Source organism: Heterodontus francisci, chromosome 6 (assembly GCF_036365525.1).
Source record: "Heterodontus francisci isolate sHetFra1 chromosome 6, sHetFra1.hap1, whole genome shotgun sequence".
NCBI classification, from domain to species: domain Eukaryota; kingdom Metazoa; phylum Chordata; class Chondrichthyes; order Heterodontiformes; family Heterodontidae; genus Heterodontus; species Heterodontus francisci.
Genome location: NC_090376.1, coordinates 11,178,665 through 11,400,991, shown reverse-complemented (window position 1 = coordinate 11,400,991; position 222,327 = coordinate 11,178,665). Strand labels below are relative to the sequence as shown.

Genomic DNA, 222,327 nt, shown 5'->3' with positions numbered 1-222,327 from the left:
CGAAAGCAAACACAAGTACAGAAATACTATTAGTATTAACAGATGCAAACCCGTGGCCATTATAGTTCAGAGGACTAGCCCAATACAATTAATCACTGTCCCACAATGAGACAATGGCTGATGACATTCCATTAATACATACATTGGGCTGAATTTTGTACACAATGCAACTGACAGATATCACATCAGATGCAACAAAAGACAGCAGCAATTCACCTTGCCCAGTTAATTATAGGGGTAATAACACTGTAATAAGAGACATCTGATCCTAGTATCATGACTCTAAGCCAGCCTAAACACAAAAGGGGAGGAGGGAGAGAATGGTTTCATTTTGTCCTTTGTCTCTGAATGTCTAAAAAATTTAAAAGCGGAATTCAACAATACATGCTGGAAGAATTTCATCGCTTCAGACACCAGCACTCGAAGGAGCTCCTACAGCAAAAAGCAACCCACAACTAGTTCTTCTCTCATTAGAAGAGATCAGCTGGTTATCACTTTGCTATGCTAGAGGGTGCAGGGCAGATTCACCAGGATGTTGCCTGGGCTGGAACATTTCAGCTATGAAGAGAGACTGAAAAGGCTAGGGCTGTTTTCCTTAGGGCACAGAAGGGTGAGGGGGGTGGGGGGGGTGGGGGCCATGACCGAGGTATACAAAATTATGAGGGGCATTGATAGGTTAGATAGGAAGAAACTTTTTCTCTTAGTGGAGGGGTCAATATCCAGGGGGCATAGATTTAAGGTAAGGGGCAAGAGGTTTAGAGGGGATTTGAAGAAAAAAAATTTCACTCAGAGGGTGGTTGGAATCTGGAATGCACTGCCTGAAGAGGTGGTAGAGGCAGGAACCCTACAACATTTAAAAAGTATTTAGATGAGCACTTGAAACACCATAGCATACAAAGCTACGGGCCAAGTGCAGGAAAATGGGATTAGAATTGTTAGATGCTTGATGGATGGCACAGACACGATGGGCCGAAGGGCCTGTTTCTGTGCTGTATAACTCTATGACTCTATGCACAAGCCGATAATTGCATACCTCTACATTACAACAGTGACCACACATCTACAGTACTTTATTGGCTGTAAAGCACCTTGGGATGTCTGGAGGTTGTGAAAGGCACTATATAAATGCAAGTTCTATTTTTGAATGGCTCACTCCAATCAATTGCATTTTGGAAGGTAAATTCTCTCTTTCTCCCTTCCCAAGCTGGTAGTGATGACAGATATTTATCCTCTGCTTATAATCAGGTTGAGGTTTTTTTTTGTATTACCATTTTTTAGTTTGACTCGGTGTTCCTGCTCACCATAGATATTGGCCATACCTCAGTGGGTCACACTCTCTCCTTCGAATCAGAAGGTTGTGTGTTCAAACTCTACTCCAAAATAAGGCTGAAGCCTCAATACAGCACTAAGGGAGTGCTGCACTGTCGGAGGTGCTGTCTTCTGTATGAAACATCAAACCAAGACTCCATCTTCCCTCTCAGGTGGGCATAAAACATCCCATGTTACTATTTTGAAGAGAAGCGGGGAAGATGCCCCCCTCCTCAAACTCCTAGTGTCCTGACCAATATTTATTGCTCAACCACAATCACTAAAAAAAAAGTTTGGGTTATCAAATTGCTGTTTGTGGGACCATGTTGTGCACAAATTAGCTGCATTACAACACAGAAGAAATACTTCATTGGCTGTAAAGTGCTTTGGGGCAATCATAATGCATGGAAGAATCTGTATAAATTCAAGTCTTTTTTGCCACCTTTTAGAGGTCCACTGTGTTCCTGGATCAGAGATTTACAATGCCTTCCTATTCTACCTTTCCAAGATCACTATATGTCTTCATCAGGTATTATACAGTTCAGTTTCCACCCTATCATTCGGATTACAGATATTGAATGTTGTGGGTGTTGCATCTTTTCCCAGACCGGAGCCCTAAACTGGACAAGGCTTAGCCATGTGCTCTGGAAGTGGCAGGGAATTTCAACTTTTCTTATTCTCTGCAGTATGTGATAGAATTGGGAGGGTAGAACTGACCTCTCCCCAACCTCCTGCTCACTTTAATTAGCTCCCTCAATTTCCCCTCCCCCACAACTCACTGCCCCTTGGCCTCCGAGAGCAGAGGATGTTCAAACTGCGATCATTTAGTCCACACAATCTGTATCTCCAAGCAAAGGTGACTAAGCCCTATTTGTGTTTTATCTCTTAGTTGCTGCATTAATGTTGTCGGACACTTTTAGCATTGCTGCCTCATTGATAGATTTTGATATTGGCATTTTTCTGTTAGCACTGGCACAAAACATTACAGGCTGGGCCTTTTTCTCCAGAGAAAAGAAAAAGGCCAAGATAGAGATCTTTAAAATTATGAAGGGGTTTGATAAGGTAGACAGAGAGAAGATATTTTCACTTGTGGGGATGGTCCAAAATGACAGGTCATAAATGTAAGTCATCAATAAATCCATTAAAGAATTTAGGAGAAACTTCTTTACCCACCAAGAGTGTGAAACTCACTACCATTCAGTGGTTCAGGTGAACAGCAATAGATGCTTTTGAGGGGAAGTTATATAAGTACGGAGGGAGAAAGACACAGAGGGATATGTTGTTAGAGTGAGATGAAGTAAATAGAATGGCAGGGGTTTTTTTGTGGAACATAAAACACCAGCATAGACCTTATGGGCCAAATGGCCTGTTTCTGTGCTGCAAGTTGTGTGTAATTCCACGTACATACTTTTTGATAGACACTGGTGTGATCCACGAAGGCAAAATACATGGTCTAAACACGCTACAAATTTACCAGAATGGACTTTTTCTTTTAAAAAACACTTCCTCTTCAAACTACCCAATTCCTGATCAATTAACCCTGCTGACACCCTTCTCAATCCACAAGCAACATCTGCTTTCTCCATATATTACTATAATTTGTCACTCAAGGCTACAGCCAACAAGCTTGGCTGTGTGCCATTAAATACATTGGATCGTCCCAAGGTTATTTACCATCTGCATCCACCCTCCAACCCCAATGTATTTTATTATCTTTTTCCTAGGGCCTGATCAGCCCCAGCCCATTGTAGCCTCATGGCCATATTTAGCCTTCTGTCATCAATGAATTTATTATTTCAATTTGGCTTGTTGGCAGCCCAGCAAATCCTCAGTCATTATTAGTTCAATTAAAATTCCAATTGTGCCAGTTAATGCAGCACTTCTATCAAACCTGTTCCTTTGACATCTCTAGGATGCATTCTAATTGGGCACTACACAAAACATACATACACAAATAGGCCATTCAGCCCAACGGTGTTTGTTTGTTTATTTATTTAGAGATACAGCACTGAAACAGGCCCTTCGGCCGACCAACAACCACCCATTTATACGAACCCTACAGTAATGCCATTATTCCCTACCACCTACCTGCACTAGGGGCAATTTACAATGGCCAATTTACCTGCAAGTCTTTGGCTGTGGGAGGAAACCGGAGCACCCGGCGAAAAACCAGGCGGTCACAGGGAGAACTTGCAAACTCCGCACAGGCAGTACCCAGAATCGAACCTGGGTCCCTGGAGCTGTGAGGCTGCAGTGCTAACCACTGTGCCACCCCAGAAACTTTATTCCCTGGAAATTTTATTCCCTCATGCTCCACATGAGCCTCCTCCCACTCAATTTCATCTCACTATCATATCCTTCTATTCCTTTCTCCCTTGAACTTCACCTTAAATGCATGTTATTTGCCTCAACTCCCTGTGGTAGAGAGTTCCACATTCTAACCACTCTCTGGGTAAAGAAGTTTCTCCTGAATTCCCCATTGGATTTATTGGTGACTATCTTCTATTCATGACCTAGTTTTGGACTACCCAAGTGGAAGCATCTTTGCTCTGTCCAAATAATGAAGGGTTTTGATAGGGGTAAAGACTTCACGTCATCCCTCAGCCTTCTCTTTTGTAAAGAAAAAAAGAGCCGCAGATTTTCTGTGAGGTTATGACCACCAAATTCTGGTATCGTGTTTGCAAATCTTTTCTCCACCTTCTCCATTACCTCTATATCCTCTCCTGAATCATCAGGTCAAATTAGTTTGGCTGCAGATCTATCCTAGCTTGGCATTTTGCAGCCAATGTTGCCTTCAAGTTAAGTTTGGCTTGGCATGAGGTTCCAAGGGCAAGATCTTCTTGTTAAAATTAAAAGTTATTGACTACTACAGTGTATAAATGGCCAACACCAATGTTTAAAATGACATATTTTAATTTAGAGATACAGCACTGAAACAGGCCCTTCGGCCCACCGAGTCTGTGCCGACCATCAACCACCCATTTATACTAATCCTACATTAATCCCATATTTCTACCACATCCTTACCTGTCCCTATATTCCCCTACCACCTACCTATACTAGGGACAATTTATAATGGCCAATTTACCTATCAACCTGCAAGTCTTTGGCATGTGGGAGGAAACCGGAGCACCCGGAGGAAACCCACACAGACACAGGGAGAACTTGCAAACTCCACACAGGCAGTACCCATAATTGAACATATGTTGGATATCAAGCATCAATTGTGATTGCATCCTCAACAGATGTGAGAATCAGTTGCTGTTCATTCTAGAATCTTTAGGGCAACACACCAGCTCTGGCTACATTGGAGCATTACAAGGGAGAAGTCCTTTACACAGACGCACAGGCATTTTCAGCACTCCATCCCACTCAAAGATATTGTGGGTCATTATAATATTTGTTCCCTCTCATGTCCCAGATGCATTGAGGTTGGTTGCATTTTGAACAATTGAACAGGGCTTCCATCTGAACAAATGTTGATAGGGCGAGATGTTCCAAGGTGGGAGGAGGGTCGTGTGGAGCTTTAACACCAAGTGTTGAGCCAAATGGCTCATTTCTGTCCCTTAAAAATTCTATCTAATGACTGCAGGTATTGGCTTCAACTGGGAACACATTGCACACTGCAGACAGGCTCAAGGTTAATAACACTTGCTGCTTAAAATAAAAGCCAGGAAATCTATTCTATTTTGGTAAACAAAGCCAATCCCAGCAATAGTTCCTCTGACTAGGCAGGACGTTCACATTCTGAAGCTTGCTGTGCCTAGAATAGAGGATAGCAAAGGACGACATGAAAGAGAGAATTAACAGATTAGTCAGGGAAAGACAGCATCTGTAGAATTGCTACAGAAGATTTTTTAACAGAAGCACTCATCATGGATGGAAAGTAAAACAGAGGGCAGCAAGATCCAATGAAAGAATGACTGATTTCAAAAGTCATTTGAAGGCTACAGAGACATTCAACAGGGACTGGGAAAGGAAGGAGGATGAATTGACATCATTAGCAACATCCCCAGGACCCAGGTGTACCCCTGCCACATCTCCATGGAGATAGGTTTCATTTAAGCATATTGTATGGACATGGCACCCGTCTGTCTCGGGTGATGTACTGCACCCAGAGTGTATGTCAGCTGGACTGTCCTCTACAGGGTTCTGGCCTGGGCAAATAGTTTGGAGACCCCAAGTTGTGCAAGCATCAGGACCATTCCCCCCCCCCCAGCATTGCTAGTTGTCCAAAGGAAAGGGGGGGGAAAAAAATCACAGTCCTATTTAATACCAGTTCTGCTGCAAGAATTGCCAGAAAACTGCCTGATAAATAACGCCACTCCCGATTTCCTGTCAAGGTTAGCCACCTTCTGTCCAGAGACACCCACAAGGCAGTGGGGCTATTTACCCATAGCTGCAAGAGTGGTTCATAGGCATCAGGGTGGAAACACATGCCAGTGGGCCTACGTGTCACACATCTGGGGGACAAGCCTCCTCTGATTCCCCTGTACTTTAGGGTGGGACCACAGGGTACCAAGTTTACATATGTCGCCCTGGAGAGGCTTACACACAGCTCTCATTTTCACAATATTTGTACAACTTGCTTTATTCATGTTGTGCGTAAAGGTTCTATGGGTCTATTTCTTCATGCACTTTTGTATGTTAACAGAGGTGGGGGTGGCTTGTGCAGAATAGATGGGGATACAGAGAGGCCTCACTGCTCAAGAATTCACAACTGGCTCTGGCCACAACCCCCATCAAGTTTGATAACCTAGTATCAGGTACCTAATAACACTCCTGGTCGGCCTCCAGAAACTTGAGCTCCACCAAAATTGGTTTCTGGTCAATGGCGACTGCCAGAATGTTGATAGCTCCTATTATATTAAATAGAGGTCGCTTTATGGAACCATCCACAGACCTAAATCAGTGTCTTCAATGAGAGGATTGAAGAGAAAATAGGAACTCTTAGAAAAGCATCTGATCACAAATTCCAGTAGAGGGTGGCACCTGCCTGGCACTGTATTGTTTCATGCAATCCACAAAGCAATTGTTAAGGGGCTGAGTTGTGGGCTTCTGTTTAACCAAAATGCTCTGGCATCTTCTAATCGGTTTCAAAGGAATTTGTTTTTGTAAAAATTCCAACACATTCTTAACCTAATGATCTCTGACCACAGCTTATTAATCAATTAAAATGGGAATTTGGGGCTTGCTATTGAAAGTTTTCAGTGGGTACAAGTACAATTTATCTCCATATATGGCAGGAATTTCTCATAATTTGTGTCTCTTTACTGCACTTCAGTGAACAGGTGCTTCCCCAGGTTACCACTTGCCCAGAATTAGACCCAAGTTCCCCTTTATTCCCCACCCACTTCTGAAGATGGATGACCCTTGCTGGTGTATAGTCCATGAACATTTGCAGCCACCACTATCTTGCTCATGTGACCTTAAACTATGAACATTAAAAAGGAGGTAGGTTAATGAAAATAATCAGCTATGGTTTCTGTTGTTGATTGTTTTCAGTGATCAAAAGTTTTTTCCTAAATGGAGCACTGGTTCCACCTGACTGGAGTGGTACAGCTGTGGTCCCCCAGCTCAAACAGACTGGCACCATGCAATGGGAAGATTGGTTACTTAGCCAAGTTCAGTGTTGTCCAGTAGAAATTGCTAACTAGCTACAGGTGAAGCTACAGCAACACAATTTTTAGCCACGTGCACCAAGTTGAGTAGAAAACATTTTAGGCATGGGGAGATGGTGGCATAGTGGTAATGTCACTGAACTAGTAATGCAGAGGCTTAGGCTAATGCCCTGGGAACATGGGTTCAAATCCCACCATGGCAGCTGGTGGAATTTAAATATATTTAATTGATAAAATCTGGAATTGAAATCTAGTCTTCATAATGGTGCAGCTATCAATTGTCATAAAAACCCAACTGGTTCACTAATGTCCTACAGGGAAGGAAATCTGCTGTCTTCACCTGGTCTGCTCTGCATGTGACTCCAGACCCATTTATGTGACTCAAGCACCCATGTGCTTGACTCTTAATTGCCCTTTGAAATGGCCTAGCAAGACACGCAGTTGCCAAGGGCAGTTCAGGATGGGCAATAAATGCTGGCCTTGCCAGCAACACCCACATCCCATGAAAGAATTTTTCAAAAAAAACCTATTTTGTGTGAATATATTTAACACCTACTACCATTCAGGAAGTAAAGCACTCAAACACTTGCCTTTCACCAACAAATGCACAAAAAGGTTCAAGTTCGCATATGTGTGCGTTTGAATATTGAGAGATCATATGACCAACTTTTGTGTCGATTACTCATTTTTGTATTTAATAAATCAGAAATGCAAATATCCAGATCCGGATTCATGTGGTTAGTGGCCAATGTCCTAGATCAGATTTGGGATTTAAAAAAAAAAGTTACTCCCTTTTGCTGGAATGCATTGCCCGAAAGTGTGGTGAATGCAGATTCAATAGGGAAGTGAGTATTCACTGAAAAGGGAAAAAAAGCTGGGCTGCTGAGCAAGAGCAGGGGAGTTAGACTAATTGGATAGCTCTTTCATAGAGCTAGCACAGGCACGATGGGCTGAATGGGCTCCTTCTGAGCTGTAAGATTCTATATAACCGCAGGAACAGCAAGAATATAGTGTACACTGTTTGGGGGAGGGGGCGGGGGAGGAAGAAACACGACAGGGCAGGTATCACTTATTGCACCAGCTGTCCCTTAACAGTTTAATTCATGTGTGGGCTGATGGACTGAGCTAATTACTGTCTCAGCAATACAGGAGGCCCAACTTCAAAAATCAGCTGAGGTCAGGCAATTCATCACATTCACTGAAGAAGCTACAATCGCAATTCTTCAGCCATCACTTCTCGTGGTCAACAATTAAGGCCCTGTGTTTGCTGTACGCCAGTCACAAACAATCACATTTTCCCCTGCTGAACTTTTAGCTTGAGCTTCAGGATTAATCCAGAGCTGAGCAGCAACATGATGCGTAAAGGGCTTCTCCTATATAATAACAGTGCTGGCACTTCTAAAATCAGACAGACAGTCAAACAATATTCATTCTAAGGTTTGCGTGCACGACCAGTTTGTCGCCCTCTGTGGTCCCTTTAAGATTGTCACGGGGGTGCGCACATGCAGCTTAAAGGGAACTTTGGTTGTGCGCAGCAGACTCTGGATTGTTGTGTGGCCATGCACCCAAGTGGGAAACTCACTCTCAATGCACTCCCCCACCACCAGCTCCAAAGTCTCGATAGTTGCAAACTCCCTATGCCACCTTTCAAACTCCCCCGTCCAACATGCACCAGGCTCCTTTTAAAAAGAAAGTTTCACATCACTTAACTGCCTCTTGATTCACCCCATTGTTTGTCTAATGCAACTTCATTTATGCTCATAATTTCCAAATGCATTAAAATGAAAACGTAACAACTTGCATTTGTATAGTGTCTTTCACAGCAGAACGTCCCATACTGTTTTGCAGCCAATTTGAGCACAGCAAGCTCCAACAGCAATGAGATAAATGACCAGATAATCCTGTTTTTAAGTAATGTTAGATGAAGGATAAATATTGGTCAAGTCACCAGTGAGAACTCCCCTGCTCTTCTTCAAAATAGTGTCATGGGATCTTTAACATCCACCTCAGAGGGTAAACGAGGCCTCGGTTAAGCATCTCATCCAAAAGGCAGCATCTCTTGACAGTATAGCACTGGCAGTGTCAAACTAGATTTTGTGCTCAAGTCTCTGGGAGTGGGATTGAAAATCCACGAGCTTCGGACTCGGGGACAAGAGTGCCATCACTGACTATCCCAAATCTCCAGCAGCCAGTCTTTGGCAAGAAACCAAGAGCCATCTCAATATGTGTAGATCCTCTTTTCCCAGCTCTCTTGCACCCTAAATGGGGCTGTTTGGCTTGCTCTTGCGAGAGCTGGCAGGACCTGATGGACCAAATGGCCTCATTCAGTGCTGTCATAACTAGAGAGACTCCAAATGGTAGTTTCTAACTCTTTCTCCCCTCACAAAATTCAACCTTACTTACTCAAGTGTTTTCTTTTCTTCAAAATCCAATTCAGCTCATTTGTTATAGAAACTCTGTGCTGATCAACTATCACCACCTCTGTTGGATTTTTCCATTCACTGGTCTCTGAGATGATCTCCTTATTGCATTTCTTCCATCATTCTTGAACGTTTCTGCCTCCAAACTTAAAAACTATCCCCATCCTGTGATGCCTTTTCATTTTCAGTTCCTGTCCATTTTTCCTTATCTTCATGAATTTCCTCAGGTCCGCTTTAACCCAGAGAAGGATGATCTCAATCATCCTTCCAACTGTCACCCTATTGCCCCAACACCAATCCTTTCGAAAAATTATAGAACCTGTTCTAACCCATCATCTTGAATCCTGTAGCCTAATCAATGCATGTTTCATGGACATGGCTGACTGTAGGTAGCAAGATCACCACTGAGTTTTTCTAGAACTCTGCCCTTAAACTTTAGTCAAATTGACACTATTTTAAAGAAAAACCACTATGACTTCCCACAAAAAGCTTTGTTCATGGTTATTCGGTCAAATTTTTGCATCTGTAGTTGAGGGCTCACCTTCCATTAACTCAAGGAGTCCACATAACTGTCTTTTTTATTCCTTCATCTCATTGGCCTGCACTACTCATTGTCCAGTTCTATCCATGTTAGTTGATGGGTTCACTCTGTATTCATCAAGCTCCTTCACATTGATTGTCTCAAATGTTCACAACATCTTCTTGCATTGCAATGGCTAAATTGGTACATAGTCAAGTCCTCCGAGGTCTAACTTTGTGTTCCTTTCAATTCTAGGGAACAGTTGCATCGTACTAGTTACTAGACTGGTAATCTAGAATGCTGGACTAATGATCTGGAGGTAAGAGTTCAAATGCCAGTATGGCAGATGGGGAAATTTAAATCCAGTGAACAGATAAATTTGGAATAAAAAGCTAGTATCAGTAATGGTTTTTTAGTTTTAGAGATGCAGCACTGAAACAGGCCCTTCGGCCCACCGAGTCTGTGCCGACCATCAACCACCCATTTATACTAATCCTACACTAATCCCATATTCCTACCACATCCCCACCTGTCCCTATATTTCCCTACCACCTACCTATACTAGGGGCAATTTATAATGGCCAATTTACCTACCAACCTGCAAGTCTTTTGGCTTGTGGGAGGAAACCGGAGCACCCGGAGGAAACCCACGCAGACACAGGGAGAACTTGCAAACTCCACACAGGCAGTGCCCAGAATTGAACCCGGGTCGCTGGAGCTGTGAGGCAGCAGTGCTAACCACTGCGCCACTGGTGACCATATAACTACCGGATTGTCGTGAAAACCCATCTGGTTCACTAATGTCCTTTAGGGAAGGAAATTTTCCAGCCTTACCCAGTCTGACTTGTGACTCCAGACTGACAGCAATGTGGTTGACTCTTCATTGCCCATTGAAATGCCTTGCAGGCTACTCAAGAGCAATTAGGAATGGGCAATAAATGCCAAATGACTCCCACATCCTGAGAATAAATTTTTAAAAATCTTCAGAATATTGTTTCTTTATGTCTCTTGGAAGTCCAACCAACTTCCATCTCTTGCTTCTGACGGCTCCACACCTGGTTTTGTATATATTGACAGCTTTGGCCTATTTCCTGATGGAACGCCAAGACATTCCAAAACAGTTTATAGCCAATGAAGTACTTCTGAAGTACAGTCACTGCTGTAATGTAGCAAACATGGCAGTTAATTTGCACACAGCAAGCTCCCATAGTTCTTCAAACTCCAATTCCGCTCAACCAGTTATAGAAACTCTGGATTTTTCCATTCTCTGGTCTCCAACAAAACTGACTCCTAATTGTATCCCTTCCATGTCTGAGGGTTAGATATTTGTTAGAACATTGGAGATAACTCCCCTGCTCTTCGAAATAGTCACCATGGGATCTTTTACCCAAGAAAGCAGACAAGGCTTCGGGTTTAATGTCTCATCCAAAAGACAGCACCTCCAACAGTGCAGTACTCCCTCCGCACTGAAGTGTCAGCCTTGATCTTTGTGCTCAAGCTTCTGGAGCGGGACTTAAACCCACAACCTTCTGAATCAAAGGTGGGAGTGCTACCCACTGAACTACCCCATCAGACTTCTTTCCTCAAGTCCCACAAACTTGTATAAAATGTTACAAAGGCATTGAAAATACTGCTTTAAGTGTTCTAAATTATTTGCATTACTGATAGCAATCTAACTGTATTTGAGAAGACAGCACCAAGGCTGAAAAGTGCAAGTGAAGGCAAGGTATTTCAACACACCAATTTGAGGGTTTTCACAACAGGAAGATGCTAGAAGGAAGGGAAGGTTCAAGGAGGAGATCAGGAGTTTGGTAGTTCTGAGATGTTAGGAAATAACATGTTAGTTTACGAGACAGTGTTCAACAGTGAGGAAGAAGAAAGGTAATGGAACTCTTGTATTGCTGGATAATTGGAGCTCAGAAGCAATATAAAAACCGAAGTCAAGATGAGTACTAGCTATGATAGAATCAGGAAAATATTTTTAAAAGACCTGGGTTCTTCGATTAGAATAGAATAAATGATATTAACAGCAAAGTTGTGTTTTAGAAGCTTGCAGATGGTGGATTATAAAGAATTGATAATTCCTAATCTGGTTGAATGACACCGATCAATTTTACAGGCAATGAAATTGCACATAGATCCAATTTAACAATTACTTGGCTGCCCACACAACACTAATTGAAGCATCATCACAGCAAACTACTTAATCCAGCCCTTCAAACAGCTGAATAGTACAGGAAGCTACTGATTATGGGTTTCGTTTTAGATTGGCAATGAAATAGATGTAAGTGGAGTGAGTTTGGCTGGCAATTCTGAGTACAAACAAATAAATAGCATCTAGTTCCCACTCCTCACAATGCAAAAGAAAAAAATAAGACGACGGTCTTTCAGCCCAATGCAGATGACAAAAGTTATTTCCTTATTTTCCTTTAAATCATAAAATCTGGAGGCTAATGCCAAACCTGTTATTTAACACAATTACCTAGCCTCATTGGTACAGAGCCCCATTCTATTGTTCCATTTGAGTGCTGTGTTCAAGATCCAATCTTATCCCCAGCAAGATTGTCTGCCTGACTGCCCTTGTGGCATCTAGATAGATGCACCTGCAAATTCACTATGTTCCTCTCTCTCACTCCCAGACCTCATGTGCACCTCATCACTGAGGGAGAAGTGATCATTATAGGTAACACATTACTCAGACACCATGAAATTTCTAGCTCAGTCCAGATCTTGGCTTGTTTGTACCATTAGTGATCATTTTGTCCTCACATCATCTTGCTTGGAATACAACTGAGATATACAACCAAACTCTAGTATTAAAACACCGATGGGCATATTTCTAGGTTATGAACACCAATTTTAGTAACTTGGATGCTAGATAAATCAATTTGAACTATGTGCAAGAATGATATTTAGTTCACATCTTGAAGGTGATTAAAGCGATTCATGGACATTTTTGAAGTGTAGTCACTGCTGCGGAAAATGCGACAGCTAATTTGAGCACAGCAAGCTCCCACAAACAGCAATGAGAAAATGACCAGATAATCTGTCTTAGTGATTTTGGTTATGATAAATGTTGGCCAGGACATAGAGGAGAACTCCCCTGCTCTTCTTCACAATAGGAGTTTTAAATCCACTTGAGGTGGACAGACTGGGCTTTGGTTCAGCATCTCATCTGAAACAGAGCCTCCGGCAGCGCAGCACTCATTCAGTGCTGCAGTGGGAACACCAGCCTGGCTGCCTGACTTGAACCCGACTACGTGTGTGGGAATATAAAGGGTCAGGTCAGGCACAAAAAAAAATTTTTTTAAAAGGGCTCAGGCGCAGGTCGGGTTCGGGTTGGCTGTGATCGGGTCAAGCCTGGTTCGGGTTTTAATTTTATACCCAAGCCCGGCTTTACCTGGATTAAACGGCTCAAATCACTGGAGTGGGATTTGAAGCCACAACATTCTGACTCACCCATTGAACCAAGATTGACACCCTGAGCATCAAACACCCATCCTCAGGCCAAAGAAAATAAAAATGCTTTAAATAACCAAACAAGAGGAAAATTAACCCTAACCCCTTGCCCATTGTTAAGGCAGTATATAGAGGGAACTCCACAAGATATCTGACCCATGTCAGACATGTCCTTCAATGTTAAATAATGGGGAAATATTCCATTCCCCTAGCAATGACATCCTGCGACATAACAAACACACAAAAACCCCATTTAAAATAAATGAAAGAGCCTCTCATTCTGTAGTCTAGGGTTATCCTTTTGTAAAAAGGAGAAATAACCAGAATAGTTAAATGACAGACCGTCACATCAAAGAGAACCAGCTATGTTGGTTCAAAACACAAATAACAATAATCCGCCCGAAGGGGCGGGTATATTTCCCACATCGTCAAAAAAAAAACTCACCGAATTGCTGCAACAAGCATCTCAATTCCCCAAAGCTGTCGGCAAGGCTCAAATATCAATTCAGAGAGAGCGAGGAAACATTAAAATAATGCAAGCCTGAATACTGAACTGCAACCAGTGCTAAAACAGGAGGGAGGGGGGGGACGACTTAACTCAGCAATAAATCAGATTTAAATAAATTGAAGCAAATCCTAACAATCGAGATGACTTCTAAAACTGCACCCGCTCACCTTTTACCTATTAACGAGCGACAGCAGCGTCCAGCTAGATTGGAAATCCTTAAAGGGTGAAATGCAGCTGTTATTGAGGGCGGCGCTGCTTATTCTCGGGGAGTTAAATTGGATCCCTCACTCGGTGTGTGTATCAGTCTCATAGCCAGCGTCTTGGTATCTTAGAGACCAGTCACTTGCACTCCCAACACTGCCACCCTTGTTCAAGAAAGCTAATCACACATACCAAGGCCACATCCTTAAACAAAGGGATAAGACGATATAGCTTAGCATTACAGAGCGGCAGCTTTTTTAATTAGATACAATGATATTGAATACTAACCCTCAAATTCTTTTATTATCATTCTAAATGTGTCTCTCCCCCTACCCGGACTAACGTGACATTATCCTATTGAGCAGAAGGAGAACACAAATGTGCCAATTAAATTGCAGGTGTGTACAAGTAATTTCCTCTGCAGTTCATAGACTCTGCTTTTTAACCTCCCTTCTCCTCTCATCCCATTCTTATAATCACGCTTTTTCACTTTAACCCTCATTCTTTCCCCTTCATCACAGATAGGTACTCAATAAACCAGCCTTCTCTTCTACCTACAGTCCACGCACAGCAAGAGCTCACAAACAGCAATATGATAATGACCAGATCATCTGTTTTCCAGTAATGTGTGTTGAGGAATAAGTATTCACCAGGAGAACTCTCCTGCTCGACTTCAGAATAACAGCATGGGATCTTTTATATCCCACTTGAGAGGGCAGACTGGGCCATGTTTAACATCTAGATTTTCGTCTCAAGGTCCTAGCATAGGGATTGAACTCGCAACCTTCTGACCCACAGGTGAGAGCGTCACCCACCGATCCACAGGTGAGAGTGTCACCCACCGATCCACAGGTGAGAGTGTCACCCACCGATCCACAGGTGAGAGCGTCACCCACCGATCCACAGGTGAGAGTGTCACCCACCGATCCACAGGTGAGAGTGTCAGCCACCGATCCACAGGTGAGAGCGTCACCCACCGATCCACAGGTGAGAGCGTCACCCACCGATCCACAGGTGAGAGCGTCACCCACCGATCCACAGGTGAGAGTGTCAGCCACCGATCCACAGGTGAGAGCGTCACCCACCGATCCACAGGTGAGAGCGTCACCCACCGATCCACAGGTGAGAGTGTCAGCCACCGATCCACAGGTGAGAGCGTCACCCACCGATCCACAGGTGAGAGCGTCACCCACCGATCCACAGGTGAGAGCGTCACCCACCGATCCACAGGTGAGAGCGTCAGCCACCGACCCACAGGTGAGAGCGTCACCCACCGATCCACAGGTGAGAGTGTCAGCCACCGACCCACAGGTGAGAGCGTCACCCACCGATCCACAGGTGAGAGTGTCACCCACCGATCCACAGGTGAGAGCGTCACCCACCGATCCACAGGTGAGAGTGTCAGCCACCGATCCACAGGTGAGAGCGTCACCCACCGATCCACAGGTGAGAGCGTCACCCACCGATCCACAGGTGAGAGTGTCAGCCACCGACCCACAGGTGAGAGTGTCACCCACCGATCCACAGGTGAGAGTGTCACCCACCGACCCACAGGTGAGAGCGTCACCCACCGATCCACAGGTGAGAGCGTCACCCACCGATCCACAGGTGAGAGTGTCAGCCACCGACCCACAGGTGAGAGCGTCAGCCACCGATCCACAGGTGAGAGCGTCACCCACCGATCCACAGGTGAGAGCGTCACCCACCGATCCACAGGTGAGAGTGTCAGCCACCGATCCACAGGTGAGAGTGTCACCCACCGATCCACAGGTGAGAGCGTCACCCACCGATCCACAGGTGAGAGCGTCACCCACCGATCCACAGGTGAGAGCGTCAGCCACCGATCCACAGGTGAGAGCGTCAGCCACCGATCCACAGGTGAGAGTGTCAGCCACCGATCCACAGGTGAGAGCGTCACCCACCGATCCACAGGTGAGAGTGTCACCCACCGATCCACAGGTGAGAGTGTCAGCCACCGATCCACAGGTGAGAGCTTCACCCACCGATCCACAGGTGAGAGTGTCACCCACCGATCCACAGGTGAGAGCGTCAGCCACCGATCCACAGGTGAGAGTGTCAGCCACCGATCCACAGGTGAGAGCGTCACCCACCGATCCACAGGTGAGAGTGTCACCCACCGATCCACAGGTGAGAGCGTCACCCACCGATCCACAGCTTTTTTTCCCAAAAATATAATTTATTCATAAAAATTTGAAAAAATACAATGTGTATGTATGTTTGTATTACAAAACAAGTCAAAACAGTTCAAATTTCACATTTTGGGAAGTACAATAGAGATCAGTTTTCTTCAATACAGAAAAACATAAAGTGCCTCACAATTCTTGCCATTCCATTTTAAATGCAATGTACATTGGCATTACATAGTAAAAAACATTTTGGTGTATACAGCCCGAGGGGTTTTACACAGGTTCCAGCCCCTCGGTTCACTATGGTGGGAGGACCTTACACAGTGGTCATTCCCCATTGAGGCTTTGCGGCGGCTGCCCCAAGCTTTAGTGCGTTCCCTCAGCACATAGTCCTGGACCTTGGAATGTACCAGTCTGCAACATTTGGTCGTGGACAACTCTTTGCTCTGGAAGACCAGCAAGTTTCGGGCAGACCAAAGAGCATCTTTCACTGAATTGATGGTCCTCCAGCAGCAGTTGATGTCTATCTCAGTGTGCGCACCTGGCAACAGCCCATAGAGCACAGACTCCTGTGTTACAGAGCTGCTCAAGATTAACCTTGACAAAACCACTGCATCTCTTTCCAGATCTGCATTGAAAAGGCACATTCCAGAAGAAGATGGGCAACAGTCTCTTCCCCACAGCAGCTACCTCGAGGGCAGCTTGCGGAGGGGGTGAGACTCTAGGCATGCAGAGGAAAGATCTGACAGGGAGGGTCCTTCCCACCATCAGCCAAGCTATGTCTTGGTGCTTGTTTGACAGTTCTAGTGATGAGGCATTCTGCCAAATGATTTTGACAGTCTGCTCGGAGAACCATCTGACAGGATCTACCATCTCCTTTTCCCTAGGGCGTTGAGGACATTCCGTGCAGAACGCTGCCTGATGGATTTTTTTATTGTTCATTCATGGGATGTGGGCATCACTGGCTAGGCCAGCATTTATTGCCCATTCCTAATTGCCCTTGAGAAGGTGGTGGTGAGCTGCCTTCGTGAACCGCTGCAGTCCATGCGGGGTAGGTACACCCACAGTGCGATAGGAAGGGAGTTCCAGGATTTTGACCCAGCGACAGTGAAGGAATGGTGATATAGTTCCAAGTCAGGATAGTGTGTGACTTGGTCCGAAGAAGGGTCACTGACCCGAAACGTTAACTCTGCTTCTCTTTCAACAGATGCTGCCAGACCCGCTGAGTGGTTCCAGCATTTCTTGTTTTTACTTGCAGGTGGTGGTGTTCTCACGCATTTTCTTCCATTGTCCTTCTAGTTGGTAGAGGTCGCGGGTTTGGAAGGTGCTGTCTAAGGAGCCTTGGTGAGTTGCTGCAGTGCATCTTGTAGATGGTACACACTGCTGCCAATGTGCTTCAGTGGTGGAAGGAGTGAATGTTTGTAGATGGGATGCCAATCAAGCGGGTTGCTTTGTCCTGGATGGTGTCGAGCTTCTTGAGTGTTGTCGGAGCTGCACCCATCCAGGCAAGTGAAGAGTATTCCATCACACTCCTGACTTGTGCCTTGTAGATGGTGGACAGGCTTTGGGGAGTCAGGAGGTGAGTTAGTCATCGCAGGATTCCTAGCCTCTGACCTGCTTTTGTAGCCACGGTATTTATATGGCTACTCCAGTTCAGTTTCTGTTCAGCCCCTAGGATGTTGATAGTGGGGGAATTCAGCAATCATAATGCCATTGAATGTCAAGGGGAGATGGTTAGATTCTCTCTTGTTTGAGATGGTCATTGCCTGGCACTTGTGTGGTGTGAATGTTACTTGCCACTTATCAGCCCAAGCCAGGTATTGCTGCATTTCTACACGGACTGCTTCAGTATGTGAGGAGTCATGAATGGTGCTGAACATTGTGCAATCATCAGCGAACATCCCCACTTCTGACCTTATGATTGAAGGAAGGTCATTGATGAAGCAGCTGAAGATGGTTGGGCCTAGGACACTACCCTGAGGAACTCCTGCAGTTATGTCGAGGAGCTGAGATGATTGACCTCCAACAACCACAACCATCTTCCTTTGTGCTAGGTATGACTCCAACCAGCGGAGAGTTTTCCCCCTGATTCCCATTAACCTCAGTTTTGATAGGGCTCCTTGATGCCATATTCTGTCAAATGCTGCCTTGATGTCAAGAGCAGTCACTCTCACCTCACCTCTTGAGTTCAGCTCTTTTGTCCATGTTTGAACCAAGGCTGTAATGAGGTCAGGAGCTGAGTGGCCCTGGCGGAACCCAAACTGAGCATCACTGAGCAGCAACTTTCCACATTGCAGGGTAGATGCCAGTGTTGTAACTGTACTGGAACAGCTTGGCTACGGGCACAGCAAGTTCTGGAGTACAGGTCCTCAGTGTTCTTGCCGGAATATTGTCAGGGCCCATAGCCTTTGCAGTATCCAGTTCCTTCAGGCGTTTCTTGATATCACGCGGAGTGAATCGAATTGGCTGAAGTCTGCCATCTGTGATGCTGGGGACTTCAGGAGGAGGCCGAGATGGATCATCAACTCGGCACTTCTGGCTGAAGATTGTTGCAAATGCTTCAGCCTTATCTTTCGCACTGATGTGCTGGGCTCCCCCATCATTGAGGTTGGGGATATTTGTGGAGCCACCTCCTCCAGTTAGTTGTTTAATTGTCCACCACCATTCACGGCTGGATGTTGCAGGACTGCAGAGCTTAGATCTGATCCGTTGGTTATGGGATCGCTTAGCTCTGCCTATCGCATGCTGCTTACGCAGTTTTGCATGCAAGTAGTCCTGGGTTGTAGCTTCACCAGGTTGACACCTCATTTTGAAGTGCTGTTCCTGGCATGCCCTCCTGCACTCTTCATTGAACCAGGGTTGGTCTCCTGGCTTGATGGTAATGGTAGAGTGGGTGATATGCTGGGTTACAGATTGTGGTTGAATACAATTCTGCTGCTGCTGATGGCCCACAGCGCCTAATGGATGCCCAGTTTTGCATTGCTAGATGTGTTCGAAATCTATCCCATTTAGCACGATGGTAGAGCCACACAACACGAAGGTGGATATCCTCAATGTGAAGGCGGGACTTCGTCTCCACAAGGAGTGTGCGGTGGTCACTCCTACTAATACTGTCATGGACAGATGCATCTGTGGCAGGCAGTTTGGTGAGGACGAGGTCAAGTATGTTTTTTCCTCTTGTTGGTTCCCTCACCACCAGCCGCATACCCAGTCTAGCAGCTATGTCCTTTAGGGCTCGGTCAGCAGCCACTCTTGGTGATGGACATTGAAGTCCCCCACGCAGAGTATATTCTGTGCCCTTGCCACCCTCCGTGTTTCCTCCAAGTGCTATTCAACATTGAGGAGTACTGACTCATCAACTGAGGGTGGGCAGTAGGTGGTAATCAGCAGGAGGTTTCCTTGTCCATGTTTGACCTGATGCCATGAGACTTCATGGAGTCTATAATCGATGTTGAGGACTCCCCAGGCAACTCCCTCCCAACTGTATATCATTGTGCCGCCATCTCTGTCCTGCCAGTGGGATAGGACATACCCGGGGATGGTGGTGGCAGAGTCTGGGACATTGTCTGTCAGGTATGATTCCGTGAGTATGACTATATCAGGCTGTTGCTTGACTAGTCTGTGGGACAGCTCTCCCAAATTTGGCTCAAGCCCCCATATGTTAGTAAGGAAGACTTTGCAGGGTCAACTGGGCTGGGTTTGTCGTTGTCGTTTCCGGTGCCTAGGTCGATGCCGGGTGGTCTGTCCGGTTTCATTCCTTTTTATTGACTTCGTAGCAGTTAGATACAACTGAGCGGTTTGCTCGGCCATTTCAGAGGGTATGTAAGAGTCAACCACATTGCTGTGGGTCTGGAGTCACATGTAGGTCACACCAGGTAAGGACAGCAGATTTCCTTCCCAAAAGGACGTTAGTGAACCAGATGGGTTTTTACAACAATCAACAATGATTTCATGGCCATCATTAGACTAGCTTTTAATTCCAAATTTATTAGTTGAATTCAAATTCCACCTTCTGCTGTGGTGGGATTCAAACCCATGTCCCCAGAGCAATACCCTGGGTCTCTGGGTTACTAGTCCGGTGACAATACCACTATGTCACCGCCTCCCCAGAGGTGGTCAAAGATGTTTTTCTGCACAAACATTTCCACGAAGGATAGGTGCTACGGCACGATCCAACTTAATGGAGCATTCCGCAACAATGAGGCCAGACTCATCCTTCGTAACACGGGGGACAGATAGAACCTCAGTACGTAATAACACTTGGAGTTTGCATACTGGGGCTCTACGCACAGTTGATGCATCCCCACTGAGCCACAGCTGAAAGCCTTCAGGCTTGCTGGAATTAAGATCTGTGTGCCCAAACTCACAGTTGTCCTATGGGTTTTTTTCAATCTCCCCTCCTCATAGTCCACCTTCCCTTCTAGATGATGCTTCTTACTCCTTTAACAAATCATCCATCACTTTGAAAGTTCTGGTCTAATAAAGTGGCAACTGTGGTGCAGTGTTAGCCTTTTCTAAATGAACCAATAAGGACACATTGGGTTTCCCCTGATTCATCAACCAAAAAAAAAGCAAAGTTCCTATTAAGGACTTAAAGCACAAAAAACCCAAAACTTAAATAATCATGTTATAACCAGTGTTCTGTACACACTCCAATCCTTGCAGCGTCCATCAGTTGCAGAAAGCCACAAGCGTAATTGCGGACTCCGCATTCTCCTTCTCCAGTGCCACCTGGGTGCGGGCAAATTATGGAAGAGGGGCAGTCAGCCAGAGCGACCACACACCCCCTCCCCACCACCACCATGGACCGTACCCTGCCTGGACCTGTAGATGGGGCTCAGTAGCTGCAGGACTGTGCTGAACCAGAAGGTGGTGGTCAAGTCGCAACTCCAGAGACTTGACCGGAAAATACTTGCTAAACAATTAGGAGGTTTTTTATCAGATAGGACACTCACAATAAACCATCTGATATAAAATACATATTGGAGGGAAAATTGGTCTTCAGCCAATGGGAGCACAGAACAGGTGTTAACAAATTAGCAGCCTGTTTTACAGACTGACCAATTTACATCAATGGGAAAAATACTTGGTTGGGGTGTAAAATGGACAGTTGAAGTTCTGTAGCCTATTTCACTCGACTGCTTTTTTAATTCCCTCATGGAATAGCGAGCATCACTGGAAAGGCCAGCATTTATTTCCCTGTCCTTACTTGTGCCTTGTAGATGGTGGACAGGCTTTGACGAGTCAGGAGGTGAGTCACTTGCCACAGAATTCCCAGACTCTAACCTGCTCTTGTAGACACAGTATTTATATGCCTGGTCCAGTTATGTTTCTGATCAATTTTTTTATTCATTTACGGGATGTGGGCATCACTGGCTAGACCAGCATTTATTGCCCATCCCTAATTGCCCTTGAGAAGGTGGTGGTGAGCCACCTTCTTGAACCGCTGCAGTCCATGGGAGGTAGGTACACCCACAGTGCTGTTAGGAAGGGAATTCCAGGATTTTGACCCAGCGACAGTGAAGGAACAGTGACATAGTTCGAAGTCAGGGTGGTGTGTGATTTTGAGGGGAATTTGCAGGTGGTGGTGTTCCCATGCCTCTGCTGCCCTTGTCCTTCCAGTTGGTAGAGGTTGCGGGTTTGGAATGTGCTGTCTAAGGAGACTTGGTGCATTGCTGCAGTGCATCTTGTGATTGGTACACACTGCTGCCACTGTGCGTCAGTGGTGGAAGGAGTGAATGTTTGTAAATTTGGTGCCAATCAAGCGGGTTGCTCTGTCCTGGATGGTGTTGATCTTCTTGAGTGTTGTTGGAGCTGCACCCATCCAGGCAAGTGGAGAGTATTCCATCACACTCCTGACTTGTGCCTTGTAGATGTTGGGCAGGAGTCAGGAGGTGAGTTACTCGCCACAGGATTCTGAGCCTCTGACCTGCTCTTGTAGCCACAGTAATTTATTTGGCTACCCCAGTTCAATTTCTGATCAATGGTAGCCCCTAGGATGTTGATAGTGGGGGATTCAGCAATCGTAATGCCATTGGATGTCAAGGGGATATGGTTAGATTCTCTCTTGTTTGAGATGGTCATTGCCTGGCATTTGTGTGGGGTGAATGTTACTTGCCACTTATCAGTACAAGCCTGACTATTGTCCAGGTCTTGCTGCATTTCTACACGGGCTGCTTCAGTATCTGAGGAGTCGCGAATTTATTCAATATTTGCTGTTTGCTGGTTTGATATTTGTACTGTAGGTGTGACCTTAATAAGAACATTTCTGTGACTGCATAACAATGTATTTTTAATGATACCCCAGCTAACCTCTGGACCTAATTGTGTGGAGAGAAAGAGAGTGAGAGAACCAGCAGCTTTATAAAGAAAGATAATAGGGCAGCTACAGTAACACAGTGTTCAATATCAGTGTGCGAACAACTGGTTTCAAAGAGCAAAGGTAAGTTTCACTCCCTTCTGACAAGTGAAAGTGTTTACAACAGCAGCACCTTCTTCAGACTGACATGGGATTACTGAATTCTATCAGAATCCCCCTGGCTAACTTTCCTTCCCTCCTTCAACTCAAAACTAATGAAATCTGATTGACTGACTAATTGGGCAGGATTCTCCCTGTGGGTCTCTGAGCCCTGTTTGGGGAAACAGTCACTCATTGTGATTTTCCCTGGGGCAACCAAATTAATGGCCCTAGGGTGGGCACGTCATTCAATTAAGGACAGCAGGTGGGCCCTCAAAGCTAGGAGGGCCAATCAGAGGCCTTTCAGTTTGAAAGGAGCAGCAGGCCTGCGCTGGCAGGTACGTAAGAGAGAGGGTACTTCAAAATGGAGGCGCTCTCTCTCCAACTTTTTTTAAAGTTTAAAGACAACTAAACTGGCCCCCTCTGCCTGCAGAAACCTGGATGCCAACTGGAAAATCCTAGTTGGACTTCTTTTATTGGCCTTAAGTGGCCCTCAATGAGCCACGTTACCCACTGTGTGTGGGCGGGTATCCCCACCACATTCCGCCTCTTCATAAATGGCCCGGGGGAAGGATAGAGCTGGGGAACCTGCATGCCAGCCAGCCAGCGGCGCTATTTTTAGTTCCTGTCCACCTCCGATCCTGGCCCAACTGGGGCCTAAAAATCAAGTCCTTTGTCTCATGGTTGTTTGTTGGATTAACAGCTGTCTTGTAAAAATACCTCTATTTGAACTTTTTTTTTTGTCCTTTCAATGTCCTTCTGTTGATAAAAGAAAGAATTTTCATTTATATAGTGCCTTTCTCAACATCAGGATGCCACAAAGCACTTGACAGCCAATGAATCACTTTTGTAGTAACATGGCGCAACGGGCGGCACAGTGGCGCAGTGGTTAGCACCGCAGCCTCCCAGCTCCAGCGACCCGGGTTCGATTCCGGGTACTGCCTGTGTGGAGTTTGCAAGTTCTCCCTGTGTCTGCGTGGGTTTTCTCCAGGTGCTCCGGTTTCCTCCCACATGCCAAAAAGACTTGCAGGTTGATAGGTAAATTGGCCATTATAAATTGCCCCGAGTATAGGTAGGTGGTAGGGGAATATATAGGGACAGGTGGGGATGTGGTAGGAATATGGGATTAGTGTAGGATTAGTATAAATGGGTGGTTGATGGTCAGCACAGACTCGGTGGGCCGAAGGGCCTGTTTCAGTGCTGTATCTCTAAACTAAACTAAACATACTGGAAATTGTGCAATCTGGCTCATTTTAGAAAACTGAAGGGTGGATAGAGACAATCCCATGGCACTATTTCAAAGAAGAGCAGGGGAGTTCTCCCTGGTGCCCTGGCCAATATTTATCCCTCAGCTAACATCACAGAAACAGACTATCTGGCCAGAATTGAACCCGGGTCGCTGGAGCTGTGAGGCTGCGGTGCTAACCACTGCGCCGCCCTAAAAATTTCCAATACAACAACTTGTATTTATATAGCACCTTTAACATAATTAAACATCACTAGTTGCGTTATAAAGCGAGATTTGCTACTGAGCTACATAAAGAAATATTAGGGCGGATGACCAAAAGCTTGGTCAAATTGATAGGTTTTAAGGAGCATCTTAAAGGAGGAAAGAGAGGCGGAGAGGTTTAGGGAGGGAATTCCAGAGCTGAAAGCTTTGGTAGCTGAAGCCACTCAACCTAGGTTCAAGTCTCACTACAGGACTTAAGCAAAAAAAATCAAGGCTGACACTCCAGTGCAGTACTGAGGGAGCGCTGCACTGTCAGAGGTGCCATCTTTCAGCTGAGACGTTAAACCATCTGCTCAGGTGGATGTAAGAGATCCTATGACATTATTTCAAAGAACATCAGGGGAGGTGTCCCGGCCAATATTTATCCCTCAATCAACATCAGAAAAACAGATTATCTGGTTATTATCACATTGCTGTTTGTGGGAGCTTGCTGTGGGCAAATTGGCTGCCACATTTCCTGCATTACAACAGTGACCACACTTCAAAAGTGCTCATGAGCTGTAAAGCATTTTGGGGCATCCGGTAGTCATGAGAGGTGCTATTTAAATGCAAGTCTTTCTTTTTAACCTTCTGACTCAGAGCTGAGAGTGCTACCAACTGAGCCACAGCCATTAGGGAGCCATCAGAGGGGTCAGCAACACCCAGGAAGTCCTATTCTAGCAGGTGGCAGCATAATAGGAGGTGCCAATTAATTTTCCGACTGCTTAACTGTGTTGTCTTTTTCTCTCCGTCCTCCCACACATTTATTTATTATTTCTCCACTCTGGTAATATTTTCTACACCCAGTCACAGTGGTAGAGCCCAGGGCATGGGTCAGCAACCTTTTAGTTTTATCTAAAGAGCCTTTTTTAAAATGTTTGCCCAAAATAAAAACCGTTAGCAGCTGCACAGCAAAAAATTAGGCATTTCTAAAGCAAATACTTGGCAAATTGTGAAGTGATTCTGGTAGCACATAACAGAATCGTGGCTACAGGGTGACCAAGACTGGGAACTGAGTATTCAAGGATATTAGACATTTAGGAAGGACAGGCAAAAAGGAAAAGGAGGTGGTGTTGCGCTGATAATAAGGGATGGGATCAAGACATTAATAAGGAAGGATCTCAGATCAGAAGAACAAAATGTGGAATCTATTTGGGTGGACCTAAGCAACAGCAAGGGGCAGCAAACATTGGTAGGAGTTGTTTATAGGTCACCAAACAGTAGTGGTAGTGTGGGGCATGGTATTAATCAGGGATTAGAGAAGCATGTAGCATGGGTAATACAAGGGTGACTTCAATCTGTATATAGACTGGGAAAACCTAATGAGCACTAATGCTGTGGAGGACGAGTTTCTGGAGTGTGTTAGGGATGGTTTTCTAGAGCAGTATGTTGAGGAATCGACTAGAGAACAGGCTATTTTAGATCCAATATTATGTAATGAGAAAGGGATAATTAATAATCTTGTTGTAAAAGAACCTTTAGGGATGAGTGACCATAATATTATAGAATTTTACATTATGTTTGAAAGTGAGGAAGTTCAATCTGAAGTCAGGGTGTTAAATTTGAACAAAGGAAATTATAAAGGTATGAGAGGTAAATTGGCTGAGCTAAATTGGGAAAATACATTAAAAGGTATGACAGTACATAGGTAATGGATAGTCTTTAAAGAAATATTACATAGTTTACAGCAACTATTCTTTTTCTTTAGCATCCTTATCTCGAGAGACAATGTGTAAGCGCCTGGAGGTGGTCAGTGGTTTGTGAAGCAGTGCCTGGAGTGGCTATAAAGGCCAATTCTAGAGTGACAGACTCTTCCACAGGTGCTACAGATAAAATTGGTTGTCGGGGCTGTTACACAGTTGGCTCTCCCCTTGCGCTTCTGTCTTTTTTCCTGCCAACTGCTAAGTCTCTTCGATTCGCCACGCTTTAGCCCCGCCTTTAAGGTTGCCCGCCAGCTCTGGCGATCGCTGGCAGCTGACTCCCACGACTTGTGATCAATGTCACAGGACTTCATGTCGCGTTTGCAACTATATATTCCTTCAAGGCACAAAACCCCAAAAGTAAAGGCAACTGTGGATAACAAAGGAAGTTAAAGATTGTATAAAATTAAAAGAAAAGGCCTATAAAGTTGCCAGCAATAGCAGTAAACCTGAGGATTGGGAGGATTTTATAATGTAGCAAAGAAGGACGATGAAACTGATAAAGTAAGGGAGAATAGAATATGAATGTAAGTTAGAAAAAAATATAAAAACGGACTGTAAAAGCTTCTATAGGTACGTAAAAAGGAAACATTTGGCTAAGACAAATGCAGGTCCATTACAGGCAGAGTCAGGAGAATTTATAATGCGGAATAGAGAAATAGCAAAAAAGCTAAATGATTCCTTTGCATCTGTCTTCACTGAGAAAGATAAAAGAAATCTCCCAGAATTAGAGATCCAAGGGATTAGGGAGAATGAGGAATTGAGGGAATTTAGTATTAGCAAGAAGGTTGTGTTGGAGAATTTAATGGGGCTGAAGGTTAATAAGTCCCCAGGACCTGATGTTCTACATCCCAGAGTATTGAAAGAGATAGCTATGGAGATAGTGGATGCATTGGTGATCAATCTCCAAATTCTATAGATTCTGGAGTGGTTCCTGCAGATTGGAAGGTTGCAAATGTCACCCCACTATTTAAGAAGGGAGGGAGAGAGAAAACGTGGAATTACAGACCTGTTAGCCTTACATCAATCGTTGGGAAAATGCCAGAATCTATTCTAAAGGATGTGATAAATGGACACTCTGACAATAATGATCTGATTGGGCATAGTCAACATGGATTTATGAAAAGAAAATCATGTTTGATAAACCTGTTGGAGTTTTGTAAGGATGTTACTAACAGAATTGATAAAGGGAGTCGGTGGACGTGGTATACTTGGATTTTCAGAAGGCCTTTGTTAAAGTTCCCCACAGGAGGTTCATTAGCAAAATTAAAGCACATGTGATAGTAGGTAATATACTGGCATGGATTAAGAATTGGTTGACAGGAAGAAAACAGAGATTAGGAATAAACGGGTCATTCTCGCGTTGGCAGGCTGTGACAACTGGGATACGGCAGGGATCAGTGCTTGAGCCCCAGCTGTTCACACTATATATCAACGTACCAAATGTAATATTTCCAAGTTCGCGGATGACACAAAACTAGGTGGGAATGTGTGTTGTGAGGAAGATGCAAAGCGGCTTCAAGGGGATTTGGACAGATTTAGTCAGTGGACAAGAACATGGCAGATGGAATAAAATGTGGAATAATGTGAGGTTATCCACTTTGGTAGGAGTAATAGATGTGCACAGTATTTCTTAAATGGTAAGAGATTAGAAAGTGTAGATGTACAAAGGGACCTGGGTGTCCTTGTCAATAAGTCACTGAAAGCTAACAGGCAGATACAGAAAGCAATTAAGAAGGCTAATGGTATGTTAGCCTTTATTGCAGGAGGATTTGAGTACAGGAGTAGTGAAGTCTTGCTTCAGTTGTATAGAATCTTGGTTAGACAGCACCTGGAGTACTGTGTGCAGTTTTGGTCCCCTTACCTTAGGAAGGATATTATTGCCATAGAGGGAGTGCAACGACGGTTCACCAGACTTGTTCCCAGGATGGCGGGACTGTCCTATAAAGAGAGATTGAGGAAACTGGGCCTGTATTCTCGAGAGTTTCGAAGAATGAGAGCTTATCTCATTGAAACCTACAAAATACTTCAAGGGATAGACAGGGTAGATGCAGGTAAGATGTTTCCCCTGGTTAGGGAGTCTAGAACCAGGGGACACAATTTCAAAATAAGGGGGAAGCCACTTAGGACAGAGATGAGGAGAAATTTCTTTACTCAGAGGGTTGTGAATCTTTGTAATTCTCTACCCCAGAGAGTGGAAGCTCAATCATTGAGTATGTTTAAAGCAGAGATTGACAGATTTCTAAATACAAATGACATAAGGGGATATGGGGAGAGTGTGGGGAAAAAGGCATTGAAGTGGATGATCAGCCATGATTGTATTGAATGGCGGAGCAAGCTCGATGGGCTACTCCTGCTCCTATATTCCTAATGGATAATTTGCATAAATATTAAATAAAATACATCTATTGAATTCATGTATCAATACAAAGAAACAAAATTAAAATAGACCTAACTCCAAATTATTGCGTTTCTTGACTTATTTTTTCTATAATTTTGTCAGTAAAGTCATTTTTGAAACAAACCTTAAGAAAAGTTGAATGAAGACAATTGTTCAGCTATTAATTCTCGTGATAAAGAAAGCTTCTAATGGCACATTCAGAAAAATTTATCGTCTCGGCAATATCAGAAACAGTAATGGTCGCAATGATAAAACCTATTCCTTGAACCAAAGGTATTATCTGTAACCATGCTATACCACTCGAACAGGTTTATTTACAGCACAATGATGTTTTTTCATGAAAATAATCATTTGAAACCCCTTAGACAGCATAATGATTAGCCTTTTATTCACACAATAAAAATGTGGCTCTTACTTTTCTTGACTTAATTATTTTCAGGCTTTTTTTTTCATGTTAAAACAATCCAACTGGAAAAGGTTAGGAGTCACAAATGAAATGTTAAAGAGCCGCATTGTGACTCCGGAGCTGCAGGTTGCAGACCCTGGCCGAGAGTAACTCACCTATTTAATTTTCCTTTCTTAGCTGTGAGAAGAGAGGTACGTACACAAGCCTCCATTCACATTCTCAGCCTTCCAACATCATGGGAGGTTTGAGGACGGGACGGCAAAGTGGGAAGTCACTGTATGAGGAATCAGGGACCTGAATCTGTGGCTCCCGTCTCAGTGACACATTGCTTTGTTACGCTAATACAGAAACTTCTGTTAAAATCCAACAATAACAAAAATCCAGTAACAACTGGATGTGTTCCAAAGCACGTCATAGAAGTGATTATTTAACAAAAGTTTAACACCGAACCACACATTAGGGCCGGTGACCAAAACTGCTTAGTCAAAGAGGTAGGTTTTAAAGAGCATTTTAAAGGAGGAAAGTGAGGTGGAGAGGCAGAGAGGGTGAGGGAGGGAATTCCAGAGCTTAGGGCCTTGGGAACTGAAGGCACAGCCGCCAGTGAGGGAGTGACTACAATCAGAGATGCTTAAGAGGCCTGAATTGGATGAGCGCAGATATCTCGGATGGTTGCGGGGCTGGAGGAGATTTCAGAGACGGGGTGGGGGGGGGTGGGGGGGGTGCGAGGCAATGGAGGGATATGAAAACAAGGATGAGGATTTTAAAATCAAGACATTGCTTGACTGGGGAGCCGATGTAGGTCAGCGAGCACAGGGGTGATGGGTGAATGGGACTTTCTTCAGTTAAGACAGGAGCAGCAGAGTTATGGATGACCTCAAGTTTGCAGAGGGTAGAATATGGGAGGCCAGTCAGAATAAGTCCAGAGTGGCTCTCTCCAACACCAAGCTTCATCGATCTGTTCAACTCAATTAGTTAGTTACTCTCAGCCATGGCTCAAAGGGTAGCACCCTCACCTTCCTTTTCCGAAGATCATGGGTTCAAGTCCCACTCCAGAGATTTGAGCCCATAATCTAGACCAACACTCCTAATGCTGTACTCAGAGAGTGCTGCACTATTGGATTTGCAGACGAGGTGTTAAATTGAAGTCCTGTCTGCTCTCTCAGGTAGGTGTACAGAACAGCAGCAGAGTTCTTTCCAGTGTCCTAGCCAATATTCATCCTTCAACCAACAGCTGAAACGGATGACTGATCATTATCACATTGATATGTTTGTGGGAGCTTGGTGTGTGCAGATTAGCTGCCACCTTTCCTACAGCAGTGACTACACTTCAAGAGTAATGAATTGGCTGTAAAGCACCTTAGGGTGTCCTGAAGTTGTGAAAGGCTTTATAGAAATGTAAGTCTTTATCTGTAGCAAATTCTCCATTCGCTGGAGTGATGGATACTGCCCTCCAGTGGGTGTCTTGTGCTTGTTTCTGTCATCACAATCTTCCTTCCAAACACATAGTGGTGGATCCTGCCTGGTTGGCAGTACCTACTGTTGCTTTGATTAGCTCCACAGGCCCAGAGGTAGGGAGATGAAAAAAAGAAACCAACACCAACTAGGTTGCAGGTGAAATTGTTGCCCAGTGACCCACCCCCCTCTCCTGGAAGTGAGCTGTGCAGGCATTGGATGAGGAAAGTTTCAGATCAGGCTTAGCTGTGATGCCTCCCCTGTTCAAATATCTGCTCGTACTTACCATCGAGAATTAAACACGAATATTGGTCATTTGGGCCCCTGGTATCCCTGGAACCTCAATACCTCCAGGGTAGGAGGGAGAGAATATTTGTTAAAAGTTATTAAGGGACTGCCTTTAAAACCAAACGGGCCAGAGGGGCCAGTTTCCACACCCCCTGCCCTCCCACAATTTAATTCAATGTCTGTGCTGAGTTAAGAGCTCAGTTCAGGCTGAGTTGGCCTCAGCACACTCGAGATGGCAGGGGGAGAGTTAGCCAGGATTCCTGGTCTTCACCAGTACCCAGTGGGTCCAGCAGTAAGTGTGTCTGTCCTGTCTGTTTCTCTCCATGTGTCTGTCTGTCTCTCTCTCTGATGTCTGTCTGTCTCTGTCTACCTGTCATCTCTGTCTGTGTGCCTTTCTGCCTGCCCGTCTCTCTCTGTCTGCCTGTCTCCAACCCCCTCGCTCTGCGCCTGTCTCCCTCCCTTTCACTCTGCCTGTCGCTCTCTCGCTGCCTGTGCCCCTCCCTCTCTGCCTCCCTCCCTGTTTCTCTTTCTGCCTATCCCTCTTTCTGCCCATCTCTATCTGCCTGTCCCCCCTCTCTTTCTGCCTGTCCTTCTCTCCCCACCTGTCACCCTGCCACCAACCCCCTCACCTGTCTCCCTGTCCCTTTCTCTCTGTCTGTCCCCTCCCTCTCTCTCCTTCCATCTGTCTGCCCTCTCTCTCTCTGCCTATCCGTCTCTTTGCCTATCCCTCCTCCCATCCCTTCCCCTCATCCCCCCCATCTCTTTCTCTCTCATTCTATCTGCCTGCCCTCCTCAATGTGTGTTAACTCTCCTCAGTTAAATACTTTTCCAAAAGCCATACGTGATGAATGGTTGATGGAATGAAGCAGGAGTCCGTACTTTTAGGGAGAATAAATTGGCAAAATGTTCACGTAGGGTCCCAGTGTAGATACGAGACCAGACACAAAATGATGAGAGTGACTCCAAACTGTATTCATATTTTATTTCTATCTTGACTGCAATCATCGTATAAAATACATGTCATTGTTATTAAAAACATCTTAATATGCTATAGTTCAGTAGAAAGTCAAGACACGATTAGGATGTAATTGGCAGACGCTAGTTCATGCACAGGGGGATGGTGCAGGCATGGCGCAGAGATGGTGCAGAGAAGCATCTATACAAGGTCTGGCAGCTCAGAGCAAAGCTAAAGCTGAAGCAGTAAATGTGCAGAAATCTCAATGAAAGGAGCCAGATTAGGCCGCGCCCTCCACGGCAGTTCAGGGATGTTCCATTACTTCCCCAATAACCTTGTGTTGAGGGCCATTTTCAGATACTGCCACCACATTAGGCTCCCATTTCAAATACGCCAACCCTTTGCAGTTGCAAGCTGGATGCCTTCCTATTGAAAGACTGAGTTCCATTGGAAATATAAAGATGCTATAGTTTTAATAGAGGCCTTTCACTTTCTCTAGGAACACTGGGATATTCCTACTTACTTTGCTCTCAGGCAACCAAAGGAGAGGGGGAAACTATTCAAAGTCTCACCTCCCAATGATTATGGGAGAACTGGGAGAATTGTATCTGCCAATAGCCACCAATGGGAGGTATGCTGGGGCCACAAGTGGTCTCCAATTTACCTGAGGCAAATCCTGTCAGGTATCACTCTTTGCCCCACGCCCCTGCGACTGTAATTCTGGCTCCATCTAATGGATTTAACAAAGTTGAATATAGTTACTTGATTTCAAATCTTTAAAAAAAAAAATCAATAGGCTTCCACTAAACAGCTAGGAACATACTTTACAACAAATAAAATCTCAACCATCTGATGGATGAGCAAGAGACTCGAATTGCCATGTCCAAACTGCATGACTGACCTATTAAAGAGGAATTAAGTGGGTAGCTGCAGTACTAACATGCTGCCACCTGGTGTCAGCATTGCCCCAAGTCCTTGTTGTTAGAAGGACATTTTGGCTGAGAATTTCTCTGGGAGTTGCACCTGCTGCACCAACGTAGCTTCGCCAGAAAATGGGAGCAGCTCCAAGGACATTCCTGACTTCTTTATTGGAGGGATGGGTGGGGTTTGTCATCCCCTCTTGTCAGTCTGCTCAAAGTCACCATCTTGTGCAGAATCCAAAAACTGGGCAGGAGGACCAGGGAGCCACAGACGGAGGTCCAAATATCAGCAACAAAAAGCAACCAAAATATCTTAATGTCACCACATAATAAAATGTACAGAAATGGGAGAAAAATGATTAGTTTATTCTGCAACTTAAGTGGTGATGACTGTAAATCTATTTTTTTAATCTTCTGTTTCAGAAAACAATTTTTTATTCTTACATGGGATGTGGACATCTCTGGCAGGGCCAGCATTTATTGCCCATCCCTAATTGCCCTTGACAACTGAGTGGCTTGCTAGGCTATTTCAGAGGGCAGTTAAGAGTCAACCACATTACTGTGGGTCTGGAGTCACATGTAGGCCAGACCAGGGAAGGACGACAGATTTATTTCCCTAAAGGACATGAGTGAACCAGATTGTTTTTTTTTAACAACAATTGATAATAGTTTCATGGCACCATTACTGAGACTAGCTTTCAATTCCAGATTTTTATTAACTGAATTTAAATTGCAGCCGTGGTTACGGTGGGATTTGAAGCCATGTTCCCAGGGCATTAGCATGGATTACTAGTCCAGTGACATCACCACTTCACCACCGCCTCCCCTTAAACTACTCTAAATCGTCAAAACAACTGGATGGAAATCTGGTCTATCCCGTCCAGTGAAGTTTAAATGCCCTTGCCTGGCATAGTCTCATCCCCTACAATGATCATCAACCACTAAGTCCCCCTCCGACTGTACCAACTTGTACCCAATCACCAGGAGGCAGTAGAGACCATCCCAGGCACAGCGCCCCCTACTGGTGGGAGGTGTTTCTACCTTTGTTTGGCCTTGACAAAAAAGGTTCAACACTACCAGAAGGGACATCGGACTAGTGTTGCCAACTCGCCAGGATTTAAAAGTAAATCTGCAGGACATTGCTGTGAGAAAACCCAGGTGCAAAATTGTTGGTGGGGGGGGGGGGGGGGGAAAGGAGGCAATAAAAAAATTGTGCTTTTTAAAAAACATTGAACACTTATAAAAGTATCAGATATGGGGGAAAAGTCTATTTGATTGACAGTCAAGAATTATCCAATCAGAAGATGAAGTATCTACTTTCCAATTGGCTGTTGGAAGGTGGGACACTGCAAGGATGGACATGTTGGGCAACCAATGGCAGGAGTGTGCAGGAAGTCATGTGATGCCATCTCCAGGAATATGTCCAGAGTTGGCAACCCCTCCCAAGAACAGGTTGGCCACTCCTTCCTGCAGATGTTTCCTGGCCAGCAGTGCTAACTTGTGGGCCTGTAGCAGGTTTCTGGTGGTTCTGGAGATTTTCTAACCATTTCCTGTCCAAGATTAGAAACTACAAGCAGGCTGTTTTTGAAATATGGTTCTCCAACTTGATACAATAAAGGGGAAGAACGAATAAGCAAGAGCTACCACCGGAAACCTGGGCAGTTGCTCATCATCTTTAAGAAAACACTTTTTCAACCGCACAACATTTTAAAACAAATTGGTCCCAAATGGCACTTGCCGTGATTGGTCAGTCAGGTGTCCAACGTAGATGGAAACCCATCACCATTCTCAACGGTTTTTCTAAAGCAAGTCACAATGAAACCCACACAGGTAGGTTCAGTTCTGCCGAAGCTGGAGTGTCTGCCCAGAATGATACATCCCACTTACTTAAGCCTTTGCTGAGAAATCGATCGAGTTGAGGTACATAAGCAAATATACATTAGTTATACACAATGTGGACAGTATTATACAGGGTACGGGAAACCACAAATGGGCACTGGAGAATTTTTCAGTTTCGCCAAGGTGAATTTTGGGTCTTCTGGCACATTACTGGGCAATAGAACGTCATTCTAACCTCATGTCACCAAGCATTTCCACTTCAGCTACAGAATGAAGCTTCATTTGCCTTATTGGCCTCCTGCAAGGGCTCCCTCTAGTGCAGGGTTACAGTATATCTATTTCTCCCACAAGTGATCAGAGTGAGAATGTATCAGCAAGCCCGAGGACGGAGAGCCCAGCCAGAAAGATAGCCCACCATACAGTTATCTCTCCACTTGGAGGGGCTGCAGCGCAGATTTACCAGAACGATACTGGGGCTTATAGGGCTATATTATGAGGGCAGGTTGCATAGGCTAGGCTTGTCTGCGATTGAGTATACAAGATCGAGGGATGATCTGATTGAGGTGTTTAAAATGTTAAAAGGAATTGATAGAGCGGGTTCAAATCAGGAAGGGTTTTGATAGAGTAAATGAGGAGAACCCGTTTCCAGCAGCAGAAGGGTCAGTTACCAGAGGACGTAGATTTACCTGATTGGTAAAAAAAAACCAGAGGCGATGTGAAGAAACTGTTTATTTAAAAAAAAACAACGCGTTGTTGTGATCTGGAACGCGCTGCCTGAAAGGGCAGTGGAAGCAGATTCAATAGTAACTTTCAAAAAGGAATTGGATAAATACTTGAAGAAAAAAAATCTGTAGGATATGGGGAAAGAGCCGGGGGTGGGGGGAGGGGATGGGGGGGGGGGGGGAGAGGCAAGAGTGGCTTTAATTGGATAGCATTACCAAAGAGCTAGCACAGGCATGATAGGCCAAAATGGTCTCATTCTCTGCTTCATCATTCTATGATTGGTTACGGAGAAACTATTTACTCTGTTGGGGATATCATTTCAAAATTTGAGCAAGGATCATGCAGGAAAAGAAATTTCACGGAGGCTAGTAGAAATGGTGGAACTCTCACTCCCAAAATGCTGTGGTTGTTGAGACTGAATTGGAGCTTTCAAGACTGACACCAGTACATTTTTGTTCAACAAGGGTTAGATAGAATACACAGCACAGAAACAGGCCATTCGGCCCAACCAGTCTATGCTGGCATTTATGCTCCACTCGAGCCTCCTCCCATCTTTCTTCATCTAACTTTATCAGCATAATCCTCTATTCCTATCTCCCTCATCTTCTTGTCTAGCTTACCCTTAAATGTATTTGTTTCAACCTCTCCTTTTAGTAGAGAGTTCCACATTCTCACCACTCTTTCGGCAAAGAGGTTTCTTCTGAATTCTCGATTGGATTTCTTGGTGACTATTTTATATTGATAGCCTGTAATATTGCTCTTCCCCACAAGAGGAAACATTTTCTCTCTATCCACTCCACCAAAAACTTCCATAATTTTAAAGACTATTAGGTCACCCCTCAGCCTTTTTTTTTTTTCCAACAATCATTTCCTGATATGTATACCCAAACATTACTGGTATCATCCTTGTAAATCTTCTCTGCACCCTCTCTAGTGCCCGTACATCCTATTATAATATGGTGACCAGAACTGCACACCAAGCTTCGATACAGGTTCAACATAACTTACCTACTTGTCAATTCTATTCCAATAGAAATAAAGTCTAGTACTTGGTTTTTTTTTTAATGACATTGTTAATCTGTGGTGCAACTTTTAGCGACTGGTGTAACTTTTAGCGACTGGTGTATTACTGTATCAGGGATATGGAGCTAAAGCGAGTAATTGGAAGTTGAGTTATAGATCAGCCATGATTGGCGAATGGTGCAGCAGGCTCAAGGGGCTGTACATAAGAACATAAGAAATAGGAGCAGGAGTAGGCCATTCGGCCCCTCAAGCCTGCCCCGCCATTCAATAAGATCATGGCTGATCTGCCCCAGACCTCAACTCTTTCGTGCCAGCTCCTCATAGCCCTCAACTCCCCGAGATTTCAAAAATCTATCTACCTCCTCTTTAAATACTTTCAGTGATCTAGCCTCCACAACTCTCTGGGGTAGAGAATTCCAGACATTCACTACCCTCCGAGAGAAGAAATTCCTTCGCATCTCTGTTTTAAATGAGTGTCCCCTTATTCTGTAACTATGTCCCCTAGTTCGAGATTCCCCCACTAGTGGAAACATCTTCTCAACATCTACCCCGGCAAGCCCCCTCAGAATCTTGTACATTTCAATAAGTACAGTCTACTCCTGTTCCTATATTCCACTAGGTATGCTCCTGAGCTGGAGATTAAGCTTCTTTGTTGGGCCCCAATCAGAGGAAGCTCTGCATTTAGTCCACATTGTACATGACTAGGAATGCTGATGTTGACAATGGAGATACGTGAAGTTAGAAGAACATTATGTTGCTCAGTCAATGGGACAGACACCAGGCTTTTGGGCCTTGTACAAAAATAGATTGGTTTACAAACTCGACGGTGCCAGAATTAAAAGACTTGGTGTAAATCACCACTATTTAGGCACTGAAAATATATGACGAAGAAATCTTGTGCACTGGTTTTAAAGCCTCTGCATCTACTGGTCCCAAAGTTCAGGGGCAGTTTTGTTATATGTTTTAAAGCTGATTTTTTAAAATTAATTTTTCCTCCTTCATTTTTTACAACTCTTACAGAAATTACCTGGCAATGATTCTGCCGTTGATAGGGGGCAACCAGGCCCTAAATGCAACTGAAGCCTGGCTCTGTCACCCAAGAAATAAAAAGACAGCAAAGCCGCTTTTTAATTGTTAGCAGCTTGACTTGTGCTGGATCAGTGTCTCACCCCCACACGCCAACCCTGTTCAAAATAGGATAATTTTTCAGCGTCTTAGCATTCCACTCGGAAGCGCTTTCCAATAATGATCGCCGTTGGCAGTCAGGATTGGGAAGCATGGCTGGGAATTGTCTCTCCCTAATGCAGGAGGCTTGAAGCGAAGTTTTGACTGACACCTCAGGCCAGGAATGCAGAGCTGAGGCCCCAAATAATCCCAGGGATGGTTTTACCGGATTATAGTTGGTAAACAATCCATTTCCTTCATTCCTGATTTTTCTGTGGGGACAGGGGAAGAGGAGCTTGTGCACAGGTTCGCAAGTTCACAAGATGCTAATTTTGAACAGTTATTCAGGAATATTCCTCCATACACACATTCATTACAAAAAAAAAAATCAATCCATCACATCAAAAGGTTGCTATGGGCATCATAAAGTCTGTCAATAAGGACATTCCTTCTTTTATAATTGGCACAAAAAAAACCTTTCATTTGTAAAAACATCTAAAAAATGTATTAAAAAGATAAACCAATATTAAGGTTTAATAGAAAATACTAAAACATTTCTTTCATAAAATGGATTTAAAATGCTATCGTGCAAATAGCAAACAACCTGCTCAAAATGCGGATCCTCAAAAAAAGGCCCGTGGGTCGCAAAATGGCTTCCCCCATGACCTTGTGGCACCAACGGACAGCAGCGCCCCCACCCCCCCCCCCCCCCAGGGGTTACTGATTTGGGATAAATAGGAGATCCAAGAGCCAAGGCTCCGACACAAAATGCATTCAGGGTTGAGAAGAGCGAGAGAGGGAAAATAGGAATGAATCAGGATTCGGTGGAATAGTCAACAGCAAGAGGAACAGAAGGAGTGTCACTGGGAAAACAATGAGACGGAACAGGAAGGAGGGCGGCAGGACTTGTTGCAGGGAAGCCTGTAGTGCGGGGTACTTAAACTCTGAAGCGAAGTTAAAAAAAAAGAGTGCGTGGTCCTCGGGCAGAGAATTAAAAACACCGTCTGGTTAATGGCTGTTATGGAATTGGAAAAGATTGTATGATTATGACTGACCAATGGAACTGGTTAAAAAGGTTCATGTTCCTTTTCCCTGGCAGCATACTCTTCACTGTACACCTAGACAATGATTGTTGTTCGGGTTAGACAACGGTTTGTGGAGTGGTCAGGATTGGAGGGGTGGGAGGAGTGAAGAGAGATAAAAGAGGACTAAGACTTTAGCTTTATCCTGACACCAAGAAATGGCGCCAAGCTGTGCACTGTCCACCAGGAGACATACTGGATAATGATTGTGGTCGGAACTGGGTTATTTTCTTTCTTCTTCCCACCATCCCCTTCTCTTCGGTGGGAGGAGGAATGGAGCGGGGTGGTGGGTGGGTGTAGTTGGGGTTGAGTCTAACTTTAGAATCCTCACTTCTTTTCTGGATGAGATTAGGTAACTCAGCACAAAGCGGAGCTCAAATCTGGCCTTTGCATCTTAGTGTCAAATCAACTGAGCCATTGAGGGAGCAGGTATCACTTTAGGAATTAGTGTCAATCTAGCAGAATAGCTCAGGCAGCACACGTTTAAGTGTTCTTCTGGGATGGGGGGGGGGGGGGTGGGGGGATGGGGTGGATGAGGTAAGGAGTGTTAAGCAAGAAGGGAAGTCATGTAGGATTTTGCAGAATGAAATCTACTGGGGTAGGTCACGTGAAAGGGTCCCAGAATCAAGGAACAAATGCGCATGTCTCCAAAAGAGGAAGTGTTCAAGAAGTATGGTGAGAAGATAGTTGGTAAGGGGACAGGCCTGGGCCCCAGGGCCTTTTCCCCTTCCTTAGATTTATCATCAGCAGACCCTGGTGGACCTGATCGAACCCCGACTCAAATGTTTCATCTTTCCGACAGCGACAAGTGTTCCAGAGCTTAGATGCCGGCCAACTCGTGGCTGCTGCTGATTTTCAGACTGATGGTCCCGGGTAGGTCATTGTCTTGGTGATTGCCCTTGTCTCTCAGGTGAAGGGTGTGATTTGGCTGGAGGTCACTGGGGTCAGCGACGACAGTCACTTGACCAAGGAACTGGTCACTAAGGACATTGTTGTTCCAGATCTGGACAAAATGAGGGACAACAAATTAAAATCCATTTCATTAATGACAGGCTGAGAATCAAAAAGCAAATTTCAAAAACCACATGGTGAGTTCCTTAAATCTTCATCATCAGCCCAAGATCACCCATGGTCATATTGAATCGTGGAGCAGGCTGAACAGGCTGGAAGGCCGACTCCTGCTCCTATTTCTGATTAAAAATTGTAAGGATAACTCTGCTGTTTGAAATAGTGACACAGGATCTTTTACACAGGGCAAATGGGGCCTCACTTGATTGTCTCATCTGAAAGACAGGACCTCTGACAGTGCGGCATCCCTTCAGTACCTGGGAGTGCCAGCCTAGATTTTTGTGCTGAAATCTCTGGAGTGGGGCTCGAACCCACAACGGACTAGCTGAGGGGCAATGGTATTACCCACTGAGCCACAGCTGACACCGTGAGAGTAAGCACAGAACCCTGGATACTTGGGCACGGGTTCTCGTAACAGTTCACCCGCTGCTCAAAAAACATGAGCCACAAATGGTATCAGCTATGCCAACCAGTTTATTGCAGGGTAAAGATGACACCAAGACTTTTTCCTGTTGTAAAGTGCATAAAGGAAGCTTATTCTCGGTTGGGCCGGGGGTGGGGGGGGGTGGGGGGGGGTGCTGGCATTTCTGCAAAGCACATGAAAGAGGAGTCTCAATTGTGATTGTGGTTCCCAGAGCTGGTTTCAGGAAGCCAGCAGGTAGAGCAGGGGCGAGTGGGACCAATTGGCTAGCTCTGTTTGAGTGCTGGCAGAGATATGGTGGGCTGAATGGCCTCCTTCTGCACTTTTACGATTGTATATGTTCTGTGCTTTCAAAATCCTGTGCCGATGCTCGCCTTGGTATCAGCAGAGCAAGACCTCGTGCACCAGATGCCCACTGCATTCTCAATGCTATGTCCTAACAAGAGGGAAGGGTAGTTACGGTTCTCACACAGTGCACGGTAACCAGTTCTCTCACCTCGATGCGGATGGGCTCTTTGGGATCCTTTCTGTAGAAGATTCCCTTGACATCGAACTCTGGATTCACCGTGTTCTTGTGGATAGGCGATTTGACTTTCTGTCTCCCACATCGGATGATGACATATGGATCAGCTCCTGCACCATGACAGAGGTTAGTGAATCATTCAACTTTACCAAACAGCCACACCACGGTGGAACGCACTGAAGCCCCGACACACTTCAACGCAAGGACATGGGCTTTTTTAGTGTCTGGTCTATTCTTATTAATAAGCATTTTAACTCACACCAAGTCCTGTTCACCCACCACCCCCTGCACTCGCTGACCTACACTGATAAGGCGACGCCTCAATTTTAAAATTCCCATCTTAGTTTTCCAATCCCCTCCATGGCCTTGCCCCTCTGCATCTCTCTAACCCCCTCCAGCCCAACAACCCTCCGAGATCTCTGCGCTGCTCCAATTCTGGCCTCTTGCGCATCCCCAATTTTAATCACTTCAGCATTGGAGGCCATATCTTCAACTGCCTACGCCCTAAGCCTGGGAATTTTCTCCCTGAACCTCTCTCTCCTCCTTTAAGATGCACTTTAAAACCTAACTCTTTGACCAAGCTTTAGGTCCACCTGTCCAAGTATCTCCTTCTGTGGTTCAGTGCCAAAAATGTTTTTATTGAGAACATTTTTCTGAGGCGCGTTGGGACATTTTGCTACTTTAAAAGGTGAAAGGTACAAAGGCAAGTACCCCCCACATGGAGAGTTGGTGACAGTGGGAGCAGCTCCAGTCAATTGCTCCCCCCACGCCTTTCCCACTAATTGGCAGGCGGAAGAACATGTGGAAATTCCTCCTCCCGTTTCCCAAGCATGCTGCGAATTTTACATCAGCTACTTCTTCCACTTCAGTGCAATAAATGGATAAATATTTGAAGGGAAAATATTTACAGGGCCACAGGGAAAGAGCAGGGGAGTAGGACTAATTGAATAGCTCCACCAAAGAGCTGGCACAGGCATGACGGGCTGAATAGCCTCCTCTGCTGTAACATTCTGATTCTAGAGCTGGTTTGAAGAAATGTTTGGCAGAACCCTTTCTGACTTTTTCACCACATTTACTCTCTCCCAGTGTATTCTGAGAGAATTCAACATGTACCTCTCTACATCTATAAAGTTCATCTCCAATATCCTTTTCTTATTGATTTGTTAACCTCCTCACATGGCTGTCAGCCGCACGCACCACTGTTTACATTTCAGCTCTCACCATCGGTTGAATTCTGTTTCTGACAGAGGCGCTGACATTACCAGGGAGTGTGTGGGGTGTCCCGGTAAAACCAGGTGAGGCCAGCAAACCCAAAGGCCCTCCTGTTACAGTTGAATAAAAAGGATGCGGACCCCCCACCAGATTGACAGCCTGGCCAGCGACTGGGAGCAGGAGACCCTTTTGGGCCTCTCCTGGCTTCCTGGCAGGTTTAGCATGATGGAGGGAACCAATGCTGACGATACAGCAGCATAGTGGTTGTGTTACTAGACTAGTAATCCAGAGGCCTGGACTAATGATCCAGAGACATGGGCCGGAATTTTACACCACCCCAACGAGCAGGATGGTGGCAAGGGGTGGGGGGGGGTGCGGGGGGGGAATGGCGTAAAATGGAGCTGGAGGCTCCGGGAAGCTTTCCCAACCCGCTCCCGCCTCCACTGCCCTTTACGTAGGGCGGGGGCCACTTAACAGCCACGTAAGGGCCTTCGCCCACCTCCACGCGGATTTTACACATGGCAAGCAGGCGTCCTGGAGCTGGGAAAAGCCACCTGGGAAAACCAGATGATCATCCCGGGGAGGCCCTGATGATCAGGCACAGGGTGCCCGATGGAGGGCCGGCCCCGCTTCCCCAACCACCCCCAGCACACCCCCCCTTCCCCCCCACCCTTGCCTTGCCAGAGCCCAAACGATTACCCCCGGTGACCTTCATGTCTTCCTCTGTGGTCGGCTAGGCTGCAGTCCCAGCAGTGGCCACCGCTCCCGGTGGCGCTGCTGGGACTAAGAGCTGCCGGCCCGCTGATTGGCCGGCAGCTCAATGAGGCGGAACTTCCTCCCTCAAGCAGGTGGAAGTCCCACCTCGGAACAATTAAAGCCTGGGGGCTCGTAAAATACAGTACGGATCCCCAGCCGAGGCGGAAGCGGGTTCGCCACCGACTTTTCAGTCAGTGGCCAGCTCCCGTCCGCCCAATGTAAAATCCCGCCCATGAGTTCAGATCCCACTGTGGCATTGGGGAATTTAAATTCAGGTAATTAAATCTGGAATTGAAAACAAAAGCTAGTAATGGTGACCACAAAACTATCAGATTGTCGTAAAAACCCATCTGCTTCACTCATGTCCTTTAGGGAAGGAAATTTGCCATCCTTGCTCAGTCTGGCTGATCTGTGACTCCAGGTCTATAGCAGCATGGTTGGCTCTTAACTGCCCTCAGATATATGGCATCAGTTGCTTTCAAGAAGGCAGCTCACCAACATATTCTCAAGGGTAATAAATGCTGACCATAACAGCCACCTGCAAGTCACATAAAACTCCCAGCCTCTCCTTTCCCTTCACACTCACCTCTCCTCTTCTCACGCACCCAAAGCCCCCTCCTCACACTCAGGTCTCAGTTTGATATTCAGATCAGGAATACACCCCTACCTCCCACCCACCTGTACCGCCCACCCCTCCGCTTTTCCTCTGTGCGAGTTTCCATGGCGATTGCTCTAAAGGGCAGGTTATAATGAGGAAACATTGGGAAGGTAGCGGCATTGACAGTGGGTGGGCGCAGTGGGAGGGAATGTCTCGCGTTATTCCTGCCCTCTCCCACTCACCCACCCCCCCCCCACCCCCCATCACTCTACCCCAGTTGAGCCAACTTTCCGCCAGGCAGGGGACAGTTAAAATGAGGCCCAGACAACCAACCAGCGAAGGAGAAAAAAAGGGCAATTCATGCCAGGCCACTTGCTCAAACACAACAAATTCCAGTGGTCGGATAACACGCCACAGAGGCCTGGCGGCAGGCTGACTTCTGATATCATTGGCTGGCAAATGATATGTGTTGTTGAGAGAGGGAAAAAAAAAAAGTGTGTAGGGGAAAAATATGTAATTTGAAAATAAACAACAGTGTCCAGTACCGTTGAGCAATAACTTGTGCCCTTCTGCAAACCAGACTAGATTAATGCAGCGATTCATTGGCTGAATATATTAACCTGGGGGAGGGGCTAGTGCTCTGAAGACACAGCTACTTCATAATTTCTAAGTGACATTGTGTATTCTTCTGCCAGTGACTCACGATGAGTGTACCGAGCTAAACAGGTCAGATGGCGGAAACTTCCCCCCAAGTTCAAGCACTAAAATGGAGAGATGGTCAATGGCCTTCAGCTTTACGGTTATCTCTGCATTCCTCCGATTCTTGCCTCTTCAGCATCCCTAATCATTCTTGTCATTGGCGGCCATGCCTTCAGCTGCCTGGGTGCTTTCCTCTCTAAACCTCTCCAGCTCTTCTCCTCCTTATTACCTAACTCTTTGACCAAACTGGTCCTAATATCTCCTTACGTAGCTCAATGTCAAATTTTGTTTCATAATCATAGGAACATCACAACATAGGAAGTAGGAGCAGGATTAGGCCATTCAGCCCCTCAAGTCTGCTCTGCCATTCAACTTGCTCATGGCAGTTCTTCTACCTCAACGCCATTTTCCCGTACTGTCCCCATATCCCTTGTTATCTTTAATCTAGAAACCTATCGATCTCTGTCTTGAACATACTCAATGACTGAGCCTCTTGTGAAGCACCTTGGGATGTTTTCAACCATCTTAAAAGGCGCTACGTAACTGCAAAGTGTCGTTACTGAGTGATCCCCGCTGAAAAATACTGGGTAAAGACCAGATTAACCAGTGCCTCCCCTCTTTCTCAGTCACTGGGTCTATAATTGACACCCTTCCATGGTCAAATGATCTCCTGACACAACTATCTGGGATCCTGCCATTCGATTGAGATATCAGAGTATTGCATCTCAACACTTCACGCTATCAATTCTGTAAAATCCTGCCTTTTTGGGAGGGGTGTGTTTTTTTTCTTAGAGGTGAATCAAAGGAGATTTGACAGAGGTGTACAGGATTATGACAGGTTTAGATAACATAGATAAAGAACATAAAAACGATAAATGCTGGAAATACTCAGCAGGTCTGGCAGCATCTGAGGAGAGAGAAGCAGAGTTAACGTTTCAGGTTAGTGACCCTTATTTCAAATTTCCAGCATCCGCAGTATTTTGCTTTTATTATAGATAAAGAAAAGCTGTTTCCATTAGCTGGTGTTACAAGGACTAGGGGACACAGATTTAAGGTTTTGGGCAAGAGATGCAGGGGGGAGGTGAAGAAGAATTTTTTTTACACAGCGAGCAGTAATGACCTGGAACTCGCTGCCCACGAGGGTGGTGGAAGCAGAGACAATGGAAGATTTCAAAAGGAAATTGGATGGGCACTTGAGAGAAATAAACTTGCAGGGCAATGGGGATAGAGCAGAGGAATGGGACTGACTGGGTTGCTCTACAGAGAACTGTTATGAACTCAATGGGCTGAATGGCCTCCTACTGTCATAATAACTCTATGACTCTAAGCCATAGACTCTACCTGCAGACTGATAAATGGATATTGATTAGAATGATCAACACATTACAGTGTAACCCCACCCTTCGAGTCCGATAAGCAATGGAATATTCCACCATAGCGATTCAGCTTTCTCACTGTCGGAAGAGGAGGTGTTGGGTGGGTGTGGGGTGAGGGGCGTGGTGAGAGCAGAGACACAAGGAAGGGAGAAATTGGAGCTCAGCACAGAGCTACAGCAGTTGTGGAATGGTTTTGCCCGAATGTGGCAACATGAATGTGGATCAATTAACCAAACAACAGAGTGGACTTTAAATAGAGATGTGAAAGAGGAGGCCCATGGTGCTGTTGATACTGCTGAGCTACCGGCCCTCTGATTGGCCTGCAGCTCTTCAAAGGCAGGATCTCTGTCTTTAGAGGACCAAGGATCCCATTTTATGAAACTTAAGGGGGACCTTTATGCTCTGCCCTGCAGCAGGTGGTTTCCTGCCACCGTCCCGCCTCCTCCAAAGTTTAATCCGAGTCAGGAAGGCCTGTGAATGACTTCCAGCTCCGCCGCCAATTGAGGCCCTGAACTGGATCATTTACCCCCAATTAGGGGCCTGTTCTCTCCACAGCCGCAATTACCCGTGAGGCGGCAGGCCCTGTCTGAACAAGGGACTCGGCATCAGGAAGTGGGCCACGCCTCTGCCCTTACTACAGAACCCCCTCCCCACCCCATTCCGTGACCCCCCCCCCCCACTCTGCCCTAAACTACCTGCGGCCCGGGTCCAGCGACGATCCTCGGCCTCCAGGACAGTCGCCGCCAGCAGCAGCCACTGCCGCCACGGTAGCGCTGCAGTGGCTGGTTTCTGATTGGCTGACAGCTCTCCAACGGCGTGACATCCAGCGATGGGACCCTAGATCCTACGGAAGGCCCGCCGCTGTCCACTTAAGTACCTGATTGGCCTGCCGAATTTAGTGCCATTCAGAAAAGAGGCACTGCGGAGATCTTGGCACCAGCTTCTCCGGATGTCAAAGCTGCCAGGATAAAATTCCCTCCTTATATTTAAAAAGGCCAGAGGATTGGTCTGGGGGCACGAAAAGGCAGAGGCGGATCTTCCCCCGTCTTTTTGTCCTGGCGCCGGGAGCTACGCCTCCAACATCAAATCCCGGCCATCGAATAGTTACAGCATAGAAGGAGGCCATTCGGCCTGTTGTGTCTGTGCCAGGTCTCTGCAAGAGCAACTCACCTAGTCCCACTCCCCCGCCTTTGCCCCGTAGCCCTGCAATTTTTTCCTCTTCAGATAATTATCCAATTCCCTTTTGAATGCCTCGATTGAATTTGCCTCCAACACACTCTCAGGCAGTGCATTCCAGATCCACTTGCTATGTAAAAAAAAAAGTTTTTCCTCAGATCATGGAGTCATTTACGGCACAGTAGGAGGTCATTCGGCCCATCGAGTCCATGCTGCCTCTCCATGGAGCTATGCTGTCAGTTCCACCCGGCTCGATCCCCATAGTCCTGCAAGTGTATTTCTCTCAGGTAGCGCTATCCACATTCCTCTTTAAGTCATTGACGTCTCCACTTCCACCACCCTAATGGGTAGTTCAGAGGGAGAGCCGCACTGCCGAGGGAGGGCGGGGTGGTCAGTGCTGTTGCTTCTTTCGCCAATCAGCTTAAATCGGTGTCCTCTGGTTCTCAATCCTTCGATCAGTGAGAACAGTTTGTCTCTATCTACTCTGTCCAGATTTTGAACACCTCTCCCAAATCTCCTCTTAATTTTCTCTTCTCTAAGGAGAACAGACCCAGTTCATCTCCAATCCATCCACATAACTGAAGTCGTTCATCCCTGGAGTCATTCCCGTGAAGCGTTTCAGCCTCCTCTCTGTGAAGCATCAAGTTTCTGCTCAAAATCAATTGTATTCACCAAATGTAAACTGTCACGAAGCAGCAGAATTGGACAGTGTCTTAAAATGTAATTTAAAAAAAAAAGTTACATTAAAAATATCCCTTGATATATTTAAGCATGGTAACCTGGTGCATTTTGATTAATACAGCTGAAAATATCACTAAAATAAGCATTTTTAATCAGTCCAGAGCACCACCTGTGAGTAACCTGATTTTTTAAACACAGTGAGTGGTTAGGATGTGGAATGCACTGCCTGAGAGCGTGGAGGAGGTAGATTCAAATGTGGCTTTCAAAAGAGAATGGGATAATCACCTGAAGGAAGAACATTCACAGGGTTATGGGGAAAGGGTGAGGGAATGGGACGACGTCATTTGTTTTTGCACAGAGCGGTCACGGACTTGAAGGGCCGAGCAGTCTTCCCTGTGCTGTAACCATTCTGAGATTTTAAATAGCAAAATAACATTATAAAACCATTTGCTAGTTACATTGGGGTACAGTAGTCAGTTCTTCAGTGAATTGCTACTTAAAAGCTTTAAACAAAAGGTGCCTACTAGTGTCTCTGCCTCATCGAAGGCCTGCAAAAGGGCAAAATTAGTGGAAACTCAACATGGGGATTAATTCGATCTTGGGAGCATGGCCACATTTCTGGACCTGGCTAGATTCCACTGCAATGTTTTTTTTAAACCAGCAAAAAAATTTGCAGAAACTGGATTTGCGCCAAATATAATTTACACTTAAAATTCCATGATCTTTCTCGCTGGTTTGGCCGCTTTCGGGCGAATTGGGTTGAAAAAAAAACAGCGCAAACGAATGAGAACTCCAGGCCTTTCACCTGTCAGTAAAATTATCCTGGGGATTATCCTCCAATGAGCCGACTTAGACACCCATTTAAATGTGAGATTGTGCTTGGTGCAACGGCACTGACCGACCGATGTGGTTTAGCTTTATTTATTATTTATTTAGAGATACAGCACTGAAACAGGCCCTTCGGCCCACCGAGTCTGTGCCGACCATCAACCACCCATTTATACTAATCCTACACTAATTCCATATTCCTACCACATCTTTGCCGAGGCGGTGAAAGGAGCAAAGCGAAAATGGTGTCGTCCCTATATTTCCCTACCACCTACCTATACTAGGAGCAATTTATAATGGCCAATTTACCTATCAACCTGCAAGTCTTTGGCATGTGGGAGGAAACCGGAGCACCCGGAGGAAACCCACGCAGACACAGGGAGAACTTGCAAACACCACACAGGCAATACCCAGAATTGAACCCGGGTCGCTGGAGCTGGGAGGCTGCGGTGCTAACCACCGCGCCACTCCAACTTGAAGCAATGTTTTCTGTTAGGGTACCATGGGGGTTTCAGCCTTCCAGGGTGCACTCTCACACCCCTTATACAATCCGCCCAGTCCTCATTCCATTGATTTCAACTGGATGGAAACTGGGCACATTCTGTAATGGATGGATGGTCTGTCTGCCAGGTTACTACTCAGGGAGCAGATGTAAACAATGCCCTCCTCTTTAACTCTCTGAGATCCCTCCAACCTCTTCCTTTCCAGGCTGAAGAAGTCTAAGCTTTTCTCCCTCCATCCCGCACCCCACCCCCCACCACCCAATATTCTTGCCTTAACCTGCTAACTTGACAATTTGTGGTAACTTGTGACACTAGCTTCAGAGGAGGGTTGCCAACCTCCAGGATTGTCCTGGGGTCTCCAGAACTTAAAGACTAATCTCCAAGCACACTGCCGGAAGCAAAACCAGGGAAAACAAATCATAAAGGGGATTTAAAAAAAAAAGTTTTTTTTAAAAAACATATTCTTTGGACGTTCATTGGTGTTGATTGGTTATAAAAATATTGGAGATGAGGCAGGGAGAGGGAACCTGTGTTTTTCTGACAGTTGAGGTTAATCCAATTAGATAAAGGGCCTGTTTGCTTTCCAATTGGCCGTGCTCCCAGAGGAGCAATGGCAGGATTGTGGGGTCACGTGATGAAACCTTCAGGAATACACGCGAACTAGAGTTGGTGACTCTGCGTTTAGGCGGGTGCGCGGTCATTGGATATTTCCGTCAGAGCCCAGCCCGGTGTGTTGAGATGATATTGCGCAGGGTACCTGTGGTGCCATCCTGCTGGGCCAATCCATTCGCAGAGACCACGTGAACTTGAGTCACCACCTTGGGGTGTCCACACAACCCAGACCAGCATGTGCGAGGGGGCTCGTTTAGAGTTAGTTCCCTGTGAAGGCCACCACAAACAAAAAACAAACACAACAAGGAGCATAGGTTTGTAAGAAAATAAAAGTAACCTACACAACGAAGGGCAGCCATCATGCTGACTACCACTTTAAGACACGCTATTATTCTAAGGCAAGTGGTCCTAATTCCAACTGCACCAGGCCACACAGGAGAATTCTCTGCCAGCTTCAGTAGATAAACAAGAACTCTACAAACCAATTAAAATTATTTTTGCTCATCAGAGCCCTCATCTTTTTTCGCAGGAAGCAAACCAGGATGTGGGTCTGGAACGTGCAAGCATACCTTGATAGTATGTTGCATTAATCTTCATCACTGTCGCTGACGAGAAGTCATTGGCGGATAGGATCAGGGAAAACCCTAAGGCTTTCTATAGGTATATCAGGAATAAAAGAATGACTAGAGTTAGATTAGGGCCAATCAAGGATAGTAGTGGGAAGTTGTGTGTGGAATCAGAAGAGGTAGGGGAAGTGTTAAATGAATATTTTGCGTCAGTATTTACAGTAGAGAAAGAAAATGTTGTTGAGAGTACTGAGATTCAGGCTACTAGGCTAGATGGGATTGAGGTTCACAAGGAGGAGGTGTTATCAATTTTGGAAAGTGTGAAAATAGATAAGTCCCCTGGGCCAGATGGGATATATCCTAGGATTCTCTGGGAAACTAGGGAGGAGATTGCAGAGCCTTTGTCCTTGATCTTTATGTCGTCATTGTCGACAGGAATAGTGCCGGAAGACTGGAGGATAGCAAATGTTGTCCCCTTGTTCAAGAAGGGGAGTAGAGACAGCCCTGGTAATTATAGACCTGTGAGCCTTACTTCGGTTGTGGGTAAAATGTTGGAAAAGGTTATAAAAGACAGGATTTATAATCATCTTGAAAAGAATAAGTTCATTAGCGATAGTCAGCACGGTTTTGTGACGGGTAGGTCGTGCCTCACAAACCTTATTGAGTTTTTCGAGAAGGTGACCAAACAGGTGGATGGGGGTAAAGCAGTGGATGTGGTGTATATGGATTTCAGTAAGGCGTTTGATAAGGTTCCCCACGGTAGGCTATTGCAGAAAATACGGAAGTATGGGGTTGAAGGTGATTTAGAGCTTTGGATCAGAAATTGGCTAGCTGAAAGAAGACAGAGGGTGGTGGTTGATGGCAAATGTTCATCCTGGAGTTTAGTTACTAGTGGTGTACCGCAAGGATCTGTTTTGGGGCCACTGCTGTTTGTCATTTTTATAAATGACCTGGAAGAGGGTGTAGAAGGGTGGGTTAGTAAATTTGCGGATGACACTAAGGTCGGTGGAGTTGTGGATAGTGCCGAAGGATGTTGTAGGGTACAGAGGGACATAGATAGGCTGCAGAGCTGGGCTGAGAGATGGCAAATGGAGTTTAATGCGGAAAAGTGTGAGGTGATTCACTTTGGAAGGAGTAACAGGAATGCAGAGTACTGGGCTAATGGGAAGATTCTTGGTAGTGTAGATGAACAGAGAGATCTTGGTGTCCAGGTGCATAAATCCCTGAAGGTTGCTACCCAGGTTAATAGGGCTGTTAAGAAGGCATATGGTGTGTTAGCTTTTATTAGTAGGGGGATCGAGTTTCGGAACCACGAGGTCATGCTGCAGCTGTACAAAACTCTGGTGAGACCGCACCTGGAGTATTGCGTGCAGTTCTGGTCACCGCATTATAGGAAGGATGTGGAAGCTATGGAAAGGATGCAGAGGAGATTTACTAGGATGTTGCCTGGTATGGAGGGAAGGTCTTACGAGGAAAGGCTGAGGGACTTGAGGTTGTTTTCGTTGGAGAGGAGGAGGAGAGGTGACTTAATAGAGACATATAAGATAATCAGAGGGTTAGATAGGGTGGATAGTGAGAGTCTTTTTCCTCGGATGGTGATGGCAAACACGAGGGGACATAGCTTTAAGTTGAGGGGTGATAGATATAGGACAGATGTGAGAGGTAGTTTCTTTACTCAGAGAGTAGTAGGGGCGTGGAACGCCCTGCCTGCAACAGTAGTAGACTCGCCAACTTTAAGGGCATTTAAGTGGTCATTGGATAGACATATGGATGAAAATGGAATAGTGTAGGTCAGATGGTTTCACAGGTCGGTGCAACATCGAGGGCCGAAGGGCCTGTACTGCGCTGTAATGTTCTAATGTAATGTTCTAATTTATCGTTTGAATCTTGCTATGGTGTTAGGTGTGAACAGATTATGTGTTCAGCAGTCCCAGGGTGCAGCTTATACAGTCTACCAAATCGGTTATTGAGTAGCAGCGGTGCTGGGAGAGATGGCTGGAGAGAAAAAGAGAGACGGGGAGAGGCGGGGAGTGAGAGGAGTAGTAGTGAAAAATAGAAAGGAGAAGCAGTCACACAGGGAGAGACTCCCATCCAGACCTCAGCAAGACGTGTGAATCATATGGGAGCTTAGTTAGGAAGCTCCAGCCTATGTGCTCTGCTGTGAGAGTGAAAAAAAGGTCAAGCAAATGAAGAATTAGAGGGAGAAATTCATAGATTGAAGGTTTTAAGCAAGAGAGATGCAGAGGGAATGTGAGGAAGAGCTTTCTTACACAGTGAGTGGTAATGACCTGGAACTCGCTCCCCGTGAGGGTGGTGGAAGCGGAGACGATCAATAACTTCAAAAGGAAACTCGATGGGCAATTGAAGGATACAGGGATCGGGCAGGGGAGTGGGACTGACTGGATTGCTCTATGGAGAGCCGACATGGACTCGATGGGCCGAATGGCCTTCTTCTATGCTGTAAACTACTCTAAATACTCCAAACATTTTCTAGATAGGTTTCCAGAGAGGTAAGAAACCAGGAAAGTAACAGTTCACTTCTCCAGGGCTTGACCATCATAGCTGGGGGTGGGACTAGGGAGGAGCATAGGAGAAGGGGCTTCCGAGGTTCACCCAACTCCCTGTCCCGGGAGAGGAATGAGAAATCAGTGTGGTTGCTCCTCCCAAGCCATGGTACAATGACCACCCCCACTGGACAGGGAGCACGGGTAGACCTCAGGCGAGAACAGGGTTGTGCTTGGCCATGACGGCTTCTCCTCCCTAACACCAAAAAGCAAACTTGTGCCATTTGGGCTTAAAGAAGAATAGCCACTCGCTAAGGTGCTGAACGAAAGGCCAACAGCCATGTTCAAAACTCAGGAAACGGCAGCAGAGAAGATAATGAGCAGATTCTTTTTTCCCTGAATGGCCAGGTTCACTTGTTGGAGGCAAAACCACATCAACACCAACGCGGCATCACACCATCACCCATGCCAGCAATGCCACCATCACCCATGCCAGCAATGCCACCACCCTATCACTTCATGCGCTTCAAGCTCATAACTACAGCAGCAAAAATAAGCAAACAATGAGCATCATGCAAGTAGGAATACATAGAATCTGCAACACAGAAACAAGCCATTTGGCCCATCCATGATCCATGCCAGTGTTTATACTCCATGCTAGCCTCCTCCCTCACTAATTACTTCTTCCCACCCTCCCCCTCTTTCTATTCCCTTCTCCTTGATGTAAGCATCAAGCATCTCCTTTAATACAGCAACAATATCCGCTTCAACCAATCCATGTGAAAACAAATAGCATATTCTCCTCACTCTCTTACGTAGAAGAAATGCCTTAGTTTCATCTCTTGGTGATTATCTTATATTTATTGCCCCTTGTTCTAGGCTCAGCCGCAAATGAAATCAGTTTCTCTCCAACCACCCCTGCAAACTCTTCCATAATTTTAAAGACCACCATCTCGGTCTTGTCTTTTCCAGAGACACGGGCCTCAGCCTGCATGAATCTTTTCATCTCCTCAATTCTGACAACATCCTTGACAATCTTTCCTGCGCTTTCTCCAGTGCTTCAATAAGCCTAGTGAGACAAGGCAAAGATCAAAAGAGAGGATGCTTTCGGAGGAGAGTAGTAAGATAGCAAGGCGGAGGAGTAGAGGGAGAACATTACAGAATGCAGGCCCAAAGCAGCTAAAGCCTTTGAACCGTGAAAAGGAAAAAGGAAGGAATGTAAAAGAGGGTTCAGAAGAGTGGATCGTGCAAACAGACACACCAAGCCAGAGGAGATTAGGACTTCTCCGAGCTTCCAGAAGATCAGCATTCTAACCTCACCTCTATCAACGCCTCTAGGTCCGCTCTTCACAGCAGTTCATTTACACTCGAGGTCTTACCTGAAATCTGATGGTACATCTGTGAAGATCCTCAATAAGAACTCGCCCTGTACAGCCGACTCAAAGGTGGTTGGGATGATGACGTAGCGACCCTGAGGGAGCTGCTCACGCAGGAAGATGGTCTTGGAGTTGATGTAGACTGAACTGGCCACCTTCTGCTGAATGGTGTGCATCCTGTAGTTACGGTTCAGCTCGACCTGTCAAAGCCAATTCACTTTAAAAATCAATAGAGTGGAGAGAATAAATTATCAATAGCTCAAAGCTATCAGGAGAGTGTCAGTACAGAGGGAATGCTGCACTGTCGGAGGTGCCATCTTTCAGAGGAGATATTAAACCAAGGCTCCGTCTGCCCTTTCAATTAAAAGATCTCTCTCAAAGAGCAGAGGAATTTTCCCCCAGTGCCATGGCCAATATTTATCCTTCGATCAACATCACTAAAACAGATTGCTGTTTGTGGGAGCTTGCTGTGCAGAAATTGGCTGCTTTGTTTCCTACATTACATCAGCAACTGCATCAAAATTGGTTCTAAAGTACTTTACGATGCCCTGTGGTCATAAAAGGTGCTATATAAATGCAAGTCCTTTTTATTTTTTTAAGATGAGGATGATGCCACACTATGTTCAGTGATGTGAATACAACGCCAATCTCAACAAGGCTATGTGAAACGGACAAATCATTTGGAAATCCTCTCCAAGGGGCTCAGAAACGACTCTTGGCTGTTCATCAATATTGGGCAACTTGTTTCCATTTCACCACCAACTCATTAGGTGGAAAACGCATGAAGAAGATGGGGAAATGATGTTTGCACACATTGGAGGGTGCAGTATTTGAGTGAGCAGAGGTCAGTGCAGGAATTGGCTGAATTAACAACATATATGCTGGAATTTTATCCGGGTGACAGGGTCTTGAACACTGGCAAAAGTGCTGGCAAGAGCCCCGCGTCGCCCCTTCTGTGGGAGGCCTGCCAGATCAAGTGCCAATTAAGCACTTAAGTGAACAGTGGTGGACCTTCCCCAGGGCCAGGGATCCCAGCGCCAGAAGTCCCGCCTGCTGAGAGCTGCTGGCCAATCAGAGGCTGATAACTCTAACTGAGCTGTGCCACCGTAGAGGGGAGGGGGTCTGCACCAAGAGCGGTGGGGGGAGGAGCGGGCAGAGAGGCTGGGGTGGCTCTCAGTAGCTACCCTCACCTTGCCAATGCCAGGTCCCTTGGTCAGTCACTAAGTGCCTTTTAATGAGGGACTCCCCTCGCCCCGCCCCACGAGCCAGCAGGCAACCTGCACGGATTTGCTTGGCGCGTTCCCTGTGCCTGCCTGCTGCTGGGCTAATTCTAACGGCAACAGCGGGATGAGACCCTTTGTTGGCCATTAACTGCCCACTTAAGGGCCTCAATTGCCAGTGTGGTGGAAAAGCCATTGACAGGCCTTCCCAACCCAGACTCAATTTGGGTGGAGGTGGGATGGTGGTGGGGTCCCCTCCCCCACCATCATCCTGCCCGATTATATGCTCTTCCCACATCCAAACTCCGCGCGGGGGAGGGCATAAAATGCACCCCGCCCCCCACCCCATGACGTTAGACTTTGAACCCACAGAGCAGAGTTCAAATTAACCCCATACGAAGGCTTCCTCTGTTTGTTGGCTGTAAGGGTCACTCATGAAAATCTGTCTGGAGTCACAGGCAAGCCAGATGAGGTAAGGACAGCAGATTCCCCTAAAGAATGTTACTGAACCAAATGGGTTTTTACAAAAATACAGTAATTTCATGGTCACTGTTACTGACACTAGCTTTTTATTCCATATTTAATTAACTGAATTTAAATTCTCCAGCTACTATCATGGGATTTGAACTCATGTCACTAGATCCTTAGTCTCGGCCTCTAAATTGCTAGTCCAGTAACAAAACCACTACACTACCATACCCGCGTCATTACATCAGCGCCTGCCTAGTTGGCGTCTCACTAAACACCACAGCCTGCATTAGGAATAACCTTAACACCACATTTAGAAATTCACAGGAGATGTTTCACATTCCTTATCATTGAGAGAGATCGACTGTTTGCTCGAGTGATCTTACCTTGTACACCTCGAAACCCATAGACAGCTTCTCCCCCCTGCCCTGCTTTCGGTTGTAACGGACATCTTTCTGCTGCAGGCATATCAGAACTTCATCCACATCCTTTTTGACATCGAACACATACTGTGGAGTTAAAACAAAGAGAACACACTAAAACAAGGTGAACAGTAACAAACGCTCTGAGCTCAGATGGAGATCTACCAGTACAGGTGAGAAAACTTTACATATTCATTCTGGGGTTGTACACCTTCACTGGCAAAGTCGGTATTTCTTGCCCATCCCTAGTTATGCTCAAGAAGATGATGGTGAGCCACTTTCTCGAACCGCCACAGACGGTGTGGTGGTGAAGGTGCTCCCAACCATGCTTGTAGCAGTTTGATGGATCGGAGTGGCTTGCTAGACCACTCGAGAGGGCAGTTAAGAGTCAACCACATTGGTGTGGGTCTGGAGTCACATATATGCCAGACCGAGTAAGGACGGCAGATTTCTTAAAAGGACATCAGTGAACCAGCTGGATTTTTAATGACAATCTGACAGCTTCATGGTCACGTTTACCGATCCCAGCTTTTTATTTCCAGATTTTTAAGAACTGAATTCAAACCCATTATGTCTGCAGTGAGATAACCAGCATGACCTTTACAAACCCCTACAGCAGGAGTGTCTTGGAACAGTGTAATGGACGTCATTCGAGTCCTACCAGTTTTGTATACACTTCACTTGGGTATGGAATCAGAAAGAATGGAATTAAAAGGACCAGAGGTTTCTTCATGCCAATCTATCTCACCTTCTAAACTGAGATCTCAGCGCTCCTCCAATTCTGGTCTCTTGCGCATCCCCAATTTTCCTCCTTCCACCACTGGTGGCCGTGCCTTCAGCTGCCCGGACCCTAAGCTCTGAAATTCCGTCTCTAAATCTCTCCACCTCGCTACCCCTCTCTCCTCTTTTAACATGCTCCTTTAAACCTACTTCTCTGACCAAGCTTTTGGTCACCTGTCCTAATATCTTCTTGCATGGCTCAGTGTCAAATGTTGTCTGAGAGTCTCCTCCAAAGTGCCTTGAGACATTTTACTACGTTTAAAAAGATACTATATAAATGCAAGTTGTTGTTGGCATCAGGATCCGGCTTGGCTGTTATGCCGGCACAGTCAAATTATCTGTTGACCCTCCCTATCTCGACTCACAAATGAAGAACTATTACTCAGATGAGGTACCAGAGGGCTGTCTGTGCCAGTGAGACAATACCCCAGAGGGCAATACATTCAGGAGTGGTGAAAACTGTTGGATAAAGGAGGACAAAAGGGCAACAAGAGGTAACGAGGGCTGGGAAGTAGAATAAAATCAGACACCTGAATTGCAAAATCACTGACACAGATCTGGTTAGATACTTCATCAATAAGTACATTAAAATTCCACCCAGAGTTTCTGAACATAAAGCCCCGGGTAATTCCTTCCAAAGTGTTCTCCTGTGGACTGCACTTCGAAACACTGAAGGACAGTCAATGGATTACATTGCCTCCAATCAAGCTATGCTTCTGATATTGCCTCCTGCTCTACCTCAGTCTTCTCTTCCTCACACAAACCCAAGCATGTCATCACCTAACCTTTGCTTCCTGATTTGCCGCACCTTCCCTCCTACTGTTTTCAACCCTCACAACATCCTGCCAACCCAGAAAGGTACACAGAAGTTTTAAGAGTTTGTCAGGATGCTGTCCTTACTTGCGGATTCTGCAGGAAGGTGTCCCGGTTGTTGATGCATCCTCCAGCACGGTTTTGCAGTGGGTCTTCATGTCTGGTCCATGCACCCTTTACCATGGCCTCCTCCCAGGTTTTATGAAAGCTGAAGATGGAGGTGTTGATGATACGGCAGACAACGAGGTCCGTGAAGTTTGCACAAAAATCATCAAATGACATCCTGAAACCCAGATAAACATTGCAGTCAGATCTCACTGAAGATGAATGTAAAAGATCCTATGGCACTATTTAAAGCAGATGAGTGGCATTCTCTCTGGTGTCCTGACCAATATTTAGGCTCCAACCAACATCACTAAATTAGACTGGCTATTAGCACATTGCGGTTTGTGATAGCTTGCTGTGTGTTTCCTAGACTACATCGCTTCATTGGCTGCATAATACTTTAGGTTGTCTTGAGGTTGTGAAAGGCACTATATAAATGCAAGATATTACTTTATTATTACTTTTCTTGGGAAGATGTTGTTGCCAGTATGTACCGAATCTAATTTTGTTTTTTATTCGTTCATGGGATGTGGCCATCGCTGGTAAGGCGATTTATTGCCCATCCCTAATTTCCCTTGAAAAGATGGTGGTGAGCCATTTACTTGAACGCTGCAGTCCATGTGGTGTAGGTATACTCACAGTGCTGTTAGAGAGGGAGTTCCAGGATTTTGAACCAGCGACAGTGAAGGAATGGTGATATAGTTCCAAGTCAGGATGGTGTGTAACTTGGAGGGGAACTTGCAATTGGTGGTGTTCCCATGCGTCTGCTGCCTTTGTTCTTCTAGGTCAAAGAGGTTGCGGGTTTGGAAGGTGGTGTTGAAGGAGCCTTGGCAAGTTGCTGCAGTGCATCACGTAGATGGTACACACTGCTGCCACTGTGCGTCAATGGTGGAGGGAGTGAATGTTGAAGGTGGTGGATGGGGTGCCAATCCAACGGGTTTTGTCCTGGATTGTGCTGAACTTCTTGAGTGTTGTTGGAGCTGCACCCATCCAGGCAATTGGAGTGTTTTCCATCACGATCCCAACTTGTAGCTTGTAGATGTGGACAGGCTTTAGGAAGTCATCCACATTAAACATCACCAGTAGGTCAAGGTGCAGAGTAATTCAAGCTCTTTCAATACTAATCCAATAGCCAACATTAGCTCTAACCTCAGGTGAACCCTCTGTTCCAAACTTGTTGCATTTCCAATTCATCACGCAAATTGTCTTTGTAACTGGCAATTCAAAAACTTGTGCTTACTTAGACAGGAAGGTCATAGATCCATACCTCTGATCCTTAGCCTTCCCAACAAGGGATTTGTTTTTGGCTCCTCCAATTTTCTTCCTTTATTCCTCTCCATTGAAGTTAGTAACTCAAGGTTAATCAGATATGCTCTCGACATAAGAGTCCCTGACAGCAGGAACTCAGAACAGACCAATGATTAACCCTGGAACCTTCCAGCTTTCTAAAAAGGGAACTTTGGAAACAATTTGACCCATTGCTGATATCTAACACAAAACCAACAAACAAGATCCTTGTGGAAGACTCACCAGAACTCCCCGTCATCCCGCACGGTGACACCCATAGTCTCACGCTCGCTCTTGCTGACTTTCTGCCACTCCGGAGAGCTGCAAAGGCAAAAAAAAATGTTATTCCAATTTCAATAGACACAGCATGGAACAGGTCACACATACTGTATTAAAACAAGGCAAAGCAAAAGTGGATGATCTAGCTGAAGTTTTCTAGCTTACAAAAGTTGCTGGCCATGGTTATTCACTTCAGAGGAGTTTCAAATTTCAGGGTACAATTAAAATTAAGAAATTAGAATTAAGAAGTAAAGTCAAGCAGAATGTTCTCACCCACAGACTAATAAATCATAAATTAAGTTGCCGGAAGAGAGCACTGAAGTGGCTATTACATCGAATTTACAGCACAGAAATAGGCCCTATAGCCTCATGGGTGTTTAGGCTCCACACAAGTCTCAACCTATCAGCATTACCTTCCATTCCTTTCTCCCATTCCATATTCTCACCATGCCCTGGGTAAAGAAGTTTCTCCTTAATTCCTTATCGGATTTATTTGTTATTATGGCCCCTAGTCTTTGTCTCCATCACATACCCAATCAAACCCTTGCATAATCTTAGACCTTTTATCAATTCACCCCTTTCTTCCAGAGAATAATAAATGGATTCAGGGACAGTTAGATAAGCTTCCAAAGACAGAGAAAAGATAAAGGGACATGTATTATGACCAAGGCAGGAACAATGCACTGTTCATTCAGTCCCACTACGCCACAGGTCATTGCATATCAAATAAAGTTTCCCACCTACTGAAGAATAGCCAAATTAAAAACTGTATTTTTTTCCCCAGAATAAAGCACACCAAACCAGGTTTCTTTAAACAACATTAACTATTTATTAGGAAAGAAATAATAGGTCTTAACTACTAACACGATAAATCTATATATGAAAAAAACCCTTATTTCCTTAATCCTCATGCACATACACATACATTCAAAAAAAATGGTTAACCAGGAATAGGATTTTTGATTTACAGCTGTTTCTTAGAAATAGAAGGAATAATAAAAATAATTGAGTTTATCGTGTTCTGGTAGGATGTTTTTGGTACGGTGAGGTGCCCCAGAGTCAAACAGTCGGATGCCACTTGAAGTCTCTCTAGGCAAGGTTGATGAACAGTCTATGATGGGTAGACTTTCAAGGCAATTTGTCAGGCACAAACAGCAATCTAGCAGTAGAAGCTTTCTTAAGATTCCAGGATCTCGGAAAACACAGGAGGCAGCAGGAACCATTCAGGATGCAGGAATTCTTCAGAGACTGGAAGCAATAGGAATCTGCCACCTTTCAACTGCAGGATTCCTTTTCAAGAGACGCAAGTCTCCTTTACAGAGAGAGGTAACACTTTTCTGGGTCTTTCTCCCTTGTTCCAGGCAGGTCAAAGCAAAGATTTCAAATGCCTGCCCTTTTGTCCAATTCAAAGGCTTTTTAAAAGGTCCAAGGTGAAAAAAGAACCTTCCTGAACATGGTCACAAGTCCAGACACAGTGTCCCACCCTGTCACTTGAAAGCTGCTCTGAAGAAAGGTCAAACCCCTGTGGTTGCCTTGAAATTGCTGGCTTTCCTGTCCTTGTACAAGTTCAACTTCCTTTCAAAGCACCAATAAAGTTCAGCTTTTGTTATGCCTTCCTTTCAAAACATTGCAGGAATTCCAACTATTTGCAGGTTAGTGTCCACTGAGCAAAAAAAAAATCCTTTTCTCTGTTTTTTCAAACACACAGAATTCTGAGTTTTCTTTTCAAAAACAAAACACTTATATCATATGGTAAGAAAGAGCAAAGAGAAAGGTGGAACTGATAAAAGATGGTTATTTTGGACCTAATGGGTTTTTCCTTTGTCCTTAAAAATTCTTATGTTCCAACAATGGCCTATCAGGGTATAGTTCCAGGGCACTGCCATGTCTCTGGTACTTAACCAAGTAGCTAATCTTCCATGTGTAAACCTCAACAGTAAGTTGATGTATATACAAGGTAGTTACTAATAATTCCAACAGGAAATTCAGGAGAAATATCCTTAGCCAGGAGTGGTGAGAATGTGGATTCCGCTGCCACAAGGAGTGGTTGAGGTGACTAGCATTGATGCATTTAAGGGAAAGCTAGATATGTGGATGAGGGAGAAACAAATAGAAAGATATAGCACTTTATAGCTATCAGTTCAACAATTTCAGATCTGGCCCCATTTTTTTCCCTTTCCTCTTTTTGTGTTTTCAGACAGCAACTGTTCATGATTCTCCCTTTCAAACCTTCCCCAGTCCTATCTTTTGTTTCTTTACTCGTCCCATTACCACTCCCTTTTGCCTCACACCATCAAGCCTTTTGTCATTTATTCTTTCCTGCCTTCCACCTCATCACAGAACTTTCTTTTCTTTTCTGCCTGCCCCCACTCCTCCTTTCTCTGCCTCTGTACTTGCTTAAAACCTAATACATCTCTCACTTTTCCCAGTTCTGATGAAAAAGACAGAAAGTCTTCAACCTGAAACACTGACTCTGTTTCTCTCTCTACAGATGCTGCCTGACCTGCTGAGCATTTCCAGCATTTTCTGTTTTTACTTCAGATTTCCCGCATCCCCAGTATTTTGTTTTTGTAGAAAGATATGCTAATTGGCCGAAATGAAGTAAAGTGGGAGGAGGCTTGTGTGGAACATGAACATCAATACAGATCAGTTGGGCCAAACATTCTCATTCTGTACTGTACATTCTGTGGAGGCATCACACCAAAACTATCTCACCCAACGCTCACACACCAGGCATTAAAGCTCAGTGCCATATGACAGGCCTCCACACATAAAGCTGCCTTTCAACAGGCATAGGAAGTGGCCTCACTTATCACTCCACGCGCCGTTCCATTCCTTTTGACCCCAGGGGTTCCTCATCCTGATCATGAAGAGCTTTTCGGCTTTGAAGAAGGCAAAGAGACCATGCCCAAGTCGTACTTTACGGATGTCAGTAACAGCATATGCGTGACCTTTCACCAGGCCGGTGCTCAAGCGGGTTTCCATTTCGGCGGCTGACGTGACCTGCAGAAAACAAAATGCACTCCTCTGTAGCCAAAGACAATGGATTAACTCAAAAAGTACAATGTGGTACTGACCTACACACACCAGGAGGTCCCAGGTTTGGCCTAAATTAGCTGCTCGAGCTGAAACAATGGTGAAGGTGCAACACCTGAGTCCAATAAACTAGACTGGTGGGGAGGAAGGATCAACCAAGGTGCCCACTTCCAATTCTATCTAACGACTCAATGTTGGGGAGCATCTCTGTCTGTCAGCCCATGGAGAGGAGCTGGCTTCACTCTCATAACCCATGGTTAAATAACTTCCCAATACCCCTTCCCTCCAGGTTCAAACAGGAAGAAAACTGCACTTGTGTATCGAACCAGGTCTTGTGCCCTTGGAATAGTCCTCCAACCAGAGAACATAAGAAATAGGAGCAGGAGTAGGCCATTTGGCCCTTTGAACCTGCTCTACCATTCAACAAGATCATGGCTGATCTTCTACCTCAATTCCACCTTCCCGCACTATCCCCATATCCCTTAATTCCCTCAGTCCCCAAATATCTATCAACCTTTGTCTCTAGGATATACTCAACAACTGAGCATCTACAGCTCTCAGATAGAGAATTCCAAAGATTCAAAACCCTATGAGTCCAGAAATTTCTCCTCATCTCAGTCCTAAATGGCGGACCTCTTATTCTAAGACTGTGACCCCCTTCATGAAAATGGACAGAAGGGGGGAAAACACACGCACCAAATTCTAGCATTGACTACACTTCAAAAGTACTTCATTGGTAGTAAAGTACTTTGGGATGTCCTGAGGTCATGAAAGGCACTATACAAATTCAAGCCTTTCTCAGTTTAACATCTCATCTGAAAGCACTCCCAACAATGCAGCACTCCCTCTGTACTGCAGTGGAGTGTCAGCCTGAATCTCGTGTTCAGTTGCCTAGTGTGGGAGTTGAATCCACAAACTTCCTGACTCTGAGGCAAGAGTGCTATCCACTGAGCCACAGCGGACACATAGGCTACAACTACAAGCGCAATCCCCTTATTATTATCAACTCTCAGGTCAATAGTCATCAGTGGTGGAAGAAAAAGGAAGCAGGGTCAATATTTACCCTGATTGAGCAGCTGATGAGGCCCTCACGGCTGTACACCTTCAGAAGTTTCTCAAACAGCTCGAGCCTCTGATCCTCCACAGTGGTGAAGTTCCCCTGGACCAGGTCGATTGGCTCCGATACACCGCCAGTAAAATCCACCAATGCATCTGCAGTGTTCCCTCCATCCAGAGATTCGTAGCAGCCCGCTAGCCTGAAAAGGGAATGTCCAGATAGTTTCAACAGCTGCAGATTACATTTATATAGTACCTTTAACATAGTAAAAATGTCCCAAGTGCTTCACAGGAACGTTATTAGACAAAAATTTGACAATGAGCCACACAAGGAGAGATATTAGCACAAGTGATCAAAAACTCAGTCAGAGGAGTAGGTTTTAAGGAGTGTTTTGAAAGGAGGGAAGAGGGATAGAGAGGCAGAGAGGTTTAGGGAGGGAATTCCAGGGCTTAGGGCCACTAGGACCTACAGCTGAAGGCATGACCGCCAATGGCGGAGCGATTAAAATCAGAGATGTGCAAGAGGCCAGAATTGAAGGGACACAAATATCTCAAAGGGTTGTAGGGCTGCAGGAGGTTTTAAAGATAGGGAGGGTCATGGAGGGATTTAAAAACAAGGATGAGAATTTTTAAAATTGAGGCGTTCCTGGACCGAGACTCAAAGTGAGTGTAGGGGTGATGTGTGAACGGGATTGGGTGCGACTAAGGACTTGGGCAGCAACGTTTTGGATGAACTCAAGTTTACGGAGGGTAGAAATTGGCCAGGAGTGTGTTGGAACAGTCAAATCTAGAGATAACAAAGGCATGAACTAGGAGCTGAGGCAGGGACGCAGTTGGGCAAATTTAGTCAAAGACGATTTGCCCTAAACAAATCCAAGCTGGCTTTCTTTTGTTGGTCCATGCTTGTCCAAGTGGCCATTAATTTTCACCTGGATTATTGTTTCTAAAAGCTTCTCATCACCAGCGTTAAACTGACTGGCCTGTGTTTGTAGGGGAGAAGGATAAACCTTTTTTAAATAAGGGTGTATCATTTGCAATTCTCCAGTCCTTTGGCACCACCCCTGTGTCTAAGGAGGATTGGAAGATTATGGACACTGCCTCTGCAATTTCCACCCACACTTCCCTCACCGACTTAGAATGCATCCCATCCAAACCAGGTAACTTTAAGTATTGCCAGGATTTCTAGTGCCTCCTCTTAATCTATCTTTATCTTATCCAGTATCTCAGCAACCTTCTCATTTAGCATAGCTTTGGTAAATTCCTCTTTGGTAAACATCGATGCAAAGAACTGAATAAGCACCTCACCGTGCCTTCTGGCTTCACCAGCAGATCTCCATTTTGGTTCCACTGCTCCTTTGACAACTTTTTTACTATTAATATGCCTATAGATGACCTTTGGATTCCCACTTGTTAGCTGTCAATCTATTCTCGTACCTCCTCTTTGTTCCTCATTTCTCTTTTCATTTCTACTCTGTACTTTTTATAATCAGCCTGATTCTCCCTGCATTATAAAGCTGACATCTATCATAGGCCAAAAATAAAAGCAAAATACTGCAGACGCTGGAAATCTGAAATAAAAACAGAAAGTGCTGGAAATATTCAGCAGGTCAGGCAGCATCTGTGGAGAGAGAAACGCAGTTAATGTTTCAGGTCTGTGACCTTTCATCAAACCGACCTCTTTGAGCAAGCTTTATGCTCACCTGCCCTAATACCTCCTAATATAGCTCGGTGTTAAAATTTCTTTGATAATGCTCCTGTGGAGAACCTTGGGATAATTGACTACATTAAAAACACTATATAAATGCAAGTTACTGTTGTTTCCACACTCTTCCCAAGGAGTCTTTTCTATGATTGATCACTCACTCGCTGAAATACAATTCCGCAGATTAGTTTGGAATTTACACCCTTTCAAATGCAGGCTGTGTATATCCTGTTGTAGACAAGGTAAAATAGCTTTCATGGTCTACGCTATCCAGAATACTAAAATCAGCAAGTTTATCACCCCTTAATCATCTCTTTTCCAGTGTGATTACACCCAATTTACACAATCGTTCCTCGTAATCCAATCTCTCAATCATTCTGGTTCCTCCCTTTCTGGATCCTTTGTAACATCCGTAACATGATACATGAAGTAAAGGGGCTGTGGGAGCAGGAATTGCTTTCGACACACGATTGAGCTCCAGCTTTCATTGCCAGAAAGGTTTCAGTGCTGATTTACATTGCCTGGGGTCAGCATGTGATACTGGAAGCCAGTTTGTTCCACTCTATAAATTAAATACCACAGCCGACTCCCAAAATTCCACTCAAAGCCAAGCTTCCTGCTGAATTTTCATCCTGTTCATCTCAACAGGTTTCCAATTTGGGGCCTGGCGTCTATCCCACAGGCTGTGAGCACAGCTCCTCCACAGCTCCGTATTGTGGAGGGCTTCTCAAGGTGATGATTTTGTCTTTATTACGCAAACCAGAAATAACATTTTCTGTAGGGCTATCAAGAGATTCAAAATTCTAATCCCAGTTAATTAGAATCTTACAGCCCAGGAGGGAGGCCATTCAGCCCTTTGTGTCTGAGCCAGCTCTTTGATCCAATTAGTCCCACTCCTCTGCTCTTTCCCGAGTCAAAACGGCACTGAAGGAGGCCATTCAGCCCCTCTAGTCAATGCCAGCTCTCTGTAGAGCAATTCGGTCAGTTCCATTTCCCCCTACAATAAAAGCAAAATACTGCAGATGCTGGAAATCTGAAATAAAAACAAAGTGCTGGAAATACTCAGCAGGTCTGGCAGCATCCGTGGAGAGAGAAACAGAGTTAATATGAAAGGTCACTGACCTGAAACAAGAATCCTACTTTTATATTCTATGGGTACCTGTTTGGGTCCAAGTTATGCCCGCTTTTGAGTGGGGTATGTTGAACATTCCTTGTTCCAGTCTTACTCAGGCCCCCTCCCCCAACTCCTTTTCCAGTACATCGATGACTGTATCGGTGCCGTTTCGCGCTCCCACCCTGAACTGGAAAACTTTATCAACTTTGCTTCCAATTTCCACCCTTCTCTCACCTATACATGGTCCATGTCCGACACTTCTCTTCCCATCCTTGATTTCTCTGTCTCCATCTCTGGGGATAGGCTGTCCACTAATACGCATTATAAGCCCACCAACTCCCATGGCTACCTTGACTACACTTCCTCACACCCTGCCTCCTGTAAGGACTCCATTCCATTCTCCCACTTTCTCCATCGCCGACGCATCTGCTCTGATGACACAACCTTTGACAACAGTGCTTCTGATATGTCTTCCTTTTTCCTCAACCGAAGATTCTCCTCCACTGTGGTTGACAGGGCCTTCAACTGTGTCCAGCCCATTTCCTGCACTTCTGCCCTCACCCCTTCTCCTCCCTCCCAGAAGCATGACAGGGTTCCCCTTGTCCTCACTTTCCACCCCACCAGCCTCCACATCCAAAGGATCAGCCTACACCATTTCTGCCACCTCCAGCGTGATATCACCAAACACATCTTCCCCTCATCACCCCCAACATCTCGTCCCCTTCCCACAATACCTTCCCATGCAATTGCAGGAGGTGCAATAGTTGCCCATTTACCTCCTCTCTCCTCACCATCCAAATCGCCAAACACTCCTTCCAGGTGAAGCAGCAATTTACTTGTACTTCCTCCAAAATGAGGTCGCCTCTACATTGGAGAGACCAAACGCAGATTGGGTGATCGCTTTGCGCAACACCTCCACTCAGTCTGCAAGCATGACCCCAAACTTCCGGTTGCTTGCTATTTTAATTCATCACACTGGACCCATGCCAACATATCTGTCCTTGGTCTGCTGCAGTGTTCCAGTGAAGCTCAATGCAAGCTCGAGGAACAGCATCTCATCTTCCGAATAGGCACTCTACAGTCTTCTGAACTCAACATTGAGTTCAACAATTTGAGAGCATGACTGCATTTTTCATTTTATTTTATTCCATTTTTTAACCATGAGCCTGTGTTAAACTTGTTTTACAGGTTTTTGCTTTTGGACAGAGCTGTTCATTATTCTGCTATTCACACTCTCTCTGGACTAACGCTATGTCTTTTCATACAACTATCAGCACTCCCTTTGCCTTTGTTCTGTGACACCTTTGTAATTTAATCCCTCTGCCCTATCACATACCTTCCCGTTTGTTCTTCTTCCCCTCCCCCTTTTCACTTGCTCAAAACCTATTACATTTCTAACCTTTGCCAGTTCTGATGAAAGGTCACAGACCTGAAACATTAACTCTGCTTCTCTCTCCACAGATGCTGCCAGACCTGCTGAGTATTTCCAGCAATTTCTGTTCTTAGTTCCATTTTCCCGTTCTATCCACATAACCTTGCAAGTTTATTTCTCGCAAGTGCCCACGCAATTTCCTTTTAAAACCATTGATCATCTCCGCTTCCACCACCCTCGTGGGCAGCGGGTTCCAGGTCATTACCACTCACTGTGTAAAAAATTTCTTCCTCACATCCCCCCCTGCACCTCTTGCCCACAATCTTAAATCTGTGTTGCCTAGTCCATGTACGATCATCCAATAGACCTTCAAATTGTTCCTTTGTCTGTATCAAATTCCCTTTTGAAAGTTACTATTGAATCTGTTTCCACTACCCTTTCAGGCAATGCATTCCAGATCACACCAACTCGCTGCATTAAAAAGCTCCCAATTTCTCCTTTGGTTCTTTTGTCAATTATCTTAAATCCTTTAGTTACTGACCCATCCTCCAATGGAAACGGTTTCTCCTTATTTATCAAAACCCCTCATAATTTTGAACATCTCTATCATATCTGGTCTTATCCTTCTCCACTCCAAGCAGAATAATCCCAGCTTCTCCAGTCTCTGCACATAACTGAAGTCCATCATCCACTCTAGATTAGATTATGATTAGATTAGATTAGAGATACAGCACTGAAACAGGGCCTTCGGCCCACCGAGTCTGTGCCGAACATCAACCACCCATTTATACTAATCCTACACTAATCCCATATTCCTACCAAACATCCCCACCTGTTCCTATATTTCCCTACCACCTACCTATACTAGGGGCAATTTATAATGGCCAATTTACCTATCAACCTGCAAGTCTTTTGGCTTGTGGGAGGAAACCGGAGCACCCGGAGAAAACCCACGCAGAAACAGGGAGAACTTGCAAACTCCACACAGGCAGTACCCGGAATCGAACCCGGGTCCCTGGAGCTGTGAGGCTGCGGTGCTAACCACTGCGCCACTGTGGTAAATCTATTCTTCACCTTCTCTAAAGGCCCCTCATAATGCTTTCAATTGGATATTTAATTAACACAATTACTGCACAAGTTTGATGCCATTATCAGTCCAAAGTATTATCTAGCATTAAAACCTATATGCATATACATGCAAGTCTAAAGGTTGTCCGGGATGAAATAACACAAGAATTAACATTTTGCATTTCATCCTGATATCCATTTTAATGCAAAAACAAATATTACAGAATAGTTCCAGTTTTTACCTAAAATAAGCTTGAAAAAAAAAGTTTAAACATGGCAATATTAGAGTCAACACTTGTTTTTCTGCAGCCTGTTCTCTCAAGCAATCCTATAATTTCTGGCAAATTTGAGACTTTCAGGATTTTTAAAAAAACTTTTGTTTTGCACCACTGCGATTTAAGCTGTATAAATACATGAGCTCTCAGAACAGGCACATTCACTCTGAAAATGCTCCCAAATTTTAAACTCTGAAGCCACTCTTGCCCTGATGGCCAATTCCCTTAGTCCTTGTTCACCTAAGCACTACATCACATCTCTCTGTCTCTTTCCTTCTCTCTCCCTCCCCCCTCCATCTCTGGGAAATCTCCAATAATGGTGTCGAAATCAGTGTCACTAAAGAAAATGCGAAGAGATTGTGCTTTGCGCACATTCAGTAAATTGTCCCCAAATTTGCGCTGATTAGTTTACAATGCAAGCAACATTTATGTCACACAAGTGTCGGGCAATGACCATCTCCAACAAGGAAGAGCCTAAACACCTCCTCTTGATAGTCAATGGTACAACCATTGCTGAATCCCCCAACCATCAATATTCTGAGGGTCACCATTGTCCAGCAATTCAATAGGACCAGCCACATAAATACTGTGGCTACATGAGCCCCAGAGGCTGCGGATTCCTGACCCCTAAGGCCTGTCCACCATCTACAAGGCACAAGTCAGGAGTGTGATGGAATACTCTCCACTTGCAGCTCCAACAATACTCATGAATCTCGACACCATCCATCAGAAAGCAGCCCGCTTGATTGGCACCCCATCCACCACCTTAAACGTTCACTCCCTCCACCACCAGCACACAGTGGCAGCAGTGTGTACTATATACAAGATGCACTGCAGCAATGCACCAAGGCTTCTTCAACAGCACTTTCCAAATCCATGACCTTCATTATCGTTGGGTCAAAATCCTGAAAATCCCTCTCAAACTGCATAGTGAGTGTACCTACACCACACAAACTGCAGTGGTTCAAGAAGGCGGCTCACCAACACCTTCTCAAGGAGGCAACTAGGCATCAACGTCGGAGAATAAATTTATGAGGAAAAAAGTGTTTTGAGGCATTTATGGGTGACATAATGAAGGTTTACGTAAATATAAGTCCTTTGTGGTACTTTTACAAGATTATCCCTTCAGCAGCTGTTCTAACATTTCCCCTGGTACACAATTCACCAGCTTGTACACATTTCCACTGTGACATGCATTGTAACTCACTTTCCTGAGCAGAGCTCCCCATGATAACTCCTTGCTCACCTGCGAGCTATGTTTTTATCCCAGCTACCTATTCTTAGGAGGTTTGGTTTCCTTCTTAATTATTGGGAGAGTGCCTGGCATCAGTTAGCTCCAATCATGTCTTAAAAGTAGTTTCTCTCCTCCCTTACCTACTGAAATCCATCCAACTCCCCCTTTTCATTGGGTTTTCCTCAAATCTCCTCATCCAGCACTCAAACATGGACCTACAACCTGAACCCTGTGTTCCATCCTTTACTTTTCTATCAGTTTGTCTTCTCAAATTGCTCCAGCCACCAGTAATGGACTCCTACCTTCTCTCACCTGACTGTCTGATCTCCAGCCATGAGTGAGCTACAACTTCCTCCAATTACAACAGCAAAAAGGCCAAGGCCTTTGTCTTCAGCCCCTGCACGTGATTCTACCCCAATTCCCCAACTCATCTCTCTTGGATTGAGCCAGATTGTTTGCAACCTTGGTGCACTATTTGACCCCAAGCTGAGCTTCTACCTCTACAGCATTCCCCCATCCCTGCTTCAGCTCTTCGGCTGATGAAGCCCTCACCCATCATTATTCGGACTCTAGGCTCTTGTTCACCCTTTTGCCCCAAACTATGGTGCCCCTGCTTTCAGCAACCTAGGTATCACACTCTGGAATTCCGTCTGCCTCTCCATCTTCCTCTCCTCAAATACCCTCCTTAAAACCCAATTCTTGGACCATGCCTTTGTTCAACCCTCCCAATAGCTTCTTCTATGGCTCCATTTTTTTCCCCCCCAATTACAACTCTGAAGCAATAGGACATTTTTCGACGTCAAAAGATGTTATAAATGGAAATGGTTATCGTAACTACCAGTTCTTTATCCCTGTCTGACACAGCTTAAAACCCAAGTTTGCAAGTCAGAGCACTGGGTATTTTTCATAGTTTAAGTGGACCTGTATGTAAATTTCACAAACTTTCCTTTATACTTTACTGAAATCGCAATGGTAAGAACAGGATTTCAGTATCATGCTAGTTTATGTTTTATATTATGCTACACCAGAACCAGATATTTCACCAGACTGATACCAAGGATGAGCAAATTGAGGTTATGTGGAGAGACTTTAGAAGCTGGGATTATTCTCTTTAAGCAGAGAAGGCTATAGGGAAGATTTAATAGAGGCATTAAAAATTATAAAGGAGTGATTAAGGAGAAACGGTTCCAATGGCAGGAGGATCCCTAACCAGAGGGCACAGGTTTAAGATAATTGACAAAAATGCCAGGAGGTGAAATAAAGAAGATTTTTTTTTTTAACGCAATGAGTTGTCGTGATCTGGAATGCGCTGCCTGAAAGGGCGGTGGAAGCAGATTCAATAGTAACTTTCAAAAGGAAACTGGATAAATACATGAAAAGGAAACTTTTTCAGGGCTATGAGGAGAGGGGAGGTGGGGGGGGGGGGGCGGTGGGGGGGGGGGGTACTGGGACTAATTGGATAGTTCTTTCAAAGAGCCAGCACAGGTATGATGGAGTGAATGGCCTCCTTCTGTGATGTACAATTCTATTTCTGCACAGTGCAACGAGAAGAGGCATGACACAGCACGATTCCCGTCTTGTTACCACTCACTTGGCGTAAGCCTTCTCCACCAGGGCGCTCCAGAACTCATTTTTGGAGTTGGAATGGCAGTAGATCAGCTGACCATTGACTGTTGGTAGGCGGTCATCAACCACGACATCGGTCCACTCGCCGAAGCGCCAGAAGCGGAAGTGGAAAATGCCGGCGTAGTTGTTGGGTTTGTCCACCGCCCATTCCTGCTCCTTCCAGTTCGGGATTACCTGTTTCCCACAAGAAGAGAAGAAAAGTTTGGCAAGGTTCAGCAGGTCAGCTTTACCAACAAGTCACTCAATGGCTTCATCGGGTACCAATGCGAGTGAGGACATCACACCCTTTCCTATCAAAGAACAAAGAACAAAGATAATTACAGCACAGGAACAGGCCCTTCGGCCCTCCAAGCCTGCGCCGATCCAGATCCTCTCTCTAAACATGTCGCCTATTTTCTAAGGTTCTGTATCTCTTTTCTTCCTGCCCATTCATGTATCTGTCTAGATACATCTTAAAAGACTCCATCGTGCCCGCATCTACCACCTCCGCTGGCAATGCGTTCCAGGTGCCCACCACCCTCTGCGTAAAGAACTTTCCACGCATATCCCCCCTAAACTTTTCCCCTTTCACTTTGAACTCGTGTCCTCTAGTAATTGAAACCCCCACTCTGGGAAAAAGCCTCTTGCTATCCACCCTGTCTATACCTCTCATGATTTTGTACACCTCAATCAGGTCCCCCCTCAACCTCCGTCTTTCTAATGAAAATAATCCTAATCTACTCAACCTCTCTTCATAGCTAGCGCCCTCCATACCAGGCAACATCCTGGTGAACCTCCTCTGCACCCTCTCCAAAGCATCCACATCCTTTTGATAATGTGGCGACCAGAACTGTACGCAGTTCCTTCCCTTCCTCCCTGCCTTGCATCACTGGTGTCCATTTACCCCGTGGCATTGGTGATTTCCCAAAACTGCCACCTCCAGAAACCCCTCAAACCCTCCAGTGCAAGGCGACCAATCCAACTTAGAAAGGAAAATAACATTATCTTCTGGGATCAAACTATTCCTCTTACCCAGACCCCAGGGTGAGAGCCACTCACACTCACTTGAGGCAGGTCTGCCTCATTTCACACAGTATACTGGCCTCATTCCCTATTTAGTCAGGGAAGCCGGAACTCCCAATGTTGGGAGTCAGTGACCCCAGGGATGCTCCAGAACATTACCAGCCTTAAAAAGGGCGAGGCAGTGGTCCCACCCCTTACAAATTCAATCTGCAATTAACAAGGGCTAGATGCAAACCAGTTCTCTGGTGTCTAACAATCCATCAACTCGGGTTACAATAGGTTTCCAGCAGAACCCGGGAGAAATTTCAGAGGTGGTCATATGATATAATCTCCTTAAAATAAAATAACACTCTAACGCCGCTCCACTCTAGCACAAAAATCTTTCATCTCACACCAGCTGTCCTTCACTACTTAGCGTCACTGCTGGATAATCACCTCCTCTGCTGTATGAGGTCATTTTCCAGTTCGTTGGGTCGGACCCGATGAGGGCACGATTTCAAAATCGCAGTCCCAGAAGTCGCCTTGGGATGCCGACACCCCCGGGACAGTTTGTCATTTTCAAAGGGCCGGCGGAGGGGAGGGAACAGGAAACCCGCTCATCGCCAATTAATGACCCCTTAAAAGTTTGCTAAGGGGCCTGTCTGGTGCAGAATTAATTCTTAAAAACTTTATTTCGGCGAACCCAAAGCAGTCTGGTGTACGTTAGAGTATAGCTGTCGGGTTCGCCATGGGACCAAATAAAGTTTATTTGCCTTTGTCTTAAAACTGTTTTTTTTATGCCACTTATGCCAGTGCTACCACTGGACTTTCATTTGTTCTGCATGGCATCTTTCATCCTCGTTGACACTGCTGGCCTGGTAAGGAGCTGCCTGCTCTCTTCGGCAAGGCAATGGCAGCCCCCAACATGGCTGACACCTGCCCTTGCTGCTAGCACCAGGCAGCACCTGCCTCCTGGAGACGGTTGGAGCTGCTAATTGGCCATCGAGCTTGCCTGCTGTCCAATTAGGGCACTTACATTTAAAAATAGCGTCATAGGAGTGACGCAGCCAAGGCATGGGGTTGGGACCAGGAATTCATCCCAGTGTCAGATTCCCGACCCTGATTTGAAAATTCAGCCTACATCTCTAATCCTCTTCTGACTCCACTCCACCTCGCCATTTCTCTTGCTTCCTTCGAGACCCATCTCGTCCAATGTGCTTGCGTCCTCTTCAATTAATCTCACCTGCCCTCAACCTGCCTTACTCGCTGCCTGCTACATAGGAACTGAAGTAGGCCATTCAGCCCCTTGAGCTTGTCCTACCATTCAAATAAAACATGGCTGATCTGTATCTCAACTACGTTTACCTGTCTCTGCTCCGTATCCCGTGACACCATTAGCTAAGAGAAATCTATCAATCTCAGCCTTAAAATATTCAGTTGACCTCCAGCATTCATAGCCTGTGGGGGAGGAGCAAGAGTTCAAGATTTCCACTACCCTTCGTCTGAAAATCAATTTCACTTGCTACTTTCCTCATTCCCTTCAAAACAAAAGCCTCAGCTCTTCAGTCATAGAGTCATAGAGTTATACAGCACAGAAACAGGCCCACTGTGGCTGTGCCGGCCATCAAGCACCTATCCTAATCCCATTGCGCCCCTCACCTCCTTCCTCAATATGCCTTCATTTCCTCTTTCTTTGTAAAGTACTGGGGGATAGTCACTCACTTGAGGGATGTTGCCTGAATGCAACATAGGAATAGGCCCTTCAGCCCCTCAAGCCTGTTCTAGTTATTGCTGCCGTAACAAGCTATGTCCACTGCTATGTTCAGACTGGCCAAGAGAGTGTGGGAAAATGGCGCACTGACACGGAACACAAAAGTCCGAGTGTATCAGGCCTGTGTCCTCAGTACCTTGCTCTACGGCAGCGAGGCCTGGACAACGTATGCCAGCCAAGAGCGACGTCTCAATTCATTCCATCTTCGCTGCCTCCGGAGAATACTTGGCATCAGGTGGCAGGACTATATCTCCAACACAGAAGTCCTTGAAGCGGCCAACATCCCCAGCTTATACACACTACTGAGTCAGCGGCGCTTGAGATGGCTTGGCCATGTGAGCCGCATGGAAGATGGCAGGATCCCCAAAGACACATTGTACAGCGAGCTCGCCACTGGTATCAGACCCACCGGCCGTCCATGTCTCCGTTATAAAGACGTCTGCAAACGCGACATGAAATCGTGTGACATTGATCACAAGTCGTGGGAGTCAGTTGCCAGCATTCGCCAGAGCTGGCGGGCAGCCATAAAGACAGGGCTAAATTGTGGCGAGTCGAAGAGACTTAGTAGTTGGCAGGAAAAAAGACAGAGGCGCAAGGGGAGAGCCAACTGTGCAACAGCCCCAACAAACAAATTTCTCTGCAGCACCTGTGGAAGAGCCTGTTACTCCAGAATTGGCCTTTATAGCCACTCCAGGCGCTGCTTCACAAACCACTGACCACCTCCAGGCGCGTATCCATTGTCTCTCGAGATAAGGAGGCCCAAAAGAAAGAAAAGAAAAGAAAGAACAAGGAGGCCAAAAATAGATTTAAAGGGACACTTACCTTTTGCCACAAAGCATCCCTCGAGGCCAAGCAGGAACAGGCCGCCACGAACCAGCAGTTACCCAGCTGGCCCTGATTCAAGTCATGGGCACTCATCCCGTCAACAAAGAGATGAGGGCTGTTGCAGATTTCCTGTGGGAGAAGAGAGACAAAACATCAACTCAGACAGGTGTGAGGGGAGTCAGCATCTCGAAGTCTCACCTCGATTTATTCAAATGATTCTTCAATGATTTGTGTTGGAAGTCTAATTCTCGTGATCCAAGGTTGTATTTTTGCTCTATTGCCTCGCCCGCAGGATCTTCATTCCCTCAATACGGTCTAGATTATGGGCTCAAGTCCAGGAGTGGGGCTTGAACTGACTGAGTGAGAGGCGAGTGTGCTACCACTGAGCCAAGCTGGCACTTGAGTAACTGAGTAACGGCATCCATAACAAGCACTGCTTATATGACGGACACACGAAAACAAGGAGCAACATTGACATGTAACTGAAGCAATGCTCCTATACTTGTATTACGGGAGAAACATAATTACATGTGAATCCCAGAGGGATTTCCAAAAATTAATAGCACAAATGAGGTATTTAGGTTAATTATAGGCGTTTTGATACTTCAAAATTGATAGCATTTTTAATCTTAAAGGAAAAGGAAGTGGTACTTGGATTTTCAACAGACCATTCATCATTTACTCAAAGGTTATCTCAAGTCACTCTCCCAAATCCTACACTCCTACTGTGGTTTAGAGGCACTGAACTCTCCAGACTCATATCACAGAGACCCTGGACCCCATCCAACTCCCCACCATTTTAACGAGTAACCCACTTAGTGTCATAGGGCGAATTTTACGCCCCCCCAACAGAGCAGGCTGGTGGTGGGGGGGTGGTGGTCGGGAGTCGTAAAATGGAGTGGGAGGCTGGGGTGGTGGGGGGGGGGCGTCCTTCCTGACCTGCTCCCAACTCCGCTGCAAATTTACGCGGCGGCAAGAAAACGCCTGCCCACCCCAGACCAATCAAGGCCCTTAAGTGGCCAATTAACTGGTACTTAAGGGCCTCCACCTGCCACCGCAGATATTTTACTCTTGGCTGACTGGCGGCTGAGACCACAAAAAGCCCGCCTGATGAAACTAGGTGGCCTTTTGCGGGCTTGGGGGGCCTTCCTGATCAGGCATCCTCAAGGGCCGCCCCCGAAGCCCCAACCTCCCCCAATGCTTCACACTCCCCCCTTGCCTCACCAGGGCCCGGCCAATTGTCCCCGGCGAAGCCCAAAAAAACTTACCTCTTTTCCGGGGTCGTCCACCTTCCTCCTGCAGCTGGGTGTAGTCCCAGTAGTGGCCACCTGCTCCCAGTGGCGCTGCTGGGACTAAGAGCTGCTGGCCGACAGCTCCATTAGGTGGCACTGCCTGCCTCAATGAGATGGGTGTCCTGCCCAAAACCAATTTAAGGGCCTGTGGACCGTAAAATCCAGTCTGGCTTGCCAGGCCTGGTGGAGGCGGGCTTGACACCGACTTTTCAGCTGGTGGACGGGGCTCCCCTGCCCAGTGAAATATTCCGGACATTGAGTCATTATTAGGCATAGAAGAGGTCATTTGGCCCAGCTTCTTTCTCTTCACCTTCTCTCTCCATTTCAAGCAGACTCCATTCCCCTCAATTCAGTCTGGCACTCTTCCACCCCCTCATTCCAATCTGGGAGGATTGGCAATCCTCCCTCTCAGTTCATAGCGGCACTCTTTCCCACCCGCGCTCCCTCTGTTAACACTGGCTTTCACCTTCCTCGCCCATCCCAAATGTCCCTCCTTCTTCCCTGAAGCACTATTCCCAGCTCCTGCACCTTCCCTGTCCCTCCTATTCCTCTCCTCTTCCCTTTATCGCCATGCATTCCCTCCTTCACCCTCCCTAAATAATAAGCAAAATAATCGTGGGTCGGGACCACTTACGGTTCCCGACTCTGCACTTGCTTGCAGCTTGCAATCTTCTGGGAGGTAGCCTCCTAACTGGTTGCCTCCAGGAGCGCTCCATTTAAGGACAGTGGGCGGGTTCCTGATGCTCCAGGCACATTTGGAGGGCCTGCAGTCTGGGTAGCCCCACCAACAGAGGTGGGCTCCGTTGCAGCAGGATGGGGAACGTGAGGGTGCCTCCATCGAGGTGCCCTCTGAAGATGAATCACTCTTGTGGAAATAATCTGTGGCCAGAGCTGCCAGACCACCACAGTGGAGGGGAAATCCGGAGTGGCTCGCTGATCCCCGCAGCTCCAGTGAGTGGGTGAGTGTAGGAGGTATTGTGGGCCACCCTGGCCAGCTGCCAGAAAGCTGCCTCCAGGCGCCTGCTGGGCTTTGGCCTCTGTGAGGAGCCCGTCTGCCGTCAGGAAGATCCTGACAGCATTCCCAATCTGCCCACAATTGGCTACCACCGCTGGCAGGGGTGTAGCCACTTCCCTTGATGACCCTCCTCCAGTTAGATCACCTGGAGGCAAGGTCATGTTGGGTCACTAACCGGAGGCCCTCATTTCCCAATTCGCTCCTACCTCTGTAGGACCAGGAAGATTCCATCTCGTGCGTCTCTCCAGCATTTTCTGGTTTAACACCAGATTCCGCCACTTGCTCTGTTACAAATGAGACAGCCAGGCGGAGAAGAGTGGAGCTGGACCTAGACTTTATTCGCTTACAAGCTTTTATTTACACAGAGACATGCGTTACATATGGTGCACCTCCTACCCAACAATCACCATTTCAGCCTGCTCCTATCTGAGTCCCCAGTTAATGCCCAACTTCTGAATACATTAACGCCCAATTAATATACAATTAACACGCTCTTCTCTGAAATAGTGCCTTTGGATCTTTTATGACCACCCGAGAGGCCAGGCGGATCCTCGGGTTAATGTCTTAATCAAAAGGCAGCACCTCTGACAGTGCAGCACTCAAATATCAGGCCAGACTATGTGGACAGTGGAATGGGGCTTGAACCCGTGACCTCTGACCCTGAGCTGTGAGAACTGTGTCAATGTTGATACCTTGGTTGGTATTGTGGCATATTGCTAATTATCCTTAGGGGTCAGCGAGTATTTTTCCTACAGATTTGCAAGAGGGAAAGACTCCATGGCAGGATAGGCTTCCCTTGAAAGCACAAGGCTGAATATCCTTCCCCTATAAACATCTCAACTTGTTCTGAGATATCCCGCAGCACAGAAAACTTCAGCACATTTCTAGGACGTTTTAGGACCTTTGTTGAAGCCTGTGGACAAGTTTCATTATTCTGCGTCAAAATGGCAATCCTGATACCTCTCACTATTACTTCACAACACTACTGAAGGTTTAATAGAGCAGACAAAGCAATAGCTCTGAGGGAATTCATGACCTATGAGTCATGTAGCCAGTTTGGCTGGAGATGGGTAAACACACAAGCAGGAGTCCTGTGGTTAGGAGTCGCTTTCCTACGGAATTCCAGGCAGGGAACCTAACCAGTTAGAAGGGTTCCATCATGCTTTTAATATCCAGTTACAACTAAAATCACACTTAGTGTGTAGAGTGGGGTCGAGTGCAAGAAATTCTTGAGGGTGATTTACTAATAAACCAAAGAATACTAAAAACTGAATAAAGTAAAGAACTTGCATTTAAATGGCACCTTTCACAACGTCAGGACGTCCCAAAGAACTTTACAGTCAATTTTGAAGTGTAGTCACTATTGTGATTTAGGAAACATGGCAGCCAATTGCGCACAGCAAGCTCCCACTATCCGCAATGTGATAATGACCAGATAATCAGCATGAGTGATATTGGTTGGTTATTGGGCAAGACACCAAGGAGAACCCTCAAGTAAAAGGAAAATACTGCAGATGCTGGAAATCTGAAATAAAAACAGAAAATGCTGGAAATGCTCAGCAGGTCTGGCAGCATTCTGTGGAGAGAGAAACAGAATTAACGTTTCAGGTCTGTCACTTTTCATCAGAACTAGAAAAGGTTAGAAATGTAATAAGCTTTGAGCAAGTAAAAGGGGGGGGGGGGGAGGGGGGGGGGAAGGAGGAGAAGAACAAAAGGGAAGGTGTCAACAATTTCAGAGCATGACTATTTCATTTCTTAACCACGTGCCTGTCTTAAACTTGTTTTTCATGTTTGTGCTTTTGGACAGAGCCGTTCATTATTCTGCCACTAACACTCTCTCTGGACTAATGCTTTGTCTTTTACTACAACTATGAGCACTCCCTTTGCCTTTTGTCCTGTGACATCTCAGTCATTTGTTCTTCCCCTCCCCCTTTTCACTTGCTCAAAACTATTACATTTCTAACCTTCACCAGTTCTGATGAAAGGTCACTGACCTGAAACATTAACTCTGCTTCTCTCTCCACAGATGCTGCCAGACCTGCTGAGTTTTTCTAGCACTTTCTGTTTTGATACCAGGGGAACTGCCCAGTTCTTCCTCAAAATAATGTCATGGGATCTCTTCTGTCCAGCTGAGAGGGCAGTCAGGGCCTCAGTTTAACAGTTCATTTGAAAGACGGCACCTCCAACAGTGCAGCGATCCCTCAGGGCTGCACTAGAGAGACAGCCAAGATTATTTGCTCAATCCTCTGGACTGGGACTTGAATTCATGATCTTTTGATTCAGAGGCAAGAACGGAAGTTGACTATCAGCAGGTCTGACAGCATCTGGGAGACAGGTCATCATTTTGAGTGGAGCTCCTGCGTAGGATCATACAGCACAGAAGGAGGCCATTCGGCCCCTTCTTACCTGTGATGGCTCTTTGGTAGAGCTAGCCAATTAATCTCACTCTGCTGCTCTTTCCTCTTGGCCCTGCAATTATTTTCCCTTTTAAGTATTGGTCAAATTCCCTTTTGAAAGTTATTACTGAATCTGCTTCCACCACCCTTTCAGGCAGCGTATTCCAGATCATAACAACTCGCTACATTAAAAAACTGTTTCCTCATGTCATCTCTGGTTATTTTTGCCAATCACCGTAAGTCTGTGCCTTCAGTTACTGAACCTTCTGCCACTGGAAACAGTTTCCCCTTATTTACTCTATTAAAACCATTCATGATTTGAACACCTCTATTAAATCGCCTCTTAACCTTCCCTGCTCTGAGTAGAACAATCCCAGCTTCTCCAGTCTCTCCGCATAACTGAAGTCCCACACCCCTAATGCTATTCTAGTAAATCTCTTCTGCACAGTCTCAAAGGCTTTGACATTCTTCCTGAAGTGTGGTGCCCAGAATGGGACACAATACTCCACCTGATACCTAACCAGTGTTTAATAGAGGTTTAGCATAAATTCCTTGTTTTTATACTCTATTTCTCTATTAATTAAGCCAAGAATTCCATATGCATTTAATAGCCTTTTCAACTTGTCCTGCCATCTTCAAAGATTTGTGTACAAACACCCCCAGGTCTCTGTTCCTGCAACCCCTTTAAAATTGTAGCATTTAGTTCATATTGTTCCCCGTCATTCTTCCTACCAAAAACTGTATCACTTCACTGAACTAAACTGCATCCGCCATTTGTCTGCCCCTGTCAACAGTCTATATGCTCCTGAAGCGTGTTACTCCTTACCGTTCCGTACATTTCCGAGGTTTGTGGCATCTGCAGACTTTGAAATAATGCCCTGTATGTCCACGTCTGGGGCATTAATACATCAGAAAGAGCAGTTTGCCCCATACTGACCCCTGGGGGAAATACAACTATATACCACCCTCCAGTCCGAAAAAAAAACAACCGTTCACTACTACTGTTTTCTGTCCCTTAGCCAATTTTGTATCCATGCTGGCACAGTGCCTTTAATCCCATGGGTTTTAATTTTGGTAGCAAGTTTATTATGTGGTACTTGTAGGCGTGTATTCTGAACACTCAGAAAAGCCAACAGACCTTTAAAAACATAAAACCAACAAAAAAAAAGCCCTGATTAAAGGCCTGTGCCCAAGGCCATTGATTCAAGGTGGCCGAGCATGTTGATTTTCTAAAATAAACAAATTCCAGGTTTTATTTGGAGTTCTTCTGTTTCCCCACCACCCCCAGAGTTCGCATTAGCAGCTAACACTCTCCACCTCAGTCAATATTGGCTTCTCCTTCCAATCCCAGTGTGCCAATCACAGTACCTCCCTCCCTTCACCAAAAGCCCTTCAGCCCCTTTGTCCTTTATTCCTGTCCATTTTCCCCACCTCTATTGCCATCCAGTTATCTTCCCTTTCTTGTCACCAACTTCATCCTTCCACTCCCCATCCCAGATCATTTGCAGCACTCTCCCAACTCCCAGTCCCAACAGAGACCAGTGCCTAATGCATTAGGCACGCTCCTTCCCCTCACTATCTTCGAGTGCTAATGGCCCCAATTACTGGCTGTGAACACTGGAAATGGAAACACCCAACCTGGTGCTTCAGCCGTCAGACTGGGAAGGAAGGGTACAACAACTTGCATTTATATAGTGCTTTCAATGTGGCAAAATATCCCAAGGGGGCTTCACAGCAGTGTTATCAGACAAAATGTGTTAATGTCAATTCTCCAGCCCACGCAAATATATTCATTCCACAGACTGAATGTCCTCCAGCATTTCCTGTCAGGAGCCCAACTCATCTTCCTTCTCGTGGATCACATGTCGACACGTCCAATAATGGAACTGAGAGATGGAGCAGCTTATCCTTTATTTCAAAGCTGGACAAACTATTTCCACTTACCGAGATATTAGGACAGATGACGAAAAACTCCGTCACAGAGGTGGGTTTTAAGGAACATCTTAAAAGGAGGAGAGAAAGGTAGGACATGGGCAGCAGAGACTTGGAGGAGTTTGTTTACAGAGAGTGCAAGGTAGGGAGACCATTGTAGTCGTCGGGTCCTGGAGGTAACAGAAGCACTGATAAGGCTTTCAGCAGCTAATGTGCTAAGGCAGGGAGACAGGTGGTGATAGAGGTGGAAGTAGACAGCCTTAGTGACAGAGAGGATATGGGGTCGGAAGCTCAGCTCAGGGTCAAAGAGGACACCAAGGTTGTGAACAGCCTGGTTCCAGCCTCATACACTGGCCATGGAGAGGGATGGAGTCGGTGGCTAGTTAAGGGACTTTATGGTCTTGTATCCAAGTGGTGGCAAGACATTCATGAGCGTTAGAACGAGAGAGAGGTTAGAAATGGAACTTTACCTAAATATATAAATAGGAAAGAATACATTGACAAATGGTTGTATATGGAGTACAGGAAAGCAGAGTATAAGATCTAACCTCACAGCTTGAAGTCTCTGCTTATTCCTTATAACTCACTGAGCAAACACATACCACCCTCCTGCACAAAGACAGCCAGCACCAGTTTAGAGTCATAGAGAGATACAGCACTGAAACAGGCCCTTCAGCCCACCGAGTCTGTGCCAACCAATAACCACTCATTTATACTAATCCTACATTAATCCCATATTCCCTACCACATCCCCACCATTCTCCTACCACCTACCTATACTAGGGGCAATTTATAATGGCCAATTTACCTATCAACCTGCAAGTTTTTGGCTGTGGGAGGAAATCTGAGCACCCAGCAGAAACCCACGCAGTTACAGGGAGAACTTGCAAACTCCACACAGGCAGTACCCAGAGCTGAACCCGGGTCGCTAGAGCTGTGAGGCTGCGGTGCTAACCACTGCGCCACTGTGCCGCCCCATTTTTTTAAAATTCAGTTTATGGTGTACCCTGGCTACTCGCTCCTTCCAGGTTTTGGCTGATGCCCCAGCCCTTCCAAACCATATCCCAAGCACCTTCAGGTAGTCTGACCTGCCGGTGAAGGGGGCAAAGGATCGGTCCCCCACACCCCGCCACCATCCCACCTGATTTTATGTTTGTCCCAGCCAACCACAGAGCCACATCCTAATTATTTATTAGGAGATACAGTTTGGTAGCACAGATTCTAAATGATCTCAGAAAAAGAGGGAGGGAGAGGAAAAACAAAAGGGAGGGGAGGGAGGAGAAATAGAGAAAGGGAGGAGAAAAACGATGGAAGGAGGGAGGAGAAGTAGAGAAAGGGAGGAGAAAAACGAGGGAGGGAGAGGAAAAAATAGTGAGGGTGGGAGGGAGAAATAGAGGGGAAGGAAAGTCTTTTAAATGCTGAGCATTCCACAGCAGAAAAACATTGTAACAGCGGAAGTGCGGAGAAGGATTTATATTACAGACAGCGTACACTAGAATGTTGGAATCTGTGACTATCCAGCACACAAGAGGTTTCCAGTAATTACCGTAAGTTCTGGTCTATATGTTGCACCTCTGGTTGTCACTCGTCTGGTTTTGAAGCTGAAGCTTTGATTTTGAGCCCACACAGACTCAGATAAAAATAAATGATCCCACTACCCTTCCCCAAAGCACTTCAGTCAATAGAGTGCGTTTGAAGTGTAGTCACTGTTGTAACGTAGGAAACATGACAGACAATTTGTGCACAGCAAGCTCCCAGAGACTGCAATAAATGACCAGATCATCTGTCTTAGTGATGTTGGTTGAGGGATAAATAATGGCCAGGAAACAGGAGAATTCCCCTGCTCTTCTTCACACTAGTGCCCTGGAATCTTTTCCATCCACCCAAGAGAGCAAAAGGGGCCTTCACGGCACCTCTGACAGTGCAGCACTCCCCCGGAGCTCAAAGTCTGCCTGGATTTTGTTGTCAAGTCTCTGGAATGGGACTTGAACCCACAAGTTTTTGACTCAGAGGCAAAGGTGCTACTCACTGAGTTACAGCTAAAAACAAGCACAGCCATGGGGAAGGAGGAGCCTTATCAAATAACATTTTTATTGAAAAAAAGAGTATTTTTGTAGCTACTGAAGTGAAAACAGAATTTTAATTCCAGGTAAAATTTACTCTCTTCCCCATCCTTTCTAGTGCAACTAGGTTTTTCAATGGTTTATTTGTTGGATCGAAGATATCGCATTGAAAACATTGCAATTTCCAATGGGTTAAATTGAAGTCCTTAAAACATTCATCTTTTCCAACAATTTATTTTATTTTCACCAATAACAAAAATGTTACACCCACTATGTTCTCCTGCCAGCTTTTGCCAGATGTTGGTAGGCAACAAGCTACAAAGAAAAATTAATAAAATAATTGCAGTTCTTTCTACTCCCTGTAGAGAAGTGCAGCAGTGCAGCTAGACTTTGTAGTGGTGCGCTGAGAATCTCTCTCTTCCCCTCCCCCAGCTCACTGACATCCAGTAATATCAATAGAATACAGCAGCCAGCAAAATAAGTGAGAGAGAGAGAGAGAGAGAGAAAAGGAGACAGACAGGCGGAGCGAGAACAGAGGGAGACAAAGACAGGGGACAGAGGGAGAGAGAGAGAGACACACACACACAAAGACAGAGAGAGAGAGAGAGATAGTGAGAGAGAGAGAGAGAGAGAGAAAGCAAGAGCAAATGAACAGCACATTTATATATTATCTTTCAGGACTTCAAGGCATCCCAAAAACACTTTACAGGCAAATAAAGTACTTTTGAAGTGTAGTCACTGTTGTAATGTAGTTAAGTAGTGGGAGGGGAGAGGTAAAATGGGGGTGTAGGATAAGAGGATGAGGTGAAATGGAGGGGGTAAGGGGAGGGGGAAAAAAAGGATGGGGAAGGGGGCAAAAAAGAGGTGAAATGGAGAAGGAACAAATATTTGTCTTTTTCTTTCACTTCTAACTTATAAAAATGATCCGAGATGAGGGGAGGGGCAACCATGTTTGATTGAGAGTCAATTAGCATCCAGTCTGGTAAAGAATAGTCTGCTTGTTTTTCCAATTGGCTGTGAAAAGGCCGGGTGCTGCAATGATGGATGTGTCGAGCGACCAATGGCGCGAGTGAATGATTAGCGGCAGCAGGTCATGTGATGAAACCTCCAGGAATATGTTGAATCAGAGTTGGGAACCCTGGTGCTCACAGACATGATTCAAATTGGCTGTACATTAGAGATCTTGTGGAGTACAAAGAGACCTGTTTAAACTCAGTTCTCTGGCAAAGTGTTAGGGGACAGAATGCATCATTATAACAATTCTGTTTGTAAGATTTGAACCCAAGAGGTTAATGCAGCTCCTTTACAGGAAACAGATATTTGGCCATGCCTTTTATTTTTTGTTCAGAGAGGGATTAAAGCCAAAGAATATTTTGTCAGGTTACTTGGCAGCGATGCAATGAGGCACTTTAGATTAGGTTTGCTTTGTAAACATATCACAAAAGGCACATCTCTTCTCTCTTCCCCACTGCCCCCCCCAACCCCCTCTGAAGCTAGGACGAGTTTCTGCAGCGCCCCCAACCCCTCCCCTCCCCCTTTCTGGTACCAAGTGAGCCGTCTTCACAAGATTGACAATGAGCGGTGGCAGGCTATTCAACTGTATGAAGCATCGTAGCTGAGCTTGATCCAGTCCACCAAAAACTTGCATTTCTATAGCGCCTTTCTCTCTCTCTCAGGACATCCCAAAGTGCTTTGCGACCAAGGAGGTGCTTTCGAAGTGTGGTCACCGTTGTAACATAGGGAAAGGCGACAACTCATATACATACAGCAATGGTGACGTGATGAAAGTGGCGAATTCAGCACCAACGATGTAGCTGTGCAAGTAAGGTCGAAAGGAATCCCTGTGCATGATGGGAGGGGAGCTTCAAGCTGATCTAGTATCTCCAAATTTCTGCCCCATGTCCAAGCAGCAGCTTAAACAAATAAAACCCTCTTTCATAGTCAAACACACAGGCGGTTCCAACACAACACAAAAGCGACATGAGTTTTTCACTTTGCTGTGGCTCCGTTGAGCAAAAGTTCTGAAAACCGTATGTGGTTTGTGTCGCCATGGACATACCATCACCCTTGTTTGTAGTGACTGTGGCAGAGGTCACAAGGCTGGTGTTTGTCTAACTCAGGGTTTATTATCAGGAAGTCAAGAGTTTCTGGGTTAGTCCGTTCCCCAGATAGAAAGAATCGAGCACATCATCTTCAATGAAAATAGTAAAAGGATAGCCAAGGACACACTGAGAAAAACAAAACTATTCAGTTTCCTGGCCTGCAACGTCCTTAATTTAATCTGCTCTACGCATGATTCCACCATTACCGAGAGATCTGAAAACACTACAAAAACAATTCACAGTGATTCTCCACAAGGGTTACCCATCTTCACTTTCCTTCCCTGTGGGGAGAAAATATTCACACATTTAAAAATCAACCTCAGGAATAGAATTTTACTGTGACTCAGTGTGTAGCACATGGGCTCAGAAAGCCGTGGGTTCAAGTCCCACGTCACAGGCTTGAGTGCGTAATCCAGGCTGACACAGTGCAGCGCTGAGGGAGTGCTGCACTGTCAGAGGTGCTGTCTTTCAGATGAGACTTTAAACTGGGGCTCCATCTGCTCTTTCAGATAGACGTAAAAGATCTCATGGCCACTTGTTCAAAGAAATGTCCTGGTCAATATTTATCCCTCAAATAACATCACTGCAATCAAATGATATGTTTACTATCGCATTATTTGTGGGGTCTTGCTGTGCACCAATTGGCTGCCATCTTGGCTGCCAACAGTGACTACATTTCAAAAGTACTTCAGTGGCTGTAAAGTGTTTTAGGACATCCTGAGGTCATGAAAGATGCTATATAAATACAAGTCTTTCTTTCAAGTATAATAAAGCAGAAAACAGAACAAGGGAGTGAGAAAAAAATGAAATTTCTTCATAAAATGGAAACAGATTCAATGACATTATTTCCCTTTGCTTCCTGTCTATAGGATGGTCAATCTATGGAATGAATCAGCAAGGTACTGTGTATATCTGTAATTCCAAGAGAGAGGTGTGTCATGCAGGGCTCCACCTCCACCTGCCAAGAATGAGGCACATTAATTTCGCCACACGAACGTTGATTTTTAAACTGTTACTGTAGGAAAGAAATAACCTGTTTTTTTTTAAAAAACACTCTTGACTGGAAAGACATTTGCACAGTAACAAAGAGTACTTGGAAAGGACAAAAGGGCCACTCCCTGCTCCAATTTAATTCACAATGGACTTTTGATTACCAGACATTGAGGGTGGAGGAGCTCGCATTCCAGGTTAACTGCTAAAATAGCCGAATACACAAACAGATGTGGTCCGACCAGTTTAGTCACATGACTAACTGGCTGTTGGAGTTTTTTTTTAAATTTTGAACTTGCTACAGAGTTTTAAACTGACAGAAAGCTCTTTGCTCCTGTACTGAAAAGACCTCTCTCTTGTCTGCTTCCATCTCTTTCTCACGGAACTGAAGACCCATTGAATACACGTGAACCCCAAGAGAGAAAAGTCTCCTACAGTAAACAAGGTTTAAGAAGAATACTGGGCCCCAACGAAAAGCAAGACTACCTACAATCAAGGACTCTGCAGCGAGCTCGAAGCACAGTAACAAAAACCCCTCTTCAGAGATTGCTGCACACCTCTCCACTATTTTTCTTCTGCTCTTTTCTGTCTCTATTTGCATGTGCGTATTGTGTATGCATGCTAGCATGGGGCATGGCGTGTATCTGTAGGTGTTAACTGAATTAGAGTTTAAGCTTTAATAAATTTCACTTTTCTTCTTTAAACGTAAGAAAGCCTGTTTGTGCTCATTTCTTTGCCTTATAATTGGAAAGCAGTGAACAAGGATTCACTAAGGGGGAACTCAAAACATAGTGTGTTTAAACAAAACCCTGTTACAATAAGACCAGGTAAAGGTTAAAAGGAACCCCTAGACATCTTTCTCACCTGGTTGTAACAGGTGGTACTTTGAGAAAAAGGAGTATGAGGAATCACAAGATAAGACATTTCCTAAACCCGAGGATAGGACTTTTCCTAAACACCAGGACAAGCCACATGGAGCTTTATGATCTTTTCCAAACATGAAGATTCCAATATGGCTTTTACTGCATGCTGAATAACTTCTGTCTTGAGCAGCAGCAAGACCTTAACTAAGCTACTGATAGCCGAGCAGTGGTATTTCAGGCCAGCATTTAATGTCCTTCCCTAATTGCCCTTGAGAAGATGGTAGTGAGCCACCTTCTTGAACAGCTGCAGTCCATGTGGGGTAGGTACTCCCACAGTGCTGTTTGGAAGGGAGTTCCAGGATTTTGACCCAATGACAGTAAAGCAACAGCAATATAGTTCCAAGTCAGGATGATGTGTGGCTTGGAGCAGAACTTGCAGATGGTGGTGTTCCCAAGCATCTGCTGCCCTTGTCCTTCGAAGTGATAGAGATCACGATTGATATTAGTGTGCCCAATGTATTTCAGTTCTTGAGGCCAATGTGGAACACTGATATCAATTGCAATCTCTATCACCTAGAAGGACAAGGGCAGTAGATGCATGGGAACACCACCACCTGCAAGTTCCCCTCCAAGCCACACACCATCCTGACTTGGAACTATATCGCCATTCCTTCCTTTGGAAGGTTCTGTCAAAGCAGCCTTGGTGAGTTGCTGACAGGCTTAAAATTATGAAAGGATGAGATAAGCCACATAAAAGTAGATGGATTGCAATAGTTAACAGCTGTCATAGATACAAGATTACATGTAAAAGATTTAGAACACAGGGTAATGTTATCTTTTTTGGCACAGAGTTGCCAGGCTGTAGAATTCACTTCCAGAATTCGAGGTTGAAACACAAACCATATCAAGATTCAAGATTAGATTGGATAGGCAAATGAAGGAAGAGGGGTTGAAAGGATATGGACTGTTTGCTTGTTCGGAGGGTAGATACTGACACGGACCTAGCTGGGTGTTGCAAATTCCAAGCAGTTTAACCTTTCATAGGGCTTTGAAACTGAACTTTTTTCCTCCCATCAGTCTTTCTCTCTCTCTCTCTCTCTCTTTTCCCCACAAAGGGTAGTGAAAATCAGGAACACTCTTCCCCAAAAGGCTATGGATGCTGGGGGGCAATTTTGAAGATGGAGATCGATAGGTTTTTGTTCGATAAGCGTAGTAGGGGATATAGAGCAAAGCCAGGTAAATGGAGTTGAGGTACAGATCAGCCATGATCTAATTGAATGGTGGAGCAGGCTCGAGAGACTGAATAGCCCACTCCCGTAGTAAATCGACAAGACTTTGAAAGTCAAGGCTGATAGCAGCTAATAATTAGTCCTTGATATATCTCATGTTCCCTCCTACTCTATTCAATCATAGTGCTTTCCTACTCAACGCCTGTGACCCTTCACCTGGGCTTGTCACAAAATTTTAAAAAGTAGCTTAGGTGCAGAGAAACACTTTCTCTCTACCGTACAGCAGCTTGTATTTGTATAGCACTTTTAATGTAGAATAAACTACCCAAGACACTTCACAAGGGTGTTTTCAAACAAAATGTGACACTGAGTCACCTAAGGGTGTATTAGGACAAGTGGCCGTAAACTTGGTCAAAGAGGCAGGTGCTATAGGAGAAGACAGATGCAGAGCGGTTTAGGAAGGGAATTCCAGAACTTAGGTCCTAGCTGGTTGATGGATAGCATTTGGAAAGGACAGGGCTGGAGCTGGAGGGGTGGGGGGATGGGTGGAAGAGGAGAAGGAAGAAACTAGGGCAATTTCCCCACCTCCTTCATCCCTAGAAGCACTAAGCCCATTGGTTGAGATCTGCTAACTCAGATCAAGCATGGGTCCTCCTTGATGTGCAATATTCAAGTAGCCAATCACTGCCTTGCTGAGCAAAGGAGGTGATAAATTGTTCCTGTAAAATGAACACTTGTACAACAGGTGAATGTTTCCAAATCAAATTGCTCAGTTTCATAATGATAGTGACTACTGACAACAAAACAGCAACATAAAACCGAATAGAAAAACCCTCGGAAATCAATAAGGCTACCTACTGCTAATAGAAGTACAATTTACATTTATACAGTGCTTTTAACATAGTAAAATATCCCACCGCCTTCACAGAAGCAATCAAACAAAATTTGACACCAAGTCATGTAAGGAGATATTAGGACAAGTGACCAAAAGTTGGTTAAATAGATAGGTTTTAAGAAGCTTTTTAAAGAAGAGCAAGGTAGACAAGTGGCGATGTTAAAGGAAGGAATTACAGAGTTTACGACCTAGGCAGCTAAAAGCACAGGTGGAGCGATGATAATTGGGGATGCACAAGGAGGCCAGAAATGCAGCAGTGCAAAGATTAGAGGATTATAAGGCTGCAGGAGGTTGCAGAGAAAGGGAGGGATTTGAAAACAAGGATGAACATTTTTTAACAAAGAGGTGCTGCTGAACCGGCAGATAATGTAGATCAATGAGCACAGGAGTGATGGGTGAACAGGACCTGGTGTGATTTACGTATGCAGGCAGTGGAGTTTTGGATGACCTCAGGTTAAATGTCAGGTAAGAGATGGGAGGCTGGCCAGGAGAGCACTGAAATAGCTCGTTTTGTGGCAAGTGTTCCAGATTTCCACTATCCTTTGTGTGGGGAACTGCTTCCTGATATCACTCCTGAATGACCCAGCTCTAATTTTAAAAGGTTGTGCCCCCCCCCATTTTGGACTCCCCGCACCACAGAAAATATCTTCTCTCTCCCCTAACAACCCATTTCATCATATAATAAAAACAAAATACTGCAAATGCTGGAAAACTGAAATAAAAACAAGAAATGCTGGAAATACTCAGTAGGTCTGGCAGCATCTGTGGAGGGAGAAGCAGAGTTAACGTTTCAGATCAGTGACCCTTCTTCAGAACTGGCAAATATTAGAAATGTAAAAGGTTTTAAGCAAGTAAAGCGGGGGGTGGGCAGGAGATAACAACAGAGGTGATGATAGGACAAGGTCACAGAGAATAACTGACCAAAAGATCATGGAACAAAGACGAACGGTTTGTTAATGGTGTGCTGAAAGACAAAGAGTTAGTACAGAGAGGATGTGAATAGACTGGACAGCACAAAGCGCTCCAAGCACAAACATTAACATTTTTTTTAAAAAAGCAGAAACAGTGGGTGGGCACAGTAGAAACAAACTAAAAAAAAAAATAATCAAATAAAAGAGAAAAAAGAACAACATAAAAAGGGGGGCCCGTCATGCTCTGAAAATATTGAACTCAAATGTTCAGTCCAGCATGCCTAATCGGTAAATGAAATGCTGTTCCTCGAGCTTGCGTTGATGGTTCACTGGAACACTGCAGCAATTCCAAGACAGAGATATGAGCATGAGTGCGGGGGTGTGGGGGATCGGGAGTGTTGAAATGGCCAGCAACCGGAAGCTTGGGATCATGCTTACAGACTGAGCGGAGGTGTTCTGCAAAGCGGTCACCCAGTCTGCGTTTGGTCTCCCCAATGTAGAGGAGACTAGATTGTGAGCAGCGAATACAGTATACTAAACTGAAAGAAGTACAAGCAAATCACTGCTTCACCTGAAAGGAGTGTTTGGGGCCCTGGATAGTGAGGAGATAAAAGGGCAGGTATTACACCTCCTGCGATTGTAGGGGAAGGTGCCGTGGGAAGGGGATGAGGTGGTGGGGTTGATGGAGGAGTGGACGAGGGTATTGCGGAGGGAACAATCCCTTCAGAATGCTGCCAGGGGAAGATGTGTTTGGTAGTGGCATCACGTTGGATGTGGCGGGCGTGGCAGAGGATGATCCTTTGGATCTGGAGGCTGGTGGGGTGGAAAGTGAGGACAAGGGGAACCCTGTCGCAGTTCTAGGACGAAGGGAAAGGGGTGAGGGTAGAGGTGCGGGAAATGGTCCGGACACGGTTGAGGGGTTTGCCAACCACAGTTGGGGGGGACTCCTCGGTTGAGGAAAAAGGAAGACATATCAGAGGCGCTGTTGTGGAAGGTAGCATCATCAGAGCAGATGTGTCGGAGACAGAGAAACTGAGAGAATAGAATGGAGTCCTTACAGGAGGCAGGATGTGAGGCAGTGTAGTTGAGGTAGCTGTGGTAGTTGGTGGGCTTATAATGAAAATTAGTAGACAGCCTATCCCCAGAGATGGAGACAGAGAAGTCAAGGAAGAGAAGGGAGGTGTTGGAGTTGGACCATGTGAAGGTGAGAGAAGGATGGAACTTTTTTTTTTATTCATTCATGGGATGTGGGCATTGATGGCCAGGCCAGCATTTATTGCCCATCCCTAATTGCGCTTGAGAAGGTGGTGGTGAGCTGCCTTCTTGAACCACTGCAGTCCATGTGGGGTAGGTACACCCACAGTGCTGTTAAGAAGGGATTTTGACCCAGCGACAGTGAAGGAACGGTGATATAGTTCCAAGTCAGGATGGTGTGTGACTTGGAGGGGAACTTGCAGGTGGTGGTGATCCCATGCAGTTGCTGCCCTTGTCCTTCTAGTTGGTAGAGGTCGCGGGTTTGGAAGGTGCTGTCTAAGGAGCCTTGGTGCGTTGCTGCAGTGCATCTTGTAGATGGTACACACTGCTGCCACTGTGCGTCGGTGGTGGAGGGAGTGAATGTTTGTAGATGGTGTGCCAATCAAGCGGGCTGCTTTGTCCTGGATGGTGTCGAGCTTCTTGAGTGTTGTTGGAGCTGCACCCATCCGGGCAAGTGGAGAGTATTCCAGCACACTCCTGACTTGTGCCTTGTAGATGATGGACAGGCTTTGGGGAGTAAGCAGGTGAGTTACTCGGCTCAGGATTCCTAGCCTCTGACCTGCTCTTGTAGCCACAGTATTTATAGGGCTACTCCAGTTCAGTTTCTGGTCAATGGTAGCATCTAGGATGTTGATAGTGGGGGATTCAGTGATGGTATTGCCATTGAATGTCAAGGGGAGATGGTTCGATTCTCTCTTGTTGGAGATGGTCATTGCCTGGCACTTGTGTGGCGCAAATGTTACTTGCCACTTATTAGCCCAAGCCTGGATATTGTCCAAGTCTTGCTGCATTTCTACACGGACTGCTTCAGTATCTGAGGAGTCACGAATGGTGCTGAACATTGTTCAATCATCAGCGAACATCCCCACTTCTGACCTTATGATTGAAGGAAGGTCATTGATGAAGCAGCTGAAGATGTTTGGGCCTAGGTCACTACCCTGAGGAACTCCTGCAGTGATGTCCTGGAGCTCAGATGATTGACCTCCAACAACCACAACCATCTTCCTTTATGCTAGGTATGACTCCAGCTAGTGGAGGGTTTTCCCCCTGATTCCCATTGACCTTAGTTTTGCTAGGGCTCCTTAATGCAATACACGGTCAAATGCTGCCTTGATGTCAAGAGCTGTCACTCTCACCTCACCTCCTGAGTTCAGCTCTTTTGTCCATGTTTGAACCAAGGCTGTAATGAGGTCAGGAGCTGAGTGGCCCTGGCGGAACCCAAACGGAGCGTCACTGAGCAGGTTATTGCTAAGCAAGTTCCACTTGATGGCACTGTTGATGGCACCTTCCATCACTTTACTGATGATTGAGAGTAGGCTGACTAGGTGGTAATTGGCCAGGTTGGACTTGTCCTGCTTTTTGTGTACAGGACATCGCTGGGCCATTTTCCACATTGCAGGGTAGATGCCAGTGTTGTAGCTGTACTGGAACAGCTTGGCTAGGGGCATGGCAAGTTCTGGAGAATAGGTCTTCAGTACTATAGCCAGAATATTGTCAGGGCCTATAGCTTTTGCACTATCCAGTGCCTTCAGGAGTTTCTTGCTATCTGGCAGAATGAATCGAATTGGCTGAAGTCTGGCATCTGTGATGCTGGGGACTTCAAGAGGAGGCAGAGACGGATCATCAACTCGGCACTTCTGGCTGAAGATTGTTGCAAATGCTTCAGCCTTATCTTTCACACTGATGTGCTGGGCTCCCCCATCATTGAGGATGGGGATATTTGTGCAGCCACCTCCTCCAGTTAGTTGTTTAATTGTCCACCACCATTCATGGCTGGATGTGGCAGGACTGCAGAGCTTAGATCTGATCCGTTGGTTATGGGATCGCTTTGCTCTGTCTATCGCATTCTGCTTACGCAGTTTGGCGCACAGATAGTCCTGTGTTGTAGCTTCCCCAGGTTGACACCTCATTTTGAGGTATGCCTGGTGCTGCTCCTGGCGTGCCCTCCCACAATCTTCATTGAACCAGTGGTGGTCTCCTGGCTTGATGGTAATGGTAGAATGGGGGATATGCCGGGTCATGAGGTTACAGATTGTGGATGAGTACAATTCTGCTGCTGCTGATGGCCCACAGCATCTCATGGATGCCCAGTTTTGCATTGCTAGATCTGTGAAATCTATCCCATTTAGCACAGTGATAGTGCCACACAACATGAAGGAGGGTATCCTCAATGCGAAGGCGGGACTTCTTCCCCACAACAACTGTGCAGTGGTCACTCCTACCAATACTGTCATGGACAGATGCATGTGCAGCAGGCAGATTGGTGAGGACAAGGTCCAGTATGTTTTCCCCACTTGTTGGTTCCCTCAGCACCTGCAGCGTGCCCAGTCTTGCAGATATGTCCTTTAGGGCTCGGCCAGCAGTGGTGCTACCAAGCCACTCTTGGTGATGGACATTGAAGTCCCCCCACCCAGCGTACATTCTGCACCCTTGCCACCGTCAGTGCTTCCTCCAAGTGCTGTTCAACATGGAGGAGTACTGACTCATCAGCTGAGGGTGGGTGGTAGGTAGTAATCAGCAGGAGGTTACCGTGTCCATGTTTGACCTGATGCCATGAGACTTCATGGGGTCCAGAGTCGACGTTGAGGACTCCCGGGGCAACTCCCTCTCTACTGTATACCACTGTGCTGCCACCTCTGGTGGGTCTGTCCTGCCGGTGGGACAGGACACACCCGGGGATGATGATGGCAGTGTCTGGGACATTGTCTGTTAGGTACGATTCTGTGAGTATGACGATGTCAGGCTGTTGCTTGACTAGTCTGTGGGACAGCTCTCCCAACTTTGGCACAAGCCCCCAGATGTTAGTAAGGAGGACTTTGCAGGGTCGACAGGGCTGGGTTTGCTGTTGTCGTTTCCGGTGCCTAGGTTGATGCCGGGTAGTCCGTCTGGTTTCATTCCTTAGAAGCAAAAGTTGATCAAGTTTTCCAGTTCAGGGTGGGAGCAGGAAACGGCACCGATACAGTCATCAATGTACCGGAAAAAGAGATGGGGGAGGGGGCCTGAGTAGGACTGGAACAAGGAATGTTCGACATATTCCACAAAACTCATTTCATCAGCTTGAAAGCACCTCAATTAGATCACCCTTAATCTTCTATACTCCAGAGAATACAAGGCAAGTCAATCCACATAACTTAAGCCTTTTAACTTGGGTATCATCTTAGTGAATCTGCACTGCACCCCCTCCAAGGCCAATCTATTCTTCCTGAGGTGCAGTGAACAGAACTGAGCACAGTTAGTCCAGATGGGGGCTGACTAGAGGTTTATATATTCCAGTACTTATACGAAAACAGGGCAAAAAAAAAAACACGCAAACACACAAGTTTAAAATCAGGTCAGCCAACTCGGAGGAGGTCTGGTGGATTTTTAAATTTTCCTGGATTGGAGTTGCATAAAATGTTACAAGTTGTACAGAGAAGCAGAAGAAAAACAAACCCACACCCAGCACCTCTAGCCAACAGCGCACTTGAATGCTCAAGATACTCCATTGCGACGAAATAACTCACGACCCCATTCTCCTATCTAAGAACATAAGAAACAGGAGCAGGTGAGGAGGACAGGGGAAGTGGTGGCATAGTGGTATTGTCACTGGACTAGTAACACAGAGACCCAGGGTATTGCTCTGGGGACATGGGTTTGAATCCCACCAAGGCAGAAAGTGGAATTTGAATTCAATTAATAAATCTGGAATTTAAAGCTAGTCTAATGATGGCCATGAAACCCTTGTCGATTGTTGTAAAAACCCATCTGGTTCACTAATGTCCTTTAGGGAAGGAAATCTGTTGTCCTTACCTGGTCTGGCCTACATGTGACCCCAGACCCACAGCAATGTGGTTATCTCTTACATGCCCTCTGAAATGGCCTAGCAAGCCACTCAGTTCTATCTAACTGCTACAAAGTCAATACAAAAAGGGAATGAAATCGGACGGACCACCCGGCATCGACCGAGGCACTGGAAATGACAACGGCAAACACAGCCCTGTCGACCCTGCAAAGTCCTCCTTCCTAACATCTGTGGGCTTGTACCAACGTTGGGAGAGCTGTCCCACAGACTAATCAAGCAACAGCCTGACATAGTCAAACGCACGGAATCATACCTGACAGACAATGTCCCAGACACTGCCATCACCATCCCCGGATATGTCCTGTCCCACCAGCAGGACAGACCCACCAGAGGTGGCGGGACAGTGGTATACATCGACTCTGGACGCCATGATGTCTCATGGCATTAGGTCAAACATGGACAACGAAACCTCCTGCTGATTACCTCCTACTGCCCTCCCTCAGCTGATGAGTCAGTACTCCTCAATGTTGAACACCACTTGGAGGAAGCACTGAGGGTGGCAAGGGCACAGAATGTACTCTGGGTGGGGGACTTCAATGTCCATCACCAAGAGTGGCTCGATAGCACCACTACTGACCGAGCTGGCCGAGTCCTAAAGGACATAGCTGCTAGACTGGGTATGCGGCAGGTGCTGAGGGAACCAACAAGAGGGGAAAACATACTTGACCTCGTCCTCACCAATCTGCCTGCCGCAGATGCATCTGTCCATGACAGTATTGGTAGGAGTGACCACCGCACAGTCGTTGTGGAGACGAAGTCCCACCTTCACATTGAGGGTACCCTCCATCGTGTTGTGTGGCACTACCACCAGGCTAAATGGGATAGATTTCGAACAGATCTAGCAATGCAAAACTGGGCATCCATGAGGCACTGTGGGCCATCAGCAGCAGCAGAATTGGACTCATCCACAATCTGCAACCTCATGGCCTGGCATATCCCCCACTCTATCTTTACCATCAAGCCAGGAGACCAACCCTGGTTCAATGAAGAGTGCAGGAGGGCATGCCAGGAACAGCACCAGGCATACCTCAAAATGAGGTGTCAACCTGGTGAAGCTACAACACAGGACTATCTGCGTGCCAAACTGCGTAAGCAAAATGCGATAGACAGAGCTAAGCGATTCCATAGCCAACGGATCAGATCGAAGCTCTGCAGTCCTGCCACATCCAGCCATGAATGGTGATGTACAATTAAACAACTAACTGGAGGAGGAGGCTCCACAAATATCCCTATCCTCAATGCTGGGGGAGCCCAGCACATCAGTGTGAAAGATAAGGCTGAAGCATTTGCAACAATCTTCAGCCAGAAGTGCCGAGTTGATGATCCAAATCAGCCTCCTCCTGAAGTCCCCATCATCACAGATGCTAGACTTCAGCCAATTCGATTCACTCGCGTGATATCAAGAAAACGACTGAAGGCACTGGATACTGCAAAGACTATGGGTCCTGACAATATTCTGGCTATAGTACTGAAGACCTGTGCTCCATAACTTGCCGTGCCTTTGCCGAGCTGTTCCAGTACAGCTACAACACAGGCATCTACCCTGCAATGTGGAAAATGGCCCAGCGATGTCCTGTACACAAAAAGCAGGACAAGTCAAACCTGGCCAATTACCGCCCCATCAGCCTACTCTCAATCATCAGTAAAGTGATGGAAGGTGTCATCAACAGTGCCATCAGGCGACACTTGCTTAGCAATAACCTGCTCAATGACGCTCAGTTTGGGTTCCGCCAGGGCCACTCAGCTCCTGACCTCATTACAGCCTTGTTCAAACATGGACAAAAGAGCTGAACTCAGGAGGTGAGGTGAGAGTGACTGCCCTTGACATCAAGGCAGCGTTTGACCAAGTATGGCATCAAGGAGCCCTAGCAAAACTGAGGTTAATGGGAATCAGGGGGAAAAACCTCCGCTGGCAGGAGTCATACCTAGCGCAAAGGAAGATGGTTGTGGTTGTTGGAGGTCAATCATCTGAGCTCCAGGACATCACTGCAGGAGTTCCTCAGGGTAGTGACCTAGGCCCAAACATCTTCAGCTGCTTCATCAATGACCTTCCCTCAATCATAAGGTCAGAAGTGGGGATGTTCACTAATGATTGCACAATGTTCAGCACCATTCGTGACTCCTCAGATACTGAAGCGGTCCGTGTAGAAATGCAGCAAGACCTGGACAACATCCAGGCTTGGGCTGATGAATGGCAAGTAACATTTGCGTCACACAAGTGCCAGGCAATGACCATCTCCAACAAGAGAGAATCTAACCATCTCCCCTTGACATTCAACAGCATTACCATCGCTGAATCCCCCACTATCAACATCCTAGGGGCTACCATTGACCAGAAACTGAACTGGAGTAGCCATATAAATACCGTGGCTACAAGAGCAGGTCAGAGGTTTAGGAATCCTGCGGTGAGTAACTCACCTGCTTACTCCCCAAAGCCTGTCCACCATCGACAAGGCACAAGTCAGGAGTGTGATGGAATACTCTTCACTTGCCTGGATGGGTACAGCTCCAACAACACTCAAGAAGCTCAACACTATCCAGGACAAAGCAGCCCGCTTGATTGGCACCCCATCTACAAACATTCACTCCCTCCACCACCGACGCACAGTGGCAGCAGTGTGTACCATCTACAAGATGCACTGCAGCAATGCACCAAGGCTCCTTAGACAGCACCTTCCAAACCCGCGACCTCTACCAACCAGAAGAACAAGGGCAGCAAATGCATGGGAACACCACCACCTGCAAGTTCCCCTCCAAGCCACACACTATTCTGACTTGGAACTATATCGCCGTTCCTTCACTGTCACTGGGTCAAAATCCTGGAACTCACTTCCTAACAGCACTGTGGGTGTACCTACCCCACATGGACTGTAGCTGTTCAAGAAGGCAGCTCACCACCACCTTCTCAAGGGCAATTAGGGATGGGCAATAAATGCTAGCCTGGCCAGCAACGCCCACATCCCATGAATGAATAAAAACAAAAGGTGCCTCAAGCCTGCACTGCCATTCAGTAAGATCATGGCTTCCATTTTTTGATCTTATCCCTTGATTCCCTTAGTGTCCAAGAATCTATCAATCTCAAGCCTGCAGAATGTGGGAGGTAAGGGTCGCCAAGAGTGTCCCTGCTGACTGCATCTGCGGGAAGTGCACCCAACTCCAGCTCCTCGAGAACCGCGTTAGGGAACTGGAGCTGGAGCTGGATGAACTTCGGATCATTCGGGAGGCGGAGGGGGTTATTGAGAGGAGTTATGGGGAGGTAGTCACACCTCAGGTAAAAGAAGTAGGTAGATGGGTTACCGTCAGGGGAAGGAGAGGGAACCAGCAGGCAGTGCAGGGATCCCCTGTGGCCGTTTCCCTCAACAACAGGTATACCGTTTTGGATACTGTTGCGGGGGACGACTTACCAGGGGTAAGCAATGGGGTACAGGTCTCTGGCACAGAGTCTGTCCCTGTTGCTCAGAAGAGAAGGGGGAAGAGGAGCGGAGCATTAGTCATTGGGGACTCCATAGTTAGGGGAACAGATAGGAGGTTCTGTGGGAACGAGAGAGACTCACGGTTGGTATGTTGCCTCCCAGGTGCCAGGGTTCGTGATGTCTCGGATCGTGTTTTTGGGATCCTTAAGGGGGAGGGGGAGCAGCCCCAAGTCGTGGTCCACATAGGCACCAACGACATAGGTAGGAAGAGAGATGGGGATTTAAGACAGAAATTCAGGGAGCTAGGGTGGAAGCTTAGAGCGAGAACAAACAGAGTTGTTATCTCTGGGTTGTTGCCCGTGCCACGTGATAGCGAAGCGAGGAATAGGGAGAGAGAGGAGTTGAACACGTGGCTGCAGGGATGGTGCAGGAGGGAGGGTTTTGGTTTCCTGGATAATTGGGGCTCTTTCTGGGGTAGGTGGGACCTCTACAAACAGGATGGTCTTCACCTGAACCAGAGGGGTACCAATATCCTGGGGGGGAGATTTGCTAGTGCTCTTCGGGGGGGTTTAAACTAATTCAGCAGGGGAATGGGAACCTAAATTGTAGTGCCAGTGTACAGGATGTTGAGAGTAGTGAGGTCAGGGATAAGGTTACAAGGACGCAAGAGGGCACTGGCAAGCAAGAACCTGGTTTAAAGTGTGTCTACTTCAACGCCAGGAGCATCCGGAATAAGGTGGGTGAGCTTGCAGCATGGGTTGGTACCTGGGATCTCGATGTAGTGGCCATTTCGGAGACATGGGTAGAGCAGGGACAGGAATGGATGTTGCAGGTTCCGGGATTTAGATGTTTCAGTAAGAACAGAGAAGATGGTAAAAGAGGGGGGGGTGTGGCTTTGTTAATCAAGGAGAGCATTACGGCGGCAGAAAGGACGTTTGAGGACTCGTCTACTGAGGTAGTATGGGCCGAGGTTAGAAACAGGAGAGGTGAGGTCACCCTGTTGGGAGTCTTTTATAGACCTCCAAATAGTTCCAGAGATGTAGAGGAAAGGATAGCGAAGATGATTCTCATCAGGGGCGAGAGTAACAGGGTAGTTGTTATGGGGGACTTTAACTTTCCAAATATTGACTGGAAATACTATAGTTCGAGTACTTTAGATGGGTCAGTTTTTGTCCAGTGTGTGCAGGAGGGTTTTCTGACACAGTATGTAGACAGGCCAACCAGGGGCGATGCCACATTGGATTTGGTACTGGGTAATGAACCCGGCCAGGTGTTAGATTTAGATGTAGGTGAGCACTTTGGTGATAGTGATCACAATTCGGTTAGGTTTACCTTAGCGATGGGCAGGGACAGGTATATACCGCAGGGCAAAAATTATAGCTGGGGGAAAGGAAATTATGATGCGATTAGGCAAGATTTAGGATGTGTAGGATGGGGAAGGAAACTGCAGGGGATGGGAACAATCGAAATGTGGAGCTTATTCAAGGAGCAGCTACTGCGTGTCCTTGATAAGTATGTACCTGTGAGGCAGGGAGGAAGTTGTCGAGCGAGGGAGCCGTGGTTTACTAAAGAAATTGAAGCGCTTGTCAAGAGGAAGAAGGCGGCTTATGTTAGGATGAGACGTGAAGGCTCAGTTAGGGCGCTTGAGAGTTACAAGCTCGCCAGGAAGGATCTAAAGGGAGAGCTAAGAAGAGCAAGGAGAGGACACGAGAAGTCATTGGCGGATAGGATCAGGGAAAACCCTAAGGCTTTCTTTAGGTATATCAGGAATAAAAGAATGACTAGAGTTAGATTAGGGCCAATCAAGGATAGTAGTGGGAAGTTGTGTGTGGAATCAGAGGAGGTAGGGGAAGTGTTAAATGAATAGTTTGCGTCAGTATTTACAGTAGAGAAAGAAAATGTTGTCGAGGAGAATACTGAGATTCAGACTACTAGGCTAGATGGGATTGAGGTTCACAAGGAGGAGGTGTTATCAATTTTGGAAAGTGTGAAAATAGATAAGTCCCCTGGGCCAGATGGGATTTATCCTAGGATTCTCTGGGAAGCTAGGGAGGAGATTGCAGAGCCTTTGTCCTTGATCTTTATGTCGTCATTGTCGACAGGAATAGTGCCGGAAGACTGGAGGATAGCAAATGTTGTCCCCTTGTTCAAGAAGGGGAGTAGAGACAGCCCTGGTAATTATAGACCTGTGAGCCTTACTTCGGTTGTGGGTAAAATGTTGGAAAAGGTTATAAGAGACAGGATTTATAATCATCTTGAAAAGAATAAGTTCAATAGCGATAGTCAGCACGGTTTTGTGACGGGTAGGTCGTGCCTCACAAACCTTATTCAGTTTTTCGAGAAGGTGACTAAACAGGTGGATGAGGGTAAAGCAGTGGATGTGGTGTATATGGATTTCAGTAAGGCGTTTGATAAGGTTCCCCACGGTAAGCTATTGCAGAAAATACGGAAGTATGGGGTTGAAGGTGATTTAGAGCTTTGGATCAGAAATTGGCTAGCTGAAAGAAGACAGAGGGTGGTGGTTGATGGCAAATGTTCATCCTGGAGTTTAGTTACTAGTGGTGTACCGCAAGGATCTGTTTTGGGGCCACTGCTGTTTGTCATTTTTATAAATGACCTGGAAGAGGGTGTAGAAGGGTGGGTTAGTAAATTTGCGGATGACACTAAGGTCGGTGGAGTTGTGGATAGTGCCGAAGGATGTTGTAGGGTACAGAGGGACATAGATAGGCTGCAGAGCTGGGCTGAGGGATGGCAAATGGAGTTTAATGCAGAAAAGTGCGAGGTGATTCACTTTGGAAGGAGTAACAGGAATGCAGAGTACTGGGCTAATGGGAAGATTCTTGGTAGTGTAGATGAACAGAGAGATCTTGGTGTCCAGGTGCATAAATCCCTGAAGGTTGCTACCCAGGTTAATAGGGCTGTTAAGAAGGCATATGGTGTGTTAGCTTTTATTAGTAGGGGGATCGAGTTTCGGAGCCACGAGGTCATGCTGCAGCTGTACAAAACTCTGGTGAGACCGCACCTGGAGTGTTGTGTGCAGTTCTGGTCACCGCATTATAGGAAGGATGTGGAAGCTATGGAAAGGGTGCAGAGGAGATTTACTAGGATGTTGCCTGGTATGGAGGGAAGGTCTTACGAGGAAAGGCTGAGGGACTTGAGGTTGTTTTCGTTGGAGAGAAGGAGGAAGAGAGGTGACTTAATAGAGACATATAAGATAATCAGAGGGTTTGATAGGGTGGATAGTGAGAGTCTTTTTCCTCGGATGGTGATGGCAAACACGAGGGGACATAGCTTTAAGTTGAGGGGTGATAGATATAGGACAGATGTCAGAGGTAGTTTCTTTACTCAGAGAGTAGTAGGGGCGTGGAACGCCCTGCCTGCAGCAGTAGTAGACTCGCCAACTTTAAGGGCATTTAAGTGGTCATTGGATAGACATATGGATGAAAATGGAATAGTGTAGGTCAGATGGTTTCACAGGTCGGCGCAACATCGAGGGCCGAAGGGCCTGTACTGCGCTGTAATGTTCTAATTCTAATATACTCCAATATACAACTGAGCATCCACAACTCTCTGGGGTAGAGAATTCAAAAAATTCACAACCTTCTGTGTCAAGAAATTTCTCCTCAACTCAGTCCTAAATGACTGACCCTTTGTCCCAAGGCTATGGTTGTTAGCTTAGTTTGTGCATTGTTTACAGATGTCTCAGAGTCTTTGTATGGCTAAATAGTAACTCATTTATTTTGTATACATAACTATTTACACTCTTATTATGCCCATCCAGCTTACATCTCTCATGATGCTTCTGGCTTCTTCCAAACCTGTGTGATTATTACATCATCATCGCTACAGTGGAAGGGGTTACTCTCACTGTCTGAAACATTAAGCCTTTCAGACCTTTTTACCACTGCACCTGCCTGGAGCCACACAAAGAGGGTGGGACGGGGGGAAACAGAGAGAGGGAGGGAGAGAGGGGTGGGGGAAAAGAAAAAGAAAAAGAAAAAGAAAAAGAAAAAGAAAAAGAAAAAGAAAAAGATAAAGAAAAAGAAAAAGAAAAAGAAAAAGAAGAAAAAGAAAAAGAAAAAGAAAGAAAAAGAAAAAGAAAGAAAAAGAAAAAGAAAAAGAAAGAAAAAGAGAAAGAAAGAAAAAGAGAAAGAAAGAAAGAAAGAAAGAAAGAAAGAAAGAAAGAAAGAAAGAAAGAAAGAAAGAAAGAAAGAAAGAAAGAAAGAAAGAAAGAAAGAAAGAAAGAAAGAAAGAAAGAAAGAAAGAAAGATAGATAGATAGATAGATAGATAGATAGATAGATAGATAGATAGAGAGGAGACACAGAGGGGGGGAAGACGCATCAAGGAGGGAATAGACACAGAGGGAGGAGGTGGGGAGAGAGAGAGGAGTGACAGAGAGAGAGGAGTGACAGAGAGAGAGGAGTGACAGAGAGAGAGAGAGGAGTGACAGAGAGAGAGAGAGGAGTGACAGAGAGAGAGAGAGGAGTGACAGAGAGAGAGAGAGGAGTGACAGAGAGAGAGAGAGGAGTGACAGAGAGAGAGAGAGAGGAGTGACAGAGAGAGAGAGAGAGGAGTGACAGAGAGAGAGAGAGAGGAGTGACAGAGAGAGAGAGAGAGGAGTGACAGAGAGAGAGAGAGAGGAGTGACAGAGAGAGAGAGAGGAGTGACAGAGAGAGAGAGAGAGGAGTGACAGAGAGAGAGAGAGAGGAGTGACAGAGAGAGAGAGAGACAGAGAGAGAGAAGGGGGAGACAGAACAAGAGAGAATGTGAGAGGCGGAGGAGAGAGAGAGAGTGAGAGGGGGAAAAAGAGAGAGAGAGAGAGATCAGTCCTGACAGATGGACATCTATTCGGAATACTCCGCATTGCTACATCAAGAGTGTGGAGCATGGGCAGGCATTGTGCAAGCAAAAACAATGCCAGGTATCTCACTAAATCACTGTTCAACATAGTGAAGAGAAAGTAAGTTAATAAATTAGTGCTCTCATTTAATGCTTCATCACAAAAATGCACATTTGTTGTTGTGTTGATTAAGATAAATTTTTAATGGCTTTATCTATCCGAAATTAGTTCACCAGCCCCCTGTGTAGGACAAAAATTGTAATGTGACCCCTCACGCGAAAAGGTTGGACACATCTGTTCTAGACTCTCCAGCCAGAGGCAACTGCCTCTCAACATTTACCCTCTAAGAATTTTATACTTTTCAATGATATCACCTCTCATTTGTTGAAACGTCTGGAAATATAAAATCAAAGAATGGAATGATACAACACTGAAGGAGGCTATTCATCCCATCAAGTCTGTGCTGGCTCTTTCGATGAGCAATCCAGTTAATCCCACTTCAAGTATTTATCCAATTCCCTTTAGAAAACAAATTTAAAATTCTGCCTGTAGCCCCAAGTCCAAATCACTCAGGTGCATCAGAAATAGCAGCAATGCTCGTACTGAACCTTAGGAAAAGCCACTTTATACCTCCCTCCTGTCTAAAAAAACAACCATTCACAATAACCCTCTGCTTTCTATCCCTTAGCCAATTTTATATCTATGTTGCTACTGCCCCTTTTAGGACCATAGGAACACGAGTAGGCCATTCAGTCCTTCGAGCCTGCTCCACCATTCTAGATCATGACTGATCGTCTACCTCAATGCCACATTCCCACACTATCCCCATAATCCCTTGATGTCATTAGCAATTAGAAATATATTGATCTCTGTCTTGAATTTACTCAGTGACTGAATTTCCACCACCCTCTGGGGCAGAGAATTCCAAAGATTCACCACCCTCTGAGTGAAGAAGTTCCTCCTCATCTCAGTCCTAAATGGCTTGCCCTTTATTCTTGCATCTACCTTGTCTATCCATTTAAGAACTTTGTAGGTTTCTATGAAATCGCCAGAGAATACAGGCCCAGTCTCCTCCATCTCTCCCAATAGGAAAATCCCACCATCCCAGGAATCAGTCTGGTGAATCTCTGCTGCACTCCCTCTATGGCAAGTATATCCTTCCTCAGGCCAGGGGACCAGGACTGCACACAATATTCCAGGTTGCAGCCTCACCAAAGCTCTATACAATTGAAGCAAGACTTCTTTACCCCTGTACTCAAATCCTCTTGTGATAAAGGCTAACATACCATTTGCCTTCCTAATTGCTTGCTAAACCTGAATGCTAGCTTTCAGTGACTTATAAACAAGGACACCTGGGTCCCTTTGGACATCAACACTTTCCAATCTCTCACCATTTAATAAATACTTTGCACCTCTGTTCCTCCTACCAAAGTGGATAACCTCACACTTATCCACATTATATTCCATCTGCCATGTTCTTGTCTATTCTATCTCAGCCTGTCCAAATCCCCTTGAAGCCTCTTTGCATCCTCCTCACAACTCACATTCCCACCAAGTTTTGTGTCATTTGCAAACTTGGAAATATTACAACTGGTTCCCAGATCCAAATCATTGAACAGCTGGGTCCAAAGCACTGATCCTTGCGGTACCCCACTGGTCACAGCCTGCCAATCTGAGAATGACTCGTGGGCTTCAATTTTGCGAACAAGTTTAACATGTGGTACTTAATCAAGCTCCTTTTGGAAGTCCATGAACTGCACTGCCATCATCCACCCTCCCTGTTACCTCAGGTAAACTCAAATCATAGAATCACAGAATGGTTACAGCAGGGAACACAGCAGTAGGAGCAGACTATTCAGCCCTATGAGTCTGTTTGTTAGTCCATCAGACTGTATCTCAACTCCATATCCCTCGCTATCCTAACCTAATGAAAATCTATCGATCTCCGTTTTAGAAATTTGGATTGACCCGGTATTCAGAGTTTTGGAACAAGCATTTTTCTGTTAAAACTGCTTGCTACCTCAGGCTCAGCAGTGTTCAATAGTCTATTGGTCACAGCCAAGTAGTCTTCTGAGGACCTCCGCACTATAGTTCCCGGAAAAATGACAGTAAACTACTTACTGTTGGACGCTTCCAGCGGACGTTGGACAACAGCGCCGTCGTACAGAACAGTGATTCATCATCGGCAAGGAACAAGGGGTCTTCGAAGAGCTGGTTGCGATGCTGGCATTCCCTCTTCAGAGCATAAAACTCCTGGTTTCCATAAGGCTTCACCGAGTCAAACATCCTTCAAACCTGTGAAGAACAAGGACACAAAGTAAAGCACGCAATACAAGAAGGTCCATCAGACCTGGTCCTTTTTTAAAATCATCTCCAAATGAATTTAATTAAATATCCTGAGAGAAAAGTCCCTTAACTCCAAAAGCTACTGTGGATGTTATCCAAGGTTCTGAGAGTATATTCTGCTCGTTCCACCAGGTCAGAGAGAGAGTCAGGGGCTTCCTCCTCCTTAGGAGGAGATCGCCAACAAGCTACAGGCACATAGGGAGTGGAATCAATGAGGTCAGTTGAGCTCATCAAAACACTGGTGCTTGTATCTTAACTCACACCAAGTCCTGTTCATCCATCATTCCTGTTCTCAATGACCTTCATTGACTCCTGGTTAAGTAGTACCTCGATTTTAAAATTCTCATCCTTGTTTTCAACTCCCTCCAAGCCTTCTCCTTCCCGATCTCTGGAACCTCCTTCAGCCCGACAAACCTCAGATCTCTGCGCTCCTCCAATTCCGGCCACTTGCCTATCTCCAATTTTAATCGCCTTCAGCTGCCAAGGCCCTAACTCTCTCCCTTCCTTACAACAGTTTATTGTATTAGAAAATTTGAATGGTGGATCAGGCTTGAAGGGCTGAATGGCCTACTCCTGTTCCTTTATTCCTCTGTTCTTAATGACTTAAATGATGGGATAGAAAGCTGGTGACGCAAAGTTTGTAAGCGGTGTAGATGTGAGCATAAAATTACAAAGAACAATTTATAGATTAACGAATGGGCAAAACTATGGCAAATGGATTTCAATGTAAACAAATGTGAGGACATCTACTTTGGATCTAAAAAGGATAGAAATAGTTAAAAGCTTGAACAATGGAGATCTAAAGAAATTTGGGTGGACCAGGTACATTGAACATTAAAATGTCATCTACGTACAAAAAATAATTAAAAGTAATGAAAATAATTAAAATGCTGGCCTTGATATCTAAAGGACTAGAATACAAGGGGTTAGAAATTTTGCTACATTTATACAAAGCCTGGTTAGACCATACCAGGAGTACTGTGAGCCAGCAGTAATTGATGCTACAGCAATTGTAAATTTTATATCTGAGATTGATAGATTTTTGTCATCCAAAGATATTAAGAAATATCCCTCCATAGCTTCACCCCTCCCTCTCACTGTAACCTCCTCCAATCCCACAACCCTCCAAAGATATCTGCGCTCCTCTAATTCTGCCCTCTTGTGAATCCCTGATTATAATCGCTCCACCACTGGGGGCCATGCCTGCAGCTGCCTAGGTCCCAAGTTCTGGAATTCCCTCCCTGAAACTTTCTGCCTCTCTACTTCGTTTTCCTCCTGTAAGACGCTCTGTAAACCTACCTCTTTGACCAAATTTTTGGTCATCTGCCCCAATATCTCTTCATGTGGCTTAATGTCATAGTTTGTTTTACCTGGGTTGAGTGCGGATCCAACAACACTCAAGAAGCTCAACACCATCCAGGACAGAGCAGCTCACTTGATTGGCACCCCATCCACCAATTTAACATTCACTCCCTCCACCACTGACGCACAGTGGCAGCAGTGTGTATTCTATACAAGATGCACTGCAGCAACTCTGCAAGGCTCCTTCAACAGCACCTTCCAAACCCGCCACCTCTACCACATAGAACGACAAGGGCAGAAAATGCATGGAACACCACCAGCTGCAAGTTCCACTCCCAAGTCACACGCCATCCTGACTTGGAGCTATATCGCCGTTCCTTCACTGTCACGGAGTCAAACTCCTGGAACTTCCTCCCTAACAGCACTGTGGGTGTACCTACACCACATGGACAGCCGCGGTTCAAGGCAGCAGCTCACCACCACCTTCTCAAGGGCAATTAGGGATGGGCAACAAACGCTGGCTTTGCCAGCAATGCCCACATCCCAAGAAAGAATCCCCTGAAGCACCTCGAGTTGTTTTATTATGTTAAAGGTGCTATATAAATACAACATTTTTGTTGTTGGTACGGGGCAAAGGTGAGTATATGGAGTTAGGTTGCAGATCAGCCTTGATCTCATTGAATGGCAGAATAGACTTGAGGGACTAAATGGTCTCCTCCCCTGTTCCTATGTTCCGAGCAAGATACAAGGAAGTATTCTGATGAAGGGTCACTGACCTGAAATGTCAATTTTGCTTCGCTCTCCACAGATGCTGCCAGACTGCTGAGTATTTCCAGCATTTGTTGTTATTTCAGATTTCCAGCATCTGAAATATTTTGCTTTTATTATTAAGAAAGTAGTCTCATCGTTTGGAAATGCTTTCTTCCAAGAATTCAAATTATTTTCTATTTCAAGTCTCTCAAAATGAGAATTATATACTAGAGATAGCAGTAGTAGTCAGATACATTGGTGATTCTATCTGATTGATTTGGCAGCATCAATGAAAAAAAAAATCTCCTGTCTCCTGCAAGCACATGGATTAAGACAGACAGACAGACAGAAAAAGTCATAGCCATAGTAATTTACAGCATAGGAGGCCATTCGGCCCACTGAGTCCATGCCAGCTCTCTGCAAAGCAATCCAGTCACTGCCACTTCCGGGCTTGATCTCTGTAGTCCTGCAAGTTTATATCCTTCAAGTGCCCATCCAATTATTTTTTGAAATTATTGTCTCCACTTCCAGCACCCATGTGGGCAGCAAGTTCCAGGTCATTACCATCCACTATATAAAGTGATCAAGCTTGCATTTATATAGTACCTGTCATGGCCTCAAGACAACCGAAAATACTTTAGAGCCAATGAAGTACATTTTGAAATGTAGTCCCTGTTGTAACAGAGAAATATTGCAGCCAATTTGCTCATAGCAAGCTCCCACAAACAGCAATGAGATAATGACCAGATAATCTATTGAAACATAAATTTTGGCCAAGATAAATATATATGAATAGGAAGGGAATAGAGGGATACGGGCCCCGGAAGTGCAGAAGGTGTTAGTTTAGGCAGGCATCAAGATCGGCACAGGCTTGGAGGGCCGAATGGCCTGTTCCTGTGCTGTACTGTTCTTTGTTGTTCTAGAGCCCATAAAAAACCAAAAAGGTAACCTCTGTGTGGAGGCGGAAGATGTCGGTATTATTCTTAATGAACACTTTCGCGTCTCTCTTCACAAAACAGGGGGACGATACAGATATTGTAGTTAAGGAAGAGGAGTGTGAAGTATTGGATGTGATAAACATAGGGAGAGGGGAAGTATTAAGAGGCTTAGCATTCTTGAAAGTGGATAAATCACCAGGACCAGAAAAAATGTACCCCAGGCTATTAAAAGAAGCCAAGGAGGAAATAGCAGAAGGTCTGAGCATAATTTTCCAAGCCTCACTGTATACTGGTGTGGTACTGGAGGATTGGAGGACTGCTAACGTGGAACCTTTGTTCAAAAAGGGAGCAAGGGATAAACTAAATAATTTCAGGCCAGTCAGTCTAATCTCTGTTTGGGTAAATTATTAGAATCAATTCTGAGAGACAGGATAAACTGTCACGTAGAAAGGCACAGATTAATCAGGGATAGTCAGCATGGATTTGTTAAGGGAAGGTCTGACTAACCCGATTGAATTTTTTGAGGAAGTAACAAGGAGGATTGCTGAGTGTAGTGCAGTTGATGTGGTCTACATGGATTTTAGCAAGGCTTTTGACAATGTCCCACATGGCAGGCTGATTTAAAAAAAAATCCCATGGGATCCAGGGGAATGTAGCAAGCTGGATACAAAACTGGCTCAGTGGCATGAATTTTGATGGGTGTCTTTGAGACTGGAAGGCTGTTTCCTGTGGGGTTCCACAGGGCTCACTATTAGGTCCCCTGCTTTTTGTGGTATATGGACATAAATGCATGCGGAATGATCAAGAAAGTTTACAGACGACACAAAAATTGGCTGTGTGGTTGATAGCTGTAGACTGCAAGAAAGGTATCAATGGCTGGTCAGGTGGGCAGAAAAGCAGCAAATGGAATTTAACCCAGATAAATGTGAGGTGATGCATTTGGGGAAGTCAAACAAGGCAAAGGAATAAACAATAAATGGGAGAATACTGAGAGGTGCAGAGGAAGTGAGGGATCTTGGAGTGAATGTCCACAGATCGCTGAAGGTGGCAGGACAGTTCAATAAGGTGGTTAAGAAGGCATATGGAATCTTTTCCTTTATTAGCCGAGGGAATATAAGAGTAGGGAGGTTATGCTGAAACTGTATAAAATACTAGTGCGGCCACAACTTGAGTACTGTGTGCAGTTCTGGTCACCACATTACAGAAAGGATGTAATTGCACTAGAGAGATTAACGAGGATGTTGTCAGGACTGGAAAAATGCAGTTATGAGGAAAAATTGGATAGGGTGGGGTTGTTCCCCTTGGAGCAGAGGAGGCTGAGGAAAGATTTGATTGAGATGGACAAAATTGTGAGGAGCCTGGATAGAGTGGATGGAAAGAGCCTATTTACCTTAACAGAGAGGTCAGTGGCTAGAAGAGCATAGATTTAAAGTGATTGGTAGAAGGATTAGAGGGGAGATGAGGAATTTTTTTTCACTCAGAGGATGATGGGGGTCTGGAACTCACTGCCTGGAAGGGTGATAGAGGCAGAAAATCTCATCTCATTTAAAGAGGTGCCTGGATGTGCACCTAAAGTGCTGTAAACTGCTGGAAAGTGGAATTAGGCTGGGTGGCTCTTTTTTTTTTTTCGGCCAGCCCTGACATGACGGGCCAGGTGGCCTCTTTCTGTGCCGTAAACTTTCTATTATTCTATGAGGACACTGGGGAGAACTCCCCTGCTCTTCTTCAAAATAGTGCCACGGAATCTTTTACAGCCACCCAAGAGGGCAGGCGAGGCCTAAATTTAATATCTCTTCCGAAAGACAGCACCTCTGACAGTGCAGCAGTCCCTCAGTACTGCATTGGAGTATCAGCCTAGATAGGAATTAAATTTGGGGCTTGAACCCATGATCTGCTCATTCCTGTACCCATTTGATCGTATTTAAACCCCCAACTTAGCTCAAAGGCACTTTGACCTTTTGTAATGCCCCCTACTGCCAACCTTGTGGAGATCATTCATGAAAAATGACAGAGACAAGGGGTAATCCAACCCCAGAATCACCTACCTGGACCATGTGATTCAGCTTTCCAAACAACCATGTGTTTGAGAGCAAACTCTAATGGAACCTATGGAATGACTTCTCTTCATTGGGTTATCAAATAAGGTCAAGCTTTAATCCTATAAATGGAATCCTAACCAGAGGCACTTCAACACTTAAAAAAAAAATCAATAAACAAATATTTTGCTCAATGTATGAGCAAAATCACTTTAACCAAGACACATTTGCTAAATCAAATAGGCAGCAGCAGGAAGAGTGTGACACAGCAGCACTCACAATGGGAGTGGGTCAGGCTCCCTTGTACAGAGTACTGAAGGTGAGTTCACATACAACAGGCTGGTATATATAAAAAAAAAATCAACAGAGTCAATTAGAGTTTCTCTTATACCGACATGAGTGCGAATTAAGTTTATCTTATAGTAACATTAAGTGGCTCCCAGTTCCTGGTTCCAGGGTCTTGGACTGGTGATGGTAAGCCAGCAATAGCTTGCCCTATTCACCTTGGCACATGTTGGACAAGCGACTGGCGACAGCACTGGGGAACGGGCAGCACGGACACTCCACAGACTCCAATACTCAGCAAATCTAGTGGCATTGAGTTGTTAAATGTTGCAGGAGATTCAGTATTGGGCAAAATCTCCCAGCTCAATTGTAAAATTACAAAATAATAGAAGGAAGGAAGGGGCGTATGTGTGGGGAAGAGGTTTAATATAAAAATGTGACCTTTTGGGCAAAATAAAGATAATATGTTTGTTTCAAAATTGAACTCATGGAAATTAAACACTATAATCACTAACGCCCCACTTAAACCAAGGTAGAGAAAGAATTTTAATACTTTTTCCTCGAGATGTATGACAATATTTATTGCCCATCTCTAATTTATTGACATTAACCTGAAGCCCTGTCTGCTGTGATGGGTGAATGTAAAGGATCCCACAACGTTAATTGGAAGAGCAGGGGAGTGCTCCCTTTCATCCTGATCAATACCAACATCGTTTTTAAAAAAAAATAGGGTCGTGTATCACCTTGAAGTTTGTGGGAGCTTGCTGTGTGAAAATTAGCTGCTACATCTCCCTACTTTCATTACAATTCAAAAATAAAAGTACTTGATTCAGTGTGAAGAACTTTGTGACGTCCTGAAGTCATACAATAGAATCATAGAATGGTTACAGCACAGGAGACCATTCAGCCCATCGAGCCTGTGCTGGATCTCCACAAAGTAATTTAGCTTGTCCCACTCCCCTGCCATTTTTACCCAGAGCCCTGCAATTTTTTTTCTCTCTTCAGATGCTTATCCAATTCCCTTTCAAAAGCTACAATTGAATCTGTCTCCACCACACTCTCAGGCAGTGCATTCCAAATTCTAATCACTTGCTGCGTAAAAAAGGTTTTCCTCGTGTGGCCTTTGCATCTTTTGCCAATCACTTTAAATCAGTATCCTCTGGTTCCCCCCTTCCATCAATGGGAACAGTTTCTCTCTAGGTACCCCCCTCATGATTTTGAACACCTCTATCAAGTCTCCTCTCAATATTCTCTTCTCTAAGGAGAACAGCCCCGGCTTCTCCAGTCTGTCCTCTGCTAAACTGCTGTCCGTGTCCTAACTCGCACCAAGTCCCGTACCTCCTTCACCCCTGTGCTCACTGACCTACACTGGCTCCCAGTCAAGCAATGTCCTGATTTTAGAATTCTCATCCTTGTTTTCAAATCTCTCCATGGCCTCGTCCCCTCCCTATCTCTAATCTCATCCAGCCCTACAACCCTCCAAGAAATCTGCACTCCTTTAATTCTGGCATCTTGAGCGTCTCGGATTTTAATCACTCCACCACTGGTGACCATGTCTTCAGCTGCCTAGGCCCCAAGCTCTGAAATGCCCTCTCTACATCGCTCTGCCTCTCTACCTCACTTTCATCCTTTAAGACACTCCTTAAAACCTACCTCCTTGACCAGGCTTTTGGTCATCTGACTTACTGGGCAGGATTTTACGTTGGGCAGACGGGAGCTGGCCACCGACATAAAAGTCAATGGCGAACCCGCTTCTGCCTAGACTGGGGATCTGTCCCGAATTTTATGGGTCCCTGGGCTTTAATTATTCCGATGCGGGACTTCCACCCAGTGGGCCGGCAGCTCTTAGTCCCAGCAGGCCACTGGGAGCGGTGGCCACTGCTGGGACTGCAGCCCAGCCAAGGACATGGAGCCAGGAGTCCAGGTAAGTTTGGGCTGCCTTGCCAGGGATAATCGGTCGGGCCCTGCAAGGCAAGGGTGATGGTTTGGGGGAAAGGGGGATGTCATGGGTCCTGGGTGTGGTTGGGGAAGCGGGGGCGATCCTCAATCGGGCACCCTCTGCCCGATTGTCAGGGCACCCCTGGGGCATGGACAGGCCACCAGCTTTTCCCGGGCAGCCTTTCCTGGCTCCAGGACGCCCGCTTGCCACGCATAAAATCTGCATGGAGACGGATGAAGACCCTGAAGTGGCCGCTAATTGTCAACTTAAGGGCCTTGACTGGCCTGGGGTGGGCAGCCCATTTTTCCCCTCTCCAGCCCTACATAAAGGGGCGGAGTCGAGAGCAGGTCGGCAAGGCCTCCCGGAGCCTCCCGCTCCATTTTGCGCCACCTCCCCGCCACCATCCCGCACATTGGGCTGGTGTAAAATTCCGTCCGCTATCTCCTTATGCGACTCACTATCATATTTTGCTTTACAATGCTCCTGTGACATGCCTCGGGATGTTTTATTATGTTAAAGGTGCTATATAAATATAAGTTGTTATCCACGTAACTTAAGCCCCTCCTCCCTGGAAGCATTGTCGTAAATCTTTGAGCCTTCACATCCTTCCTGTGTACTTCTGCTTTCTGTTACACTGCTACTGTAGAAGCTGTCTCCCTATCTCTCTAATCTCCTGCAGCACTGGAATTACTTCACCACAACCTGTCTTTCCACCTCTCTACTCTTATAGATATTCCATAAACCCCACCTATTTGACCAAGCTTTTGTCATCTGTCCTAATATTGATTTATATGGCTGAGTGCCTGATTTTGTTTGACATGTTGATATGACATCCCTTGGGGCATTTTAAAAACAGCAAAAGCTCCTACTGAAATGCAATTTATTGTTTAGCATAACTTAACTGTTGGATTTGGTATTGGCTCAAGGGAGGTTTCCCCACCACCCCCACCCCTCCCCCATCCACGGACAAGCTAGAATGGACCAAAAATTAACTTCCTCATCTGTACCCAGTTTATGCTAATCCTCAGCAAATATTGCATTACGCACAACCGGTCTACAAGTGAAACAAACCATTCATCTCCAGAAGACCTACATTGTGCAGCTCAGGAGGGTGGGGAGGTGATACTTAAACATAATTTGGTTTTTGTTGACTAAGAATCCAATAGCAAGCCAAATGCAACACATGAAGGTGATGGCAGGTGAGAGTGATTACAAAACTCCATCTTGAATTGAAGTCAATTGAAGGATTATGCCATTCTAGGAATCAGGCACTAGCTAACCAACTACCCACTCCCCTGCCCCCAAAAATGACAGACAATAAGTAACTCTAAACATACACTATAAACATCCCACAGATATCAGATAAGCAAGGAGCTGATGGGAGGAAAGATCTTGTAACCATCTCTATCAGGAGGGACAAAGTATTCGACAAATTAATGGAACTAAAGGCAGACAAGTCGCCAGGACCTGATGGCCTACATCCAAGCATTTTAAAGGAAGTGGCTGCAGAGATAGTGGAGGCATTGGTCGAAATATTCCAGAACTCACTGGATTCCGGGACGGTCCCAGCAGATTGGAAAACCGCTAATGTGACACCCCTGTTCAAGGCGGGAGGGAGACAAAAAGCAGGAAACTGTAGGCAGTCAGCCTAACATCGGTCATTGAGAAAATGCTAGAGTCCTTTATTAAGGAAGAAATAGCAGGACATTTAGAAAAGCTTAGCGCAATCAAACAGAGTCAACATGGTTTTGTGAAAGGGAAATCATGTTTGACAAATTTGCTAGAGTTCTTTGAGGATATAACAAGCAGATTTGATAGAGGGGAACTGGTAGATGTAGTGTATTTAGATTTCCAGAAGGCATTTGATAAGGTACCACGTAAAGGATTATTGCACAAGATAGGATCTCACGGTCTTAGGGGTAATGTATTAGCATGGATTGAGGATTGGTTAACTCACAGAAGACAGAGAGTCGGGATTCATGGGTCTTTTTCAGGTTGGAAAGACGTAACTAGTGGAGTGCCACAAGGATCAGTCCTAGGGCCTCAATTATTTACTATCTTATATTAATGACTTGGAGGAGGGGGCAGAGTGTAATATATCCAAATTTGCTGATGATACAAAAATAGGTGGGAGGGCATGTTGTGATTAGAACATAAGGATTCTGCAAGGGGATATAGATAGGTTGAGTGAGTGGGCAAAAACTTGGCAGATGGATTTTAATGTAAGTAAGTGTGAGGTGGTGCACTTTGGTACAAAGAATCAAAAGGCAGACTATTATTTAAATGGAGAGAGATTCCAAAAAGTGCAGCACAAAGGGATCTGGGTGTTCTTGTGCAAGAAACACAAAAAGTTAGCATGCAGGTGCAGCAAGTAATTAAGAAGGCAAATGGAATTTTGGCTTTTATTGCTAGGGGGTTGGAGTTTAAAAATAAGGAAGTCTTGTTACAACTGTACAGAGTGTTGGTGAGGCCGCACCTGGAGTACTGTGTACAGTTCTGGTCCCTGTATTTTAGAAAGGATATACTGGCATTGGAGGCAGTTCAAAAGAGATTCACTAGGCTGATTCCTGGGATGAAGGGGTTGACTTATCAAGAACAGCTAAACAGGTTAGGCCTTTATTCATTAGTGTTTAGAAGAATGAGGGGTGATCTTATTGAAACGCACGAGATTCTGAGGGGGCTTGACAGGGTAGATATTGAGAAAATGTTTCCACTAGTGGGGGAATCTTGAACTTGGGGACATAGTTACAGAATAAGGGGACATTCATTTAAAACTGAGATGCGAAGGAATTTCTTCTCTCAGGGTACTGAATGTGGAATTCTCTACCCCAGAGAGTTGTGGAGGATAGATCACTGAAAGTATTTAAAGAGGAGGTAGATAGATTTTTGAAATATCGGGGAGTTGAGGGCTATGGGGAACTGGCATGAAAGAAGAGTTGAGGTCTGGAGCAGATCATCCATGATCTTATTGAATGGCAGGCAGACTTGAGGGGTTGAATGGCCTACTCCTACTCCTATTTCTTGTATTCTTACCAACATGCGTGGGTGAGGGGCTAGACTAAAAGTTCAGTGGGATGTGACCTAGTCGTAACATAACCTGCTGGTATTCCCGCACAACTGCCAGACAACGACCATCTCCAACAAGAGAATCTAACCATCTCTGTCTGTCATTCCACATTACCATCGCTGAATCCACTACCATCAACATCCTGGGGGTTATCATTGACCAGAAACTTAACTGGACCAGCCATATAAATACTGTGGCACCAAGAGCAGGTCAGAGACTGGGAATTCTGGTAACTCACCTCTTGACTCCTTAAAGCCTGTTCACCATCTACAAGGCACATGTCAATGGGTGCAGCTCCAGCAACACTCAGGAAGCTCAACACCATCCAGAACAAAGCAGCCTGCTTGATTGGCACCCCATCCACCACCTTAAACATTCACTCCCTCTGCCACCAGTGCACAGTGGCAGCAGTGTGTACCATATACAAGATGGACTGCAACAACTCACCAAGGCTCCTTTGACAGCACCTTCCAAACCTGCGACCTCTACAACCTAGAAGGGCAAGGGCAGCAGATGCATGGGAACATCACCACCTGCAAGTTCCCCTCCAAGCAACATACCATCCTGATTTGGAACTATATCGCGGTCCCTTCACCGTTGCTGGATCAAAATCCTGGAACTCCCTTCCTAACAGCACTGTGGGTGTACTTACTCCACATGGACTGCAGCGGTTCAAGATGGCAGCTCACCACCACCTTCTCAAGACAATTAGGGATGATCAATAAATGCTGACCTAGCCGGCGATGCCCACATCCCAAGAACAAATTAAAAAAAACATTTGATCACTTATCGTAGGAGAAGTAAAAAGAAACTAAATCTGAAAAATATGCAGTTTTCAGCAGTGGTGAATTTAAAATTCCACATTAAAATTACCCTCCCCAACACTGAGGGTAAATCTAAATAGTGAAGAATTGAGAGTTCATTTGAAGCAGTCCAGGAAAACATTGAATGGAACGCTTGCTTTGTCTAGTTTTCTGACATTGTAGTTTACTGCTTTCTGGCTAAAATTAATCCTGGTGGGGTGACACATGAAGATGAAACTCCTTATAGGAACTTCAGGCAACTTTATAGGTTCAGTAAATCTAGCTCCGGGTGTTAAAGGATATGGAGCAAAGGTGGGTATATGGAGTTAGATCGTCATTCATGCATTCTTTACCTCTAGACTTGACTATTCCAATGCACTCCTGCCCAGCCTCCCACATTCTACCCTCTCTAAACTTGGTCATCCAAAACTCTGCTGTCCATGTTTTAAGTCATATCAAGTCCCATTCACCTATCAACCCTGTGCTCACTCAGCGACAATGGCTCCCAGTCAAGCGATGCCTTAATTTTAAAATTCTTATTCTCGTTTTCAAATCCCTTCATGGCTTTGCCTCTCCCTATCTCTGTAATCTAGAATATCTGTGCTCATCTAATTCTGGCTTCTTGAACACCCCTGATTTCAATTGCTCTACCATTGGTGGCTACGTCTTCAGTTGCTTAGGCCGTAAGCTCTGGAATACCACCACCCCCACCCCCGCTACACCTCTCCACCTCATTTTGCTCCTTTAAGACAGTCCCTAAAACCTGCCTCATTGACCAAGCTATTAGTCATCTGACCTAATATCTCCTTATGTGGCTCAGTGTCATATTTTGCTTTATAATACTCCTGTGAAGCACCTTGGTAAATTTTGTAACGTTAAAGGCGCCATATAAATAGAAGTTGTTGTTGTAGGGCACAGGTTAGCCATGATCTCACAGAATGGCGTAACAGGTTTGAGGGGCTAAATGTCTTCCTCTTGTTCAAGTTCCTTCCTATTAATAAACTAAATGGTACAATCTGAGAAGCAGGTGCAGGAACTGGTGTATGTACACAAGTCTTTGAAGGTGGCAGGTCAAACTGAGAAGGTGGTTAAAAAAAAACATGCAACGAGTTGTTATGAGCTGGGCCAATAGTAACTTTCAAAAGGGAATTAGATAAATACTTCAGAAGGAGAAATTTGCAGGGCTATGGGGAAAGGGGGCAAGGGAGTGCGACTAATTGGATGACTCTTTCAAAGAGGCAGCACCAGCAGGATGGGACGAATGGCCTCCTGTGCTGTATCATTGCATATTCAGCAAAGAAATCTCACAGCCCTTTCCAGTTAGCTCAATCAGGTGTGGGATTGCACTAGAAGTGTGTTGATTTACCTATTTTAAAGTAATAGATTTATTTTTAAATAGATTCAGGAGGGATAAAAAGGCAACAATGGTATGACTGAATCAACACCATAACCAAGCATACAGCAAAAAAGGAACACACCCAAACATTAACCGGTTTCTCCCTTCTTAAATTGATTGCGCATTTCAAACATTGGCTGATACCCGAGGTGCTTAACACATGACATTCCACTGTTCACTATTTCAACAGAGAGGTGAACCGGTTTAAAATGAATGGGTTAAGGCTAACTGAATGCACCAGTGAACTGTTCCTAATGATGAGGTTTCCATGTAAATGATTCCATTAAACCATTCCAAACCCATTTCCTTTTATTGCTAACTAGTGCATTCAAAGCAGAGATCTGCCTCTATCTCAAAGATGCGATTAGACCTACATTCAAGACATACTCCAGAATGGTTGCATGAAGTGGCAGGTAATATTTGCACCCTTCAAGTGCTAGGTAATGACTGTATTGAGTAACAGGGATCCCAGCCATCTCTCCTTGACCTGTTTAGCACATTCGCCATAGTCACTCTACCATCAACATGCTAGAGGGCCACCACTGACTTACACACCGAGCTGGACCAGCGATCTCAACAAAGCCAGGGTACTCGTGCAGACTGACCATTGAGTTCAATAATTTCAGAACATGACTGGCCTTTTTTTTTTAATTTTTAAATTTTATTTTTTAACCATGTACCTGTTTTTCATGTGGACAGAGCTGCCATTCACACTCTCTCTGGACTAATGCTTTGTCTTTCACCACAAGCATTAACACACTCTTTGCCTTTGTCCCATGACAGCTTTGTTATTTAACCTCTCCTGCCCTCTGCCCTATCACACACTGTCCCTTTTGTTCTCTTCCCCACCAACTCCCCACCTCCACCCCACTTCACTTGCTTAAAACTTAATTCTTTTCCAACCTTTGCCAGCTCTGATGAAAGGTCACAGGCCTTAAACATTAACTCTGCTTCTCTCTCCACAGATGTTCCTGATCTGACGAGTATTTCCAGCACTTTCTGTTTTTATTTATTCCATGATGAGTGGCTCACCTCCTAACACTTCAAAGCTTTCCCACAATCGACATGGCTCCCACCACAGTCGGGCCAGATCATTCCTCTTGATCAGCACCTCTGCTACTGGACTCAACATCCACCCATCACCACCACACTCATCTGGATGCCCTGCAACAAATCACCAAGGTTACCCCAACAGCACTTCCCTCCAGAGCAACATTTGCCACTAACAGTAGCAATCCTAACAAGCCACTCAGTTCAAGGGCAATTAGGGATGTGCAGCAAATGTTGGCCTAGCCAGCGACGCCCACATCCCACGAACGAACAAAAAAAATTATGGAGACACCATCACCTCCAAGTCATACAGTATCCTGACATACATGGCCTCTGGGTCCAATATTAATTAATAAATCAAGAATAAAATGCTAGTGGCTTTAATAATGATCATGAAACTGTCGTAAAACCCATCTGGTTCACTACTACCTTTCAGAGGAGGAAATCTGCCAACCTTACCTGGTCTGGCCTACATGTGACTCTGGATCCATAGCAATGTAGTTGACTCTTAACAGCCCTGTGAAATGGCCTAGAAAGCCACTCAGTTGTTTCCAACCACTACAGGAAAAAAAAGCACTATGTGTGTGCCTACACCACAAGGACTGCAGTGGTTCAAGAAGATAGCTCACCACCACCTTCTCAAGGGCAATTAGGGATGGGCAATAAATGCTGGCCTTGCCAGTGACTCTCACAATGTATAAATAAATAAATAAAATTTGGAATTCCCTCCTTAAAAACATTGTGAAAGCACCATGATCACAAGGGCTGTACTTTCTCAAGGTGACAAAGGCCAGTGGCATTAAATCCCAAGAATATTTTTTTTTAAAGCATTAATAATAAAACAAAACAAGAAAGGTTGTATGAGAGAGGGAGTGTGAGTGAGAACAAAAGACACATCGAGAGCAAGAGATGTACACAGAAACATACAAGATTCTGAAGGGGTTTTGACAGAGGTTGGGGAATCTAGAACATGGAGACACAGTGTCAGGATTGAGGATCAATCATTTTAGGATAGATGGGGAGAAATGTTTTCACTTGGTGGGGTAGAGAATTCCAAAGATTCCCAACCTTGAGGATTGTGGGTGCTCCATTGTTGAGTATATTCAAGACTGAGATGGAGAGATTTTTAGTCTCTTAGGGATTCAAGGGATACGGAGAATGGGTGGGAAAGTGGAGTTGAGGCAGAAGATCAGCCATGATCATACTGAATGGCGGAGCAGGTTCAAGGGGCCGAATGGTCTATTCCTGCTCCTATTTATTATGTTTTTATATTCAGAGTGAGAGCAAGAGCATGAAACAGGTGAGCTTGGTCCAAAGATGATAAGCTTATTTCTTGAATAAGAGCAAAATATTGCAGATGCTGGAACTCTGAAATGAGAACAGAAAGTGCCGGAAATACTCAGCAGGTCTGGCAGCAGCTGTGCAGAGAGAAACAGAGTTAACATTTCAGGTCTGTGACCCTGCATCAGAACTGGCAACAGACTGGGTGGCACAGTGGCTAACACCGCAGCCTCACAGCTCCAGCGACCCGGGTTCAGTTCTGGGTACTGCCTGTGTGGAGTTTGCAGGTTCTCTCTGTGACCGCGTGGGTTTTCGCCGGGTGCTCCGGTTTCCTCCCACAGCCAAAGACTTGCAGGTTGATAGGTAAATTGGCCATTGTAAATTGCCCCTAGTGTAGGTAGGTGGTAGGAGAATGGTGGGGATGTGGTAGGGAATATGGGGTTAATGTAGGATTATTATAAAAATTGGTGATTGTTGGTCGGCACAGACTCGGTGGGCCGAAGAGCCTGTTTCAGTGCTGTATCTCTAAATAAATAAAAAACTTCCTGTTCTCAAGCTTATTTCTTGTTTCTTTTCTGGGAATGCATCAGAACCCATTCTCAGACCTGAAACGTTAATGCTGTTTCTCTATCCACAGATGCTGCCCAACCTGCGTATTTTGAGCATCTAAACTATTTTGCTTTTGTAAATTTCTTGTCTTAGACCTAAATGGCTAACTCCTGATGCTGAGACTATGACCCCTAGTTTATAGACTCTCCAGCCAGGGGAAACAGCCTCTCAGTATCTTCCCTGTAAAGCCCTCTTAGGAATTTCATGCATTTCAATAAAAATCACCTCTTATTCTTCTAAACTCCAGGGACTATAGGCCCATTCTACTCAATCTCTGCATGGTCAATGCAAGACAGGTGCTAGGAAGCCATCCCCAATATAGAACTGATACTTACAGGAAGTCAAGAGAGTCGAGAGGTCACAAAGCTTTTTTTAAAGAAAGCTTCACAATAAATGAACAGAAATTAAGCATCTGCTCTCATCTCAGTGATCTCTGCACTCGGGCTTTTCTCATTTATTATTGGTGGATTATGTACCAACACCCATTTGGCCAGGAAGGCCACAAAGTAATGCATTGTACACAAAGAACTTTGAGATATTGTAAAGAGGCGTCACATGGAGTGACATAAATACAAATCTTTCTTCAACTGAATAGCATCATCCACAATGCGGAGAAGGACACGCTTTGCAACAACTAAAGTGCAGTCAAGGGTAGCCTTCATTGGAGAGTATTCAAGGAGAAAATCATTGACCATTAAACATCTGCTACTGTACAGCTTTAGTTGTGGTTTTCTACATCCAGGCACAGTGACTTATGGGTAAACACATTGCAGGGTTAACACCCAAGAGCCAATTTATAATTCAAGGGTAAGCTGTGGCTCAGTGAATAGCATCTTTGAATCTGAAGGTTGTGGGTACCAGTCCCACTCCAGAGACTTGAGCCCAAAATCTAGCTGATACTCCAAGTGAAGTACTGAAGGAATTGTTGGTGTCACTGTCTTACAGATGAGATGTTAAACTGAGGTCCCATCTGCACTCGGTTATCTTTTTCCTGTCGTCATTACATTTGATTGGTATGACATGACCAGTAAGAACAAGTAGAGGCCAATCAACCGCCAATAGTTTCCTGAAGGAGGAGAAGATGCCAGAGAAGTGGTTGGGGGGGAGGCGGGGGGTAGTGTTTGTTTTGGAAAAAGAGCGAAAAAACTGTGAAAGACTTTTGAATGTAGTGCAGTCAATTTTCACACAGCAAGCTCCCACAAACAGCGATGTGGGAATGATTGACTAATCAGCTTTTTAGTGGCGATGGTTGAGGGATAAATATTGGCCAGGCCAGGCGGAACTCCCCTGATCTTCTCTCGAATAGTGACCAGGGATCATTTCCGTTCAGCCGAGAGGGCAGATGAAAAGGTCATTGACCTGAAGCGTTTACTCTGTTCCTCTCTGCACAGATGCTGTCAGACCTGATCAGTATTTCCAGCATTTTCTGTTTTTAATCTTAGGAGAGATAAGGCCTTTTTAAAAAAAATTCTTTCATTGTTTGTGGGTGTCACTGGCAAGGCCAGCATTTGTTGTCCATCCCTAATTGCCCGTGACAACTGAGTGGCTTGCTAGGCCATTTCAGAGGGCATGTAAGAGTCAGCCACATTGCTGTGTCTGGAATCACATGTAGGCCAGACCAGGTAAGGACGGCAGATTTCCTTCCCTAAAAGGACATCAGTGAACCAGATGGGTTTTTACAACAATTGATAATAGTGCTAACGCCATGAAACTGAGACTAGCTTTCAATTCTAGATTATTTGAAATTAATTAATTGAATTTAAATTCGACCAGCTGCCATGGTGGGATTTGAACCAGTGTTCAGGACATTGGCCTGGGCCTCTGGATTACTAGTTCAATAACATTTCCATAGACCACCGTCTCCCCCCCCACCCCCCTTAACATCTCATCCAAATGACAGCAACCTGGACAGTGCAGCACTCCCTCAGTGCCGCACTGGAGTGTCAGCCTAGATATGTGCTCAAGTCCCGAAACTTCGGATTTGAACCCACAACCTTCTGACTCGGAGACAGGACAGCTATCCAATGAGCCATGGCTGACATTGGAGGGAACAACAAAAAAGAGACCCATGTGTGAACATACCTACATCTCCTATGAATTAAAACTAGCAAACTTACACATGGCATGAATAGTTATAATGTCACAGGGCTAACAATTACTCTTTTACCACATCATACAGGACCAGAGATTATGTGGCATGTCTGCCCCCTTCTTCTGACCACTTCAATGATATAAGACACCACATTGTCAGATTCTTACATGCAAGCTAAAACTTATTACAAGCTGGAAAATTACACAGAGGCAGAAAAACACAGCCAGAAACTAAAAGTAGACTACATCATTTCACATATAAACTGCTTCAGAAGCAATAATAATATTTGAAGCGAGTCTTTGGTGAAACATTACCGGAATCTTCTGACACCGTAGAAACCCTTCTGCCTTCTCAGCAAACATACAAACCAGGGAAACAGAGATGGAAGCAAAACTCAGAAGCGATACCATTCTTCAGGGCCTCGACAGGGCATATTTACACTTAAGAGCAAGGATGTTGTAACCAAATACTTGCAAGGCACACGGAGCTTATCCAAAATTGTACCAAGCCCCATTAATCCATGCATTTGCTGATCTACGTTGGCTCTCAGTCCAACATCATCTCAATTTTAAAACCATTATCCACAACTCTCAGATATCTGCGCTCATCTAATTCTGGCCTCGAGCATCCCTGCTTTTAATCGCTCAACTGTTAGTGGCTGCGCCTTCAGTTGCCTAGGCCCTAAGCTCTGGAATTCCCTCCTTATACCTCTCTGTCCCTCTACCTCGCTTTCCCCCTTTAAGACACCCCTTTAAAACCTACCTCTTTGACCAAGTTTTTGGTCATCTGACCTAATATCTCATGTGGCTCAGTGCCATTTCTTCTTATAATGCCCCTGTGAAGCACCTTGGGACATGTTAATACATTAAAAGGTGCTCTATAAATATAAGCTGTTGTTGTTATTAGTTGTCTATCTTTTGGTTTTTCCTGGTTTAGTTTCTTTTTAAATCTATTTGCTAACACTGGAACAGAGTAAATGTTGAGTTGCCTTGAGATAGACCCATATCGTATAATGAGTGACTTTGAATTCATGCCAAGAAATATGATGTACAAAACTGCCCAGAGATATCCACGTTTCCACAGAGACCATCAGCCCTAGCTGACATTTTCTGCAGAAGGTGTTGACTCCTTGGTTTCCAAGATGAATTGTTAATGTGTGTATGTTTGCAGGCTACGAGAGAAAAAAAAACACTTAGCAACCACAACTTGCATTTATACTTTAACATAGTCAAACATTTCAAGGCATTTTCACATGAGGGTTAACAAACAAAATTTGGCAACGGGCCACATAAAGAGATATTAGGGCAAAGGTGATAGATCTTGAGGAGTGTCTTATAGGAGGAAAAAAAGAGAGGCAGCAAAGTTTAGGGAGGGAATTCCAGAGCTTAGGGCCTAGGGAACTGAAGGCTGCCAATGCTGGAGGGTTGAAAATTAGAGATATGCAGGAGGCCGGAATTGGAGGGGCACCGAACTCTAGCAGAGTTGTAGGATTTGAGGATGTTACAGAGATAGGGAGGGGTAAGGCTTTGGAGGGATTTGAAAACAAGGATGAAAACTAATCAGGATGTTGCTTGACCAGGAGTCAACGTAGGTTAGCAAGCATGGGGATGATAGGTGAATGGGACTTAGTGCAAGTTAAGACACGGGCAGCAGAGTTTTGGATGACCTCAAGTTTATGGACAGTAGAATATGGGAGACCAGCCAGGAATACGTTGGAATAGTCAAGTCTAGAGGTCATTTAATAGAGAGCTGTCACTGTCACAATGGATGCTGGGATATTCCTTCCTTCATTACATTCAGAACATTTTTTTTAAATTATTCATTCATGGGATGTGGGCATCGCTGGCCAGGCCAGCATTTATTGCCCATCCTTAATTGCCCTTGAGAAGGTGGTGGTGAGCTGCCTTCTTGAACCGCTGCAGTCCATTTGGGGTAGGTATACCCACAGTGCTGTTGTTAGGAAGGGAGTTCCAGGATTTTGACCCAGCGACAGTGACGGAACGGCGATATAGTTCCAAGTCAGGATGGTGTGTGACTTGGAGGGGAACTTGCAGGTGGTGATGTTCCCATGCATTTGCTGCCCTTGTCCTTCTAGTTGGTAGAGGTCGCGGGTTTGGAAGGTGCTGTCGAAGGAGCCTTGGTGCGTTGCTGCAGTGCATCTTGTAGATGGTACACACTGCTGCCACTGTGCACCTATGGAGCAGGTGGATGTTTGTCCTGGATGATGTCGAGCTTCTTGAGTGTTGTTGGAGGCAAGTGGAGAGTATTCCATCACACCCCTGACTTGTGCCTTGTAGATGATGGACAGGCTTTGGGGGGTCAGGAGGTGAGTTGCTCGCCACAGGATTCCTAGCCTCTGACCTGCTCTTGTAGCCACAGTATTTATATGGCTACTCCAGTTCAATTTCTGGTCAATGGTAGCTCCTAGGATGTTGATAGTGGGGGGTTCAGCGATGGTAATGCCATTGAATGTCAAGGGGAGATGGTTAGATTCTCTCTTGTTGGAGATGGTCATTGCCTGGCACTTGTGTGGTGTGAATGTTACTTGCCAGTTATCAGCCCAAGCCTGGATATTGTCCAGGTCTTGCTGCATTTCTACACAGACTGCTTCAGTATCTGAGGGGTCGCGAATGGTGCTGAACATTGTGCAATCATCAGCAAACATCCCCACTTCTGACCTTATGATTGAAGGATATTCATTGATGAAGCAGCTGAAGATGTTTGGGCATTGGTCATTCTTTTTTCCTTCTTTTTCTTTTGGGCCTCCTTATCTCGAGAGACAATGGATACGCGCCTGGAGGTGGTCAGAGGTTTGTGAAGCAGCGCCTGGAGTGGCTATAAAGGCCAATTCTGGAGTGACAGGCTCTTCCACAGGTGCTGCAGAGAAATTTGTTTGTTGGGGCTGTTGCACAGTTGGCTCTCCCCTTGCGCCTCTGTCTTTTTTCCTGCCAACTACTAAGTCTCTTCGACTCGCCACAATTTAGCCCTGTCTTTATGGCTGCCCGCCAGCTCTGGCGAATGCTGGCAACTGACTCCCACGACTTGTGATCAATGTCACACGATTTCATGTCGCGTTTGCAGACGTCTTTATAACGGAGACATGGACGGCCGGTGGGTCTGATACCAGTGGCGAGCTCGCTGTACAATGTGTCTTTGGGGATCCTGCCATCTTCCATGCGGCTCACATTGGTCATTAATTACAAAAGAAAGACTTGAATTTATTTAGCGCTTTTCATGACCTCAGGAGCATCCCAAAGCACTTTACAACCAATGAAATACTTTAAGTGCAGTTACTGTTGTAATGTAGGAAATGTAGCAGCCAATTTGCACACAGCAAGCTCCCACAAACAGCAATATGATAATGACCAGATTGACATGTACACACGGGGCAGAGAGACGAAGAAAGAAATACTCCAAAAATAGTTCTGCAGCTTTCTGAAAAGGGGATTGCACGCTGTAATTAAAATAAATTAAAGATTTTCAAGAAATCTGCCTAAATAAAAAGCCTACTAAATACTCTTTTATTCTCTCCAGCATTGTTGGTTCCTTCAATTTGCAGACTTCCTGCAATAAAATAGATACTTTTGCTGTAAAATTAAGTACTCCAGTTATTCGTTTAAAAAGCTTCGGTGGAGTCAAAATTAAAGAATAGGATTTTTTAATTACAGGAGTGCATAAAGGATTTTTTTGAAAAAAGTTAAAATTAAAAGTTAGATACTCGGAGACAAGACCTTATTCTGAACATACTTTGAATAACATGGGAGTTCCACCTGCCTGATTTAGGCAATAACAAACCTGTAATGAAACATCAGTTTGAGGATTTAGAGACATTCCCTTACCACAGTTTAGAGCTGCATCAATGCTACAATTAGGCAACTGGCTAAATCCAGAATAAAGTCCTCAAGATGGAGTTTGTAAATTGATAAGAACGGATCAAATGGTCCTCCTTATGAAACATTGATTTAAATTTGAAATAGAACTACCGATTTCAATAAAACTTAGGCTGCATGTACCAAACCCATACCCTCCACCACTTAGAAGGCAAAGGTTGCAGGAACATGGGAGCAGCATCACCTCCCAGTTACACATCTTTACTTGGAAATATATCGCCGTTCCTTCACTATCACTGGGTAAACTCCCTCCCTAACAGCACTGTGGAAGCACCTTCACCACATTGGTTGCAGCAGTTCAAGACAGCAGCTCACCACCACCTTCTCAGGGCAATTAGAGATGGGCAATAAATGCTGGTCCAGTCAGCGATGCCCACGTGGGCTGTGAATGGATCCCTCTGCCCCTGATAAATTCTATTAGTATCTACCATATTGTTGAGGTTTGATACCGAGTACCAACAAGCTATCCAACTGTGGAGGGAATCACACCCAAGCCTAATCTCCCCACAAATACGTTTTCCAGCAGGGTCACTGGACAACAATTGGATGCGAACACGCTGACTGACCCTATTCGCCTCTACCCAATCACGGGCTGTTGTAACCCACTGAAGCAAACCCATCACAGCCCAAGTTGAGCCCAGCTAACTCAACATAAGCTAGGGTTGGAACCTGGGATCTTACTGGACCGAAAGCTGAAAAATGGTAACTTTAGCACTATTTTTATTTCAATAAATAGAGATCACATTAATGATCTCAACACATAAACCAAAAATATGACAAGGCTAATCCATCAGAAATATCATTAGCCACATTAATGCAGTGCAGTACTAAAGGAGTGCTACATTGTCAGAAGTGCCGTCATTCAGAGAAGATACTAAACCAAGGCCCGATCTGCCTCGCTGGATGGATGTTACTATTTGTAGAGCAGGATTTTCCATCTGTGTCCTAGCCAACATTCTCAACTCAGAAGACGCCCCAAAAATTATATTAACTGTCCATTAAATCTCATTTTCTATCTGTGGGATTTTGCTGTGCACAAATTGGCTTCTGCATTAGCTTACAAAACAGTGGCTAGATTTCAAAAGTATTTAATTGGCTACAAAATGCTGCAAGACAGCCTGAATACCCGATTCAATACTAATGAATAGAGATAGTGAAACTCTAGCAACAAAAACAAGAAATGCTGGATTCACTCAGCAGGTCTGGCAGCATCTGTGGAAAGAGAAGCAGAGTTAACGTTTCGGGTCAGTGACCCTTCTTCGGAAGGGTTCCGAAGAAGGGTCACTGACCCGAAACGTTAACTCTGCTTCTCTTTCCACAGATGCTGCCAGACCTGCTGAGTGAATCCAGCATTTCTTGTTTTTGTTTCAGATTTCCAGCATCCGCAGTATTTTGCTTTTATTTTAGTGAAACTCTAGCTTTAGTATGACTCACTCAATTATATTAGGAGACAGCAGTTGTATACAAAAGAACTAGAGGGGAAAACGAGGAAGCATTTATCCCCCCATACAGAGAGTTGGTAAAGTCTGCAACACATTAAAAGGAGTGGTGGAACCAGATTCCATAGGAACATCCAAAAGGCAATTGGACATGGATTTGATGACGACTAATTGATAAGGTTATGGGAAAAAGCTAATGTGGACAGTCCTTTCAAAATGCTGGCACAGTCAGGATGGGACGAATGGCCTCATTCTGTGTTGTAAGCTTCTATTCCATGATCTTTCCCGTGTAGAATCCTAATAGAAAGACTTGCATTTTTATAGCACCTTTCATGACTACATGAGTGCCCAATGCGCTTTACAGCCAATGAGGCACTTATGAAGTGTAGTCACTGTTGTAATGCAAGAAGCATAGCAGCCAATTTGCACACAGCAAGATCCCACAAAACAGCAATGTGATAATGCCCAGATAATCTGTTTTTGTGATGTTGATTGAGGGATTAATATTGGCCGGGATACCAGGGAGTAAGGGCATGCACAGAGAGGAAAGTTTTCCAGAGTGAGACGTAGTCAGAGTATGAAGGTGGGAATTTGGTTCATATGGGAATTGAATGCAGAGGGGGGAAAAGAAAGAGGAATTGATGTGTGACATTCCAGCAAAGAAGGAAAGTGATAGGGTGATAGGTTGGTGAGCATTTCTCTTAACTAAACTAAGGAATTTTAATTGGGGTCAGAGTAACATTAATTAATTGAAACAATAGGAATCTTCCGAGACTCCAGTGATTTATTAGTACAGTTTTATTAGTTGTAGTATGTTTACCAGCAGTCGTAAAGCTTATTAGTAATAGGGCTTAGAAGTAGTGGGATTTATTATAAATTAAGAAAAATTAATTAACACATTATAAAGATGGCAAGGTGATGTGTTGCAGTAGTAATACGTGGGAGCTGGTGGAAGCCAGTGCGATCCACGTCTGCAGTTCGAAGAGCTTTGGCTCAAAGTCAATAAATTGAAGACTGAGCTACAAACGCTGAGATGCATCAGGGAGGGGGAAGTTACCTGGACACTTTGTTTCAAAAGACAGTCACACCCCTTAGGATCAGAAATTTTACAGCATAGAAATAGGCCACTTAGCCCATCATGTCTGCGCTGGCTGACAAAAAAGCCACCCAGCCTAATCCCACTTTCCAGCATTTTCTCTGTATCCCTGTAGGTTACGGCACTTCAGGCGCACATCCTGGCACCTTTTAAATGAGATGATGTTTCCTGCCTCTACCACCCTTTCAGGCAGTGAGTTCCAGACCCCAACAACCCTCTGGGTTAAAAGATATTTCCTCATCTCCCTTCTAAGCCCCTCTAAGATAGGGTCTTCTGATTTGGTCAGTGGTCAGGGACAGGAGAGTGTGACTGCGAGTGAGGTAGGTAAGGGGATCGAGAAGGCAGAAGACTGAGGAACCTCAGTCCTTGCAATTGTCCAATAGGTTTGAGGTTCTTTCAATCTGTATGGATGAGAGCGAGGGCTCCAGAGTGGATGAGCAAACAGACCATGGCAACGTGGTACAGGAAGCCATTCAAGTGGGAGAAGTAAATAGGAATGTAGTGGTGGTAGGGGACCGTATAGTCAGGGAGATAGACATCGTTCTCTGCAACCAAGAGCGAGAGTCCTGAAGGCAGTGTTGCCTGACCAGTGCCAGCGTTCGGGACATCTGCATGTGGCTGGAAAGGCATTTGCAGTGGGAGGCGGAAAGTCCAGTTGTCACGGTTCATGTGGGTACCAATGACATAAATAGGACTAGGAAAGAAGTTCTGCATAGGGAATATGAGCAGTTAGGTGCTAAATTAAAAAGCAGAACCTCAGAAGTAATTATCTGTGCTGGTGGAGGGGTGTGTGTGGTGGAAGGATTCGGGTGAAGGGAGATTTAGAAATCCGAAGAGAAAGGTTGAAGTCATTGCAGGCAACAGAAGCAAAAAGAATGAATTTAGAAGGTTCTTTATCTGAATGCGTAAAACATCTGCTATAAGATAGATAAACTAGTGGCACAGTGACTTAGCTCGAATCACCATTACAGAAACGTGGTTACAAGGTAATCATGGTTAGGAATTAAATATTCCAGGAGTACACAATATTTCCAAAGACATACAGAATAGCAAAGGAGGAGTGGTAGCACTGATAGTAAAGGATGACATAAAGACATTAGTGAGAAAGGATCTGGCCTCAGATGATCATGAAATAGACTCAGTATTGGTGGAAATTAGGAATAGCAAGAATCAGGAAACACTGGCGGGAGTAGTTTATAAGCCCCCTAACAGTAGTTATACCGTTGGACAGAGCATTAAACAATAAATCATTGGAGCTTGTCACAAAGACAATGTAATAATTGTAAGAGATTTTCATCTTCATATAGACTGGGACAATGAAATTGACAAGAGTGGTCTAGAAGAGTTTGTAGAATGTTTTTGGGACAGTTTTTTTTATAGCAATACAATGTGGAACCAACTAGGGATAAAATTAGCTTAGATCTAATATTGTGTAATGAAGCAGTGTGAAATAGTAATGTCACAGTAAAAGGTTCACTAGGAAATAGTGATCATAATACCATTGTATTACATGTTAAGTTTCAAAGTGACAAGCTCTAATCACGGACAAGAATCTTTAACTTAAACAAAGACAATTACATAGGTTTAAGGGGAGAACTGGTCAAGGTAAATTGGGTAAATAGACTAAAAGTCATGGCAGTAAATGAACAGTGGGAAACTTTTAAAGAAACAATTTAACATGTTCAACAAAAATACATTACATTGAAAAACAAAAACTTAGCAAGAAAGACCCATCCAGGGCTCACTTAGGAAGTTAAAGATAGTATGAGATTAAAAGAAGAGGCTTATAATGATGCAAAAAGTAGCAAGTCTGATGATTGGGAGTGTTTTCGAAAACAGCAAAGTGAAGAGAGTAGCTAAAATAAACATTGGTCCCTTAGAAGCAGATACAGGAGAAATTATCATGGGGAATGAGGAAATGGCAGAGGCATTGAATAAATATTTTGTGTCTGTCTTCACAGTAGAAGACAAGTTTCATACCAGAAAGACAGTAACCTAGGGGCTAGAAAGAGTGCAGAAATTAAGGAAATTAATATCAGCAGGAAAAAAGTATTGGGGAAACTTGAGGGACTAAAATCTGACAAATCCCCGGGATCTGATGGCCTACACCCTAGGGTTTTTAAAAGATAGCTGCAGGGATAGCGGATACTCTAACAATGATTTTCCAAAATTCCTAAGACTCGGGAATGGTCCCATCAGATTGCAAGTTGGCAAATGTGGAAAATTGCCCAGGTATGCCCTGTACACAAAAAGCAAGACAAGTCCAACCCGGCCAATTACTGCCCCATCAGCCTACTCTCAATCATCAGTAAAGTGATGGAAGGTGTCATCAACAGTGCCATCAAGCGGCACTTGCTTAGCAATAACCTGCTCAGTGATGCCCAGTTTGGGTTCTGCCAGTGCCACTCAGCTCCTGACCTCATTACAGCCTTGAGTTCAGCTCTTTTGTCGATGTTTGAACCAAGAGGTGAGGTGAGAGTGACTGCCCATGACATCAAGGCAGCATTTGACCGAGTATGGCATCAAGGAGCCCTAGCAAAACTGAGGTCAATGGGAATCAGGGGAAAAACTCTCCGCTGGCTGGAGTCATACCTAGTGCAAAGGAAGATGGTTGTGTTGTTGGAGGTCAATCATCTGAGCTCCAGGACATCACTGCAGGAGTTCCTCAGGGTAGTCTCCTAGGCCCAACCATCTCTAGCTGCTTCATCAATGACCTTCCTTCAATCATAAGGTCAGAAGTGGGGATGTTCGCTGATGATTGCACGATGTTCAGCACCATTCGTGACTCCTCAGATACTGAAGCAGTCCGTGTAGAAATGAAGCAAGACCTGGACAATATCCAGGCTTGGGCTGATAAGTGGCAAGTAACATTCGCGCCACACAAGTGTCAGGCAATGACCATCTCCAACAACAGAGAATCTAACCATCTGTCCTTGACATTCAATGGCATTACCATCGCTGAACCCCCCACTATCAACATCCTAGGGGCTACCATTGACCAGAAACTGAACTGGAGTAGCCATATAAATACCGTGCCTACAAGAGCAGGTCAGAGGCTAGGAATCCTGAGGCGAGTAACTCACCTCCTGACTCTCCAAAGCCTGTCCACCATCTACAAGGCACAAGTCAGAAGTGTGATGGAATACTCTCCACTTGCCTGGATGGGTGCAGCTCCAACAACCCTCAAGAAGCTCAACACCATCCAGGACAAAGGAGCCCATTTGATTGGCACCCCATCTACAAACATTCACCCGCTCCACCCCCGACACACAGTGGCAGCAGTGTGTACCATCTACAAGATGCACTGCAGCAATGCACCAAGGCTCCTTAGACAGCACCTTGAAAACCCGCGACCTCTACCAACTAGAAGGACAAGGGCAGCAAATACATGGGAACACCACCACCTGCAAGTTCCCCTCCAACTCACACTTGGAACTATATCGCCGTTCCTTCACTATCACTGGATCAAAATCCTGGAACTTCCTTCCTAACAGCACTGTGGGTATACCTACCCCAAATGGACTGCAGCGGTTCAAGAAGGCAGCTCACCACCACCTTCTCAAGTGCAATTAGGGATGGGCAATAAATGCTGGCTGGCCAGTGATGCCTACATCCCATGAATGAATAAATAAAAATAAATAAATAAATGTTACACTGCTTTTCAAGAAAGGAGGGAGAGAGAAAACAGTGAACGAAAGGCTAGTTAGCCGAACATCAGTTGTTGGAAAAATGCTGGAATCTATTATTAAGGAAGTCTTAACAACGTACGTAGAGAAGCACAGTATGATTAGAACAAGTCAATGTGGTTTTACTAAAGGGAAATCCTGTTTGACAAATTTAGAGTTTTTTGAGAATGTAACTAGTAGGGTAGATAAAGGGGAACCAGTAGATGTAGTATACCTGGATTTCCAAAAGGCATTCAGTAAGGTACCACACATAAAATTAATAGACAAGATAATGGCTCATGGAGCTGGGGGTAATATGTTAGCATGGATAGAGGATTGGCTAACAGACAGGAAGCAAAGGGTGGGCATAAATGGGTCATTTTCAAGTTGGCTGGCAGTGAATAGTAGAGTGCCACAAGAGTCAGTGCTGGAACCTTAGCGATTTACAAACTATATCAATGACTTAGATGAAGAGATAGAGAGTAATGTAGTTTGCTGATCATACAAAGGTAGGTGGGAAGGTAAGCTGTGGGGAGGACAGAGAGAGGCAGCAAAGAGATATAGATATATAGTTAAGTGAGTGGGCAACAAGATAGCCAATGGAAGTGTGAAGTCGTTCGCTTTGGTCTTAAGAATACAAAAGCAGAATATTTTTTAAAACGTGTGAAACTTGTAAATGTTGATGTTCAAAGAGACTTGGGTGTGCTTGTACAAGGAACACAAAGTTAACATGCAGTTACAGCAAGCAATTAGGAAGGCAAATAGCATGTTGGCCTGGCAGTCCCCTCATTTCTACTATCTTAAGTTACACCTTGAACAGATATGACAGACCACTGTTCTAATCATCCATCACCAGATCTCGCTAGACCACATAAACCACCATCAGGCCCTGCTATTGTCTTCCAAAACTGCTCATTATTCCAGGAGCATCATGGAAAGCTTATTTCCTCTACTGCAAATGTTCTTCTGACAACCCCTCTCTCCGTCCCCTCACCTCCAACAATAAGTGTGAGGAGCTCATGGACTTCTTTGTCGCTGAGGTTGAAACTATCCCATCAGCTGCCTCTGCCACTTCACTCCCTTCCACTAGCACACTGGACCAGACTTCCTCCAAGGTCCCTCCATGCCCCATCCTTGAACTCACATCATTCTCTAGTTAATAAAACCAAAATACTGCAGCTGCTGGAAATCCGAAATAAAAACAGAAAATGCTGGAAATACACAGCAGCTCAGAGAGCATCTCTCTCCACAGATGCTGAGTATTTCCAGCACTTTCTATTTTTCTTCTCGCTCCACAGATGCTGCCTGACCTGCTGAGCATTTCCAGCACTTTTTGTTTTTATTTCTTTTTCTTGCTTCTCTCCTATCTCCTAATGTTCACTCCAAGCTGATCTTGTTAATGAGAGCCACCTCCTGCTCCCTTAACCCTATTCCCATTAAACTGAACACCCAACTTCCACTGGTTGGAGTCACAACTAGCGCAAAGGGAGATGGTTGTAGTTGTTGGAGGCCAATAAGCTAAGTCCCAGGACATCGCTGCAGGAGTTCCTCAGGGCAGTGTCCTAGGCCCAACCATCTTTAACTGCTTCATCAGTGACCTTCCCTCCATCATTAAGGTCAGAAGTGGGGGTTTTCACTGATGTTGCACACTGTTCAGTACCATTTGCAACTCCTCCGATACTGCAGCAGTCCATGTCCATATGCTCCAATAACACTCAAGAAGCTCAACAGCATCCAGGGCAAAGCAGCCCACTTGATTGGCACCCCATCCACCACCTTCAACATTCAATCCTTCACCACTGGCACACAGTGGCAGTAGATTAGATTAGATTAGATTAGAAATACAGCACTGAAACAGGCCCTTCGGCCCACCGAGTCTGTGCCGAACATCAACCACCCATTTATACTAATCCTACACGAATCCCATATTCCTACCAAACATCCCCACCTGTCCCTATATTTCCCTACCACCTACCTATACTAGTGACAATTTATAATGGCCAATTTACCTATCAACCTGCAAGTCTTTTTTTGGCTTGTGGGAGGAAACCGGAGCACCCGGAGAAAACCCACGCAGACACAGGGAGAACTTGCAAACTCCACACAGGCAGTACCCGGAATCGAACCCGGGTCCCTGGAGCTGTGAGGCTGCGGTGCTAACCACTGCGCCACTGTGCCATCTACAAGCTGCACTTCAGCAATTCACCAAGGATCCTTCGACAGCACCTTCCAAACCCATGACCTCTACCTCCTAGAAGGACAAGGGCAGCAGATGCATGGGGACACCACCACCTGCAAGTTCCCTTCCAAGCCACACACCATCCTGACTTGGAACTATATCGTCGTTCCTTCACTGTCGCTGGGTCAAAGTCCTGGAACTCCCTTCCTAACAGCACTGTGAGTGTACCTACCTCCCATGGACTGCAGCAGTTCAAGAACGCAACTCACCACCACCTTCAAGTAAAATTAGGGATGGGCAACAAATGCTGGTCTGGCCAACAATGCCCACATCTCATGGACAAATAAATAAAAGTAATGCTGCAACTGGCCTCTCTATCCCTTGGCCTGGAAGTGGAAACAAATAAAATATCAGTCAAGCTTTCCAAAACAGATTGCTATCCAGTGTACAACAACAACAACTTGCATTTATATAGCACCTTTAAATGTAGTAAAATAGCCGAAGAGACTTCGGAGGAGTGTTAAAGAAAATTTGACACAGAGCCACACAAGGAGATATTCAGGCAGGTGACCAAAAAGCTTGGTCAAAGAGGTGGGTTTTAAGGACAGAGAGGTAGAGAGGTTTAGAGTGCGAGTTCCAGAGCTTAGGGCCTCAGCAACTGAAAGTACGGCCCCCAATTTGAACAGATTAACGTCAGGTAAGCACAAGAGGCCAGAATTAGAGCAGCGCAGAGATCTCAGAGGGTTTTAGGGCTGGAGGAGTTTACAAAGATAGAGAGGTGTGAGGCCACTGAGGGTGTTGAATATGAGAATGATAATTTTGAAATGGAGGAGTTGGTGGTGGTGGAGCCAATGTAGGTCAGTGAGCATGGGGATGATCAGTTACAGGCAGTGCTTGAAAATATGCACCTAATATTGAGCAGAGGTAGCATCAAGCTTTGCTAAATCCTCTCCCTCCCTCATATACTCACTTTCTAGTGAAACTAGATAGTGGAGAATGGCCACTTGTACGAAGTACCAGAGACCCACAGAACCAGAGCTCAATTACTCCAAAGAGATAAGAGCAGGAGTGGGTCATTCAGCTCCTCGAGCCTGATCTGCTGAACATAGCTACTGTAGGAAAAACAATAACTTGCATTTATATAGCACCTTTAACATAGTAAAACATCCCAATTTGCTTCACAGGAGTGTTATTAAACAAGATTTGGCACCAAGCCACATTAGCAGATATTGGGACAGGTGGTCAAAGAGGTAGGTTTTAAGGAGAATATTAAAAAGGAGGAATGAGAGGCAGAGAGATTTAGGGAGGAATTACAGAGCTTAGGGCCTAGGTAGCTGAAGGCAGGTTTTCCAATGGTGGCAGATAGGTATATTCCTTAAGGATTGCTTAAAGCTTCGAGACACTAATGATGCAGGCTTGTCAAAACAAGTAGTCTGAAAAAGTAATTCCATCATTGCCTGTCCTCAGCTCTCCAAGAGTGACATACACCATTCGTGGCTTTAGGGTGTGAAAATTATCACTTAGATGTAGTACCTTGTCCTGGCTGAACAGCAAATACACTGCAGATTAACACTACCCCGGCAACACTTTAACAGTCTATTACTGCATTCCACATCCACCCAGTGCAGTAACTGCACTAACACAAACAGAAAGAAAAAGAGATCTTGCATTTATATAGCACCTTTCCCAACCCCAGCGTGTCGCGAAGCGCTTCACAACCAATGAGGTACTTTTCTAAAGTGTGGTCTCTGTTGCAGGAAATGCAGTCACAAATTTGCACACAGCAAGCTCCCACAAACATCAATATGAAAACCTGTTTTAGTGATGTTGGTCAAAAGGTCAAATAAATATTAGCCAGGAAACCAAAGGAGAATTCTCCTGCTTTTCTTGGAAATAGTGCCATGGAGTCTTTTATGTCCATCCAAGAGGGCAGAACGTGCCTTGGTTTAACATCTCATTGGAAATAAAGGCCGGCTAACCGACCTGGACCCAACGGGATCCGACATGTGTCAGGTCCGGGTCGGGGACAGACACACACAGTATTAATTGGACTTGAAAAGGTTGTTACAAAAGAAGATTGGAGCCACGAAGTCAGTCATTGTTTGATCACTAGTTAAATAGAAGCCCATGGAACTGTGCCCAGACAGGTTGTGCCACACTGTACCAGTATCTGTATTGCTTAAAATAAACACAGCAATTGCCCGAAGGCTCAGAAAATATCATTATACATTACCTAGACTCCTGCTTTACAGGTTGAAATACTTGATGCAAGTTGCATCTCAGCTGCTCACTGGATAAGAGACCAGGAAGGTCCTGAGTGATTAATTATTATAAAATATACAGTATTTATATAAAAAATATAAAATGATCACTGTCAGGACTCTAGTCGAGACACATAACAGTACTGTAGGTGTGTAGACTAGAGTCCTGACAGTGATCATTTTATATTTTTTATATAAATACTGTATATTTTATAATAATTAATCACTCAGGACCTTCCTGGTCTCTGCATCTCAGCTGCTCACTGGATAAACTTGCAGCAGGTATTTCAAACTGAAAAAGTGAAAAACGAGTTCGGAATCGGAAGGTAGGTAAAGTGAGCATTCCGGTGGTTGGGTCGAGCTTGGGTAGGGTCGGGCGCAGGAAAAAAATGGAAGGACCCGGGCCGGGTCGGGCTCGGGTCCGATGTGGTTCTGTCGGGTTCGGTTCAGGTTTTTTTCAGACCTAAGCAGGCCTTTAATCTGAAAGACAGCACGTCGAACGATGCAGCACTCCTTCAGTACTAGCACTCGGAGCATCATCCTGGATTTTGTGCTCAAGTCTCTGGAGTGGAACTTTTTTTTTATATTTGTTCATGGGATGTGGTTGTCACTGGCTAGGCCAGCATTTATTGCCCATCCCTAATTGCCCTTGAGAAGGTGGTGGTGAGCTGCCTTCTTGAACCGCTGCAGTCCATGTGGGGTAGGGACACCCACAGTGCTGTTAGGAAGGGAGTTCCAGGATTTTGACCCAGCGATGATGAAGGAACGGCGATATAGTTCCAAGTCAGGATGGTGTGTGACTTGGAGGGGAACTTGCAGATGATGTTCCCATGCAGCTGCTGCTCTTGTCCTTCTAGGTGGTAGAGGTCGCGGGTTTGGAAGATGCTGTCCAAGGAACCTTGGTGCGTTGCTGCAGTGCATCTTGTAGATGGTACACACTGCTGCCACTGTCCGTCGGTGGTGGGGGGAGTGAATGTTTGTAGATGGGGTGCCAATCAAGGGGCTGCTTTGGCCTGGATGGTTGAGCTTCTTGAGTGTTGTTGGAGCTGCACCCATCCAGGCAAGTGGAGAGTATTCCATCACACTCCTGACTTGTGCCTTGTAGATGGTGGACAGGCATTGGGGGAGTCAGGAGGTGAGTTGCTCACTGCAGGATTCCTAGCCTCTGACCTGCTTTTGTAGCCATGGTATTTATATGGCTACTCCGGTTCAGTTTCTGGTCAATGGTAACCCCCAGGATGTCGATTGTGGGGGATTCAGAGATCGTGATGTCTTTGAATGACTTGAACCCACAACTTCTGACTCAGAAGTAAGTGCGCTACCCACCAAGCCACAGCTGAGACCTAGTAAACAAACTGTAGTAAGTGAGAGAACGAAAGCACTATTTCAAGAATATATCCTTGGCACTTGGTTCTGACTTCCTTTCCTCCTGCAACCACTAAAAGAGAGGTGAACTGCCCATTCTCCTCATTGCTGTTTGTGTGACAGTGTTGCTCCAGAATGACTTTGGCAATGTTAACATTCACTACACTTCAAAGTAATTCATCATATGAAGTGATTTGCAACATCGCCATCCGAACTGTCATATATAAATGCTACTATTATTTATTATATACATTAATTGTATCCCTTCAGATCAACACCCATATACAGTTGCACTGGTAGTATAACTAAGAAACTCATCAAGTACATTCTGTCTGTGGCTCTCATCAACTATTTGGGTTTTCCACCTCCTTGCAGACGATGCCAAGAATTTATAAAATTATGTCATTCGTGCAAGAGAACTTGATCTACAAATAACAGACTGGAATCATAGAATGGTTACAGCACAGAAGGAGGCCATTCGGCCTGTTGTCTCCATGCCAGCTCTCTGCAAGAGCATCTCAGCCAGGCCCATGCCCCCAGCCCTCCCCCATAGCCACGAAATTTTCTTCCCTTCAGGTGCTTATCCAAGTCCCTTTTGAAAGTCATGTTTGACTCTGCCTCCTCCACCCTCAGGCAATGCGTCCCAGATCCTAACCACTCACTGCACAAAAAAGTTTTTCCTCAGGTCGCCTTTGGTTCTTTTGCCAATCTCTTTAAAACTGGGCCCTCCAGTTCTCGACCCTTCCGCCAATGGGAACAGATTTACTCTACCTACTCTGTCCAGACCCCTCATGATTTTGAATACCTCGGTCAAATCTCCTGTGAGTAGTTGTTAATGTCCTACCTCACTAACTAGACTCTAACGGCAATGGTACACCTAGCAATGGTACACCTCCGTCCATGCTTGTCTCAGTTGGTAGCAGCACTCTTACCTTTCTGGCCAGTGTGTTGTGATTGTGAGACCCTCGCTGGGGTGAACTAGCCTGACACTCCAAAACAGTAGTGAGCAAGTTGCATTGACAGAAGTGCAACAAAAGCTGAAAGTGGTTGAATTGTGACAAGAGCTAATGCTTTTCAGGCAAGGGAGTTTATCACCACGACACGTGACACCAGTCTTAATGTCCCCTGGAGGATATCTATCAGAGAGGGCATACGGGCCTCAGTTTAATGGCCCACAACAGTGAAGCACTCCCTCAGTACTGCGCTGGCTGAGTCAGTCTAGAATTTATGCTGAAGCTTTTCTATACTTCAGAGAACTGGCATCAGGGGAGCTAAGTTGGGGCAGGAAAGAGAAGCAGAATTCATTTAGATAACAGCACTATAACCAAAGACTTTGAAGAGCCACATTTGGAAACACTCCATAATAACCCAAGCTGCACACCTATTTATTTATCCCCAATTTGAGGATCTCTTACTCCCTTGGGGTTGAAATGAGCTGCCCACTCGTCCTCCCCCTGTCCAGTTCAGGCAGAAATACACACTTAAGTAGTGGCTGTGAGTGATGTGGTGAGGACACAAGTAATGACAGGCCAGAGACAAGGAAAGCAAACGGAACAGCGAACTACTGCAAGTGGCTATTACATTGCTTGTCGTGCGATTTTGGTCATCCCATAATCTCAGCCCCGAGAAAGAAAAAAAAAAGTCACAAAGCCAAGGGCTGTGAAATACTGCAACAATTTCCTCTCTGAAGTCGGGATTGAGGTGGGCAGTAAATTCCCTAAGCCACAGGAAGATCTCTAATTACAGCAAATCCATTAACTGATGGGTCCAAATGGTCTTTTCTCTTCAACTGCAAACCCTTCAAATGGAAATACTTGTGATGCTACCAGGGATCAGGCACTTAAGTTATGTGGAGAGACCAGAGAAACTGGGATCGATCTTATTTGAGTACAGAAGCTCTTAGGGGAGGTTTAATAGCACCATTTTGATATCTGCTTCCTGTCTAACCTGTTTCCATTGACAGAAAAGTCAGTAACCAAAGCACACAGATTTAAGATAATTGGCAAAGGAACAAGGGGGGAAATGAGAAGAATTTTTATGACCTGAAAGGGCGGTGGAAGCAGATTCAATAGTAACTTTCAAAGGGGAATTGGATAAATAATAAGAGGACAATTTTTCCAAGGGAAAGGGTGGGGAAGTGGGACTAATTGGTTACTCTTCCCAATACAGGGAGAACGGGCCAAATGGCCTATTTTTGTATGGTACGATCTTATATTGCAGACTGCATCCTACTCAGCAGCCCCATACCATTGCATAACTCCATTTAAACCAGGCCAAGCTCCATGTTACTTAGTGATTTGAGGATGAGTAATTCAACTTTGACTCATCACACGGGGCTGATTGAGACAGGTATAGTTTAGGGAGGGTCACAAGACTATCCTGGATACCTGTTGATTTTAACCTCGCCAAGGGCCAAAATGAACCAGAAATTCACAGTGGCTAAAGGATCATCCCTAAAGTGTTCACCTCTCCAGCTAAGATGCCTAGTATTTAGACCAAGTTGGCATTTTGCCATCACCTTTGTCCTGAATTTAAACAAGGAAGTGGATGAGGAAAAATGCAGTCAGAACAGCATGTTGGCAGAGGCAATTGGCATCCAGCAACAGTTAAAAACAAGCCAGCAACTGTCAGAAGAGGCTCAGAGACCCACATCAAGAGATGGCATCCCCATGGCACAGAAAGTAAAGCACGCCAGTGCCAACATAGACACTGGACATCACATGCTGCCATCTCGTTCCGCTCCCTGGCCCACGCCTACAACCGCCTGAATTTACATAACACCTTTACTACAGTAAAACGTCCCAAGGTGCTTCACAGGAGTGTAAATCAGACAAAAATTGGACACCAAGCCAGATACTAGTTAGACATATACACTTGAAAAAGGAGAAATTTTACAGGGTTGTGGGGAAACAGCAGGGAGTGGGACTAGTTGGGTAGCACTTGTGATGGGCCGAATGGCCTCCTTCTGTGCCGTCTGATTCTATGATTAGGAAAGGTGGCCAAAAACTTGGTCAGAGGTAGGTTTTGAGGTATATCACGAAAGGAAGGAAGGGAGAGAGAGGGGCTAAGAGGTTTCACTGCTTTTTATGTAGTTGGGGTTGAGTAAGACTGACAGGTAGAGTCATCAAATGTTACACAACAGTGACCACACTTACACAAAACCAAATATCTGCCAGCATTTCAGTTTTGCTGCTAGTATGTAAAATGTAAACAATGTAAAACCCATCAGGTCCACAGCATGAGCAGCCTGAACACACTCGGGCATCATTAGCAGTGGTTCCTGATCCACACGATATCACGGACTAGTGCTTGCGTGGGTGCAATAAATACCTGCACAGACTGGATAGGCCATAAAGCCTGGTTCAGTGTTTCAAACTAATTCTAACAGTGGCCTTCCCCCATCCTTTTATTACGGAATGGTCATCAATTGCTAACTTTCTCAAACTGGTCTTCCAGTCCCTCGACTCAATACCCACTTCTTGTACCCTTTGGTCTTCTGGCACCTGCCTCCCTTTACCCCACCACTGGTGGGCATGTCTTCAGCCCCACTCTCTAATCCTCTTTTTACCTTAAACAACCTTTCTCGAGAGCCCATCTTTTCACCCAAACATTCAGTCACTCCTCCTAAACCCTCTCCCCAGCTCACCATTCCATTCGTCTTACAATCACCCTGTAAATTGCCTTAAGCACCCCCATATAAATGCAAATTGTTGCTGGGTTCGGGGACCTGCTGAAATCCCTGTTGGGATGGGGTGCAGAACAAGGGGCCATGACCTTAAAATTAGGGCCAGGCTATTCAGAGGTGATGTCAGGAAGCACCTCTTCACACAAAGGACACTGAAAATCTGGAATTCACAAAACAGAGATTGATAGATTTTTGTTAGGCAAGGGTATTAAAAAAGGACGAACTTTACAAATAGTGTTAAGATACATATCAGCCATGATCTCATTCAGCAGGCTCGAGGGGCTGAATGGGCAACACCCATTCTTCTGTTACGAAGACAAACAAATAAAGCATTCCGATGGCAAAACAAGGACCAAATCTTTTCGGATGATCCCGAACACACTGTAAGAGTTGCAGCAGAATTCAGTGTGCAAATCATACTAAAGTCTAAAAGGGATTCCCGCGTACTGATATATTACAGCCCTGTTTCATGCCACCCAGGGACAACAGGATTCACTTCTCCAGGCTAGTAGAGACAGAGAGAGAAAAGAAAAATCAGCCAGGGTTCCCACTTCTGATTTTCATTCATTCAGTGGCAGTGCAAGTGCTTTTACAACAAGTGAGCAGGAGATTCCAGTCAATGGGCGCTATGTAGGCAAACCCATAGGAACAGGTGGAGAGCACTTAGCCCCTCCAGCCTGATCTACCATTCAATCGGATCACAGCTGATCCATATACTTGGGTGTGGCACAGGAAGCAGAGCAGCATTTGTGAAACTGTAGCCCAGGGAGAGTCATCTACATCACCTATCTCCGACACTAACATGAAAGCAAAATACTGAGGATGCTGGAAATCCAAAATAAAAACAGAAAATGCTGGAAACATGTGAACAGTTCTGATGAAAGGGCATCGACCTGAAACATTAACCTGCTACTCTCACCTTCTGACTCTCTACACAGATGTTACCAGACCTGCTGAATGTTTCCAGCATTTTCTGTCTCCGTATCTAAACCTTCCTCCATGTACAGTCCAAAATGACGAGGATTTTTGACAGGGTGAATAAGGAGAAACTGTTTCTACTGGCAGGGCACACAGATTTAAGTTAATTGGCAAAAGAACGAGACAGCAGATGAGAATTTCTTTGATCTGGAATGCACTGCCTGAAAGGGCGGTGGGAGCAGATTGAATAATAACTTTCAAAAGGGAATTGGAGAAATACCTGAAGGGCAAGATTTTGCACAGTTAAAAGGGGCAGAGCAGAGGGTAGTGAAACTAACTGGCTAGCTCTTTCAAAGAGCCAACACTGGTACGACGGACTGAATGGCCTCCTTCAGTGCTGCACGATTCTGGCAGTACATTACCCTTTTCCCAAACCTTAGCCAGAGGCAATAAAAGTAGAAGTCATTGCACAATAGGTCAGCTCCATTAAACAAGTCATAGCAGTAAAGGGCATCACAACAGCGGAGGAGGAAATATATATCTAAAAGTTGATGTCACACACGTTCGGGATTACAAAAAACTGTTCTTAGTAATATAGTCGATTTGCTACGAATATATAGAATTATTTACTGATTTGATTTCCTGATTCCAAAACCTTTCTCCGATAGGAAGAGAAATTTACAAAAGTCTGAGCGATGTATACACCGTTAATTACGACACCCTAAAAATCCTTAAAATACAGAAGTATTTCTCTCTATCGTTAATACATAATAGGACCCCCCACCCCCCCCCTCCGCAAAAGTTACAACCTCGCTAATCATGCAATGGAAGGCCACTATTGATCAATAGAGAGGTTTTAAAACCGAGAGGTAAACAGACCCACAATATTACTAAATCTAAAAGAGCAAATGCAATCTAAGACTCAATCCAGAGGTAAAAAATCTTTGTGGGTGCTCGCTCTCTGAATGGGCTGATTTGCCCACTACATTGTTACATATTTAAAGTCTCTGATCAGAGAGTAACAGGAGTATCCGAACTACAGATTTGTATCCAATTGTTAGGGGGGGTGGGAGATTCCCTTGAACTGTTCTAGGAAGATCTCACCTCTCTGGAGAATAAACTCTTTAACCTTGCAGATTCCTGCTCTCCCTCCACCAAGCACTGGCCGGACTGGAATAAGGGACAACTGGTCAGTTTCTGTTTGTCTTTTTCATCCACAAATACTTTTCCCCCGCCTGTGGGAGGAGTGCGGAAGCACCAATGCGCATGTGTGCTGAGTTATTATCGCCAAAAAATTGAAGACTGGGAATTGTAGTTTTTATTGGAACGGGGGAGAATGGTAGAGAAAAAATAAAGACATGCATTTATAAAGTGCCTTTCACGACCACCGGACAGCTCAACGTGCCTTACAGCCAATGAAGTATATTCGCTGTCATAGTGTAGGAAACGAGGCAGCCAATTTTCACACTGCAAGATGCCACAAACAGCAATATGATAACAAACAAACAGATCATTTGCTTTTGTGATGTTGATTAAGTGATAAATATTGACCAGGACAGCAAGCAGAACTCCCCTGCTCTTCTTCAAAATAGTGCCATGGGATCTTTTAATCTACCTAAGAGGGCAGACAGGGACTTCAGTTTAAGTTCTCGTCTGAAAGAGAGCATCTCAAGACAGTGCAGCATTCCCTCAGTGCTACACTGGAGCTTCAGCCTTGATTTTTTTTTGTGCTCAAGTCCTGGAGTGGGACTTGAACAATAGAGTGTTCCGACTCAGAGGTGAGAGTGCTACCAACTGAATCAGCATGAACTAGTTGGGCCAAATGGCCTGTTTCTATGCAAAATATCCTATGAACCACAGCTGAATTCTTAAAGTGACAGTGTCCTAGCATCAAGAAAACCCTGGTCATGGGACAAGGTGTTGGATCTCCTCCCCTGATCACACTAAATAACACTCCACTGGGAGTAGTTAGCAAATTCTGCTACCTTGGATCCACGGCAACAGACAACCTGTCCCTTGATGCAGAGATTGATACACGCACAGGGAAAGCGGCTATCACCTTTGGCCAACTTGCGAAACGCACATGGGATAGCACCAACTGACCCTTAGGACCAAGCTCGTGGTTTATAAGGCCTGTGTACTCAGCACCTTGCTGTATAGCTGTGAAACATGGGTGACTTACAGCATACAGGAAAAGCAGCTCAATATATTTGCCAGTTCTGAAGAAGGGTCACTGACCTGAAACGTTAACTCTGCTTCTCTCTCCACAGATGCTGCCAGACCTGCTGAGTATTTCCAGCACTTTCTGTTTTTATTTCGATATTTTCCATCTTCGCTGTCTGCAGCACATTACGGGTATATCCTGGCAGGACAAAATCACTAATATGGCAGTCCTCGCAAAGGCAGAGCTCTCAAGCGTGTTGGCACCAATCAAACAGAGACGGCTTTAGTGGATCGGACAAATCCACAGGATGGAAGATGGTCACGTACCCAAGAATCTCCTGTATGGTGAGGTAGTCGGGCCAGATGACCAGTGGGGCGCGAAAAGCTTCACTTCAAGGATGTTTGCAAGTGTGACATGAAGGCCCTAAATGTCTACCTGGGAGTCGCTAGCTGGAGAAAGAGGGAAATGCCATCACAGCCTGTAGACTGGTGTACACTACCACGATGACCAGTGGTGACAGCAGCTTGGCAACAGGTGCCAACGCTGAAAACAACTTAAAGCGTCACTTGGCAGCTTCATGTGTGGCACTTGTGACAGAACCTGCCTCTCAAGGATTGGCCTTCACAGCCATCAACAAAACTGCACCAAGAGAAGACACCCCAGCTAAATGGATTGTTTGCTGTGTGTCCATCATCTTTCGTAGATGGAAGGATGCAAACCACAGCCCCTGCCTCCACACACGCCCTGAAAAAGTGCAGATAGTTAGTGAATTCCAGTAACTAATCAGGAAAGTTAGTCTGTGCTGAGTCAAGCTGATCTCAGCTAGTTTAGGGGTAGAATAATTAGACTAACAAGATGCCGGAAATCTGAAAGAGAAAACAGAAAATGCTGGAAGCATTCAGGTCAGCGAGCTAGCTTCTTTGGCCCAGTGTTTGATAAAGTTGCTGTGAAGTGCCTTGAGATGTTTTACTACATTATGAATGCAAGTCGTAAAAATAAATCTGCAATTAAAATGTTGGTGTCAGTAAAAGTGGCCATAAAGTTATTGGATTATCATTAAAAACCCAACGGGTTCACGAATATCCTTTAAGGAAGAAATCCTACTGTCCTTACCTGGTCTTGCCTATATTACCAGCATGCACCTGTTGAGCCAAATGGCCTGTCTTTGTGCTGTGAATACTATGCAACTATCTGTGACTTCAGTCCCACACTAACGTAACTAACTCTTAACCTTAAGTGCCCTCTGAATTGACCTAGCAAGTCACTCAGTTACACCACAGAATTCTGAGGGTAAAAAGGAGTGTGAATAAATGCCAGTGACATCCCCATATTTCTTTTGGGCCTCCTTATCTCGAGAGACAATGGATACGCGCCTGGAGGTGGTCAGTGGTTTGTGAAGCAGCGCCTGGAGTGGCTATAAAGGCCAATTCTAGAGTGACAGGCTCTTCCACAGGTGCTGCAGAGAAATTTGTTTGTCGGGGCTGTTACACAGTTGGCTCTCCCTTTGCGCCTCTGTCTTTTTTCCTGCCAACTACTAAGTCTCTTCGACTCGCCACATTTTAGCCCTGTCTTTATGGCTGCCTGCCAGCTCTGGCGAACGCTGGCAACTGACTCCCACGACTTGCGGTCAATGTCACAGGACTTCATGTCGCGTTTGCAGACGTCTTTATAACGGAGACATGGACGGCCGGTGGGTCTGATACCAGTGGCGAGCTCGCTGTACAATGTGTCCTTGGGGATCCTGCCATCTTCCATGCGGCTCACATGGCCAAGCCATCTCAAGCGCCGCTGACTCAGTAGTGTGTACAAGTGTACAAGACATCCCCATATTAATAATGAATAAAATATATAATATATATATAACTCATTCTTAGGTTCAGGGCTGCATTTATGTTTACATAAATGTCACACACGCAAGCCTTATTTGTAATTAACTCCATAAAAACAGATATGTTGCTTGTTCAAGTGATGTGGTAGTGGCGACGGTATTCATAGCGTTACACTATTGCTGTTACATTGTAACAGGGGGGGGGGCAGAGCTACAATCTCAGAGAACAGATTACAATGTGACAAGTTCTGATGGCCTCAGGGTCTCAACGTCTCAAGAAAATGTAATGTCATTATCAGTTGTCAGCAAGGAAGCCTTATTTTGCCAGGTGTCCTGCTGAAGGGTTGTTGTGAGGAAGTTAGAAGAGCTTAGGAGAGAAATGAGAGAGAACAGGAGCCGGAAATAACCAGGAAAAAAGCAAGGAGGGTGGTGCTTGCAGTAATTCTACTGATTCATGGTCATGTTCCATATTAAAAATGTGAAATCTCTAATTATTTGAATTTAGTAACAGAAATGGCAAAGCAAATGGCAATTGAGTGCCAAATAATTAGAATAAGGTGACTTCTAAGTTCAAGTCCCATTTGACCACAAAAAAGAAGGCTGCAGGACTGAGGAAGTGCTGCACTGTTGGCAGTGAAGTCTTTTGAATGAGATGTTTAAACTGGGGCCCCATCTCCCTCTCAAATGGCGGTAAAAGATCCCCTAACACTATTTTGAAGAAGAACAGCGGTGTTCTCCCTGTTGTCCTGGCAATATTTATCCATTAATCAACATTACTAAAACAGATGATCTGGTCATTATCGCATTGCTGTTTGTGGGAGCTTGCTGTGCAGGAATTGTCTGCCCCACTTCCTACATTATAACAGTGACTGCACTTCAAAAGAGTTTACTTGGCTGCAAAGCACTTTGAGATGTCCAGTGGTCATGAAAGATGCCATATAAATACAAGTCTTTCTTTATTTTTCTTTATTTATTGCCCTGGGAAGATGGTGAGAGCTATTCCTCTTTAACAATTCAGAGGGCAGTTACAACTCAATTATCTTGATGTGGGTCCAGGGTCACATATAAGTCAGTCACTGTTAGGTTGGCAGATTTTCTTCCCTAAAGGTCATCAGTGAACCAGTTGGGTTTTTGAGACAATCTGACAGTTTCGTGTCCACTTTAACTAGAACCAGCTCTGATAATCACTACTGTGAAGTGCCTTGTAAAGTTTTACTATGTAAAGGCACTATATAAATTCAAGTTGCTGTTCTGTGGCCATACAGATTTCCAGACGTCATCCTATAAACCCCTGACAGTTCTGATAAACCCCTGTCTGTTGTCGGGCGTTGTGTGTCCTAAATTCTGCTGTGGTCCCACTCTATGAGAAGAAGCTTCTGTTGTCTGTAGTCAGAATATCAAACAAAACAAAAACATTTTATAGAGTGTTTCCCAGCTGCAGAAATCTTCAGAGTCTCCTGCATCACCTCCTGCCTGTATCAGGGCAGCAGCTGCACCTCATAAATCTCAGTCAAAGTTAACCTGAGTGCATTGGTGTTGGAAACTTGGGAGGCTCCCAGCGGATGCACCACTAGCTCTCACTCTGACAAGTGTGGGTGGTTGACAAGGAGGCCAAGAAACCTGGGCGAAGCTTTTCAGAGTCGCACAAGCAGCAAAAACATCTTCCAACCACATTTTCTAGCTGAAACAATTTTCGACACTTTTATACATCATTGAAAATATCAAGGAAATTCACTGCCATAATCTAGGCTGACCGTTCAGTGATGGACGGCTGAACTGTTGGAGGTGCCTTCTTTCAGATGAGACGTTAAACCGAGGCCCTATCTTTTTGCTTGGATGAATGTAAAAGTTCCAATGGCACTATTTCAAAGAAAGGCAGGGGAGTTCTCCCCGGTGTCCTGACCAATATTTATCCCTCAGCCAGCATCACTAAAAGCAGATTATCTGGTCTTTGTCATGTTGCTGTTTGTGGGATCTTGCTGTGCACAAATTGGCTGCTGTATTTCCTACATTACAACAGCGACTACACTTCAAAAAGTGTCTCATTGGCTGTAAATCACTTTGGGATGTCCTGAGGTTGTAAAAGGCACTATATAAATGCATATCTTTCTTTCCCTTACACTTTATCCTCAATTTATTTCCAATAGATTAGTATTGAAATACAGCCATGTTGTTACTGAAAGCAAGATATGGCCTGCCAATTTGCACACAGCTAGATCCCTCAAATAATAAACGAGATGAATAATCAGTTAATCTGTTCTTTGCTTGAGGAAGGAATGTAGGCCAGGGCATTGGGAGAATCCTTGCTCTTATTCCATGAGATCATTACCATCCACCTGAACAGGCAGACGTAGATTCAGTTTAAGATCTAGTCCCTCAGTACTTCACTGCAGTTCATGCTTCATTAGGTGATCCAGTCTGAGGTGGGCCTGAATCCATTTCTCATTCAGAGGTGAGAATGTTAGCGGCCGAGCTGAGAATAAGAAAAAGTGCAAAAAGAGTCAGAAATGGAGGTAATAAAAGACCAGCTGAATTGATGTCATTTAGTTTGCTTTCTATCACTGTCAAAATTACCCAAATGTGTGTTAAGAAGCTGCATTTGGTCATCTTGCAACCACATTGCCATCACCCAGCCATTGCCCTACCTACTCAGTTCCTGCCCCCTCAATGCCCTGTCCATCTAATGCCCTATCCACCCAATGCCCTGTCCAGTCAATGATCAGTCCACCCATTTGCCTGGCCACTCAATTCCCTACCCATCCAATGCCCTGTTTCCCCATCCCCCCCTTTGCCCTGATAACTCAATACCCTGCCCATCCATTGTTCTGGCCACTCAATGCTCTGTCCACTCATTGTCCTGTCCACCCATTGGCCTGTCCATTCATTGTTCTTCCCACCCAATGCCCTATCCGCCCAATACCCTGTCTACCCATTGTCTTGTCCACCCAATGCCCTGTCCACCCAATGCCCTGTCCACCCATTGTCCTGTCCACCCATTGTCCTGTCCACCCAATGCCCTGTCCACCCATTGTCCTGTCCACTCATTGCCCTGTCCACCCATTGTCCTGTCCACCCATTGTCCTGTCCACCCATTGTCCTGTCCACCCAATGCCCTGTCCATCCATTGTCCTGTCCACCCATTGTCCTGTCCACCCAATGCCCTGTCCACCCATTGTCCTGTCCACCCATTGTCCTGTCCACCCAATACCCTGTCCACCCATTGTCCTGTCCACCCAATGCCCTGTCCATCCATTGTCCTGTCCACCCATTGTCCTGTCCACCCAATGCCCTGTCCACCCATTGTCCTGTCCACCCAATACCCTGTCCACCCATTGTCCTGTCCACCCATTGTCCTGTCCACCCATTGTCCTGTCCACCCATTGTCCTGTCCACCCAATGCCCTGTCCATCCATTGTCCTGTCCACCCATTGTCCTGTCCACCCAATGCCCTGTCCACCCATTGTCCTGTCCACCCATTGTCCTGTCCACCCAATACCCTGTCCACCCATTGTCCTGTCCACCCAATGCCCTGTCCACCCAATGCCCTGTCCACCCATTGTCCTGTCCACCCAATGCCCTGTCCACCCAATGCCCTGTCCACCCAATGCCCTGTCCACTCATTGTCCTGTCCACCCATTGTCCTGTCCACCCAATACCCTGTCCACCCATTGTCCTGTCCACCCAATGCCCTGTCCACCCAATGCCCTGTCCACCCAATGCCCTGTCCACTCATTGTCCTGTCCACCCATTGTCCTGTCCACCCATTGTCCTGTCCACCCAATGCCCTGTCCACCCATTGTCCTGTCCACCCAATGCCCTGTCCACCCAATGCCCTGTCCACCCAATGCCCTGTCCACTCATTGTCCTGTCCACCCATTGTCCTGTCCACCCATTGTCCTGTCCACCCAATACCCTGTCCACCCATTGTCCTGTCCACCCAATGCCCTGTCCACCCAATGCCCTGTCCACTCATTGTCCTGTCCACCCATTGTCCTGTCCACCCAATGCCCTGTCCATCCATTGTCCTGTCCACCCATTGTCCTGTCCACCCAATGCCCTGTCCACCCATTGTCCTGTCCACCCATTGTCCTGTCCACCCAATACCCTGTCCACCCATTGTCCTGTCCACCCAATGTCCTGTCCACCCATTGTCCTGTCCACCCAATGTCCTGTCCACCCAATGCCCTGTCCACCCATTGTCCTGTCCACCCAATGCCCTGTCCACCCAATGCCCTGTCCACTCATTGTCCTGTGCACCCATTGTCCTGTCCACCCAATGTCCTGTCCACCCATTGTCCTGTCCACCCAATGCCCTGTCCACTCATTGTCCTGTGCACCCATTGTCCTGTCCACCCAATGTCCTGTCCACCCATTGTCCTGTCCACCCAATGCCCTGTCCACTCATTGTCCTGTGCACCCATTGTCCTGTCCACCCAATGTCCTGTCCACCCATTGTCCTGTCCACCCATTGTCCTGTCCACCCAATGTCCTGTCCACCCATTGTCCTGTCCACTCACTGACTTGTCCACCCAATGCCCTGTCCACTCATTATCCTGTCCACCCATTGTCCTGTCCACCCATTGTCCTGTCCGCCCAGTACCCTGTCCACTCATTGTCCTGTCTGCCCATGGTCCTGTCCACCCAGTACCCTGTCCACTCATTGCCCTGTCCACCCATTGCTCTGTCCACTCAAAGCCTCGTTCCTATCTGGATTTGGATTTAGCAAAAGAAGGCAATCATATAGCTAAAGGTTTTGCTACCACTTACTATCCAGCAAGCCCTCTGGAAGTGCACATGTATGAACGGAGTGTGAGAATTGCATTGGATTAGGCTGTGATTTCCCCATTCCTCACGGTAGAATAGCCTGCTTACACTTACTGTCTAGACTTACGTATTATTCAAGGTACTGGAGGGCCACCAGCAGACGCGGCACCACAAGGAAATACACAAGAAAAAGTCTGCAATGACAAAGAGCTCTTCATCATAAAACAAGGAAGTAAGTGAAGAAGAAAACAATTTCTAGTTTATGAACAGACATTTTTCTCTGTCTTGTATTTTAGAAACTTCTGTACAGCCCACTTAAAAGATTGGACTGTCCCAAATGCACAGTTTGTAATTAAAGAGTGGACAGTGTCTTTTGATCTAAAGATCAAAACGGAGGGTTTCATTGACTCACTGAGCGAAACTTGGATCTCCACAGAGAGAAATGTATTTTCTTTGCTGCATATGATGTGAATGGCGTAACACATTTACTGCTTTAGTTCAATGCAGCATATTTAAATGTAATGACTGAAAATCTGGCTTCAAAGAAATGAAGAGGTTAAAAATTAGAGATCCAAACCATTTGAGATGCTTTTGAAATTCTATATGTGATCTGTAAAAGGACTCTGTTATTTGACCTGCCTGAAATATTACATTACAATATATTATCATACATCTTCTTTATTACAGTTTAAGACTCTTACTCTGGATCTAGCAGACTACTTGAGGCATTAAACCAAGGCCCTGTCTGCTCCTTCAAATGGATCATGCTGCACTACTTCAAAGGAGAGCAGGGGCGTTCTCCCCAGTGTCCTGACAAATATTTATGCCTCAACTGATACCACTAAAATAAGAAGATTGTATGGTTGTTAAACACATTGCTGTTTGTGGGAGCTTGCAGTGCACAAATTGGCTGCATGTTTCCCTGCAACAGTAACTACTATTCGGAAGTACTTCATCGGCTGTGAAGCACTTTGGGAGGTCCTGAGGTCATGAAAGGTGCCATCTAAATGCAAATTCTTTCTTTCTCTTTTATACGTCTAACTGCCCAATACCCTAGAATGTGCCTTTACTTGCCCATTAAGCCCAGGAATTGAACCCTAATGAAAGAATTATGATTATATCACTTGTTATTTTCCTCCAATTGCGATATTGTTAGAATGAACATTTCACTAGAACGTGTCTTCAGCTATAAGCTGCCAGAGAGATTCAATGAGGAACTCAGGGAAACAGGTTGGGGACAGTGGTGATGTCGTTGGGGTTGGAACACTGATCTGTTGAGGAAAGTCCAGTGTGGGGAGACTTTCAATTCAGCAGCAGCATTTTCTTCAGCTACTGTTGGCCTTCGCCTCCTGTATCAAATCAGGTAAAGGCTGGAGTTGAGAATGAAACTGCCACAATGGCCAGTTTAGCTGAGGAATGCTTGTACATGCTTCTTAGTCATGGAACAAGCCAAATGTTCACCTGGTGGAGTCTCTGTTACACAGGAAGAAAAGTTGGCCATTCAGCCCCTCAAACTTGCTCCACCATTCAATGAGATCATAGCTGATCGTTACCTCAACTCCATTTGCCCAGTTGACTATGTACCCTTAATACCCTTACCCAACAAAAAACAATCAATCTTAATCATGTTACCTACTCATGAACATGGAACTGAAGGCCAACAGCCCAGACACACTGAGATTAAACGTCTGCATCTTGACAATCATCCCTTCTTCAGTCAACTGAGTTGACATGTCATGGGTGAGGCTTTCATTCATGTCTGATTCCGATACCATCTCCTGGCCCCGGCAGATTGGAACCCACCAGCCTCTGGGACATGACAGGTACAGTCTGCACCCTGAGCAGCCTGAGCACCATAAAAATGTGTAGCCCCAACAGTATACCAAACGCTGGCAAGTCTAGAGTAAAAGAAAAACTTGCATTTCCATAAAGCCTTTTACAAACTCAGGACAAAGAACAAAGTACAAAGAACAGTACAGCACAGGAACAGGCCATTCGGCCCTCCAAGCCTGCGCTGATCTTGATGCCTGCCTAAACTAAAACCTTCTGTACTTCCGGGGACTGTATCCCTCTATTCCCATCCTATTCAAGTATTTGTCAAGATGCCTCTTAAACGTCGCTATCGTATCTGCTGCCACCACCTCCCCCAGCAGCAAGTTCCAGGCACACACCACCCTCTGTGTAAAGAACTTGCCTCACACATCCCCTCTAAACTTTGCCTCTCGCACCTTAAACCTATGTCCCCTAGTAACTGACTCTTCCACCCTGGGAAAAAGCTTCTGACTATCCACACTGTCCATGCCATTCATAACTTTGTAAACCTCTATCATGTCGCCCCTCCACCTTCATCGTTCCAGTGAAAACAATCCAAGTTTATCCAACTTGTCCTCATAGCTAATGCCCTCCAGACCAGGCAACATTCTGGTTAACCTCTTCTGTACCCTCTCCAAGGCCTCCACATCCTTCTGGTAGTGTGGCAACAAGAATTGCACGCAATATTCTAAGTGTGGCCAAACTAAAGTTCTGTACAACTGCAGCATGACTTGCCAATTTTTATACTCTATCCCCCGACCGATGAAGGCAAGCCTGTCGTATGCCTTCTTGACTACCTTATCCACCTGTGTTGCCACTTTCAGTGACCTGTGGACCTGTACGCCCAGATCTCTCTGCCTGTCAATACTCCTAAGGTTTCTGCCATTTACTGTATACCTCCCACCTGCATTAGACCTTCCAAAATGCATTATCTCACATTTGTCCAGATTAAACTCCATCTGCCATTTCTCCGCCCAAGTCTCCAACCGATCTATATCCTGCTGTATCCTCTGACAATCCTCATCAGTATCCGCAACTCCACCAACCTTTGTGTCGTCCGCAAACTTACTAATCAGATCAGCTACATTTTCCTCCATATCATTTATGTATACTACAAAGAGCAAAGGTCCTAGCACTGATCCCTGCGGAACACCACTAGTCACATCCCGCCATTCAGAAAAGCACCCATCCACTGCTACCCTCTGTCTTCTATGACCGAGGACGTCCCAAAGCCCTTTACAGCCAATGAAGTACTTTTGCTGTGTAGTTGCTGTTGTAATGTAGGAAATACAGCAGCCAAATTATACACAGCAAGCTCCCACAAACAGCAACATGATGACGAGCAGTTAATCTGTTTTAATGTTGTTGGTTAAGGAATAAATATTGGTCAGCACACTGGGGAGAACTCCCTTGTTCTTCTTTGAAATAGTGCCTTGGGATCTTTTACATCGACCTGTCAGGGAAGAGAGAGGTTTCAGATGTACACACCACTGAAAGACAGCACCTCTGACAGTGCAGCACTCTGTCATAACTGCACTACAGTGTCAGGCTAGATCTTATGTTCAAGTCCTTGGAATGGGGTTGAACACACAACCATCTACCTCAGAACCACGAGTGCTACCCACTGGGCACCATAAGTTATTAGGTACATGGTACTCCCTAGCTGCTCAGGAATTCCCACTATTTAAGTCCAATGGGGCGACATTGGCTGGCATTTATTGCCTATCCCTAGGTGCCCCTTGAGAGGATGGTGGTGAACCACGTTCTTGATCTGCTGCACTCCATGTGGTGAAGGTGCTGCCACAGTGCGTCACGGTTTACTTTCCAATAATCTGCAGGGTCATGTCCATCATTTCCCCGAGCAGAAAATGTATCCTTTAATCTACAAGGATGAAACAAATTATATATAGATACACAAGTCTCGTTCACTCCCATTTAAATTTAGACAGTGAAGGGACGACTGAACCTCTCACTTTGCAGTTCCCATGTTAGAATTGCTGCCGCGTATTGGGGGAAAATTCAAAACTGATCTGCAGGAACACTGGGGTCGATTTTAATGCCCCCTCCCCCACCAGCAAGAATGGTGGGTGGGGGAAGGGTTAAGATCAGGCCAAGCCCAACAGTCACTCTAAAACCTGTTGGCAATATCTTATCTTCACTGACTTTGCCGTCAGCCTAGGCTCCAGCTGTAGGTGAACAGGGCATCATTTAAGAAGGAAAGAAAAGACTTGCATTTCTATAGCACCTTTCATGACCTCAGGACGTCCCAAAACAGTTTACAGCCAATGAAGTACTTTTTGAAGTGTAGTCACTGTTGCCATGCAGAAAACGCAGCTGCCAATTTGCACACAGCAAGATCCCACAAACAGCAATATGATAATGACTGGATAATCTGTTTTTAGTGACTTTGGTTGATGAATTAATATTGGGCAGGACACAGGGGTTAACTCCCCTGCTCTTCATCAAAATAGTGCCATGCGAAAACTCTCCGCTGGTTGGAGTCATACCTAGTGCAAAGGAAGATGGTCGTGGCTGTTGGAGGTCAATCATCTGAGCTCCAGGACATCACTGCAAGAGTTCCTCAGGGTAGTGATCTAGGCCCAACCATCTTCAGCTGCTTCATCAATAACCTTCCTTCAATCATGAGGTCAGAAGTGGGGATGTTCGTTGATGATTACACAATGTTCAGCACCATTCGCGACTCCTCAGATACTGAAGCAGTCCGTGTAGAAATGCAGCAAGACCTGGACAATATCCAGGCTTGGGCTGATAAGTAGCAAGTAACATTCATGCCACACAAGTGCCAGCAATGACCATCTCCAACAAGAGAGAATCTAACCGTCTCTCCTTGACATTCAATGGCATTACCATCACTGAATCCCCCACTATCAACATCCTGGAGGTTACCATTGACCAGAAACAGCTGGAGTAGCCATATAAATACCAGGGCTACAAGAGCAGGTCAGAGGCTAGGAATCCTGCGGTGAATAACTCACCTCCTGTCCCCAAAGCCTGTCCACCATCTACAAGGCACAAGTCAGGAGTGTGATGGAATACTCTCCACTTGCCTGGGTGGGTGCAGCTCCAACAACACTCAAGAAGCTCGACACCATCCAGGACAAAGTAGCCTGCTTGATTGTCACCCCATCTACAAACATTCACTCCCTCCACCACCGATGCACAGTGACAACAGTGTGTACCATCTACAAGATGCACTGCAGCAACTCACCAAGGCTCCTTAGACAGCACCTTCCAAACCTGCTACCTCTACCAACTAAAAGGACAAGGGCCGCAGATGCATGGGAACACCACCACCTGCAAGTTCCCCTCCAAGCCACACACCATCCTGACTTGGAACTATATCGCCATTCCTCCATTGTTGCTGGGTCAAAATCCTGGAACTCGCAACTGTCGTGGGTGATTTTAATCTGCATATTGACTGGACAAATCAGATTGGCAGAGGTAGCATGGAAGACAAATTTGTAGAGTGCATCAGGGATTGTTACTTCGAGCAATATGTTGCAGAACCTACCAGGGAACAGGCTATTTTAGATCTAGTAATGTGTAATAAGATAGAATTAGTAAGAGATATCATAGTTAAGGATCCTCTAGGGGGTAACGATCAGAACATGGTAGAATTTCAAATTCAGTTTGAGGGCGAGCAACTCAGGTCTCAAACCAGTGTCTTCAACTTAAACAAGGGCAATTGCTGTGGTATGAAGAAAGAGTTGTCTAAAGCTGGCTGGGAAAATAGACTAAGGGGAAGGTGAGTGGATGAGCAGTGGCAGACATTTAAGCAGATATTTCATAACACTCAGCAAAAATTTATCCCGGTCAAAAAGAAGGACTTGATGAGAAGATGAACCACCCATGGTTAACAAAGGCGGTCAAGGAGAGTATCCAGTCAAAAACTAAGGCATACAAAGCAGCGAAAACTAGTGGTCGGCCAGAGGATTGGGAATTTTTTTAGGAACCAGCAGCGGATGACTAAAAAGCTAATAAAGAGGGAGAAAATTGATTATGAAAGTAAATTGGCAAGAAATATAAAACCCAATAGTAGGAGCTTCTACAGGTATATAAAAAGAGAGTAGCTAAAGTGAGTGTGGGACCCTTGGAGGATGTGACTGGAGAATTGATAACAGGGAACAGGGAAATGGCAGATAATTTAAACCAATATTTTGCATCGGTCTTCATGGTGGAGGACACTATAAACATCCCACAGATATCAGATAAGAAAGCAGCTAATGGGAGGAAAGATCTTTTAACAGTCTCTATCATGAGGTATCTGACAAACAAATGGGACTAAAGGCAGACAAGTTGCCAGGACCTGATGGCCTACATCCAAGGGTTTTAAAGGAAGTGGCTGCAGAGATAGTGGAGGCATTGGTCGAAATATTCCAGAACTCATTGGATTCCAGTCGGGTCCTAGCGAATTGGAAAACTACGGTGACACCCCTGTTCAAGAAGGGAGGGACACAAAAAGCAGGAACTATAGGCCAGTCAGCCTAACATCGGTGGTTGGGAAAATGCTAGAGTCCATTATTAAGGAAGAAATAGCAGGACATTTAGAAAAGCTTAACACAATCAAACAGAGTCAACATGGTTTTGTGAAAGGGAAAAATCATGTTTGACAAATTTTCTAGAGTTCTTTGAGGATATAACAAGCAGAGTTGATAGAGGGGAACTGGTAGATGTAGTGTATTTAGATTTCCAGAAGGCATTTGATAAGGTGCACAGATAGGAGCTCACGGTATTGGGGCTAATGTATTAGCATGGATTGAGGATTGGTTAACTCACAGAAGACAGAGAGTCGGGATTAATGGGTCTTTTTCAGGTTGGAAAGATGTAGCTAGTGGAGTGCCACAAGGATCAGTCCTAGGGTCTCAATTATTTACTATCCATATTAATGACTTGGAGGAGGGGGCAGAGTGTAATATATCCAAATTTGCTGATGATACAAAAATAGGTGGGAGGGCATGTTGTGATGAGGACATAAGGAATCTGCAAGGGGATATAGATAGGTTGAATGAGTGGGCAGATGGAGTTTAATGTAGGAAATTGTGAAGTCATGCACTTTGGTACAAAGAATCAAAAGGCAGACTATTATTTAAATGGCGAGAGACTCCAAAGAAGTGCAGCACAAAGGGATCTGGGTGTTCTTGTGCATGAAACACAAAAAGTTAGCATGCAGGTGCAGCAAGTAATTAAGAAGGCAAATGGAATTTTGGCCTTTAATGCTGGGGGTTGGAGTTTAAAAATAGGGAAGGCTTGTTACAACTGTACAGGGTGTTGATGAGGCTGCACCTGGAGTACTGTGTACAGTTTTGGTCCCTGTATTTTAGGAAGGATATACTGGCATTGGAGGCAGTTCAAAAGAGATTCATTAGGCTGATTCCTGGGATGAAGGGGTTGACTTATCAAGAACGGCTAAACAGGTTAGGCCTTTATTCATTAGAGCTTAGAAGAATGAGGGGTGATCTTATTGAAACATACAAGATTCTGAGGGGGCTTGACAGGGTAGATGTTGAGAAGATGTTTCCACTGGTGGGGGAATCTCCAACTAGGGGACATGGTTACAGAATAAGGGGACATTCATTTAAAACTGAGATGCAAAGGAATTTCTTCTCTGAGGGTAGTGAATGTCTGGAATTCTCTACCCCAGAGAGTTGTGGAGGCGAGATCACTGAAAGTATTTAAAGAGGAGGTAGATAGATTTTTGAAATCTCAGGGAGTTGAGGGCTATGAGGAGCTGGCATGAAAGAGGAGTTGAGGTCTGGGGCAGATCAGCCATGATCTTATTGAATGGCGGGGCAGGCTTGACTGGCCAAATGGCCTACTCCTGCTCCTATTTCTTATGTTCTTCTTAACAGCACTGTGGATGTACCTACCCTACATGGACCGCAGTGGTTCAACAAGGCAGCTCACCACCACCTTCTCATGGGCAATTAGGGATGGGCAATAAATGCTGGCCTTGCCAGCGACACCCACATCCCATGAACAATTTTTTTTAAATCCACCTGAGAGGAAAGACGGGGCCTCGGTTTAATGTCTTATCCAAAAGACGGCACCTCTGACAGTGCAGCACTCCCTCAGTACAGTGGACTTGTGCTCAAGTCTCTGGAATGCAACTTGAACCTAAAAATTCCTGAATCAAATAGAGTCATAGAGTCATAGTGTTATACAGCATAGAAACAGGCCCTTCGGCCCATCGTGTCTGTGCTGGCCATCAAGCACCTAACTATTCTAATCCCATTTTCCAGCACTTGGCCCATAGTCTTGTATGCTAAATGTGAGAGTGCTCGAAACAGAGCCATGGGATATTTACAAGGATACAGGGAGAGTGTGAACATGCCCCTTCCCTCACTCAGAGAAACCTGGCGGGAGGCAGCAGAGACCCGGAAGAGGCCGGTTCTCGAAGTTATTAAGACTTTTGAATGTTCAGAGAACGTGAAGAAATCATTAGGCCTTTCCTGTCTTAGTCGTTCCCTCTCTTTCCCCAATGCTGCCATCTGTTTGGGAAGACTGGCACCACCCGCTGCCCACCCCGCCCCCCATCCCCAATCAAGCCTGTTCAGCTGTTCAGTTAGATCATGGCTGATCTGTATCTCAACTCGATCTATCCGCCTTGGTTCCATATCTGTTATACTCTTGCCGAGCAAAACTCTATCACTCTCAGTTTTGAAATTTTCAATTGACACCCAGCCATTTTTGGGGAGATAGTTCCAGATTTCCACCACCCTTTGTGTGAAGAAGTGCTTCCTGATATCACTCCTAAATGGCCTAACTGTAATTTTCTAGCAATTCGTACGATCCAGTGTAGGCTAGTGGTGTTCCACTGCGGAGTACAGAGACCTGAAAAATACAGATTCCCAGGGTGAGGTGGGGGGGCGCGGGGGGTGGGGGGGTGGGAGTTGGTGGTGGTGGAGGGAGGGGTCAGACCCCCTGTGTTTCTTTGTACAACCAGATGGGGCTTTGACCTGACCACTCTTTGAGGGACACAGATTCTCACATTGCTGTTGGTCCCTGGAAGTTCGAGGAGTGCGGACTGCAACTGTGCAGCCGACACTCAGACAACCAAGTGTCTGCTGCATACTGGATTGCTATAATATTAAAAGGGCCTCCTGCCTATACTTAGCTCCACAAGCCTTTAATCGCAGTCCCCAAAACAATCTGTTTAATCAGAGATAAAAAGAAACAGAAAGAGTGTCAATCATCTGAATTAAAGATAGAAAAGGAACAGGCCACATGACGTGATAAAAATAAAAAAATAAAAAAAATAAGATCTAAGACTGTTAGTAAGCGTGTCGGATGACCGCCCCCCCCCCCCCCCCCCCCCCCCGTCTGCTTGCAAGGCATCTCTGGAAAACAGACTCTGAGCAAATCTTTTGTTGAGAACAGTTAGTGATGCAGAGAAGGCTCTCTCTTTCCTGAGTGAGTGACAATAATTCAGCGCTTTGCACTGGCAAAGTGAGGTTAGCCTGTTAACAGGGATAGTTGCTGGATTTGTTTTTTTTCCATGTTATAGAGATCGACACAACATAGATGGATGGAGTTTTGCTGAAAACTGTATTTTGTTCCATTGTATTGTTTCATTACTTGAGGCGAATGGCATAGATATATTGAAGGGGAAGGTAGATAAATACAAGGGAGATAGGAATAGAAGTTTATGGTGATAGAATGAGCTGAAGGAGGGTGGGAGGAGGCTCATGTGGAGCATAAACACCAGAATGGATCAATTGTGCCGAATGGCCTGTTTCTGTGCTGTACGCTGTATGCCATCTGCTGTAATTACTAATTAGTCCACCATCGGGAAGATAAGAGGAACAGACATGTTCAAGTTCCCATACCTGTATAGACAACAAGGAACCCTACTGTTGCAGCCCTGAAGTCAGACTGTTGTCTTAACTAGAGGTAGCGAAGGTATACTCCTGTTGTAAGGGACACAGGTTCCACTTATGGGCGTGACCGATGACGCAGATCTGAGAGAGTATCTGGAGCACACCCAAAATTTGGAATAAGGAGATTAGGAGATGTGTAACTGGAGTGGAGTAGATCTGCTGCAGATGCTATAGAAAATAAGCTACAAAGAATTGAAAAGGTAGATGGTGGTCTGAATGCAGACACGGATCCAAATGGGGAGTATGAGTATAGAATTACAGAGGTTTCAGCAGAGGAGGAGTCCATTTGTACCTGTGTGTGTAGCCACAAAGACAATGAAAACACAGAGTAAGCTAAGGAATAGATTCTTCAAATGTTTCGATCCTAGTCTTGGCAACAATGGTGACAGGCATCCCTGTATGTTTGATACATGACATTTCGACCATGTGATATCTGACCTTGTGTCATCTGATCACATGACATTCGATCTTATAAAAGTTGAGCGTTTTTGCTCCGTTTTGCACCAGCAACTGTTGTGTGAGATGTTCCAAGAATGAGGGGGCCTCATATGAGCAAGTGAAGCAGGCAAACTGAGGGCAGGGAAGCCGAGATGTAGACCCAGTAAAAACACATATAGCAAAAACACATAAGAACTTAATTAAAACAAAGGGTCCAGTAATACAACAATGAACAGTGTGTTGTAGTGGGATGAGTACAAAGGGGCACAGCACACAGATAGCTGAAAAATTGTAGATATGATTATAGAAAAGGTATTGAGGAGGATCCCAGAAACTAGCAGTCGTCATGGACACCAGATATGATTAAACTCAGAATAGACAATGGGAAACTGTGAAGTTTTGAACAGGTTCGCACTGAGCCAAATAAGGAATTATCATTGTGTCATTATACCAGAGCCCTATGAGTAAGTCAGAGGGACGGGTCTCAGAAACAAGATTTAACCCCTGACTGAAACTGAGGAAGGTACGAGAACCCCGGGGAAGAACACTAGAGAAGATACCCTGAGCCGGGGGCTCAGAGAACAGAAGAGCAGCCGCAAGTCCGAGACTGATCACCTCGTGTCTTGACGGGTAGTATACTGTACAAGTAGTGAGAGCTTGTACTTTGATGATTTAGTGTGTAAATAAAATATCAATATACATTTCACCAATCGGATTCCGTGGATTCTTTAAGAGTAGAGTGCGTGTTAGGCACAATAGAGAATGTGGAAGAGGGAAAACCGAGGGTGTGAAAGAGGGAAACTGAGGGTGTGAAAGAGGGGAAACCGAGTGTGTGAAAGAGGGGAAACCGAGGGTGTGAAAGAGGGGAAACCGAGGGTGTGAAAGAGGGAAACTGAGGGTGTGAAAGAGGGGAAACCGAGTGTGTGAAAGAGGGGAAACCGAGGGTGTGAAAGAGGGGAAACCGAGGGTGTGAAAGAGGGAAACTGAAGGTGTGAGAGGGGAAGCTGAGAAGAAGGGGCAATTGAGGGGGAGGGAGAGGGAAAACTGAGGGAGGAGGAAACTGAGGGAGGTGAAGAGGGAAAACCGAGGTTGGGGGAAAGAGGAAACCGAGGAAGGTGAAGAGGGAAAACCGAGGGTGGGGGAAAGAGGAAACCGAGGAAGCTGAAAGTGAGGAAAGACAGAAAACTGATAGTGGGGAAAATGGTAAAGGCCACAGGGCAAGAGGGAAACTAAAATAGGGGAAGAGGAGAAACCGAGGGAGGGAGGAGTTAGAGGGGACACTGAGGGCGGGGAAGATTGATTCATGGGATGAAACCAGAGATGGGAAGAATTTTGTTCCAGCAGTAATTAATGAATTCACTGAAATTGCACCAATAACTGGTCACGGCTGAACTGATTCGAATGCTCCCCATCTCTTGTGAGCTTGTGAAACAGCAATAAGAGCCATGGCCCAGGAAAGAGTTGCCATGTGTGGTTACGGTGACTCTCAATTCAACCCAAGACAAGAGTCAAGGCTGATGAAAGCTGGGCAAGTCCACTGAACGCTCATGGTACACCAGTAATAGCCTTGAGTTTCTGACATCATCCCTCCATCGAGAACAATGAAAGTGGAGGTGAATCATTGTCCTATACAGAGTCCAACTGCAAGGCAGAGGCTCTTTGACCAAGAGGCATCACTGCCCCTTTCAATCCAGAAGAAGATAAAAACTGAAACCCTCAGCAACTCCGATACCATCTGAAAAGACAGAAACCAGGTTAGCGTTAATGGGTAGACTCTGCATTCGAGTGAGAAAGGGAGGGAGGGAGGGAGGATGAAAGGAAGGAACTAAGAAAAAAGGCAGACAGAAAGAAAGACTTAATTTATATAGCTCCTTTTACAACGAAAAGATGTCCCGAAATGCATTACAACCAATTAAGTACTTTTTGCATTGTAATCACGTTGTAATGTAGGAAACGCAGCATCCAATTTGCGCACAGCAAGCTCCCACAAACAGTAAAGTGATAATGACCAGATAATCTGTTTATGTGATGTTGATTGAGAGATAAATATTGGCCAGGACACCGGGGAGAACTCCCCTGCTCCTCTTCGAATAGTGCCATGGGATCTTTTAGCTGAGAGGGCAGGTATGGTGATGGTTTAACATCTCATCTAAAGGACAGGACCATCAACAGGGCAGCACTCCCCCAGGGGGTCATTGAAAGTGTCTCAGATAATTGTTGGCTCAAAGGTTTAGGGGTAAATGCATCCTCTGATGATGTGACAGGGAAGGAAAGTTCCCCCACATTCGATCCCCATTTTGTGCCGGGTTAGCTGGTCTCACCGGGACTGAGTTGGAGTCGGCGGCTCTGGATTAGGGAGCAGCAAAATGAGTCAATCTCCCGATCAGCCAATTGGACCAAAAAATGTTGGGCTGTGTTGGACTCAGCTGTGATGGCCCTCACAGTTAAATAGCCTACTTCACCAGGATGAAGAATGGCCACTCAGCCTGGTAACAGATGGGTGCCTTTGGCCAATGGATACTTGCCCTAGGAATGGGTCAGTGTAATTTTAGGGACGAAAGCGAGAAACTCATAAATTACCTGTGACCAGAATATGCCTGTACAACACCGCCCTCCAGAGGCTATGAGTGGTGCTGAGATCCAGCCATAAAACAGAGGAGCTTACATTCAGGGCAACCCTACTGTCAGACTCTGTAATATCTCTTAAATCAGAGGATCCTAAACTTTTTTTATTGATCACCCCCCCTCTCCCCCCTACCCTCACAGAGTTTTGTCTTCCTTTCATCCTCCCCAGGTACCTGTAGACTTGTCTATTCCTACGCACTCCTGACTAGTCTCCCACATTCTACCCTCTGTAAACTTGAGGTCATCAAAAACTCTGCTGTCCCTAACCTAACTCGTACCAAGTCCCATTTGCCCATCACCCCTGTGCTTGCTGACCTACATTAGCTTCTGGTCAAGCAACACCCCTTCCCTATCTCTGTAATCTCCTCCAGCCCCACAATCCTCCAAGATATCTGTGCTCCTCTAATTCTGACCTTGAGAGTCCCTATTTTAATTGCTGCACCATTGGTGGCCGTGCCTTCCATTGCCTAAGCCCCAAGCTCTGGAATTCCCTCCCTAAACCTCTCCTCCTCTCTCTCTTCCTTTAAGACACTCTACCTACCAAGCTTTTGATCACCTGACCTAATATCTTCCCATTTGGCTTGGTGTCATATTTTGTTTTGTAATACTCTTGTAAAGTGCCTTTTGACATTTCATTGTATTAAAGGCACTATATAAATATAAGTTGTTGTTGTCAGAAACCATATTTGTCTTGGCCCAATATTTATTCATCAACCAATGTTTCTAAAAACAAGGTTATCATTCTCACCACTATCATATTACTTTTTGTGGGAGCTTGCTGTGCACAAATTGGTTGTCGTGTTTCCTACATTACAACAGTGACTACACTTCAAAAGTACTTCATTGGCTGTAAAGCACTTTGCAACATCTTGAGGTTGTGAAAAGTGCTATATAAATGCAAGTCTTTCTTTCAGAAGAGTGGCAAGGTACATCCCTCACATGGGAACACATGACATTAATATATTCCTTTCCATTCTCTTATCCAATTGTCTAAGCATATTTGTCTCACCGTTTTTTCATTTTTCTCCTTCACACTTTGGGATTTGGGGCTGCTGTCTCTTGTTTTCTCTCATTAAAGGGCTGGAGAAATCGAGAGGCAGCAATGGAAGTGGGGCTATCCCAGAATACATTGCACTGCTGAAAGCCCTCTATTAAAACTATAGAACTAGTAGGTTGATAGAGGGTGCTCGTTATTGCTATGAATGCTGGGATAGCCCTGCCTCCATCATTTTGTATTTTTTTTCTCTTGTTCTTCAAGTTCTATTTTAACCCAGGGAAGGGTTCAGATCAGAGAAGATGGGGGTGGAAGGGAAGGGTAGCCTTAATATCAGGCCTGATTTACACTCCCAGGCTTTTTCTAAATACCAGGGGCCCACTGCAGAGAAGTAGACGGAACGGGCTGTTTAGGGAGGGTGTTGCAGGAGAGGACTCCGAGGGAGGAGTGACCTATACTTTCCCTCTGAGGGGCCTGGAGGAGCACTACTGCTCCCCTTGTCCCTCCAAAAAAAGTTCTACACTTACCTAAAAGGGTCTCCTCTTTACTCAATACAATCATGGATGATCTTCAGCCTCAACTCCACTTTCTAGCTTAACATACTTATCAACTGAGCATCCTCTTGGGTAGAGAATCCCAAAGGTTCACAACCCTCTCAGTGAAGAAATGTATCCTCACCTCAGTCCAAAATGGCCGACCACTTACCCCGAGACTATGGCCCCATGTTCTAGACTCTCCAGCCAGGTGGAAACATCCTCTCAGCATCTACTCTGTCAAGCCCCCTCAGAATCATACGTTTCAATGACATCACCTCTCATTCTTCTAAACTCCAATGAGTGTAGGCCCATTCTACTCAATTTCTCCTCAGAGATCAGGCATTTCATCCCAGGAATCAATCTAGTGAACCTTCATTGCACTTCCTCATGGGCAGGTATCTCCTTCCAAAAGTAATGAAGCCGTGGCTAAAATAACCTCAGGGTCTGATTGTCCTCCTAGAACCTCTAACTCACATCATAAAGACTCAAAGGCCTTTGGCTAAGTCAATGAGTTGGAGGCCAAGCTGCAGATACTGCAATGCATCAGGGAGAGGGAGAGGCAGTCACATCCCTTAGGATAGGTTATTCTGATTTGATCAGTGGCTAGGGACAGGGGTGTTTAATTGGCAGATATCCATTCACCAAAATCTTGAAGCAGGAGACAGTCTGTGATCCACAACTGTTTCATTCTCCATCCATAGTTCAGCACAAATACTCACTCCCACTCTTTCCTTCTGGACTAATTCCTGTCCAGAAGTAACTACCTGACTAGAAAAAAAAACCCAGCCCTTAAATACAAACTGCAATGAGCATCAACTGCTCTCTATTTACTCTGAAGTAAGTCGTGGTTAATTAAAGGGACCAGCATTTTCAACATTGTCAATGGGGGTGTGACTGTGAGTGAAGCAGGTAAGGGAATCGAGAAGACCGAAGTGCAGGTGCCTCAGCCCTTGCAATTGTCCAACAGATTTGAGGTTCTTTCAACTTGAATGGATGAGAGCGAGGGCTGCAGGGTGGATGAGCAGATTGACCATGGCACCGTGGTGCAGGAAGCCATTCAAGCAGGGGGAGTAAATAGGAATGTAATGGTAGTAAGGGACTGTATAGTTAGGTTGATAGACATCATTCTCTGCAGCCAATAGTGAGAGTCCAGAGTGCCAGTGTTTGGGACCTCTGCTGGGGGCTGGAGAGGAATTTACAGTGGGAGGGGGAGGACCCAGTTGTCGTGGTCCACATGGGTACCAATGACATAGATAGGACTAGAAAAGAGGTTCTGCATAGGGAGTATGAGCAGCTAGGTGCTAAATTGAAAAGCAGAACCTTACAGGTGGCAATCTCTGGATGATTACTTGAGCCACGAGCAAATTGGAGTAGGGTAAATAAGATTAGAGAGTTAAATGTGTGGCTCAAAGATTGGTGTGGGAGAAATGGGTCTCAATTCATGGGGCACTGGCACCAGTACTGGGGAAAGTGAGAACTGTACCGTTGGGAAGGTCTTCACCTGAACCAGGCTAGGACCAGTGTTTTGGAAAGTCGTACAACTAGGGTGGTAGAGAGGGCTTTAACCTAAGTAGTGGGGGTGAGGGATCACATGAGGGGAGATGTGGTAAATTAAAGGGAAAGGACAAGGCAATAGAGCAGGGTAGCGAGATAGGTGATGATAACCAGAGTGTGGCAGGAACGGGTAGAGCGTACAAACTTAAGAGTGCACCAGCAGATTAGGCCAGAGTTAAAGGCTCTATATCTGAATGCGTGCATCATTCATAACAAAATGGATGAATTGTCAGCACAAATAGAAATAAATATGAATGGCCTGACAGCCTTTACAGAGACCTGGTTGCAAGGTGACCAAGGCAGGGACCTGAATATTTATGAGTATTTGAAATTTTGGAAGGATAGGAAGCTAGGAAAAGGTTGTGGGGTAGCTCTGTTAATTAAGGATGACATTAGTACGGTAGTGAAAGATACCAGATCAGAAGATCAAGATGTAGAATCAGTTTTGGGTCGAGATAAGAAACAGCAAAGGTAAGAGGTCACTTGTGGGAGTCATTTATAGGCCCCCTAACAGTGACTACACTGTAGGACAGCATATACAGGAAGAAATAATGGGGGCTTGTAAGAAAGATATTGCAATAATCATGGGTGATTTTAATCTACATATAGACCGGACGAATCAGATTGGCAAAGGTAGAGTGTATTTGGGACAATTTCTTAAAGCAGTACGTTCAAGAGCCAACCACGGTGCAGGCTATTCTAGACCTCGTAATGTGCAATGAGACAGAATTAATTAATGACCTCATAGTAAAGGAGCCTCTAGGCAACAGTGATCATAACATGATGGAATTTCACATACAATTTTTGGGTGAGAAGTTTCGGTCTATGACTAGTGTTTTAAACTTAAAAACAGCAATTACAAGGTTATGAAGACAGAGTTGGCTAAAGTGAACTGGGAAATTAGATTAAAATATTGGACAGTAGAGAAGCAGTGGCAGACATTTAAGGGGATATTTCATAACTCTCAGAAAAGATATATTCCAGTCAGAAAGAAAGATTCCAGGAGAAGGATGCACCATCCGTGTCTAACTAAGGAGGCTCAAAAAAGTGTCAAACTGAAAGAAAAAGTGTACAATTCTGCGAAGATTAGCGGTAGATCCAAAGATTGGATAGATTTTAAAAACCAGCAAAAAATAACTAAAAATAAAGGGAGAAATTACAGTATAAGAGAAAGCTAGCTAGAAATATAAAAACAGTCAGAGTTTCTACAAATATTTTCAAAGGAAAAGAGTAACTCAAGTTGGTCGTCTAAAGAGTGAGTCAGGGGAAATGATAATGGGAAATAAGGAAATGGTTGAAACATTGAACAGATATTTTGTGTCTGTCTTCCTTGTCGAAGACACAAAATGCATCCGAAAGATACTTGAAAAACAAAATATAAAAGCGAGGGAAGAACTTAACACAATCACAATCACCAGGGAAAAGATATTGATAAAACTAATAGAACTAAAGCTGACAAGTCCCCTGGACCTGATGTCCTAAATCCTAGGATCTTAAAAGAAATGGCTGCAGAGATAGTGGGTGAATTAGTTCTGATCTTCTAAAATTCCCTGGATTCTGGAAAGGTCCCAGTTGACTGGAAAATAGCTAATGTAACACCTCTATTTAAGAAAGGAGTCATAGAGTCATACAGCACAGAAACAGGCCCTTCGGCCCATCGTGTCTGTGCCGGCCATCAAGCACCTAACTATACTAATCCCATTTTCCAGCACTTGGCCCGTAGCCTTGTATGCTATGGCGTTTCAAGTGCTCATCTAAATACTTCTTAAATGTTGTGAGGGTTCCTGCCTCTACAACCTCTTCAGGCAGTGCGTTCCAGATTTCAACCGCCCTCTGGGTGAAAAAAATGTTTCCTCAAATCCCTTCTAAACCTCCTGCCCCTTACCTTAAATCTATGCCCCCTGGTTATTGACCCCTTTGCTAAGGGAAAAAGTTTCTTCCTATCTAATCTATCAATGCCCCTCATAATTTTGTACACCTCAATCATGTCCCCCCTCAGCCTTCTCTGCTCCAACGAAAACAATCGTAGCCTATCCAGTCTCTCTTCATAGCTGAAATGTTCCAGCCCAGGCAACATCCTGGTGAATCTCCTCTGCACCCTCTCCAGTGCAATCACATCCTTCCTATAGTGTGGTGCCCAGAACTGTACACAGTACTCCAGCTGTGGCCTAACTAGCATTTTATACAGCTCCATCATAACGCCCCTGCTCTTACATTCTATGCCTTGCCTAATAAATATCATACCAGAAATGTTGGGGAACACAGGGCTTAGTGGGAGAGAGGAACTGAAAGAAATCAGTGTTAGTAGAGAAATGGTGTTGGGGAAATTGATGGGATTGAAGGCCGATAAATCCCCAGGGCCTGATTGTATGCATCCCAGAGTACTTAAGGAAGAGGCCCTAGAAATAGTGGATGCATTGGTGGTCATCTTCCAAGGTTCTACAGACTCTGGAACAGTTCCTACAGATTGGAGGGTAGCTAATGTAACCCCACTATTTGAAAAGGGAGGTAGAGAGAAAGCAGGGAATTATAGACCAGTCAGCCTGACGTCAGTAGTGGGGAAAATTCTAGCGTCCATTATCAAAGATTTTATAGCAGAGCATTTAGAGAACAGTGGTAGAATTGGGCAGAGTCAGCATGGATTTATGAAAGGGAAATCATGCTTGACAAATCTACTAGAATTTTTCAAGGATGTAACTAGTAGAGTTGATGAGGGGGAGCCAGTGGATGTGGTTTATTTGGACTTTCAGAAGGCTTTCAACAAAGTCCCACATAAGAGATTAGCGTGTAAAATGAAAGCGCATGGGATTGGTGTTGTGTTTTGCGATGGATAGAAAATTGGTTGGCAGATAGGAAACAAAGAGTAGGGATAAATGGGTCTTTTTCCGAATGGCAGGCGGTGACTAGTGGGGTACCACAGGGATCGGTGCTGGGACCCCAGCTATTCACAATATATATTAATGGTTTAGATGAGGGAACTGAATATAATATCTCCAAATTTGCAGACGACACAAAACTGGGTGGGAGAGTGAGTTGTGAGGACGATGCAGAAAGACTTCAGGATGATTTGGACAAGTTGAGTGAGTGGGCAAATGCATGGCAGATGCTGTATAATATGGATAAATGTGAGGTTATCCACTTTGGTAGCAAAAACAGGAAGGCAGATTATTATCTGAACGGCTATAAACTGAGCGAGGGGAATATGCAGCGAGACCTGGGTGTTCCCGTACACCAGCTGAAGGTAAGCATGCAGGTGCAACAGGCGGTAAAAAAGGCAAATGGTATGTTGTCCTTCATAGTGAGAGGATTCGAGTACAGGAGCAGGGATGTCTTGCTGCAATTATACAGGGCCTTGGTGAGGGCACACCTGAATATTGTGTGCAGTTTTGGTCTCCTTATCTGAGGAAGGATGTTCTTGCTAAAGAGGGAGTGCAGCGAAGGTTTACCAGACTGATTCCTGGGATGGCGGGACTGACGTATGAGCAGAGATTGAGTCGGTTGGGATTATATTCGCTGGAGTTCAGAAGAGTAAAGGGGGATCTCACAGAAACCTATAAAATTCTAAAAGGCCTTAACAGGGTAGATGCAGGAAGGATGTTCCCCATGGTGGGGGAGTCTAGAACCAACGGTTATAGTCTAAGGATACGGGGTAAACCTTTCAGGACTGACGTGAGGAGAAATTGCTTCACCCAGAGAGTGGTGAGCCTGTGGAATTCGCTACCACAGAAAGCAGTTGAGGCCAAAACATTGTATGTTTTCGAGAAGGAGTTAGATATAGCTCTTGGGTTTAAAGGGATCAAAGGGTATGGGGCGAAAGTGGGAACAGGCTACTGAGTTGGATGATCAGCCATGATCATAATGAATGGCGGAGCAGGCTTGAAGGGCCGAATGGCCTACTCTTGCTCCCCTTTTCTATGTTTCTATAAAGGCAAATATCCCATATGTCCTCCTAACCACCTTATCTACCTGTGCTGCTGCCTTCAGTGATCTATGGACTAGTACACCAAGGTCCCTCTGATCTTCTGTACTTCCTAGGGTCCTGCCATCCATTGTATATTCCCTTGCCTTGTTAGTCCTCCCAAAATGCATCACCTCACACTTCTTAGGATTAAATTCCATTTGCCACTGCTCTGCCCATCTTACCAGCCCATCCATATCGTCCTGGAATCTAAGGCTTTCCTCCTCACTATTTATGACACCACCAATTTATTAGAGTTTTTTGAGGAAGTCACAAGCAATGTGGATAAAGGGGCACCTGTAGATGTGATGTACTTGGATTTCCAAAATGTATTCGATAAGGTGCCACATCAAAGGTTACTACACAAAATAAGAGCTCATGGAATAGGCGGTAACATATTAGCATGGATAAAGGATTGGTTAGCTGACAGGAAGCAGAGAGTAGGGATAAATGGGTAATTTTTGGGTTGGCAAGCTGTTACTTGTGGAGTGCCACAGGGAGCAGTGCTGGAGCTTCAACCATTTACAATCTTTATCAATGACTTGGAGGAAGGTATGGTAGCCAAATTTGCAGATAACACAAAGATAGGTAGGAAGGTAAGTTGTCAAGAGGACAAAAAAATAGGTTCGGTGAGTAAGCAAAAATTTGGCAGATGGCGTATAATGTGGGAAAATGTGAACTTGCCCACTTTGGCAGGAAGAATAGAAAAGCTGTATATTATTTAAATGGAGAGAGATTGCAGTACTCTGCAGTACAGAGGGATCTGGGTGTCCTGGTACATGAATCACTAAAAGTTAGTATGCAGGAACAGCAAGTGATTAGGAAGGCCAATGGAATGTTGGCATTTATTGCAAGGGGAATTGAATATAAGAGTAGGGTTCTGGTGAAAGGTCACAGACCTGAAACATTCACCCTGTTTCTCTCTCCACAGATGCTGCCAGACCTGCTGAGTATTTCCAGCACTTTCTGTTTTTATTGTAAAAGTAGGGAAGCTTTACTACAGCTGCACAGGCCCTTGTTGAGACCATATTTGGAGTATTGTGTACAGTTTTGGTCTCCTTACTTAAGAAAAGATATAATTGCATTGGAAGCAGATCAGAGATGGTTCGCTCGACTGATACCTGTGATGGAGGGTTATCTTATGAGAAAAGGTTGGACAGGTTGGGTTTGTATCCATTTGAGTTTAGAAGAATGAGAGGTGATCTTATTGAAACATATAAGATCCTGAGGGGACTTAACAGGGTGGATGCTGAGAGGATGTTTCCCCTTGTGGGAGAGACTAGAACTAGAGGACACAATTTAAAAATAAGGGGTCTCCCATTTAAGAGAGCGATGAGGAGAATTTTTTCTCTCAGAGGGTCATTAGTCTGTGGCATTCTCTTCCCAGAGAGCATTGAATATTTTTAAAGTTCTGTTCGATAGATTCTTGATAGACATGGGAGTCAAAGATTATGGAAGTTAGACAGGACAGTAGATTTGAAGCCACAATCGGACCATGATCTTATCAAATGGTGGAGCAGGTTCGAGGGGCCGAATGGCCTATTCCTGATCTTAATTCATATTTCGTATCTATGAGTGGTTAAGATCTGGAATGCACTGCCTGAGAGTGTGGTGGAGGCAGATTCAATCGAGGCTTTCAAAAGGGAATTGGATAATTATCTGAAGCGAAAAAATTTGCAGGGCTATGGGGAAAAGGCAGGGGAGTGGGACTAGGTGCATTGCTCTTGCAGAGAGCCAGCACAGACATGAACAAAGAACAGTACAGCACAGGAACAGGCCATTCGGCCCTCCAAGCCTGCGCCGATCTTGATGCCTGCCGAAACTAACACCTTCTGCACTTCCGGGGCCCGTATCCCTCTATTCCCATCCTATTCATGTATTTGTCAAGATGTCTCTTAAACGTCGCTATCGTATCTGCTTCCACCACCTCTCCTGGCAGCAAGTTCCAGGCACTCACCACCCTCTGTGTAAAAATCTTGCCTCGCGCATCCCCTCTAAACTTTGCCCCTCGCACCTTCAACCTATGTCCCCTAGTAACTGACTCTTCCACCCTGGGAAAAAGCTTCTGACTATCCACTCTGTCCATGCCACTCATAACTTTGTAAACCTCGATCATGTCGCCCCTCCACCTCCGTCATTCCAGTGTAAACAATCCGAGTTTATCCAAACTCTCCTCATAGCTAATGCCCTCCAGACCAGGCAACATCCTGGTAAACCTCCTCTGTACCCTCTCCAAAGCCTCCACGTCCTTCTGGTAGTGTGGCGACCAGAATTGCACGCAATATTCTAAGTGTGGCCTAACTAAGGTTCTGTACAGCTGCAGCATGACTTGCCAATTTTTATACTCTATGCCCCGACCGATGAAGGCAAGCATGCCGTATGCCTTCTTGACTACCTTATCCAACTGCGTTGCCACTTTCAGTGACCTGTGGACCTGTACGCCCAGATCTCTCTGCCTGTCAATACTCCTAAGGGTTCTGCCATTTACTGTATACTTCCCACCTGCATTAGACCTTCCAAAATGCATTACCTCACATTTGTCCGGATTAAACTCTATCTGCCATTTCTCCGCCCAAGTCTCCAACCGATCTATATCCTGCTGTATCCTCTGACAATCCTCATCATTATCCGCAACTCCACAAACCTTTGTGTCGTCTGCAAACTTACTAATCAGACCAGCTACATTTTCCTCCAAATCATTTATATATACTACAAACAGCAAAGGTCCCAGCACTGATCCCTGCGGAACACCACTAGTCACATCCCTCCATTCAGAAAAACACCCATCCACTGTTACCCTCTGTCTTCTGTGACTGAGCCAGTTCTGTATCCATCTTGCCAGCTCACCTCTGATCCCATGTGACTTCACCTTTTGCACCAGTCTGCCGTGTGGGACCTTGTCAAAGGCTTTACTAAAGTCCATATAGATATCATCCACTGCCCTTCCTTCATCAATCATCTTCGTCACTTCCTCAAAAAACTCAATCAAATTAGTAAGACACGACCTCCCCTTCACAAAACCATGCTGTCTCTCGCTAATAAGTTTGTTTGTTTTCAAATGGGAGTAAATCCTGTCCCGAATAATCCTCTCCAATAGTTTCCCTACCACTGACGTAAGGCTCACCAGCCTATAATTTCCTGGATTATCCTTGCTACCCTTCTTAAACAAAGGAACAACATTGGCTATTCTCCAGTCCTCTGGGACCTCACCTGTAGCCAATGAGGATGCAGAGATTTCTGTCAAGGCCCCAGCAATTTCTTCCCTTGCCTCCCTCAGTATTCTGGGGTAGATCCCATCAGGTCCTGGGGACTTATCTACCTTAATGCTTTGCAAGACACCCAACACCTCCTCCTTTTTGATAATGAGATGACTGAGACTATCTGCACTCCCTTCCCTAGGCTCATCATCCACCAAGTCCTTCTCCTTGGTGAATACTGATGCAAAGTACTCATTTAGCACCTCGCCCATTTCCTCTGGCTCCACGCATAGATTCCCATCTCTGTCCTTGAGTGGGCCAACCCTTTCCGTGGTTACCCTCTTGCTCTTTATATATGTATAAAAAGCCTTGGGATTTTCCTTAATCCTGTTTGCCAATGACTTTTCATGACCCCTTTTAGCCCTCCTAACTCCTTGCTTAAGTTCCTTCCTACTGTCTTTATATTCCTCAAGTGCTTCATCTGTTCCTAGCCTTCCAGCCCTTACAAATGCTTCCTTTTTCTTTTTGACTAGGCTCACAATATCCCGTGTTATCCAAGCTTCCTGATGGGGGAATGGCCTCCTTCTGTGCTGTAACCATTCTCGTGATGAAAAATATTACATCGAACAGCTTGCCACTGAGCTCCAGTATTGACCTTAGTGTGTGAGGTAATGCAGTTCTCAATCCCACCACAAGATAGAGCCCTCGCTCCAGGATTCGATGACATGCTGCCTCAAGGGAAAACACTGTGCTGGATTTTTAAGGGATGTCTTTCTTGTTTGATCGAGGGAATTCTCATCGCTGGATTCTTGAATGCAACCTCACATTGAACGGAAGGATGCTTTAATGCCATCTTTTATTTTGCTGGTTTTCTTGTCCTGCTTCTACTGGTGCCATTAGTTGATCATTTTCAGCACAAAGTTCACGTATAAACCCAGTGCCTCGGTGAGTAATGTCTGTGTGTGTGTGTGTTTGTGTATGTGTGTTTATAGGTGTACGTGTTGGCGCGTGTGTTTGTGTGTTTCTATATGTATATGTTTGTATGTGTGAGTATTTGTGTATTTGTCTGTATGTGGAGTGCGTGTGTTTTTGAGTGTGTGCGTTTTTATGTATTTGTTTGTGTGTTTGTTGTTTGGAACGTGGATTATGTGTGTTTGTGTCTATGTGTGTGTGTGTGTGTTGTGTGGAGTGTGTGTGTTGTGTGGAGTGTGTGTTTTTTTGTACATGTGTGTGTGTGTGTGTTGTGTGGAGTGTGTGTTTTTTTGTACATGTGTGTGTGTTTGGCTGTGTGTTTATGTATCTGTGTTTATGTTTTGCGTGTGTTTGTGTCTATGTGTGTGTGTGTGTGTTGTGTGGAGTGTGTGTGTTGTGTGGAGTGTGTGTTTTTTGTACATGTGTGTGTGTGTGTGTTGTGTGGAGTGTGTGTTTTTTTGTACATGTGTGTGTGTTTGGCTGTGTGTTTATGTATCTGTGTTTATGTTTTGCGTGTGTTTGTGTGTATTTGGGCTGAACTTTCCTACATGGGAGTGCCGCTGCACCCCGCCCTGCAATATTACGCGCGGGGGCTCATTTAAATAGAGGAGGTGGAGCAGCCGCGCCCGATGATGTAGAGGGGGCGGGCGGCCGGCATCACTGCGCCATTTTTAAAGGGCTTCGAGCCCTTAACAAAAATTTTACATTTTTAAAGGCAAATTACATTGAATTTGTTTTTAAGAAATAATTACAAGATGGAGGCCCCTTCTCCCCACACGCACCCCCCCTTCCCCCCACCACACCCCCCCCCCCACCCACCAATGGTCTTTTCATTGCCCTTTACTCTGAAAAATTATTTTATTCCCGATCCGAACTTCCCACCCCCCCCTCAATCTTTCAATCCCTTCCCCAAAAAGCCCACAGCCGATAAAAAGTGTTTTCCTCGCTCCCCCACCCCTCCTGCCCTGATCATTTTATTCCTCCTCCCTCACAACCAGTGTCTCACCTCGGAACTCCAAAGGCCTGCAATCATCATCGCAGTGGGCGGCACAGTGGCGCAGTGGTTAGCACCGCAGCCTCACAGCTCCAGGGACCCGGGTTCAATTCTGGGTACTGCCTGTGCGGAGTTTGCAAGTTCTCCCTGTGACCGCGTGGGTTTCTGTCGGGTGCTCCGGTTTCCTCCCACAGCCAAAGACTTGCAGATTGATTGATAAATTGACCATTGTAAATTGCCCCTAGTATAGGTAGGGGAATTGAGGGAAGGTGGGGATGTGGTAGGAATATATGATTAGTATAAATGGGTGGTTGATGGTCAGCACAGCCTCGAAGGGCCTGTTTCAATGCTGTATCTCTAAATAAATAAATAAAGTCCACAGCCCTCAGGAAAGCGAGCGTGTTGTGTCCAGTGGCATGGGACGGCTGCAGGTGAGTAAATTTGCATTTCATGAATGCTCATTTTAATGTTTAAATGAAGGCCCCATCGCCAAGCCGCCCGGGGGTGGGGTGGGGAGGCTGTACCGAGGTTCCCCCTCCCACCGCCAGTAATATCCGGCAGGGCCTTCTCGACATCAGGGGTCGAGGCGGGCCACTCCCGGCAGAATTGTAAAGGCCCTCCCCACCATGACCCCCGATGTCGAGGGGTTGGTAAAATTCAGCCCTGTGATGTGTGTGTTTGTGTTTGTGTTTTTGTCATCCTGATTTATGTTCACTGTGCAACGTAGACCTGCACCAGCTACGTTCCTGCAGCAGGTAGGTGTTGTCACTCAAAGTGTGACTGAACAGTTCTGGTCTCCATATTATAAAAAGGATATTGAGGGACCGGAGAAGATGCAAAAAAGATTCACAAAGACGCTACCAGACCTGAGAGATTGTAACTATTAGGAAAGACTGAACAGGCTGGGAATCTTTTCATTTGAAAAGGGAAGACCGAGGGGTGACCTGATAGAGGTCTTTAAGATTATGAAAGGGTTCAATAGGGTAGATATTGAGAAGATGTTTCCACTTGCGAGGGAGAGCAGAACTAGGAGCCATAAATATAGACCCATAAAGTTACTACCATTGCAGTTCTGACCCAGGTCTGATGGTGGAGGAGTCAATGTGAATGGCCCTGAGATGATCTCCCGCCAGTTTTCACTGCTTGTCACTGAACGAGAAGCTGTGCTTTCCTGAAGGCTGTGGACTGAAATGATGATGATTGCAGGTGGAAAGTAGACGGCAGCCCCATCCCCACAACCCCCCGAAACCGCGCCTCACAATCTACACCCAGCAACCCTCAACTCACAAATCCCACCCTCGGGCAGGATAAGCACAGGAAATTCAGGCCATGGATTGCTGTGTTTAATCGCAATCACTTCACCACAAAGAAGATTGGAGAGGGAATGTGTCAATGAATGAGAATGGAGGGGGGGGGGGGGTTGGAATGGAGGGGAGGAGGGAAGAGTGATATATATCAAGGGGAGAGGCTAAAGGAGGACTGGATTTTTATGAGTATGCCTCTGTGAAATGGGATGACTGATCTGTATCTGAAATCCATGGAACTTGCCTAGATTGTGTAACCCGTAACATCTTTGCTTAACTAAAATTCTTTTTGAATTGACCCCCATCATCCCTGAGTGCTAATTTTAAGGTTATGCAAATTCCACTTAGTTCAATCTCACCTCACTCCTTGAAAAATTGAATGACAAAATAAGCCATGCCTTCCCCAATCCCACGCTGATTTATCTGTTTCAGGCAGGGCCTTCCCTACAGCAAGGTCTGTCCTTTCTGCACTCTCAGCTTCCAGCTGTACCCAGTACGCTATTCCAAAGCTGAACACTCCCAGTGCCAGTACTGAGGGAATGCTGTACGGTCGTTGGTGCAGTCTTTTGGATGATCCCATGGCACTGTTTTGAAGAAGAGCAGGGGGAGTTCTCCCCGGTGCCCTGGTCAATATTTGTCCCTCAATCAACACCTAAAAACAGATCATCTGCTCAAGATCACATTGTTGTTTGTGGGATCTTGCTGTGCACAAATTGGCTGCAGTGTTGCCTACATTACAGCAGTGACTACACTTCAAAAGTGCCTCATTGGCTGTAAAGCACTTTGCGACATTGAGGTTACGAAAGGTGCTATATAAATGCACGTCTTTCTTTTAAGAAGTTGCCCCTTTAAGAATTAAGACATAGAAAATGAAAATACAGTGGTAGCAAATAATAGGCCTGCTGACTCACTCTAATCAGAGACAGGAACAAGAGTTAATGTCACCCAGAGAGATAGTCTTCTGATGGACTAAATCCCACTACAAAATGGCTGCCATCTATTTTAATGGAATAAGACACCTCAGCACAACACTGAGCTCAATTTGTTATAGGTGATATATCCAGACTTGGGGATACTATTGAAGGAATTTTGTCAGGTACCCATCCCACCACCTCCAACCAAATGATTAATTGTGCTTTCATAGAATCATAGAATAGTAACAGCACAGAAGGAGGCCATTCAGCCCATCATGACAGTGTCGGCTCCCTGCAACTCACCTAGTCCCACTCCCCAGCACTTCCCAAAGCCCTGAACATTTTTTCTCTTCAGATAATTTTCCAATTCCCTTTTGGAGGCCTTGATTGAACCTGCCTCCACCACAGTCTCAGGCAGTGCATTCCCGATCCTAACCACTCACTGAACCTGCCTCCACCACAGTCTCAGACAGTGCATTCCAGATCCTAACCACTCACTGAACCTGCCTCCACCACAGTCTCAGACAGTGCATTCCAGATCCTAACCACTCACTGAACCTGCCTCCACCACAGTCTCAGACAGTGCATTCCAGCTCCTAACCACTCACTGAACCTGCCTCCACCACAGTTTCAGGCAGTGCATTCCAGATCCTAAACACTCACTGAACCTGCCTCCACCACAGTCTCAGACAGTGCATTCCAGATCCTAACCACTCACTGAACCTGCCTCCACCACAGTCTCAGGCAGTGCATTCCAGATCCTAAACCCTCACTGAACCTGCCTCCGCCACACTCTCAGACAGTGCATGCCAGATCCTAACCACTCTGCGTGAAAATATTTTTCCTTATGTCGCCATTGCTTCTTTTGCCAATCACTTTAACTCAATGTCCTCTGGTCGGTCCTTTCCGCAGTTTCTCTCTATCTACTCTGTCCAGACCCCTCATGATTTTGAACACCTCTATCAAAACTCTTAATTTTCTCTTCTCTAAGGAGAGCAGTCCCAGCTTCTCCGATCTACCCAGATAACTGAAGTCTCCCATCCTTCTTCAAAACCGGACACAATTGAGGCTGAATCATTGTTTTATAAAGGTTCTTCATAACTTCCTTGCTTTTGTGTCACAAGAATGTCAGTATGCAGGTACAGCAAGGGGTTAGGAAGGCAAATGGAATGTCGTCATTTATTGCAAGGGGAATGGAATATAAAAGAAGGGACGTTTTGCTACAGTTGTTCAGGGCATTGGTGAGACCACATCTGGAGTATTGTGTACAGTTTTGGTCTCCTTACTTAAGAAAGGATATAATTACATTGGAAGCAGTTCAGAGAAGGTTCACTTGACTGATTCCTGAGATGAAGGGGTTGTCTTATGAGGAAACATTGGACAGGTTGGGTCTATACCCATTGGAGTTTAGAAGAATGAGAGGTGATCTTATTGAAACATATAAGATCCTGAAGGGACTTAACAGGGTGGATGCTGAGAGGATGTGGGAGAGACTAGAAATAGGGACACAATTTAAAAAATGAGTCTCCCATTTAAGACAGCATTGAGGAGAATATTTTCTCTCAGTGGGTCATTAGTCTGTGGAATTCTCTTCCCCAGAGAGCAGTGGAGGTTGGATCATTGAATATTTTTAAGGCTGAGTTAGATAGATTCTTGATCAACAAGGGTGTTAAAGGGTATAAGGGGGTAGAGTTGAGGTCACAATCAGATCAGCCATGATCTTATCAAATGGCAGAGTAGGTTCGAAGGGCCGAATGGCCTACTCTTGCTTCTAATTTGTATGTTCGTATGTATGTTTGTATGTACTCTATGCCTCTATTTATAAAGCCCATGATCCCGTATGCCTTATTAACCACTTTCACAACCTGCCCTGCCACCTTCAATGATTTGGGCACATATTCCCCCAGATTCCTCTGCTTCTGCACCCCCTTTAGAATTGTACCCTTTATTTTATATTTCCTTTCTTCATTCTTCTTACCAAAATGAATCACTTCACATTTCTCTGCATTAAACTTCATCTGCCACTTGTCTGCCCATTCCACCAGCCTTTCTATGTCCTCTTGAAGTTTATCACTATGCTCCTCACAGTTCACAATTGTGTCATTCGCAAATTTTGAAATTGTGCCCTGTACACCCAAGTCTAGGTCAATAATATTTATCAAGAAAAGTGACGGTCCTAGAACTGACCTCTGGGGAAGCCCACTCTATACCTTCCTCCAGTCTGAAAAACCACCATTAACTCTCTGTTTTCTGTCACTCATATCCATGTTGCCACTGTCCCTTTATCTCATAAGCTTCAACTTTGCTGGCAAGCGTATTATGTGGCACTTTACGAACACCTTTTGGAAGTCCATGTGCACCACGTTACCCTCATCAACCCTCTCAATTACCTCATCAAAAAACTCAAGCGAGTTAGTTAAACATGATTTGCCTTTAACAAATCCGTGCTGACCTTTCTTAATTAATTCACACTTGTCCAAGTGACTGTTAATTTTGTTCTGGATTACTGTTTCTAAAAGCTTTCCTGCCACTGAAGTTAAACTGACTAGCCTGTAGTTGCTGGACTTATCCTTACACTCTTTTTTTGATCAAGGGTGTAGCATTTGCAATTCTCCAGTCCTTTGGCACCACCCTTGTATCCAAGGAGGATTGGAAGATTATGACAGTACCTCCACAATTTCCACCCTTACTTCTCTCAGTATCCTCAGATGCATCTCATCTCATCCTGGTGACTTATCAACTTTAAGTATAGCCAGCCTTTCTGATACCTCCTCTTGGTCAGTTTTTTTTAGCTCATTCAGTGTCTCAACTATGTCCTCTTTCACTATGACTTCAGCAGCATCTTCTTCCTTGATAAAGACAGATGAGGTACCAATTTAATATGTCAGCCATGCCCTCTGCCTCCACGTGTAGATCCCCTTTTTGGTCCCTAATCGGCCCAATCCCTCCTCTTACTACCCATTTACAATTTATACGCTTAAAGAAGACTTTTGGATTCCCTTTTATGTTAGTTTCCAGTCTCTTGTCATACTCTCTCTTTGCCTCTCTCATTTCCTTTTTCACTTCCCCTCTGAACATTCTATATTCAACCTGGTTCTCACTTGTATTATCAACCTGACATCTGTCATATGCACCTTTTTTCTGCTTCATCTTACTCTCTATCTCTTTCGGCATCCAGGGAGCTCTGGATTTATTTGTCCTACCTTTCCTCCTTGTGGGAATGCACCTTGACTGTACCTGAGCTATTTCCTCTTTAAAGGCAGCCCATTGCTCCATTACAGTTTTGTCTGCCAACCCTTCATTCCAGTTTACCTGGGCCAGATCTATTCTCACCCCACTTTTAAAAGCTTTTAGAAACAGTAGTCTGGGACAAAATTAACAGTCACTTGAATTAATTAAGAAAAGTCAACACGGATTTGTTAAAGTGGGGGTGGGGGGATCTCCTCCAATTTATTTTTACACTGGATTGCTCCTAGTCCTTTTTCATAGCCAATATAAACATTATGATACTATGATCACTGTTTCCTAAATGTTCCCCAACTGACATTTGATTCACTTCACCCACCTCATTCCCCAGCAATGCCTCCTTCCTCATTGGTCTGGAAATTCTCTTGAACACACTTCAGAAACCCTTCCCACTCTCTATCCATTACACTACTACTATGTCTATGTTAGAATAATTAAAGTTCCTATTATCACTATAGTTTTTGCACCCACTGTAATTTCCCTGCAAATTTGCTCTTCTATATCTTTCCCACTAGTTGGTGGCCTATAGAATAGTCCCAGTTAAAGCCTGGCTACCCGACCCGAACCTGACCAAACCCAACTACACGTGCCGGGTTCAGGTTGGGTCGGGTCTGTATTCGGCAACCAGCATTCGGGCTCGGGTCGTTCGGGCTGGACTGTACTGTTTCGTTTTGTATTGTTTTTGTTTTAGTCTATGATCTTTTTCTGTTTCAAAAATATGTTTGTTATTTTCGGGGCAGGTCGGATATGAAAAAAAATTAAAGGACTCGTGCCCGAGTCGGGTTTGGGTTGGCTGTTGTCGGGGCGGGTTTTAATTTTGTACCAGAGCCAGGCTCTGTAATGGTAGCTGCTTTCTTTATATATACTGTATTCAGAAACTCATACTGAGAAGTGACCAGAAACATGCATTTTTAATCATTGTTCTGGGCTGAGTTAATTGAACTCCAGGCTCCGTGGCTTGAATTATGAGGAGAGCTAACATAAACTAGGCTTTTATACCCTTCAATATAGAAGGTTAAGGGTGACTTGATTGAGCTTTTCAGGATTTGATAAATTGATAGGGTAGAGGGAGAGAAACTTTTTCCACTGATGGGGGAGTCTAGGACAAGGGTACATAACCTTAAAATCAGAGCCAAGCTATTCAAGGGAGATGTTACGAAACACCTCCACACAAAGGGTGTAGAATGCAGAACTCTCTCCCACAAAAAGTATAAGCTGCTAGCTCAATTAATCTGATTGATCGATTTTTGCTTGAAATATATAATGGATATGGAGCCAAGGCAGGTGGATGGAGTTAAGATACAGATCAGCCATGATCTCATTGAATGACAAAGAGGTTCGAGGGGCTGAATGGCCTACTCCTGTTCCTATGTACAATGCAGTCAGTGTTAGGGAAACTATCATTGGCCTCAGTTCCTCCCTTGGGCAAAGCAATTGAGAAAACAGCCAAGGAACCTCAGGAAGGATATAGGGGATACAGCAGAGATTCACCAGAGTGATAATGGGCCGAAAAGGGTTAACATATGTGGAATAGTTGGATCGTACTCTACTGAAGGGGCAAGGTCCATTGTGGATGAATCATCTAGGGTGCTAAACCTCCAGGATTGTCCTGGATTCTTCAGAAATTTAAGATTAATCTCCAGGACACTCCTGCGAACAAAACCCAGGAGAAAAATCACTCCAGGATCAAACCCCTGATCTCCACCATCTAGAAGGGCAAGGGCAGCAGAGGCATAGGATCACCATAACGTACAGGTTCCCATTCAAGTCACATGCCATCCTAACTTGGACATACGTCGCCATTCCTTCATTGTCGCTGGGTCAAAATCCTGCAACGACCCCTCTTACCCCTCCCCCCCACCCAACGCCCCACCAAACACCCTCAGGTATCCTGGACCAATGTTTATCCCTCAACCAACATTCTTAAAAAACAGATTATGTGGTGATGATCACATTGCTGCTTGTGGGAGCTGCCTGTGTGCAAATTGGCTGCCGCGCTTCCTACAGCAGTAATTACATTTCAGAAGTACTTTGATGTCTGCAAAGCACTTTTGGATGTCCTGAAATTGTGAAAATTGCGATATAAATGCAAGTTTCTTTCTAACACTGTGGGCGAACCTTCATCACACAGTCTGCTGCGGTTCAAGGCAGCGGCTCACCACCACCTTCTCAAGGATACTGAGGAATGAACAATAAATAACAGCCAGTGGCACTCAGATCCTGAAAATGAATATTGAAAAAAAATCAATAAATGTAACTCACTATAAGGATCTACAGGCTCCTGATAATGACCAACTCCCTTCTTATTTAAGTCTAAAGAACAGGCTCACCACATCTGGAGCATTAGATTGTAGCAAAGCTATGCTTTAATCATTTACATTATTTTTTCATTTCTTCTTGCAAGTGTTCAAGGAACCTGTTGTAATAACCTACAAAAGAAACTCCCTCCCAGGGCTGTGAAAATGTCAGTGAGGCTTTTCACTAAAACTGCAGTCAACAAGACTGAACAAGTGCTGGCACACACCTTGATTATGAGCTGAAACAAGTTATTGGAACTGGCAAGGGCAATTTATAATAAGGCTTGGAAATGCCATAGTTTTAAAATTCTCATCCTTGTTTTCAATCTCTTCAAGGCCCTTCCCCTCTTTAGCTGTGTAATCTCCTCCAGCCCCAAAACCCTTCGAGATCTTTAAGCTTTTCCAATTCTGGTCTCGGGTGCATTCCCGATTTTCATCACTTTTCATCGCCAATCACATTGGCGGCCATGCCTTCAACTCTGGAATTCTGTCCCTAAACCTTCATCCATGCCCTCCTTAAAACCTACCTCTTTGATGAAGTGTTTGGCCGCCTGTCCTAATATCTCCTTTCGCGGCTCAGTATCAAATTTTGTCTGACAATGCTCCTGAGCATGTTTTACTACGTTAAAGGTGCTATATAAATGCAAGTTGTTGTTACTCGAAGGGGGCAATGATCAGGGATAGCTCCAATTCTCTCATGAGGGTGGGTCCCACTGAGAGTGGAGTACAGAGTCTGCCCTAATGTATTCAGCTTTGAAAGCTTTCCCTTCAAGCGCCTTGATATGTTGGGTGGGTTTAAAATTTAAGAAGTAAGGGAGATTAGATAGATGGGAACAGGAATAGACCATTCAGCCCATTGAGCCTGCTCCACCGTTCAGTTAGGTCATGGCTGATCTGTACCTCAATTCTATTTACCCACCTTTGCTCCATATCCCTTGGCACCTTTACCCAATGAAACATTATCCGCCTTAGTCTTGTTACAATTCTCCCCCAGCATCTACAGACCTTTTAGGTGAGGTGCTATCTCTCTGAACTGTCCAATTTGTCCCTTTCCCCTGCTCTTTCCACATAGCCCTGTAAATTTCTCCTTTTCAAGTACATAAATACTGGCAGAAGCCAGAGGGGCCAAATAGAATTTCCAGCACAAAAACAGGCTATGCAATTCCCTTTTGAAAGTTACTCCTGAATCTGCTTCCAATTCCCTTTCAAGTAGCACATTCCAAGTCATCCTCCTCTTTGTGTGGGAAAAGTGCTTCCTGACGACCCCTGAATGACCCCTCATGCTCAATTCCCCCACTAGAGGAAATCAAGTTAATATCCTCTTATATTCCAAAGAACAGAGCACAGCAGGGACTGGAATTCTTCCAGAAAGGCAGGAAAAAATGGGGATTCATTAAGGATTAGAGAAAATAGCTATTCAATAGCTCTGAAACACCCTGTGCACATGCTCAATAATGTTAGCACACAGGCCTCATGATGCATCGCACCTTTCAAACCCAGGAAATAAGAATGAGCTGCAAAGGTGCCAGCCGATGCGGGTTCAATTCCCATCATTGCGGCTAAAGAAATTGAATTCAGTTTTAAAGAAAACTTTGGAAATAAAAAGCTGATATCAGTAAAAGTAACCGTGAAATTGCCAGGTCAGGAGTGGTTAAAATTACCAAGGAGTGAGTCACTTCCTTGAATGCTTGCACATTGCTAACAAATTGGGATTTCTGCGAAATAATTGCACATCCCATGTTTTAATCACATTGTGTCTGCCAATGGAGGTCCAACTCAGGCTGAGACTGTCTGGGGAAACTAGCCCCTTTTAGCCTAGCTCATACCTAAAAGATATTCAAATCATTCTTGTCTAAACAGAATTTAATGGGAAATCTGGCTGATGTATTTTTGTACTATTACAGATTGACTGGTCATTCATATCACTGCTGTTCTGGGAGCTTGCTGAAAAATGTCTGTCGCATATGACCATGCACTTCAATTATATGTGAAGTATCTTGAGATCATTGTAAATGTTAAGTATCTGTGTAACTCAGTTGTTAGTACTATTGCTACTCAAGTCAGTAGATCATGGGTTCAAGTCCCATAGCAAAGACTTAAGCACAAAAGCTGCGATAACACCCCCAAAGCAGTACTGACAGAGGTACAATGTTTCAGCTGAGGCCTGAAACTAAGGCTCTGCCTACCCTCTCAAGTAAATGCAAAAACCCTGTCATATTATTCAAAGAAGAGTGAGGGAATTTATCTGGTTATCATGTTGCTGTTTGTGGGAGTTTGCTCTGTGCAAATTGGTTGTTTTTTATATTGGTGACTATGTTTCAAAAGTACTTCATTGGCTACAAAGTGCCTTGAGACGTGAAAGGTGCTATATAAACGCAAGTTGCTTTTGAGGTTGTAACAGCAAACTAAATAAATGCAGGCCTTTCTTCTAATGACACAAGTATGACACTGAGGACAGTGAGAGATTGAATGAAATGCAAGTACATCTATGGAACAGAATCTCAACATTTTAATACAAATATTTTAATCCTGTCAATTAACTTCTTTAAAAAAAAACAAAGCCGAAGGACACAGACAGGTGTAGATGCAGACAATCAAATACTTTATGGAGTACTGAGATCCGTACCTATGTTTTCCTTCGAACAGAGGAGGCTGAGGGGTGACTTAATTGAGGTGTACAAAATTATGAGGGGCCTAGATAGAGTAGACAGGAAAGACCTGTTCCCCCGAGCGGAGAGATCAATTACCAGGGAGCTCAGATTTAAGGTGATTGGTAGAAGGATTAAAGGGACACGAGGAAAAACTTTTTTACCCAGTGGGTGGTGGGTGTCTGGAATTCACTGCCAGGAACAGTGGCGGAGGCAGAAACCCTTAACTCATTTAAAAGGTACCTGGACGTGCACCTGAAGTGCTGTAACCTGCAAGGCTACGGGCCAGGTGCTGGAAGGTGGGATTAGATTGGGTGGCTAGTTTTTTTCAGCTGGGGCAGACATGATGGGCTGAATGGCGTCTTTCTGTGCTGTAACGTTTGTATGGTTCTATGGTTATGGAAATGGTGACTTGCTGAAGTTGTTGAGATGGTGATGATTGTAATATTAGAATGTGTAGAGTATTGAAAATTAAGAAGTGATCTAATTGAGGCATTTAAAGGATTTGATAAGAGATATAAACTATTTTCTCTGGTGGAAGAGACTAGAACAAGGTTTAAAATAAATAAAATAAATAATCTTTAAATTAGAGTTAATGATTTAGATTTAGAGATACAGCACTGAAACAGGCCCTTCGGCCCACCGAGTCTGTGCCAACCATTAACCACCCATTTCTACTAATCCCATATTCCTACCACATCCTCACCTGTCCCTATATTCCCCTACCTATACTAGGGGCAATTTATAATGGCCAATTTACCTATCAACCTGCAAGTCTTTTGGCTGTGGGAGGAAACCGGAGCACCCGGAGGAAACCCACGCAGACACAGGGAGAACTTGCAAACTCCACACAGGCAGTACCCAGAATTGAACCCGGGTCGCTGGAGCTGTGAGGCTGCGGTGCTAACCACTGCGCCACCCCAAATCTGTTTAGGGGTGAAGTCAGCAAGCACTTCTTCACACAAAGGGTGGTGGAAATCTGGAGCTCTCTGGCCCAAAGGTGAGGCTCACTTGAAAATTTCAAACTGGTATTTTTTGAGAGTGTATGGAACCAAGGCAGTTCCATGGAGTTGAGATACAAGTCCGCCAAGATATAATTGAATGGCAAGACAAGCTTGAGAAGCTGAATAGCTTTCTCCTGTTCCTACAACGCAATGGAGTTTCAGATTAAGGCATGAGCCTCACAGAGTTTACCTGAGGGCCACAAGTGAGTCAGGAGGTGCCGAGATACCACATATTGTATCTGGTGTCTGAAAGAACAGGCTCATTGGCCCCAATGATCATTTCTTGTGGTGTATTGCCTTCCATTTTAAGGCCTTTGCTTGCCCAGCTAATGCTAATTGTATTGAATTTCAGAGATTAGATCACATCTGGAATATGATCTCTGGAAAGTAGTACAGCCGGCCAAAATAGGAGCACTGAATAGGTGCCAGGGTAAACAACACCAACTTCAGAAGGCACTGTTTGTACCAGTGCTGATCCAATTCCGTACAACCAGGCGCCAGACTCAAACCTAATCTTCCTTCCTGCCCCCATTGCCATGGCCCAGTTCATGTTCTGCCCTCTCTATGACCCAAATAGCTGCTCAGATTAAAGAACAGATTGTTAAAGCGGTAGCACAGTGAGTGTACTACATTGACTGGTACAGCTGTTGTGAGTGCCAGAGAGCTTGAGGGGAGGGGATGTGGGGGGGTGGGGGGGGGGGGGGGGGGTGCGGGGGGCTGGGTGCAGGTTTGCAGGAAACAGGGGAGATGCAAATTGTGGCCATTATATCCCAAACTCCTTAAAATGTAAGAAACCAATTTCTGGTTGTGCATCCATCCTGCTGAGAGATACCAGTGCAGAGTAGATCCTGTGACCTCACTGACAAGGATATCAGGGTTGAGTGAGGAAATGCTGGATTTCACTCAATACTGAATCAAGTCACATTAAAATAACAGGGAACCTATTCTGTACATCTCTGATAGAGTATTTGCATGAGTTCTCGGCTGGGGCTTTAATCATGTAGTTTTGTGTGCTATTAGCTGAGCCTATTTGGCACCTCAGACAAGAGTTTCAGAAAGACCTTTGTAGCTCGAGGTGAGAATTAACTTGCTGAGGCTCCAGGCTCTAATTCCCTCTCCACTCCACTCCTCCTTTAAGGCATGCCCTAAAACCTATCTCTGTGACCTGTCCTCATATCTTATGTGGCTCGGTTTATAACGCTCCCGTGCAGCGTCATGGGACATTTTACCTTGTTAAAGGCACTGTATAAATGCAAGTTGTTGTAACAATTTTTTTTCTTGTATTCTATTCAGTGCAGGGAGAGGCTCCCAGATGCTGGAACAATAACCACATCCCGGTTTGGACTTGGAAATTGTTGCATTTGTTTCTCAAGATGTGGGCGACATTGGCATGATTAAATTTGTTTTCTTCTCTAGTTGTGCAGAGAAGCTGTTGAGCAGCATATTTGCTTTTACAAATCGAGTGTGTGTAACTGGAGTAACAGGTAACCAAACCAGGTTAGAGGAGTGGCAGGTTTCCTTTTCAAAGGACATTAAATGAACAAGTTGGATTTGTAAGACAATTCGGCAGCGTTTGTGGCCATTTTATTTGACGCTAGCTCAAAAATGAACAGATTTACTTAATTCAAATAATTTAACTATCACAATTAGCCACCATCAAGTTTGAATTCGAACTCTGACAAGTCAAGTAACATACACATGGGGCTGGATTTCACGTTGGGCTGACGGGAGCTGGCCACCAATGTAAAAGACAGTGGCGAACCCACTTCCGCCCAGCCCGGGAATCCAACCTGCATTTTACAGGTCCCTGGGCTTTAATTGTTCCGAGGTGGGACTTCCACCCCTTGAGGGAGGAAGTCCCGCCTCATTGAACTGCCAGTCAATCATTGGGCGGGCACTTTAGTCCCAGCAGCACCACTGGGATCGGTGGCCACTGCTGGGACTGCAGCCTAGCAGAGGACATAGAGCCAGGACTGCAGGTAAGTTAGGGTTGCTTCGCCAGGGAAATTCGTCACGCCCCAGCGAGGCAAGGCTGGTCGTTTGGTGGAGGCCGGGAAGGCCTCCTGGAGCCTCCCGCTCAATTTTGGGCCACCTCCTTGCCACCAACCAGCTTGCTGAGGTGGCATAAAATTCCGGCCATGGACTTGATGGGCTGTGCCATAAATGACTCTAAATTACTGTTCCCAGAATAGAGGGGTTGTTGAGGGGAAAACAGTGCTTGGCGTCAAAGAGGAAAAAGTATAAGTTCCAATTTAAATCAGGGGAAGTAGCGAGAGACTTTTGCTGCACATCACATACACACAAATACACAGAAGGAATGTTCTTTCATCAACTTTTAATTTTTCACAAAAGTTAGTTACATTAATATTGAAATATTACAGCATAATTCAAAAGTGTACAAGTCAATATTTGAAGTTGTCTTTCATTGTTAACACTGGTGCTGTTTTTTTTGTTGTCTGTTCCTAGCAGCTCTAGTGTGTATTCTGAGGACACAACTGTAACGCCATAGTGCTGCTGTAGTTATTGTAACAGGCAGAGCAACAATCAACGGAGACACACTTTATAAATGATTACAGAAATTACATTATAAAGAAAACCTGGTCAGTTTATGAGTTGAGCATGGAAGATTCTAATAACCCCTCTCACACATGCAACACAGATCAGTGCTATAGGGGCGTACATGGGTTAGACACCAGTGCAGGTCCACCAAGTAACCCTCCGATGTGCATCTGTTGCTCATGCAATAGGAAGCTAGAAATAAATTCACATAATACCCTGTGCAGATTGAAAGCCCTTTCAATGTTCAGATCAGATAGGAAGTAACACAGGTGCATACTTCCAAAGACACTTTCAATTAGGTTATGTTTTAAAGCTAGTCATTTGATTTGGAGATTCATGACCTTTGCTTGGGAGGTCTCACCAAAGAGTGAGGACTGGCTGCTTTGAAATGTTAATTACTTGGTACCCAAGCCATGACACTGCACTCAGGGAGGAAAGGTGGTGAAATATTCCTTCCTCGACTGACAGCACCATTGCAGCAAAGCCTCTTTCATTAGATTTGGAATATTTTTCCCCTCGTGTCAGTTCTGCATGAGGAAACCCTCTTTTTTCAAAAACATCTGGATTCCCCTCAATACCAAAACAAACCCCATCAAAATATAAAACTTGTGTATTTGAGTTCTCTGCACTTATGTAGGTATGAAGGAGAAAAAAAATCCCAAACCAAAAAAAACCCAAAAACAATCAATGCATTGCAGGGGCTACATGATTTCCAGTTTTCGAAAAGTTGGACAATATCTGGCCACTTGCAGAGTGACAGTGCGAGGTCAGGGTGGTTACTGAGCATCAAAAGCAAAATGTTAGGCTCCATCCACAGCACCGTTGTGATACCTCACCTCTGACCTTTGCTTGAAAGTCCAACCTTCAATCACAACATTGCTGAAGCATCCCTGGCTCAATCTCAGCTGTAAGGGGCCAGGGAAGGGGCGGGGGGTTATTATTTGTCACTGATGAAAGATGCATGTCAAAGTCTCCATATGGTGCCCATTCTTGGCAGTCCCAGCTCGAGATTTGGCCGGTTTGCCTTCCCCTTTGGAACTGCCACCCACATTACCAACCTAAACCCCGCTACAACTCAAGTACAAACTTAAAAACAAAAATTCAATACTCAACAATGCATTCTGTTCAGCAGTGATAGTTTTCACAGACAATGATGAAAAACTGAAGATCAATCTGTTCTTTTACCACAATCCTGCCCATCAGTGAAATTAACAGTCTTACAACACAGTCCAAATGTACTTGGCTCATCACATCTTTGTTAATTAGCAGAACGAGTTTTTATTAAACTGAATTATCTGTCTTATACTTGGCAGGTTATTTTATAAAAGCTGCTTCACTCTGCTGTCAGCTGGACTGATGCAGCATTTGGTGGGGAAATTGAACCATCAGTTACTGATTTAACCCCTTGTTGAGTTTATGAATTGCATGAAGTAAGAGAATGGTCTGCATAACTTATTATGGGGGGGGGGGGGGGAAGAGGGATGGGATTGTGGGGGAGGGGGGAAAGAGAGGGATGGGATGGTGGGGGGGTCCTTCTGGACTTAACATGTAGTTAGCATTTCTACAGCAGTGACGTTCAGACTTTACTGTGTGACATTCATCTGCAAATAATGCTACATTCTTTAGATTCTCATCCCCACCACGTAACAAAATAAACATCCAGAAGACAGTATTAGCAGCCCAAAGGTGCGCGCACACAGTGCTGCTGTAGCAAAAGTATTAGTACTGGCAACAGGAACTTTATGTCAACGTTGCAATTGATAGGGCATTCGTGTCGTGGCCTCCTTGGAAAATTCCTGTGGAACCCCATCAATAAGAAAAACACTGGCCTGTATGGAGAAATCTAACTTGCTTTCTACATTTACCTTGAGTATTGACACTGTGCCAACTATACACAGCATTGTAGAAAGAAATCACACATAATTATAGCTGTCTCTTAAAAAACAAATATATACACACACCTTGCTTCTGGAATGTCAGAATTTTGAATGTTCATTAAAGCAACAGAATGGAAATATTTTAATAAACGCGATTAAAATATTTTGGTAGAAAAAAGTATTAGGGCACTCTTGAATGGTTCAGAAACCTACTCAGGGTGGGCAGGGAGAAAAAGCAGTGAGGAGAGAATAGCAAAGGAGCAAAGAGAAGTGTGATGAGGACAGACTATTTGGCGCTAGTGTAGTTTCGATTGTGGGAGAGCTATGTCCGTGCATTTACATCACTCCTTTACTCTGACGGTAGATTGGAAACCCCAGGATGTGGCTGTGATAAAGGCACTGGGCTCGTTTAGACTATGGGGTGCAGTCTAGAGAGCTACCGGGCGCCCTATCTGCTGCACTGATGTCGTGTAAAATGACCTCATCATGACCATCGTGTCCCATCCTGTCTCATCCTTGATTAATAATCCCTCAGAGAAGCAGTGAGCTGGAAATGTTTGGAACCTGGGATACCTGGTTCTCTTGGCTGATGATTTTAAAATGCATAAGAATACCCAAAATATTAGCTTGTCTCATCTCTTTACAAATACAGATCAACAGGATATTTATTGCCAACACTCTTTTTCCTATGTCTTTGATTAAAAAAAACCTTGCAGTTTTCTTTAGAAAAGTTAGGTTGCTGGGTCCAAATTCACAGCAGCAACAGGTGGGGTAATATAGAGTGATGGCTGGATCACTCAAACCCAACCCTTGCATTAACTACCAAGTACCTGACATTACGCATGCTGCAGTGGGAATGTGTCAGTATGGAGGCCAAGTCACCCCTTGCATTGGTTGGTGGGGTTTGGACGCCCAGGGAAAAATACTGACAGCACATTCCCTAGAGGGCAGCCTGGAATGGCATTTCACCTGCATGATTCAAATTGATGTGGTGGAGTGGAGTGGGGTGGGGGGAAAAGGGGGCTGAGGAGTGTGGAAAGAGGCCATAAAATTAGGGGGATTTTTACCTCAAATGTTTAAACCAAGTACAGACAAAAGTCAGGCCAGAATAATATGACCACATGATCAGGTCTGCCACATTCCTAAGTAACATTTGAGGGTGCCAAATTTCTAGCCTCAAATAAACTCGAAATACCCAAGCCCTGCAATTCTGCTGGGCACTCCCAATCTCCTGTCGTATCCTGGGAGGCAGCCTCGAGAATTCCCATGGAAATGGTATCAACATTTTCTGATGATTGGCTGATGGATCTGGCTGCAGAACAGGAGAATCCCCATTGAATTGCAGAACTCTGATGAAGGGCACAAACCGTAGCTATAAAACTCCAATAAAGGTTACTAAAAGAAGGGTGAACACGATATGCAGTTTAAATATGATCCAAACGCACGCACACACACTGTTTTCAGTTCTTCTGTGACCAGCACAAACTGATTAACCTCTGAGAAAACAAAAACCCTGTTGTGTTTTTGCCCCATCCTTATTGCTTAACTAACTACTGAGAGAGGTAGCGATGGCATTCATTTCCACTCAAATTGCACAGTCCAGGAGTCACCCTGACAACTTCCACTCCCCCACCCCAAAATATCTCAATACTGAAACTCAGCAACCTGCCTTCTGAGTGGCAGTACTGGCATTAAAACGATCAGGAGCAGAAGAGCAAATACCAAAGCAGGAAGAGGGGCGTGGATTGGAGGGTGCCCGCTCCCTAAACTGTTTTGGCATGAGCTACATCATCCTCTACTCCAAGATGTGGAATGACCTCTGCCTGCCCGAACCACCCCCTCTTCCAATTCATCGTATGTGGTTGCAACTCTGTGTTGAGGTGCTGCTCGTGCATACCTCTGATGTTGATAGCCCATGGATAGAGTTAATGGTAAATCTACGTGAAGCAAATTCTTCAAACCATTAGATGTGCAGAATTGAGAGCAAGAGAACAAAAAAAGTGTTATAAGGAACAGTGAATTAATCAGCTTCAGTTCATAATTTGTTCATTATTTTGGCCACGTATACAAAGTCCAGAAGACAATTAGCTGCTCTCAGATTAAATTGGTTATCAGAGTGTTAGAACAGCGTAACCCAAGCTGCAGTATTCCTCATTTCCCCTTGTACATAATAACCTCCCATTTAATTCTACTAAACCTGGCAGCATTTTAAAAAAATAAATACAAAAACTTGACATGATCAGAAATATACAAGTGTGTTTCTTCTCTTCATGATTTGGTTGAAACCTTTTTACTCATGAGCACACGCTCCACAGAATCAGATAAAACAGTTCCAGTGCTGAAGTGCAGCTTGCTCTTCGAGACATTTTAATTTCTGACGTCTTTAGTGCTTCTTAGAAGGAGGTTCCACCCAAATAATAGGCCACACACCAAGCAGAAACTGCATTTTAAAAAAAAATCATTGAATAGTAATTAAACAGTACAAATTGCATTGCTAGAGCACCTTTCATGACCCGTCCCAAAGTAGTCACTGTTGTAGGGAAACATGGCAATCAATTTGCGCACAGCAAGCTCCCACAGCATCTGGTCATTATCATTTTGCTGATGTGTTTTACTGATGGTGGCTGAGAGATAAATACTGGCCCCGGAGATCCAGGCCCCCCGCCCCCCCCCACCGGCTTCATCCACCCCTGATTTTCATCACTCCACGAATGGCAATCATGTCTTCAGCTACCTAGGCCCTAAACTCTGGAATTCCCTCCCTAAACCTCTAGCGTCTCTCCCTCCTCCTTTAAGATGCTCCTGTCCTAATATTTCTTCACCTGACTCAATATCAAATTTTGTCTGATAATGCTCCAATGAAGTGCCTTGGGAGGTTTTACTATGGTAAAGGTGCTATATAAATGCAAACTGCTATTGTCATTGGGTTGTCTTGAACTCTCCAACACACAGTGGCGCAGTGGTTAGCACTGCAGCCTCACAGCTCCAGCGACCCGGGTTCAATTCTGGGTACTGCCTGTGTGGAGTTTGCAAGTTCTCCCTGTGTCTGCGTGGGTTTCCTCCGGGTGCTCCGGTTTCCTCCCACATGCCAAAGACTTGCAGGTTGATAGGTTAATTGGCCATTATAAATTGCCCCTAGTATAGGTAGGTGGTAGGGGAAATATAGGGACAGGTGGGAATGTGGTAGGAATATGGGATCAGTGTAGGATTAGTATAAATGGATGGTTGATGGTGAGCACAGACTCGGTGGGCCGAAGGGCCTGTTTCAGTGCTGTATCTCTAAACTAAACAAATTGAGAGGGGTGGTGCATTTGAAATCAGGATCTCGACATATGGGAAAGTATAGGAATAAATCCATGTTCCATCACATTGAGCAAGACACCAATTGGAATTGGACCCCACAATAAAATGTTAATGAACAACATTGCAAACACATCATTGTTAACTGATGACTGTCTCACTCCTGCAGTTAACTAACAAGGGAATGATAGACTACCAGCAAATATATATAAATTTCTACATGCAATATAATATAACCTGGAAACCGGAATTTAAGTTTTCACATAGTGTAAGTGGCAAGTAGCTCAGTTTGTTGAACATAGAACTGGGACCTAGAAGGCCCAGGGTTCAAACCCAGCCTTTTAACCTTCCTTGGTGAATGAGCAAATTTTACGGGTTAGAGAGGCTTTCTGCATTGTTAGTGGATACATATCAGGGGCTGTGTTTGTATACGCAATGTATTGGTGGGGCAGTGCTAGTGAGTGCATATTAGGGGTTAAACAGAGCGTGCACAATGCCAGTGAGTGCATGTTAGGGGCTTCAGTATGGGCAGTGCTAGTAGGCATATGTTAGAGGCTGCAGTATCTGTGGGCAAACTAGTGAGTGCATGCTAGGAGCTGCAGTATTTGTGGACAATGTTGTTAAGTACATACTGGGCAAGGGGATGGGGGTCCAGTCTCTATGGGCAATGCTAGTGAGTGCATGTTCGGGGCTGCAGCATCAGTGCACAGTGTTAGTGAGTACATGTGAGGGGGTTACAGAAACGGTGCACAGTGCTAGTGAGTACATGCTGGGGGGTCTACCGTGTGCAGTCCTGGTTTCTGATACTTGTGGCTGTCAGCAATAGAAATCGAGATCTGCACCCGCCTTGTGCTACCACCCAGTTAGTTAGCTCCCTCGTAAAATAAAGGGGGCTTTACTATGCGGCTGTTGGCACTGTACCTGTCTGAGGATGATGGGTACTGATACTGAGCGACAACACTGGAGCAAAGTCATTCCTAACAATGCTGATATCCTCAAACAATTCAACAGTTGTGTTTAAAAAAGAAACACAGAAAAGAAAAATAAAGTACAACTCAAGGTGCTTTGACTAAGACAACTATGGAGCGATAGGCGGAGTCCTCTTCTAATAGAAGCTCTAGGGGGTGGTTCTGGGGGTGGGGAAATACCAATCCCTGTATATAAGTGACAACCACTATTATAGAAATGTTAACGTTTCAGGTCTGTGACCTTACATCAATTCTGATGAAAGGTGACCCGAAACATTAACTCTGTTTCTCTCTCCACAGATGCTGCTAGACCTGCTGAGTATTTCCAGCATTTGCTGTTCTTATTTCAGATTTCCAACATCTGCAGTATTTTGCTCTTGTACTTTATATTAATATTTGTTGTAGAAAACTTTTGGAAAAGATAATCTTATGAAGGTACTTTAGTCTTAGAAAATAAAAGCAAACAAAAATACTGAAGACAAACTTTGATGTAGGCTTGCATTGCTGCCCCAAATATTTTGGCACTCCAAACCTGCTACAAGAGTTTTGGCACCCAGGTTTCTGACGCACAATGCTAGAAAAGTTTCCAGCCTCTTTCACGGACTGCAGAAGCCTTTTTGCCCACTTGAACAGGTGAGATCTATATTTAAGCTTTGGTTTGAACTGGAAGTACTAGAAAGTACTGGGCATGGTTAGGATCTGAAGAGAGTTTTCAACACAGAATGCTTCTGAAGTCACTACCACAAGCAGTAGTTAAGGTTCATGGCCTAGGAGGCATTTGAGGGGAAGCTAACAGAGTTAGATAAAGTAACTGGGAGAAGGCTCATGTGGAACACCAGCACTGCCCAGTTGGACAAAATGGCCTGTTTCTATGCTATACATTCAAGGTAATACTATGTAATTTTCATAGTTTGTAGTCTTGTCTGTACCACATTAAATTTAAACTAACCATGTCCCAGGTGCGATTGGCCTTACTTTTCCATTCCTCTCTTCTGCTCACAATGTTGCAGCTACTTGTTCATGAATTCATACATTTCAATATGGATTTGAGAAATAATTGGCGAACACAACTGAGGAAAAAACTTCACAGCAGGCAGAATTGTGTGTGTTTTTTATGTATAAAATATCTTCTGCCCCTACCACCTTTTGAAGGTGCTAACTCTTGCTGGAGTATAAACCCATCGGGATCAGTGGTCTCTGCTACAACTAGGCAAATAGGAAATGGGGAATGAATGCAGCCTTGCCATGTCACCTATATCACAAAGAAATACATTTTTAAAAAAAAGGAAATCCTTAAACTAAGGAATGATGTACACTGTGCTTTATGCTGAGTGGAGTTTGTATTGCCTAGCACAGTAAGACAGCTGACCCAAAATATGGTTGGACGTTTCAGTAAAGAGCACACAAGGTCAGACCTGAAGTTGCAGCTGAGCTGTTGAAAGACATCCCGCCAACTTTCACCAGCATGGCTCCCAGAGAATCACAAATGCAAATATTACACAAACTAAGATTGTATTGCCTAGAATTTAGAAGGATCAAAGTTTTCAAGATAGTAAGGAGAACTTATAGGGTAGATAGTGCTGACGGTTTCCTTTTTATCGTTAAAACTTGAGAATTTATATTTAAAAAACTGAAAAGGATTTCATAGTAGTTGAACTTGGTGGTTTCTTTTAAAAGAAAAGGTTGGGACTGAGAGTGGAACTGTAAACGGTTACTGGAAGGCATCTGTTTTCAAATAAAAACCTAGCAGGGGTTGTTCTGGTTTAAAGAGAGTAACAGGCCAAGGTTTATAGAGATCATGAGACTGGACCTCTGGAAAAGTTTTAGTTTCAATTTGAACTGTTAAAACAGCCAGTTGGTGTTTGGCTTGAAACAGAAGACGTCCTGCTTCCTGACTTGCCAGGAGAAGACAGCTCACCTCTTTCTCTTGAAAAGAGTTCCTGCATCAAGGGTGTTTCTATTTCCACCTGTATTTTGATGAAAGCCTGAACTATCAAAGAACTTGCATGTCAAATGTGTGCAACTGAAACCCTTGTTGCTACTCCCTGCTATAAGACTTATTTGAAGCCTTGTGTAGCTGCAACCTGACTGAAACCTTTTATAGCTGCATCTCTTGGAAGCCTACCCAAACTAATCATCAATATCGCCTGGAAAGAATAGTTCTAGGAAGATCCAATTGACAGCTGCCTATTTGCCTTTTGGACACCTCACCAAAACAAAGGACTTCCTTCCATACCTTCTTATCAGCCTAAGTGTTTTTTAAAAAATTCTTTCGATTCCTTTGTAACAGCTGTAAACAAAAACCCCTTTTTTTCCGGTTAACCAGTTGTCATAGAATCATACAGCACAGAAAAAGGCCCTTCGGCCCATCTTGCCCGTGCCAGCCATCAAGCACCTATCTATTCTAATCCCATTTTCCAGCACTTGGCCTGTAGCCTTGTATGCTATGGCGTGTCAAGTGCTCATCGAAATACTTCTTAAATGTTGTGAGGGTTCCTGCCTCTACCACCCTTTCAGTCAGTGTGTTTCAGATTCCAACCACACTCTGGGTGAAAAATCTTTTCCTCAAATCCCCTCTATACCTCCTGCCCCTTGCCTTAAATCTATGCCCCCTGGTTATTGACACCTCCACTAAGGGAAAAAGTTTCCTCCTATCTACGCCCCTCATAATTTTGTATACCTCAATCAGGTCCCCCCTCAGCCTTCCCTGTTCTAAGGAAAACAACCCTAACCTATCCAGTCTCTCTTTATACCTGAAATGCTCCAGCCCAGGCAACATCCTGGTGAATCTCCTCCGCACCCTCTCCAGTGCATGTGTATATATGCGTGTGTGCGTGAGGGCTAGGATAAATAAGGGGCTTTAATATTTCAATTCGTGTGTACGTTTACTTCCTTATTGGTTAAAACTTGGTTTATAATTTTGTTGTTTATTAAAGAATGGGGCGGCACAGTGGCGCAGTGGTTAGCACCGCAGCCTCACAGCTCCAGCGACCCGGGTTCAATTCCGTGTACTGCCTGTGTGGAGTTTGCAAGTTCTCCCTGTGTCTGCGTGGGTTTCCTCCGGGTGCTCCGGTTTCCTCCCACAGCCAAAAGACTTGTAGGTTGATAGGTAAATTGGCCATTATAAATTGTCAATAGTATAGGTAGGTGGTAGGGGAATATAGGGACAGATGAGGATGTGATAGGAATATGGGATTAGTGTCGGATTAGTATAAATGGGTGGTTAATGGTCGGCACAGACTTGGTGGGCTGAAGGATCTGTTTCAATGCTGTATCTCTAAATCTAATAAATATAAATCCAAAAACCTGGTTGGTGTGCTTTATTCTGGGGACAAATAGATTATCTGATTGACTTTTTCGGTAAGTGGGAAAATATAAATATATGTTGTGACCTGGGTAGAAGTGGGACTGAAGTGCACTCCCCCCATTTCGGTTGTAACAACAGAAACTATTTCCACTAATCAGGGAGTCTCGGACTAGGCGGTAGAGCCTAAAAGTTAGAGCCAGGTCTTTCTGGAGTAAAGTTAGGAAACACTTCCGCACACAAAGTGAAGTTTGGAGCTCTCTTCTGTAAATGGTAGTCGATGCTTGGTAAATTGATGATTTAAATCTGAGATTCATAGATTTTTGTTAACCAAAGGTATTAAGGGATAATGAGGAAAAGACGGGTATATGGAGTTAGCCTGCAGAGCAGCCATGATCTCCTTGAATGGCGGAACAGGCTCGAGGCCAAATGGCCTACTCCTATTCACGCATGCAATATAAAGACATTGAGAGAATATGACCTTGTTTTACAAAAAAAACTGAATCCTTAAACATATGGTTGCTAATCGGCGTATTATCAGGCTTGACTTACCTTCACCTTAGGTCTGTATTTCAAGTATAGAGTTCTTGTATACATACTGAAAAAAATAGACAAGAAACTTGGATCAGAGTTAGCAGTATATGAACACATATCAGAAGTTGCTATCTACGAGGAATAAATCACGATAAGTACAACTGCACTGCTCATTATCGTGCATGGCTGCTCTCAGAAAGGTCGTTCATCTTGTAATATTGTTTGAACCCAACCAGAATTTACAGCAAAATGTTCTCAGTTGTGTATGCCAAGGCTATGGGGGCGGGGGGGGAATACAAGTTGCAACAGAATTTTCCTAATTTTCACCCACCCACCTCCGCATCTGGAGGCACTGACACGAGGTGCTGCTCTATGGCTGCAGGTCATCATCTGGAACCCTGCCCCATTTCGCCTAGGACAGGTTTTTTGACTTTGAATGAATCAGAACCTAACCCCATCATGTTCCTACCTGATCTGCCGTGTCAGCCATGGTTCTGTGGGTAGCACTCTTGCCTCTGAGTCAGAAAGTTGTGGGATCAAGTCCCACTGCAGCAGCTTGAGCACAAACATCTGGGCTGAGACTCCCAGTACAGTACTGAGGGTCACTGCATGGCCGGAGGTGTAATCTTTCAAATGAGTTGTAAAACCCCAGCCTCGTCTGCCCTCTCAAGTAGATGTAAAAGATCCCATGGCACTATCTTGAAGAGCAGCAAGGGAGTTATCCCTAGTGTCCTGACCTGTCCTTAACCTACAATCAACATCACTGAAACAGATTATCTGGTCATTATCACACTGCTTTTTGTGGGAGCTTGCTGTGTGCATGGGCTGCTGCATTTCTGACATTCCAACAGTGATTAAACTTCAAAAGTACTCCATTGGCTGAGAAGTGCTTGGCGACTGTCCTGAGGTCATGAAAGGCACTATAAAAATGCAAGCTTTTATTGATATCCAGGCAGATTCCCTTCGCATCACGGGCTGAGGACACGGATCAGGACCGGGAAACTCTGAATTCCTTTCCTGCTCCTAGGCCAAAGGAGGCAGAGGTTAATTACAGCATCCTGGCCGAGATCAGCCAAATCAACAACTTGCATTAGTGCCTTTAACATAGTAAAAAGTCCTAAGGCACTTCACAAGAATGAAATCAAAGTTGGATACTGAGGTATAGACATATTAGGGCTGGTGGCCAGAAGCTTGGCCAAAGAGGTGAGAGAGAGGCAGAGCGGTGTAGGGAGCTGAAGGCACAAGAGACAAGAATTAACTAATATCTCTCCTTGCTACTGCACTTCGAGCTTTTATAGACAAAACTTGCATCACCTTTTTGATTTACCTCAGTAAAAAAACATTTTTGTCTGCTTGCTGTTCAATACTGGTTAGATTTAACTCTGCATTATACTAAAACAGGATCAAAAAATGTTTGAAACATACTCTGTTCTTCTGTGCTTATAATACGAATGGCATTCTAAGACTAATCACCTGCAGGGTGAAACATAAGGCCAGCAGATCCCTTCGGCCTAGATATTCAGCTTTGGTTTGTTCTACCAGTTCCAGTGGTAAGGGTGAACTTTAATAGCACTATTTGAAGAGGAGTATGGTGTACCCTAAGTGTTCCTCAACCAATATCACACAGAAAAAACCTACTGGCCATTCATCTCATTGATGTTGGTGGGATACTGTTGGTGCAGAATGCCTGCCTACATAACAGTCTTTGCACTCCAAACTTAACATGATATGGCTCTATACAACTTTAATTATTATATTGTCCTACTTTCATTCTCTGTCTAGCATAAAAGGAGCTCTTTGCATATGTGAAAAAAAGAAAGTCCTGATTTATAAATGACCTTTCACAACCTCAGGATGTCCCACAATGCTTTACAGCTAATGGAGTACTTTTTGAAGTGTAGTCACTGTTGTAATGTGTGGTTACATTCACTGACATTCAATTGCCAATAATGAGTCAGGAGATACAATCCTCTGCTAGCATGAAAAAAATTACACTCCCACCCCACTTTGACATAGCAAAGCAACTAAGCTGAGCAGTGAGTTGAAAACAGCTGCAAAGGATCAGACACAGCACAAAAGCAAACAAAACAAGATTAAAGGGTCACCCACTGACGTTAACTGCAATGTGGGAAGTTGCTTTACTGTTTTCAAGCTCTATATAAAAAAAATAAACAATGGTCCAACCTATCCCCGACTAGTTGGCGGCAAAACATAGCCCAGCCTTGTGCCACAAGTTCTAAATGGTTGTGATACTTCTAGGCCTCATCCTTTTCCGTACATACCATGCTCTTGTTCCTAGAATATACCATAAACTCAGTGCATCTTTAGCATCAAATAAAATCAAATCTATCAGAATGCCTCAACAAATTTATCTTATCTAGCTGAAATAGTTAAATTAGCCAATTCCTTCGCTAATAAATTCAAAACGTAACCCCGTTTAAGTAGTACACACTCCCTTTTATTTTTCCTCAATTTCTCACAGTCTTAATCTGACCTTGCACATGACCCCGAGGTCATGGTCTGGCTTTTTAACTCCAACTACTTCTTTGCAATGTGCCCCTTGACCCCTGCCTTCTACAGAATTTTTTCTAGACATTCTTAAAAACAGATTTATTCATGCATCCTTGTACCAAAATAAGCCATGCAGAAGGAAGTAATAAGCATACTTCATCTGATATTAGCAAACATATGCATCAACAAACAAAAGCATAAATATCAAGAGCAAGAAAAGATCCTTGATCCTGTCACACCTCCTCCATCCAGAATCAATGTGTGATAACAAATATGATCTCCTCCCCTCACATCATCCATTAAGGAAACAAAAACTTGAATTTAGAAAGCACCTATCATCAACTCAGGATGAAGTGAAGTCATTGTGGCTGCTATTTTACACACAGGAACAGTAACGAGCTAAATGGGCGGAGGAGCGTAGAGGAGCACCCCTGTTCTCCTTCAATTGGGATGTCGGATCTCGTGTGTCTACCTGAGAGGGCAGACGTGGCTTTGGTTTAACACAAAGCAGAGGGCTGCATTACGATTTTTGCTCGGCCCAGGAGGCTGAGCAATTTTGAAAGAAAAGGCACTAAAAAGTTATCTTACTAATAAAAATAACAAATGTGTATTTTTGTGAAGAAGTTTTAAATGAGAAGACCAATTTATTGACTTGCTTTCTTGTTACTATACTTAAAACTGATTTAGTGACATATCTGGCATTGCTTTTGCTTGCATAAGTAGTCAATCTCTGCCCGCACACTTCATGTAGCGTTGCAGAGTATTCTGGATAGATATACACCTTTCAAGAGAGACCTTGATCTTTCTCTCCGCTCTTCCCGTGCTCTGTATGTGTGTCTCGTTCTCTCTCCCCGACAACCCCCCCCACCCACCCTCTCTAGGACTTGGGAGCACAGATTGAAAGTTTTGTGCAAAAGATGCAGGGTCAATAGGAGGATGCACTTTTATTTGCAGCGGGTGGTAATGACATGGAACTCGCTGCCCACAAGGGTGGTGGAAGTGGAAACGATCAATGACTCCAAGAGGAAGTTGGCCACCTGAGCAAAATAGACTTTGCAGAGCTACGGGGATCGAGCCAGGGAGTGAGACTGACTGCATCGCTCCGTGGAGAGCCAGCATGGGCTCAATGGACAGAATGGTCTCCTTCTGTGCCAGAAGTAAATGACTGTCGACTCCCTTTCCACCCCCCCGCCTCCCCTTGCTGTCTGTCTCTCTCTCTCCCCCTCTCTGTCTGTCTCTTTCTTCCCCCTTCACCCCCATGTCTCCAGTGGTCCCCGGTGTCTGCTCAGTGTCCTCCACTCCCCACTGTGTTCCCTGCCCTCCGTCTCTGTCCCCCCTCTAGCTCGCTGTTCCCCCCTCCCCCTTTGCTCTCCCTTTGCCCTCCTATCTATTTCTCTCTGTCCACCCCCCCTTCCCATTATTCTCTCTCACACAGTTGCAGGGTGGAACACTTAACAGATGGTTGGCCAGTTGTTCTAAAAACATCGCTGTCAGCTTCACAGCCGACAGCTGCTGACATCGGGAATAACAGTTTCCCAACAGACGGGGTTTTCCACCAGGGAAAAAAAATTAGAACCCGCCGGGAAACCCTGAGTCTGTTGGAAATCTGCTGCTCCCGATGTCAGCAGCTGTTGGCTGTAAAACTGACAGCAATGTTTTTAAAAAGGCTGCTCTGTAAGACGATGACATAGGGAAATTTATCATCTCCAGTCATGATGAGGATGAAGAACGACCCCGGGAGCACTTTACAATCGCGGGCCGGATGGAAACGTTTTGTTAGTTGGATCCTGGCCCGCGGGCCGTACGTTGACCAACCCTTGTCTAACATCTCATCTGGAAGACACCTCTGACAGTGCAGTACTCCCTCAGTACTGCACTGGATTGTCAGCCTTGATTATATGCTCAAATCTGTGGAGTGAGGCTTGAATCCACAACTACTGAAGCTGAGACAAGAACGTTACCAGCTCACACCTATATCATAATCTGCTACCTTTGAGGAATACTAAATTATTTCACCTACATTCCTGAATATATAAGATCAAATCAAAGATGTTAATATTTCTATAACCCTTGATGCCCCTCCTCAGCAGAGAGGAATTTAGCTTAATTTTAAAAGGTCCCAATTGATCCCTTCTCCAGGCATGTTGCAGGCCTCCATTATTCTCAGGATGGGGGAAGTAAATTTTTTTCTAATTTCTAATCTGCTTGTGAATTTTGTACGTGTCTTGTTGTGTTATACTCATGGTCCAAGGTAAGTAGCTCTTTTTATGTCATCCTTATTTATGCCTTTCATTATTTTGTAAACCATTTGATCCTTCAAGCATGAAGTTTTCATTTATAATTGAAGGAGGAAAAACAAAACTGGGGTTAAAAAAAAACTCAAGCCAGCGTGGAAACCACGTCCTTAACTGCTTACACCCTTAAATAAAAGCAAAATACTGCGGATGCTGGAACTGCTTACACCCTTGCTGGATGGGGAATAGGTTTGTTTTGTTAAGAACCAACATTAATTGATATTCATCATTCGATGATTATTTACACAACACTGCTAAAACCTAAAAATCCACTTCCTTTTTGGTTATCTTTTTCACAATTTTAGTTTAGTTTGAACCATGGTTGACAGCTAAGTATGTTTATCTCTAAAGTTCTGAAGCACATTTATCCCAAGAATACAGATGCTGATGAGACTCAAAAATAAACCCCACAATAGAATCTTTAGAAACAGGAAAGGCTGTTATGCATACGACAGTCCCTTTTTGATAGATCTCCACCCACTTAAACACCATGTCACTCAATCCCTTTCCCCTGCAGAACTGTGTTTAACTGACCTTTCAACCCACTATTGCTGCTCGTTTCATTGCTCTTTGGTTACTTTTTCTACAAAGTTATCTCCCTTTTGAGTGAAAAAGTTCCACCTGCCTCCTTTTCTTACTCCTAACTCTGTACTGTTTAACCTAAGCATCTGCTGTTTAAACCCTTCACCTCAACCAAAGTCCTTTTTTTTTGCTGATGTAATGAATATGGCTTTCCAAATGTGGAGAACAGAGAATCCACACAATAGTTTAACATACTTTTTATAGTGTTATGTGAACCAATCAATTGTGCACAGAGGAAAAATATCTGGGCTTTGTGGCCACAATTTCCTACATTGTAAAGGCTATATGGTGGGCTCCTTTCATGTGTTTCCCTATAGCAGAAATTTAAAAGTAGTATGCTATAGGAAATAAGAGAAGGGTGCAATATATTTAATGAAAGCTCACCTACATTGCTCGACTCATAGTTTACAATAGGCAGGTAATATCTGAGTAAATGGCAAATTTTCATATCTTGCACAGTTAGTGAACATATTTAGGGTACACCCCCAATATTCTTTGCCACACCATTGGCAGGTGTGCCTTCAGTTACCTAGGCCCCAAACTCGAATTCTGTCCCTCAATCTCTCCTCCTTTAAGTTGCTCCTTAAAATATACCTCTTTCACCAAATTTTCAGTCACCTGCCTAATATTTCTCGATACGGCTTGGTGTTAAATTTTGTATGATAATGCTCCTGCCAATGCTCCCGTGGAATATTTTATTATGTTAAAGGCACTATATAAATGCAAGCTGTTGTTGCTGAATGCAAATGCAAGAGATTACTGTGCATGCATGGGCTAGATGGCTAGAAAAATCTTCTCCCACCTGACAATGTGACTATGTCTTTTGTTTTGTTGATCATAATAAAAGGTAAGAAACAGAGCAATTGATACTATTCCAGAGTCAGTACGCGTTGCTAACAAATTCTATCATAAACTTCCTTAAAAGGGCGGCGCAGTGGTTAGCACCGCAGCCTCACAGCTCCAGCGACCCGGGTTCAATTCTGGGTACTGCTTGTGCGGAGTTTGCAAGTTCTCCCTGTGACCGTGTGGGTTTTCGCCAGGTACTCCGGTTTCCTCCCACAGCCAAAGACTTGCAGGTTGATAGGTAAATTGGCCATTATAAATTGCCCCTAGTATAGGTAGGGGAATTAAGGGAAGGTGGGGATGTGGTAGGAATATGGGATTAATGCAGGATTAGTATAAATGGGTGGTTGATGGTCAGCACAGAATCGGTGGGCCGAAGGGCCTGTTCCAGTGCTGTATCTCTAAATAAAATAGATAGCTCTACCTCAGAGTTCCTTAAGAGGCAGTCTTCCCTCAGAGTTCCTCAAGAGAGTCTTCCCTCCTTTCAAGAGTCTTCCCTCCAAATTCCTTAAAAGACTGTCTTCCCTCTGAGATAAATTACAAATTCTCCCTTCGAGGTCCTTACAAGATAAAACTCTCCTTCCGAGAATCTTCCCTCAGAGTTTCTTGGTTGTACATCCTTCCCATAGACATATGATTACTTCTTGAACACAGACGGTTTGTTTCAATGGCTTGCCTTGATAGCTACTCTATTATTCTTTGGGTCACTAAGTTCCATGTGACTCACTTTGTACTCAACCTCCTAATTTAACCCTTTGCTAAAGATGACCTTTTTGCCTAGATTAATTCGGTGAACTTCCTTCCTAATCTCAAAAACTGAATACAAGTCCAAGCATGACCTACTGCAACAGTTTATCCTTAAAGGACAATATTCAACACTTGCAAACAGTGCAACAGTTCATTAGTTGTAAAGTGATTTGGGACATCTGGAGACTTGTGAAAATACAAGTGCAAGTTTGTTCTTTTTCCCTTTGTCCAAATGTTCTCCACCAAGTACTACACATGCAGAACTGCAGCCTCCACCATTCTCAAAAATCACAATAGGGTACGGTTTTTAATGGTAAATTCCGAGTAGAACGAGATCACATTGTGTTAGTATTGCGCTGCTGCTGCACAATATAAACTTTCCATTCGGCCTCGTCTTTTGAAAGTGTTATGAGATTGCTTCTATTTCTTTTGTAAAATATGCATTAAGGACTTATAATTGAATTATAGTGATTAATCTGGAGTCTTGAAGAGATGGCTGCACTTTGTGGTTTTGTTTTTTTTTTAAAACAAAAGGTCACCAGAAGGTTCTTGGATTTGGCTTGTAAACAAGTCTTACTGGAAGGCACCTGTCTGTGGATAATCGCCCAGCAGGTTTTGTTTTTGACTTGGGGAGATGTTTACAAAGAAGCGTCAGGCCAAGATTTCTCAATGTCAGGCGACTTGACTTCTTGGAGGTTTTAGTTTCAATTTGAACTGTTACAGACAGTTGCTTCTTGCCTGCCAGAATAGCTCAGCTCTCTGTCTCTTGAAAACAAATCCAGCATCTAGTGTGTCAGATTCCTATTTCCTCCTGTATTTGAAGAAACCCTGAATGTTTGAAGAAATCTTTGCATAGCGAATGTGTGGGAGCTGAAATCTTTTTTTACAAGCATAAAGCCAACTCAATTTTCCTTAAAATAAAGGAGATTGAGGGGAGATTTAATGTGAGTGGACAAGATTATGACAGTCTTAGGTAAGTTAGACATGGAAAAACTGTTTCCCATTAACAAATGGTACAAGGACTAAGGGACACAGATGGTCAGGTTTGGGAAAAAGATGCAGGGGGAATATGAGGAAGCACTTTTTTTTTTTACGCAACAGGTGGCAACGACCTGGAACCCGCTGCTCACGAGGGTGGTGGAAACGGAGACAATCAATAACTTCAAGAGGAAGTTGTATGGCCATTTGACAGAAATAGACTTGCAGGGCTACAGGAATCAAGCTGGGGAAGGAGACGGACAGGATAGTTCTGTGGGGAATTGGCTTGGACTCAATGGGCCGAATGGCCTCATTTTGTGCCGTAAATGACTTTGTTGCTGCATTCCTGCTGCAAGACATATTTGGAGCCTCTGTAGTTGCATCTCTTGGAAAGCCTACCCAAACTAATCTTCAACATCGCCTGGAAAGAACTGTTCGAGACAGATCCTAATGATAGCCACTTAAAGGCATTTAGGACGCCGAACCAAAACAAAGGACATCTTTCCATACTTTCTTTTCAGCCAGAGTGTTTTTTTGCCCCCTCAGCTTTCTTTGTAACAGTTATAAAATCAAAAGTCCCTGTTACGTTCCCGGTTAATGTGAATGTGAGTGTGCGAGCGCGTGTGCGAGCATTGAGGGGCTAGAATAAGGGGTTTTAATATTTCAATTTGTGTGAATGTTTTACTTCATTATTGGTTAAGACTTGGTTTATAATAAACTAATAATTTTGCTGTTTATTAAAGAAACCTGGTTGATGTGTTTTACTTTGAGCAAAAATAGAGTGTATGATTGACTGTATCGGTAAGTGGGAATATTTAAATATATGTTGTGACTTGTGGAGAAATGGGACTAGAACAAACAGTGCACTCCTGTAACAAAAACAATAAACATCTAATACTTGATCAGAGGCAGCAGCAGATAAATCAGAGCGGGAAAAGTCGACCTCACTGGAGACAGCAGCGGCCATACCTTATACGGTGTATTCTTAAAAAAAAAAGCAAGGACTTACATCACAAGACAGCAGATAATTGAGGGGAGACCTGATCAGAGACACCAGGAATGGTGTAGAATATAAGAGAGTGTGGGGTGCATTTCCAAAAAAGCAAGGAGTAACCATACAGGACTGCAGGTAAAGTGATTGGTTGGTGAGTTTTAGGGTATTTTTACTCTAAACTAGGAAAGTGGTTTAAATTAGGACCTGGAAACTATAAAGTACTATTTTAAATTTACAACTTAGTTAGTTAAACAAATTAATAAAATTTTAAGTGGGATAAGCATAACAGTAAATGAATTAGTATTAAGAGTATTAGCACAGTGCAGGTCTAGAGGCATGAGTTAAAATTAATAGTTTAGACAAGGTACTAAATAGATTCTAACACAGGGAACAGAGATTTTTTACATCATGGATGGGCAGCTGAGATCTGTTGTTTGCAATTCCTGCAGCATATGGAAACTTCAGGACACTTCATGTGTCTTGGGAGAACCACATCTGTAGGAAGTGTCTCCAGCTGCTCGAGCTCAAATTCAGTACTCCTGAGCTTGAGGGGCAGCTGGAGTCACTGCGAAGCATCAGGGTGTATGCGAATTGCCTGGATTTAAAATTCCAGGGGGTGGCCACCCCACAGGCAGTTAAAAGTGCAGGATCATAAGATCATAAGAACTAGGAGCAGGAGTAGGCCGTCCGGCCCCTCGAGCCTGCTCTGCCATTCAATAAGATCATGGCTGATCTTTTCGTGGACTCAGATCCACTTACCCGCGTTCCCACCGTATCCCTTAATTCCTTTATTATTCAAAAAGATATCTACCTTAGCTTTAAAAACGTTTACTGAAGAAGCGTCAACTACTTCACTGGGCAAGGATAGTAGATGGGTGGCCACCCAGAAGAGTAGGAAGGGACAGGAAGTGAAAGAGCCTTCGGGATGTGTGCCACTCTCAAAGTGGTACTCAATGTTGGAGACTGCTGGGAGTGAAGACACCTTGGAGGAGTCATGACCATGGCATCAATGGACAAGGAGGGAATAGCAAAGAGTAGAAATTCAGTTGTTATATGAGATTCCAAAGTTAGGGGACAGACAGGCATTTCTGTAACTGTCATCGTGAGTCTCGCATGGTGTGTTGCCTCCCTGGTGCCAGAGTAAAGGACATAATGGAGAAGGTGCAGAATATTCTGCAGGGGGAGAGACAGAGCCAGAAGTTGTGGTACATATTGGCACTAACAACACAGAGGGGGGAGATATTGAGGTCCTACAGTCAGATTTTCAGCAGCTAGGAAGAAGTTATAAAATGAGACCCCAAAGCTAGTAATATCTGAATTACTCCCAGTGTCATGAGCGAGCAATAGTAGAAGTAGGAAGATAGGGAGGATCAATGAGTGGCTGGAGACATGATGCAGGAAGCAGGGCTTCAGATTCTTGGGACATTGAGACCAGTTCTGGGGCAGGAGACACCTATTCAAAAGCAACAGGTTGCACCGCAACAGGATTGGGACCAATGTCCTTGCCGGGAGGGTCACTAGTTTAGTTGGAAGGATTTAAATTGGCAGGGGGATGGGTACCAGCATATAGAAATAGAAAAGGTGCACAAAGTGAGAGTGTTCATCGTAGTAGAGAAGAAAGTAGTACCATATTAGATAGGAGCAGCACAGAAAAAGCTATGAGAAATATAAAGACAGGTTTAGAATGCATGTATGTAAACGCACAAAGTATGGTGAATAAGTTTGGTGAGCTACAAGCACAAATAGCCATGTGGGAATGTGATAGGGTGGCATCAACAGAAACATGGTTTAAAAATGGCAAGGACTAGGTGGGTGTAAAGGCCTGCTACCCGACCCAAACCCAACGAGACCCGACAAAATATGTTGGTTTCGGGTCGGGTCGCTCACGCACAGCAAGAATTGCAGGCAAGTGTTAAAAGTTAAAAACCTACCCGAGCTGGGACGTCAAAGAAGGAAACTCCGAGTCTGCGCAGTGAGCGAGCGTGTCTATGACATCATCACGCTCATGCTGCAGCTTCCTGAAGATTGGCAGCCGGAAGGTAAGTAAAGGGAAAATTCCGGTGGTCGGGTCGGGCTTGTGTCGGGTCAGGTGCAGGGGGGGGGGGAAAATGGAGGGACTTGGGCCGGGTCGGGCTCGGATCCTATGTGGTCCCGTCTGGTTCGGGTCGGGTTTTTTTTTGTCACTTGAGCAGGCCTTTAGGTGGGTGATTAATACTCGAGGATACAAAGTGTTCAGAAAAGAAAGGAAGGAAAAAGGGATAAAAGCAAAATACTGCAGATACTGGAAATCTGAAATAAAAGCAAAGTGCTGAAAATACTCTGCACTTTTGGCAGCATCCGTGAAGAGAGAAACAGAGTTAACGTTTCAGGTCTGTGACCTTTCATCAGCACTCAAAATGGAGCTGGGGTGGCAGTACTGATTAGGAAAGACAGTGTTGAAAAGTGGGGGAAAGGAGAGAAGCCATTTGGCTGGAGCTGAGAAGCAAAAAGGGTATGATCACATTACTGGGGGTATCTACAGGCCTCCATAGAATTTTACAGCACAGAAACAGGCCCTTCGGCCCAACGCGCCTGAGCCGACCATCAAGCACCCGTCCAAACTAATCCCATTTCCCTGCACTTGGCCCGTAAAGATAGAGGAGCAAATCTCCAGGGAAACCAGAAGGGTTTCCAAATTACCCAAATATCAATTCGGATATAGTTAGAGTAAAGGGAAAGGAGGGGGAGGAACTTCTGAAACTTGTTCAGGAGAGCTTTTTTGACCAAGTATGTTCTTGGCCCAAATAGGAAGGAAGCATTGCTGGATCTGGTGCTGGGGAATGAGGTGGGCCAAGAGAACCAAATGTCTGTGGGAGAACACTTGGGTAAGAGTGATCATCGTAGCAAAAGGTTTAGATTAGTAATGGAAAAGAGCAAGGAAAATCTCAAGAGATCCTCTAAATTGGGACAGGACTAACTTCAATGGAATGGAGGGGATTTAGTCAGAGTAAAATGGACAGGAAAAAACTAGAACTGAACAATGGAGATGTTTCAGGTATAGGCTAGGTACATTCCAACAAAAGGGAAAGGCAGGGGAACGAAAGCCAGGGTACCTTGGATGGTGAGGGAAATATGACAAAACAAAAAAAAAAAAAGAGGCTGGATGATACATGTACCATGAATTCTTCAAGCAAGAACTAGGCCAAATGCAATACATTGAGACGAGAAGAGGAGGATAATAAGACTGGCAACGGAAGAACATGAGAATTGAATGGCAGTTTTCATAAAAGGGAACCCAAAAATCCTCTACTGACATGTAAATAGTAAGCAGGTAATAAGAAGTAGGGTGGGTCCTATTAGGGACAATGAGGGTGATACATGCTTACAGACGCAGGCCAAGGCTGGAATATTTAATGAGTACTTTGTATCAGTGTTTACTGAGGGAAGAGAATGCTGACAAAACATCAGTAGAAGCAAAAATGGTCGAGGTAATGGATGGGGCGAAAATCAATAGGTAGGATGTACTGGAAAGGCTGACTATGCCAAGAGTGAATAAGTTGGCTGGTACTAATGGCTTGCATCCCAGATTGCTAAATGAAATGGGAGTGCAGATAGTGGAAGGGTTCGCCATAATCTTCTAATCTTCCCTAGATATGGGAAAGGTGCCACAGGATTGGAAAGTGGCAAATGTGACATCCTTATTCAAGAAAGGGTGTAAGGACATTCCTAGTAAATTCAAACCAGTCAGTTTAACCTTAGTGGTGGGCAAGGTTTTAGAAACAATAATCAGGGAAAAAATAAGAGACTTGAAGAGACTTGAGTTAATTAAGGAGAACCAGCACGGATTTGTAAAAGGCAGATCATGCTTGACTAATCTAATTGAATTTTTTGAAGAAGTAACAGAGAAGTCTGATGAATGGAATGCGATGCATGTTGTCTACATGGATTTTAAGAAAGCATCTGACATAGTACCACATTAAAAGCTGGTTATCAAAATTGAGGCTCATGGAATAGGAGGGTTAGTGTCAGCTTGGATAAAAAATTGGCTTAAGGACAGAAAACAGAAAGACATGGTAAGTGGTTATTTTTCAGACTGGAGGATGGTAGACAGTGGTGTTCCCCCAAGGTTCAGTACTAGGACCACTGCTCTATTTTTGGAGTAAAATTTACTGATGATACCAAACTTGGGAAGTCTGGCAGAGAGTGAGGATAATACCAATCAGCTGCAACAGGACATAGATGGGCTAGCGAAATGGGCAGACAAGTTGCAAATGGAAATTAATTCAGAGACGTGTGAGGTGATACATTTTGGCAGAAGGAACAGGGAGGGCAATATATACTTAATGGCACAGTTCTAAAGAGCGTGCAAGGACAGAGGGACGTGAGGGTTCATGTGCATAGATCTTCGAAGGTGACAGGAGATATTGAGTGTGTGGTTAGCAAAGCATATAGGATCTTGAGCTTCATAAATTGAGGTATTGAGTGCAAATGTAGGGAAGTTATGCTGAACCTTTATCAGCTCTGGTTATGCCACAACTAGAGCATTGTGTCCAGTTCCGGTCACCACACTCCAGGAAGGATGCGAGTGTGCTTGAAAGGGTGCAAAGGAGATTTACCAGAATGGTTCCAGGGATTTTAGCTACAAGGTTAGGTTGGAGAGGCCGGGCTTGTTGTCTTTGGAACAAAGGAGATTGAGGGAAGATTTGATAGAAGGTGTATAAGATTATGACAGGTTTAGATAATGTAGACAAAGAAAAGTTGTTCCCTTTAGCTGATGTTACAAGGACTAGGGGGCACAGATTTGAGATTTGGGGTTAGAAATGCAGGGGGGATGTGAGGAAGAACATTTTTATGCAGCAGGTGATAATAAGCTGGAACTTGCTGCCAATAAGGGTGGTGGAAGTGAAGACGATCAATGATTTCAAAAGGAAATGTGAATTGGATGTGCCCTTGAGGGAAACAGACTTTCAGGGCTACAGGGATAGAACTGGGGAATGAGACTGACTGGATTCCTCTGCGGAGAGCCAGCATGTACTCGAAGGGCTGAATAGCCGCCTCCTGTGCCATAATGATTCTATGCCTTTACTTATAGAAGGTGTAAAATAACTCAAGTACTGATCAAATATGCATGTGGGGCTTTTACAATGGTTCAGTAATGAGCTGTTTAAAAAAAAACAAACTTGCATTTTCATAGCACCTCAGCATTCCCTTCAGAAATGTCTCAAAGTACTCCACAACCAATTAATTACTCTGAAGTGCAACTAGCATTTTGAGTCAGATGTTTTGCCACAGCATAATCACAGAAAGAGCAATGAGATGAATGGCCACCCAGTGGTGTTGGTTGAGGGAGGAGTGACGGTCCACAGACGAGAATTCCCTGCTCTTCGATTATTTTTTAAAATATTTATATTTAGAGATACAGCACTGAAACAGGCCCTTCGGCCCACCGAGTCTGTGCCGACCAACAACCACCCATTTATACTAATCCTACATTAATCCCATATTCCCTACCACATCCCCACCATTCTCCTTCCACCTACCTACACTAGGGGCAATTTACAATGGCCAATTTACCTAACAACCTGCAAGTCTTTGGCTGTGGGAGGAAACCGGAGCACCCTGCGGAAACCCATGCGGTCGCAGGGAGAACTTGCAAACTCCGCACAGGCAGTACCCAGAACTGAACCTGGGACACTGGAGCTGTGAGGCTGCGGTGCTAACCACTGCGCCACCCAAACCTGCAAGAGGGAATTGGAGAAGGTCGTAGTGGGTTTTCTTGAACCACTGCAGCCAGTGTGGTGAAGGAGCTCCATCAATGCTGTTAGGTAGGAAGTTCCATGATTTTGGCTTCATGGTGATGATGGAAGGGGGATATATGGGGAGACAGTAATGGTGCCACAAAACTATCAATTGTCATAAAAACCCATCTGGTTCACTCATGTCCTTTAGGGAAGGAAATCTAATGTCCTTATCTGGTCTGGCCTATGTGACTCCAGACCCACAGCAATACGGTTGAATCTTAACTTCCCTCTGAAATGGCCTAACAAGCCACTCTGTTGTCAAGGGCAATTAGGGATGGGCAACAAATGCTGGCTTTGCCAGTGACACACATCCCACGAAAGAATAAAAAAGAAAATACGTTTAAGTCGGGTATATGACTTGGAGGTGAACTTGCAGATGGTGGTGTTCCCATTCACCTACTGCACCTGTCCTTCTAGGCAGTAGAGGTCAAGGTTTGGGAGGTGCTGTCGAAGAAGGCTTGGCAAGTTGCTGCACTGCATCTTGTAGCTGGTACATACTGCAGTCATGGAGGGAGTGAATGTTTAAGGTGCTGGTCAGGGTGCTGATCAAGTGAGCTGCTTTGCCTGGATGGTATCAAGCTTCAAGTGTTGTTGGAGCTGCACTCATCTGGGCAAGTGGAGAGTATTCCATTGCACCCCTGACTTGTGCCTTGTAGAGGTAGACAGGCTTCAGGGAGTCAGGAGGTGAGTCACTCACCACAGAACAACCAGCCTCTGACCTTTTTAGAGCCGTAGTTTATATGTGGCTGGTCTTTAAGGATCAGTAATGTTGAAGTGAAAGCTAGACCAAAGTGCCGAGTTTGCTTGACTGAAGGGTGAATAACAAATTGGAGAGAGTGGAACCTGTGTTTTCATGGGAGAAAGGAGCCAAAACATAGTTTTAATATCATGCTGCATCTTTAAGAAAGAGAGCCAAGAATGTTGACATGAAGCATACCTGAAGAGAATGTGCAAATAGGAGCCTAGGCCTGTTAGAATGTGCCACCAGGCATGAAACTGCGTCACAGCACCTAGGAGATGGAATGGTAACTTTTGCCGGATGTCTCTAGAGAGAGGAAAAAAACTGATTACATTTCAAAAGTCATGCAAAGTTACATCTTACCTTTTCTTCTAATTTTATAGGCATTGACCTATATGGGAGGATGGGGTAGTTCCACAGACACCAGTGACTCTTTTACTAAGTAAGAGCTGTTCACGTGTAATGTTTGCCCACGAGCGTCGATAACCGATTCAACTCTGGGCCACCTCAACCAAGAACAGCTGTATCCTCACCCAACATCCATACACGTACGCTTTCCAGCGGATAACGAACAGCAGCAGATAACCTCACTCAAGGGTACTGAGGCCAATTTTAGCTGCAAAGACTGCACTAACTAAGATCAGTACAGATCTTTGTACATATGACCAATTACTACAATGTAGAAAAGTATGTCAAGTCTCGGAGAAGACTTAAAGATACTTTACTTTTAGTTCGAGAAATTATACTATAAAAAAGTAACACTTTACCCCTCCGTTTTAATTATCCATCTTGATTTTATTGGCTTTAACTATCCCAGTGGTCGAACGGACCACATTTGGAGTGGGAAGAACATCGGCCACATACCCATTCCCAATATCTACTGACACCTTTTGAAAATAGCCCATTACTGGATCACCACTCCCTGTTTTCCCAGAATGAACAACCAGCAACAATCGATGGAACTGCACCTGAACCAGACTTAGCAGGAGGACAAGAGGGGAGAAAACTGCTGAGAAAGAAAGATGAAAAAAAGGAAGAATTTATTAATTATGTTTAATGTGTAATGTTTGCCCACTAGCGTCGATAACCGATTCAACTCTGGGCCACCTCAACCAAGAACAGCTGTATCCTCACCCAACATCCATACACGTACGCAAATATCACAAAATCATACAACACAGGAGGAGGTCACCTGGTCAATCATGCCTGTGCTGGCTCTTTGATTGAGCTATCCAATTAGTTCCAATCCCTTGTGCTTTCTCCATAGACCTGTATATGTTTCCTTTTTAAGTGTATATCTATTGAAAAAGCTTCCATCACCCTTTCAGCCAATGTGCTCCTGAGCATATAACCCGCTGGGTAAAAAGAATTCTCATCTACCATCACTCCCTGCTCCCCACCCCCCTCCCAGTTCTTTCTCCGACGGACTTAAATCCATGTCCTCTGCTAGCCAACTATCCTGCCAGTGGACATTTTCTTGCTTTTAGACTCTATGCCTCTCTTAATAAAGCCAACGATCTCGCATGCCTTTTTAAAAAAAAAGCTTGTTTGGTCACATTCAAAGATTTGTGAACTCCCAGATGTCCCTGCTCCAGCACCCCCTTTAAAATTGTACAATTTAGTTCATACTGACTCCACATTTTTTCTTCAAAAAATATGAACATTTATGGGAACCAATTTGAAATTAAATTTAGTTGGTAGATGGATATTTAGTCCCACAATTCTACTGGAGGCAACTTTACCCTGCATCCCTGCTACAATTAACCTGGGAATGCTTTAAACTGACACTGGACACTAAACTCGGGAGACGTGTTCGTATTCAGCGACATTGCTCAGTCTGATGAATGGCAAGTTACAACTACAACTTGTATTTATATAGCACCTTTAATGCAACAAAACATCCCAAGGCGCTGCAAAATTTGACAGAGTCGCATATTAGGGCAAAGAAGTAAGTCTGAAGGAGGAAAGAGAGGTGGAGAGGTTTATGGAGGAAATTCAAGAGTTTAGGGCCCATCAATGGTGAAGCAATGAAAATCAGGAATCCTCAAGAGGCCAGAATTAGAGAAGTGCAGAGACCGGAGGGTTGTGAGGCCGTGATGCCATGGAGGGATCTGAAAACAAAGACAAAAATTTTAGAATTGATTTATTAAAAAGGGATAAAACTATTACCTCAAATTATCGCAGAAGATGTTGTCTACATTCCAGAGAATAAAGCCCATCATAAATACACCTAGTGAGGTATAGGCAAGGGGCCTCAGCCAAGGGTGAACCCTGGAAGAAAGATAAAAAATTATAAAGATGATAAACCTGCATCTATATAGCATCTTTCATGCCCTTAGGATATCCCAAAGTGCTGGACAGCAAATGAAGTACTTATCGGGTAGTTGAATGTGGGAGCCAAATTGCATGCAATCTCACAAACAATGAAGACATAAATGATCAGATAGTGTGTTTTGTGGTGTTGGTTGAAGTAATAAGTTGAAATTAGACCACTTATAACATTGCTATGCTGAACTGGTGCAGATGACCATGTTTAAAAGGATGACCTGAGTTCACACCTTCAAGCCCTGCATGTTGTGATTAGCGACTGAGCCTACAAATCATAGTATCCAACACTTATATGCATATGTCCCATAATGATACACCAGTTCAATCAGAAACAGGGTTTTCAAACAGTACCATAAAACTTCTAATGGATTGCAGGATCACAGGGAGGTCAGGAAATTTGTACAAATTGTCAGCAGTGTCAACACAAGGACAAAACAAAAAAAACTTTTTTTTGAACCGTTTTTGGTTTATTGGGAATAGACCTTCCCAATGAAATGCAATCATTTTTACTGATCTCCAACCCACTGCTATAACTACATCCAGAAGCGATGGGTGCAACAGAGAATCCAATTGAAGATCATGAAATTTGGAACCACTTCAAGGTGGAAGATCCACTGTCAAACAGGAATTTCTCTGAAAACTTTAAACCACAAGAATAAGCACCAGAAGTATCCAGACATTCTTAATCCTTATTAATTTCATAGATTTTTTTTAACCAGAAGAAAGATAAACATTAATGCTTCCTATCACAGACGCCACAAAGGGATATTTGTCCACCCTTTTCACTGACGTACATCTCGAGTCCAAAGCTAATAAGCAAAGATTAAACTGTTGCTGGGAGGAAAACTATCCGCCAGTGGAGTGACCCTGTTCTTATCACTCTTACCGAATAGAAAATGGAACAAAGAGCTCTGAAAGAGTTAAAAGGGTGCAGGAAGAGTACCAGCAAGGTTCAAGTTGACAAAACACATCAGAGTGGAGTATTTTTCCACTCATGTCCAAAACAAACAAAAGGAAAACAAGGTAAACAAACACACAAAATCACAAGAAAAAATATTTTGCAAACTACGCTTCAATTCAAATGACTCTATATTATTTATTTTCCTATTTTATCTTGCCCTTTCTAATACTCCTTTTAACCTTGATGAGATGCTGCACTCTAAGCCATTGCCTTTCTCCTTGCTGGCTCAAATAAAGACAATTGCAGCATTATGCACTTGATAACTTTCTTTTTGAATTAGAAGTACTAATAGATTTAAATTACAAGTTTCCTGACCTATTTGAGACCACCTGAGCTACATCCAAGCATTGAAGGCAAACTTCCTGACACACTGTTCCATTGCCTGAACTGCAGCAGTTTAATAGGAAGCTTTTTTTTTATTAGGAAGCTTGCTTGCAAAGCTAAGAGTTGGTGCAGTTGCTTTGGAACGCTTACCCCCAGAAAGAAAGAAATAGCATTGGGAGAATTTCCCTGCTCTTCAAACAGTGCCTTGTATCTTTTACATCCAGTTAAGAGGGGCAGACAGGACCTCAAGTTGAATACTTCATCAGCATTGAATTGAAGTGCCTGTCTGATTAACTGCTCAAGTCTATGGAGTAAGGATTTCTTTTCAATCTTAGGATGTCGGCAACACTGGAAATGCAGTATTCACTGCTCTTTCAAGTTGCCCTAAAGGTATTATGGGTTCTACACATAGTGTAGGGACTGGAGTCACATGTAGGCTGGACCAGGTAGGAAAGGCAGGTTCCAGTTGAGGATTAATAATTTAGTTGAGTTTTTAACGACGTCAGCTTTTGACATCATTTTCTGGATTCACGAGATAACTTCAAATTCACAGCTTTCTATGGAGAGCTCAGACCTCCAGGTTACTCGTCCAGAACTATAACCACCAGGCTGCTGTAGCCTATGTGGCGTAACTGCAAAGCTGAATTTTACCTTACTGGCTGCTGTACGAGCAGTCAAATCGCTTACACTGACAAAGTGCAGTCCTTCTAAACAAATATTTTCTGTTCCCCCAACTTCCTTCAATTTCTTCTCCTCTGCTCCAGTTGGGGCAGCAGTCCAAAAGACACTGGCAGCCCTGCAATACTCGCCCAATTTTTAAAAATATCTGTTTGAGTCATGGGGGACCTTGCTGGCAAGCCCAGCATTTATTGCCCATCCCTAATTGCCCTTGAGAAGGGACTTAGGAGATACCTTTGTCACGCACACCGGAAGTGCGATCATACAAGTATCATGGCCTAACTCTAAAGAGGTATGAAAAACTGACTATCAAAAAAGAAACTCCATTTAAAAAAGTGAAGAAAAAGGGATTTGGCCTTTTGTATTCAAACTGTCTGACAAAGACAAAGGATAAATCTACAAAGCAAGAGGTGTCAATTCAACTGATCCTACAGCTATCCTAAAACATTCCAGAATTGAATGCCTTCTTCTGAAAAACACATGTGAAGTAGCCACGTCTGGGCCATTGTGGGATCACCATGGGGGAAGAGGCGAGAGCGTCTCCGAACAGGAGATGAGAGATAATAGGTTTAAAAAAAAGGCGGAGGCGGGCGGGAGGGAGGAGAGACAGACAGAAGGAGAGAGAGGGAGGAAGGGAGAGAGATGAGAGAGAGAGAGGGAGGAAGGGAGAGAGAGAGAGAGAGAGAGGGAGGGAGGAAGGGAGAGAGAGAGAGAGAGAGAGGGAGGGAGGAAGGAGAGAGAGAGAGGAGAGGGCGAGGGAGGGCGAGGGAGGGGGAGGGCGGGAGGGCGAGGGAGGGCGGGAGGGCGAGGGAGGGAGGGAGGGCGAGGAGGGCGGGAGGGCGAGGAGGGCGGGAGGGCGAGGGCGGAGCGGGAGGGCGAGGGAGGGCGGGAGAGGGCGAGGGAGGGCGGGAGGGCGAGGGAGGGCGGAGGGCGAGGGAGGGCGGGAGGGCGAGGGAGGGCGGGAGAGGGAGGGAGGGAGAGACAGACAGAAGGAGAGAGAGGGAGGAAGGGAGAGAGAGAGAGAGAGAGAGGA

General features: G+C 44.8%; 2 protein-coding genes across 5 annotated transcripts in view; both read right to left on the bottom strand.

The window, feature by feature from the left end:
• Window positions 1-31,350: 31,350 nt before the first annotated feature.
• capn5a (calpain 5a) lies at window positions 31,351-145,086 on the bottom strand. Of its 2 annotated transcripts, XM_068033107.1 has the most exons (13): window positions 144,951-145,086; window positions 105,576-105,749; window positions 74,414-74,545; window positions 70,805-71,013; window positions 62,456-62,648; window positions 61,166-61,359; window positions 58,321-58,398; window positions 56,773-56,968; window positions 55,057-55,179; window positions 52,986-53,182; window positions 48,682-48,803; window positions 40,069-40,205; window positions 31,351-39,086 (listed from the first exon to the last, which is right to left on the bottom strand). In XM_068033107.1, the coding sequence occupies exons 2-13, from the start codon at window positions 105,738-105,740 to the stop codon at window positions 38,904-38,906; spliced, it is 1,929 nt and encodes a 642-aa protein (XP_067889208.1). In that variant the 5' UTR covers window positions 105,741-105,749; window positions 144,951-145,086; the 3' UTR covers window positions 31,351-38,903. The 2 variants fall into 2 exon arrangements, with proteins under 2 accessions (XP_067889208.1, XP_067889209.1); XM_068033108.1 differs by lacking the exons at window positions 105,576-105,749; window positions 144,951-145,086 and adding an exon at window positions 78,014-78,252.
• A 46,225-nt stretch (window positions 145,087-191,311) lies between these two features.
• Window positions 191,312-222,327, bottom strand: part of acer3 (alkaline ceramidase 3) — a 274,469-nt gene continuing 243,453 nt past the window's right edge. For all 3 annotated transcript variants that reach the window (XM_068033113.1, XM_068033115.1, XM_068033114.1), the window contains exons 8-11: window positions 219,173-219,274; window positions 217,202-217,309; window positions 201,554-201,599; window positions 191,312-195,869 (exon numbers count right to left, since the gene is read on the bottom strand). In XM_068033113.1, coding sequence (XP_067889214.1) covers window positions 195,813-195,869; window positions 201,554-201,599; window positions 217,202-217,309; window positions 219,173-219,274 — 313 coding nt within the window. In that variant the 3' untranslated portion in view covers window positions 191,312-195,812. The remainder of the gene's footprint in view (window positions 195,870-201,553; window positions 201,600-217,201; window positions 217,310-219,172; window positions 219,275-222,327) is intronic.

Excerpts from the sequence above, each read along its gene's own strand:
- capn5a (XM_068033107.1), bottom strand. The coding sequence starts at position 105,740 with ATGTTTGACTCGGTGAAGCCTTATGGAAACCAGGAGTTTTATGCTCTG. Across the intron at positions 74,546-105,575 it reads TCCGCTGGAAGCGTCCAACA|GAAATCTGCAACAGCCCTCA; the intron begins GTAAGTAGTTTA and ends CTTCTCCCACAG. Across the intron at positions 39,087-40,068 it reads AAGAGCCCATCCGCATCGAG|ATCTGGAACAACAATGTCCT; the intron begins GTGAGAGAACTG and ends CATTTTGTCCAG.